Source organism: Sus scrofa, chromosome X (assembly GCF_054392235.1).
Source record: "Sus scrofa isolate SSC_HxYL_T2T_F1_AM1 chromosome X, Sscrofa_HxYL_maternal_Yorkshire_Landrace_v2.0, whole genome shotgun sequence".
Taxonomy (NCBI): domain Eukaryota; kingdom Metazoa; phylum Chordata; class Mammalia; order Artiodactyla; family Suidae; genus Sus; species Sus scrofa.
This window is the reverse complement of record NC_139401.1, coordinates 105,808,384-106,096,741: the sequence shown is the minus strand read 5'-3', so window position 1 is coordinate 106,096,741 and position 288,358 is coordinate 105,808,384. Positions and strand designations below refer to the sequence as shown.

Here is a 288,358-nt window from a genome sequence, read left to right as displayed (position 1 = left end):
AAAGAGATAAAAAGACAAAAAAAAAAAAAAAAAAAGATTCACGGACATAGAGAACAGACTTATTGTTGACAAGGGAATGTGGTGCAGGAGGTAGGGATGGGGTTAGCAGATGCAAACTAATATATATAGAATGTATAGATAACATAATCCTACTGTATAGCACAGGGAACTATTTTCAATATTCTGAGATAAACCATAATGGAAAAGAATATGAAGAAAAAAATATATATATATGAATCAGTTTGCTGTGTAACAGAAATTAATATGATTGTAAATCAACTGTATTTCAATAAAACATAAATTAAAATTTAAAAAAAAGAATCACTGACCTACTCAGTTGCTGACCTAGACTTTTACATAATCTTTGTTTTCCTAACCATAGCTTCTAGTCTATCTCTATATTTTATTATCACTCTTAGTCCTGGCACTGAACTTTTCTAGGTTGCTGCTCGGACACAACCCCACAACCTCTAATGGCCCTAAGCAGGCACCATGTTCACATAATAATATTAAATTTCAAATGCACAGGCCCTAAACACGGTAATTCTTATACTTGTGTCTAGAGAAGGGAGAAGCATCTTAAGGTGCTCACTAAGCATTAATAGTATTAGCCTAGAACAGTCCAGATTAGGGAGGAAGAGATAGAGGCACACAGGAGGTCATCCATTTGGAGAGGAGGCTGGAACTCATCTCAAAATTCCATGGAGATTAGGAATGAAGGGGCTGTGGTTTCAAATTTTCCTGAAGAAGAATTGAGGGGAGTGGCAGTGGAAGAAAAGGAAGAGGGCTCACTGAAGATATTTTGGAGAATAATATGGAATTCTGAGACAGGTTGGGATGTTCCCTTTGTCTCTTATTTAGGCATGGCCTGGGATGTAGGCAGCCAGGATTGACAAATCACAGGTTCTGTTCCTGCATCTGCCACATCTTTGATTTGTGACTCTTCTTACTCTTTTTTGATAAGCCTCAATTTTTGACAGCCTCTTGCCCTCTCAGTGTCACTTATATTCACCATACCTAAAATAGGGGAAAAGGCCCTTGAATCTCAAATCTGGCAAAAGAACACAAGGAATTGTATCAGTGCTTGCCTTCAAGAGCAGCAGTGGAGATATAAAAGGTGGCATCTTGCTCTCCATTCTGTAGGCCTGTGTATATGTTGGACTTCACCCTGGATCCCACACAATGACTTATTTGCTAATAATATGCTTCCTTCCAACAAGCTGTTTTGTAAAGGAAGAGTATTAAGAAGTAACCAGGAGGCCAGGGTTTGGAAGCAGATCTTGCTCTCACACTAACAAGTTGTGTGACCTTGAGCAAGTTAAGTATTCCTTGACTGACTTTGCATTCTTCCATCATAAAATTGGACAAAATACAGTACCTACCTCATTGGGCTGTTGTTAGGATTGAGGTAAAGCATTTGAAGCACTTAGTTCGGTGCTTGGCACACAGTCCATGCTAAACAAATGTGACCAACTGTTGCAATTTAGCCTGACTATTCCATATTTGAATGTGTAAGGGGAAATAGAGGAGGACGTAGAAAGGGACTAATACAAAGAAAGGCATCATATGAGCTGTTGCAGGGGATCGGGTCAATGTCATTGAGGACATGTTGGGGGGGAGTGAGTTAGTAAAACCAGGGTGCACAGAAGGAAGGGAAAAGGAAACACAACAGTGCCCCCTTATCAGTGGTTTCATTTTCCACCACTTCCATTACCTGCAGGCAACTGTAGTATGAAAATATTAAATGGAAGATTCTCAAAATAAATAATTCTTAGGTTTTAAACTGTGAGCTGTCCTGAGGAACATGATGAAATCATCTGCCCTCCCATTCCAGCCCACTGAGGATGGGAATCACCCCTTTGTCCAGGGGATCCTGCCCCTTGGTCACTGAGTAGCCAGCTCCGTTATTAGATTGACTGTCGTGGTGTCACAGTACTTGTGTTCAAGCCCCCCTTATTTTTACCTAATAATGGGCCCAAAGTGCAAGATGAGTGAGGTTGGCAATTTGCATATTCTCTTTTTGTTTCTAATTTATCAACTGTATCAGAGGTATGTTCCTGTAGGAAAAAGCAGTGTCAGTAGGGTTCAGTACTATCTGTGGTTTCCACTTGGGGCCTTGGAAAATATCCCCCACAGATAAGGGGCAACTACTGTCCTGAAGCAACTAAAGCTGGGCCTGATTTCAAGCAGAGAGAGCAAAAGAGAATTTGTTGAGGCACTTGTTCTGACAGGAATCAATTTGTGCCATATTCCTTGCCGGAAGGCACCCTATCAAGGAATGAGGCCAGCTAAAGAAGACAACAGTCAGGGCAGGAGGCTGGGCAAAAACACAAAGTTCCCTTGTGGTGCCCTGGATGAAGGATCCAGCATTGCCCTAGCTGTGGCCACAGCTGGGGCATGGGTTCAGTCCCTGGTGGGGAACTTCCACATATTGCAGGTGTGGCCAAAAAATCAAAACAAAACGTATGCAGGCTTTCACATTTGCAGTCATTCAATAAATGTCAGTGCTGGGGAAGGGGATTGAGATGGTGGAGGAGTAAGAGGTGGTGCTCACTTTCTCCTGCAAACACATCAAAACCCATCTACATGTAGAATGATTTGCATAGAACATCCACTGAATGCCGGCAGAAGACCTTAACCCTCCAAAAGGGCCAAGAAACCCTCCATGTAACTAGGTAGAACATGGGGGCGGGGGGGGGGGAAAGAGAAAAAGAAAAAAAAAAAAAAAAAAAAAAAGAATCAGGACAGCTCCAGAGAGGGAGCTGTGAAAGAGGAAAGGAACTCACACCCTGGGAAGTCACCTAACTGACAGGGACATCAGCCGAGACAGAGGGACCTCAAAGCCTCAGGGAAAAGCACAGCAGCTGGACGCAGGAGAGCAAAGCGGAGAGAGAGATGCACAAACCTTGGTACCACCGCCCTGTACACCACAGCCTGAGACACTCAGATGGGGGCTGGGCACTGAGACTCAGGCTCCAGTGGTCAGTTCCGGGGAAGAGGACTAGGGTTGGCTGTGTGGAGACGGTTTGAGGTGCTAGGGAGCCGTGTGTCACGGGCTGGGGAATGGAGTGCCACAGCTGAGGGAGCACAGGAGGAGGCCTGGGCACACAGGCGAAGCAAGGCCCATTGTTGGGGAGGGCGAGACGAGGAGGGGCAGACCGCCAGAGGAATATCTCTCTCTGCACATGCACGGGCTCTCGGCAGCAGGGTGCTTCCTATGCAAGTTATGGGTGGCTGGGTGCCTCTTGTGAGGGCTACCTGTGGTGGGGGTAAACCACTGCAGCTGTCTCAGACTCCAGAGGTGGGCATGGCCCATCACCATGAGGGTTCCATGAACAGGCACCACCTGAGGCCCCAGTCACCTCAGGGAACAGCGCAGAGGAGGGCAATGCAACCAAGCACCACCTGTTGCTCTCCCTCCCCTGGGAACGCACATGCCCTGCTGATGCCACTGCCAAATACTCTGGGTGCCGCCTACACTTGCCTGGCAGTCACTGCCACTTCCCAGGGCCCTGCAACCAGGAGCAGCCTGCACCATTTCACCCCAGGTCCTCATCATAGTCAAGGGCCCAACAACCAGGCACTGGCTACAAGCCCTGCCCATTGGCTCCATCTCCCTGCCAGCCTGCAAGAGCCATACACCAACATGAGGATAAAGGCTGAACACACTGAGGAAAGAGAGAGCAAGCATCTAAACCAAAAGCAGGCCTCAAAAAAAAAAAAAAGAAAAAAAAAAAGAAAAAGAAAAAAGAAACACACACACACACACAAACCCACAAAAAACCCTCACAAAATACCCAGGGGATGCTCTTGCATATAAAGAGCCCTCTAAGACTACACTAGTTGTTTTCCCTAAACTCACAGAAGAAGAAAAATATTAAGTGGAGTTTCTGTTGTGGGTTGTGGATCAGCAATAACAAATCAGACGAGTATCCATGAGGACACAGGTTCAATCCCTGGCCTTGCTCAGTGGGTTAAAGATCTGGCATGGCCATGAGCTGTGGTATAGGTCACAGATATGGCTCAGATGTGGCGTTGCTGTGGCTGTGGCATAGGCCACAAGCTACAGCTCCAATTGGACCCCTAGCCTGGGAACCTCCATATACCATGGGCGCAGCTCTAAAAAATTATACATATATAAATTACCCATGACATTTTTCACAGAATTAGAACAAACAATCCAAAATTTTATATGGAATCATAAAAGATCCAGAATTTCTAAAGCAATCCTGAGGGGAAAAAACCAAGCAGGAGGCATAACTCTCCCAGACTTCAGATAATATTACAAATCAAAACTACAATGAGGTACCACTTCACACAGGTCTCATTAATGGCTCTCATTAATAAGACTACAGGAGTTCCCGTTGTGGCACAGCGGAAATGAATCTGACTAGGAAACATGAGGTTGCGGGTTCAACCCCTGACCTCCCTCAGTGGGTTAAGGATCCGGCATTGCTGTGAGCTGTGGTGTAGGTTGAAGACGCGGCTCGGATCTGGTGTTGCTGTGGCTGTGGCGTAGGCTGGCAGCTGTAGCTCCGATTTGACCCCTAGCCTGGGAACCTCCATATGCCATGGGTACGGCCCTAAAAGAGAAAAAAAAAAAAAAAAAAGACTACAAATAACAAATGCTGGAGAGGGTGTGGAGAGGGTATGGGTGTGGAGAAAAGGGAACCCTCCTACACTGTTGGTGGGAATGTAAGCTGGTACAACCTCTATGGAGAACAGCATGGAGATACCTTAGAAATCTATACATAGAACTACCATATGACCCAGCAATCCCACTCCTGGGCATATATCCAGACAAAACTTTCCTTGAAAAAGACACATACACCCGCTTGTTCATTGCAGCTCTATTCACAATGGCCAAGATATGGAAATAGACTAAATGTCCATTGACAGATGATTGGATTAGAAAGATGTGGTATATATACACAATGGAATACTACTCAGCCATAAAAAGAATAAAATAATGCCATTTGCAGCAACATGGATGGAACTAGAGACTCTCACACTAAGTGAAGTAAGTAAGAAAGAGAAAGACAAATACCACATGATATCACATATCCAGAATCTAATATATGACACAAATGAACCTTTCCACAGGAAAGAAACAAACTCATGGACATGGAGAACAGACTTGTGATTGCCAAGGGGGAGGCGGAGGAAGTGGGATGGACTGGGAGTCTGGGTTAGTAGATGCAAACTATTGTATTTGGCGTGGGTAAGCAATGAGGTCCTTCTGTATAGCACAGGGTACTATATCCAATCACTTGTGATGCAACATGATGGAGGATAATGTGAGATAAAGAATGTATATATATGTATAACTGGGTCACTTGGCTATAGAGCAAAAAAAGACAGAACGTTGTAAATCAACAATAATAAAAAATTCAAAAATATTAATGGGACATCTATTATACACAAGGCCTACTTAACATATCTGAGAACACAATACAGTTGAGCCTTGAACTACAGGGATTTGAACTGTATGGGTCTACTCATATGTGGATATTTTTCAAGAACGTTATTGGGAAATATTTTGGAGTTTGCAGCAATTTGAAAACCCCACCAACCATGTAGCCTAGAAATATTGAAAAAATTAAGAAAAAGTTATATCATGAATGCCTAAAATAAATGTAGATATTAGTTTACTCTTATTTAGGCATAAAGTAAGTGATATTTAATATAAAACTAATAATGTGTTAGTTTTCTTATTGTCTTATAATTTTGCTTTTGAAAAATTACATTACCATACAGTATGCTTCTCCTTTCTTGTAATTGGAGAAATTGCATGTCAGCCTATCCTCACAGGTAAATGGTATTTAAAAAAAAATAACGATGTTTCCAACACTGCTTTATAAATATGACTATAATACTTTAAGCCATTAGATTTTTGTAATGATTCACTCATTACTATATGGGCTAGGCTACTTCGAAGCAATCCTATCAATGACACTAGGCTACCAGAAAGCAATCATATTGCTGCTTCTTCATTATCAAGGCACAAGTACCTGGAAATAAATATGAAATTCTTTTTCACATTATTTTTTCATTTTTTGATGCCTAGTGTTAGTAATACATATAACACATACAGTGCTTTGCTTTGTTTTGTTTTTTCCCTTTGGCTGCAACTGTGGCATATGGAAGTTCCCAGGCCAGGGATTGAATCCAAGATGCAGCTGCAGCCTATGCCCCAGCTGCATCAAGGCCAAATTCTTAACACTTTGCACCGAACTGGGGATTGGAGCAAAGACAATGCTGAATCCTTAACCTGTTGTGCCACCGTGGGAGCTCCTACAGTGTTTTGTATTATATAAGACAATATTGATATAGGTACTCACAATTCATCTTGTAAACAGATGATGTAAACTTATGGTATAGATACATATACTACAGTATTGTAAATGTATTTTCCTTATGACTTTAATAAATTGTCTTTTCTCCAGCTGACTTTATTATAAGAATACAGTATACAATATATATAACATGTAAAATATATATAAATGGACTGTTTATATTATCAGTGATGTTCCAGTTACTAGTAGACTATTAGTACAGTTTTGGAGGAAAAAATCAAAATACCTGGGAATAAACCTGACCAAGGAGGTGAAACACTTATATGCTGAGAACTATAAAACATCAATCAAGGAAATTAAAGAGGATGCAAAGAAATGCAAAGACATTCCATGCTCCTGGGTTGGAAGAATTAATACCGTAAAAATGGCCATACTGCCCAAAGCAATCTACAGATTCAATGCAATCCCTATCTAATTATCCATGACATTTTTCACAGAACTAGAACAAACAATCCAAAACTTTATATGGAACCACAAAGGACCCAGAATTGCCAAAGCTATCCTGAGGAACAAAAACCAAACAGGAGGCATAACTCTCTCAGACTTCAGACACTATTACAAATCTACAGTCATCAAGACAGTGTGGTACTGGTACCAAAACAGACATACAGACCAATGGAACAGAATAGAGAACCCAGAAATAAACCCAGACACCTACAGTGAATTAATCTTCAACAAAGGAGGCAGGAATATACAATGGAGAAAGGACAGCTTGTTCAATAAGTGGTGCTGGGAAAACTGGACAGCCACATGTAAATCAATGAAACTGGAACACACCCTCACACCACACTCAAATGGCTTAAGATTTAAACATAAGACACCATCAAACTCCTAGAGGAGAACATAAGCAAAACATTCTGTGACATCAACCATACAAATGTTTTCTTAGGTCAGTCTCCCAAGGCAACAGAAATAAAAGCAAAAATAAACCAATGGGACCTAATCGAACTGACAAGCTTTTGCACAGCAAAGGAAACCAAAAAAACCCCAAAAAGACAACTTACGGAATGGGAAAAAATAGTTTCAAATGATGCAACTGACAAGGGCTTAATCTCTAAAATATACAAACAACTTATACAACTCAACAGCAAAAAAGCCAACAGCCCAATTGAAAAATGAGCAAGAGTCCTGAATAGACATTTTTCCAAAGAAGATATACAGATGGCCAACAGGCACATGAAAGAATGCTCAACATCACTGATTCTTAGAGAAATGCAAATCACAACTACTATGAGGTACCCACCTCACACCAGTCAGAATGGCCATCATTAATAAGTCCACAAATAGCAACTGCTGGAGGGGGTGTGGAGAAAAGGGAACCCTCCTGCGCAGTTGGTGGGAATGTAAATTGGTACAACCTCTGTGGGAAACAGTATGGAGGTACCTCAGAAAACTAAATATAGAACTACCATATGACCCAGCAATCCCACTCCTGGGCATATATCCAGACAAAACTTTCCTTGAAAAAGATACATGTACCTGTATATTCATTGCAGCACTATTCACAATAAGCCAAGACGTGGAAACAACCTAAATGTCCATCAAAAGATAAATGGATTAAGATGTGTGTGTATATATACACAATGGAATACTATTCAGCCATAAAAAAGAATGAAATAATGTCATTTGCTGCAACATGGATGGAACTAGAGACTCTCATACTAAGGGAAGTAAGTCATATGATTTCACTTATATCTGGAATCTAATATATGGCAAAAATGAAACTTTCCGCAGAAAAGAAAATCATGGACATGGAGAACCAACTTCTGGTTGCCAAGAGGGAGCAGGAAGGAGTGGGAGGCACTGGGAATTGAGGGTTAATAGATGCCAACTATTGCCTTTGGAGTGGATAAGCAATGGGATCCTGCTGTATAGCACTGGGAACTATGTTTGGTCACTTGTGATGGAGCATGATAATGTGAGAAAAAAGAATGTATACATGTATGTGTGACTGGGTCACCTTGCTCTACAGTAGAAAATTGACAGAACACTGTAAATCGGCTATAATGGAAAAAATAAAAATCATTATTAAAAAAAAGTAAAGTTTTGGAGGAGTCCAAAGTCATATGTGGATTTTCAACTTGAGGGAGAAGGTCAGTGCCTTAACCCCCACATTGTTCAAGGGCCGCTTGTATACTCCCTGAAACTATCTTGCTTCTGTGACATCCTCAGCCAGGTCACCATTTATAGCCCTCTTCACTTACTCAATAAATATTTATTGAAAATCTGCTATATGCCAAGTACTGTAGTAGAAACTGAACGCACAAAGAGAAAAGAGAGGAAGCAAAAAGATTTCAGTAGCAGTCTAATTTGTGTGCTTTAGGCGAGGGTCTGCCCATTTGCTGATCACCCTACCTCCACCAAGTCCCAAACACTGAGAGTCAGTAAGCCGTTGTTTCTGTTGTTTTATCATCCACAGAATAACTGAGTATGCATCCCTTCATGAGTTATAGACCTTGCTTACATGATCATCTGGCTGGATTCAGAAGATGTTTTTCTTACAAGTTTTTGTTTTCCTCTGATTCAATTCCCTGTCTCACCCCTTACAATGCTGTTTCCAGCACAGACGCCTCCTTAGGTCAAAGGTTTTACCACTTTGACTCAAAGACCTTGAATATTCCTCAAAGAGGTTATGGTGCTTCTGAAAGCATTCCATTAGAATTACAATAATTTTATTTTAAAATATCTTTCAAAAATATAATAAAATAACAACACACTCAAATAGAATAAATAACAAATTATAACACATTGGAAACCACTACAGTGTTCATTTGTGCTACCGTGTAAATTAGCTTTGGGTGCAGACCTCGATCGAGAGCTACACCTATCATTTCTAGTTAACTCAAGAGTCTCCCGAGACGGCAAGTTGAGCTATCCAAAACACTGTTTCTCTTTGCAATTTATCTGTGTGAATTAGGAATGTCTCTACATGGTGAAACTAAAATCTTATAGAAAAAATAATTTAGATACTGAAGCTGAGCATAAGAATAACGACTGCCATCCTAAACCCTCTCTTTCCAAGATTCATATTTATCAAAACTTCATTCATATACTATATCCTAAGTAAATGGTATAAATTTGAATTTAAAATATTCTAACACATGTTTACATATTGCAACTCTCTATAAGATTCTACTTGATAAAAATAAAACCTACTGTTAAATATAAAATTTAGACTGCTACTTAGCCATAGAAAGGTGAAATCTTGCCATTTGTGTCAGTATGGATACATTTTAAGGGTATTATGCTAAGCGAAATATATAAGCTTTAAAAAACCACAACCCCTCCAAAATAAATGAACAAACCAAACAAAGAAACACGTAGATACAGAGTAGTGGTTCCCGGAGGGGGACGAGATGGGTTGGGGGGAGGCGGGAGGATGAAATGGGTGAAGGGGATCAACCAAACTTTTGGTGGTAAACACACCATCGTGTATACAGAAGTGGAAATACAATGTTCTACACTTGGAGCTTACACAATGTTATGAAGCAATGGTACCTTAATTTTTAAAAAAGAAAAAAGAATAATATAATAGTTAGTAACCACTGCCCTAAGTAAACTCTGATCTGCCCACAAGTTTCGTGGGAGGAAGTTAATAACAAAGCACAAGCAAACACATGGCAGGAGCCCTTACAAAAGACATGCCTGAAACAGATGGGTACCTCTGCTTCCATGTCAACACGGCTCTTCAAGAACCTGGAGGACAGCTCCGCAGAGCTCTCCATGACTATTAAGGCACTTTAGTCTCACAACACTTTTTTTTTTAATTAATTTTTTACTACTTCTTTTTTTTTTCCCCTGTCTTTTTGCTATTTCTTGGGCCGCTCCCATGGCATATGGAGGTTCCCAGGCTAGGGGTCCAATCAGAGCTATAGCTGCCAGCCTACGCCAGAGCCACAGCAACGTGGGATCTGAGCCACGTCTGCAACCTACACCACAGCTCATGGCAACGCCGGATCATTAACCCACTGAGCAAGGGCAGGGACCGAACCCGCAACCTCATGGTTCCTAGTCGGATTCGTTAACCACTGCGCCACGACGGAAACTCCTAAATTAATTTTTTATTATAGTTTATTTACAATGTTCTGCTAATTTCTGCTTCACAGCAAAGTGACCGAGTCCTTTCTTTCTCACCTCATTCTCCATTATGTTCCATCACAAGTGACTAGATATAGTTCCCTGACGAGACTCTTGCTATAGGTACTGTCCATTTGCATGACACCCCTCTGTCCGCTCACTCCAACTAAAATGGACTCTGTTCTCTTAGCATGACTACAGCTACTCCCCTTGGAAGGAGCAAATGACTCAGAAGACTATGAAGTACAGATTGCCATGGATTCACAATTCTACATAAGGATAGCTAAATACTGAGGACACTTGGAAGAATATGGACCAAAGCGTTTTACAGCTGAGAACTGACCACTCATTACTATGCTTCACTCAGCATCCTTTATTATGTCCTACTATAATCACATTCTTCTCATTTCACTATTCTGAATTCTTCAAATCTAAGATCAAGCAATTTTGGTGCAACTCATTCAGTAATGTAACTTCTCAATAGTGTCCCTTTCTTGCCCGTCCTATTCCCTGGGCACTCAACCTGGCAATGGTCTAACTGAGCAGGACCCTAGAGGGACTTCCTCATGGTGGTGGGGGTCGGGGCGCGGGCTGGGGGGGATATTCTCCACCCCCATGTCTTCTGCCTGACTCTTTTTTGTAGAAAAGCTATAATCTCTCAGGCTTCCTCTGGGTCACAAAAGCCTGGCTTAAGAATGAACGAAAGGATGTGACCATGTAGAGAGAAAAATAGCAGTTGGGCTAGGAGAACTGGTAACAGTTTAAACAGTAAATCAATGGAGTTCCCGTCATGGCTCAGTGGTTAACGAATCCGACTAGGAACCATGAGGTTGTAAGTTCAATCCCTGGTCTTGCTCAGTGGGTTAAGGATCTGGCCTTGCCATGAGCTGTGGTGTAGGTCGCAGACGCGGCTTGGATCCTGCTGCTGTGGCTCCAGCATAGGCCGGCGGCTACAGCTCCGATTAGACCCCTAGCCTGGGAACCTCCATATGCCACGGGAGCGGTGCAAGAAAATGGCAAAAAGACCTAATAGTAATAATAATAATAATAAAAAAATAAAATAAATAAACAGTAAATCAACCATATGGCAGTCACAGAATCTTTAGTTCTTTCCGAAGGACACAGATAACAGTGTCTGATGCACATTCCTGAGTTGTTTTATAAATGTTAAAAGTCCCACCAATTGGAAGGCAATAACGACTTGATGACCAAGTGCGCCTAGCCCCCAGACCTATTGCAGCCTGCGGACTGATAATGCTAACCCCTGTGACACTGCCCTGTTACCTCACCATCAACCAATCAGAATTGTGCATGAGCTGCTCACACACCCTGTGACTCCCTCCCTCACCTGGCCCTTAAAAACCCTTCCCTAAAACCCATCCAGGAGTTTGGGTTTTTGAACATTGCCCCAGACGCCTTGTCTGGTGCCCAGCCATAAACACTGCATTTTCCTTCCCCACAGCCCAATGCCAGTAGATTGGACCCAGGTTTGGTTTAGTAACACTGGCAGTCTATTTGGATGGTCCTGTGGCTTTGGTATTTCCGTCCCTGACCAGCTTGATTGAGCTCTCACTCCATTTTTGCCCTGTTTTCTGCCCTAGCTCCTGCCTTGCTTGATCCACTTTCCTATTTCCTTCTCCTATGCTCTCTCCGCAATGACCTTAGCCCAGTTCCCCAAATATTCTTGTCTCCCCTCTGTCAACTCCCGGAGCTTCCCAGTGGACTTTGAACCGGCTACCTTTCCAGTGATCACACCGTCCTTGGTCCACACCATTTTTGGCTGAAAACAGACAAAAGCCAATATCCACATCAGCTTTGGGATCGTCTAGAGGGATGAAGATCATTCCACCTTTTATAAAAAATTGTAAAATAAAAGATGGTGTTGCAGATAGTTTTTTAAACAGTAATTCAGAGTGCCTGTTCTCTTGATCCTGTAAGTATATACTAAAAAAACCTGTGAAAACAAGAATCAAAAAACCCATAACATAGTTAACAATTCAAATAAATCCCTCTGAGCCTAGGGCTTTTCAAACATATGCTACCTTACTGTTGGCTTGCACAGCCAGGGGTCTCCACTCTGCTTCCTGTTAACTGCATTTGGCTTGTTTTTGAGAATTTCCCAAATCCCTTTCCTTGCCTTATTTCTAAAAGCCCGATTATCATTTAAATTACATCAAAAAGCAACCAATTGTGTTTTCTCTGAAGCAGAGCTGGGAAAGGGGAGTAGGCAGGTTTGGGGGCCAGATGCTACTGAGAGCTCCCTGCCTGTCCCCTCCTTAGAAACATTTACCCAAAGGACAACACATTAGGGTGAATAGCGAAAACATTCTTGAGGGTCAGGGCAGACAAAAACTTGCAGCCTAAAGGTTGTATAAAAAAAAATGGGAAAGGAAAAATGGTTTGGGCAACAGATGGTGGTTTAGGGGAGAAGGTTTCAGGTGTCAGTAGTCTGTATGTAATTCTCAGCTAAGGATTTTCCCCATCATCCTACGGTCCATTGTTTCCTCGATGGGCAGTTCACTTCTCAAAAAAGGAATCTATAATTGGGGGAACTTTGGTGAAGTAAGAGCCCCGATAAATTATGGTTTATTCATGTCATGGGATATTTAAGCTGATATTAAAAGAATCAGGTAGATCTGTATGTGCTGATATTTAAAGATGTCCAGAAAATATTGTAAAAGTGAAAAGGGGGAGAGCTTTAGATCTGGATCTTATACCATGACACAATTTATGCTTTAAAATCCTCAAGACTAGAAAAAGCTTGTGAATGTAAAGGCATGCAAAAGACCTGAAGATAAGGCTGGCAGGATGTTTCTAACTATTTATCTTGGTTACCTTCAGAAAGGGAAGTTGACAGTTGTTGATGGTGACTTTCATCTCTCGGTTTATATACTTCCAAAAATTTAACACAGGACAGGGATTAGTTCTTGTAACATACACAAGAAAAAAGAAAAGGCAAATGTGATCCTCAAAAGTCTTGCCCTTGAGTCTTCTATTCTTGTCATCCACCAATACAAGTTCAAAATAGCTTAGGCTACAGAGGACCAGTTCAGCTCCCCAAGGAGTCCAGGCTCTCACATGTGCTTTCCTTTCAGCCTAGAATACCCTTCTCTTCCTTCCCCTATTTCGACGTGGTTAATTTTTTCTTGTCTTGTTATTTCTGCTTAGATGTCACTTCCTCCAGAAAGGTAGCCCCACATGCCACGCTGGACCATCTTCCTCCATTCCCCCACCCAAGCTGCCTGCGAGACAGGGCTGAATCAAGGACCAGGGTGAGCAGGGTGTCTCTCAGCCCAGTTAAAAGCCCACTGAAAAGGGAAAAAACAAGAACTATTGTTCCCGAAACAAAAACTTGGGTCTGCTTGCCTGCACACAGTAAAGCCAATCTACTGACACCAGGTTGTGGTGAAGAGAAAGTGCAGGGTTGATTGCAGGGCGCCAAGCAAGGAGTCCAAGGCAGCTAGTGCATAAGAAGCCCAAACCCCCGCTAGGTTCCAGGACAGCATTTTTAAAGGCCAAGTAAGGGAAAGATCGAAGGGCAGGTGATCATTTTGTGCATGATTCAGATTGGTTGATGGTGAGGTAATAGGGCGGTGTCACAGAGGTTAACATTGTCAATCCTCAGGCTCCAGGAGGCCTGGGGGCTTCATGTTTGGGATCATCAAGTGCATCAGGTATTATAATCTAGGTACTTCAGAGAGGAGTTAAGCAGAGAAATTGGGGAAGGGCCTGTCCTGGGAAGGCCACTTAGGGTCCTGCTTGGTTACAATATCAAGAGAAGAGTTAACATTTCTAAGGTGAATTGCCCTCAAATGCCAGATCTCAATAAATCCATGTCGAGTTCCCAGAGAACCTCAACTCCTGCCATCACAGAACCTACCATTCAGCATTATAATCATCTGCTTGTCTGTATCCCTTGCTAAGATGCAAATACTGTGGGACTACAATGGAAGGCTGTTTGTCCATCTCATTCTCCACTGTAACTCAGAACTAGCACAACCGATGCAAAGTATTTGTCTTAGCTCGAGTTGCTATAACCAAATACCATAAACTAGGTGGTTTAAGCAACAGACATTTATTTTTCACAGTTCTGGAGGTTGGAAGTTCTCAATCAGGGTGTCATTGGAGTTCTTGGTAAGAGCCCTCTTCCTGGCAGCAGAAAGCTGACTTCTTCTATCTTCACATGGTGGAAAGGAAAAAAGCTAGCTCTGTGACCTCTTCTTGTAAGGACACTGATGCCAATGATCACCCCCCTCTTCTTAATACCATCACACTGTTAGAGTTTCAACATATGAATTTTGGTTGAATACAAACATATAGTCCATGACAATCTTTATACTTGGGATCGATATGTAAATCACAAGGTCAGTGACTCAGGCAAAAAAGTTTGTAAATAGAAACTTTGCTCTACTCTAGGGACTGTATGCTCTACTCTAGGGACTGTAGATTCTCCTCATCATAGGACAGAGAGAGGAAAAAAGAACTGGGAACCAAGCATAGCATTTAGGGGAAAAAATTAATAGTGGTCTTTCCCTGATTAGATGATTTGCTTGGCATGGGATGGAGTTTCCTTAATCCTTCAGACATCTTGGGCATGTTGTAGGGGGCTGGCGTGGGTGTGTTAAGCAGTACCTCTGCCTTCTCTCCACTAGATGCCAGTAACACAAGTCACCAAGCTCTAACAACCAAAGTTTTACCAAATGTTGCCTGGGAGTGAAATCACTGGCATAGTTTTCCTAGACATAACAGAGCAGTGCTGTGTAAGAGACACAATGTTTTGATGGTCACATGCAGCCCCTTTTTGCCATATGATTTGACCCTTACAAGCCAAAGGGCCTCAAATGAGTGATTACAATGACTGGGTAGATAAGGGCATGGGTCAATAGTCTTATCTTAAGTGAAAAAAGGGTCAATGTATACTCAACCTTTACCAAGAATTCCTAGGTTTGAAACTCAGTTCCAATTATTCTCAAGTGATTCTGAAGGTTCGTGACACATAGTCATTTGTCAGTGTTCTCGGGCATGAAATTGCACCATGTCCTCTATGTGGCTGGTGTGTGGAGGTGAGTTACTTAGCTCGTAAATGAAACTACCTGATTAGCACAGACATCATTTTCTTAAGTGTCTACATCTTAACATAGCTTTGTTCTTCTCTATTGAAACTGGATGGCAGAGCAATGTTTAGGAATAGGGTGGGGTGAACTAACTTTCTGGTAAAAAAAAACAAAACAAAAAAAACCCAACTGTGAGGAGAATGCCAATTTCCAAGTAATGGTGATGAAAATTGAAGCTATCAAATAGAATGGTGGCTTATAATATTAGTAGAATTTAAGAGCTTAATGAATTATTTTAGACTCTATTCATAGGATTGTTAAAGACCCAAAGGATTCCCTTAAAATTCTCAGTCATTCTTCGCTACATTTTATGGGGATATTATATCCTATAGTGGTACTCATGGATTTGAAAATCTGCAAAGATCTAAAGAAATAGCCCTTAAAAATTCCAAGGAGCTCCTAAAACTCAGAGGTCAGATGTGTCTCTTCCTCTCTAGGCCTGAAACCAAATCGCAACCAGCTGCATGACTGCTTGTCTCCTTAATGCCATTGTTGGGGGAGGGGAAATTTCCCCCCCTTTCCCTCTTAGTTCTTTTGGCTGTCACTTAAAATGACATTAAGTCAGATTAACAGGGGCAAATCAAGTCTATTACGTGTGCACAGGGGATTTACGTAAGTATGAAGAATTCCAAAGATAGGAAGGCAAAGTGAGGTCTATATCTATCTATCATCTATCTCCCAGATTAAAGAGGAGGTAAGGGTCTGAGGCTTCAAGGGAAAGTAAGGTAATTCTCAGGAAGATAACAGAGTTAATGTTCAGCAAACAAGTATTTCTGGGCCATCCAAAGTCAATGAGACACAGAGAGGACTTGGACGAAATGGGCTTTGCTAGGTTTCTCTCTGTCTACCATACTTCCTATTTTATTATCTATGGTGATAACATCTTCCTGGGACAGGGTCCTAACCTAACTTCTTAGAGACAGTAAGGGAGAGGCTCAAAGGTCCTTCTTGAGTCTTTCGGGCCTTGATTGTTTTCACCTCAAAATAATCTTCATGCCAGAGTGGCACATTTTGGGGCTGCCTGCCCTTAGCTCCATCACCACCAAGTCTGCTTCCCCACATAAGCAAATATAGTCCCTATGTGATATTCAGATTATATAGCTCCCCTAATCTCCAGTCTATGGTATGTCACCCCTTAAGCATGTTAAATCCAAACAATAATTTTGCTTGTGAGTGAACTTCTAAGCTCTGCACCAAAAGTCTCCACTCCATGATTTCCCATGCCTTATTTTTCTGAATATTCTCATTCAGTTCTTCATTGTGGCCTCCTTTTCCTAAACCTTGGTTCTTTTCTGCTACCTCCACATTGTCCATCAGGCCAGGAAAAGCCTAATTAAAGAGGCCTCCTTTACTTCATCTCTGCCATACCATAGTACTTCTTGCCTTACACATGATGCTAAAGACTCACTACCATGGAAATGCCATGTGGTAAAAACTAAAAGAGCATAGCTTGTCGAATCAGACAGACCTAGATTTCAATCCTTTTCTGCTCTTACCGCATGTGTCAGGTTGAGCAAGTTACTTCATTCATCTTTACAATCCTCAAAACATTGGTTGTGAGAATCATGGGAACTGACCATTTGAACACACCCCCTACCAGCACATGCGGGCACACACAAATACACACAAACACACACTTGCCACCTCAAACAAGCTTTGCTTTCATTTTGCCCACCCTCCTTATTTCAGTCAATGGCATCTAGCATCTCATTCCAAAATCCTCCTGTCACAAAGTCCTATTAGTTCTACGACGTATCATCTCATATAGAGTCCCATCTCTCCACTTGCACTATTACCATTCTTCCTTCCTTTCTTGCCTAGACCACATTAGTCTCTTGAGTTTCCTTTCACCTCCATATCCCGCATCAATTCTCCTCACAGCTTCCAAGGAGATCCTTTAAAAAAGAAAAATTAGATTGTGTTCATTACCTGCTTAAAGCCTTCCAAAGGCATCTACTTGAATTTAAGATACAAATCACATCTTGTATCACAGCCTTCAGGAGCCTGTGTGATTTAGCCCCAGACTACCACTGTAGCTTCTTTTCCTACTACTTTTCCATATCTCACCCACTAAGTCCCCATTCTTGGATTATGACTAGTCTCCATGCTTCCACTCTTACCCACATTCAATCCATTCTTCATGGAGCAACCAGAGTAATCTTAGAATTCATAAAAGGATAAAGAGGGAAGATATTTCCCTATCTACCCATTCTACCTCCAAAATATAGTTTGAGTTCATTCACTTCTTTCCAGTTGAGCCCTGGTCCAAGCTACCACCATCTTTCACTGGCATTTCTACAACAGATTCTTAACAGATCTTCCTATTGCTTGATTTGACCCCTCCAATCATGCTCCACATAGCAACTGGGATGATATTTTGATAAGTTCATTATGATCATCTCGCTCCCCTCTTGAAGATTGTTCAATAGCTTTTCATTGACTTAAAATAATCAGCATCGCTGAATGGTTAAAGAATGGGGCTCTGCAGAAAAACTGGCTGAATTTTAATCCAAGCTTCCCCATTTACTATCTATAGAACCTTGGAAAAGTAACTTCTTTGAAACTCTGATAACTCACCTACAAAAGAGAAACAATAACAGTAACCTGCCTCACAAGGTTATAGTGAAATCTTAGACATAACATGCATTCAATAAAAGTGATTTGCTATTATTGTTAAAATCTTTAAATCAGGCTTACAGAGTCCTGCAAAATCTCATTCCTGCTTACCTTTCCATCTTCCTCTTTTGCCATTTCTCTCCTTGCTCACCATGCTCTACCACTCTGGTCATCTTTGAGGCTCTTGGAGTAGGCCAGTAGTTCTCACACTTTAGATCAGAATCCTCTAAAGTGCTTGTGAAAGCACAGATGGCTGGGCTCCACCCCTGAAGTTTCTCATTAAGTAGGTCTAAGGTGGGGCCTGATAATTTGCATCTCTAACAAGTTCCCAGATGCTGCCTATGCTGCTGGTTTGGAGACCACTCTTTGTGAACCACTACTATAGCATTCTTTCTTGACTCAGAGCCCTCAAACACATGCAAATCTTTACCCCCAGTAAAGATTTAAACTTTAGCAATCCTTCTTATGAAAGGCTTTCCTTGACCTTCTAGACCAAGCTAAATGCTCTTGATATATGTTTTCATAGCTTGCGTAACATTAATAATTACTCATCTGTGTAACTATTTTTTGACTTAAAAGAAACACATGTCAAACTGGCTCATGAAGGCAAGGACCCTGTATGCTGTCTTCAGGTCTGTATCTCCAAAGCCTGGCACCCTAGGCTCAAAGCAGGCACTCAAACATTTTTGAATGAATTTTTAATAAATACCTATATTCTATATAAAAATAATTGTTAAAGTTCACTCAGTAATACTGTTTCTCTTCACAAATATTCAACTTTTCCTCTTTTTCTGAAACTAACATAGCTTGCTTATTGTATCTCCAGTCACTACCTTATTGGGCACAGATTCTTCAGATTCTTCCCCACTTTCAAGGCCCCCACCTGTCTCCAACCAAATATAGGGTTTTCCATTCAGACTCTACCTTAAATTCACCTGAAGAGCTTTATAAAATGTACCATGTCCCACCTCTGACCAACTGAATCAGAATTTCTTACTTTTTTTAAACAGGATTTGAATATATTTTAAAAATTTCCACAGAGCATTCTGATGCACAGTAAGAGTTGAAAAGCATTATGTATGAGTGGGTCTCTCTCTTGAGGTAAAAGAGGTTGAGCACACATTGATGGTTCTGCAACAATACCAGGCCCATGGTTGGCACTCATCTGATACACTCTGAAAAAGGCATTTATTTTGCTGCCCTCATTACATTATAAGCTCCTAGATCTATGTTTCTCAAAGAGTGACCTAGAGACCTCTGCATTAATACAGCCTGGCATTCTTGTCAAAAATACATGCTGCTGAAGTTCCTGCTGTGTCATAGTGTGTTAAGAGTCTGACTGTGGTGGCTCAGGTCACTACAGAGGCATGGGTTCAATCCCTGTCCTGGCCCATGGAGTTAAAGTATCCCACATTGCTGCAGTTGTGGTATAGGTCACAGCTGCAACTTGGATTCAATCCCTGGCCTGGAAACTTTCATATACCATGGGTGTGGCCATTAAAAAAACAAACAACAAAAAAAGAGCTCCTGAGCCCTACCTCAAACACATTGATTCAGAATCTTGGCTTGGGAGTGTAGGTCAGGGATAGGAATCTGGGTTGGGATTTCAAACCAGTTTCCTGAGTGATCTTGATGCAAAGTAAGTATAAGTACAATTGTGCTAAAGAGTAGTAGGGCATAGCAAAAGAAAATGAAATAGCCAAGCTTCTACTCAAGATAAAAATTTAAGACATGCAATTTACAGGCTATAAATTAAGTAAATCTATAATAATGGAACCAATACCAGCACTTTGATTGGTTAGAGCAGTGAATTTCAATCCCAAAGGAACTATGTTTGACAAAGCATACTGGAAGTCATTTTAAGAGAGAGGGCTGGTAGGAAAAAAAAGAGAAAAAATGGCTACCCACTAGACTACTATCCATGGGTAGTAGGGGAGAAGCTGTGTGAATGGGTTAAGAGCAGGGAGCAAGGAAAAGGGGTAGATCCCCTCAGTAGATGTGTCAAGTGACAGCAGCTGTGTTTTGAACCCAGGCATACCAAGTCCCAGATCTCATACTCTTAATCACTAGAGCAGTAGTTCTCAAACTTCAATCTGCACCAGAATAACTTGGAGTCCTGTTAAATACTGGGACCTGCAGGCTTTCTGATTGATTAAACCTGTGGTGGGGCCTGAGAGTGCATTTTTAATAAGTTTTCAGGTGTTATTTATGTACTGGTCTGGAGATCATATTTTAAGAACCATTGCGCTACAGTGTTCATGCTTTTGCTCATATTCTTGCTATTTTCTGGTCTGCCCTTCCCTTCCCCATCAATTAGAGTGGATCCTGACCATCCTTTAAGGCACAGCTCAAATACAACCTTCACTATGCAGCCTTCCCTGATCGCATGTCCTCCACCTGCAAGAACTGTGGTGTCTTCTGTGGCTATGGGATAGGTTATGGGGAGCTGGCAATTCCGGAATATAAAGGAGCAATGGGTGCAGGGAGGGAGGGTTCTAAGGCTTGCAAAGTTATTTTACCAGTGACTTCCATACACTGCACTTGTGGTTGTTCTAAAAACATTGCAAACCGGGTGACCCCAAAACAATGCTGTCAATACTTGAGTTTAGAACAATGAATCCAAGTCATTCAGCAAACGTGACTTAGGAGAACTGGCAGCCATTTCAAGCCAGGGAACTAGAAGGCAGAGTAGATAAGCAACTGGATAAATGGATGTGTACCGAAAGGGAATAATGGGAATAGCAGTACCTACCCAGGAGGCTTTCGCTTCCCAAGGTCAGAGGATAATGAGTTTGCGCAGAAAAGAATATTACAACAGAGCAACAAAGAGGGGAGGACAGATTTGAGGACCCTGACACATGAGATTTGTGTAGAACCTGATTTACAGATAGTAAATGACAGAACTGGGATTTTTAACTCAGTTCCATCTCATTCATTTTAAATACCATAACTAAAACCTCTACAGTATTGTTTCTCAAAGGGTGATCTATGACCCACTGTCATCGGAATCACTTAGGGGACTTAATAAAATAGTAGGTCCCTAGGTCTCTGTACCAGAATCTAATTCAATAGAATAAAGCCCAGAAGTCTGAATCTTAGTAAGTCCTTCCACATGACTGTGGTATAGACAAAACACACATTGACAAATAATACCAACCTCTAGTCTGCCACACATGAAGACAAGGAATGTTTAGTTTGCAAAAGAAAAAAATGTATTGAGAGTGGTGGTGGGGGAAAGGGCTGGGCACTGGAAAAATCATAATGGGCAGAAAAAAAGCTCAACATGTAGAAATCTCTAGGAGGAGGCAGATTTTTAAGAAAGAACTTTAAAACCAGAACTTTGCAAAAGAGAAATCTGCTACCTGAGGAATTCATAAGTTTTATCCTTACTGGAGATGTTACAGTAGAGGTGACAGAGGCATTTTCTGAGCTGTTGAAAATCAGTATTTCTCATATAGATAATGATCCACCTAGAGCTTATCCTCTAAGGGTACTTTTTACCAATGTAGATTGGGCTTCATCCAAAATCTACTGAACCAAAATCTCTGGGGGTGGAGCCCTTTCAAGAAGTTACTCAGATAATTCTGATACAGTTGAACCATGATTTACACTTTGAGAAAAACTGGTAAAGAGGTTAAGTTAATAGGCTTTGCACGAAATGGAAATGAGTTTAAATTTTTGGACAAAGATCTGATCTAATCCCGCATTGGGAGTAAATTCAATAGGAGGTGAACAAAAGATTGAATGGGGGAGATAGGAACCATTTTAGCACATCCTAGGTCAGTTTTCTCCCATATAATTTGTCCTTGGCAACCTAGAAGTGGAGGCTAAGCATCTGTATTTTTTAATCTCCCCAGAGGATTCCAGAGCAGTGCAGATGTTGAAAATCACTATGCATGAATAGTCTCTCTCTAGAGTTAAAAGTAGTTTGATCAAGGATCACTTGTATCAGAGTCATTTTGGGAAGATTATGGGAAATGCAGATTACCGGGCTTTACCCAAGACCTAATAAGTATAAATTTCTGGGAGGGAGGACCCAAGAATTTCCATTTTAAACAAGCTTGCCAAATTATCCTTAGAAATGCTGAAGTGTAAGAACCACAGCTCAATATACAATTCTATGTCTTCAACTTCCTTTACATCTCAGAGTTTATTTGTGTCTCTGGTGCTACAAAGAGAATTCCATAAATTGCATTAACCAATTGACTGGTACTGTCAAATTGTATATTTTACCAAATATAATTATTAAATGAGATTTTCATTTGCTTCTATTTATAGTCAATAAAAGGTCTTTCAAGAAATTTATTTAAGAGGAACAAAATAAATACAATATATGCAGTAGTTTTTCTTTGAAATAATTAAAATGCCTTTTTTAAAGGGTCAGATTAATAGTTGGGGGATATGGATATGTTTCATCTTCCTAATTCTTAACTCATCTAGATGAAAACAATTGCTAGAAATAAGTTTGGGTGAAGGACATAGGGATACGGCCCATGGTGATATTTAAACCACAAAACAAATGCCAAGTTAGCAGATTAACTGGGTGTTGCTAAACGTGGGTATTTGAAATATGGATTTTTTCACACAGATGTTTTATCAACATATTAACCTAGTCATCATAAAGTACTAAGGTACAAGACTGCTATAATGGCCTAGTTATTTAACTAAAGTGCTATTTTAAAAATATCTATTTTTTCCACAGACTACTATAAATATTCCAAAGTCATATCTAAAGCAAAAGATTATCTAAAGATGTTGGGAATATCATTATCATAACTCTTTTCTGTTACTGTTTATAGTCTCTCAAACCATTTTTAATATTTCTATGAATTTTCAGCACATTTAAAAAACACAACTGAGCTTTCCCAAGAAAATGCTTACTCATGAAATCATAATTTGAGATTTATACGTTCAAAGCTACATCCAAAAATCCTACTGCCAATTTCAACCTTGCTCTAGCATAAACCTTGGAAAGATAGATCTCTCAGTAGCACTGGGAGACCTGGGATCAATGACCAGGCTTAGACCCATCCCTTACCCTATCTGCCTCTTTCCAATGCCACAGGGCAGATAGATAACTCAAAGGAATCGCCTCTGCCTCAAGCCTGTCTTATCAATAGAACATTCTTACCTCAGTCTTGACCTTCTCAAATACACCATCTAATGCCTACTGAGTCACTTATCTTGCCTTATGTGTCTCTGTGTTTTTCTTGTTAAGCTTTGAGCAGGAGGTCCTGGAGGAAAGAGGACCATTATCATCAGTTACCAGCAGCAGCAGCAATATGTATTGAGTGCAATACTAGGTATTTGGCATATATGTCCTATAATTCTCCAAACTGCATTATAAGCAGAAAAACTGTATTATTACCGCATTACACAGTTGCAGAGACAGAGGGTAAGAGCACTGAAGTAACTTATCCAAGGTCAGAGTCAATGATCTTGAAAAGCCAGAACTTTAACTCAGTGTCTCCTTTGGTTAGCACTGTATTTAAGTAACCGTTCAAGGGAGGCAATCTGCCATGGAGTTGAACAGCACTGGCTCTGGAGCCACATTGACTGAATCTGAATCCAGACTCTATCAGAAATTATTGACTGTATAATCTTGGGCAAGTTAATCTTTTGGGGCCTCAGTTTCCTCATCTGTAAAATAGGTATGATAATTATAGTAACTATCCCACAGAGTTTTGTGAGGATGAAGAGTTAATACATACACTAGGTGTTTGGTAAGGTAGTATTGAATTGAAATGAAGATAAACTAATCATTCACTGCTTAGCTGATAGAGAGGAAATTAGCCTCTGTATTAAGACATTACTTGTCAGTATTTAGAGAAAGTACAGGTCTTGACTATAGTTAATATTTCCTGGACAAATACTAGACTCCTTTTTAGAGCTTAAAATATTTTCCCAGACATACTTTGCTCCCTACTTCAAATGCATATCATCAGCATTCCTTTTAAATGGCCTTTTTCAAATTTGCTAATTTATGACTGTGAGGTGTCCCCTCCCCCTCTCAGGAAGAACAGTGGCAACCAAACCAATTAAGCGGCTCTTTACGACTCATGAAGCACAATGGACTCCTATCTTCAGGAAATCTACTTTGCAGCGTCTTCTCAGTTTTACCCCATGTGAGGGAACATCATCCCGTGAGAAGTCTTTCAGTCATTGTCCTCAAGTTGACCTCTGATTACTTTTACGTATTCATGAGCCTTTTCAAGTCTAGATACAGGTATCTATCTAACAATATTCATCTCCCTTTGAATCACTAAATCACAAGATTTTTTGTGGGCAGTAAATAATAAAGAAACAGGTGCCAAAATGCCTAATGTTCTTTTATTTAAACAATTCGAGGAGTTCCTGCCATGGCTCAGTGCAAACAAACCTGACTAGTATCCATGAGGATGTGGTTTTGATCCCTGGCCTTGCTCAGTGGGTTAAGGATCCGGCATTGCCATGAGCTGTGGTGTAGGTTGCAGATGCGGCTCGGATCTGATGATGCTAGGGCTGTGGTATGGGCCAGCAGCTACAGCTCTGATTTGACCCCTAGCCTGAAAACTTCCACATGCTGCAGGTGTGGCCCTAAAAAGAAAAAAAAAAAATTCAGGAACAGTTAAACCATATGTTCCTAGTGAGTAAGTAACCCTAAATTATGTTCCTGGAAATATTTTGGACAATGAGCACACAGCTTGTCCACAGAGCTCGAGATTTGGAACCTATGAAATATTTTATGTTTCTCTTATTCCTTTTTTAAGTTCAAAGATTATCCTCATTTCACAGTGGCAAAAGCTGAAAGTCAAAGGGGCTGTGAGTGCTTTATTATGATGATGGAAGCATTGACATTACTACTAAAAATTATATTGAATATGGTACCCAATGTTCAAGTTATTACTGCTGTATAATAAGTCACCCTAAAACTAAGTGGTTTAAGACAACAAAAATATTTCACTCTCTCATGGGTTTCTGTGAGCCAAGAATATCAGGAAGGGTTCAGCTGGGTGGTTCAGTCTCATGAATGGACACGTGACTGTGGTCAGATGATGATGGGAGCTGGAATTCCAGAGGTGCCGAAGCAACAGGGGACTGGGGCATTCTTTTCCCTTCACTTAGCCTTAGGCCCTTTTCATGTGGCCTTTCCATTTGGCCTTCCTCATGGCATGGCTGGAGCCCCCAAGACAGTTGGCCTGCTTACATGGCAGCTCAAGGCTCCAAGCAAGTATTCAAAAGAACCAAGCAGACACTGTGTCACTAGCCTCAGAAGTCACATTGCATCACTTCTATTGTAGTTACAAGCTCACCCAGATTGAAGGAGAGGCAACATAGATCTCATTTCTCCAATGGAGAAGTGTCAACATCAATTTGTAAGAAGAACGTGGGATGGGAGGTATTATTGTAGTTATCTTTGGAAAATACAATCTGTCATATTTGATACCTGTAGTTCTTTAGATATTGTTGACTTATGCATCATATTTAAACAAAATGTTTTTTGATGTTTTGATAATTAGTTTGTTTTCATAAAAAAGACATCATTAAATGGGCAGATGCGCTTTCCTGCATTCTTCCAGGACATAGGAAAAATCTGTTTGGATTAGGAAGACATAGCTAAAGAACCATCACCTACAAACACTCCAAACCTATTTGGTCGTGGAACCCTTTTTATATATCAACATTTCCTGAAACAGTACTCTGTGGAATAGAGTTTGAAAAATTCTGCTATGAACCAACAGTAACAATTTTTTCTAAAGATTTATAATTTTTATAATTACAAATGACCCATTTTAATAGCAACAGCATGTCTACTAACACATTGCTAGTCAAAAATTACAACTGGAAATGCTGTCTCTCCTGTGTTAGCATTTTGAGTAGTATACAGCTTCATTTTTGCTGAGATTTATTGTTGGATGCTGTATCTGCCATTGATAAAAGGACTTCCTAATTGAATTTCATATCTTTAGTGTTAAATATGGTTTAGCACTTGATATCAATTGGCATTTCCAGTGAAGGAAAAAAAAAAGGTGAAGACTCATTGCTAAACATCTAACAAGAAATTACCTTAGTGTGTACATACTTCATTCTACTTCATTTCATAAATGATGGGCATATTCCCCATTATCCAAAACCTTGGAAATTATTGTTTTATAATAACTTAATGACAGAGTATAGATCACAACACTTAAAAGATAGCATGTGGATACATCATTTACTATTCTAGAACAGGTTTAGCTAGAGAATAATTTCAAATGTTTTAATTGATATCCACAATGTATTTTTGTTCGATGAGAGTTTTAAATGAGAGCCAAGAGCAATGGTGACCTTTAAATATCCTATTCTTTTTAAGACTGCAGTAGATGATTTTAAACCAATTAATTGTAGGCATTATAAGTAAATGAGTTATTAGCATTCATGAATTCTATAACAGCCAATTTGTTCCTGTTCCCAAATCCTTGAAGTATCTATTTTATAATTTCCTGGAGATGTAACCATAGGAACTAAGTGGTTGCCAACATAAACCTTTATGATTAATGAGGGTAAGTTTTCACCTTTTTGAATCATTTTGAAATGTATACAGAACCCAGGTAGTATATCTCAAGGACGATAGTTTTGTTCAAAGTTAAAAAGTTGTCTTACAGCTCTCCACTCCCTAGGGTTCATTTACTCAAGAAGCATCTACAGAGTACTGGCTTCGTGCCAGGTACTATGTTATACATCATGAGGGATAAAGTAGGAATCGGACACAGTTGTTACCATCTAGGAGCTTAAATTATAGAAGGAGAAGTACAACATTTAAGCAGGTTAGTGGGCAATCAACCAGAATGTACAAAGTATCACAAGAGAGAAATAAACAAAGTTGTTACCTTATAAAAATAATTTTTGCACAATTGGTAGTGCCTACCACCTCTTACCCCATAAAAGGCTAGGAAAAATGAAAAAAAAAAACAAAAAACCTTTGATCTATAGTCCTGGTAACATATGTAAATCTATAAAATGGATTAAGGCTTTGATCAAGAAAAGCTTATCCTTTCTTCTCTCCATTTGCAAAGCCCAAGAGGAGAATTCCATTCTCTTCCACCTCCCTTCCTTCCTTCCCCCAACCCCAACTGTACCCCTCCCTTAGCAGATCTATATCTATATCTACATTGACATCATCCATATCTATCTCCATACCCCAAAGGAATAGTATGGTATATTTATATATAAATATTTGTATTTATATAAATACATATTTTAGTATACTAAAAATAAATATAGATATATAGCCTACGGGAGAAGGGCGATATGTATTTATATATGGGATAGAAGGAAGAAACCGAAAAGAAAAGGCAAACAAAGAAAGGGAATGAGGAGTTCCCTGATGGCCTAGCAGTTAAATGATCTGGTGTCACTGCTGTGGCTTAGGTCACTGCTTTGGCACAGGTTCGATCCCTGGCCGGGGAATTTCTGTATGCTGCAGGTGCGGCCACCCTCACCCCAAAGAGAATAAGTCTAGTGTCTTTCCAGAATCAGAGAATTGAATAATATCCAACAGATGATCCTAAGAATCCTTTCTCACTAACTACTACTACTACCTAAAAGACATGACTCCATAATCTCCATTATTTAACTGCATCAAGTGACACATTAGTTGTTAATGTTATGGTTTTACTTATGTTAACAATACTTGTCCATATAAAGGACTAGTTACCCAAAAACTGACTCAGTCATGCTGCTCCGTTTCTGCCATATAAGCACACTCTTGGTGTGTCTCTAAATCTCTAGATCTTGGAACTAAATTGCAGATATTTTATAGAGGAGAGAGTCAATACATAGGCATAATACACTTTGCTTGTTCTTCCACGGTGTTGGCAGAACAGAGGTGATTCACATTACATTTCCTGCGGTTAAATGTATGTATTTTAGATTACTTTTTTTTTTTTTTTGACTTTCATGATAACATAAGAGATATACTCCTTGGAAAATATAAAATGAAAACAAAATACAAGGATCACAAAGGAGAATAAAGAGCAGCATTCTGCATTATTTGAAACGGTATATCTAAGGAAAAATGCTAATTTTATGACAAAATGCTAATACTATTAAGCTATGGTACTTAAAATTTATTCATACTCAACAGAAAACTAGAGCTTTTAGAGATATAAAATAAAAACCCTGAAAGCTTCGTTAAATCCACTAGGAAAAAAAAAATGTACCCAACTCATATCAAGGAACTCTTCTTTCTCAAGTTCCAAGGGTCAGTGCATGTGGATTTTGGAGTCATATTCTCTACCACTTTGTAGATGATACCAGTTTATTTCTAAATATAAACACTGGGCAGAACAGAGAAGAGGGAAAAGACATAAGGAACCAACAGAATGGGCAATCCATAAAGAAAAAGGAAAGAACAATCCTTGTAACACAAATATTAAATGGGTAATGGCAGGAAATAAAGGAGTGGTGCTGGGGATCGAAAGCCTTATGATAAAGGGAAGAATACAATCTATAAATTACCAACATATATATAACATTTTATCAAGCTCTGAATTTGAGATATTTTTAAGTTTTCATTTTTCTGTGTCGAAGTACTATGTTAGCAGGATACATTTCCTCTCTCAAATGCTAGTTTTCTCATTTGCTAAATGCTGTAGTCCTTTAGACTTCTTTTGCCAGACTTGTTTCATGAATCAAGGTAAGGAGGTACTTAAAGAGTCTTTAGTGGTTGCTGCTTCTTCCAACACTACATTTCTCCCTGGCATTGACTTTTTTTTTTTTTTTTTTTTTTAGGGCCGCACCCGAGGCATATGAAGGTTCCCAGGCTAGGGGCCGAACCAGAGCTACAGCTGCCGGCCTACGCCACGGCCACAGCAACACCAGATCTGAGCCTTGTCTGTGACCTACGCCACAGCTCCCAGCAACACCAGATCCTTAACCCACTGAGCGAGGTTAGGGATTGAACCCACAACCTCATGGTTCCTAGTCGGATTCTTTTCCACTGCACCACGACGGGAACTCCAGCCATTGACTTTGATATTGGTTCAAACAATCCTATAATGTTGCCCCTTCTAGTGATTTAATCAACACATAGACTTAATGAACAGTTCTCTAAAGGGATTCAACCTATTCTTTACACAAGACATAAACTTCTCCCTCTGACAAAGTGAGCAACATTCTGTGGTCTCTGGCACCTGTGCAGGAGTGAGATTAGTGTCCTTGCAGAAGCTAGGACTTTGGGGTATTCCTATTTATTTATTTATTTGTCTTCTTGTCTTTTTAGGGCCACACCTGCGGCATATGGAGGTTCCAGGCTAAGGGTCGAATCGGATCTGCAGCTGCTGGCCTACACTGCAGCCACACAATGGGGGATCCGAGCTGTGTCTGCGACCTGCACCACAGCTCAGGGCAGCACCAGATCCTTAACCCATTGAGCAAGGCCAGGGATTGAACCCACATCCTCAGTTTCATTAACCACTGAGCCACAACGGGAACTCCAGAGTATTCCTTTTTAGATGAAATTTCAGCGAGAAGGTGAACCCAATATGCACTGAAAGCTTTCACATCATACTTTAACATGAGCCAGAAAGCATTTTCACAAGGTTTGAAAATTCATCTAAATTTACCATGTTGTCACTCAAGGAAGCACCCTGAAATGACAGAGTACAATGCTCATCAACTGGCTAAGGTCTGACATTGGCTTCAGAATGACGAATTCTCAAAGAAAACAGGGCTTCCTTTCGCCTTCTTCCTTCTCCATCTGGAGTTTGCAGTGGTTTAATTTCTCAGATCAGGCTAAATGCAAGTATCATAAAGAAGTCACAATCAGCCCTTAAGTGTGGTTTCTTGCAGCAAAAGGCTTATATTCCCAACTGAGCATTTTTTATTCTTAGCTCGAGCACACCCTCCCTAAATAGCCTTAAAAGGGACTAAGAAAATAACTCAGATAAAGGGTATCTAGAAGGAAGGGGGAAGTATAGGCAGAAAGGGAAGTTAACAAATTCTTAGCCTTAGTGAAGCACCCTATTAATTAGGAATAGATTGATTTTAATAACCTCCGACTGTAGGAATTGTCTCTTTTTATTTAAATAAACTTCTCATATTAGAACAGTTCTGGAACAATTATTAGAGCTAGTACAAAGTTCTTGAGTATTATATTTTAACATCTTACTTTAATAGGGTATATATGCCGCAATTAATGAACCAATACTGATACATTAGTATTATCTAAAGTTTATACTTTATAAATATTTCCTTAGTTTTTACCTATTGTTCTTTTTCTGTTCTGGATTCCATTAGGACTCTGTGTTGCATTTAGTTGACATATCTCCTCAGGCTCTCCTGGCTGTGACAGTTTCTCAGACTTTCTTTGTTTTTGAAAACTTTAATATCAAACACAAGTTGAAGTGCCCTATGCTCAGTGAGGCCAAACAAACTGAAACATCAGAGTTTGGAACCGAGAAAGTTTATTGCAGGACTATTCAAGAAGAACAGGTAGCTCATGCTTCCCCCCCCCCCTCAAACTCCAAACTCCCCAAAGGGTTTCAGCAAAGCATTTTTAAAGGCCAGGTAAGGGAGGGAGTCCCAGGGTGTGTGATCAGCTTGTGCACAGTTCTCTGATTGGATGATGGTGAGGTAGCAGGGCGGTATCACAGGGGTTCACAGTATCAGTCCTTAGGCGCCAGAAGGTCTAGGGGCTATGAGATCATAATCATTAAGTAATTAAATTCTTCCATTTGGTGGTGGTTTTTAGCATCTGAAAGACTTGGGAAATATGCACGAGATACTATTATCTGGGTAGAAAGGAACTACAGAAGAGGATATGGGGAAGGGGTCTGTCCCAGGAAGGTCCCATAGGGTCCTTCTCAGTTACATCTTGATACTTTTTTTTTTTTTGTCTTTTTGCCATTTCTTGGGCCGCTCCCGCAGCACATGGAGGCTCCCAGGCTAGGGGTCGAATCGGAGCTATAGCCACCAGCCTACGCCAGAGCCACAACAACTCGGGATCCAAGCTGCATCTGCAACCTACACCATAGCTCATGGCAACGCCGGATCGTTAACCCGCTGAGCAAGGCCAAGGATCGAACCCGCAACATCATGCTTCCTAGTCGGATTCGTTAACCACTGCGCCACGACGGCAACTCCACATCTTGATACTTTTGAAAAGTACTGATCAAATGTTTCGTAGAATGCCCCTTAGTTGGTGTATCTCTGATATTTTCTTCATCATTGGACTGAGGTGATGGGTTTTGGAGAGGAAGACCGCAGAGGTGCGTGCCATTCTCATCACATCAAGGGTACATGTTCTCCACGGGTCTTCTCACTGATGTTAGCCACCTGGCTGGGGCAGTGTTTGTCAGGTTTCTCCCCCCTTCCATGCTCTACACTTTGGAAGGAAATCACTGTGCACAACCTTCATGATGCTCCACCTCCTTGAGAGCAGAGTGTGTAGATAAATCTTCCAGGGGGAGACCTGTCTATTCTCCCCCATTTTCCTTATTCGATCATTTATTTATATTGTTATGAATTCACAGATACTTTTATACTTTGTGTTATAATTCAATACTACTTAATTTTCTTGCACAAATCATTCCAGCTTTGGTCATTGGGAGCTCTTTCAGTTTGCTTCTCTGCTCCTTTTATATATTTCCACCATTGTGTTTTCTTTTTGTTTTGTTTGAGATCTGCTTTACTTTATGACACTAGAAGATGCTCTAGTACTAACAGATGTGTATTTCCTGCCCCAGTCCTAGAAACAGTCATTTCTCCAAGAATCCTTGATTTCCTTTATTGGAGAATGGTATTAAAAACAAAGGTCTGTGTGCTAGGCATCCTCATAACTACTGTGGTATCATTTATTTTAGGTCCTCCCAGTTGACAAAGCAAGGAAAGTTATGTGCATATACTAACCCATGTAAATACACATATCTATAAATATGTCTACGTGTATCTATCTTTACCTATATTAAGGCAAACATGAGTTCATACTAATATCTCCTACTCTAATAATCCATTGCCATTTGGATTATTCTAACTCCCTTCCCTTGCTTAACCTTACACTCCAACAAGAAACTCTCTTGTATCTCTTACTTAATTGTTCCTTTACAGGAATAGTGGTTTCCAAACTGTTAACCAACATGCCCATGGGAAATAGTTCTATCAGGTAGAGTACAGTGCTTATGTGCATTTCCTTCTAACTTAAAAAGTCCACTCATTTCTAAAGTTATTTAGGTCAGCATCTTATTCCCTCAACCATTCACTGAGGTTATTTAATGCGTTTTTAATATAGTTAGGTTCTTGTGTTACCTTCTGTATTTCATCCAAGGATCCCCTAACCTAATAAACTTAAAAAAAATCTGCATACATAAGGTTCACTCTTTGTACTGTCAAGTTTTAAGACTTTTGACAAATGCAAAATGTCATGTATCTACCATTACGTATCATGTGGAATAGTTTCAGTGCCCTAAAAATCCTGTTTCACCTGTTTAACACCTTCCTTTATGTGCAATCACTGATGCGTTTGCTGTCTATAGTTTTACCTTTTCCAAAATGTTCAATAAATGGAATTACATAGTATATAGCCCTTTCAGATTGCCTTCTATCACTTAAGAATATGTATGTAAGATTCATCTATATCTTTGTATGGCTTGAGAGCTCATTTTTTTTTTCTTGAATGTATTCCATTTTATGGATATAGCCCAATTTGTTTACACATTCACCTATTGTAGAATATCTTGGTTGCTTCCAGTTTTTAGTGATTGTTAATAAAGCTGCTATAAATGGATTTTGCATGTGCATAAGTTTTCAAATCAATTGGGTAAATATCTGGGTGTATGATTGCTGCATTGTATGGTAAGACTGTTCAGGTTTGTAAGAAACTGCCAAACTATCTTCCAGAGTAGCTGTACCATTTTGCATTCCCACCAGCAATGAGTGAATGAGATTTTTGTCGCTTTGCCTTCTTGCCAGCAGCTGGTATTGTCAGGGTTTTGTTTGTTTGTTTTTGCCATTCTAATACATGTGTGCGATGTCTTCTTTGAACTTATCTCACTGAGCAAATGGTATTCTATCCTTCCCTTGCAGGAAATCAAAGTATATTGCTGATCTGGATGTATGCATGAAAGGAGGAAAGAATTTACTCAAAAATCACTTGGCAATTTTCCTCTAAACAACACAATAGCAATGATTTTCCACATAGTAATGGGCTTTATGCAAGTGTTTGGAGAGCAGCTCCTTTCTCCTTTAAGTTTCCTTCGGAGGCATATGGGTGGTTTAGGGGAATGAGGAGAACTTTGATATTCTGTAACAATCCTGTTGCACCACATGACAGGCCCAGGCTGAAAAGTTGTATATAAATTTTCTTTTTCCTTGAGATTAATCAATTTCACTGCATCAGCTCATTTTAACATACAGACTTATCAAGCCACTTCCCAGTATCCTTTAGGCTTCTAACCTTTACCTTCTTGTCACACATTGAACTGTTGCAGTAGCTGCAAATCTCAGAAAGCCTAAGTACAATGAATGTGGAAGAAGGTCTGTGAAATCCTCTGGATGTGAAACAGCATATTTTGCAAGGTTAGGGCTTTGGTCCCATCTCCCTACTGAATGCGCCAACATGCGAATACCATCAAGTGAAAAAAAAAAAAAAAGGTAAAGTCAACTGAGAAGAGAACAGTTGGTAGGTTGGACAAAAGACTTCCATTCAGGATAGAACGGCATAGTTCATGTTTGCTTCTCCACCGCCACCGGGCAACTGTGACTTCATGCTTCTAGTTGTTCTATTTCTATGGTCTCTCCCTCTAACCTGTTTTCATCCCATAAACTACTGCTGGTGAAGGCATGTCAATTTCCTGCTCAAGTACTCTTACTAGCTCTTCATTGCCTTCAGGATCCATTTCAATCCTGTGCCTTACCTCCCAAACCCACTACAATCTAGCCTTAAACTGTTATAAGAAAGAAGGATGTCCTGCCATTTGTAATAACATGGATGAAACTTACGCTAAAAAAAATAAATCAAAGAGAGAAAGACAAACACTGCATGATCTCACTTATATGTGGAATACCAGAAAAAAAAAAAAAGCAACCACCCAAAACCTGAGGTTGGTCAAAGAGTACAAACTTTTAGTTATAAGATGGGTAAGCCTGGTGATCTGTTGTGCAGCATGTGACTAAAACAAATACTGTACTGTATACTTCAAAATTGCCAAGAGAATAGGTCTTAAAATTTCTCAGCATACACATACACACTTTTGTAATTATGTGTGATGATAAATCTATTAAATTTTTAAATTGGTAACGATAGTCTTATCCAGCCATTTTTATACCCTCTATTAGAGTATTTAGTTACAGCTTTTTTTTTTTTTCTTTTTTGGCAGCACCCATGGCATGTAGAAGTTCCCGGGTCAGGGATCAAACCCACACTGCAGTTGCAGCCTGCCCCATAGCTGCGGCAATGCCAGATCCTTAACCCCACTGCACTCAGAGGGAACATCCTACTCACAGCTATTTTAGATGAAAATTGATAGCTACTTAATTTCTCAAGTTCAGAAAGATGGAAATTTCTATAAAGAATATGGTTGTCTTATATTAGCACTGGTTTCTTATGCTATTCAAAAACCTTTATAAAATCCACTTAGTTTTAAAATTGAATGCTATACTTTCAGAGATACAAACACGGCTCACTGTTAACTCCCCAAAGTTTAAAGGTTCTGTAACAAATTTTCCTTATAAGTCTGTTAGTTCAGTAATAAAGACGTTAGGCTTTAGAGTCACACATACCTGAGTGTGTGTCCATGCCTTTCCAATTTTTTTAAGTCCTCAAATACGTATTTACAATCAGTTCCCTCATCTGTAAAACAAGATAAATAATAGCATCTATTTATGAGAGTTCTGAGAACAAAATTCCATAATGTATGTACAATTCATGATCCAGTAAGTACCCAACAAATGATAAATATTATTCTCGTTGGTAGCAACAGCAGCAGCTGTGACTCAAGGAAGAACATGCCTTAACAGATTCATCAATCTAATCCAAAAAGCTTTGGAAGTTCCTGTGTAGTGCAGCGGGTTAAGGATCTGGCATTACTGCAGTTGTGGCACAGGTCACAGCTGTGGCACAGGTTCAATCCCAGGCCTGGGGACTTCCACATGCCACGAGGGAGGCTAAAATAAAAAAAAAAAAAAAAAAAAAAAAAAAGAGAGAGAGAGCTTTTAGCTTATCTTTACCCCCACATAGTGTTGTTTTGTTTTTTGTTTTGGGGGGTTTTTTTGGTCTTTTTAGGGCCGCACCCACAGCATATGGAGGTTCCCAGGCTAGGGGTCTAATTGGAGCTGTAGCTGTCGGCCTACACCACAGCCACAGCAACGCGGGATCCAAGCCACATCTGTGACCCACACCACAGATCACGGCAAGGCTGGATCCTTAACCCACTGAGTGAAGCCAGGGATAGAACCTGTGTCCTCATGGATCGAAGTCAGATTTGTTTGTGCTGAGCCCCAATGGGAACTCCTGTGGTCCTATTTTTAATGGGGTTGTGACATCTGAAGTGGGCAGATAATTCTACTGTTTCCATTTATTGCAGCTCAGAAGAGAACAACTAAATTGTTGCCTAGGAGCAATTTTAAGTCCCATACCATGAAATCACAAGAAGAAAAAACAACTGACATAGGAATGGGCACAAGCAAGCCACCTGAAGATCCGAGTCCGGAGATTTTTATACAAATGTAGAAACCAGAGTACAGGTGAAACAACCCATTTCTCTCAATGATCCAGCTGGAAAACTAAAGACAGTACATGTGATTCTCTAATCACGCCTTCTGCAATTTCTACAGTGTAGTCATTTTGGTTTCTATTTGAAAAACTAATGGTCTCTGGTGTTCAGTGACTCTTGGATGTAATCCTGCTTAGAACATGGATGAAAAGTGAAGAATTAGAATCCAGAGAGGCTCTCCAGCCTTGGTCATTTTATGCCATTTCGTTGAAAGGATACTCACTGAGCATGTGTTTAAGGTCCCTAGACAGTGATAGCTAATAGAGAAAGAGGAGTGTAGCTGGATAATGAAAAGTTCTGGATGTACTTATGGTACAAACACTCTGTCAAATACTTCATTCAGCATAAGATGTCGGAGTTGGAAACAGTCTTAGCATCTGATCCAATCTTCTCAACTTGCAGCAAGGAAACTGTCTTGCTTTAGGAATTGCCTTGCTAGAGGTTATATACCTAAACCTGTCAGAGACCCAAAAGCTCAAACTAACTTAGAGAAAATACAACATATTTATTGTTATAAATAAAAGGAAATAAACATGTGTGAAAAACATCTCTGAGCCTTATTTTTCTGAGAACCAATATATTTTAAAAAGATAATATTGTATACAGAAGGAAGAGATTCATAATGTTTCATTTAAATCCATGAAGTCTAGAAATATAACTTGATTTTTGTAGCATATTTAAATATTGGCTCTATCTTGGAGTTCCTTTTGTGGCTCAGTGGGTTAGGAACTCGACTAGTAGCCGTGAGGATGCAGGTTTGATCCCTGGCCTTGCTCAGTGGGTTAAGGATCCAGCATTGCTGTGAGCTGTGGTGTAGGTCAAGACTTGGCTCAGATCTGATGTTGCTGTGCCTATGGTAGGGGCAGGCAGCTGCAGCTCCAAATGGACCCCAGCTCAGGAACTTCCATATGCTTCTGGTGCAGCCATAATAATGATAATAATAATAATAATTGGACCTATCTTTTCAATGTATTTTATAATAAATTCACCTGAAATGTTTTAGTCAATAATTTTTATTTGTATATTTAAAATCGATAGTATGACTTTTTTTCTTTTCCTTTCTTTCTTTCTTTTTTTTGTCTTTTTGCCATTTCTTGGGCCGCTCCCACAGCATATGGAGGTTCCCAGGCTAGGGGTCGAATCAGAGCTGTAGTCACTGGCCTACACCACAGCCACAGCAGCGTGGACTCTGAGCCGCGGCTGCAACCTACACCACAGCTCACAGCAACGCTGGATCCTTAACCTACTGAGCAAGGGCAGGGACCAAACCCGCAACCTCATGGTTCCTAGTCAGATTCGTCAACCACTGAGTCACAAGGGGAACTCCAACTGCACAACTTCTATTTATTTATTTTTTGTCTTTTTGCTATTTCTTGGGCCGCTCCCGCGGCATATGGAGGTTCCCAGGCTAGGGGTCAAATCAGAGCTGTAGCCACCGGCCTACGCCAGAGCCACAGCAACATGGGATCCGAGCCGTGTCTGCAACCTACACCACAGCTCAGGGCAACGCCGGATTGTCAACCCTCTGAGCAAGGGCAGGGACCGAACCCGCAACCTCATGGTCCCTAGTCGGATTCGTCAACCACTGCGCCACGACGGGAACTCCCAATTGCACAACTTCTAAATGATTTGAAAGCTCTTTGTAAAGTGTAAAGTATGATATATAAGTAAATCACTCATAATATTTTTGCAAATCAGGTTTTCTAAACTTTTTAATCTATATTATATTCTTATGATTATTTCTTTTTTAAAAAAATTTTTATGTTTATTTTTTGGCAGGCCCAGGGCATGTGGAAGTTCCTGGGCCAGGGATGGAACCTGCCACAGCAGTGACCCAAGCCACTGCAGTGATGACCTTGGATCCTGAACCTGCTGTGCCACAATAAACTCCATTATGATTATTTCTTAAAATATTCTGCATTAAGTAAATAAAGTGGAAGGTAACATTCATGCACTCTATTCCTAAAACTTCCATCTCAGGGTTAATATGTTTGCACCTGAGTTATACTCTTTTGATAATCGAAATGTGTCTTTGCTTCTTTTATTCCATATGTAATGATACTGATGTACCATATACATTGGTCTGGTTTACATTCCCTTCCACTTATCCTTTATTTTCAACCCAAATAGGTAGGGTAGGAAAGACTGCATAAGAAGCTTGGTCTCAATACATCTCTGGAAATTTTGGTTACATTGTGTATTCTCTGTACCATTTGCTAAGAATTAGCAATTTACTCAAATTTATACAGGAATCAGGGGTCAGGGTAACTGGAATTGAAAGCCCCTATCATTTTTCCCCTGGTTCAGCAGTTTCCTTCTGCTTATAAGCAAAAATAACCAATGGTTATTGAAAACCACTGAGAGGCACGGTTTCCATCTAGGGTTTCCATCATTGTTGGGTTTCAAAAGCAATATTGAAAATTTTACTTCACACTAAAACTTCATCATGCAGAGAAAATGTAATTTATTTATTTTGTCTATAACTAATTTGGGCTCCCTATAGAGTTCCCCACCCTCAGTTGGTGGGGGTAATAATTAATGTCCAATTCATTTTCAATCTTAGTCTGATCTAAAACATTAAATAGTCTAGAGTGTTTTCAGTTTCTCTTGGTAAAATAGGTTCCCCTCCACCTTGCTTCTCTTCTAGGCTGAAGTGTAGTTGTACATGGGAGAGGGATATGGTTTAGGTGGCCTCATGGTAGAGGGAATGTGGGGCCCTTGGCATGTCCAGAACTAGTGCCATTCTTGACTAAGTCACCTCTGTACCCACTAGCTATTTACTTCTCATTCTCTCCCCATCCTCCACTGAGTCAACCTGCCCAACAGTCCAGGCCTAGCCTGTGCCTCTGGATCAGATCAGCTTTTTCTGCCTTGGAGGGTCCATAGGCCATGCCCTTGACTCCTTTTTTTTTTTTTTTTTTTTTAATGATTTTTATTTTTTCCATTATAGTTGGTTTACAGTGTTCTGTCCATTTTCTACTGTACAGCAAGGTGACCCAGTCACACACACATATACACATTCTTTTTTTCACATTATCCTCCATCATGCTCCATCATAAGTGACTCGATATAGTTCCCAGAGCTATTCAGCAGGATCTCATTGCTTATCCATTTCAAAGGCAATAGTTTGCATCTATTAACCTCAAATTCTTAATCTAATATCTAATCCAGTCAAGAATGAAGTAATTCAGGGGAGTTCCCGTCGTGGCGCAGTGGTTAACGAATCCGACTAGGAACCATGAGGTTGCGGGTTCGGTCCCTGCCCTTGCTCAGTGGGTTAACGATCCGGCGTTGCCGTGAGCTGTGGTGTAGGTTGCAGACGCGGCTCGGATCCCGCGTTGCTGTGGCTCTGGCGTAGGCCGGTGGCTACAGCTCCGATTCAACCCCTAGCCTGGGAACCTCCATATGCCGCGGGAGCGGCCCAAGAAATAGCAACAACAACAAAGACAAAAGACAAAAGACAAAAGACAAAAGACAACAGACAAAAGACAAAAAAAAAAAAAAAAAAAAAAAAAAAGAATGAAGTAATTCAGTAAGCCAAACCCTAGAAGTTTAGTTAGCACAGCTAAATGAACCTGGAGATACCCCAGGTTAATGCAGGGCCAGCCTGAGAGGGTATTACTTTTCAGAGTCCTAAATGGGGAGTGAGGAGGAAGAACCTCTCTGCCCTTGGGGTTACCCTTACCATTTTACTACACTAACTGGGACCCCCAGTTTGGCTGTCACTTATTTGGTAAATACCATTGGTTCTCCTTGTCATAATCCTCTGGGGCCAGAAAAATGCAAATTGCCCCTTCTTCATATGTACATATTCCCTCCTTATAACTATGTCCTAGCCTGACCCTTAATAAACTAAATGAGGAAAAGAAGGAATTTATAAGACAACTGCTTGGATTACAAGGCTTTTTTCCTACAAATAATATTTAAAAAATTTTTTTTATTAACTTTTTTCTTTTTTTAAGGCTTGCCTTAAAAAAAAGAAGTTCTAAGTGTGTAACTTCCAAAACAATAATGGCAAAACATTTACCAGTCAAAAAGAATGCAGTAAAGAAAAGGTAAAAGGAAGTGGAGGAAAAATAGGGAGAACTAGAAAGCAGAAAATGAAATTGGAGGCATTATTCAAATAAATAAGTAATCACACTAAACATAAAGTTATCTAAATCACCAATTAAAAGTCAGATATTCTAATATTGACTTTTTAAAAAGATACAGCTATATAATTTAATAAAAAATAAACTCAGGGAGTTTCTGTTGTGGCTCAGTGCAGATGAATCCGACTAGCATCCATGAGGATACAGGTTCAATCCCTGGCTTCGCTGGGTGAATTAAGGATGTGGTGTTGCCATGAGCTGTGGTATAAGTCTCAGACCTGGCTTGGATCAGGCATTGCTGTGGCTGTGGTGTAGGCCGGAGGCTACAGCTCTGATTCAACCCCTAGCCTGGGAACCTCCTATGCTGCAGGTGCAGCCCTAAATAGACAAAAACAAAAACCTTGGAGTTCTTGCTGTGGTGCAGTGGATTAAGAATCCGACTACAGGTGTGGGTTGCTGCAGAGATATGGGTTTGATCCCTGGCCAGGCACAGAGGATTAAAGGATCCAGTGTTGCTGCAGCTGCAGCTTGGGTCACAACTATGGCTTGGATTCAACCCCTGGCCTGGGAACTTCATATGCTATGGGTATGGCAATATAAATAAACAAACAAACAAATATAAATACACAGAAATTTGGAAAACAAAAGAGAAATGTACCAGGACAAAAAACAAGTTAAAATGTACTGATAGCATTATCATATAAAATAGAAGTAGGAGGAAATAGTAACAGCATGGTGAAAAACACTTAAATTCATCAGGATGATATGAAATTCCAAAATGTGAGTGAACATTAATAAACTATCCTCAAATACTTAAGGGAAAAGTTGACAGAATTACATGTATAAGTGAAAAAATCTATCATAATAAAATCCTTCTAAGAAATCTATTTCACTAATTGATAGGTGAAGTGGACAAAATAATAAAGTTTTGAAAAGTTTGATAAACTTAATTGACAAGTTTGTTTAAAAGACATTATTTGTAGATTACCTAGCTCTAATAAGCATGGAATCTGTATCCTTCTCAGGTAAACAAGGAACATTTATGTGAAAGTAAAAATCTCTAGGTCGTAAAGCAAGTCTGAAAATCTTTTCGAAAGTCAACTCTATAGGCTATAGTCTCTTATTCAACTGTAATTATTTTTAGAAATGAAATAGGGGTAGTTCCTGTCATGGTTCAGTGGTTAAGGAACCCAACTAGTATCCATGAAGAGGCTGGTTCAATCCCTGGCCTCGCTCTGTGGGTTAAGGATCCAGTGTTGCCATGAGCTGTGGTGTAGGTCTCAGATGTGGCTTGGATCCCACATTGCTGTGACTGTGGCGTAGGCTGGCAGCTGCAGCTCTGATTCAACTCCTAGCCTGGGAAATTCCATATGCTGCAGGTGGGGCCCTAAAGAGACAAAAAACAAAATAGAATCAAATAAAACAAATAAAATTTAAAAATGAAAACAAAAAGATCATTGAAATAAAAAACAACCTGTATAAGATAGGGTTAGCTTGTGATTGGTCTCCGAGACTGCTATGCTTACCCCTACGGACACCTAGAAGTCTGTTACTGACCCTTGGCCAAAGCAGGGATAAAATGTACTGGATAGTAATTTAAAATGTGTGCATAATCAGATTTTGAGAGTCAAAAGACTTTGCAATTCCTTTTTTTTTTTTTTTTTTTTTTTCTGGCCTTGCCTGCAGCATATGGAAGTTCTCGGGCCAGGAATCAAACCCGAGCCACAGCCGTGACCCAAGCCATTGCAGTGACAATGCTGGATCTTTAACCTACTGTGCCACAAGGGCAACTCCTGCCTTCCTTTTATAACATTTTAATTTTCCTCTATATTATCACCTTCTGCAGATATCTATAAATATTCTAAGACAATCAAAATGTGGATCTTGTCCTGGTAAAGACACACTAATAATTTTCAGTACAGAGTATTGCAAGGGCAGGAAGAAAGGACGCCTTTTTTTTTTTTTTTTTGGTCTTTTTGTCTTTTCTAGGGCCACACCCTCAGCATATGGAAGTTCCCAGGCTAGGGGTTGAATTGGAGCTACAGCTGCTAACCTACACCACAGCAACAGCAACACAGGATCCGAGCCAAGTCTGCGACCTACACCACAGCTCATGGAGACACCAGACCTGTAACCCACTGAGTGAGGCCGGGGATTGAACCCACAACCTCATGCTTCCTAGTCGGATTTGTTAACCACTGCACCATGACGGGAACTCCCCTGACATTTGTATTTTTATAAAAGGGGAGATAGAAATTGAGATTTTTTTTTTTTTTAAGTAAGAAAGGTGAGATACAGTTAGTGTTATCCAACCCCACTCCTTATTCTATTCACCTCTCTACACAATTGTAAACATCGGTAAATGTTTAGTTTTCCAGATCTTCAAAGACAAAATTAATTTTGCTTAGAGAAATCTCTACTGCAGTATCAGTTGATTTTTAAAAACAGGAAAAAGAGCTGGGGAGAAAAATCATATGGCTTATACATTCTCTTCTTTTCCCCTCCTCTGCTACCTCCTTCTCTTTCTTTCTCTAAATGGAAAGAAGAAACTATCTTAGGAACAAAATATGCAAGCAAATACAATATTCATTTAGGTGACAATTTACCAAATGATTTCTTTAACTTAGACTAAATTATTTCTAAAAGCTTCCAAAGGTTGGAATGACAGGTATATTTTCACAGCTATTTGTAGGTGGGTCAGATCCTTCTTTTGTAGGAGTGCACAAACGAAATTTAACTATTTGGGTTACCACACACTTTCAGAGACAAGCTAATGGTGCCTCATTAGTTAAATATGCAAACCTCCAGTAATCAGTTAACCAATTTAAGAAGTTTTATAATTTTCCATCACTGTATGGCAACTAATCTTACTATCTTGGATACAGAAAAAAGATGATGCCATAAACATAAGAATACACTGTATTCCAGTGTCAAGGCTCTAAGTCTATAATAGTGTAAACCTGGAGTCCTGTCTGTGTGATTTCCTAGCTACATTCCATGTCTTTATCTTTTTGTGCCTCTGAGTTGAGTTGAATGAAGGCTGCCCTGAAATGATTAGCATTTGCAGGGGGCTCATGGGATCCTGGAATAATCCAGGTTCTAGGGAGAAAGAAAAGGGCACACAGAGAAGATGGCATCTGACCCTGAGGATCTTGCAATCTTGGCTATAAAAGACTGACAGTCAAGATAGTATAGTTCCTAGATGTGAGGATTTTAAACAAAAATAAAAATGTATTAAAGATGGCAATGTAGGAAGATCTTAACTCACATCGTCTCATGGACACAATGGATTTAGAGCTACATATTGAATAATTTCCTCAGAAAAAAGCCTAAAATCCAGCTGAGTGACTCTGATACATTGGGCAAATCGGAAACAAACAAAACCCACATTGAAGTGGGCAGCAGAGACTGAGCCACAATCTTCACATAAACCACACCCATGGCGTGGTGACTCACAGTCAAGAAGGAACTCAAGAATTTTCCCTTTTGTTGCGGTGGTAATGAACCTGACTAATATCCCTGAGGATGTGGGTTTGATCCCTGGCCCCACTCAGTGTGTCAAGGGTCCAGCGTTGCATGAACTGTAGCGTAAGTCACAGATGCAGCTAGGATCTGGCATGGCTGTGGCTGTGGCTGGCAGCTACAGCTCCAATTTGATCCCTAGCCTGGGAACTTCCATTTGCTGTGAGTGAGGACCTAAAAAAAAAAAAAAAAAAAAAAAAAGAAGAAGAAGGAGAAAAAGAAAAGAAAAAGAAAATGAAGGAACTCAAAACCTGGTGTTTCTCCCTGAGGAGTGAAGGGTTTGAAGCCCACATTGGACACCCCAGCTTTTAATACTTATACCTTAGAAATAAATCCCCAAAACATCTAGCTTTGAAAACCAATGGGCTTGCCTCCATGAGAACCACAAGGCTATAACAAGCTGAGAAAAGGCTCTTGAAAGGCTGGCATGTATAGACACCCATATCCAGCACCCAGTACAGAAAGAGCCAATTAAAAGGCACCCAAACTTTAGGTGAAAGAGGCTTGTTTGTTAATCTTAAAGTACTGGTGTGCAAAGCAGGCATCTTATTTAACATAAATCTAGGGGTTTGTTGGGATATTCTCTGGGGATGGAGGCTGGTGGGTAGCATCTTTGAATTTTCCTTTTGCTTTGTTCCATCCAGTGAACACCATCTTTTTTCCCTGGTTTACACCATCTTTACACCTTCCTTCTGCCTTGCTCCAGTTGGCAGGCACCATCTTTGTGCTCTCCCTCTGCAATACTCCAAAGTGACAGTATCTCCTGAAGGGTAACTTTTTCTCACTTCTAGCGCCCCCACTTTTGTGGCTGTCACCCAGGATATCTCTGATCAACTGAATCTGGAGGCCAGGGGTCTTGCATTCTTGGGTCCCATAGGCCTACAACAATCAGAGATAGTTCTACACTGCCCCACTCAGGGTACTGCACAGACAACAGACTGAAACACACCCCCAGTCTTTCCATGAAAGAGGCCCATCATTTGCTTATCCTAGAGTCTTGATCTGGGGGGCAGGCAGACTTCAGATTTTGCACACATAAAGAGGCTTATTGAGGCACTATCAGGGAACATAGGCCGGTGGATACCATCTTTGTACTTTCTGTTTACTTCACTATTGCTCATTCATATATCCCAGAAAGGTGTTTACTTCACTATTGCTCATTCATATATCCCAGAAAGGTGTTTATACAGTCATCTGACTCCCAGTTTTTTTTTTTTTTATTGCTTCCTGGGGACACCTCCAGATTGCTTAGCTCTTGTGGACAGTGGTTCTTACACTTGCTGTTCCATAGGACTATATATATTCTCATACTTTAAAACCTGCTGCCTGAGGGTCTGGCTTCCAATTAGCCTGAATCTAGGTACTGACTGAGAATCCCCCCTTTGGGATACTGAAAAGTCTTGGCATACTCCCAACTACTGGGAGCTATTAAAAATAAAATAGGATGCTTGGATAATCACAAAAGTTTGAGCAGTTCAACCAAGAGCTAGGGCAGGTGTAACAATAAGTTTTATTTCCTATATGAGGCTACTCCTTCAAGACGAGGAAAGGTGGCTGTTTTATCTGCTGTGTGTAAAAAAAAAAAAAAAAAAAAGAAAGAAAAAGAAAAAGAAAAAAGAAAAGAAAATCAAGCAAAACAAAGAGACAGAAGAATATGTTCCAAATGAAAGAACACCACAAAACTTCAGGGGAAAACCTTAATGAAACAGAGATGATTATTTTCCTGATAAAGATTTCAAAGTGATGGTCACAAAGATGCTCCCTGAATTTGGGAGTTGAATGGATAGACACAATGAGAAAGTCACCAAACAAATACAGAACATAAGAAAGTACCAGGTAGAAGTCAGAACTGAAGAATATAAATTCAACTGAAAGACATACTAGATGAAGCAAGGAAAGGATCAATCAGCTCCAAGACAAGGCAGTGGAACTCACCCAATCAGAGCAGCAAGAAGAACAAAGAAGGAAAAAAAAAGTAAAGATAGCTTAAGGAATTTATGAGACAACATCAAGCAGACTAACATTGGTATTATAGGGGTCTTAGAAGAAGCAGGGGTGGAAGACGTATTTGAAGAAATAATGGCTAAAGACTTTCTTAATTTTGGAAGGAAGTGAATATTCAGATCCAGGAAGACCAGAAAGTTCCAAAGAAACCCATACCAAGATGCATTATAATTAAAATACCAAAAGTTAAAGACAAGCAGGAAGAGAAAGTAGTAAGATAAAAATAATTTGTTATATATAACATAATCCCTAAAAGACTATCAGCAGAAAATTTGTCAGTCAGATATATTTAAAGTGCTGGAAGAAGAAAACTTAAAACTAAGAATACCCTACCTTCAGCTATCATTCAGAATTGAAGCAGATAAACAAAAGGTAAAGCAGTCCATCACCACTAAACAGACCTAAAGGGAGAAATAGAAATACAATAATAGTACGGGAATTTAAAACCTCACTTACATCAATGGATAGATCATTCAGACAGAAAATCAATAAGAAAGCATTGGCTTTAAATGAAATGGTGGATTAAGTGTATTTAACAAATATGTAAAGAACATTCTGTCCAAACACTGCAGAATATACGTTCTTTCAAGTCTTAAGAAATTTAAGAAGATTGAAATCATCTTTTCTAACCGTAATGGTATGAAACTAGAAGACAACCAGAAAACTGGAAAATTCACAGATATGTGGAGATTAAATAACATGCTACTGAACAATGCTTCTTAGGGGTCTAAGAAGAACCCAAAAGGGAAATCAAAAAATATCTTGAGACAAATGAAAATGGAAATATACCAAAACTTATGGGATGCATCAAGGAGAATTGTTTTGTTTGGATTTTTCTGTTTTGTTTTGTTTTGCTAGGCAAGAAATAGATTTATTAGGATAGGACACTTGTGAGAGAGGCAAGCAGATAGGCAAGGAGGCTCTGCCAACAAGGAGAGTGTTAAGAGGGAAGATCATACCAATAAATGCATACATTGAGAAACAAGAAAAATCTGAGTTCTCATCATGGCTCAGCAGGTTAAGAACCTGAATCCATGAGGATGCAGGTTCAATTACTGGCCTCATTCAGTGGCTTAATGATCTGGCACTGCCGTGACCTGTGGTATAGGTTGCAGACTCAGCTAGGATCTGGTGTTGCTGTGACTATGGCATAGGCTGGCAGCTACAGCTCCAATTCAACCTCTAGCCTGAGAACTTACATATACTACAGCTATTGCCCCCCCCCCAAAAAAAAGAAAGAAAGAAAAAGAAAAATCTCAAATGAACAACCTAACTCTATACTTCAAGGAACTAGAAAAAGAACAAGGGCCAATGTTAGTAGAAGGAAGAAAATAACAAAGATCAGAACAGAAATACATGTAACAGAGACAGACAAACAATAGAAACAGCAAATGAAACTAAGATCTGGCTCTTAGAAAAAGATGAACAAAATTGACAAAATGTTAGCTAGACTTACAAAGGAAAAAAGAGAGTGGGCTCAAATAAGTAAAATTAAAAATAAAAGAGATATTATAACTGACATTACAGACGTACAGGTTATCCTAAGTGACTACTAAGAACAATTACACGCCAACAAATTTGACAATTTAGAAGAAATGGAATAATTCCTACAAATATACAATTTACCAGGACTGAATCAGGAAGAAATAGAAATTCTGAATAGAAAAATTATTAGGAAGGATATTGAATCAGTAATCAAAAACCTCCTAATCAATAAAGGTCCAGGACCAGATATACACTTCTATATAATTCTACCAAAAACTCAAAAAAGAATACCAATCTCTCTCAAACTCTCAAGAAGAAGAAGGAGGAGGAGAAGGAGGAGGGGAAGAAGAAGAGTAGTAGAACTCTTTCCAACTCATTTAATAAGGACACAACTAACCTGACACCAAAACCAGACAATGAAGCCATAAGGAAAGAAAATTAGAGGCCAATATCCCTAATGAACACAGATGTCAAAACCCTCAACAAAATTTTAGCAACTGAATTAGTAAATATGTTAAAAGGACCATACATCATGATCAAGTGGGATTTATTTCAGGGGTACAAGGAAGTTTAACATCTGCAAATCAATCAATGTGATATATTACATTAACACAGTGAAGGGTAAAAATCATTTGATCATCTCAACAGATGCAGAAAATGCATTTGCCAATTCAACATTCATTTATGATAAAACTTCCAACAAAGTGGGCATAGAGGGAACCTACCTCAACATAACGAAGGCCATATATTACAAGCTCACAGCTAACATCATTCTCAATAGTGAAAAGCTGAAAGTATTTCCTCTAAGATCAGGAATAAGACATGAATGCCCATTCTTGCCACTTCTGTTCAACACAGGATTAGTAGCCCTAGACTGAGCAATTAGGCAAAAACAAGAAATAAAAAGGCCCCCAAAAAGGAAAGGAAGAAGTAAAACTGTAACTATGTAAAGATGACATGATATTATAAATAGAAAACCCTAAAGACTCCACCAAAGAAAACTGATAGAGCCAATAAACAAATTCAGTAAAGTTGCAGGATACAAAATCAATACACAGGCAGTGGTTAACGAACCCGACTAGGAACCATGGCCTCGCTCAGTGGGTTAAGGATCTGCAATTGCTGTGAGCTGTAGTGTAGGTTGCAGACATGGCTCAGATGCTGCGTTGCTGTGGCTCTGGTGAAGGCCGGTGGCTACAGCTGTGATTCAACCCCTAGCCTGGGAACCTCCATATGCCACGGGTGTGGCCCTAGAAAAGACAAAAAACAAACAAACAAAAATCCAATACACAAAAAGCTGGTGTGTTTCTGTAAAAAACAAACTATCAGAAAGTGAAATTAAGAAAAAAATCCCATTTACAATTTCATAAAAAAGAATAAAATACTTAGGAATAAGAAGAACCAAGGAGGTGAGAGTCCTATATGCCAAAATCTATAAAACATTCATGAAAGAAATTTAAAAAGATACAAATAAATGAAAAGATATTTCATGCTCATGGGCTATAATAATTAATATTTTTTTAAATGTCTGTACTATCCAAACAATCTACAGATTCAATGCAACCCTTACCAAAATTCCAATGGCATTTTCCACAGAAATAGAGTAAATAATCCTAAAAATTGTATGGGAACACAAAAGACCCCCAACAACCAAAACAATCTTGAGAAAGAATAAAGCTAGAAACATTGTGCTGTCTGATTTCAAACTATAAGACAAAGCTATAGTAATAAAAATAATATGGTACTGACATAGAAATCAACATACAGATCAATGCAACAGAATATGGAGAGCTCAGAAACAAACCTCCACATATATGAACAATTTATCTATGAAAAAAGAAGCCAAGAATATACATAAAGACAGTATCTTCAATAAAATGGTCTTGGGAAAACTGGACAGCCACATGCAAAAGAATAAAACTGTACCATTATCTTTTTTTTTTTTTTTTTTTTTTTTTTGCTTTTTAGGGCCATGCCTGCAGCATATGGAGGTTCCCAGGCTAGGGGTCTAATTGGAGCTGTAGCTGCTAGCCTACACCACAGCCACAGCAATGTCAGATCCAAGCTGCATCTGTGACCTACACTAGAGCTCATGGCAATGCCGGATCCTTAACCCACTGAGCAAGGCCAGGATCGAACACTCAATCTCATGATTCCTACTCAGATTCGTTTCCTCTGTGCCACGACGGGAACTCCTGGGCCATTATCTTATACCATGCATTAAAATTAACTCAAAATGGATTAAAGACTTGAATATAAGACCTGAAACTACAGAACTCCTAGAAGAAAACATGTCATAAACTATTGGTCTTGGTGATGATTTTTTGGATCTGACACCAAAAGCAAAGGGAACAAAACAAAAGCAAACAAGTAGGACTACATCAAACTAAAAAGCTTTTGCCCAGCAATGGAAACCATCAACGAAATGAAAAAAGCAATCTACTGAATGGGATAAAATATTTTCAAATCGTAAGTCTGATAAGGGATTAATATCCAAAAATACAGTTGACCTTTGAACAATGTGGTGGTTAGGAATGCTGACCTCCAGAATAGTAGAAAAACCCTGTATAACTTTACAATCAACCCTCCATATCCATGGTTCTGCGTCCTCAGATTCAACCAACCACAGATTGTATAGTACTGTAGTATGCATTTATTGAAAAAGATTTGTGTATAAGTCAACCGAACCCATGTAGTTCAAATCCCTGTTGTTTAAGGGTCAGTTCTGTATAAAGAACTCATACAACTTATTAGCAAAAACAAACAAAACAAAAGCCAACCAATCCAATGAAAAAATAAGCAGAGGATCTGAATAGACATTTTTCCAAAGAAGGCATACAAATAGCCAACAGGTACAGGAGAGGATGTGCAGCATACTAATTTTTAGGAAAATGCACATGCAAACCACAATGAGATATCACCTCAAACCTGTCAGAGTAGCTAGCATCATAAAGGGAACAAATAACAAGTGTTGGTGTGGATGTGGAGTAAGGAACCCTTCTGCATTGTTGGTGGCAATGTAAATTGGTGCAGCCACTGTGGAAAATAGTATGGAGGTTCATTAAAAAACTAAAACTAAATCTACTGTATGAGCCAGCAACCCCACTCCTGAGCATATATCCGAAGGAAATGAAAACAGGATGTGGGAGAGATATATGCAGTCCCATGCTGACTGCATCCTTTCTATATAGAAATTCTGGAACCATCACTGGAGGTAAGACTTGTATAACAGGAGCTGACACTAGATGCTTTAGCCAGAAATGATCTTAGGAAAAACTAGCCCTAACTCTCCTAGAGAGGGCTGACAAATAAAATTATGATTAGCAAAAAAATTCCATAGTATCTCCAATATCCAGGTGTCTCTTTGACTGCAGTATTAGACCTACAATTGTTTCCATATAATGTGTGTTTTGTCATCTGGGGAAAACTGGTAGGGCCTCAGATGGACTAACTGCAAGTTACCTTTCCTGTTTTACTCCCATGTATAAGCTCCTCTATTCAAACAACGCTTCTTATCAAGGGGACCAGGCACAGTGCCTGCTTTTCCCCTGAGTAGCAGGTTTCAGTTCCTTGCCAGCTGGAGGAACAGGTCAATCAAGTCAGTCACATCCTCTCACAGGAACCAAGGTCATCTCATTCTCCTTACCACAAAGTCTGCCTCTTATAGCCCCTACTTGTTCACTCTATTCCCAAGTGCAACCACAGTGTGGCCCTGAGTGGCAGGTTGCAAATCTACATGACTAATATACTGCTATCAATCGCCTCTGTTAAGTTTGTGTTATGCATTCAGCCCTCCCTTTAAACCTAGGAAAAGAATCCTTCTTTCACCGATGGGGTGAAGAGGAAATGAATAAAGCAAGTGGCATCATGAATAAGGTGGCTAAACAATGACCAATGACACTAGGTCAGGTTTAACTACTCTTGACTAATTGGTCCTGCGATACAGCAACAGCTGCCTGGCACAGAACTGCCAATTGCTGGTGGGCTTGCTGTTTGGCTTGAAAAGCACTTTGTTGTCTCTCTGCCACGTGTTGCCATATCTTCCCACCCACCCTAAAGTGCTCTCTTCCCAACGACAAGCTGTGTTAATTGGTTATACTCCCAAGTGACATGCCACTGGGTTCAGCCTGTGTTTCACGGTGGCCTCTGAGACTCTCACCTGTAATGGCAGTAACAACACAGTATCCTAGCCTGTTGATGCTGAGTCCTGCTTATCAAAGTTTGGGCTGGTGACCATAACTGGATGCTTGAGGCAGCCGTAATGACATTGTTTGTGATTGTACGTTCAAGTAATTGACCCAGGGAAAGCTTTTAGTGAAGTTACAGGTAAGGAAGGAGACCACAACCACAGGGAGATTTAAACCTGGCATCCCAATTGCCTAATTGTTCTGGAAGGACAGCAACTTTCCTTGTCCCTTGTTTTCGTTTTTGTTTTGTTTTTTTTTTTTTTGCTTGTCCCCTGCTCCTTTGCTTGTCCCCTGTGCTGCTTCTTTGCTGCTGTAGTACACTGTCCAGACTCCCAGAGCAATTGAGATGCAAATCCATTATTGAGGGCAGCCTGTGGCCCAGTCACTAACAAAGAAAAGAAAAAGGGAAGGAGCATTTGGTCTCAGCCCTTATCCAAACACCAGAGGTAACTCAACTGCTCTCCCAAAGCAAAATCCTTAGCCAGTGTGCCTTGGCTATACTTATCAGGATGCCAATAGGCTAATCTTGTCATCATGACATTTGGTGATCACCAAGCGGTCTATAGACAAAACGACCTCATGGCTGAGGACACTGACCTGGGGAAACTGACTAGAGGGATCCACAACTGTTTATACAGGGTGGAGGTCCAATCACCTGCACCTTTTCCTATAACTACCCAGAAGCTCCACACCATGGACAGAAAGATAGAAAGGAAAAGCTTCAACTTTACACACCTAGAAATCTAAAATATTCTGAGAAAATATATCCAGAGTAAGAAAGGAAGGGAGGAAGGAAGGGACAGTAAGAAAAAGCAGGATCTTAGCGGAAGATGGCTTTGAGTCATTGATCTCAGAATTATGAGCCCAGTATGCTTCTGTTGCACCACTCTGCTGCCTATGCCCATCCTGCAACTAAAATCCTGAATGGGAATTATAAGGAAAAACACCCTTAGTACCCCTTTGGCACAGCAAGGGGATTCATTCTAACCCAACTTAAGCCTTGACTCCTTAAACAACACAACCATTGCCATGGGAGAGGCTCCCAACCTTGAACACACTGATGTGAGGCTCTCTGAAAGAAGAAACTTACAAACAGGAGCAGGGTAAAGAGAACCTCTCACTCCCATCCAGTGACAAAGTGATAACAACAACAACAACAAAGTGGAAGAAAATTTAAAAACCTGGATGCTATGGGAAGAAACAAACAAACAAACAAAAGAAAAATCTAGAATTTAATCCAATTGGAAATCCAAAATTTACTAAAATAATGAATAGAGCAAAAAGATAAAAGTCTGTTGTTTGGCATTTGCATCTCTGCAACACAGGTGCTGAGTTGAGATGAACACCTGTTAAGTTGCACCAACTGGCAAATCTTCATGAACATCATCCATACTGGGGCTCAAATTAGAGTTACGCCTAGGAATGAACTCAGTTTAAACATGGTACCCCATCATCTCAGGGGAGGTACAGAATATAAAGACAAATATGTATGCCTCGCCTTAACCATCAAAACTATTGCCTAAATTTTCCATGGTCATAGCTCTGATGGTCTTAAAATATCCAATCAGCATGGACAGTCTAAACCAATAAATAATAAATTAAAATTAAATAAAAGAGTTGACAGAAATTGGCTTAAAATGGGATCCCATGGACAATACCCCCCCCCCGCCCCGGTTAAAATAGTTAATATGGTCCAATCAATGTAAATTAAACCTGGGTTGTTACGGATTTACACCTGTTACATAAGACCTAGTGAGTGAAGGGGTGATTATCTCAGCTGCCTCCCCATTTAACATCTCATTTTGGCCTGGTCTTAAACCTGGAAAAAATGAATTGTACCTCAGAATGAAAAAGGATAAGACCCAAGGATCAGTGCAATTACCTGCCAAGCAGTCACTGTAACACTGGATGTCCTGGCCAAAAAAATGTCCCCTTCTGTACAAGTTTACAAACTCCTGGACTATTGCTTAAAATTTGTCCTTTTTGGGGTAAAGAACTCTGAGCTCTTGCTTCACAGATAACCAAAATGTAAATCAGGTAAATCCAGGATGTCTCTACATATGCTAAAGCCACAATATAAAAGCCTCACCGGAACACTTCTCATGACTTTTGGAATTACAGGCATTACCAAAGCGCTAGTTCCACTACTCAGAATATACAATGTTGAGCTTTTTTTTTTTTTTTTTTTGTCTTTTTGCCTTTTTCTAGGGCCGCTTCCCGCGGCATATGGAGGTTCCCAGGCCAGGGGTCGAATCGGAGCTGTAGCTGCCAGCCTACGCCAGAGCCACAGCAATGTGGGATCCGAGCCGCATCTACAGCCTATGCCACAGCTCACGGCAACGCCGGATCCTTAACCCACTGAGCAAGGCTGGGGATGGAACCCACAGCTTCATGGTTCCTAGTCGGATTCGTTAACCACTGCGCCACAACGGGAACTCCTACAATGTTGAGCTCTTGAAGAAGGAATTCAATGGAACTTCCACCTCTCCTTATAGGCCCCTCGCAGCTTGCTTAATTGGAGCCATAATAGACTTCTCGAAGAATTCCTATTTAAGTTTAAAAATGTCCAATGGAGCCCATGCTGGTTGTTACCTTTGCCACAGGCAATGATTGATCTAAATTTGTACCCTCTGGGGACAGGCACTCTCTACCACAATGCCACACAGCTCCCTTCCCCCATATATTTCATTGGGCATAAAGGGGAACACATCTAAAGTTTATATTTTTTACAAAAATCTCACCAAGCCCTTTCTACCTGGTCAAAGTAACTACTTTGCTTCTAGGGAGGTACTTCCACTCTTTAGAAGTCTTAGTCATTATCAAGGTTTAAACTGATGTCAAGGCATCAAGAGTAAATTATGGAATATGGCCTAATATTATGGTGGCCTTGACATCTTGGGAAAACTAGAGGGGTCTCAGCCTTATTGCAAGTTCCCCTTCCCCATTGTGCTCACCTGAATGAGATCCCTGAATCAAATAATACTCCTCATCCCAGGGACCAGGCGTGGTTCCCTTCCGGCCGTTGAAATTACTTAAACAAACCAATCATATGCTCCCACAGGCACTAGGAGTCATCTCATTCGCTTGTTTACTAAAAAGCCTGCCTTCCACAGCCCCTGCTGATGCATTCTGTCTCTGAAGGCAACACCTGTGTGGCCTTGCATGGCACGGTGATCTCCAGGTGGTGAATATATTTTTTTTACGTTTTTGTTTTTTTGTTTTTTTTTGCTTTTTAGGGCTGCACCTGCGGTGTATTGAGGTTCCCAGGCTAGGAGGTCTAATCAGAGCTACAGCTGCCAGCCTCCACCACAGCCACAGCAACGCCAGATCTGAGCCTTAGTCTGCCACCTACACCACAGCTCACGGCAACTCCAGACCCTTAACCCACCAAGCAAGACCAGGGATCGAACCCACAACCTCATGGTTCCTAGTTGGATTCATTGCTGTTGTGCCACGAGGGGAACTACTGGGTTGTGAATATATATGACTAGTAAACTACTATCAGTCTCATCATCCAGTGCTTGTCCTGTTGCTCAACCACCACTATAACATTAGAGCAGGACTTCCTCCCTCCCCAACAAAGTGAAATGGAGGTGAATAAAACATTGACCACTCAGGGACCGAGGAAGTACGCATCAACTTTTTTAAAAAAAATTGAAGTATATTCGACTTACGATAGTATATTTTTTTAGGTGTACAACATAGTCATTCAATATTTTTATAGATTTTTGCACCATAAAATGTTATTACAGTATTATTGATGATATTCCCTATGCTGTACATTACATCTCTGTGACTTATTTTATAACTGGTGGTTTGTATTATTTAATCCCCTTCACCTATTTCACCCATTCCCCTACCCTTCTCTTCTCTAGCAACCACTAGCCTTTGTTCTCTGTATCTATGGATCTATTTCTTTGTTTGCTTTGTTCATTTGCTTTGTTTTTTAGATTCCACATATAAGTGAAAACATACAGTATTTGTCTTTCTCTGTCACATTTATTTCACTAAGCACAATACCCTCCAGGTTGATCCATGTTGTCACAAATGGCAAGACAATTAAATATCAAAAAAAAAAAATCTGATTGCAAAATGGGCAGAGGACCTGAATAGGCATTTTCCAAAGAAGACATACAGATAGCCAATAGGCACATGAAAAGATGCTCAATGTCACTAGTCATTAGGGAAATGCAAATCAAAATAACAAGGAGATAACACTTCACACCCATCATTAAAAAGGCAAGAGATAACAAGCTTTGGTGAGGGTGGAAAAAAGGGAACCCTAGTACAAGGTTGGTGGGAATGTAGATTGGTGCAGTCACTGTGAAAAACAGTCTGGAGTTTCCTCAAAAAATTAAAAATAGAACTACCATATCATCTGGCAATTCCACTCCTGGGTATTTATTTGAAGAAAATGGAAACATTAATTTGAAATTTTTATGCACCTCAGTGTTCATTGCAGCATTATTGACAATTGCCAAGATAAGCAAGCAACCTAAGTGTCCATTGACAGGAATGGATAAAGGAGATGTGTGAGTGTGTATGTGTGTGAGTGTAATGGAGTATTAGCCATAAAAGAGAATGAAATCTTGCCATTTGTGACAATAGGGATTACCTTTTTTAGGTATAAATTAAGAGCAGAGTGGGCAAAGGAAATTTTTGAAAAAGAAAAGCAACAAGAGGGGCCTCACCTGACCAGATATTAAAATGTACTATGCAGGCGTGGTAAATATAAAAGCGTTCTGTACTGGCATACAACTGGACAGTCAGATCAACGAAACAAAAAAGAGTCCAAGTAGATATGGGAATTTAGTATATGGTAGAGTAGTTTTTTAAAAGTGGAAAAAAATAGATTGTTTAATAAATAATGTTGGGACAACTGGCTATTTATTTTGAGAGAGAGAAAAAAAAAATCCCTGAATTCTTAACTCACTCTTTATGTAAAGATAAATGCCAGATATCTCAAAAATTTAAAAATTAAAAAATGGATTTGGAGAGAGTTCCCATTGTGGCTCAGCAGTAAGAATGTCCATATGCCACAAGTGCGGCCTTAAAAAGAGCAAAAAAAAAAAAAAAGATTTGGAAGATGTTTCTCAGAAGAAAATATGGGAAAATGTTCATATCCATGAACTAGTAAAAGCCTTCCTAAAGTAAGACACAGGATCCAGAAACTTTAAGGAAAAAGAACGATAAATTTAACAACATGAAAAATTCACAAATTTTCTCAGCAGAAAACATCCTAGTAAAGTCAAAAGATAAATGAAAACTGGAAAATTATATTTATAACACATATAACAAAGGAGCTAGGTTTTTCAGATCTTTTTTAAATAAGAAAAATACAAACCAGGAGTTCCCATCATGACTCAGTGGTTAGCGAATCCGACCAGGAACCATAAGGTTGCGGATTCGATCCCTGGCCTTGCTCAGTGGGTTAAGGATCATGGCTTTGCCGTCGTGAGCTGTGGTGTAGGTCACAGGCATGGCTCAGATCCTGAGTTGCTGTGGCTCTGGTATAGGCCGGCAGCTACAGCTCTGATTGGACCCCTAGCCTGGGAACCTCCATATGCCGCGGGTGTGGCCCTAGAAAAGGCAAAAAGACAAAAAAAAAAAAAAGAAATACAAACCAAAGTGTGCATACACAAAATGCACAAGCTGGCAAATCACAGAAAAAATATATAACTGACTTGTAAACATGGAAAGATTCTTAATCTCACCCATAACTTAAAAATCTAAATGAAATCAAATATTCAATATTATTTCTCTTATCAGATTGCTAAAGATCCAAATATCTACTCATACATAGAAGAATAGTCACATACAGAGTAAAGGAAGCTGTGAGTCAATGAGGACTCTCACATATTGCTGGTCACAGGGTATATTGATGAAATTAGTTCAGATGACAATTACGAACATTTATCAAAATTAAAAATGCACATATCCTTTGATCTAACTATATTATCCAAATTTTATCCTATGGAGATTATGTACTAAAATAAATATACATCCACACACCAGTTTATTTATTGCAGATCTGTTCATAATAGCAAGAGTAGAAACACCCCTCCTGCTTTTCATTCAGTAAATGTTTGAATGAATTCTAAATGTTAAGGCATTCGAAGAATGTGGCTGATTTTTATGTACCTAGTAAAAAGTTTTTCAGATACCCGTGTACCTAATTTATCACACTTTGATTTATTGCTCTTTGAAACTATTATGTTTTTTACAAATTGAAGGTTTGTGGTAACTCTACATGGAGCAAGTCTATCAGTACCATCGTTCCAATAATACTTTCTCACTTGGTGTCTCTGTGTCACATTTCAATAGTTCTCACAATATTTTAAACGTTTAAAAATCATCATACTTGTTATGGTGATCTGTAATCTTTGATGTCACTATTGTAAAAAGATTGTGACTTGCCTGAGACTCAGATGATGATTAGCATTTTTAGCAATGAAGCATTTTTAAATTAAAATATGTGCATTGTTTTTTAAGACATACTATTGTTCACTTATTAGACCACAGGTATAGTATAAACATAACTTCTCGATGCATTGGGAAACCAAAAAATTCATGAGTTGATTTATTGCAATAATAGCTTTATTGCAGTGGTCTGAACTGAACCTGATATATCTCTGAGGTAGGCCTGTACACAATTAACTCTACAAAAGGAGAACACAGAATAGTATGCTTTCTTTTTTTTTTTTTTTTTTTTTTTTTTTTGTCTTTTTGTCTTTTTTTGTTGTTGTTGTTGCTATTTCTTGGGCCGCTCCTGCGGCATATGGAGGTTCCGGGGCTAGGGGTCGAATCGGAGCTGTAGCCACCGGCCTACGCCAGAGCCACAGCACGCAGGATCCGAGCCGCGTCTGCAACCTACACCACAGCTCACGGCAACGCCGGATCGTTAACCCACTGAGCAAGGGCAGGGACCGAACCCGCAACCTCATGGTTCCTAGTCGGATTCGTTAACCACTGCGCCACGACGGGAACTCCCAGAATAGTATGCTTTCATTTGTGTAAAAGAAATAGACAGATACTACTTTTATATGCAAGTATACAGAAGACACTTAATAGTAAATGCCTCTAAAGAAAGGATTTGGGTGTCCAGGGTGGTATGTATAAGTATAACCTTTGTTGAAAATTTTTACCACGTGAATATATTACTTTTTCAATAGAAGAATGCTGTGAATTAAGAAAAAAGAAGAAAAGAAAGTCATGGGACATTTGGGTTGAGAACCAGATAGAAAGCGTTCTTCTTAGCATGCAAATTACCTGAAAAAAAATAAAAAAGGGACATTAATGAGCATCACCTTGAAACAGCAGAGGAAGGGTGTGGTTTAAAATTTTCTAGCAGGCCAGGGATGACAAATAAAAAGTAATTGTACAAATACCATTACTAAGAATTTAAGATTTGTATGATATCATTGATTTGCTCTTTTTGTTTGTTAGTTTGTTTTTTTAATGACCACCGCAATTCCCAGGGCCAGAGATTGATGCAGAGAAACTGCAACCTACACCCCAACTGGGATTGAACCAGCAGCACCATAGAGACACACTGGATCATTAACCCACTGTGCCACAGTGGGAACCCCTGCTCTTTGTTTAGTGTGCTGCTTTTGCTGTTGTTTTTAACTTTATTGAGGATTAATGAACAAATACAATTGTAAGTATTTGAAATGCACAAGGTGATGATTTGATATGTGTTAATGAAATGATTACCAAGATCTAGATATTTAATACATTTACCCCTTCTTCTCACATACTTAATTTTTTTAACAATGCTTTTGTTGTTTATTTACTCTTTAAGAGCTTTTGCCAGTTCCCTAAATATTTTCATCCCCCAACATTATTTTCCCATATATTTTCCCAATATTGAAATAAATTTTGGTGTTTCTCTCATCACAAAACAATAAGCATTCATGATAAAACATTCATATACTATAAAGTATAAAGAATATGGAAAAAAGTAACTATAAACCTGTTACCTGGACAAAATGACGGCTCTTTTGGTGTCTGTTCTTCCAGAATTATACATATGTATAAGTAAACATTACAATAAGTACTCCAAGTTACACATTTAACTGTTATACATACTATTTTATAACCAGGGTTTCCAACGCGTTTCTATGCCGATTAATAAGGATGTATATTATCATATCATCATACATACATCATCATGTGTAATGAATGCAAGGTGTACTGTAGTGTAGAAGTTTTAAAATTTATTTACCAAATTCATTATTTGTGGATATAAATAAGGTTTTCATTTCCTTAAGCAGCATCTCACTTGTAATTGAGACTTGCAGAGGAACTACTTTACAATCCACATAGCATTCTTTAGAAATGAATATATATGAATGACACATATTATTGCTCCCTGAAATTATTTGATATTTGGTTGCTTTCTTTCCAGGGTCTTGGAGGATTCATAGATGAATGTATTCTAAGAATCTATAAAAAGTGTTTTAAGAGTATAAAGGAGGGAACAATTTATTTGAGATGAAACTGGGGAAGGCTTTATGGAGAAGTTAACATTTGCACTACTCTTTATAGGAGGAAAGAGGAAGGATATTCTATGAAGTAAGTCTAGAATTTTTAAAAAGATGAGCAAGAAGGGAGTTCCTGTCGTGGCTCAGTGGTTAACGAACCCGACTAGCATCCATGAGGTTGAGGGTTCAATCCCTGGCCTCACTCAGTGGGTTAAGGATCCAGCGTTGCCGTGAGCTGTGGTGTAGGTCACAGACACAGCTCTGATCTGGTGTTGCTGTGGCTGTGTTGTAGGCGGATGGCTACAGCTTCAATTCGACCCCTAGTCTGGGAACCTCTATATGCCGCGGGTGCGGCCCTAAAAGAGACAAAAAGACCAAAAAAAAAAAAAAAGGATGAGCAAGAAATCAGTGGCTCTCCAGACAGTGCTCATAGATTGACAATTTGGTGAATTCTCCCCTGTATTCAGAAACTGGCAAACAGGCAGTTTATCAGGAGTATTTTATTTTTTCATTGAACATATTGTGTATAATATTTATAGTGCATATATATACATATAATGAAGGGAGTAATTAATAATAACTTGGTAGCTTGGCAATTTTTTTCCAAAATATAAAGCAAAATTTAAAATGTGGCCGAAATTATGTGAGCTTTTATTAAATATCTTTATAAATTAGACACTGATTATAGCAGTGAAGCATGAAGATGCATACCTTTTTCCAGTTTAATTTTTAAAACTACAGAATTCATATTCGTCAATATTTTTGATTATGTTATTTACAAATGAATATTTAAGGATGAAATGTATTTTTGTCTTTCTGCCAACCAAAAACATATTTATTTTTAAAAATGATTGGAGCATCTGTTTTCAGCTAAGAGATGTAGAGAGCTTGAATGAGCTCTGCTCTCACTTTAAAAATAAGGGGAAAAATCTAGACAAGCTGCAAACGAATGAATTTCCTTAAACATGTCAGAAAACTAAGTCTTTAGGCCAAACAAGTAACCAAAAATCTAAAAGAAATAGGAACATGTAGGGAGCAACAAGAGTCACTTTAAAATACATATAGTAGCCCTTCTCTTTAACTAAAAATGTTAGGAAAAGAGGTATGAGTAATACATAATTAGTGGAGATAAAATAAAATCATAAAATGGGAGGTTGGGGTTAGCAGATGTAAGCTATTATACATGTAGGGATAAATGATGAGGTCTTACTGTCTAGTACAGAGAATTATATTCTGTGTCCTATAATAAACCAGAATGGAAAAGAATATAATAAACCTAGAGTATATACACATGTATAACTGACTTTGCTGAACAACAGAAATTGACACATTGTAAATCAACTATACTTCAATAAAAAAGAACAGAGAATGAAATAAATCACCACTGAAGAAGGCAGATCTATGCATACTTGAAGATAGTAATAATAAACGAACTTCCAGAAACTCAAAAAATAAACAACTTTCACCAGCTGCACACACACATGCACACAAAACACTCGCAACTAATGCCATAGCATATATGAAAAAATCAAAGTAGTCTAACTTCTCCCTTTGTTAAAAAGGGATAAAAGCTTCTTCAGCTGGAAGATGAGTGCCATAATAGCATCTTCCTTACAAGATCATTTTGAGGATTAAAGAAGAGCAAAGGTTTTAAACTGTCTAATGCAACTATTGGTACTATAGTAGGATGCGAGTAGGTTCAGTGCATATTGATTGAATGGAATACAGGAGTAGCTGAAACTGAAATGGTCTGGATTGGCCAAAGTTTGTTTATAGACAAGGTTGAATCCATTTGTAGCTTTGTTGGATGACCGGGATGACCAGAGCAGAGAGGATATTCTTAGAAGGAGAGGGAGGTGGGAAGAGGTGTGTGTGTGTGTGTGTGTGTGTGTGTGTGTGTGTGTGTGTGTGTGTGTGTGTGTGTGTGTGTGTGTTCCTAGGCTGGGGATGAAATTAGAAAGGGGGAGGACATGGATGTGAACCAAGACTGATGAATAAGCTGATAAACCCCTGAGGCAGTTCAAGTTACACACACACAAAAAGCAAGGCTAAGGATTTCTAGCTTATAAAACAAAAGATGAAGTTTCCTGTTTGCTAACTCTCATGGGTCCAGCAGTGTTATCTGCTGACTTTTGACTTGGTGGGGGCATGATAGTGGGGTCCAGGCAGGGGTGAAAGGAGGCTGCCAGTTGCTGTTGGGTAACAAAGTCTGCTGGAACCTGCAAAGTTCAAGGTTAGTATTACAGCAGCCACAGGACTGAAGCTACCTGGGATTAAATTCAGAGAGCGTCATATTTTCTCATACCTACCATTATTTGTTTCCCAAAGTGATGTTAAACCTCAGCAACTCTTCAGGGAACCACTGCATTTGGAGACTCCAGCTGTGCTTTGTTTCTATCTGCAAGCTGCTAGCAAGCACCCTATGGTGACTCTGCCTCTGCGGGATGAGACCTGGAAGAAGAAAAAGGGAAGAATCTCTAAATGTAAAGCTTTCAAAACTGGAGCCAGTGGAGCCAGTGGAGCCAGTGGAGCAAAATATCACCTCAGCATTACAGTCACCATAGTGCAATCTTGACTAAACAAATGTGGCCTTGCTTCCTTGGTTTCTGCCTGCTGAGCTTGGGGGATGGATGGAAATTGAGCTGGCATAATACCGTTAATGCCCAAGAGCACAGGCACCGTACTAGACGCCTGGGTGAGGAGAAGTAAAGCGATGGCTTTTATTCGGACGTGAAGTCATGAAAAATTGGGACAAAATTGGGAAGAGGGAAACTGGGACTGGGACTCATTTATTTCTCAAATCCATGTAAAATAAAAACACTTGATATTATAAGGTAAAAAATATTATGCTCTCTCATTCATCAATTCAGCTCTGTTCTGATCCCTCTCACTGATCTTAACCTGGCCCTTTCCACTTTTCCATCCTTCATCCTGACTTTTCTTAAAGGAAAATCTGCACATGCCTCTTTCCTACTTGAAAACCTTCAATGACTCTCCTTTACCACTAGGAAAAAACATAGTAATCTTAGCAGATACTTTGTGATCTGATCCCACAGACATCTCCAGCTTTTTCTCTCTCTGAAACTGTCCCTGCTCATGTATTTTATGCTCCATAAATAACAGAAAGCTTCTAATTTCCTGCACATACTCTATTAATGGCATATTCCTGCGCCTTCTCTGAAATGCCATTTCTGCACTATTCTCCCTGGAAAACTCCCATTTCTCTACCATGATCCAATAGCTTTTCACCTTCCCTGAGTCTGCCTCCAACCTCATGGGAGAAATATTTCCCCATGCTGCCACTGTTACTTGGGCATATTTATTTTGCTGCATGTATTACAATGCACTGCAAATTGTTTACTTATATGTCTTCTGTAACAGGCCACAAGTTCCTCATGGACAGAGATTTCTTCTTTGGTTACCAGAGATTTAGTATCTAATAAGTATTCAGTGCCTGCATGGTCAATGTGGGATAATTAACTAACCCAAGAGCCGTAAGATAGAATCTGAGCAGCATCTTCTATGACTTGTCTGTTTTCAGACCCATCCTCCCAGATAATCACTTAGATTGCAAGAATGTTCGGTGGACAACTGGTGGATAGGTTCTATTTTCCAAAACCTTTTCAACTCTTCAATCTCTTGATTGAAGGAATTTGCAATCTGGTTCAGATTCCTGGGTTTGTATATGGATGGTGGTTATCAACCATCCCAGATTTCCTGGGACCATCCCAGTTTTAGCACTGAAAGTTCCATGTCCTGGGAAATCTCCCGGTCCCAGGCAAACCAGCTGGTCAGTCATCCTAGGAGATATGCACTGCATCTTCTTGCTTCCTTATCCCTGATATAGACCAGAACAAGGGCAAAATCTGAATGTGAACAGTACTGATGTGAATTGTGCCCTCCCAGTGATTTTCAGGGATGAGAGTAGAAGGGGAAAGGAGGACCAAAAATAAAGAGATGCAGCTGTTCTGAACTTTCCCAAAGAAGTCCTTACTGATATTTTGGATACAGGGCTATGAGTTTGAAACAGAGGGTGATCAGTTTGGTTGGAAGGTGATTCCTCGTTGTTTGGGGTAGAGTAGCACAAGAGATCTCTTTCATATACACAGAGCAAAGCTTGACTGAAGCCCCATTCCACCCCTTATTAACAACGAGTTTGGTGTGATCATCCTGGTTTTTTTTTCTTTTTTTTTGGCCAACGGCATGCAGTGGCTTGATGTAGGATCTCGGTTCCCAGACCAGGGATCAATCCTGGGCCACAGGGTTGAAAGCACTGAAACCTAACCACTAGACCACCCGGGAACTTCCCATCCCATGTTTTACTTTTATTACCTTTCGTACAGAATAGCAAAAGTAACTACCTCAGAGGGCTGTGAGGAAAATACAATGAAATAATGCAAGTGAAATTTTACATTGTAAAACATAATAAAAAACTTTCATTTAGTTGGCCAGTGGGGTAGCAAAATTGAAGACTTCTGTGTTTGGACATTTTGAGCTCTTGATAGTGGAGGAAATCAGCATCTAGGGAGATATTCTCATTCAGGCACACAATTATTGCCTTTTAGATAAACATTTGATCAACATACACTATGTGTCAAGCACTCTGCTAAGGGTTGAGGAAAAATTGATAGCTTGTAAGGAAATCAACTACTATCTCAGTTTTAATGAATTCATATTCTGAGAAAGTGAAATTCACTCATATCAAGCTTTTTTGTTAGCTTCTTACATTAGGAAGGGAAGTTGTCTCATCTTGGATATGATGATTAAGGGACAATGATATGCAAATTTTTAGATACCAGAGGATAAGGACACTTACCTTAGAAGCTATAGCTAAATAACTTAGCAAATCTGCCCTAGCTTATTTGAATACACTGGTAATACAATTTGTTTGCAACACCAATTTTTTTTAGAGGCGGCCAAAATTTGGAGCAAAAGCTGTGAATAAAGTCGGTGTTTAAACTAGGGAACATGATTTTGATTTAAATAATAAGTCATGACTATTAAAATAGTGATCACATTTTTCTTATGTGGCTTGTAAACTTACTCTAGAGACATTTTTCAGAACAGAATTCTAAAAGGGTCTTGGAGGTTTAGCATAATTGTTGGAAAGTGTGTGTTTTTCTTTCTTTCTTTCTTTTTTAGCATCCTTATTTTTATTTATTTATTTTTTTTACCTTTTGCTTTTTAGGACCTCATCTGCATATGGAAGTTCCCAGGCTAGGGGTCAAATTGGAGCTGTAGCCCTTGGCCTACGCCACAGCCACAGCAATGGATCCAAATTGCATCTGCGACCTACACCACAGCTCAAGGTAATCCTTAACCCATTGAGCGAAGCCAAGGATTGAACACGCATCCTTATGGATACTAGTCGGATTTGTTTCCACTGTGCCACAACGGGAACTCTAGTGTGAGTTTTTTCTAAGACAGCTTTAAGGGAAGACCTTTCATTTAAAATACACTTTTTAATGTTTTTATTTGTGTTTTTCAATCACATTTATTTAATAACATATAAGCCCATTATTAAAACTAGCTAAATAGAGAAAAGTAAATCCTATGACCTCAGCATTCTCACAAAATCAATGTTTTTATGTTATGTTTTGTTACATAATAGTCACTTCTCATTTTGTACACTTAATCATTTATAAGATGAATTTCATTTTGATATATACATCTTAGTTATCTGAAGCCCCAGATGGCAAAATAGACAAACTAAAAATAAAATAAAATAAAGTAATAAATTAAAAGTTCTTTTAGGGTGGAAAGACTGTCCATGATTTGCTGACCTTTTGGATGCAATTCACAAATGCCAGGTTGTTCAGTCTTTTGTGTAGCTTCTGTTTGAAAGTTTTAGGCGTGCATCTTTGAAGCGGCAATGTTTGGGCTCTCTTTTGTTTCCTGCTATGAGTCCGAGCTTCCCAGGAGTGACTGCTGCTTGAGGAGTCTGTAGCTAGTTAAATGAGGATTACTGTATCTGACTTCATGTGACTTACAGAGGAGCATAACAGGGCTCTCCTTGGGGAAGCAACATATGTAGAGGATCTGGCAACTTAATGGAACACACACAGGAAATTCCTAATGCTGTTTTGTATATACAATTGCTAGCAGACCTCAGGCGATGAAAAAGTCTGGTACGTTTTTGGAAGCTAGGACTTAGTATTACAGTTGCAAAGTATTTTGAGAATTATAAGTAAATGAAGGAATATGAAAACGATGAGGGTGAACAGAGAATCATTAGGGCTATGACTTTGGAAACTGTTCAACACTCTGTGAGGAGAATAAAACTTTGGCTGTGTGTTTCTCTTATAAAAGGTAAAGGAGGCGTTCCCGTTGTGGCGCAGTGGTTAACGAATCTGACTAGGAACCATGAGGACGTGGGTTCGATCCCTGGCCTTGCTCAATGGGTTAAGGATCCGGTGTTGCCGTGAGCTATGGTGTAGGTTGCAGACGCGGCTCGGATCCCGAGTTGCTGTGGCTCTGGTGTAGGCCGGTGGCTACAGCTCCGATTCAACCCCTAGCCTGGGAACCTCCACATGCCGTGGGTGCAGCCCTAGAAAAGACAGAAAGACAAAATAAATACATACATAAATAAATAAAAAATAAAAATAAAAGGCAAAGGCACTCTTCCTTACTGGTACCACATGGTGCTCCAGATTTAGCTTGCATTTTCTCTGCCCAGCTGAAGAGTACAGGAAGAACCTGAAATAACTCCCAGGGGCTTGAGATGCTGTTTTAATCTCCTCTTTACCCTATTAGTGAGGGAAGGATTCCCACCCTAGCATTATGAGAATGGCCAAACACAGGACACCCCAAACTAGACAGATGAGATTGATAAAAGTTATTGGTCATATAGACTCACAGCGCAGGGGAGTAGGGCACCACATGCTGCCTATGGACACAAGGGTGTTGCACTCAGAACACAGTGAACAAGCAGGGCTGTGGGATGCAAGCTTCCTTGTATCAAGAGGGTGGGATCCCCCTTGGTTCCTGCAGGAGGAGGTGATTGGCTCGTTTGAATAATTCTGCCACTTGGCAGGGAACTGAAACCCGCTACTCAGGGATAAGCAAGTGCTGCGCTTGGTCTCCTTGATAAGGAGAATTGTTTGGCTAGAAGACTTATCTCCAGGAGCAGAATGAGGAGGGGAACTTGTGATTAGGCCATTCGAGGCCCTCCTAATTTCACCAGATGTCATGGCAGCACAATATACTAGACCTTAATTTTAGGTCTAGTATTTTCGGCCTTACATCATAAATGGAATAAGTTAAATGATAAAATAAAGAACAACAATACTAGATGATAATGCATAGGATAAAATAAATATCCAGGCATTCATACTGATATGAATAAATTGAATAAGAAACAACTCTTCCTTACAGAAAAGACATACTTTAACAAATATAAAAGGAAAGAGGATAATAGAAAAATTACCATTAAAACACCCCTGTAATAATTGTTGCTGGGTAGATTCTGCTAAAGGATGCTAACGTTAGTGAGCACGATTTTATGGAGAAACAGCATATTTGTTCACGATACCTTCTCCAAGATATTTACTATTTACAAAGAGAATAATAGTAACCTTACAGTAGAGACAGCTGCCAAACACTGCCTTAACCAAGTGGTCAAGGTTGATGTCGCTGGTAATAAGATATACATGCATCATGTACCTCCTGATATGATGTACTGAGAAGGGTGCAACACCATCCCTATTACAGTCTTCCAAAAAACGCATAACTTCGATCTCATCATCAGAAAACATCAAAGAACCCAAGTCGAGGGGCATTCTAGAAAATAACTGACCAGTACACTTCAAAAGTATCAGGATGTGGAAGACAAGGAAAGGCTGAAGAATTTTCACAGCTCGGGGGAACCTAAGGAAATATGATAACTCAGTGCAGCGTGGTATCCAGGATTGAAGCCTGGAATAAAAAAAAAAAAAGGGTATTAACAGAAAAGCATGAAATCTGAAAGAAGTCTGTAGTTTATTTAATCATATTGTATAAATGCTATTTTCTTGGATTTGATAAATGTGGCATGGTTATATAAAATGTTAACATTAGGGGAAACCGAGAGACGAGAATATGGGAACTCTCAGTAGGATTTTTTTGCAACTTTTCTCCAAGTCTAAATTTATTTATAAATAATTTTTCAAAAAAAGAATAGATCAATGAAAAAGCACAAGTGAACCACCACCAACTGATCTGCATGGTAACATGAGAACAAAGTTGTTTGTACTTCTTACTTTTGTGGTTATTTTAATTATATAATCTGTGGCACACCTATTCTCTTTTGGGTCCCCGGGGCAAAAAGTGGGGTGGCACTTGAAGGATTCTGTACTGCCTTGGCATGACAATAGGTAAAAGAGACTTTGCTCCATGCGTATCCTATGTTATCTGCTAGCTTAAATTAAGCTGCAGCTAATTGCTGCTATTTTTTGGCTTCCCACCCCCACTGGCATTTGCTGTGATGATTCTGATCCCACTCTGGTCTCTGATAGTTCCCACACTCTGTGTCCTGCTTATCCTGTCCACTAGTCTACATGTACTTGGCCTGTCTTATCTCAGTTTCCTCTTACCCATCGGAAGCATGGGAATTTTCCAAAGCACTACAGTGAGGTACAGAGTGGCTGCCCCCACATTCATCTGCTTTTGACGTTCATGTAATCAGTGATATTAGAGTCCTCTGCTGAATGTGCATCTTATAATATCTTCAGTTAACAACTTGGTCAGCAAGACAGATCTCCTCTGCTTGAGAGCCCTTTCCAACTTATCTAAGGTTTCCTTCATACCATGCCTCCACCTGAGATATGTGTGGATACATAAGATTCATTATCAGAGATGTTGTTTTCTAACTCTATATGGTCTTTCTTTTTTTTTCTTGCCATGCCCTGCGGCATGTGAAAATTCCTGGGCCAGGGATTGAACCCACCCCACAACAGTGACCAGAGCTGCTGCAGTGACAACTCCAGATCCTTAACCCACTGCACCATAAGGGAACTCCTAACTCTATCTGCTCTTATCTGTCTGTCTCTCTCTCTCTCCCCCCCACTCATTCAAACTCATCTCCTTTCGGAGAGTTAAAATAGTTTATACGTGATTATAAATACTTCCCTAACCAATTTTTATGATATAAATGTTATGTACAGAGTTCTTTAAGCCTTTGGATGTTCATATTTACATTCAGGCTGCAGTAACCATCACACATTTTATATCCCCAGGTCTTAATATGATTCTAGAAAGCTTTAAAATGACTTGGCTTTTAATACTATTCATCGTTTTCCATAAGTTTTACAAATTTATTTAAAAACAATAAAATGAGATGTATAGATTGAGACAGATGAAATAAAACTGTCCTTGTTTGCAAATGATATGATTGTCTATGTAGAAAATCCAAATGAGTTGACAAAAATAAAGGAAAGAAAACCCTCCTGGAACTAGTAAGGTTGAAGGCTATATGTTAATATATAAAAGTCAATTACTTTCTTATATAGCAGCACCAAATAAGCAAAATTTGAAATTAAAAACACACGATTTATACTACTCCTCTTAAAAGTGAAGTATTTTGGTATATACTTAACAAAATATATATAAGATCATATGAGTAAAACTATAAAATTCACTGGATGAAATCAAAGAAGAACTAAATAAATGCAGAGATATTCCAGGTTCTTGGCCAGGAAGATTCAATATTGTCAAGATGACAATTCTCGCCAACTTGGTCTATGGATTCAATGTAATCTCAATCAAAATCCTAACAAGTTATTTTGTGGATATTGACAGATTCTAAAGTTTATATGGAGATAGGAAAGACCCAGAGTAGCCAACACAGTATTAAAGGAGAAGAACAAGGTTGGAGGATTGATACTACCTGACTTTAAGACTATATTACTATACTAATCTACAGTAGTCAAGACTGTGTAGTATCAGCAAAAGACTAGATAAAAAGATCAATGGAACAGAATGACGAGCCCAGAAATAGATCCACATCACTATAGTCAACTGATATTTGACAAAAGAACAAAAGCAATACAATGGAGCAAAGATAGTCTTTTCAACAAATGGTGCTGGAACAACTGGATAGTCACATACAAAAAATGAATCTAGGAGTTCCCGTCGTGGCGCGGTGGTTAACGAATCCGACTAGGAACCATGAGGTTACAGGTTCGATCCCTGGCTTTGCTCAGTGGGTTAAGGATCCAGCGTTGCCGTGAGCTGTGGTGTAGGTCACAGATGCAGCTCAGATCTGGCATGGCTGTGGCTCTGGCGTAGGCTGGAGGCTACAGCTCCAATTAGATCCCTAGCCTGGGAACCTCCATATGCTGCGGGAGTGGCCCTAGAAAAGGCAAAAAGACAAAAAAAAAAAAAAAAAAAAAAAAAAAGAACTCTCAAAAAAAAAAAAAAAGAATCTAGACATAGAACTTACACTGTCACAAAAATTAACTCAAAGTTGATCACAAAGCTAAATGGAAAACACAAAACTATAAAACTAGAAGATAACAGGAAAAACCTAGATGTCGTTGGCAATGACTTATTTATTTATTATTTATTTATTTAATTAATTAATTTTTTTTTTTGTCTTTTGTCTTTTGTTGTTGTTGTTGTTGCTATTTCTTGGGCCGCTCCCGCGGCATATGGAGGTTCCCAGGCTAGGGGTTGAATCGGAGGTGTAGCCACCGGCCTACGCCAGAGCCACAGCAACGTGGGATCCGAGCCGCGTCTGCAACCTACACCACAGCTCACGGCAACGCCGGATCGTTAACGCACTGAGCAAGGGCAGGGACCGAACCCGCAACCTCATGGTTCCTAGTCGGATTCGTTAACCACTGCGCCACGACGGGAACTCCACAATGACTTTTTTAGATGCAACACCAAAGGCATAATCCACAGAAGAAATAATTTATAAGCTGGACTTTATAAAAATTAAAAATTTTGATACATGAAAGACAGTGTCAAGTAAATGGGAGGACAAAGTACAGACTGGGAATAAATATTTGCAAAAGATTTTTCATAAAGGACTATTATCCAAAAGTATACAAAGAGGAGTTCCCGTCGTGGCGCAGTGGTTAAGGAATCCGACTAGGAACCATGAGGTTGTGGGTTTGACCCCTGGCCTTGCTCAGTGGGTTAAGGATCCGGCGTTGCCGTGAGCTGTGGTGTAGGTTGCAGACGCGGCTCGGATCCCGCGTTGCTGTCTCTGTGGCTCTGGCGTAGGCCGGTGGCTACGGCTCCGATTCAACCCCTAGCCTGGGAATCACCATATGCCGCGGATGCGGCCCCAGAAAAAGCAAAAAGACAAACAAACAAACAAATACAAAGAATAAAACTCAATAATAATTTCTTCCTCTCTTTCTTTCGTTTTCTCTTTAGGGCCACACCTACTGCATATGGAAGTTCCCAGACTAAGGGTCGAATGGGAGCTTCAGCTGCCAGTCTACGCCACAGGCACAGCAACACTGGGTCCGAGCTGCATCTGCAACCTGTGCTGCAGCTTGCAGCAATGCCGGATCCTTGACCCACAGAGCGAGACCAGCGATCCAATGTGCATCCTCATGGACACTATGTCGGGTTCTTAACATGCTGAGCCACAATGGGAACTTCAATAATAATTTCTTGATTACTATTAAGTTATTTTCACAATTTGATTAAAAAAATAGACCAAAGACTTTGACACCTTACCAAAGAATATATACAGGTGCCAGATAAGTAGATGAAGAGATGCTTCACATCATATGTCATCAGGGAGATGCCAATTAAAGCAAGATACCACCACACATCTGTTAAAATGGCCCTAATCTGGAAAACTGACAACACCAAATGCTGGAAGGATGTGGAGCATTAGAACTCTCACACACTCACATATTGCTGGTGAGAATGCAAAATAGTACAGCTACTTTGGAAGACAGTTTGGAAGTTTCTTTAAAAATCAAACATACTCCCATCTCAAGATCTAGCAATCACACTCTTCAACATTTACCTAAAGGAGCTGAAAACTTACATTCACACAAAAACCTGCACATGTATGTTTATAGAACTTTATTCATAATTTGCCCAAACTTGGAAAGATGTCCTGCAGTAGGTAAATGGATAATTGTGGCAAATCCATAAAATGGAATATTGTTCAGTGACAAAAGGAAATGAAATAGTATGCATAAATAACATGCAGCAACCTGAAATGCATATTGCTAAGTAAAAGAAGCCAATCTGAAAAGGCTACATACTGAATAGTTCCAACTATCAATTTTATTGTGAACCTAAAACTGCTTCAAAAATTGTTTTAATGAAAAAATTAATAATGAGGGGGGACTCAACTGAGGTTCTCTGAGGCAAATGAACACCCTGGAGGCAATGAAGTCCTGTGCCCCATTGGGTACAGAAAAACATACAAAAGAGAAAAATTTGCTTATTATCGTATTTTATCCAAATATATAAGTGGATACTTAGGGGTACATATTAAAATCACAAAAGTTATATTGTCTGTTTTTCCACATTTTGGAGTTAGTGTGAAGTATTACTTAATGGTATCAGACAGGACTGGGTTCTAATATAAGCTTCATCGGACATAAATTACTTACCCTTAGTAAAATGGTAATAAAAGTGCCTAATTTATAGTGTTATGGAGAAGGTTATTAAATAAGATAACACGTGTAGAGTATTTAGAGCCTGACTTAAAAACCAGAGATTTCCTAAAGTCCTGCAAAGATGGGAGGATTTAGAGTCAAAGTTGGACTAGTTAATATTTTTTCCCTATTCTCTGTTTGTGTTACATTTCACACACACACACACAAGATAAATATGAAGAATAACATTACAAACTACTCATTCTCTGGAAATAACAAATATTAACAGCATCACAGATGAAGATGAACATCCTTTGTTCCTGTCAGGCCTCATTTCTTCTCAAAGGTATCTATCCTGAATTTATTGTATATATTTCCAGTCCATGCTCCATACTTTTATACTTTTGTTACATATGTGTGTGCATACGTAATTGTTTGCATGCTTTAAAATTTCACACAAAATGATTACATTGCGTGTATGTGTATGTATACATGTATGTACAAACATATATATGTCATTATGAAATTTATGTTTTTTTAACTGAATGTAATGTTTGTTTGACCTATTCATACTAATGCATGAAAAGTAGATTCATTCTTTCTAATTATAGTGAGATGATGCATCACACAAATATACTGCAATAGATTATTTCTACTTTGACAATGAGCACTCTGGCATGTGTCTCCTTGTACATACATACAAGAATGTCTCCAAAGAATATATCAACTGGAATTATTATATCATAGATATGTACATTTTTTCATATACTAGATATTTCTAATTAGTCTACTTGGTTTGTACTTTCATACCAGCAATGTATGAAAGTTCTCATTTTCCCACTAATATTCCTGATGTTTTCAAACATATTTGTATTATGAGTGTAAACTCATATCCTACTTTTTTTTTTTTTCTTTTTTGGCTGCCCCACAGCATATGGAGAGATAGAGTTCTCGGGCCAGGGATCAGCTCCAAACCCACAGTTGCAACCTTACTGGATCCTTAACTCACTGTGCTGGGCCAGGGATTGAACCTGTGTCCCAATACTCCTGCAGCCAATCCCATTGCACCACAGCAGGAACTCCTCTTACTCTTGTTTTAATTTAAATGTTCACTATATTAGTGAGGCTGAGCATCCTTTCATAGGTTAACTAGCTATTCTGATTTCCTCACCAGTGTAATGAATATGCTCATGAGTGTTTTCTGTCCATTATTTCTAGTTTTTGTTTTGTACATATTTATAGATTTATTTATATGTTCTAGGTATTAATCTTTCAGTCAGATTATTCACTTTTCCTTTTAAAAGTTTTACTTTCGTGATGGTTTAAGGAATACTTTATTATTCTGTAGTCAACAAAACTGATGTGTTTTAATCAATTTCAGACAATTTTGATGCTCAAATTTTTCTATCTTTGGCTGGTTGGAGCACCTTTAATTGGCCCTATGTATTCTTTGACATGGCCCCATTAGACCTTGACAGTTTCCTGATCTGGCGCAATTGGATGTCTCTAGATTATCTATTTCAATTACTCCTCAAGACTGGATAGATGCTTGATAGGGGCAATAAACAACCATGGGTCACCCAAATAATAGTTTCAATCTAGCCTCTATGTGGTACATGGTACTTTGCTAGATAAGATCAATAATACCTCATTTAGATGGTATGATTTGGGGGAATGCAATCTTTTCTATTTTAATTACCAAAAAAGTCCATGTTTTCCTTGAATGGAAACAATGTACTTTTACGTATTTAATCACAGTACATCTACATGTACAGTCATATGTATTTTTTGAAGAGTTCCAGATGATTTGGATATCCCATAAGAGCATCACATAGATCCGTTATATTGATGGTATTATACCATTCAGGCTGGATGAACAAGAGGTGGCTAGCATGTTGGAGGCCTTGATAAGACATATGTGTTCTGGATGGTGAGAGCTCAATTACGAAAATGTAGGGACCTGCCACATCCACACAATTTTTAGACGTTCAGGGGTCAGGAGTGTGCCAATATATCCCTTCCAAAGTAAAAGACATCCTCTTGAAACTTGTGCCTCCTAACACAAAAAAAGAAGGCATAATTCCTCTTTAAGGTCTGGAGGTAGCATATTCCATACCTTGAAATATTACCCTAGCCCTCTGCTGAATGGTGTGAAATGCTATCAGCTTCGAGTGGGACCCAGAGCAGGAAAAGACTCCGTAGCTGGTCTAGGCTATGGAGCCAAAAGCTTTTCTACTTAGGCCATATCAAGTAGACCCTATGATATGAGAAGCATTATTAGTGAGGGAAGATGCCATGTGGCATTTGTGGCAATCTCTAGTGGGAGAATAATAGCCCAGGGCTTTGAAGTCCTGAAGTCAGGGCAGAAACTTTTGAAAAGCAACTACTAGTGTTCTACCAGGCCCAGGAGTTCTACTGGAAGTGGAATGCTTGACCATCTGGACAGAACTGGCCCATGATGAGATGGGTCCTTTGGACCTTCCGAATCAAATGTTGGGGTAGGCCCAGCAACAATCCATTATAAGATAGAAGTAGCATATCTGGGATGAAATGCAAAGCGGACCAGCATGCAAAAGCAAACTGCATGAGCAGGTAACTCAGACCTCCAAGTATGTGACCAGTTTCACTGGTTTTTCTCCCCCAGTTCACAGGTATGACCATGCAGGCGTCCCATATGACCAGCCGAAGGAGGAAGAAAAGGCCTGAGATTAGTTTACAGATAAGGCAGCCCTGTATATGGGTTCAAACCAGAAATGGATGACTGGTATATTACAACTTCAATCAGAGAGGTCTTGAAAGACAGTGGAGAGAAAAAATTCTCCCAATTGGCAGAGCTTTGGGCATTGCATTTTGTCGTTCATTTTGTGTGGAAACAGAAGTGGCCTGACTTTAAAATATATCCAAATGATCAGTAGCCTGAAAGGAAAAAGGTAAAAGACTAGAGATAGTAATGTCTGACATAGTTAGATGTGGATACACATATGGGCGGAGCAGAAGTATTGATTTTTTTTTTTTTTTTGGTCTTTTTAGGGCCTCACCTGTGGCATATGGAAGTTCCCAGGCTAGGGGTGGAATCAGAGCTGCAGCTGCCGCCTACACCACAGTCACAGCAACACAGGACCCGGGCTGTGTCTGTGACCTACATCACAGCTCAAGGCAACACCGTATCCTAACTCACTAAGCGAGGCCAGGGATAGAACCTGCGTCCTCATGGATACTAATCAGGTTCATTACCACTGAGCCATGACGGGAATCCCTGTATGAAGATTTTTAATATCATATGTTTACATCCACCAGACAATATCTGCCTCAAAAGAAGCACTGAACAACCAAGTAGAGAAAAAGACATTGCCAGTTGACATCATCAGCTATTCTGTGCTGTTACCATGGTAGCAGGACCAAAGTAGTCATGGTGACAGAGATGGAGGCTACACATGAGTAGCCTCACACTTATTAAGATTGGTCTCTCTATTGCCACTGGTGAATGTCCAACTATTCTGCAATGGACATCAAAGCTGAACCCCTGATAGGGTACCATTCCCAGAGGGAACCAACTGGCCATTTTGCAGTATATTGGACTCTTTCCATCCTGGAAGGGTGAGCAATTTGTATTCCAGCTGTGGCCTGCAGGACCTCAGCTAGTACCACTATCCAGAAGTTTGTAGGATGTTTGATCCACCGGTATGGGATCTGACATCATAGGATATCACATCAGGAGACCCATTTCACAGCAAGAGAAATATAGGAATGGCCCATGGCCACAGGACCCCTTGGTCATATCACCTAGTACACCACAGGGGAGAGGCTAGCTTTAGAAAATGCTGGGATAGCCTACTGAAGATATAGCTAAAGCACCAATTCTGAGACATATTCTGCAAGGATGGGAGTGTCAACCTCCAGGACTTAGTGTCTGTACTGAATCAAAGGCATTTAAATGGTACTATGCCCCCGATAGGGAGAACACATGAGTCTGGAAACCAAAGTGAGGAAGCAACAGTGATTTCTTTTACCATCATTCCCAGTACTTCACTGGAGGATTTTGTGCTTCACTTCTCACAATTTTGAAATCTAAAGGGCTAGAGGTTCTGATTTCAGAGAGGGCATATATTTACCAGAAGATGCAGCAAAAGTCCCATTGAATTATAAGCTATGGCTGCCACCTGGGAACTCTGAGCTCCTCTGGTCCAGAATCCAGCAGACAAGAAGAGTCACTACCTTGGGTAACTGATCCCACTCATCAGGTTGAGATGGAGCTGTTGTTACACAATGGCACAGAGAGGGATGTGTATGGACCCCCTGGTGGCCTGGGTCCAGCTCTCAGGTAAGCCACTGATTTCAGCAGATGTGGTAGTTGAGGGTGAGAAGAATCTAGGAAGGAAGGAAACAAGAATTGATTATGGCAGGAGCTATATGTTGCTCCACTAAACTTCCCCTTCTAAATATCTGCTCAGGAAAATAGGCCCATGGGAATCCTAGAGGAGCTGTTCCCTGAATATGTACAGAAAAGTGTATCCAAGAAATGCAGTTTCTGGAGTTCCCATCGTGGGTGGTGCAGCGGTTAATGAATCTGACTAGGAACCATGAGGTTGTGGGTTTGATCCCTGTTCTTGCTCAGTGGGTTAAGGATCCGGCATGGTCGTGAGCTGTGGTATAGGTTGCAGACGTGGCTCGGATCTTGCGTTGCTGTGGCTGCGGGAGCGGCCCTAGAAAAGGCAAAAAGACCAAAAAAAAAAAAAAAAAAGAAAGAAAGAAAGAAAGAAATGCAGTTTCTGAGAAACACAAAGATGCATCGGCCAATTCCTCCTTCAGGGCATCTCTTGCTGCACAGCTGTGGGGAGCGGGATCGGCAGTCAACTTCCAGCGGTCATCCCTCAGCTTCAGAGAGTCACCTCATCTGAGGCATACCCTTTCCAAGGCTACTCACATTTCGTGACTGTGTCAGGTGAAGGTGTAAAAGCCTGACCGGTTCAGCTTGTTGGGTGATGATTCTGACGGGCAATGTTCCTTTCCAAGAAGCTGAGTCAGATTGGCCAAGGGTTTGACCAACCCTTGCACTGGGCTGCATTGAAGTTGGGCTGCGCTGGGCTGCACTAAAGTTCAGTTTCTCCCCCTACACAATCCTGCCCGCTTCCCTTCAAAGGTAGTGTAAACATCTTGCACTCCCAATTCCATCTCAGCACCAGCTTCTGCATAGTGCCACTCATGGCAAGGGAGTAAAATTTTTGTGGTTAAAAACCAGATTCATATGTAAACAAGGAGAAACTATTCTGGTAGGAAACATCTTTGAGGGCTGGTTCAGTTTTTCACTTTACTTAAAGTGCCTCATTCCCTAGGCAATTCCCCATTGTACTTACGTAACCAGAGGATCGGCAATCTGGTATGAAGCCGATCTCTCAAGAATGAGAGAATTATTAAGTCATTCTTAATAATAATAATGATGCTGAGGAGCTCTTTTCCGAGTTTTGAATTTTTGTTTTGTTTTGTTAGAACAACTCAGCAAAATAAAATTCCAGTTTATTGTTAGACAACATTGCTTCACACATACATCAAACAGGCCAAAAAAATAAACAGCGACTTCATAGACCAAAAAGGAAAAAAAGAAATGCCTTTCTGAGCTTTGAATTTTATTTGCAACAGGCTTATCTAAAATTGAGTGTTCAGGAGTTCCTGTTGTGGCTCAGTGGAAATGAATCCGACTAGGAACCATGAGGTTGTGGGTTCGATCCCTGGCCTCGCTCAGTGGATTAAGGATCCGGCGTTGCTGTGAGCTGTGGTGTAGGTTGGCAGCTACACCTCTGATTCAACCCCTAGCCTGGGAACCTCCATATGCCGCGGGTGCTGCCCTAAAAAGACAAAAAAAAAAAAAAAAAAAAAAAAAAAAGACATAAACTTGAGTGTTCAAAATGACACCAGAAAAGTAGCCTCTATAGTTTGGGGATTATGTCTTATTGATATTTGTGTCCCCTAACTACCTAACATGCTGCCTGGCTCTAAAAAGACGGTTAATAATTTTTTTTATTTTTTCATATTATACAGTTCAAGTTTTGTTCTGCATGAATGACATCTCAATTGGTGAAATACAAATTTGTCCAGCAGGAGCAAGCGTGCATAAACTATGATATACGTCAATCAAAAATAGTTACTGTGTTTCTGTTGTGTGTAATAGGTGCTAAGGGTAAAAGATGATTCCTGCCAGCAAATATTTTGAAAACTGGTTGCAGCATAATATAACAACATATTTACCAAATTGCTATTGCTGAGTTCAGTTTAGTCAATGTTAAGTATGTGTCTGCATTCACTGGGAGATTGAGCAGCCTGAGATCCACGGATTGCTGTTTTGTTTTGTTTTATAAGCTTTGTATCTCTTCCTAACCTTTAAACCCACTGACTTCCCTCGGCTTTATGCTAACATAACTCTGAGGTAGCTGACTGTATTGACTGTTGGCTAAACCATCACACCACAAGGGGGCATTCAACTTCCTTTAAAGAGATAAAGACTGGAGTGTAAAGGTCAAGGTCAAAGGCCACATCCTGTGACCGTGTGCTTTCTGAGGTAAAGTCAGTCAGAGGGTGCTTTCCTTAGAATGGCGGTAAATTTTAATGACCCGGCCTGTGGTTTCTATCAGAGGGAGGTTGTAGATTTCCTAAATAAGCAAATACTTCAAGATGGAGCGAATCCCCACTTCCACATGATGAACAGGTGTGGGTCCTGGGGGGATATGGAGAAGAAGTTGAGGGACATTCTGACTAACTCAGCAATATCACAAAGGACCAAGGAGGCTTGTGCCTGGAGCGCCCTGGCCCAAGCAGTACGGTTTGCTAAGAAGCAGAAGCAGGAGGATGCAGCAAAGGTAAAAAAGCTCCAGGATCAGCTTGAGGAGCAGAAGCTCCTCACTAATGCCTTGGTAGGGATGGTGGGTAGACTCAGGGATAACCAAGGGAAGGAAAAAGAGGAGGTCCAGTCCCAACTTCAGCAAAGTCTCACAGTCCTTCATGGAGTGCAGGAAGAGCGAAATTTACTCAGGAATGAGCTTCTGAGGGTGATAAGCTCTCAGTCTCAGATGCAGGTCAGAGCCCAGGAAGGGAGGAAGGGAAAGGAGACACAGACGCTGGGGATGCTGGCTTTTACTCATGGCACAGCAAGTTACTGGACAAGGGGGGAGGCCATGAAGGGATCAGACCAGGGGACCACTGCTGCTCCTGGGACCCCTGCTGTAGGGGCAGGGGCACAGGAGAACAAGGTGATTTCTCTGTGGGAGAACAACAAGGAGGTAGCTATTTTTTCTTGCCCTCAGGTCTTAGGTACCAGGGCTCAGGCTGGCCACCTGCTACCCCTTAATGTCTCTCAATCCTCTTATTCATTCCTACCCACATTTTCTCTCTCAGGAACAGCAGCTCAAGCTGAAGCAGTTCTACCTGAGAAAAATTCCAGAACTAGGGGTAGGGGGAAGCATCACCAGACCGGGAAGTTCTTGCCAGAAAAGTCTAAGCAATACTCTGGCTCCTCTCGCTCTGCAAAGCATACCATCAGGCACAGAATGAGAGACTGGAACTGTACCCAGTGTCACCTGAGGAATTTCTCATGGAGAAAGATGTGTTTTAAATGTAAAAAAATCCCAGCACATAAGGGAAAGTAAAGGCTCTGCCCCCAATTAGGGAACTCACTGAATTTTAACAAATTCATTTCCTGACATCCTCTTGATTAGACTGCATGTTCTTGATTAGATATTATGTGAAAACAGACAAGCAAAAAGGAATACGATATAAAGAGCAGATGCCCCTCAGAAAGTTAACAGTTTACCAATTTACTTCTCATACTCCATGTATGAGTTAACGAGTTTTATTAAGTAGTTTTCTTATGAAAATAGAGTCATTTTGAAAATTAAATTTGTAATTCACTTTAAAACGTTCTCTTATTGTTTTTCTAAAATTTGGAAAGTACCGGGAAGATGTACAGATAAAAGAATAAAAAGCACGCAGACCTAGAAACAATCCTGAGCTCAGTTTTGCCAGTCTGCTGTTGTTACACACACAAACACATTTGTACATGCGTGCAGAAACATGCTACTTTTATTTCTAAAATGAGATCAAACTACACTTACACTTGGGGAATCTACTTTGAAAAATTACATTCATTTGGATTTGGAAAATTCAGGGACATACACATGTACACACAAAACGCTAATCCAACTACCTGGAGACAATATCTTCCAATATTTAGTTGCATGTATTTTCAAAATTTTTTAGTTGTTATTATTAAAATTAACTCTTTTTTTCTTATTTCTAAAGTAAAAATTGAAGGTTAGAAATAGCAGAGAAGCAAAAAGAAGAAAGCACATAATTTCATTATCCATAATCTCAAATGCATAATCCCATTAGTTTTATCTATAACATTATTTAAAAATTTATATATTTTCATGTTAATAAAATGCTAATTTTAATTTTACTAAAAAGCTAAATATGTACACATTATTTAAAATTTTTATACTATATACATTAAAAAGTAATTTATAAATTTATTTTTTATTTTTTAATGCTCCAACTTAATTAAATAACATTTTCCCTGACTACAAAACTAACACAATTTTATTTTAAACATTTTTAGAAAGTGTGTGAAAGGCATGAAGAAAAAACAAAATTCCCTTGTGAAATTTTTACCCAGAAATAACTACTGCCATTAGTTTGATGAAAATGCTTTTGTTCTTATTTTTTTATTTTTGTTTAATTGAATGAAAGATTCTTTAAATTTTACAGTGCTTTACAATTTTCAAAAGTTTCACTCCCGCAATTTCATATAATCCCATAGTAACCCTTTTCCCACTTTCCTCTTCCCACTGGTAGCTACTAGTTTTTTCTCTATATCTGTGAGTCTGTTTTTTGGTTTTTTTCTTTTTTGGCTGCCCTGTGGCATATAGAGTTCCTGCGCTAGGAATCAGATCTCAGCTGCAGTTGCCACCTAGGCCACAGCTGCCACAACACCAGATCCTTAACCCACTATGCTGGGTCAGGGATCAAACCTGCATCCCAGTGCTCCCAAGATGCCACCAATCCTGTTGTGCCACGGCAGGACTCCTTTTTTTTTTTCCCTAAATTCACTTATCTGTTGTATTCTTTAGATTCTGCATATAAGTAGTAGCATACAGTATTTGTTATTGTCTGACTTCACTTAGCATAATGCCCTCTAAGTCAATCCATTTTGCTGCAGATGGCATTATTTCATTCTTTTTTGTGGCTGAGTAATAGCCTTTTTTTTTTTTTTTTTTTTTGGCCATGCCCATGGCATGAGTAAGTTCCTGGGCCAGGGATTGAACCCATGCCATAGCTATTAACAAGAGCCACAGCAGTGACAATGCTAGATCCTTAATACTCTGAGCCACCGGGGAATTCCTATATCATTTCTTCTTTATCCATTCATCTGTTGATTGATATTTAGTTTGCTTCCATGTCTTGGCTATTATAAATAATGCTTCTATGAACATTGGGGTGCTTAACATTATTCCACATCTCTCTTTTTTGGTACTATTTATTAGATTTGGCTATTCATTCCTTAAATAGGTTTGCTAGTGACTAGTTCTTGTTGTTTCAGTTTTTTTTTTTTTTTTTCTCTTTTTGGTCCATTCAAAGAATCTGCTCCTTATTTTATTTATCAATTCTATTACACATGTACTATCAAATTCTTTCGTTTTTCTTCCATTCCTTCTACTTTCTGGAGGATTTGGTGTTATTTTTGTTTACATTCTTAATTCTTGATTTTATGCTCAGTTCATTTATTTTCATTGCTTTTGTGTAATGTTTAAAGATGAGAAATTTCTGCAACTGGGTTTTTGGTCTTTATACCATAAAATATGTATGTGTGTGTGTAAATACATACATACATACACACACACCCCTTAAAATATTTTTATGGAGTATTTTTATATGTGTGTGTGTGTACTCCCCCCCCCATTCTGAGATTCTATTCCGATGCTCCTAATTAAAATGATAAAAACTGGGAAAGGGGATTTTACTTGGTAAATGTTTTAGACCATTGTTTTTGTGATTACATTTCAACTCTGTGGTGGCTGTGCAATTACCACAGATGGCAAAATTGGGAGAATGAGCATGGTATATTTTAACCCATGCAAAAATTTGGACATTTGCACAAAATTTTTCCATGGCATAACTTTCTGAGTCCTCTATGTTTATTTGAATAAGGAACAAAACCTTTTGAAATCTGTAAAAAATGCTCCAATTGTTGTTTAAATTGTTTTCAAGGAGTACATAATGTGAGGTAAATGTATAATAATATAGAATGTATTGTAATGCAATTTGTGCATTTTAAGACATCAATGTTATGAAAAATAACATCAATGTTACGAAACTGTCTAAGAACCTACAGAAATGAATCCACGTGAACTTATAGCTAGGGAAGTTTAAAAGTTGTAATAGTAAACACTTTTTTCCTGTTGATTCTTCATATGAATATCTTTGTATTTTCTGACATTTTGTGTTGCTTCGTGGAATTTTAAGTTAATGAAACACCCTGGCAATGGATCAAATATGTATATATCTAAAAGCCACTGAAACATTGATGTTCGCTACTCAAAATTTTATTTGGGGATAATAATTAGATTAGAATAGCATTAATAAAACACTTTAGATGTGGAAGAGACCTACTTTCAAGATTAAGAACTTAAAGCAATACAGGTCTGCATTTTGGCTCATGAAAATGAAAATGTTTATGGTTTCTAAAAGAGTCTTGAAAGCCAGTAGTTTTCATATTTTCCTTTCAATTCATATGTATTAAAGATTGTCGGGGGATTCTGTGGTATTAGATGATCTATGCTTTTAGATTCCCTACTCTTCCTTTGGAGGTAGAATTTCCAGATAAAATATAGGATGTTCAGTTAACTTTGAATTTCAGATAAACAACAGGTTTTGTTTTAGTAAATGTATGTACCAAATATTGCATGTATTTTTATTTGCTAAATCTGACAACATTACCTGGAGAAAGACTGGCATTTATTTCCCTTTTCAAGTAAAGATAATATAGGTTATTCTTGTGGAGAGGAGGATTTGGACCTTTGTAATTTGGAGCAATTTCCAGGATCCATGGATGAAGAGCCCAAAAGAAGAAAAAGGAAATGGAAACTTCGAAACATTTGTCAACAATGAAATCTGAATGCATGAGTTGGCTCTGACAATATATAGCATGGTATGGCAATCATAATTGGTGAAAAGCAATTTGGAAAAAGTGCAGATCAGTTGGAAACGTGTGCTCTAGCCCTGGGTCTCTTGCTATGTCACTGTAATAGCCTAAGTGGTCTCTGATATTGCCTAACCCATTACCAGTAGCATTGTGGAAGAATCTGTGCTGTGCCCTAGCGCCCAGATTTTGGCTCCTTAAACTATTCTCCACTAAAAGGAACCAGGGCTCCTTGGAGGGTAGCTGGCACCAAATCTCGGGGCAGGAGAAAGCAAGATGAGCCTGGAACATCTTGCCATTTACAGAAAGTGAGAATGCTGACTGGGGGTACAAAGGACAAAGAGAGCTGAAGAAAGTTCTCATCGGGCCTAGTGACATATTGAGTATTAAAAAAGGGGCTGGAGTTCCCTGCTGGTGCAGCAGGTTAAGGATCTGATGTCACTGCTGTGGCTTAGGTCATTGCTGTGGCACAGGCTTGATCCTGTATGCCATGGGTGCGGCCAAAGAAAGGGGCTTGCCTGAAGAAGATTCACTGGGCAAAGAGTGAAAATTGAGCATCAAAAAGAGAAAAACAAGCAAAAGTTGTGGTCAATTAGAACAGTAGGGTACATTTAAAAAATGATAAATCCATGATACTAAAAATGTCCATGAAATGCGAGGTATGCTAAAAGATGCTTTTAAGGCACACAGGACTGTCTGTAAAAATGCTATATATTGATGAATCCAATTTATGCAATTCTACACTCAACTTTGGTGTCAACGAAGAAGTTAATACAAATGGTGGAGACATATGAACTATCATTAATTAACATATAAAAATATTAGTTTTATTTGGAGGGAGAGAGAGGTGGGGAAATGTAAAAGCGAGATTTGTTCTGTAAGGAAATATGGAAAGACATATACAACAAGTAGGAGTACTATTATTTAGAATAAATACTTAGAATTTAGTTTTAGATTTGAGATTCTATTGGGCTAGAGAATTTGTAAAAGCTTAAAAGTATTTGGTATGTTACATTACTAGAAGGGAAATGTTATAAATTGGTGGATTTAACAAGATTTCTTGGTCAGTGAAATATACGAAGACACATCTTGAGCATGCATACTTGAATGTCTTTGAGTATGATATTTGTCTGATAGTCATCTAGCCGGTGTGATCATAGCTAGCATAAATAAACCAGTTCTTGTGAAGCTACATTTCCTCATGTGTTCTGTGTGTTGCTATTGCCAAACGGAAAGATATCTTAGAGGGAACCGGGTGGAATCAACATATTTGCATAACAGCATTTCTCTCCAAAGCTGAACACCCATGAAATAATTTTCTCTGCCTGCTCCCTTCCCTCAAATAGCATTCATTTATGCTTTGGTTTGGGGCTATTGACAGCAAAAAGGGTCCAGACTCTAATTTTGGTGGGAAAATTAGGAAATTGTGGGAATTGATCTTTAGGTTGTTAATTTATTGAAAAGTCTTTTATTCTGGGAAATCAGTTGATTTGTCTCTAACTGTGCAGGTATGGGGCCAGTGGTGGGAAGTTTTGTGTCCTAGTAATTAAAGCATTTGGACAAGTTGACTAGTTTTTGCCTTCTACAGACAAATCTTTGGTCATGATATATTTTTGGATGCACTGAAAGTTTTGATTTTTTTTTAACATTTTTTTAATAATTTTTGCATCTATTTTAAAAAGTCATGGTTCTGAAATTTTTAGATTGCCTTTATGATGTGCTGGTGTTGACTATATTAGCTGCATGCAATCAATTTGGAAGCTTCCCGTCATGTACTATAATCTAATAGTGTAATTTTTCATTTAAATTATGTTCTGAATAGGTTATTCATTAATATGTTTCATAGAGCAAAATTATACAGAAAGCAAACATTAAGAAGTCTTGCTACGAGCCTGTCCCTATCTATTCCTTTCCTACTGCACCCTACAGACCCACTAGATAGATACACATCTGTTTTATGAATCCATTTAGTGTTCCTTTATGCAAATACATTCAAATACAAATATGTATTCTAATCTCCATCATTTCTTACACAAAAGGTAGCATCTGTACAGCTTGCAATGATTATTTTTGTTATTTAATAAATAACGGGAATCATTTAATATCAATACATAGAAATCTTCCTCACTTTTTAACCTGCAAAATATTCAGCCGTGTGGTTGTACCTCACCACCAGATGAATCCTAATTGTTCTCAGTATTGGTGATTACAAAAAACACTTCAGAGAATAACCTTATACATAGGGCATTTCTTGCTTGCAAAGACATACCAATAGGATAAATTCTCTGAAATAAGAATCCTGGATCAACAAGCAAAACATTTGTAATTTTGGTAGCGGTTGCTAAATCCCCCTCCATAGGCATTCTGCATTTCTCAAAGCCATGTGTTATGACTGCCTGTGTTTCCACAGCCCAGAAAGCGCTGAAGGAATTCTATCAGTTTTCACGAAAGGTAGTCTGGGTGCTGCTCTGCAGCTGTTGCTGCAGTTGCTACAGAGATAAGTGGCCCAGTTTCTAACCAGGTATTTTTCCCCCTGGGCCTGAGTAGAATAAGAAAATTTGAAAAGATGAGGGAGATGCTTTGTACATAAATAAGACACTTTTTCCACACTGTGGGAACACGGGAGTAGAGATGTATTTTGTCAGAAGTTTAATTTATCTGTGGGAAGAAAAGATTGAAAATCAATTGGACCCTATAGAGATCAATTTTATAGAGAGATGATATACATAGAGAGTGTTGGGCTTTTTTTTTTTTTTTTTTTTTACTGCTTATATTCTTTGCAGCTTTTCTCTGATATGCATTTTATAACCACTTTCTTTGGTGAGCTATATTAGATAATTGAGCAGAGATGAAGATGGGAAATAGACTGGGCCACTTTTTAGCCTAATTAGTATTAAGAACATATATTTGGCTGATGTTTCCATTTTGGTGTCTCTTTGTCCTTAGTGAATATACTGTAGCAGGATTCAGGGAAGTGGGATCTGACCAAACATCTATTTCATTAGGAGGCATGACTAAGTTGGGGGCACCCCCTTTCTTCTTGGAACTCTCTCCTCTTGGCTGTGGATCTAGTTGGTCATTAAGGGCCTTCATGATTTGGCCCCAGTCACAGCTTTTAAGGATTCATGTGATTAGATTGAAGCCACCCAGATAATCCAAGATAACCTCTGCATTTTAATTTAATTGCACTTACAAACTCCCTTTTGCCTGTAACAGATCCAGGGATTAGGATGTGAACATCATTGGCAAGCCATTATTCTGTCTACCATATGGTGAAAGGTGAGACATGATTTATGAGAGAAAGTGTAAAGAATTGGATTTGGTAACTAACTTCCTAGTGTTTAGAGTGAAGCATGGCTCAGAATTATAAAAAACAGGGACGAGGAGAGTGGTGGTATCATTCCATGAGCCAAAATGAACCCATGTGGAGGATATTACGGTTTGGTTTGTGGCCATTAGAGGTTTCAGATAGTTGTGTTTGAGATTACAGCAGGTGGCAATGTCCTGCTGACTATTAAGACATGGTACTTTGTCTGTATAACTTGAGATACTGATTGCATAAAATTCAGTGCTGGACTCTCTCTAGTATTAGTCTGTATGTTGAAGCTACATTTAACTAAGAAGTAGAGGACATGATTTTTCTTGGGACTGGCTACATATCAGATGAACATTTCTCTGTTTGCGAGACCTGGCCTTCAACCTTGTAGATTCAAAAATCAGATACTCCTTTATCCATGGTCTGAGTTCATTCTTTTCTGCTTGGTTGTCTGATTGCATCTCTTAGTTTTCTTTTATCTCTATTACTTAAGTAATACTACATTATTGATGTGTTAAAATTAATGTTTGCCCTTATTATCTGTGTTGCTGAAATTGGGGTCCAAAACCAAACTCAGCTGCAAGAAAATGTTGGATGAGTCATTTACCAAATGGTACAGCAGGGTTTTTTATGTTTTTTGTTTTTTCTTTTTTTGGCCGCCCCAGGGCATATGGAGTTCCCGGGCCAGGGATCAGATTCTAGCTGTAGTTTCGACCTATGCGTAGCTGCGCCAACACCAAATGGGGGGAATCAAACCGTGTCCCAGCACTCCCAAGACGCCGCCGATCCCATTGCACCATAGCAGGAACTCTGGTACAGCAGTTTTTGACAGAGTTTCTGCTTTCCATAAGTGAGTAAATCTTTTTATCTTTTAACCAATTGAATTTAGCCTTTGATAATATTCCGGCTTCTTTGCTTTAGCTTCTGTTTGAGCCCTAGATTGTACTTGTCAAAACAGTCCTCAGAAGGATGCTAGCCTTTGATTCTGAGTATCAAATTTCCAAGTTCTGCTGGCCCAGTACCGATTCCCTTGGTTTAGAATGGGTTCTCCTCCCACGAGAAAGCTGAATTAAATGGTCTTGGCCTTGCCTAAAGGAGCAAGAGCTTATCTTTTCTCACTTTCCCCTCCATTGCAAGGCCCCATAATCTGCTTTCTCCAGTATTCCCTATTTAAATTAATGGCATTAATATTCATAAGAGTTTTTCCTTTCTCCACTTACCTCACTCCTAGATTTAATCATCTAGTCTAGCTGATTTTACCTTCAAACTGTATGGTAGCTATGTGAGGTTATGATCTGTTAATTAGCTTAATTGTGGTGATTATTTCATGATGTATATGTATATCAAGTCATCAGGTTGTACATCTTAAATATATACCATTTTTATTTGTCAATTATACCTCAATAAACTGGAAAATTTTTAATCAAATAAATACATAAATATACTTCTTACCCTGTAATTCTCTTGATGTTATTCAGTAACACTCCTTCACCTACAGAGAGTATAAAATTTGAGAATTCCTAATATGATTCACAGTGTCATTTGTGCCCTGAATACCTCTGCAGGACATGTCACACCACACTTGCATGAGCCTGCATACTTCATATAGTTTTTGACCTCCAGTCTTTTTATTCCCTGTCTGTAGCGCCTTTACCTATTTCAAGGGAATAACTCCTAATAGTATATAAAGATTTAGTGAAGGCACCACTAAGAAGCCTTCCATGACTACCTCTCCCAGCTAAATCTAGTAGATTTCCCTCTACTGAATTACTATAGTACCTGGCTCTTACCCCTATGTCGGCACTTAACGTACTAACATAGATTTTTTTAATGTGACTGTTTTTATCTTTGAAGGAGGGATAAATATTCTCTCCTTCTCCACTTCTGGAATGCATAAAAGACTCCCTGGCACACATATACATTCAGTTAAATGTTTTGACAAATGAATGAGTAATAGAATGAGTGCATTTAATGGAACTTTATTTATTTATTTATTTATTGTCTTTTTTAGGGCCACATATGGAGGTTCCCAGGCCAGGGGTCACATCAGAGCTGTAGCCACTGGCCTACGCTACAGTAATGGCAGATCCGAGCTGCTTCTGTGACCTAAACCACAGCTCAGAGAAATGCTAAATCCTTTACCCACTGAGCAAGGCCAGGGATTGAACCTGCATCCTCATGGATACTAGTCAGATTTGTTTCCACTGAGCCACGACGGGAACTCCCAATGAAACTTTATTTATACTAAAGTATAACTGTATAATAAAGGACGACTGCTGGACTGGGGAAAGAAAACCAGAGGCCCAAATGATAACAATAATGGTGCTAGACTACCTAATGAAACACCCTATTATGTCAATACGATTATTCAGAGCTGTAGCAATTTCAGGCAGATTCAAGTAAACATTGCCTGATTCAGGTGGCTCAAGAGATAGTTTTATTGTGAATTCATCCTCTTCTTCTTCCTTTCCCCCCACCACCCCACACCCGAGGCCTACATGAGTTCCTGGGCCAGGGATTGAACCTGCAGGACAGCAGCGACTGGAGCCGCTGCAGTGGTAACACCAGATCCTTAACCCACTGCAACTGAGCGCAAGAGAACTCTTCATCCTCTCCTTTAAATAAACTTCATTCTGGCTTTAATATCTTCACCTAACAGCCCCACAGTGTGGCATTACATCAGGCCAGGAGTGTACTTCCATCTGGTCTAGGTTCAGCTGAGCCCTAAGCAAAGGTGATGCTAATCAGTGATGAAGACTCTTGATGACAAGAACACTGTGTAATACTGAGTACCTGAACTGTTAAACGTCCATCATAACCTCAATCAATTGGGCTGCAGTTGGCTATTAAAGTATGTCTCCTGATAATCTCACTTATATAAACAGGAAGGTATCTAGTCTGAATATGAAGATGTTGTTTGGAAAGATGGCATTTAATCAGCAATAACCTAGAATGCCAAGAGAACTTGGCTTGGAATTCAATAATGCTTTGTATGAATAAAATAAATCCATATATCGAATAAGTCTCAGTGCCAGTTCATTAATGTTATATAGCATAATAATTACAGATAGCATTTCAGATCCACTTTTAAGGTCAACGCAGCACATCACAAAGTTAGGGTTTTACCCATGGAATGCTTTTGAGTGGTTCAACAATATTCTGTACTTGTGACTACATTTTTGCATCAAATGGATCATAAGGTGTTTTTGTTTTGTTTTTTGCTTTTTAGGGCTGCACCCTTGGCATAGATCATAAGGTTTTATCTGCATATTTTCTATCAGCAACCTGACCAGTTGCTTCTCAGATGTGGGCAGCTCATCAGGATAACTAAAATAATATGGTCATCTCTATCTCATTTTGTTTCTATTGGGCAAGCATTTATTTTTGCTTTGGGTTCTAAAGCTAAGCCATCACTCTATAGTGCTAAAAACAGCACCATTCACTGTCCATGCACCTCAAACAATGACTGACTAGAATAACTAAACTTACTGATGGATGCTGTCCTTATGCAAATTTTAGGCTCTTTCTCTGAGTTCTTAATTTCTCTTGTCTGATTATTAAAAGCAAAATAATCATATGAAAGCCAGTGCTCCAAGCTCTAAGCAAGCGCTTAATGATTTCAATAACCATGCTAGATGTTAAGAGACCAAATTGTTGAGACACATTTTTTAACACAAAGCCACATAATTATTTTTTCACATGACTTTTATCAAATTCTTAAATGTTATGTTTATGATTAAAGGAATTGAGTCCAGAAAACAAAAATGCACCTAAATCTAAATATGTACATTGACTGTGCTGATAGAGGCCTTCTATGTAACAAAAGAAAGTAGCCTGTTAAATTTTCTTGTTTTACCTCTTGAGGGAACAGTAAGAAGATAACACTGAAATTTATGAGGATCTTAACTATAAAGCTATAAGAAAGTGTTCTTAGGTGTACTCTTATGTGGATATTTATTTTTTCTTTTCCCTCCGTGTTCTGGAGGAAACTATTACCTCGAAGCGAAAAGTATGGTGGACCTGATTGTTGCCCCTGATTTGTTGTTTGCTCACCCCTGAGAAACTAGAGAAAGTTGTTTAAACCCTGTCAGCCTCTGTTGTTCATTTTTTAAATGAAGAGGCTGGACTATTTCTTATTATAAAACTCAATATTTGTTGACATAAATGAATAAATTTATGATTGGATCTAATAATGATATATAAAGTCCATTCTTTCCAGGATAATCTATGTTTCTCTAGTTAGTCCTTTGTCATTGAACTTAACCAAGCAGAAGCTAAAACTTATCATGAATGCTATCAGAGGAATTCTTGCACGGGCATAGGTTGAATGGGAGATCTCTTAGGCTTCTTCCACCTCTGCTAGTCTACAGTGCTATCTACATAAAAGACACTGTTCTTGGAGCTAATGACCATCCTGGTCAAAACTGTAGAAAGAAAGAGAACACTCAAATGACATATATTATGAAAAAAAAATTAGTTTCACAAATAATTACAGAAAAACAATTTGAAAAAACAACATGACATCACATTTTGCCTAGCAAATTGGCATAGAGTTAATAAAATTATAGTATTGGTAAGGGTGTTAGGTACTCTCATATATACTTTTTGTGGGAGCATAATTTGATCCAGATTTTCTGAAGGCTCTTCACCTGGCTGGCTGCTGCTTATACTTCAGGTCCCAGTTTAGAAGGCAATTAATCAGACTGGCCTTGACCACAAGTAATTCTTCTTTGACCCCCATTCCACACCATCCCTGCCAATTCCCTTCTAGCATGGCAATTTATGATTATATATGTATTTGTGGTTTTACTGATGGATCAGTCAAGATTCCAGACTCAAGAGAAAGAACAAATAAGAGATTATGTGTGTGTGTATATTTCCCATTGCAGATCTGTATACAGATATACACATATATGTACATACGAATGTACATGTATACATATTTATGTGCATGCATATATCTATTTAGAGAAATTTATTTTAAGGAACTGGCTCAGATGACTGTGGGAGGCTTTTAATCCTAAAATCTTTAGGGCAAGCCAGCAGGCTGGAATCCAGGCATGAGCTGATGCTATAGTGTTGAGGTGGAATTTCTTCTCAAGAACCTCAGCTTTGCTCTTAAGGCCCTAATTGCTTAGATGAGGCCCACCCACATTGTCAAGGATTAGTAACTTTACTTTTTTTAATTTTTAAATTTTGCCTTTTTTTGTCTTTTTAGGGCCGCACCCCACATCATATGGAGGTTCCCAGGCGAGGGGTCGAATCGGAGGTGTAGCTGCTGGCCTACGCCACAGCCACAGCAACACGGGATCTGAGCCGTATCTGTGACCTACACCACAGGTCATGGCAACGCTGGATCCGTAACCCACTGAGCAAGGCCAGGGATCGAACGTGCGTCCTCATGGATGCCAGTCAGATTCGTTTCTGCTGTGCCACGACGGGAACTCAAAGGATTAGTTTATTAAATGTAAGCAATTGTAGATGTTAACCATATCCACAAAATACCTTCAAACAAACACTCGGATTAATTAATTACTGATGAATATAGTCTACCCAAATTGACACATAAATTTAACTATCACAACCTATTTTATTGATTCTCCCAATAGATGATAAGCTCTAGAAAACAGCAGAAATCTTGGCTTTCTTGGTTATCTTCAGCACAGTACTAGTCAAACAGCATGTGTTCAGAACCTATCTGTGAAACAGAACCTGACAGACATAGAGAACAGACCTTTGGTTGCCAAGGGGGAGAAAGGATGGGGAAGGGATGGATTGGGAGTGGCATTAGCAGATGCAAACTATTATATATAGAATGGATAAACAACAAGGCCCTACTGTATAGCACAGGGAACTATATTCAATATCTTGTAATAAACATAATGAAAAAATATGAAAAAGAATATATATATATATAACTGAATCGTTTTGCTGCACAGCAGAAATTAACACAACATTGTAAGTCAAATATACTTCAAGAATATTTCTTGGAAAAGATTGTGTTTTATTTGGTTTTACTTACAGAAGAAATAGCTTTGGTAAAGGAACTATGAATAAAATCCTATGCTTGGTCATTCAAACAGTGGTAGAAATCTTGCCCACCATGGGGTAGGGGCACCCCAGTTTGATTCCTTGCCCATCCCTCTGCACATTTTCTCTTTGGGAGGCAGTGAAAACTGCATGCAGTAACACTTTTTCCTCTTATATACTTAGCACTTAACACATGTGTATGAACAGGTAGAATGAATGAATAAATAAGTGGCTAAGGGTATGGTTTTAAGAATCAAATACCCTGAGACTGACTCTCAAATCTACTCTTCACTGCTGTGTGACTTCACACAAGTGAACTGAATTTTCTAAAATTCCTTTCCTCATCTGTTAAAGGGAATAACAATAGTATCTACCTCACAGAATATTTCAAGTATGAAATTAGAAAGCATATGTGAAAAAGTCCAATACATTATTGCACACATAATAAGTACTCAAAAAATGCCTTATTATTAAGCATACAACTTACTATTGCTAAAAAAGAAAACAGACAGGACAGAGTTCACTATGCGGGCTGGGATCGGATGAGGGAAGGAGACTGGGACAGCTACTCAAGAGTTCACATTTGGACTGAGTTGTAATGGATTAGAAAGAGTTGGCTAGGTAGGAGGAGGTTGGGGGAGGGCAGCATTCCAGCGAATAGCATGTCTAAAAGTATGGAGGATGGAAATGGTGAGGTTTCATTGGGCAGAGTGTACAGATATATATGATAAAATATAAAAATATAGAAAGAGGAGTTCCCGTAGTGGCTCAGTGGTTAACAAATCCAACTAGGAATGATGAGGTTGCGGGTTTGATCCCTGGCCTTGCTCAGTGGATTAAGGATCCGGTGTTGCCCTGAGCTGTGGTGTAGGTTGCAGACGCAGCTCGGATCCCATGTTGCTGTGGCTCTGGTGTAGGCCGGCAGCTACAGCTCCAATTAGACCCCTAGCCTGGGAACCTCCATATGCTGCGGGTGTGGCCCTAGAAAAGGCAAAAAGACAAAAAAAAAAAAAAGAATATATAGAAAGAGATTTGCTCTAAATCTTGAAGAGCCTCAAATTACGTTGAAGTAAGGAGTTGAAATCTAAACCTGATAGTAACAGGGAGCCAATAGAAGTTTATGAGGAGAGTACCATGATAAGATTTTGAGAAGGATGGCTCTTATAAGGGGTATCTTTTATTCAAGGGTAGGCCTAGGCAACCTTGTGAAATAGGTAAAGTTTAAGTTCTCCTCCAAACTTTCCCCTCTGCCCCTCTTTTATCATCCTCTTTCCAGACGTGAATAGTGTCTCCATGCATCTAAGGATCCATCAAGTCTATTTTCCTAGATCAGAATAAATGTCCTTATTATATGAACATTGCCACCCAACATCTCTATTTTGTTAATTGCTATGTTTATAAGCTCCTAAATGACTATTATGTCCCCAGAACTTCACACAATATCTAATATCACATATTAGATAGTCAACAAATGTTCACAGCCTATTAGATGAATGGATGGATCAATAGCAGGAAGGACTCAATAACCTTTTTTTTTTTTTTTTTTTTGGCAATTAAATGCATGGTTAAGAGATGAGTTGTTCTCCTCTATGGTGACGACCGAATCAAAAATTTAATGCTAGTATGTGATCACTTGTGCAGTCATGAATTCATTGTCTTACAAGCAGATTTTGGGTTTCAGATAAAAAAAAAAAAAAGATGATTTTTCTAAGTATTTTTTTTAAAGCTTGTGTTGATAAAGCAAGCTAGTATTCTCTGTAAAGTCCTAACTGCCTTATAATCTCCCTCGGCCTCAGTCATTCTAGGCTTCATGTCCCAGCAAAGTTGTTTTCGGACAATGGTAGATCCCATTCCACATCTGTGCATAGAGTTGTTTTAAAGTCAATTTGGAACTAGGCTTTTGACAGCTTAGGAGTTTCTACTTTATTACAATGTCCATAAAGTGGCTGCCATAAAAAGGACTATCCAATGTTGGGATGGAAAATGTACTGAAATTCTGTGCTTGTGCAGAGACCAAAGTGGTCAGATGTAGGGGAGGGTCATGGTTGGCTACAGGACTTCTACAGAACTAGCATAGGAAATGACTTTGTTCATAGCCCATTGCTCCTGAGCAAGTGTATATAGCTGTGGGGAAGGGTGAAGTTAATGTTACTCTGGCTTGCTGAAATGAGTCAAGGCCAGGAAAGAGTAGGAGACAAGGCTAGTTGGGGAGAGGATAGGGAAGATAGAGTTAAAAGAAATAAGTGGACATTTGTTGGGTTATATGGGTTAGATGAACATTTTCTAAGTAATGAATAAAAGAGCCATGGGAAATAATCTTCTCTGATGGCAGGATTTTAGTATTACTTGGCTTAGAGTAAGTGTATCATATTGGCCTCAGTTTCTTCAACTGTAAAATAAAGGGACTGTACTAGTGGCTATTTGCAGTCCCTTCCAGATCCAATATTCTGTAATTTCAATGGTGGAAATGATGCAGCAGCAAATTACAGTTTGCCTGGTTCAAATGACGGATAGGATGGTAACTTGAAACTTGGCGATCAACACAACTTATTCACATAAATGAAACGCCACTATATTGGATCTGATGAATGACTAAATAACTGACCCAAAAGACATAGAGATTGCTGCTTTTTAAGGGCAACATATTTACCAAAAATAAATTAGTATGTAAATGAGCAGAATGAAGTTTCATTTACAAGTATATTTCCCAGGACACACTAGTTTAAAACAACAATGAAATTTTCTTTGGATGAATGTGTCCAGGGTTTAAATAAAATAAGACTCATAAGATTTTAGCTTTGCTGCTCCTTCTCTCATAGATGGAAAGAAAGGAATGATTTCAGGATATTCCCTGTAGAGGGGTATCCAGACAAGCTATATATCCCCCACCAACACTACCACAGTCCCTAACAAAACAGGTATTGGAAACCAATGAAATCAGATTAAATAGCATCAATAACAGATTTGAGGATAACAATGACACATTATGGAATGGGTGGGGAGAGAACGAGCCAGTCCTACCACTTTACCTTAGTAATGATGTTGAGAGCAAAGTGATTGGATGTGTATATGTGTAAATGCCATCCGGTTGGCATTTTTAGCAATAGCTAGTGGGGTTCATGTTTCTTTCTCTTGCCGTCTCCTTTGTCTGGGTCTCTGTTCAGTTCTTCCAGTATTAGGATCACAGAGTAGGTACTCAGAACATTTAGGAGACAGACAGGCTGTCTATATCCCCTCAGGTGGTGAGAAAATGCCAACTAAGTTGGCTGAAACCCACATTCATTCATTTATTTGTTCTCTTATTGACCCAAAATTTGACTGGACCTTGTGTTGGACATTGCTGTAAAAATTATAAATAAGAATGGCTCCCTGTCCTATAAAGCTTATCTTCTAGATAATAATAAAAGAATCACCCAAGTACATGTATGCACACTGTGATGTGTTTATAAAGGAAAATAGTCTTTTAGACACTTTAACAGGAGTCTAATTTAGAGGTGGGAAGAGGAGAGGGTCAGGGAAAATTTTTCGTAGAAGTGAGATTTGGACTAAGATCTGACTGATGTGTAGGGGTTCATCTGGGGAAAGACTGGGTTAAAACATATGAGGCAGTAGAAATAACATACACAAGTGCCCCAAAGTAGGGAACACTTGGCAAATTCAAAAATCAAAAGAGGTTTCCTAGGGTGGAGATCAGTGCAAGAGTGTTATGGGGGTCAAGGGCGCAGTTTTACTCACAAAATGAAGGCTTTGCAGTAGGTACCACTAGAGAGTGAGAAAGTCAAACTGGAGAAACTAAATGGACCCAAAGGGGAAAAATATATTGGGAAAGGGCGAGAAATACAGCTGGGAATCCCAGCAGAACTGAAGAAAGGAAACAGAATCAAAGTGGAGATAAAGTGAACATTTGTAGAATTTTAGCCAAGAAGTGGGTGGTGGGGTGAGAAAATGGAATGCTGGCATTGGGCCCTACTTCTGCTCCTCTGATAACTAAGGGAAATGTCATTAAGGGCTCTTTTAGCTTTATCTATCCATGGAGGAATTAAGGGGGTTTGAAATGCCTAGCAATCCTTCCAGTGGGGACAGTTTAGGACATTTAACCAATGGAAAAACATGGGAAAAGCATGTCTTTTAATAACCCTGGGACGTCAGAAGAACTTCCATCATCTGTCAGCAAGGAGCAAAATGCATAGATGGCTGACTGTTAGTAAAAGCTCATGTGCTGAGCCATTCCCACTTTGACTTCATTTCTAGAATGAAGTATTTTTTAAGGTTTCCAAATTGGGGGTGATTTCTTATGATTTATTAATTTTCTTTATTGTGGTAAAATATATATAACATCTATGATTTTAGTTATTTTAGAATGTCGAGTTCGGTAGCATTAAATACATTCTCACTGTTGTGCAACCATCACTACCATCCATCACCAGAATATTTTCATCATCCCATCCTGAAAATTTTCACCTATTAAAAATAACTTCTTATTGACCCCTACCCCCAGCACCTGGTAACCACTGTTCTACTTTACCTCTGTGTGAATGTGGCTATTCTGGGTACCAAATACAAATGGAATAATATAGTATTTGTCCTTTTATGTCCAGCTTATTTCACTTAGCGTTATGTTTTCAAGGTTCATCCATGTTGTAGTGTATCAGAATTCCACTCCTTTTTATAGCTGAATAATATTCCATTGCATGCACTTACTGTAATGCATCCATCAGTCAACAGATTTTTGAACTGTTTCCACCTTTTGGCTTTGTGAGTGTCGTTGGTATGAACATGGGCATACAAATATCTGTTCAAGGAGTTCCCGTCATGGCTCAGCAGAAACGAATCTGACTAGCATCCATAAGGAGGCAGGTTCAATCCCTGACCTCACTCAGTGGGTTAAGGATCCACCTTGCTGTGAGCTGTGGCGTAGATTGCAGATGCAGCTCTGATCCCAAGTTGCTGTGGCTGTGGCGTAGGCCAGAGGCTGCAGCTCTGATTTGACCCCTAGCCTGGGAACTTCCATATGCCTCAGTGGCGGCCCTAAAAAAAAAAAAATCTGTTCAAGTGTCTACTTTATGTCCTTTTTTATGTATACCCACAAGTGAAATTGCTGTAATATGGTAATTCTATGTCTAATTTTTTGAGTTAACTGTTAGACTATTTTCTGTAGTAGCTGCATCATTTTACATTCCCATCAGCAATGCATGAGTCTATTTTCTCTACATCTGATCCAACACTTGTTTTTTTGTATTTGTTTGGTTTTACTAACAGTCATGTTAATGGGTGTGAAGTGGTTATCTCATTGTGGTTTTGATTTATATTCTCGTAATGATTAATGATGTTGAGCATCTTTTCATGTGATTATTGGCCATTTGCATATTTTTAGAGAAAAGTCTACTCAAGTTCTTGTCCCATTTTTTGCATTTTTTTGGCCACGCTCTCAACATGCAGAATTTCCCAGGCCTGGGATCCCTGGGATCGAACTCATGCCACAATAGTGACCCAAGCCACAGCAGTGACAATGCTGGATTCTTAACTTGCTAAGCCACCAGAGAACTCCACATTTTTTTACATTTTACTTTTTTTGGTTGAGTTATAGGAGTTCTTTATATACACTAGATATTAATCTCTTATCAGATATATTATTTGCATGTATTTTCCCTCATTCTGTGTGTTGCCTTTTCACTCTGTTGATAATGTCCTTTGAGGCCCAAAATTTTTTAATTTGATGAACACCAATTTATTTATTTTTCCTCTGTTACCTGTGCTATTGATGTTATATCCAAGAAATCATGGCCAAATCTAATATCATATTTTCCCCATGTTTTCTTCCAAGAGTTTTATAGTTTTAGCTCTTATGTCCTGATTCTTGATTCATTTCAAGTTAATTTTTGTATGTAAGGAATAAATTTCATTCTTTTGCACATGGATATTTAGTTTCTCAGCACCATTTGTTTTAAATACTGTCCTTTCCACCCCTGGATGGTCTTGGCACCCTTGCTAAAAATCATTTGACTCATTTCTTATAAAAATATGCCAAACCCAGAGCTATTAAAATGTGAAAAAAATGTGTTGTATAAAAATTATAAAGGCTATAATTTTTTTCTACTGTCATTGGATAGCTCCTCTAAATGTCCTATCAGGACTTTGAACTCAGAGTGTCTGAAAGGGCACATCCTCTTGGCTGCTTTTTTTTGCTCGTGCTCTCAACTCACAGTGCTACTCAGGTCATCACCTCTGTGAAAGTTTCCCCAAATCTTCTTGGTATTTATACTTCATATGTATATTATATAGCATTTATCAAACTTATGTGTCCCCTCCTTTTTTTTTTTTTTGGCTGAGCCCATGGCGTATGCAATTTCCAAGGCCAGGGATCAAACCTGCACCACAGCAGTGACAAACCCAGATCCTTCACCCACTGCACCACCCTGGAACTTCTCTCCTCCTCTTAAGTATGAATTTCTTAAGGGCAGAGGATTTGTAATACTATAATCCTAATATTTAATATGGTAGGTATTCCGTAAATGTTTGTGGCATGAAAAATGAATCGAAATGTATAATGCACGGGGTGAATTCTAACATAAACTATGGACTTTGGATGATTGTGATATGTCAATGTAGCTTCCTCAGTTGTAACAAATGCACCACTCTGGTGAGAGACGTTGATAGCAGGGGAGGCTATGCCTGTCTGGAAGAAGAGGGTATATGGGAAAGATCTGTACTTTCTTCTTAATTTTGCTATGAACTGAGAGTTCCCATCATGGCTCAGCAGAAACGAATCTGACTAGCATCCATGAGGATGTGGGTTTGATCCTTGACCTCGCTCAGTGGGTTAAGGATCTGGCATTGCCGTGAGCTGTGGTGTAGGTCACAGACCCGGCTCGGATCCTGCATTGCTGTGGTGCTGTAGGCCGGCAGCTACAGCTCCAATTTGACCCCTAGCCTGGGAACCTCCATATGCTGTGGGTGTCTCCCTAAAAAGACCAAAAAAAAATTTTTTTTCTGAACCTAAAACTGCTCTAAAAATAAAATCTTTAACAAAAAAGTGAATGGCACATGTTCATATTTTGTATGCTTTCCATCACAGTGAGGAGAGTTTTATTTATGCACATGACTTGAGTGTGAGTGTTCTGTGCGTGAGTTTGCTTATATACCTGTACATAGGCACTCTACCTATCCAGGTAAAGCTATGAAGATTCTACCTGATACTGATCAACTTAAAGCACATGGCTCATCTTCAAATGAAGACCGAGGGAAGCAATGTGATTTCAGTTCAGAGCAGGAATAGCTCTTCAGCAACAGTTTACTATGAAAAGTGTCTGGCTAGAGGCATTTAATTATTTGGAGCATTCAGTCATTTCCATGTACTCCTTCAACCTGCTTGCAGACTGAGTTATTTAGGGGACATATACTCTGAGAGTCTGAAGTGGTCACTGGATCCCAAGTGGCTCTAAGATGTTGCACCTGATTATTTTTCCTCTTTTCAAACAATTTTTGTTTGAGGCATGCCCCTCTACCACCCTGGAAATGATATTGTCTAAGATTGGGGTTTTATTCTAATAAACATTAGCTCTTGGACCACAAAAATAGAGTGCTGTAGCTGGGAAGAAAGCAGGTTTTTTGTTTGTTTGTTTTTATTTTTGTTTTTGTTTGTAAGGTATCTCCAGGTTATTGCTGGCTAAATCAGAAACAGACAGGAAAGCAGGTGCTGGGACATCAGGACACCACTTAGCTTGTCATATTACCATCCTGAGTCTTTTACAATGACTTTATACTTAACCTCCTCTGAGGAGATAAGCCAAATAGATGGCACACTCTGTTTACAAATCCAGGACTTGGTTTAGTGCACTTCGTTTTCTCATTTATAAAGGGAAGAGGAGCAGAGAGGGAGCTCTCTGAATAACGCAGATTTATAAAAAACAAAAGCCTTAATCATCTGTCTACGTCAGGCAAAATTTGGGATGAATAATCTGAATAATTTCCTTATTGCTTCATGTCATTTTGTACGTGAGACAATCAAATACACCCATTTCCTTTCATTTAGCTCCCTTTCAGCCTGAGAAATGGTGTACTCAATTTAATGCACTGTTGGAAAGCCGAACAATCTCTTCTAATTTCCTGATTTCAACTCATTCAACAAACATTTATGGAGCACCTACTGTGTTCCAGGGACTGCATTTTTAAATTTAAATGAGTCAGATTTAATATTTCAGTAGTGTATTTTCATGACTCTATACCTTTGTCAAGCAATTATGAATGTACATAGTTAGTTGAAAGGCTAATGGCATCATAACAAGCAAGCAATTCTAGCCCAGCTGCATGACAATTACAACAACTGAAGTTGATTTTGTCAAACTTGGCCCTTGGATGAGGATTGATTTGCACGCTAGCTTGCATGCCAGCACTGAAGCTACTAGCTCCAGCCTTTCCTTCCTCAGAAATTACTGAATCCTGGGCCTTCTGTCTAAAGCTCTTGAGTCAACTTTACTATTGAATAAATAAAGCCAGACTTTTGTCTGTATACTCATGTGGGCAGGCCGCAGCTAGAAAAAATAAACGCAGGAAGGCATATGGCTTGTCTGCCATCCCTTAGTTGCTTGTGTTTTTTTTTTTTAAACATTAATTTTTTTTTTCTTTTTAGGGTCGCACCTGTGGTATATGGAAGTTCCCAGGCTAAGGGTGTAATTGGAGCTGCAGATGCCAGCCTAGGCCACAGCCATAGCAATGAAGGATCCCAGCCACATCTGTGACCTATGCCTGCAGCTCGCAGCAGCTCTGGATGCTTTACCCACTGAGTGAGGCCAGGGATCGAACCCATATCCTCACAGAGATTATATTGGGTTCTTAACCCACTGAGCCACAATGGGAACTCCACGGTAGGCTTTAAGCTTCTGAATAGTAAAAACCGTACACATATGTTGTTGCCATTATTTCTTAGGGTCCCCACCTGCTATTTGTTTTCTGCAATTTGGGATTTATACCCTTCAGCAACCCTATGATTTTTACCCCCCACCCTAACTCCAACTCATTAGGCCTTCTAACAGGTTTCCTATAGACATTCCCACAGTTTCCTATGACACATTTTCCCCAGATGAGGCCATCACCTTGCTGCTCTTGGTTGAACAGTGTATACCCCACAGAGGGGCCCTTCTAAAACTTATGTCTTCCATTAAGATTTGAAGGCTAATAAATGCCAGTTCAGTGAACAAGCACTAACATATCCTTCCATTTCTTACCATACCATGTACAGGCAAGACGGTCAAGTCCACAAAGACTCTTGGTGAGATTCTCTCACTTCTCATTCTGGACCCCATTCCTTCCTGTCTTGGTTCATGCTCAGACACCCAGTGTCCATAGCCTGTGAGCATTTCTCCTTTCCCAAGGAGGCAAATGATAGTTTCATTCACACTCGGGTAACAGAGCCTTATATATCATTTCTTTTAAGTAGATTTGCATTTTGGAAAACTGGAGGGGTCAAAAAATCCTCAAAAAGAGTACGCATATCTAATCGGAGAACATCATCCATCAGGAGATAAGGTAATGATGGATGGGGTCACCATGCAGATATTCCACCAATCGCAGGACAACAGTGCCACAGCTTTCAGCACTCTGACAAAACACTTCAGCAAGTGTGCAAAGACCCACAGGTAAAAGGAGGTTGCCAGATTCTGACTTCAGCAAGGCCACGACTTGGTCTAGCAGATGTCTTATCTTTACTGAGAAGAGCCTTCCCTGGGGCATTACTTCCAGACCCGTCTTTTCAGTTAGAATTCTCTGATTTTTATTATTAAAAGCAACATATGTACAAAAATACATGCACATGTTTTAAATAATAACAATAAAATAAACATGTGTATATCCACCACCAATACTAAATGATGAAAGATTGCCAGTTTCTTTGATATCCCCTCTAGGCCCCCGCCTAATAGTTTTCCCTTCCTCCCAAGAAAGGAACCTAATATCCTGAATTATGCATTCATCATTCCAATGTGTTCCTCGATTGTTTTTCCACATATGTGTGTACCTCTTAAAAATATATAATTTAATTTTTTCATGTATTTGATTTTTATATAAACAGAATCATCCCGTGTGTATTCTTCCACGACCTGTTGTAGTTCTGTCCACTCATTTTCTCTACTTTATAGAATTCTGTCATGTGACTACTACAATTTATTTATTCTCCAATGCTGGGAAGTGATATTTCTGTTTGCTTGTTTAATTGACTATTTTTGAAGGGATTGCAGCAGCTTCTGTGGATATGTTTCCTGGTACACAGTTCTTTTTTTTTTTTTTTAAATGATTTTTATTTTTCCCATTATATTTGATTTACAGTGTTCTGTCAATTTCTATAGCAAAGTGACCCAGTCATATATAAGAATATATATATATGTATATTCTTTTTCTCACATTATCCTCCACCATGTCCCATCACAAGTGACTGGATATAGTTCCTTGTGCTAAACAGCAGGATCTCATTGCTTATCCATTCCAAATGTAATAGTTTGCATCTATTAATCCCAGACTCCCGTCCATCCCACTCCCTTCCCTCCCCCTTGGCAACCACATTTATGATAACTGTTTTAGAGTCTATAATGGAAGTGTAATTGTTAGGTCACATGCTAAGCATAGGTACTACTTTTCCTGGGTAATGCCTAATGATTTTCCACAGTGCTGGTGCCAACGTACTCTCCATTACAGTGTAAAGAACCAAGTTCAGAGGGATCTTTGTGGAAAACAAATACAACCAGTGGTAATTATACTACCCAATAGCTTCATCAACAAAGTAGACCACAATTCCCATTCACTTAGATATGTAAGGCCACACCCTATCTAGCTTTATAGCTCATGGCTACAAGCTTCAGGAAATACTCTGTCATTGAGAAAATCACACTGTATAAAAGCCCATGAAAAGTCATGATTTATGTTAAGCATTATAACCCTGAAAAGGAGGAAGAAAAAAGGTAGATGACTGAGGAGAAAATGAACACAGCATCCCACCATCCTGTTCCATCCACTCCATGGCTTGAGTTTTATTTGATTGTTTTTCATTTGTGACAAAATATTTGTATGTGTAAATAATGATTTTTAATGAAAAATTTTCAACAAACTACAAAAAAATAATAGAATGAACACCTGTGTATTCAGCACACAGATTTAATAAATGTTAACATTTTGCATATTTTCTTACAGATAGATAGATAGATAGATAGATAGATAGATAGATAAATAGATATATAGAGACATGATAGACAATAGTAAAACCATACTGTTACTAATTCCGACTTGGAGAGGAGTTTCCTACAATTCAACTCAATTTTGAAGCTATCTACTGGGAGATAGGATTAGATCTCATAGGTTAATGGCTCAGTTCTACTGGACTGCCTCCCCACCCCAATTCAGATGCCAATTTCAAGGCTAGGTTGTCACCAGTGTTTCTGACCTACTGGCTATACATTGAAGGTTCCAACAGCCCTCTCCTTGGGTTTGATTAATTTGGTAGAGCAGTTCACAGAACTCGAAGAAACATTTTACTTACTAGACCACCAGTTTAACAACCAGGTGGATGAGACGCATCAGGCAAAGTGTGAAGGCCCATACCCTCTCCTAAAGCACCACTCTCCTCAAATCTCCACACATTCACCAACCCAGAAGCTCTCTGACACTGTCCTTTGGAGTTCTTATGGAGACTTTGCTACACTAGCATCCTTGATTAAATCATTGGTCATTGGTGATTCAAGTCAATCTCCAGCTATTCTCCCCACTCTAGAAGTCAGTAGAGTGGGGCTGAAAGCTTCAACCCACTAATCATATCATTGGCTCCACTGGCAACCAGCCCCCATCCTTAGGTGCTTTCCAAAAAGCACTTCATTAACAAAAAAAAGATACCTTTGTTGCTCTCATCCACTTAGGTTATTCCAAGGGTTTTAGGAGCTCTGTGACAGAAACAAAGACTATATATATAAATCATAATATCACAGATGATATGAAATAAAATATTCCAACTAAAAGGGAAACAAACCCCTTTGTAATTGTCTCCTATCCATTCTCCCTCACCTATCTCTCTAGAAGTAACTTCTCTCCTGAATTGTTATCTCTTCTTTTCATTTACAGGCACATATGTATGTGCCCATAAACTATATGTAATTTTTTATTCACAAAAATTTTACATAAATTGCATTATGTTGTATTTATCATTTGGTAACATAGTTTGTAATTCTACATTAGGTTTTGGACATTTGTCCATGTAGTATACCACTACTTCTTTAATTGTTACTCCCTATATATGATTGCATTATGTAATGGGACTGCAATGTATTTATTCCTTCTCCTATTTATATGGCTTTTTTTTTTGTTCTTCTTGTACTATTTTCACTTTTCACTGTTGTCAAAACACTTCAATGAAGACATCAGGGCATTTTCTGAGGTTTTCAATGGTGTACCTATTGCAGGAAAAATGGGGCATGAAAGGATGGTCCTGTCCCAGGTCTCAGGTGAATCCCTGGGATGGGCTGCCAAGTGAGGGCATTTGACTTCAAGCAGGAAAGAACTCAGGAGTGAGCCATAGTAAAGTGAAAGCAGGTTTATTTAGAAAGATTCACACTCCGTAGACAGAGTATGGGCCATCTCAGGAGGTGAGAGGCCATGGAATGTGGGGGTGGTTAGTTTTTATGGGCTGGGTAATTTCATAGGTGAATGAGTGGGAGGAATATTCACCTATCTTGGAGAAGGGGTGAGGATTTCCAGGATTTGGAACACCACGCATTTTGGGGCCATTTACGGGGGACCTCAAGACTGTCATGAAGCCCGTGGTGTCTTATTAACTTGCTAATATATTACAAAGAGTTTATAATGTGGGTCAAGTTCTACTGGAAATCGAATCTTCCTCCATCTTGAGCCTAGTAAGTTCTAAGTTGTTTTTTCCATATCCTGTTTTTCTTAATGGTGTATCATTCTTTAATGGTTGTGCCCTGCCCCCTTCCTTCCTGTCCAATACCCATAAGTGTAATAACAAGGCTTCAGAGAGTGAAAAATTTCCACTTCGTTACAGATTTCCACATTACTCTCAAACCGGCTGAGCCAATGTACATTTTCTCCAGAATAGCATAAACATGCTTGTTTTCCTCTCTTCACAACACTTCCTTTCTTATATAAGAATATATAGGGAATGAGGGAGTAGTGTCCTGAAAATAAGCTAGAGAGTAGGCAAAGCCTAGGTCATGAGGTGACTTACCAAACATACTAGGGAACTGGATTCTATTCTGAGACCCCGTTGGAGGGTTTTCATCAGGAGAATATCATAGTCAATTTTTCTTTTAGAAAATTCATAGGAGGCAATATGGAGGATGGATTGGGGTGGAAAGGCAGGCTTTAGGAAAGGCCTTTGAGGAGGGAGAGATTGAGGGTTACTCAAATTTTACTCACTTCGCTAAATCTCTTTGTTTTTGTTTTTCAGTGAAAACTATAAATTCTCATTCCCACATTAATTGATTTTCCTCTAGTGGCACTTCAAGGTCATGAAGCTCTAGCCTAAAGGAAAAGAGAACAGGTTTCACATCCATTTGTCTGGGAGTTTTATAAAGGACACATACTGTGCAGAAGAGACATACAGCCTCTGTCAATTGCACAAACCAATAAACACACCTTTATTGCTAATTACCATTTTCTTTTTGTGCTACTGTTTGCCAAATGGCAATGAAAGCTGAGGCACAGATGCTCATTAACATCCATCTTGATTTACTGATAATTCAGCGCTGACAGTTTAATAAGCTTAGGAATCAACCCAAAGATTATTTGTCACCACATTTTTGAGGCAGTATATTTTCTCACCTCTTGAACTGAACAGCCTGTCCACTTTTATAACAATTGCACCAAAATTTTTAAATTTATGTTACATATTTTTAATGAAGAGCTCAAAACATGTCTCTGCTGTAAGGTAATATTTGCCACCCCAAAATATGTCTCTTTGGCAAGAGAATTACTTTAGGCTGATTACTTTTAAGGCCCAAAAGACTCAAGAAAAACCTTTGACCTTCCTCCTAACTGATTAAAGAATGTAAATAGAGGGTTTCTTAAAAGAAGGGAGCTATGTATAGCTAAGTATAGTAGGAACTAGGTGTGTAGACAGGGAGTATTCTAGCAAAGTCTGTTAAAATTCCTCTCTGTGTCCTACTGACTGTCTGGCCCAGCAAAACATTTGTTTATCAAAGATTTGCTTTTCCATCTCCATGTCAATGGCTTTCTTTCTGTTTTAAGTCCCAAATCATTACCCCCAACAACTTCTTTTGTCTTTAGGTGAAGATGGTATTGAAGGTGAGGGTTTTGGCCACTTTGGTGAGTTACTCAGTTTTCCCGGGTCTTTGCCATGGAAAGACCATATATACATATTATTAAACTTCCGTTTGATTTTCTCCTGTTACTCTTTCTCATGTCATTTTAATTCTTAGACCAGCCAGAAGAACCTAGAAGGGTAGAGGAAATTTTCTTCCTCCCCAACCCTTGCATTCTTTAATTTACCTTTACAATAAAAATCTATAAACAAGAAAGAGGTTTTATGAACCTCATTTCATTTAAGGAGAACTTATATAAGGGTGGGGAGGTAGGCCCAAATGATGTTGAAACTTATCTCACCTATCTATAGCTGAGAATAGAGAGCAAAAAATGCTGACTTCTTTGTCTGAGAGACAGGAAACTTCTTTCTTCCTCGGTTTTATTGGGATATAATTAACATATAACATTGTATGATTTTTCTTGTGATAAGAACTTTTGAGTTCTACTCTCTTAGCAACTTTTAAATACACAAAACAGTATTGTTAGCTATAGTCACCATGCTGTATATTACACCCCAGAACCTACTCATCCTAAAACTGGAAGTTTTTACCTTTTGATTACCTTCACCAATTTCCCTCACCCCAGCTCTCTACCTCTGGCAATCACTGATCTGTAAGAGACTTCTGGAAAGTGGAGCTTTAACCTACCTGTGGATCCCTTGGTGGAAAAATGTTGACTGTGGTAGAAGGAACTCTTTTAGAACCCATCTTAAATGGCTGATCTATTTTAAGACCTTCTCTTCACAATTATTTATCTGGGAGGAGGGATCCCAAAGCAGTATCAAGCCTCAGCAGAGGTTGCTAAAATAATAAGAAAGCCCCCAGCCAAAAATATCACTCCCTTTCTATGCACTGTTCTTGATAGTTCATTCTTTATGTTGGAAACAGGAGGTCATTTCATAGTGGCCAATTTGAAAATACTCTGACATCCAATACCCCATAAAAGAGAATATTTAAAAATATGTTTATTCTTCTTTTTGTCCACTAAATTTCCCTCTCTCACATATTTACTCAACACATTATCTTTAATCCCTATTGGATATGATCAAAGGATCACTGGACACATTTTTCTGGTGTAGGATGTACCAAGACACATACAGTGGTGTTTTAATAGTTGCTAACATTTCCTAGACGATATTTTCACCTGACATTAAAAAAATACTAAATATAAGGCCCAAATGATATAGGCATTTATATATGTCATGGCAGGATTGTGGTGATAGCAGTGATGGCCACTTTTTACGGATTATTTTCTACAACTAATGTCTTTAATTGGGACTTCGATTTGGGACTTTCTTTTCAACAAAGTCACTAGTGGACACTAAGCTTTGTATACCCTTTTCTTTGTGTAAGATCATTTGGAATGGCAAAGGAGAGACAGGCACCCTGTCTTTGAGAACCCTCAGATACACAAAAACTCGTATGCAAACGTTCATAGAAGCTTTATTGGTAGCAGTTCCAAACTAGAAACAAACTGTCCTAGAATGGGCGAGTAGTTAAACAAACTGTGGTACATCCATACCATGAAATTCTACAAGTGGAGTTCCCATGGTGGCTTAGTGGAAATGGATCTGACTAGTGTCCAAATGGAAGCAGGTTCGATGCCTGTCCTTGCTCAGTGGGTTAGGGATCTGGCATTGCTATGTGCTGTGGTGTAGGTCCAATTCGACACCTAGCCTGGGAACTTCCATATGCTGTGGGTATGGCCCTAAAAAAAAAAAAGAAAAGAAAAGAAAGAAATCTACCAGCTAGTTATAGAATACAATAACTTGGATGGATACCAAATACATTATGCTAAGTGTAAAAAAGCCAATTGCAAAATGTAATACCCTGTATGATTTAATGTATATAATATTCTCGAAATGACAAAATTATACAGATGGAGAACAAATGAGTAGTTGCTAAGTTAGCTATGGTAGTGGGTGGTGTGTGTGGGGAGTGGGTAACTATAAAGGAGTAGCACAAAGAATCTTTGTGGTGATGAGATAGTTCTACATCATGATTCTGGTAATGATTATGCATAATAAAATTACCAATGTCATTTCTGGTTTTGATATTATAATATGATTGCCTAAGATGTAAACCATTTTAGGGAACTGAGTGAAGGATACCTAGGACCTCTCTTTACTATATTGGCAATTTCCTGTGAGTCTATAATTATTTCAAAATAAAAATTAAGTAAACAAAACATAAACAAATTTAAAAAATAAATTAATTCTCAAAAAATGTAGAACAGTTTCTCTAAAACATTATGTTCAAACTTTAGTTTTCACTAGATACATAGAGTATTTAAATGTCGTAGTAATTTCAAATGGAAAAAGTCTTAGGTTCCAAAAATAATTTTTCAATCATGGCTTAATCAATTGAATTTGCTTAAAAATATTTTATTTTTTAGTTTTTAAGTTTTATTTATTTTTTACTCTAGTCCAGTAGTATGAGTATCCTCTGATTTTTTTTTTTTTCACTTAGAACCTGTCACAATATAACCTGGTCTCTTTACTCTAATTTAGAATGTATAGAGCATGGATATTGATCGAAAGCTCTTCCATACTGGCAAAGGAATCTATATACAGTAGAATGAAGGGGATTGGATCATAAATTTATGCTGAGTGGACAACATGATGTCACCAGGTGGCAGTAGAGTATTATGACCACCTATATAAGACCTGGATATTAGCCTTATAATAGTTGCTAAGAAAATCTACTAAACCTCTGGATAATCCCCATATTCTCTAGCATTATTGTAACATATATTTCAATACCATAAAATGTATATGCAAGATTGAGTAGAGAATAATAGAGCCATGTTAAAATATATGAGCTTGAGAGATGGTTTGGCTCACTCATAAGCTAAGAAACTCACTGCCACATACTAACCTTGCAGGGTATGCAATTCATGTCTCAGGAAAAATCATGCCTCAATAAAATTACAGATTGTTACATGCCATTAATATTTGTGTCTTTTGCATATATTTGAAACTTTGAATTTCAAACACCAAAGATTTACTCTTCTTAGCCTAGGGGATAGCACTGGATTAAGAGATTAATTTTTCTCTTGTTTCAAGTATAAAAAAATAGAATTCTGTATTAACCAGCTAAACTAACAACTTTAGTTAGTAAAACATATGTCTTTTAGAGAAAATACTTAGAAATATATCAATGCTCATGTACATTTACGTAACTAGTTCAGTGAACACGGTTATTAAAAAGGTTATAGAATCATGAATTGCATTATTAATGATAACCCAGGGACAAACAAATCCTACTGGTCATATCATATGTCTGAATATTTTAAAAGGCTAACAAATACCCATGAAGTTTGAGGAATTGAATTTTTTTGTTCTGATTAAAAGTAAAGAAACATGTAATAGCAGACTTTAACTCCCTAGAAGTGATTTGCTTTGTGTTCAAGAAGATTGGAAGAGATGGAAGAAGTTACAAAGGCAGATTTCAGCTCAACCTAAGAGAAAAGCTTTGAATGAATAAACCTTTGGTCTAATAGGTGGTATAGTCTGCACAAGAAGTAGCAAAGTCCCTCCTTTTAGGGGAGTTTTCAAGCAGAGGCTCAAACCCATGTTTGAGATACCATGATACTCAAATATTCAAGTTTTTATCTTTATATAATCCCCTCTACCTTATTCATACTTCCTAATAAAAATAGCTAACATTTTTGAGCACTTATTATCTGTCAGTCACTTTTCTAAGTGCTTTTCATGTCTTCACTTATCAGGTATTTGTTGAATGACTACAAAGTACCAGGAATAATTTTCGGTGCTGGAGCTATAGCAGTGGAAAAAACAAATAAGAGGGCCTCTCAAGTCGCTTACATTCTACTGAGGGAAGAAAGATGATAAATAGTATATCAAGTAGTGATAGTGCATTGAAGAAAAATGAAGGAAATCAAGGGACAGAGAATGACCGGGAAGGGAGTAATCTTAGATTGGGAGGTTAAGAAAAGTCTTTCATTAGGCGACATTTGAGCATAGGCTACTATAAATTGGGAGGTTAAGAAAAGTCTCCGATTAGGTGATATTTAAGTATAGGCTATGATAAAGTGTGAATTTTTGTAGGATGCTGGAGCTTGCTTGGTGTGTTGAAGACACAGAAAAGTGGCTTTGATTTCTGCCTAATGTACTATCTTATCTTGCACACTCCCCTTCTTGAAATACTTCAGCCGTACGTGCTTTTGTTTCGTGTGTCAGTAAATCCTCTCTCTGGGCTTTTTCGTGTGTGTATTCTTTGCCATGAGCACCAAACTTATTACAATGGAAGTGCCATATAAATAGTTGCCAGATCAGCAAATTCAAGCTTTGATTTTTGGAACATTCTAGAATTTTCTTCCCCCTTGGTTTTTTTGATCCACTGTTGATTGAATCAGTGGATGTGGCATCTACAGATACAGAGGGCCAACTGTATATCTTGCTCATATTTTTATCATGTAGTGCCTTCTAAGTGTTTGGCAAAACATGGCTGCTCAACATATAGTTTACCCAATAAATCAATGGATATAGTCGGATCTCTAAGAAGAAAGAGTTGATTCTGGGGTCAATTTGTTCCTCTACCCCCAAAGAAATATTCATGTTTATAGTAGTATATATTTTGTGTTTTTCTTTGGACATATGGTGATCAATTGCGGGGGATGTGTGGTGAAGACTGTGAAGTGGAGCCAGAAGAAAGAAGAAAGAGGACAACATGGCTTGGAACATTTTTTTCTTGGAAAGTTTCTTCTAAGGACTAACTCTATGTATTTGCAAGTCTCCATCTGAGAAAACTTTCTTTGAAAAGAAAGACACCATGGAAATCTAAGGTATCAAAATTACTTTCACTTAAAGGAGCAATTTCACATCTGATGCTAGAAATTACAGGCTATGATTTCCAACCATTCCCTGAAATAAAATGTGAATTTGGCCATTATTGACTTGATATGATTTTCTCAAATATGTCTGACATTTTCAGAGGCTTTAGTAGTTGAGTTCTGCCTTCCCTTCCTTTCTCTTGGAGTCTTTCTATGTCTCCTTTCCATGTATCAGATGTCTCCAAATCACTTTACTCAGATTGTTCTCCCCTCTACTTCAATTCAGTTGGATATTTTCCACCATCTGGTTTCAAGCTTTTAAATGGGTATCTGGAGGCTAATATTTCCACATTCTAGTAAGAAATGGTAATTAAAAAATATGTTGCTTTTATTACCCTGTGGTGACTGGAGGAAACCATAGGCAAACAGCACTACATTTTCTCTCCTTTTAATGCAGCCGCATATCAATCAGATTCTCAGCTACTTGTGGATTTCTTTTTTTCTGCTAGGTTAAGGCAAAGATTACATTTCCCAACAAACAGAACCTAAAACTTCCTACATCACAAAAACCAGGACAAATCTAGCTCCAATGAGAAGACTTTCATTGAGTCTTTGGCTCTCAAGGGAAGTTATTCTTCTCTGGGATAGCAGGGAGAATGGCATGTTATGATCATCTGTCCTAACCAGTAACATAGCACATGATAAAAATTAATTATGTATTTCTCTATTCATCTAAATATCTATATAGTAATTGACATAATGTATGTACTGTTTTGACAATAACCACTTCAACAATAATTACTATTTAAAGTAGTTAAGAAATGAAAATAAATGATTACATTATGTGGAAATGACACTCAAGTCATGCTCAGCTCTGAGATATAAACAGAATTAGGGGTTTGGATAAACATCAGCAACAAATTGGCATCAATGATTTTCTAGAAGAATCCAAAATAAACTTAAATTATACTTTGAACAAGAAATAGATTTCACAATAACTGAGTAAGGAAAAGGCCATTTCTTCAGTAAAACTTCTGGTAGCTGTTCAAAGTCTTCTTGCACTTAGCTGACTGACAGAAGAAATCTCACAATTAGAATTTCCTTACTTTTATCCTAAGGGTTTTACTTGTTTGTTTTGTTTTGCTTTGCTTTTTAGGGTCACACCTGAGGCATATGGAAGTTCTCAGGCTAGGGGTCGAACCAGGGCAGGCCTACACCACAGCCACAGCAACATCAGATCCAAGCCGTGTCTGCGACCTACACTACACCACACAGCAATGCCGGATCCTTAACTCACTGAGCGAGGCCAGGGATTGAACCCACATCCTCATGGATACTAGTTAGCTTCATAACCTGCTGAGCCATGATGGGAACTCCCGTAATTCTAAGGTTTAATTCATTTCAAAAGGTAAGTTCAGTTGGAGGAGAAAACGATTGAGTCTTACCAGCCTGTCACTCCTAAGTCTCCATGAGTTTATCATCTCACTTCTGGAAAATTATATTTCTGAACTAGGAAAGAATATAAGAGAATGGTTTTGAGAATACTGAGTATCCAAGGAAGGTGAGGACATTGTACCACTGTGGTGAAAAGAAGACATGGAAAGGAGTGGCCAAAAGAACTAAACTCCTTACTTGGTAAGTTTCACTGTTGTGCTGAAAAAGTGTCTATTCATTCAACAATTATTCACTAGGCCCTGGGCATATAAGATGGACAAATACAGATATGCCTTTATAGAGCTTAGAGTCTGGACTCTAGTGGAAAAAACAGGCAATAACAATCATACAGGTAAATAGCTACAAACAAAGAGTGATGCTAGGCAAAGGGAAATAGTATCAGAAAGGGATCTGACTTGAGTTCTGCTGGATGGCTTGGAGGGGCATGAAATAAAATGTTTCAGGAAACAGGAGCTGGCATATGCAAAGGATTTGCATTGTGAGGGAAAATGGCAAGAAAGCCTTGGAAAGATAGGCAAAGGCCAGACTACATTGAGCATTGCTGAAAATGTTAAGGAGTTTTAATTGTAGCCTAAGAGCAATGGAAAAACATAAAACATTGAAAATTTTTAAACTGAGAGATGAACCACTGATAAGACTTGCATTAAAAATTTTGGCAGCAGTTGGAAACAGATAGGAAAGGGGTGATAATGGATATGATAAGACAAAATTAGGAAGCTGTCATAGTTCATTCAGGAGATCCTGCCTCCATTAGGGTGTTGATAGTGAAGACAGAGATAATTGGATAAATGAAGCAGATTTGGGAGGTAAAATCCAGGAGACAGAGCTGGATTAGCAATGGGGTAAACATGAGGTACTGTCCAGGGTCCATTTTGATAAGGGAACTTATTTGGTGGGGTAGATGTGTGTGAGTGTGTGTGTGTGTGTGTGTGTGTGTGTGTGTGTGTTATGTGTTCAGTGTTGGTCTGAAGTAACTTTAATAAAACAACTAAGGAAACATGCAGAACAAATATGATGAGTTGAATATGCTGCTTCAGATCACAGATGTCGCATGTCTGAATACTTAACACAATTGATACACAATATTTAACTGTTTTTATTTTTCTGTCTCTCTACCCATTACATGATACATATTTTTTTAACTCACTTGGGTATATGGGTTAGTTGAAGCCAGGGGAAAGGTTATAGAATGAGAAGCCGGTGGGGTTTATGAACAAACCTTGACTGGTTCTAACGTGAAACATGGATTGGCTGGGTAGCGCACAATGAGCCTGCAGAGGAGCAGAGAAGAAACGGGCAGAGAGACAGAAAAGTAAATAACAGGTAAGTATTGTGTTGTAGATGGTAACCAAAAAGAGTGTTTCAAGAAGGGCTGTGTAGTTTAACTGTGAATACTGCTAATGAGAGGTCAAATCAAATGTAAAGTCTAGTGACATCACTGGTGACAGCAACCAGATCTGTTTTTACGGAGAGATGGGGCAAGATGTTATATTGAACAGGGTGAGTGGAAGGTAAAGAAATGGAGACAGCAAGTATAAATGTGGAGAAATTCATCTTTGAATAAAGAGCACCTTCTCTATCCTAATTGGAGAGAAGCATGATAGGCTGTGTGAAGGTTTGAGTAAATGTGTGGATTTTTAAAAATTTATTTATATTTTTACCATTTTTATTTTTTGGCTTTTTAGGGTCATATCCGAGGCATATGGAGGTTCCCAGCCTAGGGGTCAAATGGGAGCTGTAGCCGCCGGCCTACACCACAGCCACAGCAATAGCAGATCCACCACAGCTCACGGCAATGCTGGATCCTTAACCCGCTGAGCGAGGCCAGGGATGGAACCCGCATCCTCATGGATACTAGTTGGGCTCATTACCAATGAGCCACAACAGGAACGACTACTGAGTGGATTTGGTATCAAGAAAATGAGAATACTTCCTTCTGGGAGTTTCTTTCTGTCTTCTAGTCTCAAATTTCGGACCCTTTCTCCTTTCTGCATAGGCACAGAATGGGAGGGGGAGTCAGAGATTTGAGGATGGCAGAGAAGTTTTGAAGTAGTCACTTAGAGAAACATGGCGAGGATACTGAGAAGTGTAGAAGTCCTGCATAAAGTTAGTACAATCTTACATTGGGAACATGGGCTGGGTGTTACTGAAATGATGGCCACGAAATCTACATTGGATAAAGAGGCAAGTGACGACAAGAAGGATCTGAATGAAGGGGAGAACACAGAGGAAATCTCCACCACCCTGAGGTATGACCACAAGGGAGGCAGTTGAACAAGCAAACTAGAAGGATAGGAAGTTGAAGTCAGAGGAAAAAAAGACTTTAATGATTTCTTTCTGTTATAACAGTTCTGGATGATGGTGAGGTCCAAGTTAGAATTGCAGAACAGATTCACATGAAGTGGAGGAAAAAGATATTGGGATGTGTCAAAGCACTGAGAGGTCTTGGTGTTAAATGGATGATCCACGTATGTAGGAGAGTCAACTGGATGTAGGCAGAAATCCTACAAGAAGAAAAAATTTAAAAAAAAAAAAAAAAACAACTATGAGCCTGATGGCAAAGCGTTTAATAAAGGGTGTGGCAGAGAGGTTATAGGTGACAGTGACTAGGAGGGGAGGGAGTGCTGCATGTAATGGAATGGCACAATTAGCAACAAAACTGGAACCTGTTGTTGCTGTTTTTGTTTTTGTTTTGTTTTGTTTAAAAGAAGGAGATGCAAGAGCAATGAAGATAAAGGACGACGCAATCCTGTCAATTCAACTGCATGGCATGTTGAGAAAGTAAAGTCTGCTTTAGGGTATTATAGGCAGAGTGGTCTCAGGGAAGAGCTAGGATTCAGTTAAGAAACCGACCTAATGCTCACATATATTCTGAGTATAGGATTATTTGTTAAATATGAAGCAAGGGCCATTTACAGAGGGCCTGGTAAAGGGATTTGGGAAAGGGGGCGGTTGCTTCAGTCACCGGCAGGGAAATGCAAAGCATCACAGACAGAGGTAGGACTCAGGAGCCTTGACATTAAGAGTGATTACTCATGAAAATGGGGATGAGTGGAGCCTGGTCTGGGTAATTTTGGTACCAGAAACTTTTTTTCAGGTAATGGCCATGTTAGAGAAATATTGCCTCTTTTAGTCCCAAATATTTTTTCTTTACTGTCACTCTGTAAGGAAACAAAGTTTAAAAATACCTCAGTAGAAATCTCATCATCAAGGGGTAGAAAGTCTGTGTTCTTGGCTCTTCCCAGATTCAATTCTTATTCTGGAATGCATGCACAATCATGGGTCCTCAGGATAAAAAAATGGCACCATTTCTTTGGTATTTATACATTTTGGTTCAGATTTGTTCTCTCATTTGTCTTGCCGCCAAGGCTAAATCTTGCCGAGACTTAGCCCCGCCCTGGATTCTGGGTCTATTTCTTTGCCAGGGCAGGAGAATCTGAAGAGTCTTAGGTGGGTAATTCAGTGCCTCAGAAGTGTTAACCTTACTGCTGGTCCTACTCTCAAATCAGGCCCTCACTCTAATAACTGCGCCTGATCAACTGTCCCCTTGACTTTCTTCCCAGTACCCCGATTTTTTTTTTTTCCCCTCTTCTAAGAATTTCAGAGCTTGGCGGCCTGTGTCTAAAACAGAGTTGCTGTGGCTGATTTCCACTCCTGCCCTTAATATCTTCCTTTTGTTCGAATTCTTCTTGGTTTATCTGCCCTATTAATTGGTTTATTCTGCTTTTCAGATCCCATCCATGTCTGGCCTAACTAGGCTTGCTGCTACTTAAATGCATTTGTTAAAAAGGCTTAACTAAAGGAGCAGAAAAAGAGAGAGGTTGAGATGATGTTTTCAAACTATTTCTTTTTTTATGATAAGATTTGTATGAAGCTGCTAATGGCCAGAGCCCATTCCAGGCTGAGAGTGCCTATCTGTAACGTATTGGGGGCACATTGCTACTAGCTGGGAATCTCTGGACAGGGGAAGAATCTGATCGTCTAGTTCAAGTTTACATCTAGAACACCTTATTGGTTGGAAGGACCTGAAAAATATTTTAATTTTATTTGGTAAATTTGTAAAATATGACATAATATGCTTTTTGTTATTTTTTGCTATTCTTACTCTATCCCTTCAATGCAAAGCAAGGATGTCATTCTGTACTCCCTGCCTACAGGCTACAGTTCTGACAGACATTCAAAGAGAAAGAAAAGAATCAATTCTCAGCTTTTGAGTTTCAAAATAGATTTCAAAATAGGCTTTGAAGTTCATAAGAGAGGAGGCAACTTACAAGAATAGGTTTGTGAATCTCAAAATTTCTGGCTTTTGATTTTTAAAAGACCAAGTCCAAAGAAATTAGGCTAGTAGGATGATTTTTAGAGAAAAAGGGAGACAAACCATTAATATAATGAATTTACCCTGAAATAGATGAGAAAATCCTGAATTACTTGAGTTTACCCTGAATTCACCTGATTAAGTATACCCCCATGTGGCAAAACAAAGGTTCAAGTTGAAAATGAATAATAATTATAGACACATAAAGGTCCTTTTGCAAATCTAAGTTGCATATTGAAAGATACTTTAAACTGCTACATGTCCAAACCCTTTGATATGCATAATTTGAAGAAAAATAACTCCTTAGTTAATATTGATAAGCCCACCCACAGTACCCCATCCCCTAACGGAAGACATCATTGTATTCTACCATCCTACGTCAACTAATTCAGCTAGCCAATATGTTTCCAGTCTTAAGGGATGCTTTCTAGCCTTTTACAGATTCTCAGTTTTCCTAACTTACTAAGAGTCAAGGGATTTCACGACAATAGCCAACAAAATTCTAAGGAAACAGGGCTACAGAAGCTGTTAAAGGAACAGCCAATATTTTTTTCTGAGTCAGGTTTGACATTGACCTCCTCATGGATGTGCTTATTTTTCCATTTATCTTATCATAGTCAAATTTGTAAAGCTGTAACAAATTCTAATTCTTTGCTTTCCTCCATTTATTTTCACATCAGGCAGTAATTAGCTACACAGTTTCACCCTGTGTTATCTGTATGCTTTTTGACATCTTCATCTCATGATTTCCATGGACCTCAGTTTCTTTGCCTACAAAATGGCCATAGTAGAAACAATTGAACAACCGTACTAGGAGGTAAAAGGTTATGGTTAGGAAAAGAGATTGAGGTGGAAAAGTATTGCATGACTCCAAAAACAATAAAAACATTTGGAAAATTGTAAAGATAATTTAGTAGATATTCGATATATGTACTGAGGGCATATTAAGACATAGCCAGAGTTATACTAATAGCTAATAGTTCTTATTTACTATGTGTAAGCATCATGTTAAATGACTACACATTGACTCATTTAATCCTCACGACAACCCTATTAATTTTTTGTTTTCGTTTTTGAAGGTTTTAGAATAGTTTTTAATAGAAATGGTTTAATTTAAACTGTTTAATTTCACAAGTTTTTTAAAGTTTATATGATTTTTATTTTTTTCCATTATAGTTGGTTTACAGTGTTCTGTCAATTTCTACTATTCAGCAAAGTGACCCAGTCATACACACACACACACACACACACACACACACACATATTCTTTTTCTCACATTATCCTCCATCATGCTCCATCACAAGTGACTAGATACAGTGCCTAGTGTTGTACAGCAGGATCTCATTGCTTATCCATTCCAAATGCAATAGTTTGCATCTATTAACCCCAAACCACAACCCTATTAATTTCTAACCTTTGCCACTCCCCACTCTAAAAATGAGGAAACAAAGCCTTAGAGAAGATAAATAATTTATTCCAGTTTTCACACCTGGTAAATGGTGTATCACGAATCTAGCCTGGACAAGCATTATCGACGACTAGACAGTACTGTCTTACAATCCTTTTTTAAAAAATTTAATTTAAAAAATTTATTGGAGTATAGTTGACTTATAATGTTGAGTTAGTTTCAGGTGCACAGCAAAGTGAATCAATTATACGTATACAAATATCCATCCCTTTACAGATTCTTTTCCCATATAGGTTATTATTATTATTACTATTATTATTATTTTGCTTTTTAGAACTGCACCTGTGGCATGTGGAAGTTCCCAGGCTATGGGTGGAATTGGAGCTACAGCTGCTGGCCTCTGCCATAGCAACTCAGGATCTGAGCCACGTCTGCCACCCACACCACAGCTCCCGGCAACGCCGGATCCTTAACCCACAGAGTGAGGCCAGGGATCGAACCCACATCCTCAGGGTTACTAGTCAGATTCGTTTCCACTGCACCACAACGGAACTCCCAGTATTGAGTAGATTTCCCTGTCCTATACATTAGGTCTTTGTTATTTATCTATTGTATATATAGTGGTGTGTATATGTTAATCCCAAACTCCTAATTTATCCCTCCCCTCATCGTTTCCCCTTTGTTAACCATAATCCCTGGTTTCAAAATCTTTCAGTATGTTTCCGTAAGTCCTTTTGTATCATTTTTATTAGATTCTACATATTAGTGATTACCATCACCCTTAAGTAAACCTGATCCTTACAATTCCTCTTAATGCATATTTCTTATTCATGTTTTCTTATTATCTTCTTCTTCTTCTTTTTTTTTTTTTTTTTTTGTTGTCTTTTTGCTATGTCTTGGGCCACTCCCGCGGCATATGGAGGTTCCCAGGCTAGGGGTCCAATTGGAGCTGTAGCCACCGGCCCAGGCCAGAGCCACAGCAACGCGGGATCCGAGCCGCGTCTGCAACCTACACCACAGCTCACGGCAACGCCGGATCGTTAACCCACTGAGCAAGGGCAGGGACCGAACCTGCAACCTCATGGTTCCTAGTCGGATTCGTTAACCACTGCACCACGACGGGAACTCCTATTGCCAGGATTTTTACTTGCACTTAGTAGAGAGGAGCTGAGAGAGATGAGCCTATGCCGTCTTACCCCAAACCAGAGGGCTGTTTTATTTTATATTTTTCTTTTTACAGCTGCACCCGTGGCATATGGAAGTTCCCAGGCTAGAGGGTCGACTTGGAGCTACAGCTGCAGGCCTACACCACAGCCACAGCAACAAGGGATCCAAGCCACATCTGCAACCTACACCACAGCTCACGGCAATGCCAGATCCTTAACCCACTGAGTGAGGGCAAGTATAGAACCCGCGTCCTTATGGATACTAGTTGGGTTCTTAACCCACTGAGCCACAACAGGAACCCTTTATTTTGTTTGAAAACCATATTTCTGGATTGATTGTTTTCAGCGACAGAGGATTGAAAAGGCCTCCTACTTCACTTTACCTCTGGAAACAGAAGTTGTACATCCTTAAATCCTTAGCCTAACATGTACAGCTTTCCATAAATTTATTCTTATTATTTCCATAAATGTATTTTTCATTCCTCCTAATACTGCCCATCTCTTAAGTCAAATCAGTATCATTAATACATCTTGCTCTCTCCTGCCCCCATGCCTTTTTAATTAATGTCATTGCCACTGTTTGGAATGTTCTCTGTTTTTCTCAATCAATTTACATCAGTTTGGTTAAGAACAAAATTATAATCATCAGCCATCATGAAATTCTACTTCACTGACTTTATTCTGTGCCCAATTCTTAGCATCCCCAGGAGATCTTTTAATCAACATTCCTTCAGCACTAAATATGTAGTATTTTTCCTGATATATATTTTCCCTTCTTCATGAGCCATTTTTCATATATTCAGACCACCTGGAACAGTACTATACATTGAGGGAAAAAGCTTTTAGTAGGAATTGAAGGCCAATTATTTTGACTATTTTGATGAAAGCTTATCAAATACTTCTGCTGTATATTTATGAATACTTCCAGCATCTTATCCTGGATTTTTTTTTTTAGGTCCAAGGGTACAGAGAGACTGAAGGCAGAATAATTTAGATAATAGGTTCAATTCTGCATTTCGATTTCCATTTGTAGACATAAATTATGTGACCAGATGTCAAGGGAAAAACTGGAAACTCTCCCACCCTGTGAATGGAGGATATTGTGTGACAAGACAGATGGCAAAGAGCAGCAAACATTTTCTGGAATGTTTCTTGCTTTGAAAACCCCTGAAGTTTAAAACCTGGCCTTTATTGAAGTTGCATGAAGGCATGTCTCTGAAGTTCATATCTATGGTAGATTAGCTATACTGACTCATGGAAGCAGAGACTAGAATAGTGGTGGGGAGGGGTGAGTGTAATTAGATGTTTGTCAAAGGGTATAAAGTCTCACTTATGCAAGATACATAAGTTTTGGAGATCTAATGTACAACATGGTGACTATGTTTAATAATTCTGTTCTGTATACTTGAAATTTTCTCAGAGAGTCAACTTAAATGTTCTCATCACAAAAAAAGATTACTATGTGAGATGATGGGCATATTAAATAGCTCGATTGCAATAATCATTTCACAATGTATACATATATCAAAATATCATGTTCCACACCTTAAATACATAAAACTGTCAATTGTACTTAATGAAGCTGAGAAAAAACATATATGATCATGTAAACAAATGGAGACACATTTTATGTTCTTTCATGAAATGGCTTAATATTTATAAATATGTTAATTCTTTCTTAAAATGACCATTAAATTCAATTCATTCAAAACAATTTCAACTTGATTCTTTGAGGAACTTTCTGAAGAACTTCAAAATTCTTGTGAAGGAATAATGGTCCATAAGAAGTTGAGTCAATCTTTAAAAAAAATTAGAGAATTGCCACACTAGTCACCGACATAATAAAATCCTAGTAATAACACCAGTGTAGCATGGGTGACTATGTAGACCAATGAAACAGAAGAGAGCCCAAAAGTCCATGTATGTTTAAATGATTACCACAAATCAATGAAGAAAAGGAAGACTGTTTAATTCATCATCATGTTAGAAGAGAGAAATGAAGGAGATATTTGGGTGACCTAGAAGCAGGCAAAGAATGGGCTGTTAAAATGAAATTTTACCAGTAAAATTAAAAAAGCAGATAAATAACCCAATTAAATTAAAATTCAAGATTTATGTTCAACAAAAGGCACAATAGACAAAGATAAGGGACAGTGACAGAATAGAAATAACTATATTCAATGTTTAAAAATGCACAGATGATTAATCTCTATAAATCAATAAGATAAAAACAGTAACCTCAAAAGAAAAATAGTTAATGAATACAAACAAGCAGTCAACAGAAATGGAAATCTTTAAAGCTAGAAAGTGTATGAAGAGATGCTCACACTCATTAGAAATGAGAGAAGTACATACTAAAATAATGAGCTGTCACTTTTTTTTTTGTCTTTTCTATGGCCGCACCCGAGGCATATGGAGGTTCCCAGCCTAGGCGTCCAATTGGAGCTGTAGCCGCTGGCCTGCGCCAGAGCCGTAGCAACATGGGATCCAAGCTTCATCTGCGACCTACACCATAGCTCATGGCAACGCCGGGTCCTTAACCCACTGAGCAAGGCCAGGGATGGAACGTGCAACCTCATGGTTCCTAGCAGGATTCGTTAACCACTGAGCCATGATGGGAACTCCTGTCACTTTAAATCTAACAGACTAGCAAAGGTTAGGAGACTGGATAAGTCCCTGTGTGGGTAAGGAAATAGGGATGTTGGAATTATACTAGATGCCATGGTGCCTTGACTCAAATCTTTCTGCTTCACCTCGAATTTTAGTCCTACTGTACAGTTCTATGAAGACTTGCATTTTATTTCATACACATATAATGTGTCTCCACTTTCCATGCTGGAGCTCTTACTGTGTTTGGACAGCTATAGAAGCTCACTAGTCTCGAGGACATGCACAGATCGGAAGTGCAGGGAACAAAGGGGCTTGCATAGCTCAGGAGTGGGGCCGGAAAAGAAGAGGCGGGGTTAACACCTCCAGGAACAAACATTGACCAGCGGATGTCATAAACCAGATGCTTCTAGACTTTGGTCTTTCTGTCAAACACATCCAGGGATTATTCTGTATATTTTCATCCTAGCAGAGTTGAGTCCTCTTTGCCCCCATCAGTGACTAACTCGTTAATGCATTTATTTTGGCTTTCCTTCCTTTTCTTTCTGTGTCTCTCCAGTGGCTTACTCTGCTTTTTAAGACCATCTTCCAAATGAACTATCTGTACATAAATGCTCATCTCATTCTTTTTGGGAGTTCTAACTAAGACGCTCACCATGACGTACCAGAATGTAATTGCATAGCTTTTCTATATAGAAATCTCACAATATTCATATAGATAAGTTACATATATGTGTACCCTATGGTCCACCAATTCCTTTCCTAGGTATATATCCCCAAATAATTATAATATAGCTCCATAAGGGGATATATTAAAAAATATTTACTGAAACATATTGTTATGGAGGAGAATAAGAGGCAACTTGCTCCCGATGACTGGTTAAATGTGGTGAGTGTACACTTGGAGAATGTATTAAGCACCAGTTAGAAGAATGCTAGCAACATGGATGAATCATAAAAGCACAATACTTAGTCAAAATAAAATAAATTAAAAACAATGAGATAAGACAGTACCATTTATACAAAGCAGAAAAACATGCGTGAAATAATACACGTACATTTAACACACTAAAATATTTGCCTATGAAATAGAAGAGAATCTAAGTGGAGTGTAAAGTTTAAAAAAGGAAAAATAGGAGTTCCCGCCATGGCAGGGTGGGTTAAGAACCTGACTGCAGCGGCTCAGGTGGCTAAAGAAGCGTAGTATGAAGTTTAAAAAATAATACACGTACATTTAACATACTAAAGTATTTGCCTATGATGTAGAAGGGAATGTAAGTGGAGTATGAAGTTTAAAAAAGGAAAATAGGAGTTCCTGCTGTGTCAGGGGTGGGTTAAGAATCTGACTGCAGCAGCTTAGGTGGCTAAGGAAGTGCAGGTTTGATCCCTGACCTGGCACAGTGGGTTAAAAGATCTGGCATTGCCACAGCTATGGCATAGTTTGCAGCTGTGGCTTGGATTCAATCCTTGGCCCAGGAACTTCTGTATGCTGAAGGTGCAGCCATTGAAAAAAAAAAAAAAAAAAAAAAGGGAGTTCCTGTCCTGGTGCAGCGGAAACAAATCTGACTAGGAACTATGAGGTTGTGGGTATGATCCCTGGCCTTGCTCAGTGGGTTAAGGATCCAGTGTTGCTGTGGGCTGTGGTGTAGGTGGCAGATGCGGCTTGGATATGGCATTGCTGTGGCTTTGGCGTAGACCGGCAGCTGTAGCTTCAATTAGACCCCTAGCCTGGGAACCTTCATGTGCCCAGATGCGGCCCTAAGAAGCAAAAAAAAAAAAAAAAAAAAAGAAAGAAAGAAAAAGAAATAACTGAGAAGGTCTTCTCTGACCAATAATGATAATGTGTTATGAATTAAGATCACAGTAACTCAAACCTCTTGAATTTCAAAGAAAAAAACTTTTTTTTTTTTTCCCTTTTTGGCTGCACCTGCAGCATATGGAAGTTGCTGGCCTATATCGAACCCATGCCGCAGAAGCAACCTGAGCCACAGCAGTGAAACACTGAATCCTTAACCCGTTGCGCCATGAGAGAACACCAAAAACAATATTTTAAAATGCCTATTTGTTGCTTCATTTTCATCCTTAAATTATACGCTTATACTACTAAGGGTTAGATTAATTCATTTCCCAGTCTTTCATTCTTTCATGTATAAAATATTCATTGAGTCTCTTCCTATGTACCAGTCCTCTTCAAAGTACTTGTAATAAATCAGTTGAACAAAAAGTGAATCTTTGCTCTCATTAAGCTTACATTCTACATGAGAGAACAGGCAACAACAAACTTAAATAATTTCTATGTTATGTTAGATCATTTTTATGGTACATTAGATGAGTGTTAGCGTTATGGGGGAAAATAGAGCAGAATAATGAGGGCAGAGGTGTCAAGCGGAGAATGGTTTATAATTTTACAATATGGAACAGGTAAGCCTCATAAAAACTTTAGTTTATTTTACTTCCTTTCCCACAATCTCTCCTATTTTAGCGGCTATTATCTGGGTAGCATTTTATTATTTTTTTTTTTTTACCTTATGTTTCATTTTGTTTAAAACTATTTTTATATTTTCTCACTGGCTGAAATTTTTATAAGGTTGATTCTGTACTTGAGTGTTTCTAGTAACATTGTACTCTGCGTCATGTTATTACTTACTCATGTTCTTTCCAGAACATTCTTATCCCCATTTTCATATGAATCTGTTGTGTTGTTTCTTCAACATTCACAATTTCTTTTTGGAGTCACTGTTTATTTAAATTTAATTGGAAGCAGGAAACAGATGTTTTCTAAAAATTACTTCTGCTTACTCCACTAAATAGTTTTTAGAGTGTTCTCTTTTTCTATTTTCAGATTAAAAAATAAGATGAGAATTTATTAATGGCATCAGATCATTTTCAAGTAATAAAAATACCTTTAAAAGCTGCCTTTTGCAAGTTTATACGTATGTCACACATTTGCCATTGACAAATATAAATACCAGTGTCTTGGAAGTGAAAATCTTTTTAAGAATATACTCCTGCAAAATATGGATTTCGGTAGCAGACTTTTAAAAAAAAAGCAATTACAACTGTACTAGGCTAAAAGCCTCCACCCTATAACATGAGATCTACCCTTGTAATTTTTAAGTGTACAATACAGTATTGTTAACTGTAAGCACAATGTGCAATAGACCTACACAACTTTTTCATTTTGTATGACTGAAGCTTTATACCCAGTGAACAGCAACACTCGTTTTTCTCTTATTCTCAGTCTCTAACGACCACCATTCTACTCTCTGCTTCAGTGAGTTTGACTATTTAGATACCTCATTTGTGTAAATGGAATCATGCAGCATTTGTCCTTCTGTGACTAGCTTGCGTCGCTTAGCCGAAAGCCCTCAATTTCATCCATGTCATTGCATATGAAAGATTTCCTTCTTCTTCCTCTTCTTCTTCTTTTTTTTTTTTTTTTTTGACTTTTAGGGCCACACTGGGGGCATATGGAAGTTCCCAGGCTAGGGACTGAATCGGAGCTGCCCCTGCCAACCTACACTGCAGCCACAGCAAGGCCAGATCTGAGCTACATCCGCAACCTATGCCATACCTTGTGGCAAAGCTAGATCCTTAACCCATTGAGCAAGGCCAGAATAGAACCCAAGTCCTCATGGATACTACTGGGGTTCTTAACCCACTGAGCCACAATATGAACTCAAGATTTCCTTCTTTTTTATGGATGAATAATATTTCATTTTCTGTATATGCCACATTTTCTTTACCTATTCATCCTTTGATGAACATTTGGGTTGTTTCCCCCTCCTGGTTATTGCGAACAGTGCCGCAATGATCATGAGAGTGCAGATCTCTTTGAGATGCTGATTTTATTTCCTTTGCATATATACCCAGAAATGGGACTGCTGGATCATATGGTGGTTCCATTTCAAATTTTTTGAGGCATCTCCATAACATTTTTCACAACTGTTGCATTATTTTACATTCCTATTCATAGTGCACAAACATTTCGATTTCTTCACATCCTCACAAACACTTGTTATTTTCTATGTTTTAATGGCCATCCTAAGAGATATGAAGTGACATCTCAACTTTGATTTGCAATTTTCTGATGATTAATCTTGTTGAGCAAAGGGAGTTCCCGTCGTGGCGCAGTGGTTAACGAATCCGACTAGGAACCATGAGGTTGCGGGTTCGGTCCCTGCCCTTGCTCAGTGGGTTAACGATCCGGCGTTGCCGTGAGCTGTGGTGTAGGTTGCAGACGCGGCTCGGATCCCGCGTTGCTGTGGCTCTGGCGTAGGCCGGTGGCTACAGCTCCGATTCGGCTCCTAGCCTGGGAACCTCCATATGCCGCGGGAGCGGCCCAAGAAATAGCAACAACAACAACAACAACAAAAAGCCAAAAAGCCAAAAAAAAAAAAATATATTGTTGAGCATGTTTTCATACACCTCTGGGTCATTTGTAAGGTATTTTTTTTGGAAAAATATCTGTTCAAAATGGACTTTCATTTTTTTCCCTTTTACTTTATTGTTTCCTTTGTTCTCCTACTACTTAAATCTCATGTTCATCTTTTTCCTTTTATTTACAGAATATTTTCATAAGTCATATGCTGGTTTCACAAAATAAGTGTTTATCCTTTAACTGGGGGATGTCTATACTGAACTGATCATTAATTCAAATTAATGTATAAGGAATCCCCTTTGATTCCCTTACCATGTTTGAATACTATTGGACTTAATGATGCAGAAGTTTTGCAGGAGGCCTGAGTTGATGAATATTTATATCACTAATTAGTGATACTAAAGCCTGAATGGGGAAGAATTTGGGGCCTGTATTTCAGGGAAAAATTGTCTCTGTACACTTCCTTTTCACTGTTTGGTGAACTGCTGTTCTATGATTTAAACTTTGGTATCTGTTTTTCTCTGCTGTCTAAACTTGACTCTAGCTACAGAATGTGGCTATGTCAGGGCTTTCTCTTAGCATTACTGTCAATTACTAAGGTGGACACCAAGAGAAGGAAAATCATACCACTTTTAGGTTTTTCTGTTAGATGTGGCCAGACTTGATGGTGTGGATCAACAGTAATGAATTTGGTCAAAGTACCTGTTCCACATTTGTCCCCATCTTTACCCAACGTCCAGCCTACATCTTCCAAATCAGGAGATTCTACTAGGCAGGGGATGCTCGGATTATTCATACACTCTGAAATGATATTTTGGGGTTTTTCAGGGCTTTCAATTAATCTTGTTTCATTTTTTAAATAGCTAGTGGAAATTCTTCAAATTATACAGCATGCGAATATGTATCCTATTTTAAAAGAGATATATTTGATTATTTCAGTTGGTTTTTGTTAGTGTGATCCTAACAGAGGGTGTTAGATATTGGTGTTCTAGTAACCATCTTTTTTTTGTAAATGTTATCATTAAAAAATACAATATATGCTTTATATATAATTTAATTTTTTATTTAACCACATGTTTACTGTACAGTTATTGATAAAATAATGATAACTACCACTAAAAGTACAAGAAAACAAAACAGGTATTGCTTACATTTTTATGTATCTTCTCCATATACTTCTCTGAGTCTGGAAAAAATAATGTGTTCTTACCTCTTTTCGCATGGATATAACTACTCTGTTTTATGAAAGAGACTATTGTGTATGTGTGTGTGTATTTAATCAAACTCCGTTACATTAGATTTAGTGGAAATTTCTTAATTTTGGCAAAAGTTATTTGTAAATCTTAGTTTTCTGAGGAGTATTGTGTTTCACTTCTTAAAAAAATATATTCAAGTATTTTAGAAGACATTAGGAAAGGCTGTGACAGCAGCTGCTGGCCAGATACCATTTTTTATTTTGTTTTTTTATTTTTTATTTATTTATTTTTGTCTTTTTGCCATTTCTAGGGCCGCTTCTGCGGCATATGGAGGTTCCCAGGCTAGGGGTCGGATTGAAGCTGTAGCCACTGGACTACACCACAGCCACAGCAACGCAGGATCTGAGCCTCATCTGCAACCTACACCACAGCTCACGGCAACGCCGGATCCATAACCCACTGAACTAGGCCAGGGATCGAACCCTCAGCCTCATGGTTCCTAGTCGGATTCGTTAACCACTGAGTCACGACGGGAACTCCCAGACAGCATTTTTTATTTTTTATTTTTATTTATATTTATATTTATTTATTTATTTATTTATTTATTTATTTATTTTGTCTTTTTGTTGTTGTTGTTGCTATTTCTTGGGCCACTCCCGCGGCATATGGAGGTTCCCAGGCTAGGGGTTGAATCGGAGCTGTAGCCACCGGCCTACGCCAGAGCCACAGCAACGCGAGATCCGAGCCGCGTCTGCAACCTACACCACAGCTCACGGCAACGCCGGATCGTTGACCCACTGAGCAAGGGCAGGGACCGAACCCGCAACCTCATGGTTCCTAGTCGGATTCGTTAACCACTGCGCCACGACGGGAACTCCCAGACAGCATTTTTTAAAGTCACCTTTTTTCTTCTCTTTTTTTCTTTTGCCAAAGGTATATGAGAGCAAGATCATTCTCTTTTTATGATCTAAAAAAGAATTAAACATTTAAACCCTCATTTACTAGAAACAATCTTTTATTATGTCTTTGACAGAACCATTTTTCTTTAATTTATGTTAAAATATTTTATTTTTGTGGAAATATATTTCATGTAGAAAATTTAAAAAATAATTTCATTCATATATGGTATCAAAGATTCTTCATGATTGCAAAGTCACTTTTAAGGAAAGAAGATGACTATAACAAAGTAAAATATTTTGTCAAAGACAAAAGCCATGCCTTACAATAGTTAGCCTTGAATTGCTAGCTTGCTATGTATGGGTGAGTAGCTTCTATAACACATTACATTGAATTTTATTTAAAATTTTTCCAAATGATCAAGTAAAATGCTTTTAAGTTTTAATGCAGCAAGTAAACAGAAATCCACCTGTTAATTGTTTTTATGATGAACTTTAAGATTGTAAAAATGAATTTTTGAATATAGTATAGCTTAATAATTTTGAGCTTATAATTTATGGAATTCTCTTTTTTTGACATCCCAATAGCAGTCTACTATCTACTATCTATCTACTCATGTTACTGTATTTTCTTCAAGAGGAAGCAATTTATGAAGACTGTGTTACTGCCCTCTTCTTCAGGAGGGCTGCAAGAACACGGCATCTGACTATAACTCTCTGTGAACATTTTCACACTTATGACAGGTGCATATCTTGTTATTCTTAATTTCTAGAAATGAGATCATCTATGTAAAATGTTAAAGGTGCCATATATATTGAAGGTGTGAAGTGGCAATATGATGGCTTTATTAGAATACTGAACATTTTTTTAAAACTACAGGCTCATTTAGTTCTGGGGGAAAAAATTATTCTCAAGGGTTGAGGGGTTACCTGCATCTCTTTTCTAATTAGATATAGATACTTTTCTTCTGTTTTCAGCCTACAAGAATTTTTTCAAATCATGCTTGAATACTTTATTTTATGAATCTTTTTGAAATGTCACCCTTGGTTTTGTTGATATTCTCAAGAAGTTTTTAGTGTTATTTCTAGTATTTAAAATTTCTCTTATCTTTATTACTTCCTTCACTTTCTCACTCATGCCCTTGGTTCTTTTCCTAGCTTATTATTATTATTATTATTTTTAATGAGAGTTGCAACGTTTATTTCAGGTTCTCTCTTGGTTTTTTTTTTGTATTTTTTTTTTTTTTCTTTTTTGCCACATAGGCAGTATGTGGGAATTCCTGGGCCAGGGATTGAACCTACGCTGCACAGCAGTAACCAGAGCCACAGAGGTGAGAACGCAGGAGCCTCAACTCGCTAGGCCATCAGAGAACTCCCTCCTAGCTTATTTATTTCAATAATCTACTCAATTACTTTCAATATTTTTGTTTTCATATATGTATACTTAATGTTATATATTTACTTGTAAGTACCACTTCAGTTTTTATATGTAGAACTTTCATTGTTATATATTCCAAATATTTTGTTTCTTTAGCCCATGAATTATTTAGAAGTGCCTTTAGAACTCACTAAACAACATATTTTTCTTTTTCTTATTTTTTTCTTTTTTTTGGCTATGGCATGAGGCAGCTTGATGTGGGATCTCAGTTCCCAGACCAGGGACTGAACTTGGGCTGCAGTGGTGAAAGCACAGAGTCCTAACCACTAGACACCAGAGAACTCCCTACACATGTTTTTCTATATTTAGATAGTTGATTTCTCATTTATTACTACGTGTTCAGACTACCATTTGTATGATGGTGATTCTTTGATATGTCCCCAAATTCACTCAAATGCAGTACATCGTTTATCTTTATTTTTCAAAACAATGTTCAATGTGTACTGGGATAGATAGTATGTTTTCTGTTATATTTTAGATCATTTATTTGTGCTGTTGCTCAAAATCTCTGTATCTTTAAATATTGTTTGTTTTTTATAGAAGTGAGTTAAATATCTTCCACTATCATTATGAATTTGTCAACTTGTACTTCTAATTTTGTCATTACACACACAAAATGGTATTAGATGCATATGAATTCATACTGTTAAATCTCTTTGCTGGACTTCAGTTCTTATTGTCGTAGAGCAATCCTCTTTATCACTATTAATACTTTTTAACTCAGATTTTATATATGTTAGTATTTTTGTGACATCTTTTTCAGTTGGTATTTGCTTAGCATAACATTTTTTTGCCATCCTTAATCTTCCTGTGACAATTTATTTTTGGTATTTCTCTTTATAGCAATAGATTTCTGGCTTTTAAAAGAATTGAATCTTTGTTTCCAATAGCCATATGGAAGTCTGCAGGCCAGGGGTCGAACTGGAGCTACAGCTTGCAGCAACACCGGGTCCTTAATCCACTGAATGAGCCCAGGGATTGAACTCACATCTTCACAGAGAAAACGTTGAGTTCTTAACCCATTGAGCCACAACAGGAACTCCTGAATATTTCATTTTTTGTTTTACTTCTTTTTTTTTTTTTTTACATGTAACAGTGCTGCTGTGAACATTCTTGTAAATGTGTGCTAGAACTTTCATGTTACTGCTGTTTTGTGGATTATGTGAAAATTCATATTTATAAAAATCCCTAATTATTTTCCTAGGTAGTTATACCAGTTTTCACTCCCAACAGCAATGTTTAAGAGATCCTGTTGATTCAACACTGGGTCCTCTTCAGTACTTCTGACTCTTTGCTAATCAAAATGGGTACATACTGTTATCACATTGTGGTCTTGATTGATATTCCCTTACTTGCGAAGTTAAACATATATTTATTACTCACAAATATTTCTCTTCTACAAAACATTTGTTCATGATTTAGTAAGTTTTCTATATTTAAAAAAATTATCTTCTGAATTTATAAGAACTCTTGATGTATTCTCAAATACTCCTTTGCCAGTTATTTGTGCTATAATACCTTCTCTGTTTCTTTTAATGGACAGAAACTCATCCTTTTAATGTAGTCCAATTTATTAGATTATTTAATTCTGGTGTTAAGTATGCCTTGTTTTAGAAAGCCTCCCTTATCCTCAAGGTTAGAAAGATATCCACTTATATTTTATTCTTTATTTAAAGTAGTGCCTTGGACTTTCAAGTTCTTCATTCGTTGAAATTAATTTTCCTATGTGGTGAGGCATAGCCATATGATTCAGTTTCTTGAAAATAGATAAATGTTTTCGGCTGCATTTTAAAAATATTCTTTTCCCTTACTGATCCATCAGGCTAACTCATGTGACGAAGTACATGCATGTATTTAAACATGTTTGGTGGAGTTCCCGTCGTGGTGCAGCGGTTAACGAATCCGACGAGGAACCATGAGGTTGCGGGTTCGGTCCCTGCCCTTGCTCAGTGGGTTAACGATCCGGCGTTGCCATGAGCTATGGTGGAGGTTGCAGACGCAGCTCGGATCCTGCGTTGCTGTGCCTCTGGCATAGGCTGGTGGCTACAGCTCCGATTCGACCCCTAGCTTGGTAACCTCCATATGCCATGGGAGTGGCCCAAGAAATGCCAAAAAAATAAAAAAATTAAAAAAGACATAAACAAATAAATAAATAAACACGTTTGGTGAGGATAGTAGAAGATCTCTCCCACTTTCAGTGCCTAGTGTGCCACATCCCCAACCACTGGCTCTATAATGAGAAACTGGCATTGATCCCATCTCATGCGGAAGATATTTTGTCTTTAATACACTTCAGTAGCCAAATTCCTGGCAGCAACTCCATGCTCCAGAGACCAGCAGATTTCAGCTCCACTCACTGTCTTTTATTCTTGTTATATTTCTGGTTCTCAGCTACGTCCTTTTGTCTTTCTCCATTTATCTTTTCATACTGCATCTATCATTGCTAAATATTTAAAGCACAATTGGTGCTTTTGCCTGGACTTAACTGATAATTTTGTATGTTATAGAAACTAGACCCAGAGGTCTTAAAAAGCAGGAATTTTGTATTTAACCTCATAAAATCTTCAGCAAAGAAAATATTTATTGGCATATAGGAAAGTGTCAACAAATGTTTGTTGAATAAATGAAATGAGTGACTGTATTATCATTTAGGATCATAGAAGGTCTGGAAAACATGGATAAAAAAGTCTATGTACATTTGTAACAGCACATGTCACCTCTTTAGCTTTTGTTTTACTCAGATGTTTACATTTTTTATTTTTAGTGATTGAGTGGTTAAGCAATAAACAGTATATGTAATTATCTGTTTGCTACTATCATCACAACATCATTATGTTGCTGCTAGGAACTTGGGGTTTTATCTTTGTGCTTGAGCAAGATTTGCATGCAAATAACCCCAGCCTATGTGTAAAACAATTTTAAGTTAAACTGTTTTTATAATGATTTAAAACTAGTTATCACCCTATTACAAAACACCTATTTAAACAAACCCCTTTTTGTAAGGATTTAGTAATGTAAGGTAAAACAAAAACCCAATTATCACTGAAATTTTAAAGATGTGATAATAATCTTTTTGCCTTATTCCCTTGCATAATCCAACACTCTACGAGACCAGAATATTCTTTGTCCAATGTTTCATACACTATCCATTTAGCAAAGCAGCTATTCTTATTTTTCAATTTCCCAACTGCACTTGCAGAGTTAAGAAATTTATCAAGTTCAGTGTCTAGGGCCTTTCTAATAAAGCTACTAATTAGTGTTTCTCTCTGACTGTTCTTCCCCACTCTCTTCTATTTTATTTCAAATGATCAACAATGTCTTAATGGGCTTCTGTAGTAAGCAAAATGTCACCATTAACATCGCACCTCAGGATAATTTTCAAGGCTTCAGGAGAAATTTAACACCCCAGCCAGAATGGGTGCATTAAAGGCAATAGATAAAAAATTACTGGCATTAATTTATTTCTGACTCATATGCTTAAGTCATACTAAATTAATTTTGTTCAAAGTAGCATAGGAATCAGGGTACTTATCCCATTTTATTAGGGGTATACTTGATAAGCATGTAAAATGTACTCTGTGAAGACCTGAACTTAAAGAAATATATAATATTTATTTTGATAATGCAAATATCCTCCCTGAAACAGGAAGAGGTTTGTGCTATCTTAGAATATGTCTAATTAACGTTTCTGTTTAAACAATTCAATTCAATTTGAGTTGTGTGGCATCCTCATTTACCAGGCAGCAACTGACATGCTTCCAAGATTCTCAAATTCTGTTTTGATATGCAATAAGCAACTTTATGGTTGATTCCATCAATATTAAATTAATTAATTCCATGCCCCTATCTTCAATTCTTAATTAATTTGATTAATTAAATTCAATGTCCCTGCCTTCTCCCCTAAATAAACTGTCAAGCATTAAATTTCTTCAGGTCAAGCATATAATAATTGGCTTAAATTTGTGCTTGGGAAGAGTGTTTGTTTAGATCACTAGATCCTAACCTCAATCTTTGAGGTTATTTGGAGTTAAGACATAGAATCGACTATGGCTGGACATAGAACCACAAATTCCATGATGAAAAGGGGGGTGGATATGAGCTCTTTTTGGAATTTACCTTCCTTGCTGAAAACCCTCAAAGAGCTTGTAAAAGGAGCAGAGCTGTTATCACAAACTTCAAGAATTGCTCAGAATTGAAAATAACTTAAAAATTTAAGCCACATGTATTTACTGTTGTAAGTACATGTCTAATGTCACTCAAGCTAAACAATTCTATGAAATGGGTTATTGTCTCTCTTTTGTAGATAATGGAATAAAGAAAAGAAAGTAAGTTGTAAGTATTTGATAGCACTGATAGGTACTAATCATTTGGTTGGTGGCCCTTGAGCAAAAGTTTTGAGGTAATCAGTACCTAGTCAAAGATTTGATTGTCTGTGGCACATTTTACCTTTGCCTCATCCTATTTCTGTGCCACAAGTTGTACTGCAACCAACTCCCTCACCAGGGAGACTAGTTAGGATAGTGTGGCTTGATCATTGAAATCAATCTTACAGGAATACTAAATTCAGTATCAACTAATGGTGAATTTTTATATTCACAAAACTTTGAGTTCTTGTTCATATAAATTTGATGAGTTTTATCTGTATTCACCACACCTAGTATCAGATATAGTCACCAACCAACCACATAACTTCTAAATCAAGGAAAAAGGTGTTGCCTGTCTTTACATGTTTGAAAAATGGTCATATCTCTTAAGCCTAGAAGTTTGTAATTTAACAAACATTTATGACTGCCTTTTCTGAAAGTGACCACATGAGAAGTAGTAGTGACACACAACAAAGAAATGAAGAATTCACAGTCCAGTGTAGAAGGCACACACCTAAATAGTCATGACAATACGCAAGGGGTTATGTAATAATATCCATATGCTTAAGAAGATATTGACATCATGTTGACATAATATAGTAGAGAAAATAATTCACCGAGGGGCATAGTGAAAAAGAAAGGCTGCATAGGGAAAGTGATATCTGAGAGTGGCTTTGAGAGGTGAGTAGGTGTTTGCCATGAAGAAGAGAATGGAAAAAAATGGTAAGAAACCATCATTGTTCAAGTGTAGCAACAGGATGTTGCATGTCTTTGGCTTTTTGAGGAAAAATTCTTTACTTCTAGTCTTAAAAAGTAGATCACACTGCTTCAGAAACAGTATAAATAAAATCACTGGGCATTAACAGAGGGAAAGCAATCCATTTTGATATGTTTTTGAAGGGAGTATCTCGTGCCTGAAACTGTGCTATGGGTTGTGCAGGAATGATATGTAACTGTGCAAGGAATGATATGTAATAAACACTAAATTCTAAATAGGTCATGGAACTAGAGAATCTCATACTGAGTGAAATGAGCCAGAAAGACAAAGACAAATACCATATGATATCACTTATAACTGGAATCTAATATCCAGCACAAATGAACATCTCCTCAGAAAAGAAAATCATGGACTTGGAGAAGAGACTTGTGGCTGCCTGATGGGAGAGGGAGGGAGTGGGAGGGATCGGGAGCTTGGGCTTATCAGACACAACTTAGAATAGATCTACAAGGAGATCCTGCTGAATAGCATTGAGAACTTTGTCTAGATACTCATGTTGCAACAGAACAAAGGGTGGGGGGAAAAATGTAATTGTAATGTATACATGTAAGGATAACCTGACCCCCTTGCTGTACGGTGGGAAAATAAAAAATTAAAAAAATATATATAGGTAACGAATGGCAAAAAAAATAAAATAAAAAAAATAGGTCAGAAATGTCTCATTGGCAGCTTCTAAGACTTTTGTCAGTACAGTATTTCATTGTCACTGTCATTGCCTTGTTTGTAATATGTTTTATATGTTGTGCTGAATTTGGATCACAAGGATTATATTTATGTTACCTTTAGTTTGACAGATAATCACCTATGACTGTATATTATGCATCACTTGTATCTGGCACACTTTTCTCATGACAGTCTTTAAGGCACTGATAGATGTGTCACTTTCCACAGTATAATATGCCTTGCCAGTGATCCTGGAAATAGTTACTAAATAGAAATGCAGAGTCATGCCCCAATTCCTGGCTAGCACTCTCAATGCAAGGGTACTTATATGGGGGGAGGCGCATGGAATAGGAACAATAAATGACACATCCTTTAATTTCCTAAATGCTGAGTCAACTGAGACATACAACAAGGTAGCCAGACAGATGATTATCAAACTATCAGCTATAATTTGATCAAGAGATACTGGAGAACATGTGTTAGATTGCTTAGCAACAACAGACTTCCTATTCTTGCACCCTAGAAGGCTCATAGGCACAGCTTAAACACCTCCAGAAAACCCCCGACAGGTGCAGAGATTGGACCACTTATTGTCCGGCATGGATTGAAAGCAGAGCAGACTGTTCCTTCTCTGTAGTCAGTCAGATCTCCCAAAGAGAAACATCGGAGCCAAAAAACATCCATTTCTTTCTCTTAAACTCACTAATCAGGTAAACAACTCCTCTTTCTCTAGAGAGAGCAGAAATATTATGGTAACTAATGTCCCTCCACATGGAAACCTGAAGTGAAGAAAAGGATATGAATTAACAGAGAAAATGCACATATGTGACACAAATAAAACTACAGATATTATATCAATGCTTAAAAAGCTTCACAAGACTCCTGCACTCATCAAGGGTGCATGATTTCCAGAAACTTAAAAGCATTAGAATGGAAAGACCAAACACTGGAGTTTGCTGGCTTGGAAACTAGAGTTGTTACACTGCCTCTTACTGGATCAATTTCAATTCTCAGCAGGTGCCTTTTAATTAATCATTCAATAATTTTGGTTTTCTCCATGATAACAATAGCTCTTCTCCCACTGTGTTGCCAACTATCTTATTCAACTTGACCTGTTCTTTTTTTTTCCTTAAAGAAATACTTTCCTGAGTACTTATTATATTTTAGGCATTAGAACCCACAAGAAGCCAAGCTGCCTCATATTTGCATTCAAAGGAACATCAATCAGGAATTATTAAACATAAATAAAAAGCAATTTAAAATTTTACTGGAGCCTTTTGATAAACTGTCAATGGGAGATTTTATGCATGCTATGGCCATACAAATAGCAGCTGTTCTGCAGTCTCTTTTCCCCCAACTCCACTGCATGTGTGGTGAACCTCTCTGGCTTTATTGCTCCTTTCCTCAGTTATTATGCTAAAATTTAATTGGTTAAAGGGAATTTGTTCTTCTTAGAAATTACATGAAGATAGGGGATGGTTATTTTTTCCTTATCACATATAAAAAACTTATTTAGAAATCCCTGTTGTGGCTCAATGGTATCAAACCCGACTAGTATCCATGAAGACATGGGTTCGATCCCTAGCCTTGCTCATTGGGTTAAGGATCCTGCCTTGCCGTGAGCTGTGGTGTAGGCCACAGACGTGGCTCGGATCCTGTGTTGCTGTGGCTGTGGCCTATGCCGGCAGCTGCCACTGCGATTTGACCCCTAGCCTGGGAACTGCCATATGCTGCAGGTGCAACCCTAAAAAGCAAAAAGCAGAACAAACAAACAAACAAACAAAAACAAACTTATTTAGTCTCAATGATAATACTACAAGTTAAGGATTGTTATTATTCTCAATTTGTAGAAGAAAAAACCGGAAGTTGGAAAGGTTAAATCGATTTTCAGTAGGCACAGAACCAGTAAAAGTAGAACTTAGATTTGAAAGTAGATCTTTTTTTAAAAAAAAGAAATTTTGTAAATGCATTCAAAAAATAAAACGAACAAACAAAAAGAAGGATCTAGAATAAGGTTGCACTGACCTAGAAAGGGTAAAAGATTAGAGAAAAATTGTATACATTCAAAATATGCCTTGCAGATAGAGCAAAAATTCAGCGTTATAAACTACCAAACACTTGAGTGAATATTCTCTTGAGGAATTTCTACCATTTAAGGATTTTTTTTTTCCTTTTGGTGGTATTATTTTAATGAGGTGGATTTTGCGGAATTTGTTTTGTGGTTGATGGGAGAGGCTCTCAGTTCAGAGCAAATTCTTACTTAGGTTAATTTTTTAAAATTAATAGGTGTTATTTTTTTAACAGTTTTAGATTTACAAAAAAACTGAACAGATAGTGCAGTTGCCACATACTACAGGTTTTCCTTTTATTAACACTTTTTATTAGTATGGTACATTTGTTCATACTAATGAACAAATGCTAATATATTATTAAGTTCGTGCTTTATTCAGATTTCCTCACTACTTTATTATTTTTTTTTCTATTTCACAATCTCATTAAGGATACCACATGGCATAGAAATGTCTTATCTCCTGAGGCTCCTCTTAGCTTTTTTTCTCTTTTTTTTTTGTCTTTTTGCCATTTCTTGGGCTGCTCCCGCGGCACATGGAGGTTCCCAGGCTACGGGTTGAATCAGAGCTGCAGCCGCCGGCTTATGCCAGATCCACAGCAACGCAGGATCTGAGCCTCATCTGCAACCTACACCACAGCTCACGGCAACGCCGGATCCTTAACCCACTGAGCAAGGCCAGGGATCGAACCCGCAACCTCATGGTTCCTAGTCGGATTCGTTAACCACTGAGCCACGACGGGAACTCCAGGCTCCTCTTAGCTTTGACAGTCTCACAGACTTTCCTTGTTTTTGATGATCTTGAGAGTTTTGAGGAGTACTGGTCAGAATACTGTAGGAAGCCCCTCTATTGGAATTTGTCTGATGCTTTCCCTATGATTAGATTGGGGTTGTCAGTTTGAAGGAAGAAGATCACAGGTTTAAAGTGCCATTCTTATTATATCATATCAAGAATACAGACTATCAACATGGTAGCTAATGCTTGATAGTAACCTTGATCACATGGCTGAGGTAGTGTTTGTTAGGTTTCTCCACTGTGAAGTTATCCTCGGCTTTCCACACTATTCTCTTTGGAAGGAAGTCACAATGTGTAGCCCACACTTAAAGAGTGGGGCGTTTTGCTCCACCTCTTGGAGGGCAGAGTAGCTTCATAAATTATTGGGATTATTCTGCAAGGGCGATTTGTCTAGTCTCTCCCTGATACTTTTTTTGCCCATGATTTAGGAGAGTTGTTTGTTTCTTGAGTTTTGAGTGTTCTTTGTATATTTTAGATACAAGTCCTTTATCAGATACGTGTTTTGCAAATATTTTCTCCCAGGCTGTGCCTTGACTTTTCATTCTCTTAACAGTGTCCTTTGTAGAGCACATTTTGAATTTTGATAAAGTCTGATTGGTCAGTTACTTCTTTAATGGCTCATGTTTTTAATATTCTACCTAAAAACTCATCACAAAACCCAAGGTCATATAGATTTTTTTCTGTGTTTTGTTCTAGAACTATCAGAGGTTTTGCCTTTTTCATGTAGGCCTAGGATCCATTTTAAGTTCATTTTTCTGTAAGGTAAGAGATCTGTAGGTTTTGAGTTTGTTTTTTTTAGTTTATTTTTGCATATGGGTATCTAACTGTTCTAGCACCATCTATTGAAAAGATGACCCTTTCCCCATGGAATTGCTTTTCCACTTATGTCAAAGATTAGTCAACCATATTTGTATGGGTCTATTTCTGGCATCTTTGCTCTGTTCCATTGGTCTATACATGTATTCTTTCATCCAATATCATGCTTGATTACTATAAACTTATAGTAAGTCTTGTAATCACATAGTGTGAGTCCTCCAACTCTGTTCTTCTTAAATATCATATTGGCTATTCTAGGTCCTTTGTCTTCCTATTTAAGCTATAGAATGAGTTTGTCAATAATTAAAAAATATCTTGGAGCTTTCATCATGGCTCAGTGGAAACAAATCTGACTGGCATCCATGAGGACGCAGGTTCGATCCCTGACCTCACTCAATGGGTTAAGGATCCAGTGTTGCCGTGAGCTGTGGTGTAGGTCACAGACATGGCTTGGATCCTGCGTTGCTGTGGCTGTGGTATAGGCTGGCAGCTATAGCTTTGATCCGACCCCTGGCCTGGAAACCTCCATATGCCATTGGTGCCGCCTTAAAAAAAAAAAATCTTGCTGGTATTTTAAGTCAGATTGTGTTGAATCTACAGATCAAATGAAAGAGAATTTACTTTAATGATATTGAGTTTTCCTATCCATGAACACAGAATATTTCTCCATTAATTAGAACTTCTTTGATTTTTAAAATCAATGTTTTGTAGTTTTCCAGGTATAGTTCCTATACACATTTTTTTAGGTATACACCTAATTATTTAATTTTCAGGGGAGATGCTGTTATAAATCATACTGTTTTGTTAAATTTAAAATTCCAGAGTTCCCTGGTGGCTCAGTGGGTTAAGGATCTTGTGTTGTCATTGCTGTGTCTTGGGTTGCTACTCTGATGTGGGTTCAGTCCGTGACCCAGGAACTGCCACATGCCGTAGGTGTGGCCAATAAAACGAAAAAAGAATGGAGAGTCTAAAGTGGGCTGTGTGTCCTAGAGGTAAAAGCCATGGGTTATGGAGTCTGGGCCAGAGGAATTCCAAAGTATCTTAGAACATTCCATTACATTTCATGAATGTTTATGAAGCACATGATAACAGTATCATGCCTACTGTTGTTTTGTACCTGTTATTTTACATATGCAATCTCCAATTCTCCATCCCACAGAAGGTAAAGGTGTTCCATGGCCAGGAAAAAAAAATAAAGAAAATAAAATTCCAGTTGTTTATTGCTGGTATATAAGAAAGCAACTGACTTTAGTATGTTAACCTTGCATCCTGCAGCCTTGTTTTACTTAGTAGTTCCAGAAATTTTTGTCCTTTTGAGGGGGGGGGGCAGATTTTCTACATAATCAATGATGTTATGAATAGAGAGAGTTGTTTCTTCCTTTCCAATCAGTATACCTTTCAATGTCCTCATTTGTCTTACTGCCCTATCTAGGACTTTCATTCTGATGCTGAAGAGAGATGACAAGAAAAGACAATTTGCCTTGTTTCTGACCTTAGGAAGTCTCTATTGATCTATTTTCAAGCTCACTAATTCTTTCCTTGGCTATCTCTACTCTATTGATAACCCAACACAAGGTTTCTTCAGCTCTGTTAACAGAGGTTTTTATGAGCATTTCCTTTTGATTTTTTTCTCTTAGAAATTTTCCTCTCTGCTTATATTACACATCATTTCTTGAATGTTTACTATTTCATAGAGCCCTTAGGATGTTAGTCATAGTTATTTTAAATTCCATATCCAATAATTCCAAAATCTGTGTCATACCTGAGTCTGATTATGATGCTTGTTTTGTTTCTTCAGACTAGGTTTACTCTTCTTTCTTTTTAGCATGGCTTGTATTTTGTTTGATTTCATTCAAAACTAGATGGGATTCATAGGGTAACAGAACTGAGATATATAGTCCCATAGGGTGAAGATATGCATTAATTTTTCTAAAAATCACACTGTTTAATGTATTTCATGGCTAAAGATACTGAAGGTGTTCGAATTCTTATATATTCTTCCTTTTCATTCTATTGAGTTTGGGTTCTTTAAGTACTCCTTCTCAGAGAGATTCTGTCTTGTAGCTCTTTCATCCATTGTTAGCATACTACAGGTTTGTTGGTATCATTGAAATGTGTAGGGGAGGCAGAGTTTTCTATAATTGTCTAATTAAGTATCAGTCTTTTAGTTGGCTTATGTCTTTGGCCAGTGACTTTCACAAGTATTTCTGAAGACCAGAGGGGCTGGAGTGGGAGAAATGTCATACCATCAGGTGGGATAAGGCTCTGGCAGTCTTCCCCTCTGGAGAGTGGGACTTTCTTATGCAGAATGTTCTAGGCATCTTCAAAATAGCTATTTTTCTTGGCTCTTTAATGTGAGAAACTGGTAGGATTCTTGCAAGTAAAACTCTTGAAAGTGTGGGGGTCTTGCTAAGACCATGAACCCCAGTTGTTTCTCACTTTCATGCTCATCAAAATTCAGCTTCCAACAAGTCATTAGAATTACCATTTGAGTGTTCTCACCAATGTATGGTTCCAGCAGTTTCTGTCCAGGTACCAGTGATGGTTCTCTGGCTTGTCTGTCTGTTAATTATTCACAGGGTGGTTGTCCTGCAAAATAAGTGGGTTTTTTTTTGTTTTTGTTTTTGTTTTTCCTGGGTCTTTTTGATTTTCAGTTTGTCCAACTTTCTGTTGTGGTAAAGATGGGAATGATGACTTGTAAGCTCTTTGCCTGTCAGAGCTCTCTCCAAAATGAATTTCATTGCTCTGGGCCAGACTGCTGACATGGTAGTAAGATTATGTCTCATAAACCAGAGTTCCCATTGTGGCTCAGCAGAAACAAATCTGACTAACAACCGTGAGAACACAGATTCAATCCCTGGCCTCGGTCAGTAGGTTCAGGATGTGGTGTTGCCATGAGCTGCGGTGTAGGTTGCAGACATGGCTCGGATCTGGCGTTCCTGTGGCATAGGCTGGAGGCTACAGCTCCAATTCAACCCCTAGCCTGGGAACATGTCGTGGTCACAGCCCTAAAAAGACCAAAAAAAAAAAAAAAGTATGTCTCATAAACCAAATAAAAGAATTTTATGTGTGCTTATAGCAATTGTTTGTGATTTCTTTCTTCTTTCTTTTTGGTCTTTTTAGGGCCGGGAGTGCAGCATATGGAAGTTCCCAGGCTAGGGGTCGAATTGGAGCTGCAGCTGCTAGCCTATACCACAGCCAAGCAATACAGGATTTGAGCCACATCTGCGATCTACACAGCAATGCTGGATCTTTAACCCATGAAGCAAGGCCTGGGATTGAACCCATACCCTCATGGATACTAGTTGGGTTTGTTGCCACTGAGCCACAATGGGAACTCCAGGATTTATTTCTTTATACCTGAATAATTATGATTCACTTTTTTTTTTTCAGCTTGTGGACATTTCTGTAAGGAACTTATCAGAATTCCGTCAATATTTTAAAAATTTATTATTTAGGGAAAAAGTATAGGAGTCTTCTGTTTATTAAGTTTCCAAAGCAAGGAACTGTGGGATGACTATTATGGTCGTATCATAATATCTGAGGAAATATAATTTCGATGGGACTTATTCCTGCCATGATTCTTTTATCCCATGATCTGTTTGTTTTGATGTCTCTCTTTTAAGGGAACTGAACTGTCTCTATCTCAGATGTTCAGCTCCAAGTCTGGCTTGCTAAACCTTGGAGACTGCACTTTTACATTTAGTCTCAGACTGTTAGAGTTCAAAGAAATTGTAGTGACTATCCAAAATGTAATGTGATTTGCCCAAAGTCACAATCTAATTTAGAGGCAGGATTGGAACTGGAGCTCAGGTCTACTGTCATGCAGCCCATAAAGAAATAAAGAAATATTTTAAAAGTTCAGCAGACACTTATTGGTGCAGATTTGTATAATGCAAAGAATTAGTCCTTACCATCCAGGTGTTTTCAACATACTTAGGAATATAAGGCAAGTATACAAATAGTTACTCTAGGTGTTAGAAAATGTTGGTTGCCAGGAAAAAGATTCAGAATTGATGCCGAGCATATTTAGGGAGAGATCAATGACGTCAAGTTAACACCGTTTTTATCTGTCTTTTCCCTAAAACATCGTCTGAAAAGAATTCTCTTTGTGCTTTGCTGGATGTTCAAATTCTGCCTAAAATCTTATTCTTCTATTTAATAAAATAAGTATAAAACATTGATTAGGAATTTGGACCCAAATAAGATACACCTGTGTTCAAATCCTAGCTCCAGATATGCTAACTATTTGACTATGGAAAATTTCAATTCAAATCAATTTAATTCAATTCAACAAATACTTATTAGCCACCTCTGTGTGCCAGGCACAGTTTTCTAAACACTTGGAAATACCTCAATGGAAAAAAAGAAGAAACAGAAAAATATGTTTGCCTCATAAAGTTTACATTCTAATGGGATAAATTTTTTAAATAAAATAATTGCATACAATTGTATTGCATATAATTTCATTGTGCATAAATTTTTAAGAAATTTAGTGATGGCATTTCCCTGAACCTCATTTTCCTACTTCATAAAATGGGGTGCTTATAGTAAATACCTCATAGGGTTGTTAGTAGAATTAAATGATTTAATATGTAATGCATTTAGCAGAGTGCCTGGCGTATAAGTCATCTGTAAAAAACATGAGAGCCGTTATGATTAAGGATATAGTGATTCTTATAAACTGAATTCTATCCCTCTCTCCAATTAATATTTTGAAGCCCTAACCTCCAATGTGACTGCCAATACCTACTATTTGGGGGTAGAGTCTATAGGAAATAGGGCCTTTAAGGAGGTAGTTAAGGTTAAGTGAAGTCATAACAAAGGGGCCTTAATCCTATAGGACTTGAGCTCTTATAAGAAGAGGAGGCGACACCAGAACATTCTCTTCACCTGCAAGAACAGAGAAGCGATCATGTAAAGACACAGGAAGAAAGTGCTGTCTGCAGCTAAGGAGAGATGTCTCACCAGAAACCAGCCATGCTAACAACTTGATCTTGGACTTCTGGCCTCCAGCACTTCGAGAAAATAAACTTCAATTAGTTTCTTTATAGGTTATACTTTAGATCTACAACTAAGAAAACATTGCTTAATCTAAAGTCACAAAAATTCTCTCCTGGGTCTTATGTTGTCTTCTGAAAGTTTTATAATTTTAGATTTTAGCTAAATGATCCATTTTGAATTAATTTTAATATATGATATGAGCTCTGGATCAAAGTTCATATTTTTGCATATGAATATCCAATTTTTCCAGCAACATTTATTGAAAAGACTGTTCTATCCCTATGGAATTGTCTTTGATGCATAAGTTTGTAAGGTATCCTTCAAATTTTCTTAGCTGACTTATTAGTTCTAGGAGCTTTTTTATAGATTCCTTTGGATTTTCTACATAGTCATGTCATCTGAGAATACAAAGTTTTACTGCTTTCTTCCCAATATGAATGTCTTTTATTTCTTTTCTTGCTTAGCTTCACTGCCCAGATCCTCTGACACATTGAATGGTGCGAGTGGACATTTCTGTCTTGTTTTGATCTTAGGAGGAAAGCACTTAGCTTTTCACCATTAAGATGATGGTTGTAGGTTTTAGCAGATGATCTTCATCAAGTTGAGAATGTTCTGTTCTCTTCCCAGTTTGCCTGCAGTTTTTCCACAGCTTTATTGAGATATAATTGACATATAACATTTGTGCCAGTTTAAGAGTTTAAGGTAAACACCATGTTGATTTGATACACATATGTTGCAAAATAATTACCACTATAGCATTAGTTAACACGTTCGTCATGTCACATTGTTGTCATTTCATTTCTATGGTGAGAACATTTAAGATCTATTCTCTTAAAAAACTTTCAAGTATATAATACAGTGTTACTGACTATAATTATTATGCTGTACATTAGAATCCCAGAACTTATTCATCCCGTAGCTGGAAGTTTGTACTCTCTGACTGATATCTCCACCTTTTCTCCCACAGCCAGCTTCTGGTAATTTCCATTCCAGTCTCCGTTTCTATGAGTTCGACTTCTTTAGATTTCACATATAAGTGATGTCATACAGGATTTATCTTTTTCTGATTTCTTTTGTGCTGATAAAGGTTTTTTCCATCATGAAAGGATGTTGGATTTTGTCAAATTTGTTTTCTATGTCTATTGAAATGATCATATGTTTTATTCTTTTTTAGTTTGTTAACATGGTGAATTACATTGATTGATTTTCTTATACCATCCCTGCATTCCTGGGATAAATTCTACTTGGTCATGGTCCATTATTTCTTTGTATATGGTTGGATCCTATTTGCTAAAATTTATTTACATCTTTTGTTTTTGCATCAATTTCCTGAGATATATTGGTCTGTAGTTATCTTGAAATGTTTTTGTCTACTTTTGCTATTAGGATAATAGGAAATGAGTAGGAATTATCCCTCTTCCACAGTGTTTTGGAAGAGTGTGTGTATGTGTGTATAGAAATGGTATTATTTATTCCATAAATATTTGGCAATATTCACCAGTGAAGCCATATGGATCTCGAGATTTTTTTTTTTTTTTTTTGTCTTTTTACCTTTTCTAGGGCCACTCCCATGGCATATGGAGGTTTCCAGGCTAGGGGTCTAATTGGAGCTGTAGCCACCGGCCTACTCCAGAGCCACAGCAATGCGGGATCCAAGCCGTGTCTGCAACCTACACCACAGCTCACAGCAATGCCGGATCCTTAACCCACTGAGCGAGGCCAGGGATCGAACCCACAACCTCATGGTTCCTAGTCAAATTTGTTAACCACTGTGCCACGATGGGAACTCCTTGAGATTTTTTTTTGTGGAAAAATTTCCAAGTAAAAATGCATTACCTTTAATAGATAGATTGTATAGTTCTTTTTGATAGAGCTTTTGTAGTTCATGGCTTTCAAGGAATTTGTCCATTTCATATAAATTGTTAAATTCGTAGGCATAAATTTGTTCATAATATTCAATTATAATCATGGGGGGGCATACTTACAGCATGTAGAAGTTCCCAAGCCAGGGACTGAACCCACACCAGAGCAGCAACCCGAGCCACTGCAGAGACAATGCTGGAACCTTAACTCACTGCACAAGGCAACTCCTATTATTTTAATTCTCTAAGAGTATGTATCCTAATATTGATGAATCAGGTCTTTTTATTTCTTCCTGAGGAAAACCTTCCTTAGATGCTTATAAATTATATTAATTCTCTTAAAGAACTAGCTTTTGTTTCTAGTTTTTCTTTTTGTGGTCTTTTGTCTTTTTAGGGCTGCACCCGCAGCATTTGGATGTTCCCAGGCTAGGGGTCTAATCACAGTTGTAGCTGCCAGCCTTTGCCAGAGTCATAGCAATGCCAGATCCGAGGCACGTCTGTGACCTACACCACTGCTGACAGCAATGCCAGTTCCTTAACCCACTGAGCGAGGCCAGGGATCGAACCTGCAACCTCATGGTTCCTAGTCAGATTCGTTTCCACTGAACTACAATAGGAACTCCTGGTTTCTAGTTTTTCTAATTTTTTAATTGATCCCTTCTTTAAACTTTATTATTTCCATTTTCTCTTTATTTGAGACAAAATTTGCCCTTCCTTTTACAAATTTTAATGTAAAACAATATTTTCTCTGACACAGGCATTTAGTACTATAAAGTTCCCACTAATATTGCTTTAGCAGCATGCCACAAATTTTCTGAGTGCTTTAAGTTTTTCTTTTTCATCACTGGTTTATAGTAACTTGATTATGATGTGACTTGGTATAGATTTTTTCATGTTCATGCATATGGGATTTGTTGAGCTTCTCCAGATTGATCATTTTCCTAAACTTGGGGAAGTTATTGACCATATTTTATGTAAATATATTTTATTTAAATATATTTTATGTCACCACTATATCTTTTAAGGAGTCTGGTTACATGTATATTAGGTTATTTGAAGTAGTCCTATAGATCAGAGATGCTCTTTCAATTTTACTGGATTATTTTTCCTCCATGTGTTTAATTCTAGATAGTTATTATTATATCTTCATAACATAATCTTATCTACTGCAATGTCTAATTTATTGTCAACCTCATTCAGTATATTTTTAATCTTAGATATTTTAGTTTTCATATCCAGCTGTTTCATGTGAGTCTTAACTTTTTGAGCATATGCAACATAGTTGCAATAACGTTAATGTTTTATCTGCTAATTCTAACATCTGTGTCAGTTCTGAGTCACTTTTGATTAATTGATTATTATTCTCAGGGCATGTTTTCCTATTTCTCTGTATGTCTGGTAATCTTTGATTAGATGTCAGACATTGGTATTTGTATTTTGTTGGGTGCTGGATATTTTTGCATTCCTATAAATATTCTTGAACTCTATCTTGGGATGTAGTTAAAATAATTAGAATCAGTTTGATCATTTTGAGTCTTTCTTTTATCATTTATTAGGAAGGAACTGAGCAGTGTTCAGTTTGGGGCCAATATTCCTATCTACTGAAGCAAGACCTTCCTAAGTATTCCACCCACTTACCCATCTGGCTGGTAAGAATAGGCATTATTACTGGCCCTATAGGACCAGTGGCCCTAGGGCCACTCTTTTCTAATCCTTTTGGACTATATTTTCCCCCTGGCCTCAGATAATTTTTTTCATACATGTGCACTTATCAGTTCTCAGCCAAATACTATAGGGACATTCTCTAAAGACCTCTAGCTTTCTCACTCTGTGCAACCCTCTCCTCCGTGTTACTCTGTCCTGTGAAATCTAGTCACCTTGTTTTCCCTGAATTTTCAGCTCTATTTCCTCACCTCAAGATACTGAGGGTGCTCGACCTGGATTTACCCAGCTCTGCCTAGCAGTCTGGAAACTCAAGTAAGATAATCTGGGGCATTCACAGTGCTCAGTTGGTTTTTTTTCCCTTTTCTCTTGGATCATTTTCCTTCATTGCTTGATAGCCAGTATGTTGAAAACTATTTTTTCATACATTATGTTCATTTTGCTTGTTTATTTTTGTTTCATGAGGGAGAGTAAATCTGGCCCTTGTCACTCTCTATTGATCAGAAGTAAAATTCTCCATTATTTGAATTTAACATTAATTCAAATATGGTATGGTGATTTTTTAAAAATCGTCTTGAGAGTCAAAGACCTATATTAGAATTCCAGTTTATTTTTTCTTCTTCTTCTTCTTTTTTTTTTTTTTTTTGTCTTTTTGTCTTTTTAGGGCCGTACCCATGGCATATGGAGTTTCCCAGGCTAGGGGTCGAATCAAAGCTGTAGCCGCCAGCCCACACCACCGGTCACGGCAATGCTGGATCCTTAACCCAGAGCGAGGCCAGGGATCGAACCCACGTCTTCATGGATGCTAGTTGGGTTCATCAACCACTGAGCCATGACAGGAACTCCCCTAGAGTTCCAATGTCCACCCTAAATGTCTTTATGACTTTAGGCAACCTACTTAGCCTAGGATAATGTCAGAGTCTGTGAATAGCACAAATAAGTGGTTAAGAGCTTGTGCTCTGAAGTCACTAGCACATCTGGTGAACTTCAGACCTCACTGTTCAAGGGAATACCCTTTACTTCATGATCTAGAGATGACGTAGAAATACATGCTCTCAGCAGGACGGTAAATCCAGTACTGAGAGAGAGAGAGAGAATTTAACTATACCTGCACAATTTATTCTCCCAGGCTCTCCAGTCAGTTAAGCTACTACTTCTCTGGTGAGGAGAAAGGTCAGGAGCATTACTTTAGGGAAAGACCTTCCTATAGAACAAGTGGAGCGAGGTTAAGTAATCACTCACATCAAAGATTCATTCAATTCTTGGAATAAATAGATAAGAACTGCCTATAGTGTTCACATTGAATTAGAGATCCTATTTTCTAAGGATTCCAAGTTCCGTAAGAAGACGTGATTGTAAAAAATATCTAAGCCATATTTACATCAACAAGAATCTTTAAAGGAATTGAAAGTAAGATTTTCTGTGGAAGATCTACTCTCAGATAACGTCACAGCCCTCACTGTGCTCTTTTTTATAGATGAAATACTTTGCCATACAATTGAGCTCCCCAAAATCGAACTATGAGAAAAGAAATTAGAGTATTGAGACAGATGCTCTTTATGTGTTTACAAGAAATACCACTTTTTTAATAAGACATTGATTAGTGATCATTCTGCAGAAAACATCCTGTGTACTGAAGCATGTAATAAACTGTCAGGAAACAAATTGAACTAGCAACTAACCTTTTGAAATTTCTCCTAAATTTATTTGATTTTTTTCATTAAAAAAAGAGGGTGAAAAGACTATTATTTCTTAGCTTTTTATTCTTGGTTTAGATGTAGGTCAACTATAAGCAGGAATTGTAAATAAGAATGTGCTATCTGGCATACATACATGTGTTTCACTATGGTTTAGTAACTAGAATTGCCATTCTATTGTCTTTTCAGTTTCTTTTATTGGAGGGGTAAAACCTGTCATTTTATTGGTCTTAAAAATAGGAATTGGGAGTTCCCATTGTGGCAGTCAGTTAAGGATCTGGCATTGCTGCAGCTGAGGCTTAGGTGGCAGCTGTGGCTCAGATTGAATCCCTGGCCCAGAACTTCTATATGCCTCAGTTACAGCTGGAAAAAAAAAATAGGAATGAACATAAATAATAAGAAAAAAATGTTATTCCCTGAAAATAAGATAGACAGTTTTCATAGTTACATCAAGCTAAGCCACTATGTTAGGTCTTTCAATATATTTTGTCTTCAGTCTTGAGTTCCATTTAATTTAGCAAATCAACATCAATAAAAATCTTAAGCAGCATAAACGGATTAAATTCCTATTACGTGTTATACCTTGTAATGTACAAGATTCAGATTGTCACGCAAAGGTTATCCAGTCTAGTTAAAAACCCAGAGTTAGGAGCTTCTGTTGTGGTTCGGTGGTAACAAACATGACTAGTATCCATAAGGACATGAGTTTGATCCCTGGCCTTGGTTAGTGGGTTAAAGGATCTGGCATTGCTGTGAGCTGTGGTGTAGGTCACAGATGCAGCTCGGATCCCGCATTACTGTGGCTGTGGTATAAGCCAACAGCTCCAGCTCTGATTAGACCCCTACCCTGGGAACCTCCATGTGCCATGAGTGTGGCCCTAAAAAGACAAAAAAACAAAAACAAACCCCAAAAAACAAAATTATTAAATGCCCTTTAGACTCAAGTTATCAGCAAGTCTGAGAAAAGAGTGATGAGTATAAATTCTGGTGAATTTTAAGGTTTTTGTGAAGGAAATGTCCTCAAGGAACAAATAGGTAGAAATTAGATAAATAAAGGATGGTGGGGGGAATATTCCTAAATTTGGGACCAACATGGAGGTAGAAATGAGACTGAAGTGAGAGAATTCATGCAGATAACTTCATGATGAGGAATTGATGGGAACAGGAGTGCAGACATAAGGTAGATCACAAGCATGGAAAGCACGCAAAAGTATTCAAGACTGATGGATTGACAAATGCACCATTAATGAGTTCTGTGCCGAAGAACAATGTGCAAAATTTGCATTTTAGGGAATTAGAGGTTGTAGGAGGAAAGGCAAGATACAGAAAGATGGAACAGGCTGCTGTAGTCTTTTAGGCTTAAAATATAGAAGAAAAGAGAATTTCAAAGGAACACAAACCCATCCATAATTACACTAGGAGATTTTTGCACAGATTTCTCCCCCTCCCAGAAACCGATAAGATTACACAGGTAAAAGACAAATAAGGATATAAAAGATATGAAAACCACAATTAATAGGCTTTATCTGGAGAAGACATATCTGCTCCCATAATTTAGATATTACATATTCATATAACACAGATATTGAGCATGTAGAGGTCACAAAGCAAGTCTACAAATATGAAATACAGCCCATTCTGCTTATGAGAGTAACCTAGTTTCATTTAGAAAATGAAAAACAAACAAAAAAATTTCTACATAACTTGTAAGTCAAAGAAGTCACCATAGTGTTGACTGGAAAAAAACAAAACAAAACAAAACAAAACAATGTGAGTGTTGTGAGTTGAGATTTGGGGCAAAATGAGAACTATAGCCTGGGAGGCAGCATCTCAGATAGCGCTGAGATACCAGTTCTGAAGAGGTAGGTGGAATGATCAGTATTATAGATGATTTTACTGAGGGGGGGTATGTGCAGTTAAGCACACATTTTGGCAGAGGCTTGTTGCTAGTCACAAGAAGAAGATGTCACTGTTAATGATTTTAGTGCTTTTCTAGATACAAGGAGAAGCAAGAATTAGGCTCATAAAATCTTCTCCTGAAAAGATTGTTCTGCCAGTTTTTCCCAGAGCACAGAGCTCTTCATTCCTGATCTTTACCCTGAACTCCTTTCAGGGTGTGTTGAAGGTCAGTGGCCGCAGCATCTTGGAACTTAATCCTTGTATAAGCAGATGGCAAGTGCAAATTTTTAGTTGGCAATAGACATAAGAAAACATTTGTAACTGAACTATAATGAAAACGCTAAATTTCAGATTGGAGACAAAGCTAAAATGACCCATAAAAGAAAATGTTAATTCTTTAAAATCTTCTTCTTTTTTTTTTTTTTTTTTTTTTTTGTCTCTTTAGGGCTGCGCCTGTGGCATATGGAGGTTCCCAGGCGAGGGGTTGAATTGGAGTTACAGCTGCTGACCTGCACCACAGCCACAGCAACCCAGGACCTGAGCCTCATCTGTGACCTACACCACAGCTCACGGCAATGCCGGATCCTCAACCTACTGAGCGAGGCCAGGAATCGAACCCACAACCTCACGGTTCCTACTTGGATTTGTTAACCACTGAGCCGCGACGGGAACTCCAAAATCTTCTTTTCCAATTTAGAATTTTAAAGATAAAAATTACATTAGTAGCCAAATTAAGAAGGTAGAAAAAGTACATCAGAGTCAACTCAAAGAACTGGAAAAAGGCAATGATAAATAGGAAACAGAAGGAAAGAATTTCCCACATTATCATGCTCCATCATAAGTGACTAGACAAAGTTCCCAGTGCTACACAGCAGGATCTCAACCTTAAAATGGTAACAAAATGAGAGAATAAACAAAATTAATAAAATAGACACACCCCTGCCAAGATTCAAGCTACCTAAGATAAGTTCCATGATGGGAGAGATTTAATTTGTTGTCCTTGCTGTTGTTGATCATGTTTTCACCACTCTATCCCTGGAATCTAGTAAAGGTCCAGAACTTCCTGTTTCTTCAGTAATACTTAAGAGATGTCATATTTGAGATGATGACCTGCCACCCAAATGGATGGGGAACAGGATGATGTATAGGCAAAATAGCCCTAGTCTGACAGCCAAGGCCTCCATACAAATATAGATTCTGCTATATAATGTTGGGAAAGTAACTCATCTCCTTGGGACCTTAGAAACTGAAGAGAGAAATAAAAGGTTGAAATTTACTCACAATCTTAGCTCTCAGGTTGTGAATCTGAATCTGTAATTTATTTCTGTTAATTAGGAATTATAGATTTATTGATCTACGTATCTGTTTGTTGTGCATCTTTGCCCACTAAGCTTCACTGGGTAACCTTATCTGTTTCACTTCAATATATACCAAAGACCTAAAGTTGTCCCTGACACTTACCAGCACCTAATAGATGTTTGTTGGCTGACTGAATAAACACTCTAATGGGATAGGTTTAACACACAGAGTATGAAGAGCAAGTAAACGATTGGTTGAAAAGTCCAGGGAGAGTTTATAATTTTAGGAGGCATCAGAATAAAGGTGTGAGCTGAAACTGTGAGGAAAGGAATCATTAAAGAAAGCAAAATGTGGGCCTCTCAATTTTTTTAATGGTATATAATTTTCTACTTAAAAGGCAATGCAGAGTCATTGCACAGAATTTGAAAAATAGAGAAAAGTACAGAGAGGAAAACAACACATTTTTTAAAAATGTGTTTGAAAATGCCTGTGATTCACTTAAAACTCTAGTTATAACAACAAGATATATCAATTGTCTGTACTGTGTAACGTGTGTGGGTGGCTGGCAAGGGATTGGGAGTTGTTACTAAGCAAGCAGGAAACATGGCCCCTGTCCTTAAAGAGCTGGAAATTAAATTGAAGGGACAAAACAACCCCCATGAAATAATCAAGAATAATTCCAAAGTACTGCATGATTAAGGACATAAACACACAGAAAAATGAGAACTTGGATATTGTGCTGAGAACAAAAGGTATAAATTTGTGATCAGTGTGGGGTAGAGAATGGAGTTAGGTTTCACAAAAGAGGTCTTTTTTTTTTGTTTGTTTGTTTAGGACAGGATAGATCTAGGGGAAGATAGTGAGGATGCTGTATTAGGGGAGGGAGACAGGGAAATAAGAGGGAGAGAACGGGGCTGTTTGAATGAAAGCAGGTAAAGACCTCCTTTCTTTTGCAGTTTTACAGACACAGCTTGTAAGGCAATGGCCTGGGAGCAGTGAGACCTGGCATTCAGTCTCATCTGTCACTAATTTTCTGCGAGCTCTCAGAGAAGCTGCCTCAAGCTCTGTACCTCAGTAGGTCTCGGGTTTCTTCTAGCTCTGATATTAAAGGAACTGTCCATAAAATCTGTCATTTCAATCACTGTCACCCGTTTTGTCTCTTTTGACTTTCAAATAAAGCATGCCATTAATGAAGAATGCAGGTTGATTTGAGAGGAAGAGCATTTATTTAGGCAAAACATCACTTCCCCAACCAGGATCATTTTTACAGGCGTGAGAATATTTTAAACCCAAGGCAAAGCCAAAGGCAGATTTGCATAATGATTGATATAAAAGCAATGTCACCTCCCACTCGGCTATTCAGCCTGCACCCAGAATGGGAGAAGGCTCTGAAACACAAATTTATGTAATGCAAACCTTTCCCTAAGAAGTACCAAATTGCATGCTTAAGTACTTGTAACCAGGGATATGTTCAATGTTTTATAAGTACTGTGTAATTTTCAGAATCCACAAGCAATTTGCTTCCTGTGGCGAAATCCTCCTCATTGACTACTGTACATTCCTGCCAAAGGCAGACAAAACCCTCGAGTTCTATAGTCAGTGTCTTCTCCTTTTCCTCCTGGCAGTTCTAACACTTCTCTTTTTCCTTCTCCCTTTCTCCGTCTCAGTCTCCCTCCCTTCCTCCCCCCTCCCTCCGTCTTTTCCTTCCTTACTTCTTTCTGTCTTTCTCCCTCTCCCTCCCTCTGTCTCTATCTCTCTTTCTGACTTCCTCTCATTTTCCATCTATAAGGCAACTTCACCCCCTCAACCCCTCCAATGATACATTAAGGTTAACTACCTTCAGCGCCTCTATTGCCAAAGGTTTTTCTGGGAGTCTACATTTAGACAGTCGAAGTCTTTCTTGTCAGCTTGAATCCAAGGAAAAGAATCAAAGTGTGTTCAGGTTGCATAATAAAAAGAATAATGAAAATTCATGTCAACATGTCAGTGAAAAGCCCATGAAAGTAAGACCTCACCATATATTGTTTATTAACATACCAGTTGAGTCAAAATGTGAAAGCTGTCAGCTAGAGCAGCAGAAAATGAGAAGTCTCAGTTAGTATTCAGAAGAGTGAACTCTTCATTGAGTTAATTAATTCTTGTACTTCTTTCTGGAACTGCAGGAGTTAGACTTTTCATAAGGTTTTTCCATTCTAGTCTGCAGATCTGAAACACATCCCCTTATCCTGTTGTTTCAGAAATAACTTTGCTGTTACTTAAATGTCATCAGAGGATACCTCTTGAACTCTTGTCTTCCCCTCCTCTTCATATAACTCTTTCTTCTGCAGAGCTCCAAACACAAACCTTCAGTGTATATACCAATCAAAGTCTCTTTTCCTTTTTTTAATTTGGAGCTGCCTGGAGATGGTATTACAAATGACATCATTTTTATGCTTTAGAGAACAATAAGACTATTCATGACCCAAGTAGAGGCATTCATTTTCTTCAATCGATTTCAATCAAAAGAATTATCTAATGTAAGGCTGAAGGAAAATGAACATATATAACTGTTAGGACGTCCTATTACTTTTCCTAGTAACAATCATTGTTAGGGTTTGCAGGTCATTAAAAAAAGCAACTAAAACAACCAACAAAACAGCGATTGCCCAACAAGTCTCTCGGTAGTTGCATGTTTTTCTCTCTTGAGATATATTGACTCTAAATTCGACTTATCACCATTGCGTCCTATGGGGCTTAAGTGGGTAGTTCTAGTGATTTAGGGCATTTGTTTGTTCACCTAGTAGAGATCAAATACTTGTAACTCATTAATAAATTTATAAACTTTGATCAGTTTTAAATGCATCTGTGGGTCCTATGTGCATAATAGGAGGGAAGAATTATTCCTGCTCTGATTCTGTGCTCAAAAGTGTAACTGACAATAAAAATCAGAAGGAAAGCTCAGATATACTGGAATCCTGAGAAGAACTGCAACGGTTTTTTTTGAACTTTGGCTGCCTCATTTGGAAGTGCTCCAGAAAATCTATGACCTCGAGGTCCTATGATTACAAGCCATCTATAGCCATTAGCAAAGTTTATAATTTTTAATCAGTCATTAAGAAAAAAATGATTAATAGACCCTTAGTATTGGGCAAACTTTGTGTTAAACTGTTGGTATAAAATATAGGCTTTACTTGCAAGTTATTCCTAGAGCTTTTATTTTTAATCCTTTAGTCAAGTTCAAAAGCATCAGAGTTGAGGTCCTGAAGCTGAAAATAACAATATACGAATAGATCTCCATTCTATCTTATTATCTCTTATAAGCTAAACTCTGAGTAGACAGGAATAAAACTTCCTTCAAATATAAGGCCATACACATTGAGCATAATCACTGCAGATGACATAGAGACACAGTTTTATCCTCAGAGAAAGCAACTTGTCAGCATTATTTTATGAGGTAAAACTAGAAAAAAAAATAAAGAAAATGCTGTTTTTTATTCTTACTGCCATTGTCTTGTGTCAGGCACTCAACATTCCACATGGATGCTAATATCTCTTAATAGGTCTTAATCTACCCTACAGACGCAAATCACATCACTTCATTTCCTGACCAAAACCAAAAGTGATTTGTTAACTATATCATTCAGATTAGATGCTGAAAACAATATTTACATCCCTTAATCTACTAGTCTCAATGTACTTAAAAAAAAAAAGAAAAGAAAAACCTCGTCTCCAACTGAAGCCCTCTGCACACTCAAGCCTCAGCCACACTGTCCTCAAAAGTTAACAAGCAAGCAGCATATGCTCCTATTTCCATGTCTTGACTCATGGCTACTTCCTGTACCTGAAATACATCTCCCATCTACCAAATTTCATTTTATCCACTGCAGCTCACCTCAACTCCACATTACTAAACACACCCCAATTTTCTCAGCTGAAATTAATTACTCTTTAGTAAGTACTCCCAAGTGCTTTATTTAAAACTTTGTAATAGCACGTAGATCATTCTAAGTAGATCCAAGTTGAAGCAGTATCTTATATCTAGTATCAGAGTGGGTATATATGCTACTTTAGTGAGATTAGAAGCCAAGGCAGTAGGCTCTGGAATTGGAATTCTTGGGTATGAATCCCTGCCCTGCCGCTGTTTTTCTTGTGTGACCTTGGACAAATTACTTCACCTTAGTTTCTTCATCAGTAAAACGGAGACCAATACAAAGAGATGATGAGATGATGTGTGTAAAAGGCTTAGCATAGTGCTTGACATGTGGACAGTCCTCAACAAACTCTGGGTCTTATGTAGTGAGTCAGATGGTGAGCCTGGCGACTCTGGTGTCCCACCTTTTTATAAAGACTCAATGAATGGCTAATCACAAAGGCTGTCCCTGAGACTGCCCTCAGTTTGGTCCAACTACAGAACAATATGCACAAACTTATATCTCCTTTAAACCTTTATAAGAAGGCACCATAGGTGGTTCACCTTCCATAAAACTGCTTTTGTTTTAATGGAGCTAGTGAATGCTCACGTGGAGAATTGAAAGCACTCCCTTTTGTGGTAGTCAGTAGATGCATTTAATGATCCAGAACACAAGTAGGTCAATAGAACATATAAGTTTGTGATTGGCTTGGAATTCTCTGCTAATATATTCGTGATGCTTTTTAGCATGGCATCTTCTCAGTTTTCTTCATGAAAAATAATGATAGGTTGTGAAGGCATTGAAGAAGGAATGGGTGGCAGTTATCTCTGATATACAAACTGTGGTATTTTGAATGTTTCTTGGAAATATTGGGCTTTTTTCCCTGAAATACTGACAATTGTTTCAGAAAAAAAAATTGATTTAAAATATTTGTCTGGGGTCATTCATCAAGTCCTAGATACAATAGCCTTAAAACAAAACAAATTCAGAGACAATGAGGAATGCTTTCCTCTTTCCTCAGAAACAAAGGTGTGAAATTAACAACTCCTCTGCGCTTCTGTCACCCTTCTCCCACCGTGAGGTGCTCATTGCCTTCAGGATGCATCCAGTGAGACTCTTGTCTTCTTTGATCTCCATTTTGACATCCCTCTTCCCCAAACTGACATCTCTTGACATTCACCTTTTCCTTAATTTTTTTCTAAGTGCTTTTTGGTCAATATATTGCTCTCAGAGAAGCTATTTGTGTTTTAGCAGCATCTTTCGATGCTTTAACCCAAAAAGCTCTAACAGTTTTTGGCAGTAGGGCAAGCCTTTAAGGAGGCAGGGGACATTTTCCATCTTTTTTTCTTGATAGAGGTGATTGGAACTGGAATGTTCTGAAGCTAAACGTTTTTTCTGTTTTCCCTAATGGTGTCCCTGAAATGTTCTCTGGTAATATTAAGTGATTAAAGAAAAGTAAGACATTTAACTCTTCTGGTTGAGTTCTAGAAATATGCCTTGGGAATGATGATCTGTATAGCTCGTAGCAAGGCATTTTGTCAACTGCATTTCTATATAAAAATTAGAAGCCTAGAACAAAGACATGCTAAATAAACAACAGAGAGGAAGTTGGCTATAGTATATTTGGTACTGCCAGTTCAATTCCTCGTTTCTGAAGATGGTTCAGCGGTAAGAAAGAGCACAAAGTGGAAATTAGGAGACCTGACCCTAACACCAGCTCTGCATGTGATCCTGGATCAAATCTTTTCAACCTCCTGAGCATCCATTCCCTTATCTACAAAATGAGGTTGTAACTAAAGCATTTCTAAATTGTCTACCAGTTTTTAAGTTTTCATGATGGTAACTATCACTGCCCATGATTATACTTAGTCTCTGAATCCTGAAGACTCCAGTTTATTTTGGTTGGATACTCAAGGCCATGCCCCACTCAGTTCCTTGACAGCAGAGCAGTGATTTCCTCTACCCTCATAGAAATCTCCTTGAAATAACTACTATTAGGCCTCCAGCTCCCTCAGCTGCCAAACCGGCTTCCTCCTGTGTCCAGACCTAATTGGTGTTATTTTCTTATTTATGCTCTACCTTTTCCAAACAGGCTTTGAGGAAAGTTTAACCCCCTTTATCCTGGGTTTCCCAGCATTTCCTGACTCACTGGTTTTGTCCCACATATCTGACTCTTGTTATATTCCCCTGCCCCTGCTTTGATCCTATTCAGTTATTATCCTGCTTCTTAGTCATTACTGTGTATAGCCATAAACTTGCACACATAACTTGGATAAAATGGCTGCTATTGGCAGCCTAAGGAATACATTCATTCAATATATACATCTTTACTAAGTTATTCCCTTGTGAATCTTTCTTTTGGTGTCTCACCTCTTTTTCAACAAGATCTGAATCCTTCTCTAGAGGCTTCTAGAGAAAAAGACTTTGAATTGGCTTATGGTTAACATTTTCTTTCAAAAAAATGCAGTGGGATATCCAGGAGGCTGGGGATTATCAGTTGTCTTGAGTGGTGTGCTATTTTAATAAACCAGTATCAGTGGATGGAAATTTTATGATTCTCTGTGCTCCTGGGTATTATAAAATAGAAACACCATATCACTCAAGACTTTCAAGTTACAAAGTTGCTTTTATTTTTTTTCTTCCCTTGGATTTGTTGTTTTAATGTAACCTGGAAGAAGGACGTAAAGATAGAGCAATTAGAATTAAACCCTTTCAAGGATTTGAAACGTGTAGATTTTTACTTTCTCCTCAACCACTGTTTTCCACTGCATGCCAGTCAGCCCTTAATAAGCCCTTTCCCTCTCTCTCTTTGAATGAAACAAAATATGGCTGCTTTTCAACCACCAGTATCTATATCTTACAGTACTGTCGCTTTAACTCAAAAGGAATTGATACTGTCAACACAGCCAGAAAAATCAGGACAACCCACAAAACCAGAACCACTTGCTAAGATCACTAAATTACAGGTAAAGACTATGGATTCCCCATAGTCCTATAATTCTCTGAGTGGGTCTAGGCAAATGATAGAGGACAAAAATCTACTCATTCATATACCTTTCATTCATTGGAGACCACTGATCTCTACTATTACTGTTTATAATAGTGACACTTATTGAGTACTTAACCTGAAACAAGCACTGTTTTAATTTTTTTAATTGAATAGTTGGTTTATAATGTTGTGTAAGTTTCTGGTGTATAGCAAAGTAATTCAGTTATACATGTCCATATGTATATGCATTCTTTTTCATATTCTTTTCCATTATATTTTATTATAGGATATTGAATATCCTTGTGCTATACAGTAAGACCTTATTTTCTATCTACTTTTTATATAGTAGTTTGTATCTGCTAATCCTAATCTCCTAATTTATCCCTCCCCCAACCTTTTTCCCCTTTGGTAACCATAAATTTCTTTTCTGTGCCTGTGAGTCTGTTTCTGTTTTGTAAATAAGTTAATTTGTATCTTTTTTTTTTTTTTGGTTTCCACATCAGTGATATATGATATTTGTTTTTCTGATTTACTTCACTTAGTATGATAACCTCTAGGTCCATCCATGTTGCTGCAAATGGCATTATTTCATTCTTGTTATGGCTGAGTAATATCCCATTGTATATATGTACCACAGTTTTATCCACTCCTCTGTTGATGGACATTTAGTTTGTTTTATGTCTTGGCTATTGCAAATAGGACAACCACTGTTTTAAATGCTCTGCATGCATTATCTCATTTAATCGTGTTCCCTGGATTATGCAATAAATGCTATTTTTTTTCTTTATATTAAAAATGGAGAAAGTAAAGTACAAGAAAATTAAGTAACTTGCAAGATCACAGAGTTAGTAACTGACAGAGCAATGATTTGAACACAGCAGTCTGACCCCAACATTAAACATATCCTCACAGGGAATACGAACACTCTCTGTTGCTTATAAGAGTCTGGACAGAATTGCTTCTTTTGAAGAATGAAATCAGCAGCTGGTGTAAATGAGAGAATCCAGAAATGTTCTCTTCATATCTAAAATTCTCTCCTTACCACTCAAGTACAATGCCTAGAGGTATATATGTTTGTTTGTTTGTTTGTTTTTGCTTTGAATACAGCGAGTAAGTCTGCTTTTAAAACAAGCATTGTACCCAGGAATGGTAGTATATTAAGCCATTGGCCTTCCTTACCAACTTGATGTTCATCAGATTTACTCATCAAATTAAGGAACACTCAAACAACTCTAATCTAACAAAGGGAAAAGGACACACGATATGGTTCCCAAACTGTGCACCAAGGTACAATGAAGACACAGTGAACTCACAATAGTCCTATGGGATATTTTAAAATTTAAAGGGAAACAGTATGACATTTGACATGTATCAGATACCACATGAACTATTAGCTCAAGATATTTCACAATTTCAACACTAGACTGATCTATGTTATTTTTGATAACATTATACAATTCCCAAACTGGAATTTGGGCAATTCCTATATTTAAAAAGCAAATGCTGTGTAAAAACCACTGTGGAATAGGAAATGGTGATGTCCAATCTGATTCTAAAAGTTTAAAAAGTTGTGCAGGCAAGTGTATCCCATTAGTAAGTAATTATGATTATTTGAGAATAAAATAAAAATATTTTTCTTCCAAATTATGTTTATAATTTTTTTTCAATTTGCCACTGAGTTGTTAGCACATCCACACTTATTAGTTTATTTGCAATTAACTTTTTAATACACTGAAAGAGTCTGGTCTGGGGCACAGCGAATATTATTACTAAGACATTAAATGATCTATGAACAGAAGACTTTGGGGAACCTTTGCAAAAAAATTACACCATATATTCATTTTGTGAGTAGGGGGTAGAAGGAGGGAAAGTCCTATATTGGGGCTGGCAGGTGGTACACCATGAAAATACTGGGCATCTGGTTGGGAGGAAAAGGTTGCTAAAAGGAGATGGAACAGTTCTAAGAGAAAACTGGAGACATGAATCTCCCATGAGTCTGTTAGACATCAAGCTCTGTGAGCATAGAGACCATATGAATCTAATTTTCCCATGGTTTCTCAGTTCCCAGCATATTGTGTAGCAGGACAAATATTTTCTTTCTTTTTTTTTTTTTGTCTTTTTTGCTATTTCTTGGGCCGCTCCTGCAGCATATGGAGGTTCCCAGGCTAGGGGTCTAATCGGAGCTGTAGCTGCCAGCCTACGCCACAGCCACAGCAACGCGGGATCCGAGCCACGTCTGTGACCTACACCATAGCTCATGGCAACGCCGGATCCTTAACCCACTGAGCAAGGCCAGGGATCGAACCCACAACCTCATGGTTCCTAGTCGGATTCGTTAACCACTGCGCCATGACGGGAACTCCAGGACAAATATTTTCTGAAAGAACAATGAATGGAATCTGTTTCTAGCATTACTACAATAGTTTAGTTTGTCCAGCTGGGAAATAAAGTCAATAATTGCACTCATTCTGTCTAGCAATCTAAAATGGAAAGATTTTCTTAGATTCTACCACAACTCACCTCCAGACATTGCTCTCTTGACCAACAATGACTGCTTCCTGGGGGTCAGGAACATCCCTATCCTCATACTAATTCCTACCTAAGCTAGGGGTAAACAACTCTGCTGGGAACTAAATTTGTATCACACTCAAGCTCATTGAGGAATTCAGAACAGCATTGTTAAGGTACATCTACTTGATTCATTGATTCTTGAAACTTTCTTGCCTTGGTTAACTGTAAGTATAATTAAGAGTTTGTACCTCCCTGTCTTTACATGCTGACCAATTGGTCTTTAGCTTATTTCTGACCCCTGGTTATCTAGGAAGCCATGTTATTCACATTTGAGAAACATGAAGGAATAGAAGCAAACTTCCTCAATCTAATATATAGTATTTAAGAAAAACCTATACAATAGATCAGACATTATGATGAAATGGAGGTAGTATTGGCTTTAGGATCAAGGAACATGATAGTATAACTCACTATCAGTATTTCTAGTAATTGTGGGCCAGCAGTTCTAGCAGTGTAGAAAACAATTTAAAAAAATAAAGTGTAAATTTTGGAAAGACGGAAACAAAAATTTATTTTTTACCTGTGATAAAAATGGTTGATGTAGAAAACTGAAGAAGTAACCACAGATAAATCATTAGAATTATTTTAGGAAAGTATGGTTGTTGGATGTAGTATTCAAACGCAATTTCATTTCTATATACTGACATCAAAATATAAGAAAATATAATTTTAAATGAAACAATTAATAAGAGAAACAAAAAAATTAAGTCCCATTTTCTGCTTCTAGCATGATGAAATAACACAGAATAGTTCCTCCTAAACAACTGGGAAACTAGGCCAAAATCTTTTAAAACTGTTCAGATATTAGACAAAAAAAGGTGAATGACTGTGATCCTAGAAAGAAGGGAGAACTAGGACATAGCTCTGTGGTCATCTTGGCTTTCTACCTAGAGACAGTTTCTAGACCAAAATTATGAGGGAAAACCAAGCAGAGAACAGGATCTTCTTGATTTGAGAAGATTGATATTGGCATTTGGAAAGGCTGAGCTACCTAAAAGTTGTGAACAAGAGGAAGTTATTCAAAGAAAAGTTTCTAGACGATTCATAGGTGACCCCTGGAGTCTACTGCAGAATATCAAGGAAGGTGATCTATGGTAAAGGAAAATAAGATAGCTCTAAAATGAACAATTTCCAGAGCTTTCCCAGGGCTGTGAGAAATTCTAATTCTAAGCAGCCAGGATGAAGGGTTGTCATGCACCTGAATGATGCAGTAGAATCCCACAAGAGTCACACCTTAGCAACACAACTAAACTAGCCCTAGAGTAAATGTCACTTTATGCCCATGCCACAAAGCCTAAAACAGACTTCAAAAGAGTCAAGCTAATCCAAAATTACATTTAATGCCAGTCAGAACACAGTCTAACACTGGCTAAAGCAAGATAATGAATTCTAGTATTTGGCAATTCAAACTTCACACTGTTCAAGCATCCAATCCAGACTAATAGACATGTGGAGGAAACAGGAAAATGTGACCTACCACTTGAATGGAAATAAGTCAGTAGGAAAAGACCTAAAAGTTAGAGAGACGATAGAATTTATAGGCAAACATTTTAAATGCATGTTATAAATACACTCAAGGAATTAAAGAAACACATGAAAATAATGAGAGAAGTCAGTGCTACAGATGGATTTTCTAGAGCTGAACAGTATACTATTTAGAATGAAAAATTCACTGGTTGAGAAAAGCAGCAAGTTAAATACTGAAGAATAAAGGATAAACTCTTTAATACCCAGAAATAGAAGCTATCTAAGCTTAGCTACAGCGAGAGAAAATAATGAACAAAGTTAGCAGAGCATCAGGCAATCTGGCTAACATATGTATAACTGGAATATCAGAAGTAAAGGAGAGAAAAATGAAGGAAGGAAAGAAAGGAAAGAAAGGAAAGAAAGAAAGAAAGAAAGGAAAGAAAGAAAGAAAGAAAGAAAGAAAGAAAGAAAGAAAGAAAGAAAGAAAGAAAGAAAGAAAGGAAGAGAGAAAGAAAGAAAAAGAAAGTAATGGCTACAATTTTCCAAGTTTGATGAAAAGTATAAATACAGATCCAAGAATTTCAGCAAATATCAAGTAGGGAAAAAAACAAAAACATCAAAGCATATCATGATCAAACAACAGAAAACCAGTAGCAAAGAGAAAATCATTTAATCAACCAAAGAAAACCTGCACAATACACAAAGAAAAATTTTTTAGACTGATGATATTTGATTATAAAAAAGATACATACCAGAACACAGTGAGACTTTCAGTGTAAGCACTGAAAGAAAAAAACAGATTAGCCTAGAATTCTGTACCAGTGAAAATACTCTTAAAAAAGGAGACAAAACAGGAGTTCCCGTCGTGGCGCAGTGGTTAACGACTAGGAACCACGAGGTTTCGGGTTCGGTCCCTGCCCTTGCTCAGTGGGTTAACGATCCGGCGTTGCCCTGAGCTGTGGTATAGGTTGCAGACGCGGCTCGGATCCCGCGTTGCTGTGGCTCTGGCGTACGCCGGTGGCTACAGCTCCGATTCGACCCCTAGCCTGGGAACCTCCATATGCCCCAGGAGCGGCCCAAGAAATAGCAAAAAAAAAAAAAAAAAAAAAAAAAAAAAAAGAGACAAAACAAAAACAAACAAACAAAAGCTCCACTCAAACAAAAGCCGAGATAACTCAGTGTAAGTGTTCATGGATTACAAAAAATAGTTAAGGAAAGTTCTTCAGATTGAAGGAAAAGTTACATCAGATCAAAATGTAAAACATCATAAAATAATACAGAACCATAAATATGAAGAATATATGGGTAAATATGCGTTACTTTTTATCATTAATTTGCCACCTGAAACAACAAATAAACCACCCAAAGTACATGAAAATTAAAATCAGTTTTCCAAAAACTGGACATTGGGTGATGGTGAGCAGTGATCCTCAAGCATCAGGGAACAAATAATTTGTTCTCTAATACTGGTTAAGTACTGCCTGGAGTAAATCCCTAAGCTCCAGCATAGGATGGGGGGTGGGGCAGGACTCAGGTGGAGCATCACAGTCTCCCTGAGTTGAGGAGATAGAGCTGGAAGTTGGGAGCGGGGGTGAGAGGGGATGGATGGGGGCAAGGCCACTAGAGTTCAAAGTGAAATGTAGTGGCAAGGAAAGAACTTCACAGAGAGAACTCAAGATCAGCCAAGAAATATCCTGGAGTACTTAGCTGAGTACTGATCAGTGCACAGGAGTGAGGTATCTACCTGAGGCTGGGGAATGAATCGCATAGAAGAATTACAGAAAATAATCCCTGGAGTTTACATAAGGCTGAGTATAAAGCCTACTCCCACCTGTAAGGTGAAAAATCTCATAATTCAGGGCACTGGGTAGCATTTTCAGAAGATACGTCAGTAGCAGGAAAAACTAATGTTAGATTAAACACAGTTTTAGGATCCCCCGACAAAGATAAAAGTAATATCCAAAAGGATCACAATTTTTCCATGTAACTTAACATGTCTCAGAATAAATCTCAAGAATATTTTAATAATGTGAACATATTCAGCACCAAATAAGACAAAATTCACAATGTCTGTTATCTAATCAAAATTAAGAGGCATGCAAAGAATAAGGAACATAGTAACATAAGAAACATGATCAATCATAAGTGACTCTGAACTGAGAGATTACAGATTTAGTCGACAAAGACATTAAAATAGTTATTATTACAGCATCCCATGTTTTCAAGAATCTAGAGAAAAAAATTGAATATACTGTATTATACAAAGACATGAGAAATATCAATAGATTCTAATAGAATTCCTAGAGATAAAAATCCCAATATCTAAGATAAAAAATACTGAATGCTATTAACAGCAGAGCAGACACTGCAGAATAAATGATTAGTGAATGTGAATGTTACAGTAGAAACTGTCTGAAATGAAGCACAGAGAGGAAAAATGAATAGGGCATAGGTACACTGTATAAAAGAAAATTGAGCTGCCTAATATGTGTGGAATTGGAATCCCCAGAGAGGAAAAAGTGAGAGAATATAAAAATATTTGAGGAAGCGGGGGCTAAATTTTTCAAAATTTGATAAAAATAATTCACCTCCAGTTTCAAAAAGCTCAATGAAGTCTAAGCCCAAGAAAAATGAAGAAAATGACTCTAAGCTATGCTATAATCAAATTACCTAAAATCATCAACAAATAGAAAATCTTCAAAGCATTTGGAGGAAAGACAAATCTTATTATCTATTCCTGAACAAAGATAAGAATACAGTAGATTTCTTATTGAAAATAATACAAGCTAGAACACAGTGGAGCACAAATTCTTTACTAAGCAAAAATATCTTTTAAAAATGAAGGTCAAGAAAGTATAGAGAAGGGACTTCCAGAATGGTTGAATGAGGAAATTGGCAAATCCTATCCTGAAAAAGCGATGAGGAAAATGGACAAAATTATTATTATTATTATTATTTTACCACACCAGCAGCATGTGGAAGTTCCCAGGCCAGGACAGAACCCACAACACATCTGTAACCAGAGCCACAGCAGTGACAATATCAGATTCCTAACCTGCTGAGCTACAAGGGAACTCCTGGACAAAACTTTTTTTTTTTTTTTGTCTTTTTAGGGCCTTGCATGCAGCATATGGAAGTTCCCTGGCTAGGGGTCAAATCAGAGCTGTAGCTGTCAGCCTACAGAACGCCACAGGAATGCAAGATCCGAGCAGCATCTGCAACCTACACCACAGCTCATGGCAACGTCGGATCCTTAACCCACTGAGCAAAGCCAGGGATCGAATCCACATCCTTATGGATCCTAGTTGGGTTTGTTACCACTGAGCCATGATGAGAACTCCAAAATTGTTTTTTAAAAATATTTAAAGACTCTGGAAATTGGTCAAAGGCATTAAACAATTTGAAAAGTGTTTACTCATTAAAATTTATTGAGGAGTTCCTGTTGTGACTCGGCCGGTTAAAAACCCAACTAGTATCCATGAGGTTGTGAGTTCCATCCCTGGCCTCACTCAGTAGGTTAAGGATCTTGTGTCACTGTGAGCTGTGATGTAGGTCACAGACGGTGCTTGGATCCGGTGTTGCTGTAGCTGTGGTGTAGGCAAGCAGCTGCAGCTCTGATTCAAACCCTAGCCTAGGAACTTCCATATGCTGTACATACGGCTGTGAAAAGAAAAAAAATTACTGAAACTTGATGAGAACAGCAGAAGTTTATGGTGTTTTAATCTGGAGCTGTTCCTATCACAACCACTCCTTCACCTCCATGATGCAGAAATATATTTGCACAGCAGTAGGAATAGCCAACTTTATTTGGAGCAGAGCATAAAAAATTCTAAATCCAGTGATCTTGTCTTCAAGCTGTGGCCTCAAATATCATGGAAAAAAGACATCCCAGAGTTCCCATCGTGGCTCAGTGGTTAACAAACTTGACTAGCATCCCTGAGGATGCAGGTTTGATTCCTGGTCTTGCTCAGTGGGTTAAGGATTTGGCATTGGCGTGAGCTGTGGTGTAGGTCTCAGACACGGCTCGGATTCTGCGTCGTTGTGGCTCTGGTGTAGGCTGGTGGCTACAGCTCCAATCGGACCCCTAGCCTAGGAACCTCCAAATGCCGCAGGTGTGGCATTAAAAAGACAAAAAAAAAAAAAAAAAAAAAAGACATCCCCACTTTTCCCTTATCTGAATTCTACGAGTCATAATAATGATTGTTTTACATTATAAATGTTGGGCTAATTTTTCATACAGCCATACTAACTGAAAGATATTTATAACATGGACATGGGATGCTGCCATAAAAAAAAACCTAATATGGCAATGTTTTGAGTAACAGATGTTTGGCCTAAATTGAAAGAGGCTTCTTCTTTCTTAAGAGAATGTACAGAAGACTATCTTTATGATCTCAGATAAAAATGGATTTCTTTACAAATATATAAAATACAAATTCAATAAAGAAAAGGACTGATACATTTGATTGCATTAAGTTTAAGGTACCTGTTCATCAAAAACACAAAATGTTTAAAGACAAGTCAAACATTTAAGGAAGATATTTGCAACACCTATAACTACAAAGGGATTGATAGGCATAACAATTAATTCCTAGGATTTAATATAGAGAAAAATATGAGTGGCTCAATAGAAAAATGGACAAACTATATGAATTGAATTTCACATAAAACAAAGCTTAAAAATCATATGATTAGGTGGTAATTTTCATTAGTAATCAAGGAACTGAAAATTAAAGCCACATAAAATGCAGTTTTATGCCTTCCAGTTTTCAAATATTAGGGAGTTACCATCGTGGCTCCAGCGGGTTATGAACCCAACTAGTATTTATGAGGATGTGGGTTCAATACCTGGCCTCACTCACTCAGTGGGCTAAGGATCTGGCATTGCTGCAAGCTGTGGCCTAGGTCACAGATGTGGCTTGGTCTGGCATTACTGTGGCTGTGGCCTTAGCTGGCAGTGGCAGCTCGGATTCAACCCCTAGCCTGGGAACTTCCATATGCCATTGGTATGGCCCTAAAAAATAAAATTTAAAAGCTTGAGTGTTCCGAGTGTTTTTTAAGATATGAAGTAATGCGAAATGTTATATACTTCCGTTGGGATTCAAAATTGGAAAACTACTTTAGAAAATTAATTTGGCATTATCTTCTAAACCAAAAATGCACATACCTATGAATCCCACATCTATGTCTGTATCATAAAAAATTATTGAATATGAATGCCAGGAGGCAAGTACGGGATTGTTTGTTTACTACTCTTCACAATAGGTGGAGATGAGAAACAACCCAAGTATACCTCAGCAGGAGAATGGATGAATATGACACACTAAATATGAATAAAATGAAAGTAACTCTGGCAGCACTCATAAACATGGATGACTTCAGATTCCTAGTGTTCAGTGAAAAGACCAAGTCATAGGCCAGTGCATGAATTATGCTACTGCTTATAAGTTCAAAAATGAAACTAAATAATGCATTGCCGATGATACGTTCTGGGCATGCAATGGTGTTAGCACTTGGCTCCAATTCTCCCAAATGAAATTTGAGAGCTATGTTTTCAAGAATCCTCTTCCCTATATGGTTCTGTATTTGAGTTGTCTGAGGGATATTTGGAAAACAGAAGCCAACATGCTAGGAAGTTTGGCTAAGTTAGATAGAGTGATAGACAGATATAGAGAAGCTTAGAGGATCCTACTTTGTCTCGGCTCTTCTGTTCCACTCCTTGTTTATCTTTCTGACTCACAGCCTTACCAATCAACAGCAAAATCAAGCCCATCAACAAGTGCATGGCTCTGGTCTTATAGAAGTAGCAGTTTCCACTTATGGGAAGGGTATTTGTGTAGATGGCAATTTCCACATCTTCATTTAAATCTTCTTTCGTGGTAAAACCTTGGCAGCCACCTGTACTCTATTTCTCAAGTTTTCCCACATTTTCTGACTTATCTACCTTCATTAGTGATTTAGGTGGATGTAAGATCGGATCACTCTAATAAATGATTTTTTGTTATTGTATTAGTTTGCTATTGCTAGCATAACAAAATACAACAACCTGAGTGGCTTAAACAATTGAAATCTTTTAGGGAAGCAATCCCGTTTACCATCACTTCCAAAAGAATAAAATACCTAGGAGTAAACCTACCTAAAGAGACAAAAGACGTGTACTCTGAAAACTACAAGACACTGATGAAAGAAATCAAAGACACAAAAAGATGGAAAGATATACCATGCTCGTGGATTGGAAGAGTTAATATTATCAAAATGACTATATTGCCCAAGGCAATCTACAGATTCAATGCAATCCCTATCAAATTACCAAGGACATTTTTCACAGAACTCAAACAAAATATTTTAAAGTATGTTTGGAAGCACAAAAGACCCAGAATAGCCAAAGACATCCTGAAAAAGAAAAATGGAGCTGGAGGAATCAGGCTCCCTGACTTCAGACTATACTACAAAGCAACAGTCATCAAAACCATACGGTACTGGCACAAAGACAAAAATAGAGATCTGTGGAACAGGATAGAAAGCCCAGAATTCAACCCACACACCTACAGTCAACTCATCTATGACAAAGGAGGCAAGAATATACAACGGAGAAAGGATAGCTTGTTCAATAAGTGGTGCTGGGAAAACTGGACAGCCACATGGAAAAGAATGAAATTAAAACACTCCATAACACCATACACAAAAATAAATAAACTCCAAATGGATGAAAGACCTAGATATAAGACCAGACACTATAAACCTCTTAGAGGAAAACATAGGCCAAACACTCTCTGACATAAACAACAACATCTTCTCAGATCCACCTTTCAGAGTATTGACAATAAAAACAAAAATAAACAAATGGGACCTAATCAAACTTCAAAGTTTCTGCCCAGCAAAGGAAACCCTAAACAACACAAAAAGACAACCCACAGAATGGGAGAAAAATCTTTGCAAGTGAATCAACTGACAAGGGATTGATCTCCAAAATTTACAAACAACTTCTGCAGCTCCATACCAAAAAAACAAACAACCCCATCAAAAAATGGGCAGAAGATCTAAACAGACAGTTCTCCAAGGAAGACATACAGATGGCCAAAAAAACACAGGAAAAGATGTTCAACATCACTCATTATTACAGAAATGCAAATCAAAACCACAATGAGGTACCACCTTACACCAGCCAGAATGGCCATCATCCAAAAGTCTACAAACAATAAGTGCTGGAAAGGGGGTGGAGAAAAAGGAACCCTAGTACACTGTTGGTGGGATTGTACAGTGGGGCAACCACTGTGGAAAACAGTGTGGAGATTCCTCAGAAAACTAAACATAGAACTACCATTGGATCCAGCCATCCCACTCCTGGGCATCTATCCAGAGAAAACCACGACTTGCAAAGACACATGTACTCCAATGTTCATTGCAGCACTCTTTTCAATAGCCAAGACATGGAAACAACCTAAATGTCCATTGACAGAGGAGTGGATCAAGAAGATGTGGTCCATATACACAATGGAATATGACTCAGCCATTAAAAGGAATGAAATACCAGCATTTTTAGCAACATGGAGGGACCTAGAAACAATCATGCTAAGTGAAGTCAGCCATACAATGAGACACCAACATCAAATGCTTTCACTGACATGTGGAATCTGAAAAAAGGACAGACTGAACCTCTTTGCAGAACAGATGCTGACTCACAGACATTGAAAAACTTATGGTCTCCGGAGGAGACAGTTTGAGGGGTGGGGGATGTGCTTGGGTTGTGGGATGGAAATCCTGTGAAATTGGATTGTTATGATCATTATAGAACTACAGATGTGATAAATTCATTTAAGCAACAAAAAAAGAAAAAAAAAGAAATCTTTTTACTCACATTGTAGTTCACTACAGCCATAAGGCTTATGATGCTCCTATTTAACTGATAAAGCTACACACAATAACACTATTATAAGAAGCAATGAAATTATAAACACACAAATAACAATAGTAATGACTATGGAAGAGAACATTTCCTTTAGCACCTCTTTAGCAAAGCTGCATTACCTGAGAGATCTTTGCTCAAGAAAACTGTTCAGTTACTATTCTCCTATGTAACCTTGGAAGCTTTGTAGACCATTAGCAACTCATCACTTTTCTTTCCTTGCTATCTTCAAAATCATTCTTTCATTCCCATTCCTTACCTCTTTCATTTCACAAATCTCTTAACTATGATATAGAACAGAAATTGCAAACTGGTGACCCCAGCTCACAACCTGGCTACATATATATTTTGTTTAGCACAAAATTTTAAAAATTGCTAAACATATTCCGAATTAACTACCAGCATTTTAAGACTGGGAAATTTTACACAACAATCTGGACTTTTGACTTCTCTTCAAGTTGGAAGATCTAGACATATTGAGCACATGCACCATCTTGGCTTATATACAGCCAGCTTCCTTCACTTATTTTATCTATTTCTTCACCATTGGCATTTTAGCTGGTGACCACAATTCCCAGTAGGAAGTTTAGCATATATTAAATTGTCCTCATTTTCAATCTCCTTGACCCCAAAACACTGTACGTGTTCATTCTCTCCTGATCCCTACTCTCATGAGAAAACACAATTGATTCAAATAATTTAAATTAAGGAGTGAATAATTTACAACCAATGAGGAGTCAGCTCTTTCAGAGATTTTTTCACTTTTAAAGAGGTTAGCTAAAGAAAGGAAGACACTCAATTCATTATTTGTTCAATATTATTTTCAGCAGTAGATAAGTTCTATGAGGGCAGGAAACATGTCTGTTCTTTTCACTGCTGTCTTCCCAGTACTAGCTCAATCTCTGTCACTGAATAAGCCCTAAATAAAGATTTTTAATGAATAAAGGGATAAATGAGTATTTTATCCTTGCTTTTCTTAATGATCTTGGATTAAAGCAAGCCTAATGTTTAGCTCTTTGAAGTCCAGATAAGCCTTATTTGAAGGTAGCTACCCTAGAGGACCAATTCTATGGAGCTGGTCTTGTACTTTATCTAATCTACTGATAACAGCCTGGTCCAGTTTTAAATAAGGTAATCTTTTAGCAGATCATAGAAATTATACCTTTTAATAACCAGTTTGGGGAAGAATATGAAAGGTGAAAAGGTTTCCAATGCCTTAGTGACCAGTTCATGCCCTTTTAAGAAGTATATGTGTGTTTGTGTGTGTGTGTGAGTGTGTATGTCTGTGAGAGAGTGAGAGAATTATTGATTCTATCCTCTGTGCTATTGGACACCTAAACAAAACACATAGGCTCCACCAAACTAGAAACTAGGGAGCAAAACAAAGATGGTTTTCAAGAACTAGAGAGAAGATACAGACAGAGCAAGGCTTAGAAATACTAGATTTGAATTTATAAGTTTGGCCTAAGTGCACTTTCAACTTGGGCAATCAATTGATTTAGTGTCTCAATAGATTAAATTGAAACTGCATTCCTCATTTCAAAAAGTCTTTTTCCATTTATCCAAACAAGCATGACCTTAGACATGTTTTATCCATTACAGGTTGGTGTAATGTAATTTACAGATTGGTCTCAGAGAGTAGGATTGGAATGGTAAACTATTTTAAGGCACTTGAATATTTCATTTGAGACCAAAAATCCTTTTCATATTCATAATTAGAGGAGCAATTCAGAGTGCCTACTGATTGACTTTTCTTTTTTCCCAACTTTATTGAGGTATAATTGACACATAAAATTGTAAAATGTTTAATGGGTACATCATGATGATTTGATATATGTATGCACTGTGAAAGGATTCCCCTGACCAGTTAATTAGCATATCCATCACCTCACATATTTACCTTCCTCTTGTGTTGAGAACATTTAAGTTCTGTTCCCTTAGCAAATAACAATTAAGCAAAACATTGTTATCAATTGTTGTCATCATGTTATACATTAGCTCTTTAGACCATATTCATTTTATAGCTGAAATTTTGTACCATTTTGCCAGTATCTTCCTATTTCCCCTCCCCTCTAGTTCCTGACAACCAGTTTTCTACTCTCTATTTCATTGTTTGACATTGTAAAAAAATTTTTAGATTCTACATATTAGTAATACCATGCACTATTTATCTTTTTCTGTCTGGCTTGTTTCATTTAGCACTATGCCCTACAGGTTCATTCATGTTGTTGGAAATGGCAGGATTTACTTCTTTTTAAAGGTTGAGTAATATTCCTTTGTGCGTATTAGTCACATTTTCTTTCTTTAATTAATTAATTTATGTATTTATCGTTGCTTTTTTTTTAGGGCTACATCCATGGCATATGGGGGTACCCGGGCTAGGGGTCAAATCAGAGCTATAGCCACTGGCCTACGCCACAGCCACAGCAATGCAGGATCCGAGCTGCATCTGCAACCTACACCACAGCTTACGGCAACCCCAGATCCTTAACCCACTGAGTGAGGCCAGGGATCAAACCCGCAACCGCATGGTTCCTAGTCAGATTCATTTCCACTGCACCAGGACAGGAACTCTAAGTCACATTTTCTTGATTCATTTTTTTTTCATCAATGAATACTTAGGCTGTTTCTATACCTTGGCTATTGTAAACAATGCTACAAATGACATGGGAGTCCAGATGGCTCTTTGAAATAATGGTTTCATTTCCTTTGGATATATACCCAGAGGTGGGATTGCAGGATCATACGGCAGTTCTCTTTATAATTTCTTGAGAAACCCCCATACTCTTTTCCATAGTGGCTGTACCAGTTTACATTTTTCACCAACAGCGTACATGGCAACTTATGGAATGGGAGAAAATATTTGCAAGCCCCCTATTCAAGAAGGGGTTAATATCTAAAATACACAAGGAACTCATACCACTCAACAGCAAAAACCAAATAAACAAAAAAGCAAATAACCAAATTTTAAAAAGGTAAAGGACTTAAATAGACACTGTTCCAAAGAAAGGAAGCAAGTAGCCAACATGTATATGAAAAGATGCTCAGCATCACAAATCATCAGGGAAATGCAAATCAAAACCACAATGAGATATCACCTCACACTTGTTAAAATAGCTATTATCAAAAAAACAAGCAAAACAAAACAAGGGATAACGAATGCTGGTGAGGCAGTAGAGAAAGGAGAACTCTTGTACACTGAATTGGCTTCTCTTTTAAGATAACTCACAAAAACTAGTTTAATTACATATCTTCTCAGAGAAAGCCCAATATAGTAGTAAGGAATAACAATGTATGAGCATACTCATTCTACTCATCAACATAGATATCAAGAAAGCACAGTATCAAAAGCTAACTGAAGTGATTTTCCATGTTTTCCTCCCCAGGAAAATATTGAGTCTTTTATTTAAGCTCCAGTGCACACGTATTTACTTTATATCATAATGAAGTCACAAAACGTTTCAAGTATTATCTTCACTGTTTGCTAGCCTTAAGCCAAAGTAATTAAGCTTAAAGAATCATTAGGGAGATTAGAGGAAACAGGGGCAGTTTTGCAGGGGCGATGTTGGTGGGGTGTCACAGCCAAGAGCCTCAGGCAGAGAAAAGGGAGGTATAGGATAAAGGCTAAGCTGCTATAACAAAGAGATCCAAAAATATGGTGTCTAACACAAGATAGAAATTTCTTCCTTTCTCACATAACAAATTTTTCCCATAAAAAGATCCTGGGTGGGTAAATGGACTCTGCTTCACAAATTGATTCCAGCGGCCCAGATCAATAGGGAAGTTTTGTCATCTTCAGTAAGGTTTTTTTAACATTATTACTCCAACCTTCAAATTTTCCAGGAAGTAGGAAGGAAAAGGGGTAGTAATCCCAAGAGCAATCTTCATTTTTAAAAAGTGACACCCAGATTTCACAAAATCACTTCCATGCCCATCCCTTTTGGGTCCGCTTGGTCATTTAGTAACACCTAGACATGAGGGATGCTGGGTATTACAGCTTAGCTAGGCACTCAAGTGTCCAGCTACAGTTCAATTTCTTCTTTTTTTTTTTTTAATTTTCCCACTGTACAGCAAGGGGATCAAGTTATCCTTACATGTATACATTACATTTTTTTCCCCACCCTTTGTTCTGTTGCAACATGAGTATCTAGACATAGTTCTCAATGCTACTCAGCAGGATCTCCTTGTAAATCTATTCTAAGTTGTGCCTGATAAGCCCAAGCTCCCGATCCCTCCCACTCCCTCCCCCTCCCATCAGGCAGCCACAAGTCTTTTCTCCAAGTCCATGATTTTCTTTTCTGAGGAGAAGTTCATTTGTGCTGGATATTAGATTCCAGTTATAAGTGATATCATATGGTATTTGTCTTTGTCTTTCTGGCTCATTTCACTCAGTATGAGATTCTCTAGCTCCATCCATGTTGCTGCAAATGGCATTATGTCATTCTTTTTTTATGGCTGAGTAGTATTCCATTGTGTATATATACCACATCTTCCGAATCCAATCATCTGTTGATGGACATTTGGGTTGTTTCCATGTCTTGGCTATTGTGAATAGTGCTGCAATAAACATGTGGGTGCATGTGTCTCTTTTAAGTAGAGTTTTGTCCGGATATATACCCAAGAGTGGGATTGTGGGGTCATATGGAAGTTCTATGTATAGATTTCTAAGGTATCTCCAAACTGTTCTCCATAGTGACAGCTCAGTTTCTACAGAAGATGTGGAAAATGGAATTAGATGGACAGGGAGCAGTCTTTGCCACTGGGGGCATGATAGAGCTGAGGCTCTAGACGAGCAGAACTTTAGTGGGTCAAATAATAAATATTTTAGTCTGCTTGCCTATGACAAGTTTTCCTATGATATATATGTTCCGTTGCATACTCTCTTTTTTACAACCTTTTAATATGTAAAAAAATTCTTAGTTTGAAAGTCACACAAACACAGGGAGTAAGCTCACAGTCAGTAGCTTTCTGACCCCTGCCCTATAGTATAGCTGATTCAGTCAATTAGCACCTATTTGCTGTTAGGCATTGGAGAAGTCATTGAACTTATCTAAGCCTCAGACTCCTTATTTGTCTTTACTCAATGATATGTTTGTAAATATTTAACAAATGGCTGGGAGGTGGAGACTGGTAAGTATTTGTAGTGTTTGTTGATTTGCATGGTGTTAATACTCCTATTATGGCCAATTTCAAGTTATTAGCAGGACATCTCTGAACACAGATCTGGGAAAAGATGCACAAAATCGGCTCCCACAAGCTGAAGTAAATCAGTGCACTGGCACCATTTCCCTTACCTACTTCACTGGATTGTTTTAAGAATCAAAATGAAAAAATGCTTTGAAAATGTAAAGTATCTGTGAATGAAAGAAGTGATAATTATTACATGAAGAAACTTGTTACAAGATGGGAGAATCTTGTTAGAAAATTCTGTCTCCAACTAAACCAAACTTAACACACTAAAATTTTAAACTGTTGGTATGAATTGTACTCTCCTGAGCCAAACAGAATAAATTTAAGTTCTCTTTCACGCAGCAGCCATTCAACATCTGAAAGCAGCCCTCCCATTTCTCCTGAGACTTCTGTACCCTAAGTACTAAGCTTTAAGATTAACTTAAATGATGATACTATTTCAATTATTTGGATTAGATTCTGTAGACCATGAATAATTTTTTAATACTCCTTTATCTGACAATGGGGGATTACTGAGCAGATGCATTTATTACACCTGAGTCACTCATGTATCTTCCAAATCAGAATAAAATTTGTACACTTTTTACACATTTGAATATAGCTTTGAATGAGATGTATGGAAAACAAATATTTTGTACATTGAATGGTGTCCCTTGGACTTCCATAGTAATTTCAGAGATGAGTCCTGACAGAAATAAACACTGAGTCTATTTTTAATCAAAATCATAATACAAAATTCTGACATTCAGTTCAGGGAGCAATACATCTTTGTCAGAGCCGTTTTGTTTTCTGCAGCAGGTTTTTCAAAAGGACAATCTGCTCACATGCTCTCTGGCACACTGATTCAAGACACACATTTAGTGTGACTCTGAATGAAGGAGAAAGAATATGTAAACCACTGTGCTAAAAATTTTGTCCTTATCAGATGTCAAACTTTGCAACAGTTACTTTAGAATGTTCTGCCTTGGTTCTCACCCGCACAGCACTGCTAGTCAACCCTCTGCCCATGACTGGACTTCTTTGAAGTTCTTGTTGTCTGTCTCCCAGGAACCCTAAAGAGAAATTGTTTTGTTCTGATGCTCTGTGTTTAGAGAGTATGATCCTTTGACCTCCATGTGCTATTTCAGAACCAAACCATAGCCCAGAGGATTCTCTGCGATGAGGAGGTGGAGCTGAGAGTGTGGGGAGACCAAGGCAGCTACATAGGATGGGATACTAGAGTGGAGAGCTTCACAGAAAGAAAAGTCAAAAGATCTCAGGTGACCCCTTGCTAGTATTTAGCTGACAACTGCTAAGTTCATGCATGTGAGAAAACTACCTGAGACTGGAAAAATAATCGTCCCAAAGGATTAGCAATAACTGTGCCAGGGAGGGACTAGTTAATTCCATGAAAGAGATGAGAAAACGTCATGATTCATGAGACCTTAGTAGAGTATACATAAAGACCATGCCTCAGTAGCCAGGAATAATTAACCTTAGACTGAACACTTCTCTGGTCCCACCTAAGAAAGCCTAATGGTAAGATCTAAAAGGATAAAACAGTTTCCAAGTAAATTCACTGTGTCTCAGAAAAAACTTAAGAATATTTATAGGAATACACATTATCCGGCACCTGACAAGGTAAAATTCGCAATGTCTGGCTTTCAGTCAAAGATTACCATGCATACAAAAAGCCAAGAAAATTTCAATGATAATGAGGAAAATAGTCAAGACCACTCCTGAACTGACACTAATGTTAGGCTTAACAAAGAAATAGATTATTATTACTATTTTTTTCATATGTTCAAAGAATAACATTTGGAAGATTCTTTTTAAAGACCGAAATCAAACTTTCAAAAATAAAAATGACATTGTATACGATGAAAACTATATTGGATAGATTAATTACAGATTAGATATGGCAGAAGGATAGATTAATAAACTAGAAGGCATAGTGATAGAAGAAAAAATTCACAAGGAAACACGGAATAAAGAATTCCAAACAAGGAGTTCCCGTCATGGCACAGCAGAAACGAATCCGCCTAGGAACAATGAAGTTGCGGGTTTGACCCCCGGCCTCGCTCAGTGGGTTAAGGGTCTGGTGTTGCCATGAGCTGTGGTGTAGGTCGCAGATGTGGCTCAGATTTGGCGTTGCTGTGGCTCTGGCATGGGCCACTGGCAATAGCTCTGATTAGACCCCTAGCCTGGGAACCTCCACATGCCGTGGATGCTGCCCTAAAAAGACAAAAAAAAAAAAAAAAAAAGAATTCCACACAATGAAAATGGCCTCAGTAAGATGAGGGACAACTTCAAGCAGCCTAATATACATGTAATTGGAGTCTCCAAAAAAGAGGCACAGCTTACAGCAGAAAAAAGGTAAGGCTCTGGTTGTGTCCTGATTTGAGGCTGTTGTCATGGGGAAGCTGGAGGTGGGCTAACTAGAAGCAGAGCATCCTATGTGATTGCTTTGGAGTACATAAATGGCTTTCTCTGGTTGTTCTAAGTTGGAAGTGGGGACAAAAATTATGGAAGCTATCAGTTATGAATCAAATCCTGGCTCTTGGGGGTCAATTGTTATAAGAACTATTATTTGGCTTCCTGAACTGGTTGCTAGAGTTAGTGGCCTGACTTCCTACAAGTCTGATTTTTGATAGTGTGTTGGTTCCTGGGATGATTACTGTAGATAATGGGTTGATTTCCTGGGCTGGTTGCTGCAGACAGTAGATCAGAGTTCTGTTTTTATATGTGGTCTGGCTATTGTTCACGTGTATAGTCAGTCTTTCATATTTTAGTGAAAAGTTTTAATATTTTGTAATAAACATGTGATGGACTTAAGAGGGAAAAAAGAATGAAATTAAGGATTACATACTGGTTAGAAATATAACTTAAGGATAAACGATATAGAGAAAATAAGCAAATTTATGCGACCAAAAAAAAAAATTTAAAGACAGAGATAGATTGGTTAAAATATGATATTGTTGCTAAGGTCAGAGATTCCTGAAAGGGGCTCCCTCATCATTTCAAATTGCAGAAAAAGACTGAAACAGTCTTTTGGATATTGCTTATAAAAATCTCATTTATTAAGTGGAAGTATATATCATACATAAGACTAACACAAAGAGAAATATGTTGGTAGAAAAGAGTGAGAATCAGAAAGTAGAAGTAAGAGAGAGGGAGAGAATGGGGGGGCAGAGGGAAAGAAGCAGAGACAGAGGACAGTGAGAGCAAGAGAGAGAAGCCAAAGAAGACAAGTAAGAATACCAGAATACACAAGAAAAATAAGAGTTGGAGGGAACAATCATAAGGAAATATGATTGGAATTTATACAATTTACACAATTGCTTCCAGCAAATTCCATCTTGAAAGTAGGATCATTCACAAAATTCTTTACTTTAAAAAAAACAGGTAAGGGAAAATGGTTTATTTGTTATAGAAGGCACACAGGGTATTTTCTTCCTAAAATGAACTTGAGTCTCATCAAAGGAGCTGCTCATACAGAAAAAAAATGACAGTGCATCAAACTGCCTAGAAGAAAACTTGATTGCCAAGAGTACAGAGAATTTCATTCTGCTGGGTATTAGAGAAGCTATGTGCTTTCAGACTGGAGGTAAGGCCCTCCTATGTTTGGTAGAAGGGTGGGCTAAAGAAAGCAATCTATTATAGGGAGGATCTTGCTCAAAGGCATGAAAAGTCATAGCAGAAGAGAACTCTGATTTATTTGTTTGTTCGTTCTTTCTTTCTTTCTTTCTTTCTTTCTTTCTTTCTTTCTTTCTTTCTTTTTCTTTTCTTTCTTTCTTTCTTTTCTCTCCTTCTTTGATTTTGCTCCACTCCCAGGAGGAATCTCTCTCAGACAATCCATCTGTAAAATGTAATTTAAATAAATGGATCTGTCCTAAAGTTACATGAATTCCAAAGAAAATAAACCATCTGAAATTCTTATTCCTATAATTCAACATCTGTTGTTTTTCTTTTCACTTTTTCTCAAATACAGGAAAAATTTCACTCCGGGGCTGAATGGAAAATTTCATACCAAATTTTTATAGAAGGATTTTTAAATACTTGAGTGATTGGACTATAAAATGAGAAATTATAAATTAATTTGGGATGATGCTAAAATGTATCACCTCATTTCTCCCATCTTTTCTTGGAAAAAAGCTTTCATCACCTGGCCTTCGGTATTCCATGGCCCTCCTTTTGTGTTTCCAAAAACGTTTCGCTTGACTACTGAAATGTGGGGTTAAATTTATGGGCCTCGCTTGACTACTAATCTCCATTTGGAATGCAAATTTAAGTATGGATATGACAGTTGGGACCAAGAGGTTAGGAGGGATGGCAGGGAGAAAAGGAGAGTGGAATATATTCTGGGTAAAATATATGATCTTTCAGAAAGCATAACAGAAAATTGTATTTGCCCACCCCCCCAATCCCTACTGCATATATTTGTAATATCACTTATATGGTATTTACAAAAATATATGGTTTGGTATCGGAGCTAATTGTGTACTTTACTAATCTTTTACTAGTCAACAAACTCCAAAAATGAAAGATCTTATACACTGTGCCTCCAATATTGTCCAGAGCAAAAGAAGAATCTCAGCAAATATTTGTTGAATGAATATAGAAAGAAGGAAGAAAGAAAAGCAGGGAAAGAGAAAGAGAAGCAGGAAGAGAAGGAGGATGTAGGTAGGGAGGCTATGAATGGAAATGGCAAGTATCACTACATGGAGATAGAATGCTTTATGTAATACGAACGGCTTGCAAATAAAAGCATAAATTGAAGGTGCAAGATGAAATTGTTTCACTTTCCTAGACTTTTTTTTAAGTCCCACTTCTGCCACTTTTGCCATTCAACAAACAGGCAAACAAGTAATCAAACAACACAACGAACAGATAGTGATAGACTATCATTCCCTTTCAAAACGTCAATAATTTTTGTTATGAAATTGCCTTTAATATAATGACTTAGCTTAAGTAGCACTCTCCCTCTGATCTACATCAGCCCACACTGAATTCTTTGTACTTTGATAGTTTTAATACTTTACACCATATAGTTACATAAAACTTGAATTCCAATTTATGCTACTAAATTCAATCTTGCTAAATATATTATGAACCCCTAGAGGGATTAGACATGACTTAGCATTCTTGAATTTCTTCACATCGCTTAGCATGATGCTTTGCATTCAGTAGTCATTCAGGAGACAAGTTTGTTAATTAAAATAATATGAAATGGAACTTCTCTTTCTACTAAAATGGAGTGTCCTTATTCTTCCCATGTCCTCCATCATACTACTAAAAACCTCTGGATGTAGCACAGTAAACAATCATAGGGAGATTTTGAAAGTTGGAAAAAAATAGATGGGCTGCTTAGGGACACTGAGACTTGGGGAATGACATGGTTGTTTGTCCTCTGGTTTTCCTTATTGCCTCCCACATAGCAAGGACAAGGTGTTATAGAATTCTCCAACCCGGAACTGCCACCAGACAAAAAATGTTCCAAGAAACATCTGTGCCTTTTAGCAAAAGGACCTGAAAAAATATGGCCCAATAACAGAAAACTTTCTGGAATGCTCAGAGTACTCCAGCCAAACACCAACAGAAAAATCACACACTAGTCCCCTGTAGTTTCAGGGGGCTGAGTGGGTAGTAATTGATATTTCGCCCTATTCCCAACCCTGCCAGAAGTCCATAGCAGCAATCTCATTTCCCAACCAGTGATAACTGCAGAGTCAAGCATGGAGATAAACTTCCATCTCCCATCTGGCAGAAGATAGCAGCACTCTTAATTCCCAAGCCATGTAGTTTCTACAGGGTCCAGCAGTGATCAAAGCCTCCACTCCCAGTGAGCAACAAAGAGACTTAATAAAGTAATGTGAACTGGAGTAGGCACAACTATACTTCACCCCTGCCCTTCTCATATCAGCAGGGCCCAGCAGGCCCACTCCCAACTGGAATCAGTAAGACTGAACGAGACTCTATGAACAGAGGCTAATAGGGACTCCAATCCCTTCTGCATCCCCATGTCAGTTAAGCTCAGTGAGAAGTTGAGCCTCCATACCTACCAGACATTAACAAGGCAGAATGAAGTGATGTGAGGCAGGGGAGTTGAAACTCTGTCCCCATCACTCCATCCCTCTCCCCCCGCCCCCATGCCATAAACCCCGTTTGCAGCAAGGTCCAGGGGAAAGCTGAGTTTACACCTTCACTCTGAGGCAACATGGCACTGCAAGCTGATGTCCCATTTTACTAGGGTTTGGGGTGGGGGTGGGGCTGAACTTCCACTTTCACTTATTTTCTATCTGGAAGTGTGAGTCAGTGATCTAATTTTCCCAAGGTGGAGTTGCAGAGCCAAGTAGGAAGCTGAACATACACGTTCACTTGGCCCTCAAGCTACAGCTCATCTCATCTGCTAAAATGGATATAAAATGGAGTAAATAAGATCTAGGGTCTCATAATATGCAAAATATTCAGGATACACTTGAAAATCACATGTAACACAAATAGCCAGGAGAATAACAGCATGGATGTTAGACAATAAATAGACACCAACACTGAAATGAATCAGATGTAGGAGTTTTCTGAGAAGAATTTTAAAGCCTCCCTTATTAAAAATGCTTCAACAATTATTTTTTAGTAGACTTTATTTTAGAACAGTTTTAGGTTCACAGAATTATTGAGCAGAATGTAGAGATTTCCTCCATACTTTTTATCCACACATATGCACAGCATCATCCATTATCAACATCCCCCAGCAGAGTGGTACAGTTGTTACAACTGATGACCCTACACTGACACATCATAATCACCCAAAGTCCATAGTTTATATTAGGGTTCACTCTTGGTATTATAAATTCTATGAGTTTGGACACATGGATGACAACACGTATTTACCATTATAGTATCATGCAGAGTGGTTTTATTTCCCTAAAAATATTCTGTGCTCTGCCTATTTATCTCTCCCTTCCCCCTAAGCCCTGAAAATCACTGATCTTTTTGCCCTTGCTATAGTTTTATCTTTTTCAGAGTTTCTTATAGTTGGAATCATACAGTATATAGCCTTTCAGAATTGGCTTTTTTTGCTTAGCAATAGTATTTAGCATTTAAGGTTCCTCCATGTCTTTTCAGGGTTTGATAGCTTTTTTTTTTTTTTTTTTTTTTTTTTTTGTCTTTTTAGGGTCGCACCCATAGCATATGGAAATTCCCAGGCTAGGGATTGAATCGGAGCTATAGCTGCTGGCCTACACCATAGCATAACGCAGGATCTAAGCCAAGTCTGCAACCTACACCACAGCTCACGGCAATACCAGATCCTTAACCCACTGAGCAAGGCCAGGGATTGAACCTGAGTCCTCATGGATGCTAGTCAGATTTGTTTCTGCTGAGCCACATCGGGAACTCCCTGAATACTATTTCTTTGTCTGGATATGCCACAGTGTGTTTATTCATTGACCTACTGAAGGAAATCTTGGTGGTTTCCAATTTCTGGACATTTTGAATAAAGCTAGTATAAACATTTATGAGCAGGTTTGGTGTGTAGACAAACCTATCTTGGATAGATACCTAGATACAAGGAGTGTGATTGCTGGATCATACATGTAGTAAGAATATATTTAGATTTTTTTTTTAAGAAATTGCCAATCTGTCTTCCAAAGTGGCTGTACCATTCTGCAATAACATCGGCAGTGAATGAGGATTCCTGTTGCTCCATATCCTTGCCAGCATTTGGTGTTGTTAGTGTTCTGGATTTTGGCCATTCTAACAGGTATGCAGTGGTATCTCATTGTTACTTTAATTTGCAATTTCCTAATGGCATTAAGGATAAAGTATTAGTTGATAAAATTAAAAAGATAATGTGGAACAACTTTTCATGTGCTTACTTACTTACCATTATGTATCTTCTTTGGTGAGGTGTCTGTTAAGGTCTTTGGTCCATTTTTGAATTGGGTTGTTTTCTTCTTGTTGCATTTTAAGAGTTTTTTGTATGTTTTGGATAATAGTCCTTTATCAGATATGTCTTTTGCAAATATTTTCTCCCTGTCTGTGTCTTATCTTTTCATTCTCTTGACAGTGTCTTTGGCAGAGCAGAAATATTTAATGTTTGGAAAGTCCAACTTATCAATACTTTCTTTCATGGGTCATGTCTTTGGTGTTTATCTAAAAGGTCATCACCAAACTCAAGACTGTATAGATTTTCTCCTATGTTGCCTTCTCAGAGTTTTATAGTTTTGCCTTTTACATGTAGGTCTGTGACCCATTTTGAATCTTTGTGTGTGTGTGAAGGTATAATGTCCATAACTAATTTCATTTTTTTTGTATAAGAATATTACAGTCAACAAGTCATTATTAACATGCTTGGGGTGGGGAGGAAAAAAATCTCATCAAAGAAGTAGGTGTCATAAAAAAGAACTAAATGGAAATTATATAACTGAAAAACGTAATAGCCAAAAAAACTGGGGGTGGGCTCCATAGTACGACAGCAAAGGTCAAAGGATAGAATTAGTTAACTCCAGGACAGATCAATGGAATTTACCCAATCTGAAAGCCAAAGAGAAGTAAACTGAAAAAAAAATGTACAGAATCTCAAGGACATTTGAGACAGTAAAGAAAGAGCTAATATTCATATATTGAAGTCCCAGAAAGAAAGAACTGACAAATGAACCAACTAAAAGAAAACATAAGGTTTGAATACACATTTCTCCAAACAAGGTGTATGAATGGTAAACTGGCACATAGAAAGAAGGTCAACATCATTAAGCACTAAGAAAATGCAAATCAAAATCACAATGAGCTATCTATCACTTTATAACCACTAGGGTGTCTAGAATCAAAAAAACAGATAGCACCATGTGTTGGCAAGGATGGGTAGAAATTGAAATACTCATATATTTTTGGTGGGGATATAAAGTGATAGCATTGCTTTGGGCCAAGGTTTTGCAGTTCCTCAAAAAGTTACATATTCAGTTACCATATGACGTAATTCTACTCCTTGGTATGTACATATGTGTGCATGTGTGTGTGTGTGTGTGTATAGTATGAATAAATATATATATAGTATGAATATATATATTAACATGTCCATACAGAAATGTATACAAAATATTCATTTCAGCATTATTCATAAAAGCTAAAATGTGGATTGAGTTCCTGTTGTAATGCAGTGGAAACGAATCTAACTAGTACCCATGAGGATGCAGGTTTGATCCCTGGCCTTGCTCAGTGGGTCAGGGATCTGGTGTTGCAGTGAGCTGTGGTGTAGGTCACAGGCACGGCTCGGATCCCGTGTTGCTGTGGCTGTGGTGTAGGCCAGCAGCTGTAGCTCCAATTCAACCCCTAGCCTAGAAACTGCCATATGCCGCAGGTGCCACCCTAAAAAGACAAAAAAAAAAAAAAAAAAAAAAAAAAGGAACTATCAACACCCTGTGGTGTAGGTCGCAGATGTGGCTTGGATCCCGTGTTGCTGTGGCTGTGGCTGGCAGCTGCAGCTCCGATTCAACCCCTAGCCTGGGTACTTCCATATCCTATGGGTGCAGCTATAAAAAGCAAAAAAAAAAAAAAAAAAAGCTAAAATGTGGAAAAATTTCAAATGTTTATCAACTAATGGATTAAGAAACAAATTGCGGGAGTTCCCGTCGTGGCGCAGTGGTTAACGAATCCGACTAGGAACCATGAGGTTGCGGGTTCGGTCCCTGCCCTTGCTCAGTGGGTTAACGATCCACCGGCTCTGGTGTAGGCCGGTGGCTACAGCTCCGATTCAACCCCTAGCCTGGGAACCTCCATATGCCGCGGGAGCGGCCCAAGAAATAGCAACAACAACAACAAAAGACAAAAGACAAAAAAAAAAAAAAAAAAAAAGAAACAAATTGTGATATATTCATGCAATGGGGTATTATTCAGGTATAAAAAAGAATGGAGTACTGATTCATTCTATATAGAGATGAATTTTGAAAATATTGTGCTAAGTGAAAGAAGCCATACATAAAAGGCCATATATTATGATTCCACTTACTTGAAATATCAATAATAAAATTCGTAGAAAAAGAAAATATAATAACGATTGCCAGATGTGGGGGATGGCAGATTGAGGAGTGACTGCTAATGGTTAGGGGGTTTCTTTGGGGGTGATTAAAATGTTCTGATATAAGATAGTCATGATGGTTGTAAAAAATTGTAGCTGTACAAGTCACCCCACTGTACTTTTAAAAATATGAATATTATGGTATATAAATTCATTAAAAAAAGAAAAAAATGAATGAAAATTTTAAATACTCGAAACCCACAAAAGTTTGAGATGAAGAAAATGAGTAAAAGAATTTTTTAAATTGCAACTTCAATAAATTGAAAGTGAGGGACTGTTTGCCACTAGGACAGAGTTGAATAGCAACACAATATTCTATTTTGTTCTTTTTTTTTTTTTTTTTTTTAAATGCTTATGGCCACACCTGTGGCATATGGAAGTCGCCAGGCGAGGGACTGAATCCAAGCCACAACTATGACCTACACCACAGCTGTGGCAATGCTGGATCCTTTAACCCACTGTGTCAGGCCAGGGATCGAACCCAACCCCGCTGCAGAGACAACCACAGCGGGAACGCCCATTATTTGTAGATTTTTAAATGATGGCTGATCTGGCCAGTGTGAGGTGATACCTCACTGTAGTTTTGATTTGCATTTCTTTAATAATTTTTGTCCAACAGTGTCCATGCCTTCAGTCTTCGAGCAACTACTCTGATCTGGATCACATCTGTTGACTCTACACAAGGAAAACATGTACATAGAGATTTTTATGGCTGCACCTGCAGCATATGAAAGTTCCCTGGCTCGAGATTGAATCCAAGTTGCAGCTGCCAGATCTTTTAACCCACTACACTGGGCCAGGGATCCAACCTGCATTAGGATTCTTAACCTACTGCACCATGGCAGGAACTCCTGTTTTGTTTTGTTCTTACAAGGAGATAATTGTGTTCTTATGCTTAAATAATCAGAAAAATGGAGGAAAAGCTGACTACTTAGAAAAATCATAGATTAACTGATAGACTACAGCCTTGAGGTTGAGGAAGGAGAGGGGACCTAGTGTGGTAAGGTTAGCTTTGAGTTAGGGAAGAGATCATCATTCCTCTAAAACTGGAAGGACAATAGAATACACAGGGTATAAAAAGCAGCAGAGAGTTCTAGGTTAGAAATTGAAATTCTTCCTCAATGGATATATCACTATGATAAGAGGAGTTAAAGTCTTCTACTAAGAGTAAGGAGAAAGGATATTGGATAGGAAGCTGGAAGAAAGTGACAAAGATTATAATAATTGTGTGGGTTAACTAAAAGAGGAAATGATTGGAGTTCCCTTCATGGCTCAGCATTTAACGAACCTGACTAGGATCCATGAGGATGTGGGTTCGATCCCTGGCCTCGCTCAGTGGGTTAAGGATCCGGTGTTGCCGTGAGCTGTTGGTGTAGGTCGCAGACGTGGCTCGGATCCTGTGTTGCTGTGGCTCTGGCGTAGGCAAGCAGCTACAGGTCCGATTCAACCCCTAGCCTGGGAAACTCCATATGCCTCAGGTGTGGCCCTAAAACACAAAAATATAAAAATAAACAGAAAAAAATAAGAGGAAATGCTTTAACAAACATAAGGAGATTGATAAGAAGCTCTGAAGTCTCAGCAATTATTGATAATATTTTGCAGCAAAAGTAATCTGAACACTTGCACAGTGATCAACAACAAAGCTTTGATACAGGAGCAGGGTGGGCTAATTTTAAGATTGTTTCAGGTGTGGTGATCTGTAATGCTAGGTGTGATAGAAAGGAAAAAAATGATAAGGAACTAAGGGTGCTAGTCAGAGAATACTTCAGTGACTGACTATTGAGTCCAGGCTGGGAGAGAGTATATTGAGTTCAGAGCTGAACTAAGAGAAGGTTGAAGAATCATTTGACAGAAAAATCACAATAGCTTCAAAGAGCACATGTAATGGAAGAGAAGGAGCTGGAAAAATAGAAGGCTGCAGTCTGATAGTAGGATCAGAAGTCATAATGTAGCCATGGGAATGAAATCCAGCACTTGTGAATATTTGGGGAGTCAAGGGCCTGTAAGTTGGTTTATGGATTTTAAAGTCATCCAAGAATATGAAAGGATTAGGAATGGAAGAGAAAGTTGATGAAGAAGAAAGAGTATTCTGTAGATTGACAGAGCATCATCACCATCTGACAAACATTAATGTAGCTCTTACTGATGTAGGGAATGTTCTAAACACTTTTTTTTAAAATTTTTTAATTTTTTTGTCTTTTTGCCATTTCTTGGACTGCTCCCACAGCATATGGAGGTTCCCAGGCTAGGGGTCGAATCAGACCTGTAGCTGCCAGCCTACCCCAGAGCCACAGCAACATGGGATCCGAGCCACATCTGCGACCTACACCACAGCTCACGGCAACACCGGATCGTTAACCCACTGAGCAAGGGCAGGGATCGTACCCGCAACCTCATGTCTAACCACTTTAAATATGTTATGTCATCCTCACAATCTTCCCTTTTAGGAAGATATTATTGAGACTTTACAGACGAGAAGACTGAGACACAGGGATATTAAGGAACTTGCCTTATAGCACTATTAAATAAGTGAAAGAATTGGGATTGAAGTACGGGTTGGTTTGGGTCCATGTTCTTTACTACACACCACGGTACCTGGGCATTGGGCAAAGAGGGACAGAGGGTAAAATAAATGGGTTATAACACTACAAGAAAGACATGAAGCCTGTGGGCCATGGGATTAATAGCATCCACTTGACAAGGCCACAAGTAAAAATAGAGTTCTTTGAAAAGATCTGTGTTTCGGTTAAGGCAAAGAATTTGTATCAGAGAACATTGGTGTCCAACCTATATCCATTTGGTACCCACCATTCCCTTATATGACAAGAGACTTTGCTGCAAGTAGCTATAACTCTCTGCTTTAGGAGAGAGTTCTGTGGCTAGGAGCATGGAGACTTAATGACTGGGGAACAAACCTTTTGGTAGGCAGGATAATGCCCACCCCCAAAAAAGATACCCACATCTTAATTCTAGGAACCTATGAATATGTTAGGTACCACCAATAAGGAAAATTAAGGCTTCTCTCAGGTAACCTTGAGATGGGAAGATTTCCCTGGATTATCTGGATAATGTAATCACGTAAGAGTTCTTATAAGTGGAAGAGAGAGGCAGGAGAGAGAGAACCCGAGAGATAGCAGCATGAAAAGGACTTAGCCCAACACTGCTGCTTTTGAAGGTGGAAGTGCACTCTGAGTCCAGGAAGGCCCTGAGAACTAGAAAACAAAAGGAAGTGAAAGGAAATGTTCTCTGGAACCTGGAGAAGGGAAGGCAGCCAAGTTGACATTTTGTTTTTACCTCACTGAGAACTATTTTGGACTTCTGACCTACAAAATTGTAAGATGATTAATAACAACAGCAGTAATAATAAATTTGTCTTGTTTTAAACCACTAAATGAGTGGTGATTTATTAAATTAGCCATGGAAAATGAATAGACCCTTAAGCTGGTGCTGGACAGGAATTGAAAGATGAACACCTCAGCTTCCTCTCTCTTGATAGGAACAACTGAAATGGGTTGTTCCAAGAGGGGTCTAGCAAGACTGAGCACCAGTTACCCACACTCTGACCTACCAACAAAAACACTGTATTGGCTTTCTTCCTCCCCCTTTCTCACTTCACTTCTCCGTTACCATTACTTCCTGGGATCACTTCTCTAATAAGCTACTGGTGCACTAATCCAAGAGACTGCTTTTGGGGGATCTCAAAGTAGGACAGAGGAGACTTTTTTTTATTCTATGAAATTCAGGAGGATTTAGGAGACTTTTTTTTCCTTATGAAGTGAGAATTTCCAATAGAATGTGTCTGTAAGAGGCCTGCAGAGAGATAATGAGCCATATTTCTAGGACATTCAGAATGATACAAGTTTTGATCAAGTTTTTCAGGCACATAATGGTGCTTATTCATTTATTAAAACATAATTATTCAAATGGAATTAGTTTCTTAAGTATATTAATATCATTTTGTCTCATCTGTTAAACATCACTGAAAAGGTCATAATGTAATTTTCTTGGAAATAAATTAAATTTAGTTTTAATTAAACAGTTCTTTTGAACTTTGCAAACTGCAATGGGAAGTGAATTGTATTATTATTAATACATCAATTAACCATCTTTTTAACTCTTATTTAATTATATAAATCCTAATTTAGAATTGTACCTTCCAGTTAAAAATTTATACACATCTGATATTTTGTTGAGAAAATAATATTATACCTATTTTATACCATGCAGTTATCCTTTGATTTATATCAATAACCACATTCTAATAAGTTAATAAGTTAATATCACCACTGTACAGGCCACATAAGCATTTTGGTTTAAGTATGAAACTCAAGTTACACTATCTGTGTAGGGGAGCAAAATTTGCCAGCTCAAAATGTGTTTCTTTGGCATGTGGATTATTTTGAGCTGAAAACAATCAAGTTCCAAAAGACTCAGGAAGAACTTTTGACCTTCCCTCTGTCTAAAAGAATGTAGAAAAATTGAGGCAAATTTTGATCCCCTACAGAATTAACACAAATGAAATAGCAATGTCCAATACAAAACAGCGCTTAATTCTCAGGAATAAACTTTGCCTGTCTCAAAGAAAATTCAAACTGACTTGAACTTCCAAGCATGCGTAGGATTTGAATGAGGAAGAAAAGGCAAAAGAAATAGTATATTTTAAGGGATTAGTTTAGTTAAGCAAAGGCAGTAACTTCAAGGTGTGGGAAATAGAACTTAGAAAATGTTTGTAGGCTGTGTATTAGGAAGAGACACAGACTAGAGGAACATGGTTAGAAAAAAAAAATTAAACCCAACTAATAATTTTCCTGGTGGTTGACACTGTTGGCAGCTACTTTACAACTATCTAGACTTTACATGGCTTTATAGAACAAATGTGGGTCTGTATCGTACTATTACTGGCCCTAAGATCTATCTTGGAATGATTTATACTATCATCTTTTGGGGGGATCATTTTTTGACATAAGTGGAAATAAAATCATGAAATTAGGGAAAATACATTATTAATGCCCTGCTCTCACTTTTCTTTCATCCATTTTGCCTATCCCCTTCCTCCACCCTACATATCATTTTCTCTATCCAGTACCCTCATGTTGCCCAATCCATATTTCATGTCAGAGAGGAAATAAATCTTATTAAAGCATTCATAATTAGGAATAATTATGCAACTCCTTTCATTTTTAGAAAGATTTTTATGTGACAGGATAACACTCAATACTTAATTGCTAGCGTGGATTTTTTTTTCCTGCACTGCTACATGGAAATTATTTTGGGTGAGTTGTGTGAATAACACCATGTGGGTAATTAATTATTGACTATATCTACCTTTGAGACTAGCCCTGTTCATGCAAATTCAGAGTTGTAACTTGTTCCATCATGCAAATAAGAATTTTCTCTGTTCTTTGCCTCCTATGCTCATCTTAGAATATGAGATTCATCTATGGCTAAACTTTCATATTTCAATATAAAATCATAAAACCTCAAGTGTGGGCATTTTTACTAATTTCTTTACTTGTACCAAAGGGCAAGCACGCAGAGTGTCCCTAGGATTACCAGTTGGGCTTCTAAATAATCAGCTTATCTGTGTCTCTGATTGTTGTAAGTTGATATTGACAAAAGAATTTGTGTTTGTATATCTTGGCTCCCTGGTGCTTAAACATGCAAATGCGCTTTCTATTTACATATACTTCAGTGTTCCATTGATGCTTTTTATAATTCAAGTAAGAAAAAAATCATGTAAACCACTCTACATGAAATTTTATCACATATATAGGAAAGAACAAAGGCAAAGCTAAGTGGCCCTGGCAGAAGACAATAACTGTCTTAAAATTAATTTCTGCTTCCTTAAGCAAATAAAAGCACAAATAAATCTGTTTATCACATAGAAATGATATATAAAAGGCAGAATCACCATGAGTCAGACTGACCAGAAGGTTTTGTGATTTTGACCTCTACTGTAAATCTACTTGACTCTTGTTAGTAGAAACCCAGAAATTCTGAACTAAACTCTTTGTGTGACATTTTACATTTTTTATTAATTATTAAAGTCATAATTACAAACTAAATACTTCTACAAGGCTGATTATGAAATTTTCCACCAATATTGTCTACTGGCATGGTTAGATCACATTCGGGCTATAAATATAATGATTCAATTAGATTCACAACTGATTCATGAATTGAGAATTATTTACGTCCTTCCTGTTACAGTTTTCATCTCCCTAAATTCCTTTTGTTTCCTTTTTAAAATGTGTATACATATTACTAATTCTCCAAAAGTGTACATTTCCTCTTAATACATACAAATACCTTTGGTAATCTATTACTTTTATCTCTTTCTTGGCCAGAGATTTACTGGAACCCTCCATCATTCTATTTCAGTTTGGCCCATTTGTTATCTAAGCCTTGGTCTCTGATCCTCTCTTTCTGGATCCCATTTATTTCTGTTTCTTGCTTGTTTCTCTTATTTTGGTTGAGTGCTTACTTAAAAGGGCTATAATGGAAGCAAACTATTTGAGATCTTGTACATCTGAAAATTCTATACTTTCAGTTAGTTTATGAAGAATTCAAGGTTGGAAATAATTTTTCCTCAAAATATTGAAGAACATACTTCCAGAGAGTGCTGCTTTGAAGACGTCTATGGCCATCTTGATTGAATTGCCCTCTTCTGAACTATCTCTCCTTCTGAAAGCCCATTCTTATGTGTTTCAAATGGAAATTTGCATAGAATTCCAAGTGCAGCTGACTGTGATTTCATGCAAGATTAGTATTTTTCTTGCTGATATTCTTAGGAGAGGTGGGTGGGTGGAGGGATACAGGGATTGGGTAGTGAAGGGGAGTATCATAACATTTCAAAAACCAAATTATTTTTATTTTATTTCTATATCTGTCTTTTATACTTCTAAACAAAACAAACAAAGAAAAAAGGTCAGGTAATGCCACTGGTGTAAATAAATCCTCTTTTAATCAAATGTACCAGATTACTACGTGTTATCATTAAAGATGCATTTTATACTTAAATCATACTGATGAGTTCCCTGGGAAAACAAATTGTTCAAAATCAGATGTTTATTGCAGCATTATTTCGACACTTTTATTTTATTAATGGGCCACCATTTAGGCTACTAGTCTGTTTTTCAAAGATTACATTTTCTTAGCCATAAACTATTTAAAGTATTGGTAGTCTTAATGTTTTATTTATTTTTGTGTAAGAAAAATTATCCAGAGTGACACTGTCTGGAAACCACTGTTCCTATATGCAAACATTTCATTGGCTCACCTTCATGGACAGGAAAGATGGAATTCTTCTTAAGCTAAAGGATACAAACACAACTGTAGTGTTTAAAGTTTTTGAAACCTTTCTATATTTATCAGCATACAATCCTTGCTCACATGACTTTGAGAGAACTGTCTATTATTTTCTGAAGGACATGAAGTATACCCACTCTATTATATAATCAGAATGTAAACTGTGGGCATGATAATTTAATAATACTAACAATAATAGGAATAGTAATAATAATAGCAGAAGTCATTTCTTGGGCTGTGTCCAACATATTTTACATTTTTATCTCATGTAGAAATATGGATTATTAATATAATTTCAGTTTTATAAACAAGAGAGCTGAGGCTCATTGTGGTTGAGTAATTTGTAAGACTGAAACCAAGCAGGATGCTGTGGGGACCTCCTGAGTACAAATCCTTTCCATGTCCCCATTTCTTTTTTGTCTTTTTAGGGCTGCACCCATGGCATATGGAGGTTCCCAGGCTAGGGGTCTAATCGGAGCTGTAGCTGCCAGCCTACGCCACAGCCACAGCAATGCGGGATCCAAGCCACGTCTGTGACCTACACCACAGCTCACGGCAATGCCGGATCCTTAACCCACTGAGCGAGGCCAGCAATCGAACCCACATCCTCATGTATGCTAGTCGGGTTTGTTAACCACTGAGTCACAGCTGGAACTCCGTGTCCCCATTTCTTATTTGTAGAAAATAGGCTTCATTCATCCTCCTAAGACCTTCCCTGACTTCCAAAAGGCAGATTCAAACGGTTGCTAATTAGGGAAGTAAAGGAATGCAGAAACACAGGGGGAGCAATCAAGAAACAATAGTGGGAGTTCCTGCTGTGGCACAGTGAGTTAATGATCTGGTTTGTCTCTGTGGCATTGCTGGTTTGATCCCTGGCTCTATGCAGTGGGTTAAGGATCCAGGGAACTTCCATATGCCATGGGTGCAGCCAAAAATGGACAAAAATTTAAAAATAAAAAAAGGAAGACCAATAGCATAGCAATTAAAGCAGGATCCTGGTTCTTCCTCAAGGGATATACATACCAATACCCTTGAGTTCTTCTTCAGGAACTAAGGCCCCCATCCAGGTGAAGGATGGTAACTTCAGACTGAGCACAATATTCCTGGAGCATCATCCTGTTACCTCACCCCAAATTTTTCCTACAAAATTTCTGTCGCCAAAACTCAGCCTCCGTCCACAGGTGCTGAATAAAAACATGGAGACAGAGTTTTGGGTGAACGAGAAAAAGACAGCTTTTATTGCTTTGCCAGGCAAAGGAGGCCACAGCAGATTAATGGCTTAAAGACTGTGCCCTCCACTGGGAAGAATTGCAGGAAGTTTTATAGTAAAAACAAGAAAAACAAGTTTTCAGCTAGGAATCAGGATTGGGGCAGATGTGCATTCTTTCTTTGGGGGAATCTTAGTCATCAAAGGTGGAGTCAGGAGATCTCAGCCTGATCCTGACGGTGGTCTTCTGGGTTATTGCCCAGAATAACAGTACTTGTGAAAAGGCCATAGTGATCAGAGATTAGAACAAACTAGGAAAGTTCCTGAAAACTATTATGTGTGCTAATAATCTTAAACCCACAAGCAATTATGCTCAGGGTGCCTAATCTTTAGCTTAAATGTGATTGTGTTTAGGGTGCAGTGAAGCCAGGGAGAAGGACAAGGAAAGACTCTAAGCTGTTCCGTTTTAAAGTATTCATTTCTAAAAGAAGCCTAAGGAATGTAACTTTTCTCTTAGGTGTATAAGATGCCTACATCATGATGTGTATCCCTAGAGAGGGAACAGGGATCCTGTCCCAAGGCTGTACTATTGCTTCCTGACTGTTCCTCCGTGTGTTTGAGTCCCTTTCCTTTCTTGATCAGCAACTGTCTGAACCTGCCCCTAGGAGCTCAGGGAAGGCCGTGGAGGCTGAAGGAGGACTATTTCCTCAAAACAAGAAATAGGGGATACACAAAGGCTTTTGTGCCTAGGAGCCCCACAGGGCCCTACTAAGTTACACTTCTCCCTAAAAATCATCAGGGAGTTTGGTGTTTTTGAGCATAAGCCACCCGTTCTCCTTGCTTGGCCATGCAATAAATCTTTGTCTGCTCCAAATTCTGACATTTAGGTTTGTTTGAGCTCCTGAGACTGGAATTGAAACTAGGTTTTATTTGACTGCAAATTAAGTGTGCAAAGAAGTGTGAGTCTGCGTTGGTTTTTCTTGAGGAAAATGACTTGGTAAAATCTGGAGCACATATTTGGAAATTTGGAGAGGACTCGTAGTACTGCACATTCAAATTCATCTTTCTCAGTCTGTCAGTGTGGACCCTTAAGGCAAGTCTTAGGACCCTGGGCAGTTTTGTGCAACCCCTTTGGAGGGGATGAAAAATAATTTTCCCTCTACTGTCCTAGCTGATCGCCCCCCCCCCCCATATAATCGAAGATAGTAACAGGAGAAAAACAGACATAAGTTTAACAACATGTGTAAAACAAAGAATGTTGCTCACCAGCCAGTTCTACAATGATTAAGTCATTAGCCACTGCAGTTGCTGACTGATAGTGCATCCTGGAAGGAATTCAGGATGAAAAAATAGGATAAGGCACTCTATGCTTTGGATAAACAGACCCCTTAGATAGTTAGATATATCTCAGGAAAAGTTTTAAGGTACCCAGATTCCTGCATCTTCCCATATATAGAAAACCACAGAGATATCTGATCCTTGTGACCAAACTTTTGCTGAGATGGAATGCTTTACTGAACATATTCTATAGCTAAAATCTCATATAAAGAGGCTTCTCCCCTTATCCCCTCAGAGGAGTTTCTCAGGGCAAATGTGAGACTGTCTCCCTGGCTATAGTCCTCAATAAGACCCTGGATAAAACTCAACACATAGCTCTTAGGTTGTGCGTTTGCCTTTTAGGCAACACATGCTTACCTCCTGTATACATGGGGGATATCCAGAAAGATAAACTCTCTGAAATGGCCCAAGCATCACCTTAAATACCATCTCCAACCAAAAGCAAAAGAAGATTGGGGGTGGGGGTAGGATCAGTTATGGGAGGTTACCAGGGAAAACACAGTAAACAAGGGTAGGGTATGATTGTTACGGAGATTTAATTGTTTGCCTTTTCTGCAAGGTCTCTGAAGATTTAGTCATTCTCCCCTTCCTGGTACACAGAGGGAGGGGAGGCACCCTCAAAAAAAGGAGATTTCCCTTATAAACATAAATGTCTCCTACAAAAGGGTAACTTCTATTCAGTTTTCAGAACTTCTCCTGTGTCTACTGTTTCTCAAGATAACCAGCTCAAGATAATCCATATGTCAAAGAGGAATATTTTGGGGTAGTATATTTTGTTCCCCTTCATCTACATGTGAGACTTTACCAGGGGAGGAAAAGCACAGTGTTCAAAGATGCTTAAATAGATTTCAAATAATAGAAATAAGAGTTTACTCATGATTATTTTTAAATTGAAGTCTTACTTTCTCTTTTTTTCCTAACCTGCTCTTTAGCAGTATTTCTCCTTCTCTCAGGCTAAATATAACTATAGAAGAACCTACTACTACCAACAAGCTTAATCTTTCCAATTTGTGAATTATTAAGCAGACTGCCTTCGGACTTCATCTGCACTATCAGCTCTCCAGCCAGCTGGCCCACACTGCATATTTTGTATTCACCAGCCCCCATAAACCCATGAGCCATCTCTTTATAATAAATATCATAAATCTCTGCATATACTGTTGACCTAAAACAAATAGACTACCAGATATTTCTCAAGCAAATATGAGTTTATTGGGATCAGCTGAAAATAGCAAATCAGGGTCTGCAACCATGGTGAGTCAAGTGCAAGGCAAGGGAAGAGCACTTTCATAGAGGTGAAAAAATTGGGTAAACAAAGAGCCCATGGCTTTTCATTGGCTGAGTCCTGGGCAGGAAAGAAGAGAAGTCCTTCTTCCTTTTGAGATCTGCTATCATTGCAGGGCACGAGAGCTCCCCCTTCTGGTCTCTACTTGTGAGTCTATTTAATCATAGTTTCTGTTAATTAATTATATTAATTATATACAAGTATATATATAATATTATATACATATGTATACCTGATAATCTGTCTTGTATCAATTTAATTATTAGACCAGCCAAAGAAACTAGAAGGGAAGAAGAGGAAATTTTTCCACCCTCGCATATGTACGATGTTTGGAGATGGGGATCCCCAGGACTCATATGCCCATCAAATACTATAACAACCACTATGCAGTATCATGTTTGATTCTCCCATGTTACCTGTTTACTCCTTTCTCTGTCACTCTTTATTCTCATCATATGGCCTTTAAAATTATTTTAAGAGCAGTATCTTTGATTCTGTAATTTTTTTTTTTTTTTGTCTTCACCTGCAGCATGTGTAAGTTCCTAAGCCACGGATGGAACCCATGCCACAGCAGTGACCCTAAGCCATTGCAGTGATAATGCTGGATCCTCAGTGACCAGCTGAACCACATGGGAACTCCTCAATTCTGTAATTTTCATGTTTAAGAAAGTAAAATGTAGCTCCTGGCATCTGGGTACTGGCACTAAGTTAGGCCTTGGGGTTTATGGAAGCTGGTCTGGCACTCACAGCTTGTGCATGTTGTTTTTCTGTTGGACATAATCTCATAGAACAGCAACATCAGACAAGGTCACTCTGAAACCATGACAGAGTAAGACAAAACAAGACCACTTATTTTGTCTAAGCATAGACCAAAACAAAGTCACTGTGTCACCTACAAAATATTTTATACATGCTCCCTTAGATAAAATGTTACTTCTTTATCAAATATAGTTTCACCCTTGCCCTAGCCTGCCCTCCCTTTAAAGATTTGTTTTTGACACACAATCATAGTGTTGCCCCTGGTTTTTGACAACATCCGATCTCCCAAATCACCTAATCAAAGCTGAAATCCCATAATAAGTACCATCTTACTGAAATGCACCATGGTTCCCCAGGATGCACATCCTCCCCACTACAATGAGTAGTACATCCAGTACATCCAACTTGTTCAACTACAGGTGTGTTCCCTGGCAGTCTTTGGCTGGAGGGCAAAGAATCTCTGAGGGAATATATCATAGTCTGCTTGTTGTTTCAAATCATTTGAAGAAGACAACATAAAAAAAGAAAACAACTGATCAATTAAACATCCATTATTAATCAAGTGAACACCTTTTGACGTGAATGCTTTTACTGACTAACTTAACTTCTGTTGCGTAATACAAGCACAGTGTTTTGTTTTTAATCATGGAAATAAGCCTGGGAGGTACAATTGAATACCAAGGCTCTATCAGATAAGGCACTGTGAATTATCTTTTCCTTTCTCTTTAAAATTTATTTTATGATGTTTGCAAAAAGGAACAATGATCTACAACTAGAATTTTAGGTACATAACTTTCAATGAGTATTTAATCACAAATGTCTTCAACATAGATCCCATTATGTACAAAATTTGTAAATATTCATTTGAATGCAAAACCCAAAGTATTTGAGTATATTTATTTTATTTAGCCAGGTTGGGCTTTGAGCACATTTATAATGTGGCTCAGAGTGCAAAGAAATGCACACATAATGGCAAACAAAGGTTGATACATCACTTTCCTTTGCTCAGCTCAAATGCCAATATTTATTGGATTTTTTTCACAATTTCACTTTATAACAAGCTGCAGGAGCACAAATATGTAAAAATAGGGATCATTAGAAATATAAGTTTAAAAATTATCTCCCGAAGTCTTTGTATCTCAGCTTCTTTCCCTGTTACTTTATAGATTACCCAAGGAAGTAGTCTCGTCAGTTCTTCCTGACTAATTTTTGTTTGTGCAATAGACCCAATTGAGATTCTTTTCTTCCTTGGTTTCTGAGACACTCTTCCCTCCTTGTAACACTTTTCTGAACATTCTTTCTATGACTCTTACCATGGTCCATTGTTCTTTTAAATACTAGTATTCCCCTGAGTTCTATTGGCCATAGTTTTCTCAATCTAGTGGCCCTCTGAGTTATGATGTCCACTCTAAAGGTTTCAGCTAGGACATATGTAATAAAAATGATTAAATACATTTATTTTATGAAATAAAGATCTACGTAATTGATTATAGGACCTTTCTATCAATATGGTTGTTATAAATTTCATTTATTCACCAATTATTTATTCAATATCTTCCATGTCTTAAAGAATATACTCTGGAGTTCCCTGGTGGCCTAGCAGTTAAAGATCTGGCATTGTCACTGCTGTGGCTTGGGTCACTGCTGAAGTGTGGGTTCGATCCCTGGCCTAGGAACTTCCACATGCCACCACTGTGGCCAAAAAAAAAGAATATACTTGGCGCTGGAGATAAACAGCTAGTGAATTGGATAAAGTTCCTAAACCTAATGCACTTGCAGGATAGAAATAGCTAGAAACAAGTACCCAGTCAAATTGGAAAAAAAATTATGTCTATGTTTATTCTCAATTGATAAGTGGGAGTTAGCTAAAGAGTCAGGAAAGCATGTTCCAGTCACAGGGGATAATGTAAAAAAAAATGTCCAGTGGTTAGATAGAGCACGCATTTTAGAACTTCATAGTTCAATATAGCTATAATGGAGAATGGGAGGTGAGAAGTGGTGAAATATAATACTTGAAAGGTAATTCCAGATTATGAAAAGATTTATAAGCCGTGTAAATTACTACTTAATACTTACGTGATGGAGAGTCATCGAAGGATTATAAGCAGGGTAGTAACATGGTCACTATGTAAACCAAATGGAAAACTGAATAAAATGATAATAAAATCTCAAACTCAACAGGAATAAAACCACATTCATTGTTTTTCTCTACCAGGTCTTTCCCTCAACCCCAAGACTTTGCCAAACCTCACAGCTATTCCTCATTTAGCTGCCCTTTCTATCCTTTGTGAGTGCATTACCTTCCAAACAGTATATCAAGCAAGAAATCTCTTAGTGCTAAGGGAAGGAAAATACCAAAGATGGCCAAGTCTTTTTGAATTCTTCCCCCCAATTCTCCTATATCTGATCTCTCTTCTTCATAATCCTTGTCTCTGTCATAATCCATGCCACTATTATCTCTCACCAGGATTACTGCAACTTCATTTTACCAGGTCTGTCTACCTCTAGCCTTGAATTATCCAATTAATTTTCTAAATTTCAGCTAAACAAATCTTTCTAAAATGCAAATCTGATAGTGTCACTCCCTTGCTTTTTTATCACTCACATGATTTTTTTTCCTTTTACCATCAAATCTAAATTAAGAGACCTCCACGATCTTGTTTCACTCTTTCCTGCTAATATCGATCATTTTCTCTCACATGTGTAGTTTCTTTAGATTTCATCCATTGTTCCAAAATTCAATGCCTATTCGTATTTATTTATTCTTGACCATATGTATACTCTTCTTATAATGCTTCTCCTACTGACTTGTTTTTTGGGCAAAGTGCTACTTACCAAGTTTCAATTTATACTTTTCTAATGTAATCTATTCTCACCAAACTCCAACTAAGAATTAATACTTTTTTTTTTAAATTAATACTTTCTTAACTGGGTTCTAATGGTATTTTGTACCTATCTATATTACAGGTATTACAGGTTTGGTCACAATCCTATAGTTATTTGTTTGAGTAGATGCATCCTTTACTAGATGTGAGCTTCTAGGAAAATGAAGGGTATTTTGCCTGAAACATAGAAAGCAGGCACCCAATAAGAGATTGTTTTGCTTACTTATTGAATTAAATATTGTGGTGATTAATTTTATGTGTCAACTTGACTGGTCACAGAGTGCCCAGATTAAACATTTTTTTCTGGGTGTGTTTGTGAGGGTATCTCCTGATGAGATTAGCCTTTGAATAGGTGGGCTCAATAAAGTAAATTGTTCTTCCCAGTGGGGGTGGCCATCATCCAATCCATCCAGGGCTTGAACAGAACAAAATGCGGCAGAAAGAGGAATGCATCCTCCTTTTTTCTTCCTGCTTCACTGCTTGCAGTGGGACATTTCATCCCATCTTTTCCTATCCTTGACTATCATGTCTTCTGGCTATCAGACCTTTGGACTTGGCCTGAATTACAACACCAGCTTTGTTGGGTCTCCAGCTGGCAGATGGTGGGACTTCTCAGCCCCCATAAACTGCATGAGCTACTGCCTCATAATTAAATATATATATATGCAAAATCATTTAATATATTTTATATTACAATTATTTATATATATACATGTGTGTTTGTATGTGTGTGTGTGTATCTCCCATTGATCTGTTTCTCTGGAGAACTCCAACTCATACAATTATTAAAGAGGCTTCTCCTAAACAAAAATGTAGAGCATTTCAAGCATATTTTAAGGTACATTGAGGTATATTCCTTCCATACCTATTTTGTTGATGATCTTTTATCATGAAAGTATGTTGAATTTTGTCAAATGCTTTTTCTGCATGTATTAAAATTGGTTGTATGATTTTTATCCTTCATTGTCTTAATGTGCTGCATTACATTTATTGATTTGTGTATGTTGAAACACTCATGTACTCCAGGGATAAATTCCACTTGATCATGGTGTATGACACTTTTAACATGCTCTTGAATTAGGTATGCCAGTATTTTGCTGAGAATTTTTGTATTTATGTCCATTGGGAATATTGGCCTCTAATTTTCTTTTCTTTTAGTGTCTTTGTCTAGATTCAATATCAAGATAATTCTGGCCTTATAAAATGAATTTGGAAGCATTCCTTCTTTTTCATTTTTTGGAAGAGTTTGAGAAAGAGTGGTATTAATTCTTCTTTAAATATTTGGTAGAATTTACTAGTGAAGCCATCTGGTCCTGGGTTTTTATTTGTTGGGAGATTTTTTTGATTAGTGACTCAGATCTCCTTGCTAAATATTGGTCTGTTCAGATTTCCTGTTACTTCATGATACAGTCTTAGTAAGTTGTATGTCTTAGGACATTAGCCATTTTCAAGCTATCTGATTTGTTGGCATATAGTTGTTCATAGTAGTCTTTAATAATCCTTTGTATTTCTGTGGTATCAGTTGTAATGTCTTCTCTTTAATTTTATTGTCTTTTTTTTTCTTAGTCTAGTTTTTAACTGATTGTCAACTTTGTTTATCTTTTCAATAAACTCTTTTTATTTGTTGTTCTCTATTGTCTAGTCTCTATTTCATTTATTTCTGCTGTACTTTTTATTATTTCCTTTCTTCTGTTAACTTTGGGCTTAGTTTGTTTTTCTTTTTCTAGTTGCTTTAGGTGTAAGGTTACGTCTTTTATTTGAGAAGAAAAATTTTTCCTAATGCAGGCATTTATTGGTATAAGCTTCCCTCTTAGAACTGCTTTTGCTGCTTTAGTTTTGGTATGCCATGGATTTTTTTATGATTTTGATGTTTTCTGTTACAGCTGATTTACAGTGTTCTATCAATTTCTGTTGTACAGCAAAGTGGCCCAGTAATACATACATATACATACTCTTTTTTTCTCACATTATCTTCCATCATGTTCCATCACCAGTGACTAGCTATAGTTTCCTGTGCTGTACAGCAGGATCTCATTGCTTACCCACTCCAAATGCAATAGTTTGCATCTATTAACCCCAACCTCCCAGTCCATCCACTACCTCCCGTTCCCCCTCCCCCTCGACAACCACAAGTCTGTTCTTCCAGTCCATGAGTTTCTTTTCTCTGGAAAGATTCATTCGTGCCATATATTAGATTCCAGATATAAGTGATAACTTGGTATATCATGTTTTGATTTTCATTTGTCTCAAGATATCTTTTGATTTGTCCTTTGACCTATTGGTTTTTCAGAGATATATTGTTTAATTTCCACATATTTGTGAATATTTCAGATTTCCTCCTATTATTGATTTCTAGTTTCATAAAACTGTGATTAGAAAAGATACTTGATGTGATTTCAATCTTCTTAAATTTGTTAAGACTTCTTTTGTGACATAATATATGACCTATCTTGGAGAATATTCTGTGTTTGCTTGAGAAAAATGTGCATTCTGCTTCTGTTGGATGGAAAATTCTGTTTATGTCTGTTAGGTTCATTTGGTCTAAAATTACATTCAAATCCATTATTTTTTTATTAATTTTCTGTCAGGATGATCTATCTTTTGTTCAAAGTGGAATATTGCAGTTTCCTACTACTAATTGCATTGCTGTCTATTTCTGCCTTCATATTTGTTAAAAATTGTGTAATATAGTTATGTGCTCTGAGATTGGGTGTGTATATATTTACACTTGTTATACTCTTTTATTTTTGCTTTTTAGGGCTGCACCTGTGGCAAATGGAAGTTCCCAGGCTAGGCATTGAATTGGTTAGCCTATACCACAACCACAGCAATGTGGGATCCAAGCCAAGTCTGTGACTTACACCTCAGCTCACAGCAACGCTGGATTCCCGACCCACTGAGTGAGACCAGGGATTGAACCCACATCCTTGTGGATATTAGTAGGATTTGTTTCTGTTGCATCACAATGGGAACTCCCTTGTTATACCTTCCTGATGAATGAACTATTGTAATAGAACAAATTTCTCTGTATTTTGTTACAGCTTTTGACTTTAGATTCTATTTTATTTAACATAAGCTTTACAACCTGTGCTCTCTTTTGTCTCCAGTTTGCATAAAATATATTTTTCCATCTTCTCTTTTTCAACTTATGAATGTCCTTAAAGCTTAAGTGAGTCTCTTGCAGGTAAGATTTAGTTGGATCTTGTTTTTCTTAAATTCTTTCAGCAACTCTACGTCTTTTAGTTGGAGAATCTAAATCATTTACATTTAGAGGGATTTTTGATTGGTAAAGACTTAATATCACCATTTTATTAATTGTTCTCTGATTGTTTTGTGGCTCTTTGTTCCTTTCTTCCTCTCTAGCTGTCTTTCTTGTGAATCGATGATTTTTGTAATGGTATATTTTGGTTCCTTTCTCATTTGTGTGTGTGTGTGTATATATATATATAAATATATATATTTGCTTTGTAGTTACAAGAGGCTTATGTTATAAATTTTAGAGTTATAACAGTCTATTTGATTTATTTATTTGTTTATTTATTGTCTTTTTGCCTTTTCTAGGGCCGCTTCCTCAGCATATGGAGGTTCCCAGGCTAGGGGTCTAATCAGAGCTACAGCTGCTGGCCTACACCAGAGCCACAGCAATGCAGGATCCGAGCCATGTCTGTGACCTACACCACAGCTCGCGGCAACGCTGGATCCTTAACCCACTGAGCAAGGCCAGGGATCGAACCCCCAACCTCATGGTTCCTAGTGGGATCCGTTAATCACTGAGCCATGATGGGAACTATTTTAACTGATAACAACTCCAATTGCATAAAAATGTTCTACACATTTACTTTTTACATTGTTTACATCATAATTAACGAAGTGTTGTATTAGTTATTTTTAGCACATTGTTCTTTAACTTATATGCTAGAGTTCAAAATGAAAACAATGTTGTGATTAGTTTTACAATTTTATACTGTTTTATTCTAGAAAATATTGACCATTTAAAAAATGAAGCTAAGATTTTCTAAAGTTTTTGTTCTCTAAAAAAAAGGCAGAGCAATCTGTTTTATTGACAAATGATTAAGAAGTATACAAAGGAAAGCCATTGCAGGAAAATGAGATATTGATCAGAAAAGTAGTATAAAGCTCAGGGGAAAAGTTATAGACATGTGACAAATCATATTTGCCAATGATATCTGCAACTATATCTCCTTTTGTCTGTTTGAAAGTGTTAGGAGGTACTACCTTAAATCTCTGATGAAAAATGAGTATTTCACACTAATACCCTTGATTTTTCTTTACCAGGAGATGTTTTCTTTTCTTTTCTTTTTCATTTTCTTTTTCTTTTCTTTTCTTTTCTTTTTTTTTTTTTAGGGCCGCATCTGTGGCATATGGAAGTTCCCAGGCTAGGGGTCAAATCGGAGCTGTAGCTGCATGCAGGCATCAGTATTTTTTTAAGTTCCTGAGGTGATTCCATTTTATAGTTAATGTTGAAGACCACTGAGCAGATTCTGAGGTTTGCAAGAAAATCAATGACCTTTATTTTAATTGACTTCTAACAGCCCAGGTTAACTGGCTCCTATCAGCTCCCTAAATGAACTCTAAGAGTGAATATGGGCTACTAATGCACATATTGAAGAGAACCTGAGAAAAGTCAGCTCCTAGTGGAATTATTAGATAATGAGCCTCAAGTCCTGAGACTTGAACACACTCCCCAAAGAATCTGAGTCTAAGAAAAACCTAACAGTAATATACAAAGAAGCATACTAGGAAAAAACATTCGTAAGTGTTGAGAGAAAATTTTGTATTTCATAAGTGTTGAGAGAAAATTTTGTATTTCTTAAAATTTGCTCCATAAGATAATCTACTTTTCTATTTAATTTTGTACTTGAATGTGCTGGGACAGTTATGGTTGTTTACTTGTTGATGTTCTAGTTAGATGTCTACGTGCTTGTTGCTCCAGTTTGATTTTTAGCTATTTGAGGATAGGATCATGTCTTATTAACCACTCCTGCCTCAGTGCCTGGAAAAGTGTAAGGCTCAGTAAGGTCTGTTAAGTTAAATGGTTGGACTGAGAAACCAAGAGTTCTGTTAAGATGAAGAGAGGGAATTTTCACAAGAAGTGAAGTGTCTAAGTGGGAAAACACAAGTGCTAAACATGTATATGAAAACAATAAAGTGATTAGATATGGTATGGATGGCCTTGGGCCATTTTCCCAAAAGACAGTACTAATACAGCATCTTAAGGTTTTGAATAATCCAGCAAAAGAAGAAATGATGACGATAAAATATGAAGTTATAAACATCTTACACCTACACATACGCAAACACACACATTTCCTCAACCATTAGACCATATATTCATGTTACCTAAGTGTTCAGCCTAAAAGAGAGAGTAGCTGTATGCATCTAAGAAAGTATTTTTCATTTACGGTTACAGTAAATAGTTTTTGCTACAGGTAGAAGAAAGGTATATGTTACTTCACTGTCCTGGATTTTATTATATTGAAAATGGTAACATATGCAATAAAGACTTGGAAATGAGATTTTGTGTGTGGTAGAACCCTTTGAATATATTACTCTGAATCCCAGATATTAAGACTTTTGTTATTAAATATCTAAGGTGAAAGAACTCTGGGAAATGTCTACTGTGTGATTTCTTGCTTGAATATAAGATCCTTGACTCATAGAAACATGATTTCTCTGGACTCAAACATTCAGATTGGGCTCTCTGGCTCTGACTACCAATAAACCTTTGCCCACATACCTACAGATAACTTTAAATTGCCATAGGCTGACTGTGCCCTTAAATTCTGCAAATGTTGAAAAATGCAATATACACTCAACATTCTTAAAAAAATACTGTCCATTTCCTAACAGTATTTCTAAAAAGTCTCACAGAGAGAGGGTCTTGATTATGAGTTAATTCTACTTTTATGATTAGACAGTACCTTAAACCAAGATCTTTCAAGAGTTAAGGAGCCAGAATATTTTCATGCTGTATACAGTATCCATTCCCTTGCATTTCATTCTGCCTCTCTCTGACTGCCTCCCACCCCCCTACCCCCCATATATAAAGAATATGCAACTGGACTTCAAATATAGCTCTTAGTATTTTTAAAAGATCTGATGTTTGCAGACAGTGCTGAAGCACCCCAGAAATAAGAACCAAAAACCCCACCTTACCTTTTAGTTTGTCCCTTTTTAGAACCGAGGGCACAGGGGGGGTTTCATTCCACTGGCCTTCTGGTAATCATTTATGGCATCAACATATCTCTGTGTGAATTTACAAACACTGGATTTTAACAAGCAGGAGGATTGTTTTTTAAAATCTCTCTAAGTAAGCATGCTATTTTCTTAGCTCCCTTTTCCTTGAGTTTCCTTTTTGTGCATGCAGAGCTTCATTATTTAAATTCAGACAGATGCATAGAGCTGAATAGTTCTTTGGAGACTTGAAAGTCTAGCCGTTTGCTTATTCTGGGATACTCATTATAAACCAGACATAACAGCTTAAGAAAATATCATAAATGCTCGGTCTCCATGCAAAAGCATCATGAATATTGATGTTCAGTTTCTGTCAATCCTGTGGTTCTTTCTTATCTCATTCAAATGATAGGATAAGAAGATAGTCCTGCTACGATAGACATAGAATCATAGGCTGAAAATTTGTATACGATACTCTCTTAATCTCTACCTTTCCAGAAATGTACATACTAGGCAATAGTTTCTTTGTCCTTACACTAGTCACTTCCATTTTCACCAAGAGAAAAATTGAGTATTTAAGCTGTTCACCCAAAATCTCGCTCACTAGCTCATAAGTAGTTGATAAGTAGCAGAACCTGTATTTGAATCCAGAGCTTCCTTATATGAAAGTAAAATGACCTCTCTATGTCTAATGCATTTTCCTCAATAAAGAGTGTAGGAATAAATAATTAAATGAAGGGATAATTGATCCCACCCAGGCTGATGATCTGGACCACAAAAAGCACCAAACTAAAAGACTTTTCCAGAGTTCCCGTCATGGCTCAGCAGTAACGAACCCAACTCGAATCCATGAGGAAGCGGGTTCAATCCCAGGCCTCACTCAGTGGATTAAGGATCTGGTGTTGCTGTGGCTGTGGTGTAGGCCGGCAGCTGTAGCTTTGTTGCGACCCCTAGCCTGGGAACTTCAATATACCGTGGGTGTGGCCCTGACAAAAAAAAAAAAAACAATAAACAACTTTCCCAGATTTAGAAGATCCTTGGCTGCTAAACAGCTACTTCCCATACCATGGAAGTGCAGGTAGCTATATCAGCAGGTAATGTACCAGAGTGCGTGTCCTCTCCAAGATAGTAATCAGCCCTTTCAAAGGATAGAGGTTCTATGCACTGTGGACAGCAAAGTCACAGAGGATGTGCCCATATGAAAAGCTGATTGGCTACCACTTCATTTCAAGACAGTAAAATGATTCATACATTAATTTTTTTATTTGATGATTTTAATTTTTTTCCCATTATAGTTGGTTCACAGTGTTCTGTCAATTTTCTACTATACAGCAAAGTGACCCAGTAACACATAATAAGTCCACAAATAACAAAGGCTGGCGAGGGTGTGGAGAAAAGGGGACCCTTCTATGCTTAGTGGGAATGTAAATTGGAACCACCACCATGGAAAAGAGTATGGAGGTACCTCAGAAAACTAAATATAGAACTACCATATGACCCAGCAATCCCACTCTTGGGTATATATCCAGACAAAACTTTTCTTGAAAAAGATACATGCACCTGTATGTTCACTGCAGCACTATTCCCAATAGCCAAGACGTGGAAACGACCTAAATGTCCATCAACAGATGACTGGATTAAGAAGATGTGGTATATATACACAATGGAATACTACTTAGCCATAAAAAAAGAACAAAATAATGTCATTTGCAACACCATGGATGGAACTAGAGGCTCTCATACCACGTGAAGTAAGTCAGAAAGAGAAAGACAAATACCATATGATATCACTTCTATCTGGAATCTAATATATGGCACAAATAAACCTTTCCACAGAAAAGAAACTGATGGACTTGGAAAACAGACTTGTGGTTGCCAAAAGGGAGGGAGAGGGAGTGGGGTGGACTGGGAATCTGGGGTTAATAGATGCAAACTATTGCCTTTGGAATGGATAAGCAATGGGATCCTGCTTATAGCACTGGCAACTTGTGATGGAGCATGGTGGAGGAAAATGAGAGAAAAAGAACCTATGTTAAATTAAGTAACTTTTATTTTTGTTTGAAATTTGGTCAAAATCAAATAACTGTGTAAAAACTTAGCAAATCCAAAATAAGAATAAATATGGAACACTTGTTTTTCAAAAGATTGTTTCATTCAAACCACTAGATTAAAAAAAAGGTTTCTTCATGTCCAATGTTGTATGGCATCAAATATTCTAAATATTAGGTACTAACTGATCAAATTGTACCACTCACCAGTCTTAGGGACTTGTTGGGACAGGTTGCCAAGGCTGTGTTTTTGATAGTTCAATACTCTGCTAGCTGCTATAACTAGTACATAAGAACATGATTTGATCTCCAAATGCAAACTCTTTTAAAGAAAAATATTATATCTACCTACCTTCAACTTGTCTGAGAAATCTACCCTATGATTAGTACCTACTCATCTACAAATGTGGAATTACTCTATACAAGATCTATCATGGAAGATCCAAAAGATTACAATAGGTTGACATTCCATACAATTCAAGAGGATTAGAGACTGTCTTAAAGCTTCTTGGTGCAGAAAATCTTTATAGAGTTAATCAGGCATGGACAGCATAGGAGCTGTGGAATAATCAGAAGCTATATATACTAACAGATTTTTCCCAAGAGACTTTAAGGACTAAAAGTTAATGAATGGCCTGGAGCTCAAAACATTTGGAATTTAAAGGTTAGAGTCATTAAACTAGGTCACTAATTCATCTGTGAAATTATTTACCATATCTGTCCAATAAGGTGAATGGGACTAAATGGTTTCAAAAGTCACTTTTAGTGTAATATTATTGTACACTAGATCCTTACACTTAAAGGACTCTTTCGAGTTCAAGTTGAGCTTGATAATACCAAAGTGGGTCAAAAAGTTTATCTACACATTTACATTTTCGGATGCTCTTTATTCCTTCCTGTTCTTTCCTTCTCTCTGGTATTATTTACTCTGTCTAAAGAATTTCATTTAGTATTTGTTTAAATATAGGTGTGTTGCCAGTGAATTCTTATATCTTTTGCTTGGATGATAATGCCTATATTTTCCTTTGTTTATGGAGGACACTTTTCCTAGGTTTAGAATTCTATGTCAGAAGTACTTTTCTCTGCATTTTAAGATGTCACTGCATTGGCTTTTGACTTCCATTGTTTCTATTGAAACGTCAGTTCTCCATCTTTTTGCTCTTCTTTTGAAGGTAACATGTCTTTTTTCTCCAGATGCTTTGAAGATTTTGCCTTCACCACTAGTTTTCTACAGCTTGACTATGATAAAACTTTTTTATTTGCATTTATCCTGCTTGGAGTTTGCTGAGTATTATGAGTCTATGAGATGAAGCTTTTTGTCCCATTTGGAAAGTTGACTGTTATCTCTACAAATATTGTTTCTTTCCCATTCCTTCTCTATCCTCTATTTATAGTATAATCACATATAATTTAAACATGGTAGTATGTCCTACTAGTCCTGTGTGCTTTTTTCCCATTCTTTTTTTCCCATGATTTTATTCAGATATTTCTATTGTTTTATCCTCAAGTTTACCGCCCTATGTATTATGCTATTAAACTTTCTAATGAGTTCTTCATTTTATATCAGTTCTAAAGTGTCCATTTAATTTTTTATAGATTCCATTTCTCTGTGTAATCATCTTTTCTTCTCCCTTTCCACCCGTTTCTTCTATGTGCTTTAATAATTTAGTCATTGTTATTTCAAAGTACTTGTTCACAAAAACCAACATATGTATCATTTCTAGGTCTAATGTAATTGTGTTATTTTTATTTTATTTTATTTACTTTTTTTTTTTTTTTTTTTTGCTCTTTAGGGCTGCACTTCCGGCATATGGAAGTGCCCAGGCTAGGAGTCAAATCAGAGCTACAGCTGCCAGCCTACACCCCAGCCGCAACAATGCCAAATCCAAGCTGCATCTATGACCTACACTACAGCTCACGGCAACGCCGGATCCTTGACCCACTGAGCGAGGCCAGGGATTGAACCCACATCTTCATGGATCCTAGTCAGGTTCGTTAACTGCTGAGCCACAATGGGAACTGCGCTTTTTTTTTGTCTTTTTGACTTTTTCTAGGGCTGCACCCATGGCATATGGAGGTTCCCAGGCTAGGGGTCTAATCAGAGCTACAGCTGCTGGCCTACGCCAGAGCCACAGCAATGCAGGATCCGAGCCATGTCTGTGACCTACACCACAGCTCACGGCAACGCCAAATCCTTAACCCACTGAGCAAGACCAGGGATCAAACCCGCAACCTCATGGTTCCTAGTCGGATTCGTTAACCACTGAGCCATGATGGGAACTCCACTTATTTTTCTTTGTTTGCAAAAATAACAGACATTTTGACAGTCATTAATGAAGATTTTAAAAATGGATGACTATACCATACCGATAGATATATTGAATATCATAAACATTGTAATTTCCTGAATTTAAGATTCAGTCCAATTCTGTTCAAAATTCCATTAATAATTTTTGCAACACTTGATGAGCTGATTCTGGCATGTGCCTCCATGCAAGTATAAGTGTATGAACATAAGGCTAAGGAAAGCTAAAATATATTTGATGACAGGGGAAAAGATGGAGGACATACCCTACTATATGTCAATACTTAATGAAAATAGGTAACGTGGCACAATGCAAAGAAATAAAACACTGAAACAGATTAGAGAACTCAGAGACCAAAACAATGTATGTATCTTTATTATGTGGCTGAGATACTGGCATTGCAGGTCTTTGGGTGAAGGAGAAGCTATGCAATAATCGATGTTATAATAGCTGGTTTTCTATATGGAAACATGAAATTGGATTCCTGGTTATACTACTCATAAAAATCAGTTCCAGACTTACTAATGACTCAAATGTGAATGCCAACATTTAAAAATATTTAGAAGACAATGTAGGGAACTCAATTTCTCAACTAACTGTAGGGAAAGTTTCTTCAAAAGACACAACCTGCTGATAATTTTTGAAAATTGATAAACTTGATTATATTAAAGTTAGAATATTAGTACATTTTACATCAAAATTAATAATTTTATTTATCAAATGATATCATAAGGAGAATGAAAAGAAAAGCCACTACCTTTTTTATTGAGATATATTTGATTTGCAATACTATATTTGTTTGGGTGTACAACATAGTGATTCAATATTTTTATAGATTATACTCCTTTTACGTCATTATAAAATATTGACTATATTCCCTTTGCTATAAAATGTAATACTTGTAGCTCATTTATTTTATATAGTAGTTTGTACTTCTTAACCCCCTACCTCTATCTTGCCCTTCCCACTTCTCTTTTGCCACTGGTAACCTCTAGTTTTTTTCTCTATATCTGTGACTCTCTTTCTATTTTTTTAATATTCATTTTTTAATAGATTCCATATATGTGATAACATACAGTATTTGCCTTTGTCTGACTTATTTCACTAAGCATAATACTCTCCAGGTCCATCCATGTTGTTGCATTGTGTGTGTTTATGTGTGTGTGTGTATACTACATCTTCTTTATTCATTCATCTGTTGGTGGACATTTAGATTGCTTCCATATCTTGGGACAAGCCACTATCTGAGATAAGATACATGCCACATATATAAATGAAAATGGTTATTGTACTGGATATATTTATAACACATAAAAATCAATAAGAAAAAGAAAAAACGCAATAGTGGGAAATACATTAGCATGAATTTTTATGGATAAAGAAATGGAATGACAGATAAAATGAAAATATGCTCAATATCATTAGTATAAACAATGAAATCCAAATTATAACCATGATGAGATGCCATTTTATACCCACTAGACTGGTAAAAATTAGAGAAAATACAACAGTACTCACACCATAGGTGGTATTTTAAACAATTTGGTGCTATTTTGTAAATCTGAACATATACATACTTTAGAGACCAGCTATTCACTTACACTTAACTAAGTTTGAGAAACCCTTGCACATGTGCACCTGGAGATATGCAGAGTGACATTTCCAGCACGCTTACTCATAAAGTAAAAAAAACAAAAACCAAGACTAATGTAGATATCTATTGACAACAGACTAGACAAACTGTAGCATATTAATAAACTGAATGCTGTACAGCACAAAAAATAAGTGAAGAACTTCTATACACAAGGACATAGACGGATCTTAAAAATATACTACTTGAGGAGTTCCCATCATGGCTCAGTGCTTAATGAATCCGACTAGGAACCATGAAGTTGCAGGTTTGATCCCTGGCCTCGTTCAGTGGGTTAAGGACCCGGCATTGCCATGAGCTGTGGTGTAGGCTGCAGGACATGGCTCAGATCCCATGTTGCTGTGGCTCTGGCGTAGGCCAGCGGCTACAGCTCTGATAAGATCCCTAGCCTGGGAACCTCCATATGCTGTGGGTGCAGCCCCAGAAAAGACAAAAAGACAAAAAAAGTATATATATACTACTTAATGAAAAAAGCAAGACATATCTTATTTGTAAAGCTCAAATGTATAAAAAACTAAATATTTGGTTGTATAAATAAAAGTTGGGCAAAAGAAAATTAAATGAAATTTAGGGTCAAGGTCACCTCTTATGCAAGAAGTAGGGGATAAAGATAGAGAAGGAATGATAGGCAGTTGCAAAATGTTGCTAATATTCTAGTTCTTAATTTGAGGGTATGTGGGTTTTTATTTTATCGTGCTTTATAACTTACACCACAATAGGAGGGCACATGCATTTTTATACACTAATGACAAACTTCTATACATTGATGGGAAACTATCAGAAACAGAAATAAAGAAAACAATCTCATTTACAAATGTATCAAAAAGAATGAAATACAGAGTTCCCATTGTGGCTCAGAGGTAACAAAACTGGCTAGTATCCATGAGGATAAGGGTTCAATCCCTGGCTCTGCTCAGTGGGTTAAGCATACAGAGTTGCCGTGAGTTGCATTATAAGTCGCAGACACAGCTTGGATCTGGTGTTGTTGTAGCTGAGGCTGTGGCCAGCAGCTGCGGCTCCAATTCTACCTCTAGCCTGGGAACTTCCATATGCTGTGGGTGTGGCCACTAAAAAAAAAAAAAAAAGATAATAATAATAAAATACATAAGGAAAACTTAACCAAGGAAATGAAAGATCTATACAATGAAAACTTTAAGAAGACACAAATAAATGGAATAAATTCCATGTAATCAAATAAATTCCATGTTCGTGGATTGGAAGAATTAATATTAAAGTGTCCACACCACCCAGAGCAATCTACAGATTCAATGCAATCCCTATCAAAGTTCCAATGACATATTTCACAGAACTAGAACAAATAATTCTAAATTTTATATGAAATCAGAAAATATCCTGGATAGCCAAAATAATCTTGAGAAAGATGAACAAAGCTGGAAGTATCATGCTTCCTGATTTCAAAGTATGCTACAAATCTATAGTAAACAAAAGTGTGATATTGGCAAAAAAAAATAGATCAATGGAAAAGAATTGAGTGTCCAGAAATACACCCACACATATATGAACAACTAATTTATGATAAAGGAATAAAAAACATACAATGGAGAATGGATAATCTCTTCAATAAATGGTGATAAGAAATAACAGCCTCATGCAAAGAACAAAATCAAATCACTATCTTGCACCATACACAAAAAATTAACCCAAAATGGATTAAAGACTTGAATGTAAGACCTGTAAGCATAAAATTCCTAGAAGAAAACATAAGCAATAACTTCAGTGGCATCAGTCAGCAATGTGAAACTGACTCTAAAAGCAAGGGAAACAAAATGAAAAATAAATAGCACTACATCAAACTATAAAGCTTCTGCACAATAAAGGAAACCATCAGCAAAATGACAAGACAACCTACTGAATGGAAGAAGATATTTATAAATAATATGTTAGATAAGTGATTAATATTCAAAATATATAAAAAACTTACACAACTCAATATTAAAAATATGTCTAATTTTAAAATGGGCAGATGATATGAATAGGCATTTTTCCAAAGAAGACATACAGATAGCCAATAGGCACATAAAAAAATGTTTACTGTCACTAATTATTGGGGAAATGCAAATCAAAACCACAATGAAATATCAGTCCACACCTGTTAGAATGGCTACTATTGGAAAGATAAGAAATAACATGTGTTGGAGAGGATGTGGAAGAAAGGGAACCCTCACACTCTGTTGGTGGGACTGTAAATTGGTGCAGCCACTTTGGAAAACAGCGTGGAAATTACTTAAAAAATTAAGAATAAAACTACCATGTGACCCAGTCATTCTTCTATACAAGTATTTATCTGAAGAACACAAAAACACTAACTTGAAAGGTATATGCACCTTTATGTTCACTGAAGCTTCATTTGCAATAGCCAAGACATGGAAGCAACCCAAGTGTCCATCAACAGATGAATGGATAAGAAGATGTGGTAGATATACAATGGAATGTTACTCAACCATGAAAAAGAATGAAATGCCACCATGTGTGGCAACACAAATGGACCTAGAGGGTATTATGTCAAGAGAAATATGTTAGACAAAAGCAGATAACCATTTGGTTTCACTCATGTGTGAAATCTGGGAAAACAAAACAAACAAAATAAAACAAAAGCAAATGAATAGATATAGAGAATAGATTAGTGGTTACTAGAGGGGAAGGGGATTTGGGTGTAGGTGAAGGAGGTCAACTATATGGGGACAAACGGCAACAAGCCTTATGGTGACGACCACTTTTTAATGTATATAGATATCAAATTATAATTCTGTACATCGGAAAGAGAGCACTAGACAGCTAGATGATAGATGATGATGATAATAGGTAGATAGATTGGTAGATATGAAAGAAGAAGAAGTTGATAAATGAAAGGCATTGAATAAAGAATTTTGAATTCTTCAAAGAATTTTGAAAACTCAAAAGCTGATAGGCTTCCCTTTCCAACCTCCAGTTAGAGCATAAACTAAATTCCACAATTATTAATGACAAATGAAAACCGGTGAAGTACCAGTGAAGTGAAAACAACCTGTTCAAGAATATAATTAGAAGAGCTAAATTTAAGGATATAGAGGAAGATAGTAAGGTATAGACGCCTTGAATTTTTTTTTTTTTTTTTTTTTTTTTGTCTTTTGTCTTTTTAGGGCCGCACTCATGGCATATGGAGGTTCTCAGGCTAGGGGTCTAATCAGAGCTATAGCTGCCGGCCTACACCACGGCCACAGCAATGCCAGATCTGAGCCACGTCTGCGAACTACATCACAACTCACAGCAATGCCAGATCCTTAATCCATTGAGTGAAGCCAGGGACTGAACCCCCAACCTCATGGTTCCTAGTCGGATTTGCTTCTGCTGTGCCACAATGGGAACTCCTGAATTTTTTAATTAGTCAATGAATTTTATTACACTTGCAGTTGTACAACAATCACAACCCAATTTTACAGCATTTCCATCCCAAACCCCCATCCCATCCCCCCACCCCCAACCTGTTTCATTTGGAAACTGTAAGTTTTTCAAAGTCTATGAGTCAGTATCTGTTCTGCAAAGAAATTCACTGTGTACACATGTAAGTGATAGCATATGAGGTTGGTATCTCACCATCTGACTAACTTCACTTAGCATGATAATTTCTAGGTTCATCCACATTGCTGTAAATGCTGTTATTTCTTTCCTTTTAATGGCTGAGTAATATTCCTTTGTGTATATATATCACATCTTCTTGATCCACTCCTCTGTCAATGGACATTTAGGTTGTATCCATGTCTTGGCTATTGAAAATAGTGCTGCAATGAACATTGGAGTACATGTGTCTTTTTGAGTCATGGTTTTCTCTGGATAGATGCCCAGGAGTGGGATTGCTAGATTAAATGGTAATTCTATTTTTAGTTAGATGCCTTGAATTTTTCTTTTTTCTTTTTACAGCTGCACCTGTGGCATATGGGAATTCCCAGGCTAGGGTCAAGTCGGGGCCAGCCTATACCATAGCCATAGGAACCCCAGATCCGAGCCGCCTCTGCGACCTATGTCACAGCTCACAGTAATGTCAGATCCTTAACCACTGAGTGAGGCCAGGGATCGAACCCTCATTCTCATGGATACTAGTCAGATTCGTTACCGCCGAGCCATGACGAGAACTCCTAGATGCCTTGAATTTTCAATCTGTCGAAATTTCTGAAAATGCGCTTCAGCTCCAAATGATTTTAATTAGTGAAATGCTATACTCGATTAGTCTGAAATGAGTAGAGTTAAACAGCAGAGAGTCTTCTAAACTAGACAGAAATCTGTTTTCCGAAACTCGTTTCTTAATCAGAAGTTCATAAAAATCAATCCTGTTGAGTTTCAGAGCTTCTGGAGATTTTGAAATTCTACGGCTTCAAATCTATTTGGGCTTATTTTGGGACTGGCATATAGCAGCACACCCACATACAGATTGCTTTGTGCTGTCACACAGCTCTGTTATAGGGTGAGAGAACAAGAATGCCCACCATTTAAATTGATCTCCTGATGTCCAGTGACAAGCAAAATCCATCTCTCTCTCTCTCCTTCCCTGCTGCTGTACACAGAGATTTTTAAAATTGATTATAATTGGAAAGGGGGTAAGGAAGAGAGTTGAATCATACAATCAATGCTGGTTTATCTTTTCACTCATAGTGAGTGCCCTGTTGATAGCAGCACATATTAATCTAAGACAAGAGCACTAGTCTATTTGTACTTCTCTATTGCCTGAAGTCCTTAAAAGAACATGAAATGAAGGGAGACTTGCTTAAATATTCAACATATGAAGAACATCTATTGGTTAACTTTTTTTCCTTTGAATAATCCCAAATCATAGGTTCTTCTCAAAGTATCTGTCAGAATCAGGACTCACTCAACTAAAGGGAAGTGGAATTTGGCACCTCAAAATATGCCTCTATGGCATAAGGATTATTTTAGTCTATTTTTTTTTCTCTTTTCAGGGTCACGCCTGTGGCATGTAGAAGTTCCCAGGCTAGGGTCCAAATCAGAGCTGCAGATGCAGGCCTATGCCACGGCCATAGCAACGCTGGATCTGAGCCACATCTGTGACCTACACCACAGCTTGCAGTAACACCAGATCCTTAACTTGCTAAACGAGGCCAGGAATCGAACCCATATCCTCACGGACACTCTGTTGAGATCTTAACCCACGGAACCACACACAACAGGAACTCCTTGTCTGACTATTTTTAAGATAGGAGATACAGGAGAAGCTCTGAAAACAGGATAGAAGTTATCTTTTCTAAGAGAAATGAACATTGATGAGGTAAGAGAAGGATGACCAAATCTCTAGAAACTCTTATCAATGGAGAAGGCAAGGACTTAAATCTGCAAAACAACAATACCCTTGTTTACCATGTTTGCCCGATAACCTCCTGTAACTAGCTCCCCTGCTCTACCAACATCTTCTTTTGTCTTTAGCTGGAGAAGTTATTTCAGGTGGTAGCATGAGCCATTTCCAGAGGAAAGCACAGGTATAGCCTAAAACATTGTATTCTGGCATTTTCCTGTACATCTCCAATACTGCCTTTTCACATTAGTGACTTGACAAGAACCAGATCCCAGAAATCTTCCCAAGTGACGTAAGACAGAAAAAATAATTTTCCCTTCAATGTTCTCCTTCTAGGAGGCTAAGACATCCTTGCAAGAAAACGACAGACAGGAGAAAAACAAACAGAAGTTTAATAACATATATACCTCCTGTATACACCCATGCTTTCCTCTATCCTTTTGCAAAGGTCTGTCTTTAGCTCTAGATTCAGTTTTCTGTTCTAGAGGGTCTCATCTCATCCCTGTAGAGATGTACGGCAAATCAAGAAAAATGCCATGTTATTAGGAAAAAAACCTTTACAATGCAAACAGATTATACTTTGAGAAGTGGCATGAGAAAAATTGCTACTCTAAAAACATAACAGGAGTTCCCGTGGTGGCGCAGTGGTTAACGAATCCGACTAGGAACCATGAGGTTGCGGGTTCGGTCCCTGCCCTTGCTCAGTGGGTTAACGATCCGGCGTTGCCCTGAGCTGTGGTGTAGGTTGCAGACGTGGCTTGGATCCTACGTTGCTGTGGCTCTGGTGTAGGCCGGTGGCTACAGCTCCCATTCGACCCCTAGCCTGGGAACCTCCATATGCCACGGGAGTGGCCCAAGAAATAGCAAAAAAAAAAAAAAAAAAAGACAATAAATAAATAAATAAATAAAAACATAACAATGTGTTACCTTTATCATATGCAGCATCAACATATGATATTTACAAGGGCTTTTTCCTTCCCTTTCAACATTGAAAATTAATAAACCCAGCTGAACTCATTCTTCTCATTTTCATTTATTTGGATGCTATCAATTTTATATCTATTACAGAATAGCAACTGTTAAATTTCTGTGTGCATTTGTTATAAAGAAATTAAGTCATGCGCATATATTGTAAATATTACAGGTGGAAAGATTAATTGGATCATTTGGCTCTTTTCTCCATTTGGGATCAGAAGCTACTAATGTACAGAGAGGAAACCAAATGCACTTAAGCATCCCTAATATTCTCTGCTGTAGTTAAAGATAAGAAGTTAGAACTGTATTTTCTGACTCCATCCAACTTTTTAGGCTCTGTTTTTCCACTGGTTCCTTCCATCTTCAAACATATCTAAGCTTTCTCATTTCGTAAATTTATAGTTGACCCTGATCTCCTATCTTGGAATTCCTCTAGTTCTCTACTGTGTTTTAGCCTCAGGATGATCAAACTTGCAATACATGTGCACTTTCCCCATTTCCTTGCAGTACATTCCCTTTCAAAAATTGAGGTGTAGTTCACATGCTATAAAATTCACCACTTTAAAAATTATACAATTCAATACATTTTTAGTATATTCATAACCAACACCACTGTCCAACTCTAGAATATTTTCTTCATCCCAAAAAGGAACTGTATACCCATTAAAAGTCACTTCCCAATCTCCTCTCCCCTGCCTAAGCCTGGCAACTACTAATTGCCTATTCTGGACATTTTACATAAATACTATCACACAATATGTGGCCTTTTGTATTTGCCTTCTTTCACTTAGCATGTTTTCAAAGTTTATCCGTGCCGTAGCACAAATCAGTACTTGATTCTTTTTATGGTTAAATAATATTCCACTTTAAGGATATACTATATTTGGTTTATATATTTATCAGTTGATTACATTGGAGATGTTTCCACATTTTGGCTATTGTAAATAATGCTACTATGAGTATTTATGTACATGTTTTTGTGTGGATACATGTTTTCAATACTCTAGGGTATATAACTAGCAGTGGAATGGCTGTATCACACGGTAACTATGTTTAAAATCTGAGGAACATTCAAACTATTTTCCAAGCATCTACACAATTTTACATTACCACCCACCAGCTATGTATGAAAGTTCCAATTTCTACACATCCTTGCCAGTGTTTGTTATTTTCTGTCATTTTGATAAACATACCTGGTAGGTATGAAGTGTATCCCATTGTGATTTCGATTTGCATTTCCTTGATAAATAATGAATTGAGCATCTTTTCATATGCTACTGGATATTTGTATATCTGCTTTGGAGAAATATCTATTTAAATCCTATGCCCATTTTAAAATTATATTATTTGTATTTTCTTTATTGAATTATTTCTTTATATACTCTGTATACCAGATCCTTATCAGATATTTGATTTGCAAATATTTTCTCCCACTCTGTGGATTATATTTTCACTTTTTAAAATAGTGTCTTTGAAACACAAAAATTTTCATTTTAATGAATTCCAGTTTATCTAGTTTTTCCTTTGGTTGGTTGTGCTTTTGGTGTTATATCATAAAAAAATTACTAAATCTGTACCTGTCTGTGACTTTTTCTTTTAAGAGTTTTATAGTTTTAACTCTTACATTTAGATCTTTGATACAATTTGAATCAAATTTTGTATATTATGTAGTAAGGTTCCAAAGTCATTCTTTTGCATGTGGTTATCTAGCTGTCCCAATATTATTTGTTGAACCCATACTGAATTGTCTTGGCATCCCTGTTGAAAATAAATTGATTAAAAATGAGTAGGGTTATCTCTATACTTAAAATTATATACTGTAAAAATTAGTGTACATATATATATATATATATAGAGAGAGAGAGAGAGAGCGCGAGAGAGCACTCACTATCCTTATGGCTATACCAAACAATCTTGATTACAGGAGCTTAAATTCTGATAATGTGAAGTGTGAGTCTTGAAACTCGATTTTTTTCCAAATTGTCTTGGCTATTCATATTTTCATGTGAACTTTAGTATCGGCTTGTCTATTTCTACATAAAAGGGCAGCTGAGGTTTCAACAAGATTTGCTGTGAATCTGTAGATAAATTTTGAGAATATTATCATCTTAACAATATTAGTCTTTCAGTCTTTGAACATGGGCTCTCTTTATATTTACATGTGTCTTTAATTTATTTCAGTGATGTGTTCATAGTTTTTATTGTATAAGTGTTATACCTCCTTGGTTAAGTTTATTCCTAAGTATTTCTTACTTTTAAATTTTAAATGGAATTGTTTTCTTAAATTGATTTTCAGATTTCTCATTGTACAGGTGTTGCTTTGGAATACAATATAATTGTACACAAAACAATGCAATTTTAACAACAACAACAAAAAAACAATGCAACTGTATATAGGTGTACAATCTGTGTGTGTATATTGATCTTGTATCTTCAAAACTTACTGAACTTGTTTATTAGTTCTAATAGTTTTTGTGGATTTCTTGTGGTATTTTGTGTTTAAGGTCATGTCATTGGTGAGTAGAGAGTTTTATTTCTTTCTTTCCATTTTGAATGCCTTTTATTTCTTTTTCTTTCCTAAGGCTCTGGCTAGAAACTTCAGTATAATGTTGAATAGAAGTGGATAAAATGGACATCCTTGTCTTGTTCCTGATCCTAGAAAGAAAGCTTTTGTTCTGTCATCATTTTGTGATGTTAGCTTTGGGTTTTTTATAGATGCCTATTATTAGGTTAGAGAAGTTCCTCTTTATTCCTGGTTTGTTAAGTGTTTTTTTTTTTTTTTTTTTTTTTTTTTTTTTTTTTTTTTTTTTTTTATTTTATTTTATTTTATTTTATTTTATTTTTTTTTATTTTTATTTTTTTTTAATTTTATTTTCCCACTGTACAGCAAGGGGGTCAGGTTATCCTTACATGTATACATTACAATTACAGTTTTTCCCCCACCATTTCTTCTGTTGCAACATGAGTATCTAGACATAGTTCTCAATGCTATTCAGCGGGATCTCCTTGTAAATCTATTCTACGTTGTGACTGATAAGCCCAAGCTCCCAATCCCTCCCACTCCCTCCCCCTCCCATCAGGCAACCACAAGTCTCTTCTCCAAGTCCATGATTGATTTTCTTTTCTGAGGAGATGTTCATTTGTGCTGGATATTAGATTCCAGTTATAAGTGATGTCATATGGTATTTGTCTTTGTCTTTCTGGCTCATTTCACTCAGTATGAGATTCTCTAGTTCCATCCATGTTGCTGCAAATGGCATGATGTCATCCTTTTTTATGGCTGAGTAGTATTCCATCGTGTATATATACCACATCTTCCGAATCCAATCCTCTGTCGATGGACATTTGGATTGTTTCCATGTCCTGGCTATTGTGAATAGTGCTGCAATGAACATGCGGGTGCATGTGTCTCTTTTAAGTAGAGCTTTGTCCGGATAGATGCCCAAGAGTGGGATTGCAGGGTCATATGGAAGTTCTATGTATAGATTTCTAAGGTATCTCCAAACTGTTCTCCATAGTGGCTGTACCAGTTTACATTCCCACCAGCAGTGCAGGAGGGTTCCCTTTTCTCCACAGCCCCTCCAGCACTTGTTATTTGTGGATTTATGAATGATGGCCATTCTGACTGGTGTGAGGTGGTATCTCATGGTAGTTTTGATTTGCATTTCTCTTATAATCAGCGATGTTGAGCATTTTTTCATGTGTTTGTTGGCCATCTGTATATCTTCCTTGGAGAAATGTCTATTCAGGTCTTTTGCCCATTTTTCCATTGATTGATTGGTTTTTTTGCTGTTGAGTTGTATAAGTTGCTTGTATATTCTAGAGATTAAGCCCTTGTCAGTTGCATCATTTGAAACTATTTTCTCCCATTCTGTAAGTTGTCTTTTTGTTTTCTTTTGGGTTTCCTTTGCTGTGCAAAAGCTTTTCAGTTTGATGAGGTCCCATGGGTTTATTTTTGCTCTAGTTTCTATTGCTTTGGGAGACTGACCTGAGAAAATATTCATGATGTTGATGTCAGAGAGTGTTTTGCCTATGTTTTCTTCTAGGAGTTTGATGGTGTCCTGTCGTATATTTAAGTCTTTCAGCCATTTGGAGTTTATTTTTGTGCATGGTGTGAGGGTGTGTTCTAGTTTCATTGCTTTGCATGCAGCTGTCCAGGTTTCCCAGCAATGCTTGCTGAATAGACTTTCCTTTTCCCATTTGATGTTCTTGCCTCCCTTGTCAAAGATTAATTGACCATAGGTGTCAGGGTTAATTTCCAGATTCTCTATTCTGTTCCATTGGTCTGTCTGTCTGTTTTGATACCAGTACCACACTGTTTTGATGACTGTGGCTTTGTAGTATTTCTTGAAGTCTGGGAGAGTGATGCCTCCTGCTTGGTTTTTGTTTCTCAGGATTGCTTTGGCGATTCTGGGTCTTTTGTGGTTCCATATAAATGTTTGGATTGTTTGTTCTAGTTCTGTGAACAATGTCATGGGTAATTTGATAGGGATTGCATTGAATCTGTAGATTGCTTTGGGTAGGATGGCCATTTTCACAATATTGATTTTTCCAATCCAGGAACATGGAATATCTTTCCATTTTTTTACATCTTCTTTGATTTCTTTGATTAAGGTTTTATAGTTCTCGGCATATAGGTCCTTTACCTCTTTGGTTAGGTGTATTCCGAGGTATTTGATTTTGTGAGGTACAATTTTAAAAGGTATCGTATTTTTATATTCCTTTTCTAATGCTTCATTGCTGGTATACAGAAATGCAACTGACTTCTGAATGTTAATCTTATATCCTGCCACTTTGCTGAATTTATTAATCAGTTCAAGGAGTTTTGGGGTTGAGTCCTTAGGGTTTTCTAGGTATAGAATCATGTCATCTGCATACAGTGACAGTTTGATCTCTTCTCTTCCTATATGGATGCCTTTGATTTCTTTTGTTTGTCTAATTGCTGTGGCTAAGACTTCCAAAACTATGTTGAAGAGCAGTGGTGAGAGTGGGCATCCCTGTCTTGTTCCAGATTTGAGTGAGAAGGCTTTCAGTTTTTCCCCATTGAGGATTATATTTGCTGTGGGTTTATCATAAATGGCTTTGATTATATTCAGGAATGTTCCCTCTATACCCACTTTGGCGAGGGTCTTGATCATGAATGGATGTTGAACTTTGTCAAATGCTTTTTCTGCATCTATTGAGATGATCATATGATTTTTGACTTTTTTCTTGTTAATGTGGTGTATGATGTTGATTGATTTGCGTATGTTGAACCATCCTTGTGAACCTGGGATGAACCCAGCCTGGTCATGGTGTATAATTTTTTTGATATGTTGTTGGATTCGGTTGGCTAAGATTTTGTTGAGAAGTTTTGCATCTATATTCATCAATGATATTGGGCGATAGTTTTCTTTTTTGGTGGTATCTCTGCCTGGTTTTGGAATGAGGGTGATGGTGGCCTCATAGAATGTCTTTGGGAGTATTCCTTCTTCTTCAACCTTTTGAAAGAGTTTAAGGAGGATGGGCACCAATTCCTCTTTATATGTTTGATAGAATTCACCTGTGAAGCCATCTGGTCCTGGGCTTTTATTTGTAGGGAGTGATTTTATGACCTCTTCAATTTCATTTCTAGTGATTGGTCTGTTCAGTTGGTCTGTTTCTGCTTGATTCAGTTTTGGCAGGCTGTAAGATTCTAGAAAATTGTCCATTTCTTCCAGATTGTCAAACTTATTGCCATATAGTTGTTCATAGTATTCTCTTATGGTTTTTTGAATTTCTGCTGTATCCGTTGTGATTTCTCCTTTTTCATTTATAATTTTGGTGATTTGGGTTCTTTCTCTCCTCTTTTTAGTGAGTCTGGCCAGGGGTTTATCAATTTTGTTCACCTTTTCAAAGAACCAGCTCTTGGTTTTATTAATTTTCTCTATTGTTTTTTGAGTCTCTATTTTATTGATTTCTTCTTTGATCTTTACAATTTCCTTCCTTCTGCTGACTTTAGGACTTCTTTGTTCTTCTTTTTCTAATTCATTTAGGTGGAGGGTTAAGTTGTCAATTTGGGATCTTTCTTCTTTTTTGAGAAAGGCCTGGATTGCTATAAATTTCCCTCTGAGCACTGCTTTCGCAGCATCCCATAGATTTTGAGAGGTTGTGTCTTCATTGTCATTTGTTTCAAGATAGTTTTTAATTTCCTTCTTGATTTCCTCATTGACCCATTGGTTTTTTAGTAGCATGTTGTTTAGTCTCCATGGAGTAGGTTTTTTCTCTTTCCTTTTCCCATGGTTGATTTCTAATTTCATGGCATTGTGGTCAGAGAAGATACTTGAGATAATTTCTATGCTCCTAAATTTATTGAGATTCGCTTTATGTCCCAATATGTGGTCGATTCTTGAGAATGTTCCATGAGCATTTGAGAAGAATGTGTATTCTGATTTTTTTGGATGTAGTGTCCTGAAGATATCAATTAAGTCTAACTTTTCTATTGTTTCCTTTAGGATCTCTGTTGCTTTATTGGTTTTCTGTCTAGAGGATCTGTCCATTGATGTGAGGGGGGTATTTAGGTCTCCTACTATGATTGTATTCTCATCAATATCTCCCTTTATGTCTGTTAATATTTGTTGTATGTATCTGGGTGCTCCTATGTTTGGGGCATATATGTTGATGATAGTAACATCCTCTCCTTGGATGGATCCCTTAATCATTAAATAGTGTCCTTCTTTGTCTTTCTTTATGTCTTTTGTTTTAAAGTCTATTTTGTCTGATATGAGCGTTGCAACTCCTGCTTTTCTGTCATGTCTATTGGCATGAAATACTTTTCCCCAGCCTTTCACTTTCAATCTATATGTATCTTTTGTCCTAAGGTGAGTTTCTTGTAGGCAGCATATTGAAGGTTTTTGCCGTTTTATCCACTCAGCCATTCTGTGTCTTTTGATTGGGGCATTCAGTCCATTGACATTTAAGGTGATAATTGATAGATGATTATTTATTGCCATTTGATCCTCGTGTTCCAGTTGATTCTATGGTTCTCCATTCTTCTTCTTTTTTTTTTTTTTTTGGTTGGATGGTCTCCTGTTATTATCTGCTTGAGTGTATTTTTTTTTTTCATTTTTTGCAAATGCAATATTTGGTTTTGGCTTGTGGTTGCCCTGTTTTTTAAGTATGCTAACCCCTTCCCATAATTGTGTGTTTTAGCCTGATGGTCCTGTAAGTTCAAACACTTCATTATTATATTAAAATTAAGAAGAGAGACATACATACAAACAAAAAGGATTATTTACCTCCTAACATCCCTTGCCCACATTTTATGGTTTTGATGACTCTTTTATTTTTTTCTTTTTAATTTTATTTTGTTTGAAGCATGTTCATGATTAAATCTGTATGCTGGCTTATTTGAGTGACTGCTCTCTGATTGTATCTTCCTCAGTCCTAGTTCTTCCTCTTCTTCTTCTTCTTCTTTTTTTTTTTTCTTTTCTTTTTTCTTCCCTTTCCTTCCTTTCTTTTTGGTTTAGAGAAGCCCTTTCAATATTTCCTTTAACCTGGGTTTTGTGTTGCTGTATTCTTTAAGTTTTTGTTTGTTGGGAAAAATTTTTATTTCCCCTTCTATTTTAAATGATATTCTTGCTGGATAAAGTATTCTAGGTTGCATATTTTTTCCTTTGAGCACTTTAAATATCTCTTGCCATTCCCTCCTGGCCTGTAGTGTTTCTGTAGAGAAATCAGCTGATATTCTTATGGGGGTTCCCTTGTAGGTAACATTTTGTTTTTCTCTTGCTGCCTTTAGGATCCTCTCTTTATCACTAACTTTTGCCATTTTTATTATGATGTGTCTTGGTGTGGGTCTGTTTGGGTTCAGTTTGTTTGGGGCCCTCTGTGCTTCTTGTATCTTGAATCCAGTATCCTTTAGATTTGGGAAGTTTCCAGCGATAATTTCTTCAAATATATTTTCCATTCCTTTATCTTTTTCTACTCCTTCTGGAATTCCTATTATGCGTAGATTGGCCCGTTTTATATTATCCCATAGGTCTCTTATATTGCTTTCCAGTTTTTTGATTCGGTTTTCTGTCTGTTGACCAGATTGAGTGATTTCCATTATTCTATCTTCCATATCACTGATTCGTTCTTCTGCATTATTCATTCTGGTTTTTACTGCCCCTAGTTCAGTTTGCATCTCTGCAAATGAATGTTCTAGTTTTTCTTGGCTCCTCCTTATATTTTCTAGCTCCTTTCTGAGGGTATCTGCATTGCTGTTCATATCTTCTCTTAATTCCTTCAGTATTTTCACTATTTCTCTTTTGAACTCCAGGTCTGTCAGACTGCAGAGATCAGTTTCATTGTTGCCTGTTTTAGGTGAGTTCTCCTGTTGGTTTGACTGGGGGTGGTTTCTCAGCTTCTTCATCTTGCTTGTTGTCTTCTTTCTCCTGAGGGAGTTGTACTCTCCGTTATCGGGTAGTGTTTGCCTTGTCACTGCCCTGGAATATTTCCTGAGGGCTGTCGTTGTTGGTCAATCTTTTTTTGAGGCAGTGTGGCTTTTCTGGAGTGTTGATGGGACTAACAGTGTTTCTTTGAAGCAAAGGAGGACTTCCTGAGGGCAGACAGGACTGGGAGGTCCACCCCACGATGGTAGCAGATTTCACTTGGTTCTCAGCACCCCCTGGGGTCTTGGGCGGGTAGCAGGGCCCTTGGAGACTCAAGAGGTTCCTCCCCAGGGCAGCCCGACTCAGAAAGACCGTCTGAGATCTTTTCCCGATTCCGCCAGGCTTGTTGCAGCTTTTCTGGGCTGCAGGGGGTCCTGCCTGGAGCTGGCAGTCCTATGCAGCTGGTCCACTAGGTCTCAGCACCCCTTGGGGTCTTGGGCGGGTAGCAGGGCCTTTGGAGACTCAAGAGGCTCCTCCCCAGAACAGCCCTACTCAGAAAGACCGTCTGAGATCTTTTCCCAAGTCGGCCAGGCTTGTTGCAGCTTTTCTGGGCTGCAGGGGGTCCTGCCTGGAGCTGGCAGTCCTATGCAGCTGGTCCACTAGGTCTCAGCACCCCCTGGGGTCTTGGGCGGGTAGCAGGGCCCTTGGAGGCTCAAGAGGCTCCTCCCCAGGACAGCCCGACTCAGAAAGACCGTCTGAGATCTTTTCCCGATTCGGCCAGGCTTGTTGCAGCTTTTCTGGGCTGCAGGGGGTCCTGCCTGGAGCTGGCAGTCCTATGCAGCTGGTCCACTAGGTCTCAGCACCCCTTGGGGTCTTGGGCGGGTAGCAGGGCCCTTGGAGGCTCAAGAGGCTCCTCCCCAGGACAGCCCGACTCAGAAAGACCGTCTGAGATCTTTTCCCGATTCGGCCAGGCTTGTTGCAGCTTTTCTGGGCTGCAGGGGGTCCTGCCTGGAGCTGGCAGTCCTATGCAGCTGGTCCACTAGGTCTCAGCACCCCTTGGGGTCTTGGGCGGGTAGCAGGGCCCTTGGAGGCTCAAGAGGCTCCTCCCCAGGGCAGCCCGACTCAGAAAGACCGTCTGAGATCTTTTCCCAAGTCGGCCAGGCTTGTTGCAGCTTTTCTGGGCTGCAGGGGGTCCTGCCTGGAGCTGGCAGTCCTATGCAGCTGGTCCACTAGGTCTCAGCACCCCCTGGGGTCTTGGGCGGGTAGCAGGGCCCTTGGAGGCTCAAGAGGCTCCTCCCCAGGACAGCCCGACTCAGAAAGACCGTCTGAGATCTTTTCCCAAGTCGGCCAGGCTTGTTGCAGCTTTTCTGGGCTGCAGGGGGTCCTGCCTGGAGCTGGCAGTCCTATGCAGCTGGTCCACTAGGTCTCAGCACCCCCTGGGGTCTTGGGCGGGTAGCAGGGCCCTTGGAGACTCAAGAGGCTCCTCCCCAGGACAGCCCGACTCAGAAAGACCGTCTGAGATCTTTTCCCGATTCGGCCAGGCTTGTTGCAGCTTTTCTGGGCTGCAGGGGGTCCTGCCTGGAGCTGGCAGTCCTATGCAGCTGGTCCACTAGGTCTCAGCACCCCTTGGGGTCTTGGGCGGGTAGCAGGGCCCTTGGAGACTCAAGAGGCTCCTCCCCAGGACAGCCCGACTCAGAAAGACCGTCTGAGATCTTTTCCCAATTCGGCCAGGCTTGTTGCAGCTTTTCTGGGCTGCAGGGGGTCCTGCCTGGAGCTGGCAGTCCTATGCAGCTGGTCCACTAGGTCTTAGCACCCCCTGGGGTCTTGGGCGTGTAGCAAGGCCCTTGGAGACTCAAGAGGCTCCTCCCCGGGGGAGCCCGTCTCAGAAAAACCGTCGGAGAATTAGGTCGATCTATTCACGGCCTGGCTAGGCTTGTTCTAGCTTTTCTGGGCTGCAGGCCTTTTCTAGGGGGCTGGTGGTGTTTGGTGCTGCTCTGTGGAAGTGTAGCCCCTCCAAAGGGCAAGCAGGCCTGTGCAGGGAGAGCCCCTGCGGTGGTAGGCTTCAGGCAATTGTTGAGGCCAGCCCTCCTGGATGGCAGGCAGCCCCAGGTTCGGCGAGAGCATAGGGGGTGGCGGGGGTGGGGGGAGGGAATGCACTGGGAAGCACAGCTTTCTGCTAGCTAGCGGGCCTGTAAGCTTGCTGTGGCGTGGGGGGTATTCTATGGGGACCCACCCCTTCTTCTCTCCCCTCCCCAGCACGGGCGCAGACCAGGCTCTTCTCCCAGGTTCCCTCTGCGGCGGCTTTCCACTTCCCCGCCCCTAGGGTATTGCTCCCTTCCTCTGCGACAGCTTTGTTTTCTAGTCTCCCAGGCAGTCTCTGCCCCGTCAAATGGTTTAGAGACCTCCCAAGCAGTTTCCGCTCTTCCCCGCCCCCCTAGCCCGGGGACTAATCTCTGGAGCCGAGGTCTCGGTGCCCAGCCCCCCCCACCAGGCGTCCCCCGGCCCTTTCTTGGGGACTAACCTTCGGAGGTGAGGTCTCGGTGCCCAGCCCCAACCCAGGCGTCCCCCGGCCCCCTCTCGGGGACCAACCTTCAGAGCTGAGGTCTCGGTGCCCAGCCCCCACCCAGGCGTCCCCCGGCCCTTTCCCGGGGACTAACCTCTGGAGCCGAGGATTCGGTGCCCAGCCCCCACCCAGGCGTCTCAATTTTTGGTGACTGTGCCCGTAGTTCAGATGGTCCGTTGGGTTCTTGATCTTTTTTCCGTACTCCGACTTACTGCTACACTCTTCTCTGCATCTGGAGATTCCTCCGGTTCGTTTGATCTTTCCCCCGGTAGGAGACTTTCCAGGGTGCGGGATCCCTTTCTCCTCCGCAGTTCCCTTTCGGGAGCACCCGTCCCGCTCGGATTCACCTTCTCTCACTCTCCTCTTTTCTCCCGTTCTGCCCAATAATGTCACGAACTTCTTGCCGTTATTGGAGTTTAGGTTCCTCTGCCAGCGATTGGTTGTTGTTCTGTGCGAGTCATTTCTTCTGTAGATGTGCTTTTTTTGTTGTGTTTGTGGGAGAGGGCGAGCGTGTCCCCCTACTCCTCCGCCATCTTGTCCTCCTCTGTTAAGTGTTTTTATGATTAAAAAGGTATTGGACGTTGTTAAATGTTTTTTTCCTGCATCTATTGAGAATATTGTTTTTAATGCTATTAATATGCTGTATTGCACTGATTGATTTATGTTTGCTGAGTCAATCTTGCATTAGTGGGAAAAGTCCTATTTAGTTGTGGTGACTACTATTTTGCATGTTGCAAAACTTGGTTTTATAGAATTTTTAAACATTTTTATATCTATATTCATAAAGGATGTTGGTTTAGAGTTTGTTTGGTTTTTCCCCCTCTCATGATGTCTTTGGTTTGGGTACACTCATTCCCTTTTAACCTCCCACAGTTAGGTATCAAGATTCACTCTTCCATTGAAGCTTCTCTAGCAAAGATGACCAAAATCTAATGCCCACACATTTTTTCAAAGCATGTGTCACTGTCTCTGTACGTGTTATTATTAATTTTCATCTCTTCAATCTTGTCTTCCATCAGCATTACCCCTTAGAGAACTTAGTACAGAGATACTATTCTTTGTTTTTTGTCACAAGGATTGGGGTTGGGGTGGGAGTTGGTATTTGTGGTCAGAACAACTTTCTGTAGAGCTGTGACCAAATCAGAGAATTCCTGCTACTAGTCTGACCATCATAACAAAACAAAAACAAAAACACTCCTATTAAACAATGAATTCTGCTTTTTCTACACCAGGCTCAGGAATCACACTGCCTGGATTCCCATCCTGCCTCTACATATCTGCTCCCTTTAGCATGTTATTTAACCTTTGAGTCTTCATTGCTCATGTAAAGTGGGAATGAAAATAATAGTGCCTATGTTATAGGGCTGTAAATATTATCTGAGACAATGAATACAAAGTCCCTGGTAGATACGAAGTACTTCATAAATGAGGACCATCCTTATCATAATCACACAATCTAAGAGAGATGTACAAGAATAGACTATGCAAACAATGTGACTCAGATACTAAAACATTGCTTCAGTTGCTTCTCCAGCCTTGACTGGCTTCTGCTCTTCTTGCTTGGGCTTCATGACTCAGGTGTCTAAAAGATGTAAGGCCAGTGAAGTAAAACAGTTTTTTGTATCTAGGGCATGGAGAGAAAGACTGCATGCTTGAATGTACTCAGGGTAATATTCATTTGCTCATTCATTTAACCAATATTTATTGAGCATCAATTATGTACCAAACACTGTGCTAAGGGAAGGGAATACAGTAGTGAATAATATATAAATATACATAATATATCTATTCTATGCTGCCAAGGACTTGCCATGGCATGGATATTACAATCTAGTATGGAGTTGGTGAACTTTTTCTGTAAAAGAAATTATTTACATCTTGGAATGTATTTACAATGAGATCCTGCTGAGTAGCATTGAGAACTATGTCTAGATACTTACACTGCAACAGAAAAAAGGGTGGGAAAAAATGTATATATGTAAGTGTAACTTGGTCCCCATGCTGTACAGCGGAAAAAATAAATAAATTAAAAAAAAAAGAACCGTAAAGCACTGACAGCAAAAACAAAGAAAAAAAACTGAACAATTTAGAAATAAAAGTAACCATGTAATTTGGGAATATTGTAAAAGAAAAAATTATTTTCAGCTTTGCAGGCCAAGGAATCTGTTGCAACTACTAAACCATGCTGTTGTGGTGTGAAAGCAGCCACAGAGAATAGAGAAATGAATGGCACAGCTGTGTTCCAATAAAATTTTATCAACATAAATAAGTGGTAGCCAGGTTTTGCCCAGGCTATAGTTTGCCAACCTTGATCTAAATATATAACCATAAGTAAAGGGAATGGAATGGAAATAGAGGGTTTTTTTCCCCATGATAAAGACAGGCCTGCATTTACCTCAGCCTTCATTATTCATTTCAAAACCAGAATGGGCCCATAAGGTCTCAAGTCAAGTTTCCTTCAGGGTTTGGCCTTCTGCACAATCATGATGGATATAAAACTGCACGTTCTTACAGGAACTAGGGGAATTATTTGTGACTAAGTTCTCTGAAGTTTTTCAGAGAAGGCTCTTATTCCCTTTTGTATTATTACCAAGAAGATTGGTCTCAAACTTTGGATACTCTGAATCACAACTTTGATGGCTTTTCAAGTTTGCTTCTATGCAGTACAACGTTATAATGTCTACTCTCCATCCTAAAAACTGGCCTCTGACATTTTGTTCCTGTGTGGGCCTGAGTAGAGAAAACACATGTTATATCCAGGGTTAGTTCCAAGAGTAGATAACGTTTGGATTTTAAAAAATTTTTTTTCACTGACTATAAAATACATAATTCAAGGAAAGCCAGGAACAAATTGAGCTACTTGACATTTCTGAGACATTTTTGAAACATGATAAAAGTTACTCTTTGCCTAGAACTGTTTCGGGAGATGTGGAACCTCTGAAAAGGGTCATTCTAAGCAGGGAACCGCAAGGGTAATTATAGGACAATTTCTTCTTTAAAACTCCCTTTTAGATGTTGTTCTTTTGAAACAGCATGCTTTGTGCCCTGGCAGCTCCTTTTGGCTCACAGGTCCTATTAGCATGAAGAAGTTTTGAAGCATTTTAGTTTATTTTGTGATAAAGCAGGAAAGTTCGTTTTTAAGACATAATCATCTTTGTTTATCTGTTCTGATTCTTGTTAAATGTTTGATTATGCAGCTCTGTGATGAATGAGAGTTATTTTCTCTCATTTTCTCTTTTTGTTGTCATCTTTGAGATGAGCATAAAGTATCTGAATTTTCTTGCTTAATATATTTTTGTGATATCAGGTGGTTTTCTGTAGTGGTTTGACCTTTTCAGCATTAGGTGTATGCTGACAATATGGGAGTGCATACTTTTCATTCAGAGTCCTAAGAAATTAGTTTGTGGAAAGGGTGCCACCTTCAGGTAATGTTATGGAACAGGAAGGAAGGCTTAGAATAACAGCACACTAGGGAAATTTCTATCTGCAGCAAACTTCTATATGAATTAAGTTTTTATTTTAAATAATCTTTGTGACCCTAGATTCCCCATCCTCCAGACTGTGATTAAAACTTTTTTATTACAAGGAAATATTAATCTTCCAGTTAATAAGTATTTGTACATGTGCTCTACACTTAATGCAAATTGAGAAGAGCATAGACAGTTACACCCACACCGACACAAGCTTGAATAATGAACCACTGAATTTTCTACTATCTGTCCACCAATCACATCATAACAGAGGAAGAATTCACAAAGTGATTTCGAATACTTCCCTCCACACCCTTTAATATTTACCATCAAAATGGCCCTATTTTACATTTCTTATTTGAGCCCAGTAATCAGCAGAGATGTCTAGGGAGACATACAATTTGTTTGATTAGTGAGAAAAAATTCATATTGCACAGAACAGATAACAGAGAAAAGACTAGAAAGGTGCTTGGAAAAATAATGGTGGGGACATGGCCTCTCCTCTCTAAAGCACTTCCATTACTGGCTTATTAGCCAGAGATACTGGATGGACAGAGAAGGCAAACGAATGGGTCTGAGAGGAATCCGAAATTGAAGACAGAGAGAGTATGGGTCATGGAGCCAATTGGCCAGAGTTCAGAGCACACTGAAAGGTTGTGCGTATATAAGAAAGGGCAGAAAAAAATTTCACTTCCCCTCTAGGCCTTGCTGTAAACAGTTGCAGTCAAAATGGAATTTCCTCTCAAACAACCTGTCCTCACTTTCTCTTGCTATATCAGATGGAATGAAGAAGTAGGGAACTAATCCTCTTTTAGGTCAAAGCTGTGCAAACATGAAATGAGGCCCTTCTAAAGGTGGTTAAGTTCCTTGTTACTAGTAGGTCCAGCTGTAGGTCAATTAGAAGCCACTTGGGGGTAGTACGAGCACATGGCCCAAACAAGATGACCTCTAGGCTTGGCAGCAACAGAGGGAGGGAGAAAGAACAAATAGGCTACAATAAGAAAGTAGTAGCCATAAGGTATTTTCCTAAGAGATAGGCACTGAGTAAATTTAAGACAATTATATCGATCTGTCTCATGTATTTCCCCTATCTTCTTTAACACAGTGGATCATCAAAAACACAGAAAAAAAAAAAAAAAACAACTATCCTGCTACCTATAGATCCAGTTGCCCCTTGAGTTAAAAATGAATTTAATAAATCAGTTTTAAAGTTACTTTGTATTTTAAAGTCACAATAATATCTAAAGTATTCTTAGCTCAAAATTCTAAAAATAAGGAAATTGATCCTGCATTTTATTTAGACAAATAAAATGATCCTAATATGATAGACTAATAAAATCAGGAATGTAAGATGAAAGATAGGACATTTTCTTTTCTTTTTTTTTTTTTTTTTTTTTTGTCTTTTGTCTTTTTAGGGCCTCACCCATGGCATATGGAGGTTCCCAGGAGAGGGGTTTAACCAGAGCTACAGCCACCGGCCTACGCCAGAGCCACAGCAACGCAAGGTCCAAGCCACGTCTGTGACCTACACCACAGCTCACGGCCACAGCAGATCCTTAACCCACTGAGCGAGGCCAGGGATCGAACCCACAACCTCATGGTTCCTAGTCGGATTTGCTAACCACTGAGCCACGATGGGAACTCCCCTTTTTTTATCTTCTTTTTGTGAAGATAGGACATTTTCTAATGAGCTCACATGCTATCTCTGATAAGGTTTGCTCAGTACACAGAGAACTGCAGAATGCAATCTGAACGCAACAAAAACAAGAAGATGTAATGCACTGGGGGCTTTGTTTTTCAAATATTTTCCAGATATCTTTTCACACATACTGACAATAAATACTATACCATTTTAAAATTTTATTCCATTGACATGAAAAGACATTTCTCCAGAGAAGATATATGAACGGTCAAGAAACACATGTAAAAATGGTCAACATCATCAGTCTTCAGTAAAAGGCAAACCATGACAATGAGATAACATTGCTACTACCTGGCTAGAATCAAAATGTGACAGCAGCAAAAACAACAACAACAACAACAAAGAAGGAAGGAAGGAAGAGAAAGGAAAGAAGAAAGAAAAAGAAAATACATGTTGGTGAGGACGTGGAGCAATTGGAACCTTCTCACAATGCTGGTGGGGATGTAAATTGGTGAAGCTACTGTGAAAAACAATTTGGCAGTTCCTCAAAAAGTTAAACATAAAGCTATCATATAACTCAGCAATTCCACTTGTACATATATACCCAAGAGACATGAAAACATGTCTACAAATACATGCATGTTCATTGCAACATTATTCATAATAGCCAAAAAGTAGAAACAACCTGAATGTGCACCAACTGATAAATATTTTATATCCCTACAATGGAATGTTATTCAGCAGTAAAAAGACATGAAGTATGAATCCAAGCCAATATAGGGATCAATCTTCAAAATACTGTGCTAAATGAAAGAAGCTAGACACAAAAGATCATACATTGTGTGATTCAATGTGTATGAAAAGGCCAGAAGAAGTAAATTCGTAGAGACAGAAAGGTTTATGGCTGCCTAGAACTTGGATTGGGGATAGGGGATAAATAGGGAGTACTGTTTAACAGGGAGTACTTATAAATAGGGAGTACTGTTTTTCTCTTGGACTGATTAAAAAGTTCTGGAATTGAGTAGTGGTGATGGTTGCACAACTCTGTGAATATACTAATAAACATTTAATTGTAGAATTTAAATGGGTGGATTGCATGGTATGTGGATTATCTCAATGAAACTGTTTAAAAATTATATTCTATTCTAAGACAGTTAAGATGCCTAACAATTGTGTAATCATTATACCTACTCTGATAATATTAAAGATTGTTTTCAGGGGAAAAAAAAGTCAATAGTTGTTCATGATTTTAAATTATGATGGCTTTTGGCTAGCAAATCTTGATGTAGCCTCTTTAATCTCTCACAAAAATATTTATAAGGAATTCCAAAAAGATAATAACTAAAACAATTTTTTTCATTTTTAAAAATTTTATTCAAGTATAGTTGATTTACGATGTGACAATTTCTGCTGTACAACAAAGGGACTCAGTTATACATATACACACATCCTTTCTTCAGAGTCTTTTCCCACATATATTATCATGTCTGAATATTGGATAGAGTTCCCTGTGCTATAAGGTACCCATTGTCCAGTCTTTGCATATACCACAGCATACATATGCCAATACCAAATCCCCAGTTCATCCTTCCCCCCACCCTACCTGCCCCATTTGGTAACCATAGTTTGTTTTCAAAGGCTGTGAGTCTATTTCTGTTCTGCAAATAAGTTCATTTGTATCCTTTTAATTGACAATTACTAAAAACTTTGCTTGAAAAATCAAGTGCTGACTTATAAATTAAGCACGCCAAATAAAAGCTGTAAAAAAAAAAAAAAAGGCATGCTGTATCTCTACATGGTTATATGTGCCCCGGCTATAATGTTTAAGGAATAGACCATTCAGAGAACAGAACAGGCAGAGTCCCCTGGTGGCTCAGCAGGTTAAGGATCTGGTGTGGAATAGGTTTCTCTCTGTTTCAAGGAAGCTGCATTCTGGGACAAGGTTAGGACTATTCCACTATCTCTCTCTTTTCTTTTTCTTATTTCATACAGGAATGGTAATTGCCAGAATACAGCTTGTCAAGAAGCCTGTGATAGATATTGTACCCGGAGAGGTAGAGTTCCACGAGGTAAAGTCTGTGGGTGGAAGCAGAAATGAGAAGAGCCCCGGTATATCTGAAGGGAGCACTGGGTCTTCATATTTCTGGACAAAGAGTGGGACAAATAATGTGGATACCTATTTTGATGACAATCAGCAAGTCTTGATAGATCTTGCTTTGTTTGAGCAAATTCTTCTTTTGTGTGTGTGTGCTTCCTATGAAAAAATACTGCACAGAAAATGAAAGAATTATCCTGTAGATTCCATTGAATTTATGCCTATTTCTAATTATTTCTTTAACATAATTTCATAGAAGTGGAATCTCTGAATCAAAGTTTTCATATTTGGAAAATGTCTTTTTTTTTTTTTTTTTTTTTTTTTGTCTTTTTAGGGTCGCACCTGCAGCATATGGAGGTTCCCAACCTAGGGGTCGAATCAGAGTTGTAGTCGCTGGCCTATACCACAGCCACAGCAACGCCAGATCCGAGCCATGTCTGCAAACTTAACCAAAGCTCGTGGCAACCCCGGATACTTAACCCACTGAGCAAGGCCAGGGATCGAACCTGCGTCCTCATGAATACTAGTCAGATTAGTTCCTGCTGAGCCATGATGGGAACTCCTTGACAAGTATCTGAAAGACTTTTCATACATATTATTTAATTTCCTTACCTATACGTTCTGGTAAGTTATAATCTCACTAGCAAATTATGAAAAATGTACAATTCCTTGTCAATCCTGGAAACTTAATCATGAAGAAATTTATTTCAATTTGATACAGAAGCTATACAAGCAATACTGTCACATGTTTTGGGGGGATTTATTTTCATAGGTTTACCTTTGGTATTCCTTCTTTCGTGAATTTCATTTTCTTGTCCTTCAAACATTTTTTCTAACGGGATGTTTGCAGTTGTCTCATTTATTTGTTAGAACTCTACATAGTAAGTGTCATATGTTGCAAATATTATCCAGGTTTCACTAACCTTTGAGTGTGGCTATAATTACTCTTGAGATTTTTTTAAATATAGAAAATAATTTAATTGTAAGTTCTCTTAGTCTTTTCCTATAAGGTTTTTTATACTTTACTTCTATGTTTAGGAATGACTTGGCAACCAGTTGCCTCATCATATTTTCTAATTTGAAATGTCACCTTTATAAAGTTCGTACACATAGATAAAGACATGGACTACATAGATAAACAGTTTTTGTCTATTCTTATATCAGTTTCACATTGATTTATTTTAGCTCTACAGTACATAAATATTTCCAATCTGGTAGTATAAGGTCTCTTCATTATTTTCAAGATTATTTTAGGGAGTTCCCTCGCAGCTTAGTGGTTTAAGGATTCAGCATGGTCACTGCTGTGGCTGGGGTTTGGTCCCTGGCCTGGGAACTTCCACATACCATGGACACTTCCAAAAACAAACGACCTTAAAACCCCCACAAAATCATCTTAGCTATACCACTAGACTACCACTAAGAGATGATATTTTAAACCTATGTGTCAAATTCTCCATCTGCCAAATAATGTACACATATTTTTATTTATTAAGGATTTTGTCTTTTATTTACCAAAACAATGTTTTACAGTTTGCAGAGCTCCTACGCATTTTCCAAACTTATTCTGAGATATTTTGTAATTTTTGCTGTTAGCGTAAAATTTTTAAAAATATAACATTTCTTTTTCTGTCAATATTTAATATTTAAATATAATATGATACGTATTTTCTGGTACAATTCTGTATAGTTTAAAACGACGGAGTTCCTGTTATGGCACGGTGGAAACGAACCCGACTAGGAACCATGAGGTTGTGAGTTCAATCCCCGGCCTCGCTCAGTGGGTTAAGGATCCAGCATTGCTGTGGTATAGGTCACAGATGTGGCTCGGATCCTGCATTTCTGTGGCTGTGGTGTAGGCCAGCAGCTTCAGCTCTGATTCAACCCCTAGCCTGGAAACCTCCATATGCTGTGGGTGCAGCCTAAAAACCAAGAAGAAAAAAAAAAAAAGCAGGAGAGTTGAATACATTATCTAAATTCACAAAACTTACAGTTTTGTTTACCTTGATCTGTTAAATCCTGAGAAAAGAAATCCATCCCCTGATGGCTGACTTTTTTGGCTCTTTCTCCTTGCACATTCACTTGTGTTTCCTTTTATATAATCTGAAGCTTCTTTTCTACCTAGATTGTATGTTTTGTTAACATTAAATACTGCTTTTGGAGTTCCCGCTGTGGTGCAGTAGGTTAAGAATCTGACTGAAGTGGCTGGGATCATTGTGGTGGTGAGGGTTCAATCCCAGGCCAGTGCAGTGGGTTAAGGATCCCGCATTGTCACATCTGTGGTGTAGATTGCAGCTGCAGGTGGGATTCAGTCCCTGGCCTGGGAAATTCCATATGCCCCTGCTGTGGTCATAAAAAAAAATACTGCTTTGACACAATCTACTATTTGACTTTTTTAAGAATTAACACTACAACATCTGCTTTTGTTGCCCCTTTTATTGTACTTTTCTCATCCCTTTTAAAAAACATTTTGTTTCATCATGCTTTAAGTATTTCTTTTTTTTATTAAATAAAAGGTAGGAGAGGGAAAGACATTAATAAAAATGACTTGATTTTTAGACTAACTGGGTGGATTGTGATACCATTTACTGAGCTGGGGGACTCTTAGGGAAATATTGGTTTTGGAGGATTGGAAATAGGACAATTTTGGACATATTAAGTTGAAGACAAAAAATGTTGAGTAGACAATTTGATATATGTCCAGAGTTCAAGGTTAGAGATTAGGGCTGGAGATATAATTTGGAGAGTAGCCAGCTTAGAAATGTTATTTAAATCCAAGGGACTTGATATGATCACCTATGGTAAGGGTACACAGTGAAAGGAATAGAGGTCTATGGATTAAGCTCTAGGACAGGCTAATATTTTTATGATGAAAATAAGAGGACCCAGCAAGGGAGATCAAGAATAGGCAGTGGTAAAGTAAGAGGAAGATCAGGAGAGTATATTTCCATAGGAGCCAGGAGGGGAAAATTTCTTGAGAAGGAAGGAGTGGACAGCTTTGTCAAAAGCTGTTGAGACACACTGTCCAAAGTTTCTGGAGTAATGAAAATATTCCAGATCTGTGCTATAGGACATAGTTGCCACTAGCCATAAGTGGCTATGGAATACTTGAATGGTGGCCGCCATGACCAAGTAACCGAATTTCTTTTAATCAAATTTTAATAGCCAAATGTGGCTAGTGGCTGCCATATTAGACAGTGCAGTTTGAGTCACTGGAAAAGATGAAGATAGAAATGTGCCCATTTGGACATCAGTTTCATTGGAATAATGGAAAGCTGGATGAGAGTGGACTGAAGTTTGAAAAAGAGGGAGGAGGGAAATTTAATAATATCATGTTAAGAAAAAAAGATGCAGAATTATGTGTGGAGAAAGACTTCTGTTTTATAATAGTACATAACAAACATAGAAAAACTGAAAAAGATAATATACCAAAAATAACAATGGGTTATCTGTGAGTTGTGGGATAATGCTTGATTTTATTTTCTTCTTCCCACAATTTTTAGAGTTTTTAAATTTGTACAATAGTTATATACTTCTTGCATAATTCTAAACATAAGGAGAATTTTAAATGCAAGTTGCAGACACTGAACAATTTTGAATAATTATTTCATGTTTGATGAAACTGCAGTAAATGAATATGATTATCTTAATGATGTTAAATGTATTAGACCAATACATTATACACTTAGAAAATAGAACTAGAATTTGATAAATTAAAGGAAATGATAATATCTTTGACTTGCCATTAAATCATTAACTGAAAATAATATAAATCTTTCTGAATTTAAAAGGCTGTTAATGGGAATTTTAGTACATACACTCAGTGTAATAGAACTGCACAACTTCTTCAACAATTTGTACGCTATATCTAACTTTTGTGTTTTACAAATATGATGGCATAGGTACTGATCCTGTGTCATATTTAAATATAATTAAAAATTTTAAATTTCTGAGAAATCTTTAGAGGTCATGAGTATTAAAGATTAATATTAGCACAAATTATGGAAGGTCTCTTTAAACAAGACTGCAGCTGATTAGTAACTATCACCAGATACCAAAAATGTCTACCACAACAGTGGTATTCTATGTACATATATCATTGTTGATTAAACTCTAATCTTTCCTACTAGATATTTTTCAGCTTCATATCTAACTCTAGTTCCCTAAGTACTGGTATACCTTTGCCTGAAGTATAATATTGCCTTATCACCCATTATATGACAAGAAAAATTAAGGTTTGATTAATTTTGTGCTCTTTTATTTTGCTAACCTGCCACATTAGTTTGTTCTAAGACTGTGGGCAGAAGGAAGATGTTTGGCTTCTGAATATTTAAGATGATTTTGGTTAAAAAGCTGGCGAATTTATTCTCTGCTAATAGTGATTTTTAAGCAGAAATGAGAATGATGTCAATTTGAGTCCAATAAAGGAAAATTGTAGACCACTTCGATGTGCTTTGTGTAGCAATGAAAACATTACTTAACTTTGTCTCTCCTTGTTCTCCAAACTCAAATTCCAGAATTCTCACTACTACTCTGGCAGAAAGCATAGAACTAAGCCCCAGCCCAATCCCAAAATACACAAGAAAAAGGATTGCTATCTATGTCTTAGCAAGATAATTCTCTTAACAGATCATAAGATGTGTTATAGAAGATGGAACATTCAACCAGGGGTAAGAAAACCCAGGTTATCTTCCTGGGCTTCTGCTTGTTTCTAATGTATGTAACACTGGGTACATTATTAAACCTCTTTGCACTTTGGTTTCCTTACGGAAATATTCAGAAATATAAAATGGAGGTCATAATTGTTCTTACTTCATGGGGTATGGCGATGATTAAATTTTGAGACAATTTTTATAATGCACCTAACATATCTTATCTAAAATAAACGTTAAATATTATCTCCATCCTTCAGGAATGACCCCTGGAGTTCATCAAATTCCAGCTCCACTCCCACTCTACCTTTCCCCAGTCAGGTGATTAAGAGCAAGCTATTTAACTTCTCTAGCCTCAAGCATTCTCTAAAAAGATGATAATATTATTACCTATCCTATGAAATTTTCATGAGAACTGTAGCCTAGTATGGCATAACATATATGAAATTTCTCAAAAGAAATAATATATAAAATATTATAATTTAAATATTATTAATATACTAATATAAAAATAAAACAAATGTTATTATTAAAGCTCTATCTAGAGTTTCCTTTAAAGATATACCAACATTAATATATGCAGGGTGTGAGCAACACAGTTCTTACTATTCCCTCCTTCCTCTATTCAGCAAACATTGTGAAGCTATCTTTGGTCTCAAGCAACCCAAAGCCTCATGAAGAGTCACAAAGGAGCTCTCACAATATATTAATTTCAGCTGGACTGAGACAATATCTTACAATGTATTGTGATGGTAAAAGAAAGAAAAGATGTGGGAAATGAACCCCAACAGATCTGTGATGGAAAAATAGTCTAAGGGTCCAATTTCATTCTTCTGCATGTGGAGATTTCAGTTTTTCCAGCACTATTAATGAAGAGACTATCCTTTCCCCACTGCATATTTTTGGTGTCCTTATCATAAATTAGTTGACTATATACACATGGGTTTATTTCTGGGCTCTCTGCTCTGTTCCAGTAAACAATGTATGTGTTTTTATACCAGTACTGTAGTGTTTTGACTACTGTAGCTTTGTAATGTAATTTGAAATCAGGAAGTGTGATGCCTCCAGCTTTGTTATTCTTTCTGAAGATTGTGTTGTCTATTTGGGATCTTTCATGGTTCCATGCAAAAAAGTGAATTATTTCAAATAATGTTGCCTTACTTTACAATTTATGCATCTCAGGGTGAAAAAAGGGAGATGAAGAGTTTATAGAGAAAAGGTGACTGACAATTCAGTGACACCTACCATTAACATAAAATATGCTCTAAAGTAAAAAGCATTAATTTACAAGTGTTGACAAGGCAACTATATAATTGTAGTACTGATGATTTGACAGATTATTACACAGAAGTGATTCAAACAGCAGTAGTTTTATCATTTTGTGGCAAGAATTTTATAACTTCAAGGGAAAGAAATTCACCCTGAAGTAAAAATAAAAACCCTTTAATGCACTATTTCTGAGTCAAAATAAATTCTGATTGCCCTGTTAAGAGTTTGCATGTTTTCAAAAATTAATCAACAAATGAAAGCACATTTTCACACAAAGATTTATACACAAATGTTTAGTTTATAGCAGCTTTATATGCAATAGCTCAAAACTGAAAAGAACTCAAATGTCAATTAGCAGGTGAAATAGAGCATGATGGAAGATAGTATGAGAAAAAGAATGTGTAGGTATATATGTATGACTGGGTCACTTTATAGCAGAAATTGGCACAACATTGTAAATCAACTATAATAAAAATGTAAATAATAAAAACTTGTGACATAGGCAATAAAAAGAATGAACTATTGAAACAATACATATGAATCTCAAAATAATGTAAGTAAAAGAAGTCAGAAAAGAAAGAGGAGACTGTAAGATTCCATTAATTTAAAATTCTAGAAAACACAAAGTCATGTACAGTGGCAAATGCAGATTAGCAGTTGCTGCTAAGGGAAGGGAGAGGGAGTTTTGGAGGTAGGATGGGGTGGTGTGGCTAGGGAGGGACAAGAAGGAAGGATTACAAAGGGGTACTGGGGGAGTTTCCGTCGTGGCGCAGTGGCTAACGAATCCGACTAGGAACCATGAGGTTGCGGGTTCGATCCCTGCCCCTGCTCAGGGGGTTAACAATCCGGTGTTGCGGTGAGCTGTGGTGTAGGACGCAGATGCGGCTTGGATCCCGTGTTGCTGTGGCTCTGGCGTAGGCCGGTGGCTACAGCTCCGATTGGACCCCTAGCCTGGGAACCTCCATATGCTGCAGGAGCGGTACAAGACATGGCAAAAAGACAAAAAAACAAAAAACAAACAAACGAAAAACAACAAAGGGGTACTGGGAAATTTCTGGGGGTGCTGGATTTGTTGATTTGTTATCATCTTGATTATGGTAATGGATTTACAGGTATGAACATATGCTAAAACTTAACAATTTGAACACTTTAAATACAGATATTGCAGCTTATTACATATTGATTATTCTTCAATAAGCTGTTAAGAAAAGAACATACCCTATGTCCTGTCCTTCTGTTTTAAAAAGTAAGAACGAAAAGCAAATTATAGGCTCTTGTTATTTATGAAACTTTCTGATGTTTTGTGTCTTTGTTCTGTGAGGCTCAATGATCAACCTCTTTGGGAACATTACAGGTTCCCCCCGAAAGGTAGAAATACATATTTCAAGTTCTCTGACATTATTTATATGCCATTCTGCCAGGTTATCCTTTTTTTTTTCCTTTTATGGCTGTGCCTGCAGCATATGGAAGTTCCCAGGCTAGAGGCTGAATCAGAGCTGCAGCTGCCAGCCTACGCCACAGTCACAGCAACGCCAGATCCAAGCCGCATTTGCGACCTACACCACAGCTCGTGGCACTGCCAGATCCTTAACTCACTGAGTGAGGCCAAGAATCAAACCCACATCTTCATGGAGACAGCATTGGGTCCTTAGCCTGATGAGCCACAATGGGAACTCCCAAGTTATCTTTTTAAATCACCATTTTCTGAGACTTGTGTCTTCAGCATTCACCCCTTTGTTTTTGTCTGTGTGCGTGCGCGCGCGTGTGTGCGTGTGTGTGCACGCATGCATGTCCCCGCCACGTAAGCACCTGTTCAGCTTCCGGTACACTGAAAAACCCTTGCATTTCTAAGATTTTTTTTTCTCTTTCGTGTGTTCTGCTTTCATCTCTGAAACGTCACAAAGCCAGCTAATTGAGGTACCACTGACATTTCCATTTTGAGATAAAAGGCTAAACATAGAAAAAGTTTCCTCTAAATGGACACTGAAATATCCAATGATTGTTACTGCAAGTTATGTTACCACACTCAACCACTTCAACACAAATGGGACCTTGGAACAAAAAAAGTTAAATGAACAAGTTTGGTTTTTCCATGGCTCATAACAAAATACTTCCAGTTTTTGCACAAAGCTTTCATTTTCATTTAAGTTTCTGTAAGTGCTGGATTTTTTGCTTTGTTGTTACACATATACATATGTATGTATATATATGTATGAACATATATATACACATATGTATGAATGTATGCATGTATGTATAACATACATACATGTATGTATGTATACTCCTTTGGACCAAATGAGTGAAAAGAAAACATTACAAATGTTTTGGATGAAGAAATGTTTATGAAAAATTCAAGGATCCATTCTGAATGCATTATGTTTCCTGGCAAGTTTTACAGAGAGCCATCAATATTTTTAATAACATCTTTATTGAGATATAATTCACATTGCATAAAATTTAACCTTTTAATGTGTATGATTCAGTATTTTTTAGTATATTTGCAGAGTGTGCAAAATCACCACTAATTCCAGAATATTTAAACACCTCCAAAAGCAAATATACTCAAAAACAGTCATGCTTTATTTTTTCCTTTTTATGGCTGTATCCATGGCATGTGGAAGTTCCCTGGGCTAGGTAATTCAAGCAACAGCTAATGCTGGATCCTTTAACCCACTGCACGGGGTTGGGGATCGAACTCACACCTCTACAGCTACCAGAGCCACTGCAGTCGGATTCTTAACCCACTGTGCTACAGAAGGGACTCCTAAGAAGTCACTCTTCATTCTTCTCTTCCCACTAACTCCTGTCAAACACTGATCTACTTTCTGTTTCTGTATATACGCCTATTCTGACATTTTATATAAATGAAATTATACAATAAATGGTCTTTTGTGACAGTCTTCTTTCACTCAGTTTTCACTTCTAATGTTTTCAAGGTGCATCCATGTGGGATCATGTATAGGTATTTAATTTTTTTCATTTTCAATACACCTGTAAGTACTTCGTTCCTTTTCATTGCCGAGAAATATATCTCATTTTTCCAACTGAAGGACATTGCTGAATAATAATCCATAAGGATAGTCCACATTTTGTTTGTCCATCAGTTGGTGGACATTTGAGTCATTTCCATTTTATTGACTATTATGAATAATGCTGTTTTGAGCATTTGTGTAAAAATATTGGTATGAACATAAGTTTTCAATTTTCTTGGGAATGGAATTGTTGGCTCATCTGGTAACTCTATATTTAACTTTTTCAGCAATTACTAAACTGTTTTCCAAAGCAGTTGCACATTTTACATTCCCTTCAGCAATGTATGAGGATTTCAATTTCTCCACATTCTCACCAATGAGTGTCACTGTCTTTCCTTTTGATTCTAGCCATCCTAGTGAGTTTAAAGTGGTATTTCATTTTAGTTTTGATTTGTGTTTACCTAATCGCTAATGATGCTTAGCATCCTTCACGTGTTTATCGGTCATTTAAAGATCATCTTTGGAGAAATATCTATTTAAGTCCTTTGCCTGTGTTTTAATTGGATGATTTGTGTTATTATTGTTGAGTTGTAAGATGTCTTTATATATTCTGAACACTAAACTCCTATCATATATATGATCTGCAAATGTTTTTGCCTGTTCTGGGAGTGTATTTTTACTTTATTCAGTATTCTTTGAAATGCATTTGTTTTACATTTTTATAAGGTTCCATCTATTATCTGTTTTTTCCTTTGGTTGATTTTAACTTTGATGCTGTATCTGAGAAACCATTGCTTAATGCACATTCATGAAGATCTACACATATGTTTTCTAAGAGTTTTATAGTTTTAGCCGTTATATTAAAGTCTTCAATCCATTTTGTACATGGTGTGGTAAGGGTCCAACTTCATTCTTTTGTTTGTGGATATCCAGTTGTCTCGGCACCATTTGTAACGAGACTTTTCTTTCTCCATTGAAGTGTTTTGTTGACTTTGTCAAAAATCAAATGGCCATAAATCTATGGGTTTATTTTTGTCCCACTGATCTATATATCTATCCTTATGCTAGTAATGTACTGTCTTTATTAATGTAGTTTTGTAATTTAAAAAACTATCAAATTTGTGGTTATTTTAAAAATTAATTTACTTGCTAAAGATTTGTTTCTATATTCAGATAAAAAGAAATTTTTAATAAATCTTCTTTAGCATACCTACCATATGAAAGTTGAATATTTTACATCTTCCCTCACTCTTTTCTTCGTTAAGATTTTGATTGTGATCAATTATATTTTTGTTTGTTATTATCTGTTGCATTCCAGAAAAGATTTAAGGCTGTCTAGATAAGTTCTAATTCCCAAGCCACACATACTTGTTTATTTTTCTCTCTTGGAAGAAGTAAAAGATCTGGAATTTCTCATTTAAATACCAAACCAAACTTATCTTGCCCTTCTTCATCCACCCTCTTATCATGAACATAAAAATGTTTGTAATTTAGCTTCTCAAAGAGTCAGTAGGCAAGGAAAAAAGCCTTTATACCTGTGAGCTTTCTTAGGTTCACACTAGCATAGAGCCTTAGTTGGTGCTTGTCTTCTTTTCTTTTGATTCTAACCTCGAGACCTCCCCACAGTTCAGTCTATGAATTGACTGTAATGCAGGATCATCCCAATTTTAGTTGTTGAGCCAATACTGACAGGGCACCCATAGTGCTCCACATCCCTCACTTTTCAATCTGCATTTTGAGGAGCTTGGGATGTGGTCAGAATTTTAAACTGTCTTTTCATGGTCTTGCCACAATTGTTAAGGTCGCATGTTACCTCTTGCACTGACCCTCAACTCTCTGCTGCTGTCCAAATTCAGAATCTGATGTGTGAGGCTGATTCCCGGCTTTTTGAAGCCCCTGAATTACAGAAGTTTCCCTGGAGATGATAGTAAGACAATGCCTCTTCTCCCAAGGAGCTCAAAATTTGGTTTCCTCTCAAAGAAAAGTAATAACCTTGCATTCCAGTTCACTTGACCAATGCCTGATATATATATATATTTTTCTTTTTAATGGCTGCATATGCAGCTTATGGAAGTTCCCAGGCTAGGGGTCAAATCAGAACTGCACCTGAGACTTATACCACAGCCACGGCAATACCAGGTCTAAGCTGCATCGGCAGCCTATGCCACAGCTGGTAGCCAACGCCAGAGGTTTAACCCACTGAGCAAAGCCAGGGACCAAACCTGCATCCTCATGGACCTTATTTTGGGTTCTTACCAAGCTAAGCCGCAATGGGAACTCTGTAACGAGTCTAATGAGAACTCCATTGTAGCCTCAAAGACAGTGATTTATGTTTACAATTTTAGAGACACCAGGATATAGTTTGGTAGTTATTTTTTGCTGCACAGTAGAATAGCCTGGGGGTGTGTTTAAAAATGCAGATTTAGTAAATAAAAATAGCTAAGACATGGAAGCAACCTAAATGTCCATCAACAGAGGAATGGATAAAGATGATGTACATATACACAATGGACTATTACTCAGCCATAAAAAAATGAAATAATATCATTTGCAGCAACATGGATGGACCTAGAGATTCTTATACCAAGTGATATTAGTCAGAGAGAGAAAGACAAATATAATATGATATCACTTATATATGGAATCTTAAAAAAGGATACAAATGAACTTATTTGTAGAGCAAAATCAGGCTCACAGACTTTGAAAAACTTATGGTTACCAAAGAGGACAGGTGTGTGGTAGGAGGAATGGACTGAGGGTTTGGGATTGGCATATGCATACTGAGATATATGGAATGATTGGCCAATGGGGACCTGCTGTATAGCACAGGGAACTCTACCCAATATTCTGTGATAACCTATATGGGAAAAGAATCTGAAAGAGAATGGATGTGTGTATATGTATAACTGAATCACTTTGCTATACAGCAGAATTTATCACAACCTTGTAAATCACCTATGTTTCAATAAAACTTCAAAAAATAAATTAAAAAAATACAAGTTTCTTATTCTCATTCCAGACAAATTGAATCGAGATCTTTTGCAATGAGTCTCAAGACGTATGTATTTCTAAGAGCTCCCCAAGCAATTCAAATGCACAGTCATAAGGGACTAGAGACTCTCATACTAAGTGAAGTAAGTCGGAAAGAGAAAGACAAATACCATATGATATCACTTCTATCTGGAATCTAATATACAGCACAAATGAACCTTTCCACAGAAAAGAAACTCATGGACATGGAGAACAGACTTGTGGTTGCCAAGGGAAAGGGGGAGGGAGTGGAATGGACTGGGAATTTGGGGTTGATAGATGCAAACTATTGCTTTTGGAATGGATAAGCAATGAGATTCTGCTGTGTAGCACTGGGAACTATATCTAGTCACTTATAGTGGAGCATGATAATGTGAGAAAAAGGAATGTTATGTGTATGTGTGACTGGGTCACCTTGCTGTACAGTATAAAACTGACAGAACCCTGTAAACCAGGTATAATGGAAAAAAAATTTTTTAAATGCACAGTGAGTGTTAAAACTAAGTCATATAGTAGGAGAAACAGCTTTCATAGGACATGTGTTCTCTTCATGGCTCAACATTGAGCTTACCATGTGACTTGAGTGAGTCATTTCATCTTCCTTGTCCTTAATGTCCTTGTCTGCAAGATGAGATGCTCTCCGAGGTCTAACTTCCTCATACCATGTCTCTCTTACTTTATTTCTAGACAATCTTTCTTCTGCTCATGTACCAAGTACAAACTTTGGTATTTTCATTGCTGTACTATTTACTTTATTGAAGCATATGATTCTCAAACTGATTTATACTGTGGAAGAAAATTAACATTCTCAAGAAAAAGATTTGGCCAAAAGAAAATTTTCAAAAGACTTATATAATGAAATCAAATATAATAACACTTGAGAAAACATTTTTCATGTAATGAGAAAATCCAGATTGTGATATATTAGAAGGAGTTACTCTCTGAGGGGCAGTACAATGATAGATGGGAGAAGAGTTAGAACAGCCATACTAACTACCTATTTAGAATATAACCTAAGGGGAAACTGAACTTCTCAGGTGCTAAACATGTTTTATGTTTATATTTCTGGAAAGGTGAACTGATTGACCCAGAGAGGACTTGCTGGTTAGAATCAACTTCAGGATTTCATCTCATAAAAATACACCCTAAATACAAACATATATAATGCATTGCATACAAGTCAATGTGCCTATAATTTTGTAAAATAAATTAGAATTATTTAAAAACTAGATACTCTGTCGCCTATAAGATACTACCAGTGTTAAGAATATCATCACCTGGGTTCAAAGTTTTGAAAATAATTGAATGCCTTGAAATAGCTGGATTATCTCTGATGTGTTCCCCAGGAAAGAACATGGTTGGTGAATCATAGTGCTTGTCAATTGTTTCAGGGCTTGAGGTCGATAGTCAATAATGTTTGTAGCACTTCATCCACTGAAGGCAGGTGGAAATCATTGGGGAATACTGCATGATGGGAAAGAAAGCAGAAATGTTCAAGCTCCTAATGGGTTTTGGTCACCTCATTCAAGGTTATTCAAACTGGAAATAGTAGAACAAATGTAATAATAAGGGCACTGAAATCCAAGGTAAGTGAGGAGATAGGGAGTACCTGACTTCTTGAAGGGAGCTCAAATTTCCAGGCCCAGATAAATTGGTTCCCAGGCTGGGAGAATAGTTAATGGACTATGAAAGACAGGTTTAGATGCTTAAGGTCACGGAGAAGTTTAAAGGGCTGATAAATAGAGAATAAATTTTCTCATTCCTTGCCACCAAGGAAAAAAATATTCAAAGCTAGATACATTTAGAACAAGGTTACCCAGTAGAATAAAAATGGACTTTGGAATAATATGAACATGGCTTCAAATCTCAGGTATACCACTGTGGCCTAGAGGAGATCACTTTACTTTGCCAGCCTCTGCTTTTCTCAATTGTGAAATAAAAATAAAATATCAATCTTGTGGTTTTGCTGTAAAGATAGAAGATAATATGTGAAAATGCCCAGCAGAAAGCTTGGTACATCATAGGCATTCAACAAATGACAGCTCCTCTGTTATTAAAATAGTCTGTGCCTTAGGCTTGATTATTTTTGTACTCATTCTTGAATTTCTGGGAGCTCTAAAGAAAAATTTATTGGGAAGATACATTGTAAAATCACTAGTGTGGATACACCCTGTGATTGAGTTGAATAATTGCCCTCTGACAATCCTTGGTAATATGGAGTCAGAGTAACTTTACACCTCCTAGGGAGAGATATTTTGAAAGAGGTTTATTTATTTATTTAATTTTTTTTTTAAGTAGAGCTAAACTATTTAATGCTTTGGATTCTCTCTGCAGCTAGAAAAATACCCATGGTACTTTGTTGAAAGGAAAACAAGAGTTCATTTGTTTTGTTTCCTCTTCTTACTTTTTTTTCTAGATGACCTCACGACCTCCTTAGCCATCCCTTTTTGGTGTTGGGCAAGAAGCATTACACCTATGTGTCTTCTATCCCACAGGATGGTGCCCAAGAGTGATGATATATGTGTGTATTTTGGAAGGTGAATTGGGAGGAAATGTAAAATAAGATGTAAAATATTGCTTGCAATAAGCGCCTTTTGAAGTTATAAGGCACAAGGTCTTAATGACATAGTACAAGAAGGAGAGTGTTCACAGCATAAAAATAGATGTGATTAGAAACACACTGCGTTTTTTTTTTTTCTTTAAAGTCTAGCTCTATAATTTGGGGCCCAGTGCTGCAAATTTCCTTGCTTCTGAAGTGTATGTACCTTTTTATTATACAAAATAGGCACTCAAAATAAATGTGCACTTAATGCATACATGAATGAAGAATATATTTTATAATCTGGTACGAAAAATATGCAGTATACACAATTGTCTGGTAGATCACTGCTGCCTCAATTTGAAGCATGCTTTAGTGGCCAAAGCTAGTAAACTGTCAACATACCTTGAATAAGGATATTAGCAATGTAGGTAAATTGCCCCTGAATTAAGGTAAGCGAAACAAACTATTTGAAATGTTTCTTAGAATATATTGAAACTCAAGCCACTAGGACCTGGTATTTGTGTCTTGAAAAAGACAAACAAGCCCTGTTTGCCAGTTATTGGCTTTGTAGCAATTCACTTAATATCTCTGAGCCTCAGATTCCTTATCTATAAAATTGGAAATGGCCAATCTATCATCCTTAAATTCACTTCTAACACTCTTTACAATTCTATAATTCTACCTATATAATTATACATATATAATTTGTTTATATACATTTATATATATAAAACCTATCCAAAGCAATAAAGATGTCAGCTGAGTTTTCTCAAAATATATATATATATAGAGAGAGACTGACTGGAGTTAAAGGTTCTGATGGCTCTGAACTGGCTGCAAACGATACTGCTTCTATAAAAGCATTCTCTTTGCTGAATCAATATTGATATAAGTTAGGAGGTGCTTTGGGGCCCCTTTTGTGTGGTCTCTTACAGTAATACTGGGATCAAAATAACAACAGTATTAATAAAACACTGGGTATATCCATTAGATATATAATATTTGTCTTGAAGAAAATCAAGATTAAAGATCACATACTTTTTACACATGAAAGTAGATTAAGGAAATATGTTTCAAATCCTCCATTTTACAGAGAAGGAGGCTGAGGTCTGGAACACTTTAGTATTATACCTGATATTATATGGGAAAATACTTCTTATCTATGGAAATTTTGAAAGAAAAAATCATGCATGTAATTGGTATAGGTTTCATTCAAGGAAACATGTCGTAAGTTATCCTATGTGGATTATAAATAATTTAGAAGTCTGTGTATTTTAACTGAACATACAAATGATACTTATATCCCTCATTTTTTGATGTACTAATATATTTATTATATACAATTATTCTACTGTACATGAACTGATAATTGTTACAAAAATTCAAGCTTGCAGCCTCCTAAAGTCATGTTTCTACCTGTAATGGTGCAGTAGGCTATGGGGTAAAAATTTCAAATTCTTGACTCTATCTAAAAATATGTAATCAGGGAGTTCCCACTGTGGCTCAGTGGGTTAAGAACCTAACTAAAAAAATATCCATGAGGATGTGGGTCCAATCCCTAGCCTCACTCAGTGTATTAAAGATCCGGCTTTGGCATGAGCTGTGGTGTAGGTTGCAGACGTGACTTGGTTCTGGTGTTACCGGGGTTGTGGTGTAGGCCGGCAGCTGCAGCTCCTATTTGACCCCTAGCCTGGGAATTCCATATGCCTCAAGTGTGGCCCTAAAAAGAAAAAAAAATGTAATCAGAAACATAATGGTTTAATTAGTTTCCAAATGCTCTGAAAATGTGTATTACATATGAAATGTTTGTGAAGATATGATCTATGTCTTTATTTTAACTTATACCTTTCTCTCTCACTAGCTACCATTTCCTATTTTTCTACATCAACAAGCCAACAATAAAAAGTGATATTTTGAAGATGTGTTTTCCCATCTTATGACATTATTTCTAATTAAAGTGTCTCTTTTTATTGACACATGCATTAATCTCACATGTTAGCCAATAACAGAAGTACGCCCATTGAGATGTTTCATGGAGAGAGGGGTTTTTCCTCTGAAATAGACCTATGAAATATTCAGCCCTGTCTTATTTTTCTTTTAAAATCATATCAAAAATAGTCTTTTGGGAGAAGTAAATTAGCTCAGGTACAGAGAATGAGCACCTCATTAAAATGTTCCTGAGTAATAAGCATGCTGAAATGCCTCAAGTGTAAGTAGATGGTGCAGATGGATAATTTGAATATGCATGTATTGCTGCCTTTATGTTGCTCTGCCCTACTTAAACTCCCATTCATTTGAGTTAATGCCATAGCATATCTATCCTTCTCTACATTGCATCCAGAGTTCAGACTGAAAATTACTCCTCTGTGCTGTACTATGGATGAAAGATTTGAGAAGGAATTTTTTTTTCCTTCAGTGCCAGTCTTAATAACATGTAACTGAAGCATCCTCACTCCCCAATACATCTAGGGAGTGTAGGTGTTCTCACTTAGATAATCTCACTAACACTGCCATGGTACCCATTTTTAGCTCATAAAACATCTGGCCTGTCTGTTGATTACCATGGTTCCAAACTCACAAATAAACCTGATGCATTCTCTGCATGCTAGATCATGTCAGATTTCAGTATATTATCATCTTGTGACATGTAGTCATTTTCAGGCCAGCCAACCCGCAATTAAATTCCAAACAAACTAGTGCTCAAAAGAAAATTAGCTAAACTCTTAGAACATGCTGAATTCCTCAAAGTAGTACCAGTAGACACAAGGCGATGACATGAGTATACATGAAATTTAATATGAATTTGAATTAATTTGCTCATGTAGCTCATTCCATGCCTTTTCTTAATAAGGAATAGAAAAAGAATGAGAGAGCACATAACCCTATTTAAGAAACTCTCGGGTACTTTTTACTCATTTTTTTTTTCTTCTAACGCAAAGAGAAAAGAAAATCATTCTAGCTCTCTCAATATTTCTTCTTCCTTGCAATCTCTACAATTCCTACTGCGAACCAAAATGGAAAAATAATTAGCATGCACATTTTTGTTGTACATAATCTCACATTTTATTAAATTAGTCTGAGTGTGGTGTTTGGATTGCAGAACTTGTCTCTCTGGAAAATTTTTCTCTTTTCCTCCTACTTCTTTCTTTCCTTCCTTCCTTCCTTTATACTTTTCCTAATGGCAATATACATTTATATTTAGACCTCAGGTTTTAAGCCAAGGTTGAGCAGATGTTAGTTAAGATTTTTATTATTTTAATTCTTGTGAAGTACAGCGGGGCAGGAAGCAGAGGGGAAGGCTTAGAAAGAATTGAAAAATGGAAGGCAAGAAGATTCAATTGCTGACAAGTGCTTACTGAACAGCACGTCTTGTATCAGTGTGATACTGATCCATAAATGTAATTATGGCTGTTAGCACGGTATACATTAGAGAAGCGCAAAGGAAATCGAGCTAACAAAAGAAGCAAGATCTATAGTGATAGAAGAAAGGAACTACTTTAGCCTAGGAGCAAATGAGGATAATTTTGCAGAGATTTACATTCAAAGCAGTTTGACCATGTTCATCAAATGCACTAATACAAACGTTTTCTATACTCTTAGAAGATAGGTAAGTTTGTCTTTCCAAAATATGAGCAAATGGATTTCAAGTCAAAAGATCATCCATACTTAATACAATGTTCAGAACTTAAGACTCTGTTGCCTGTAAAAATACAGTTATAAGTAGTTAAGTTCTCACATCAAAGTGTTGAAGGTTGGGTTCACTAGGAAATGGACTTTGAGACATAAATGTGCTGTTGGAAGTTTATTTAGGAATAAGATGAACATCTATGGAGGAGTGAGGAAAGCAAGACTGGGCAGAGGAAGAAGCTGAATTGTGTGCAGTCACAAGAAAGGCCTCAGCTCATCCCCACAGGGAGCTCTGGGACTGTTGACTTCAGAATTATTTCAGATTGAGACAAGGGGACAGGGCCTTTATACCTTCACACTGGCGAGGCATGGGATGTGAGCTGACCTTAGGGACAGGGGGGTGATCTGAGTGAAATAATATTTGCTCAAGGCCAAACCAAATACACTGGAAGCCAACAGCTGGCCAATGCTGCCAGAAGCTGGGAAAATGAGTGTTTCAGTCCTGAAACGGAGAAAGGGGTGGTGTGGGCTGATGACCGTAACATCCACCACACTAACCCACCAGAGCCTATTTTACCCTTAACATATGTGAGCTATCGTCCCAATGATACTACCCTTGATACAGGTGGGCCATGCAATACAAGAAGGAGCTAACACTAAGCAAAATTTCAAAGTAGACAAAAGCAGTCATTGTCAACCTTCTACTTCCTTCTATATGCCCCTTCGTTGTTACCACCTAGTGATTCATTCCTCAGGCAATAGGTTCTTGCTGTTGCCCCCAACTAGCTTCCCCCTATCCTACCTCCACATATGCACGTGCAGCATTCCATTCTTTTTTTTTTTTTCACACGAGGTTGTTTATTCCAGAACTCAGTAATGAAATATAGTAAGCAAATGCAAGTAGCTGACATTTCACTTAAAAAAGCAAGCAACATAAAATTATTAAAATTTAATCACTCATAATTTATAAATTAAAGTCACATATTAAAACATGCATCATTCCACTCTTACTGGCCCCATCTCGTCCTGTGCTCCAGCTGTAAAATGACCAACTTGTTTCATACTCAAAGTTGTCAGTTCTCTTATGTAGCACAACTGAGTTCTAAGTGGATGTGATTGTACTGATAGCTACTGTAAAGTATAAAAGTCTGAAAGTTTATGTTCCTCTCACGAGTATTTTCACTTTTTTTCTTTCTTTCTTTTTTTTTTTTTTTTTTTTTTGGCTGTACTTGCAGCATGCTGAAGCTCCTGGGCCAGGGATCCAACTTGTGCCACAGCAGTAACAATGCCAGATCCTTAGCCTGCTAAGCCACTGGGGAACTCCCATAAGATTTATCTTAATAGCAAGGCTTATATGGTTGATACAGCTTTAGAGAATTTGCTGTATGTTTATTGGTCAAAAGAACATAGACATCAGAGAAGGGGAAGAGGGAAGGAAGGAAACCAGCTTTTCTTTTTGTTGTTGTTGTTGTTGTTGGCCTTGCCTGCAGCATGGCATGTGGAAGTTCCAAGGCCAGGGATCAAACCCTCGCCACAGCAGTGACCCTAGCCGCGGCAGTGACAATGCTGGATCCTTAACCAGTAGGCCACCAGGGAACTCCCAGAATTTTCACTTTTAAAGAGAAGCTGTGGGAAACTTGAGTGAATCCCTAACTGGTGGAATTTCATGTTGTCTAACTCAGTGAAATGAGGATAATGGATTTAGGAGCAGGAACTTACCAGCTTGAGCTATCTCTCCTAAACTGATTCCCAGTATAGAAATACACTTAGAGATTTCCTAAGAAGACTTCACTCAAATCACCACAGAAATATGGGTGACCTTTCTCTCAAATACTAGAAAGAGATTCCTTTAGTTAATAGACTTGCAGTTAAGAATCGATATGATATTGATAGTATTTTATCCTTCACCAAAATCATCTTGACTTTTACACAAAACTCCACATTTTCAGTTACAAAAATGTATTACAGCATGTTCAGTATTAGACTGCACTACACTAGTATTAGTAATTCATCTACAATGAGAAGTCAGGCGACAATTCTCTTGTAGACCTAATTTAAAATATTGAGGAAATTAATTTCTAAAAGCCTAACCTTTCCCCTTGCTTCTTTAATTTTCCAACACATAAAAATATGATAAGAGGTTAATTTCCAGTGTTCCATGTGTGCCATTTTGTTAATAAATTTCACTGAGAACATGATTCGATTTCATATAAAAGAGGATTATAAAATCAACCAAAGAAACCATACTAATGGTTTTTAATTAATATTCACCCACGGGATCCTTTATACTTGCATCTTTTTGTACCATCATCTATCTTATTGGTTTAAAAATAGTTGCAAAACTTTATATATTTGAGGATATGGCAAGAGCAGCAAACTCTCACAGTAAAATTCACTGTTTCATGTAACACACATTTATTAAGTGCTTATATAGTCTTTGGGAATCTACCAATATTAGAATAAACCTGTACTAGATGCAATTACATAAAGAATCAAGGTGGGTGGCTGGGCTCATTAGGTAACGATAACACTTAGCACTTTAGAAAAACAATAAATATCTAAGAAGAACTCCAGCAGTTCTCTAGGTGAACTATATATAGGCTTTTACAATATAGAAAAAATAATTTCAAAGGTCTTCCATTAGTATGGTCAATAAAGATCACTTTTTCTCTAGCCATAAATGCCTGGAGTCAAAATCATACATTTGTTTTTCTATCACCTTCCCTTTTTCTGATTTGTAATATTTATTGAGTGCTTTGTATGTAGTAATTTTATGTACTAGTCATGATAAGCAGGTGCCCAGGCCCTATCAGCTTTTCAAGGACTCCAAAAATCTATTTGCAACATTAAAAATAAAAACTCTTGGGAGTTCCCTTGTGGCACAGAAGGTTAAGGACTGGGCATTGTTACTGCAGCAGCTCTGGTTGCTGCTGTGGCCCAGGTTCAATCCCTGGCCTGGGAACTTCCACATGCTGTGGGCACAGCCAAAACTAACTTACTAAATAAATAAAATAAAAACTCTTGGCACCCAGTTAAGAAGAAAAAACTGTAAATCAAGATAATTAAATGCTTAATTAAATGTCCACAAAATGTAACATTAAGTTAATTTCATTAATTGTTAAATTTAGTATTCATTAAATTTTAATTGCACTTAAAAAAACTTTATGGGTTATATCTTATTTAAAATGGAGGAATTTTCCAAATATGCATAATAATTGCAGAGAAATCACTGTCAATCACAAATAAATGATTTGCAGGTGAATAATTTCAAAGCAAAATTAGTTTAAAATTCTTTAAAATTTAAAGTATTTGGGCCCCACAAAGGTTTTAAAATGATTATACATGCATGTGTAAGCTGCTGTTCTAGATGCCCTACATAGATTATCTAAATTGATCATAACCACTTCAATTTAATTCAATTCAAGGAAGCTTTTTTGAACACCTAATAGGATTGTTGAACAAGCTCTCAAGGTGTATACATTATCTAAATGGATCTTCATAATTTCTTTTCAATTCGACAGTAATTTATTCATTAGCTACTCTGTGCCTGGCACTGTGCTAGTTACTCTGGGTACAGAAATAAGATGGCTATATACCCTACTGTGAAGGAGCTCAAAGGCCAACAAGAAGTCCAGACAAGTAAGTAAAACCATATATGAGAATGTGACAAGTGCTGCTTTATACATAAGCATGGTTGATCTATGAAATTGTCTAAGAAAGAAACTTATTTCAGATTTGAAGGAATAGAATAGCTTTCATGGAAGAAGAGACTTCTAAAATTGAAACCAGCAGGATAAATCGAAGATAGTCAAGGCGAGGGGGTGAAAGGGGCTGGAAAGTTCCAGGAAGGAGGAGAAAAAGCATGTGTCCATCACAAGGCAAGAGAGAAAATGGCACATGGAAATAATTAAATGATCAGTAATAAAGTGTGCTTCTGTGTCCTCTAAATAAGTTTGAGGAATGCTGACCATGTGGCCCAAACAGGCAGAAATCCCTGACAACCCATCAAAAGACTTTTGCATCAAAAACTGCCTTTGATCCAGCAGAACCAAGGCTGTTAAAAGAAAAGCTGTCAAAATCTGCAATAGACAAATGGATTTCTATATCAAGAAACTAACATCTCCACCCATACATCCATATTTATGCCTTCTCAAAATGTCAGCTGTTGTGTAAACATGACCTTTGAAAGAAGCAATTTGACTAACGATTTCAAATCATTCAGTGAAACCGTTATACAGCTGCATCATCAGAATGGAAGTGAATGGCCCATGCAGAGCCACTAATACAAGCCATTAGCCATATTGTGCCTTCAGGAGAATTATATGACCTTCCAAAGGCAATCCAAGGATTTAAATGTTCTAGGGACCCATCATGGAAAGTGTAACTGACAAACAGCGTGTCTAAGGCAACTAGGGCCCACAAACTTAAAAAATACTTTATGTGGTGAGATCTGATAAGAATCAAGTTACCTGGACTACTGTTTCAGGTTTTAAAATAACAATTTGAAAAAAATAGGATTAATAAATGACTGCTGGGAGACAATTCTCCACGAGTCTATTGCATTTCAGTATATTTTGTGAACAGAGAAACTGATTGCCTTTGTTCTGAACTATCCTTTCAGAGATCTTTGTATAGCAAATATTGTTGGAAGATAGAGATAGCGGCTCCCTCCAGAGCCAAGGGCAGGTTTGTTTGCTGTCCAGTATCACAAAGAAAATGTCTCCCTTTAGAGAAAATTGAGCCAGGTTTGTGTGCAGCCAATTATAGATGATTAGGGCTTCCCAAGCATGAGGTTCCCCTGGGTGATGTAAATCCAGTGTGGGCCACCCTGCTACTCCTGTGGTTCTTGTTGGGAGGTCAAGGGGAACTGAGGTGAACATGATGCTCACCCTGTTTGCTGTGCCCTGGGTACTAAAGTCTTTTTTCTCTGATTCAGGAGTCGCCATGTCTTCTGGCAGCATCAACAGATTGTAGCAGCCTAACTTGTTTGCTTGCAAGAAGGCCAAAATCTCAGACTCTTTACCATTCTTTTTCTTTCTTTTTTTTCTTTTTCGTTAAGGCTGCACCTGTGGCATATGGAATTTCCCAGGTTAGGGGTCGAATCGGAGCTGCAGCTGCTGGCCACAGCCACAGCCACAGCAATGCGGGATCTGAGCTGCTTTTGCAACCTACACTGCAGCTCACAGCAACACCGGATTCGTAGCCCACTGAGTGAGGCCAGGGTTCGAACCCACATCCTCAGAGACACTAGGTCAGGTTCTCAACTCACTGAGCCACAACGGGAACTTGATCTTTACCATTCTTAACAATAACTTTTTCATTTTCCACGTGTTTGATAACAAATCCACATTGATAGGATTTATATACATGCTAATTTATTTAAATATATTGCTCAATTTAAATAGGTTAAATCTTTGCTGGAGCTAAGCTTTATGACATCACAGTCTGTAAATGATCCTTATTTAATAAGATTAGACATTCATTATCATTAGACAAATTTATTCTTGTCACAAGACAATTCATAATTAAAAGCAATATTGTGAATATGTGGTTTACCAAGACCAAATTAGGAAAGGTTCTTGCTTTTTCCTGCCCTAGAAGGATTCTTAGGGTCAGATATCAGAACGATACATAACATACTTCTTAAAATTTAATTTCTATTTCTATTCTTCAGTGAGAAGTGAGATCATACCATGACTACAATCAACTTCTAAATCTTACAGATTTTTTTTTCCCCTGTGACAACTGATGGGCTTCTGCAAAAAAAAAAAAAAAAAAAAATTAAAATAAAATAAAAATTGGAGTTCCTGTTGTGGCTCTGTGGGTTGTGAACCTGACTAGTATCCATGAAGATGTGGGTTCAATCCCTGGCCTTGCACAGTGGGTTAAAGATCCGGCGTTGCCATGAGTTGGGGTGTAGGTCACAGACACAGCTCAGATCCCACATTGCTGTGGCTATCGTGTAGGCCAGCAACTGCAGCTCCAATTCAACCCCTAGCCCAGGAATTTCCATATGCTGCAGGTGTGGCCCTAAAAAGGGGAAGAAAATATAACCCTAGCTCTTTGAAATTTGTTTCCAAGTTTCCAGTCACTAGAGTCAGTCAACTTATTTTTCAAAATTGATTGTAAGCATCATTATATCAAGAGTGATGAACAGCCATAAAAAAGCAGGCAATATCCTATGGTAGAATAAAGTTTCAACAAAGGATACAAAATATGTATCTTTAAGGCTGCTGGCCCTGAAGCTCATAGTACCCCCGTAACTTTAATTCTGACCTTCTTTCAAAGATTTGAGTTTAAATCTAACTTTGAAAATGACACCAAGGTAGTCTAAGCACATATAAATGTTAAAACTACTTAAAGCCAATGAGGTGGTCATTATTTCATATCTCAAAAGATACTGATGTGAAGAACTCCACTCCAATCACTTTATGACAAAACCAGAAATGTTTAACTTCTAATATTTTACTCATTAAACATGCATGCCTACTTTTCTTTCTCATAGAACAAATAGCTTTGTTTTAAGTAGTTACTTTGAAAAAGTCTATATAGACTAAAGTTGAAATCATTTTTAAATAACTTCTCAATTCAGAAATAATCGTGGTACTGTGAATTGAGGCAAAATTTCTCATCTCATTACCTTGATTTAAAAAATATATATTTTGGGAGCCCTTGGAAAATAATTACTAAGTTTTTTGAGACAAGTAGCTTGAATTTAAAATTGGCCCAAGGGTGTGACAAACTTTAAAGTCAGGTAAACTCATCTGATTTCTTTTCTAAGCAAATGATCCAATGTTCACATAACCATACAAAATATACAACTTCAAGGCAAATAAGCACATGCTACGCTTTTACAAATAAGTAGATTGCAATAATATGAATTAAAAATAAAAATACAGTGCAAGTGACTGAAGTCCATGAAGTAATACATTTTATTTGCAACATGAAAGGTACTTTAAATTCATTCAGCAATACTTTATTGGGCATTTGCTATACGCTAGAAAGAATACAAAGCTTCAGAGATAAAGGGATGAATAAGACACCTAAGATACCCTCCTGTTCTCAAGGAGCTTGTAGAGATGAAGACAAGGATAGAGGTATGATAAAGCATGCCATCAAAGCATAGAGTCAGGGCACCCAACTCAGCCTGGGGTAACCAAACGAATGGTTTCCATGGCTGCATCTTTAAAGATGAGTTGTAGATGTCCAGGAAGTAAGAATGGACTAGGATGCATAAAGGTGTATCTGTGTAAGAAAGAAGTTGCATCTACTTCCACTTGAAGGTCTCTCTTATTTAGGTAAAGCAGGGGTAAAGGTCATTGGCCAAGTAGTGGTGCCCTCAGAAGAAAGACTTCAAAGAACTATCAATCCTCACCAAAAGAAACTGTGTCTCAGTCTGCAGACCATGATTATTTTACAGAGTATATTTGCCAATATTTGCCAGACTTCTCTTATCTGGTTCTGTTTCAAAATATAGCCCATTTGAAATAAAGCTGACCCAGCTCATAGAGTTGCAAGAAATAACTTTGCAAAGAGAAAGGCTATTACAGTGTTAAGTAATTATAATGCCCATAATGTTTCCAGGTTTGCTACCATCTAAATTGATGTGTGACCTTGCACAGATCATTTAACCTCTCTGCTACAGATGTCATCGGTAATCTGGGAGTAATATCACAAATGTTACAAAAATGTGAGGCTTCATAAAGCACTCTGAAGCTCCAATGAAGGGATTATATATGCATAAAGTACATTATGATTATGAGAACTAATAATAAATTGTTTCTTGGCGCTTGACATACCAATTAGAGGCGCAACCTGTTCTGGAGAATTAGAGGAGTTGAAGCTAAGTTGAGGATTCTGTTTCTCATTCCATTGTGGCTTATAAATAGAGTGATCATACAATTTTTTTTAGTCCCAATCAGGACATGATGGACTTTGAAGGAACACACTAAGCAGATGGGATGCCCGGCCAACAGGCATAAATGAGGACGATCCTAAGCAAATAAGGACGTAGAGTCACACTACTTACCCATTTGTTCCTTCATTGTTTGGGTATATGTAGCATCTTCTACAAAGCTCAAAGTCCTCTCTGGGAAATTCCAAGTATGACAGTTGCCATTTGTGCAGAGTTCATGACAGTATCAAAGCATGTGTATAGGCATTTTAACAGGGACACAAAGAGCGCAGGTATTTTTACTGCACTCCACGCCTTCAGCCCAAGCTTTAAAATGGGGCTCTCATAACTATTTACATAGTCTCTAATCATGCATTCATCTCACCTTCATTTTCAGAGACATCCTTTGATCTAAAGATGCATTCACCATGTTAGCATAACGTATTTGCCATGCCCTCTGTAGGTAAAAATGTGGTGTGTTTCATTCAGCTCTGGCTTACACAAGTCACTGCACAGCTCTGAGCCTCAGTTGCCCCATATGGGAATGCAAATGTTCTGTAGCTTCCCCCAACATGTACAAATACATATACACACAGACACACACACACACCATTCATCACATTGAGAAGCAGCAACAAGGAGAAAAGGCAAGACAGCTGGAAGTGACATTGGGGAGGTAAAGATGCTGTATAAAAATGGAAGGAGGGAGAAGACATTTGGGCGGGAAGGGAAAGAGAAGCAGAGCCAAGCACAGTGCAGCGGGCAGCCTGAATTGCCATGCACAATTGTGATGGCTAGTCATGGTCATGGGGCTGTGAAGGCCAGGAAAAGAAATGCCTTTTAAAAGTCATTTCCACTTTACACCTTCAACCTGTAAAAAAGTTTAATATTATGAGGTCAGTCAATAATTTGCAAGATCATTAAACTCCTACAATAGAAAGAAAGAAATCATTAAGTCTCCTAGACTTTCTTAGTGGCAAGTCTCAAAAGGATGTAGTAGAAGTTGGTTACTAGGTGTAGAAATCAAGTTCAGAAGACAGCTCTCCCCAATAGTCTCCCTGGATAACAAATGGGCTGGAGCAATTTGAGACATGGACTTATTCAAATGAGAATGATCTTATGTCTGCTTCAAAAGCACAGCTTTCACATAGTGCCAATTCAGAAGACATAAAAAACAATATATATATCAATATGATTTGATCAAAGAAATGAGCTTGTTTCATTACTTATTTCCAGGCTAACCCTTCACAATTGCTTGAGTAGAGCTGATAAACCCAGACAAATGAACCTTGAACCCAAGACCCAAAAGGTAGAGAATTGTTGTGGTATTGAAGCATGCTAACTAGGAAGCAGTAAAGTGTACACAAGGCAGGATAGGAAAGGAAAAATATATAAAACCTTAAGCCTTCCCTGTATAACTAGCAGGATAAGATAGAAAAAAAAGCTTTGGACTAACTATTAGGATACCTATACATTATGCTTGCTCCCATAATTTAGTCAGGAAGCATTTACTGAACACCAAGTATGTGCCAGACACTGCATCTTATGCTAGGGAAATGAAAAGTAATAGAATTTGAGCATAGAATGTATGGACTGGGGTGGGGAAAGGAATAAAAAAATTGGCAAGGTAAGTAGGCTGGGAGGCATCCTTGACCTTGACTCCTAATAATATTCCTTATTTTTACTTACACTAGTTTGAGTTGGCTTCGGTCACCTTTTTTTACTAGCATTTTATTTTGAATTTATTTATTTATTTTTCTAAATTAAAATATGGTTGATTTACAATGTTTCTTCAATTTCTGTTGTACTATGAAGTGACCCAATCACACACAGTTCCCTGTGCTGCGCAGTAGGGCCCCAATGCCCATCCATTCCAAAAAAATATGGAACGCTTCACGAATTTGCGTGTCACCCTTGCGCAGGGGACATGGTAATTTTCTCTGTATTGTTCCAATTTTAGTATATGTGCTGCTGAGGCGAGCACGCTTCTGTCACTTTTAATCTGAAGCTTCTTGCCTAAGATAATGAATTAAAAATTTTCTGCCTGATCTACACTGGAACAGCAACAGTATGAATTAAAATGAAGGTTAACATACAAAGTATACCTCAAAGGTAGACGCAGAAGAACTGATATGAGATTTGTCATCTCAGCAACCCGAATTTCTTTCGCAATATATCTGTTTGTGTTGTCTTATGTTTACAGTACTCTCGGGCTGTTACCCTTTTTGGCTTGTTGAGGGGGAATATTTAAGTTTGTGGACTATTTTCTACATATAAATCTTTATTCCATAACGAGGTGTTCAGTGAAAGCCTAAACATTGCTTTTTACTATTTTGATTGTTTTTCTTCTCGTAAAGCTGGAAATTCTATTTCATGGCCATATCAGACATCCTAGAGAAAACAGGGAACAGAAAATCCTCCCTTCTTGGCTAAGAGAACTCGTGAAATAACAGTGGCAGAAGAAGAAAAAGAACAAGCAGCAGCAGCAGAAGTGGTAGCAGCTTCACTCAAATCTATTACCTATATCAGTGCTTAACTTTACTTATAGACCTCATCATTAAAAATAAGTTCTGACCCAGTGGCTATGCTGCCCCAAATGAAGTGTCTGTCCATGTGTGCAACATAATTTGCTTACCTCTTTGGAAACAGAAAAATAATTTTCTCAAGTATAAATACTAGTGGAAGAATTTCCTCCAGCTTTTTTCATTCATTTTAGATGCTACTTTGTGATAACTGGGCTTTCAATGAGGCTATTTATATACTGTGTCATGATGCTGATTTTCTGTCTGCATATGTATTTCCCCTTTTTTTCCCCTATTTTTGGAGGGGATTTTTTTTATATCCCTTCTATGTTAAAAAAAAAATTAAAGAAAGAATTTTTTTAAATTCCCAAAATAAAAAATGGAGTGACAAAGTAATGAAGTTTACTATATCCCAAAGCCAAAATTTACTTTGGACTCCCTGCCCTTCAAATCCTTTTCATCCCCATGGACCAGCACTGAATATAGAAACCATTAATCAGACCTCAGCTCCTGGGTACTAGGGACAATGCAGTTTTGCCCCCAAGCCAGACATAATACAATCTGACCTATATTGGCTGATTGGTCTACTTGCCACTCCATGTGCTGGAAATAACAGGGTCAGGCTGACTGGTGACACATGGGGTGACCCACTGAAATTAGAAAAAAGAGGAAAAAGGAGTTACTTCTTCCTCTTTTGCCTTTCCCAGAAACCCTCAAGTGAGAACAAAGGATAAAACTGAAAGACTTTAGAAGAGCAAAAGGAAACAGAAGAGACCAGACCATGTCTGCAGGAGGCTGCCTCATTCATGTCAGAGTCTGTCAGGTGTTAGAAGGAAGTGTCTGAAATAATCATTCACTTCATCTTTCTATCTCCCCCTTAGGGGGAGCTTATCCTATTTACCTTGACCCCCAATCTTCATTTCCACAGCCATGTCCTCAGTCAGGCTGTCATCATTCCCTGCCTATATGAATCTAGCAGCCTTCTGGTGGATTTCCTTCTGCCCCATTTTTTTTTTTTTTTTTTTTTAAGCTAGGCCCATGGCATGTAGAAGTTCCCAGACCAGTAATGGAGTCCATGCCACAGCAGTGACAATGCTGGATCCTTAACCCACTGCCCCAGGCAAGCTTGTTTGCTATTCCTATATTTAACCTTATTAAATGTCATTTTCTTTAGATTTATCCTATGCTAAATAACCTACAACAGATTCTTTTCATCCATTGACTCAAATTGAAATTCTTTCCTTCATTTTCTTTTTTTAAAATTCCCTTGTCCCAACTCTACCCTGTCACAATGTTTCTTATCTCATGTTTTAGAGTTTCATAATCAGTCCTTCCTTTAGAGTCCAATAGTTGCCTTGATTGTAGTAGAAATAGTATATGTGTGTACAATAACACTATATATGAGGCATTTGCATTATTCTGACAATTGCTGTCTTTAAAATGGAGGTTGAATGGAAGGAAAGTGTGAGGAGAAGGAACTTAGAAGGAGGCAAAGCACCAAAGACAAACCCAGACCAATGTTCATCCCTCGCAGTACTGCTGTCACCATTAAGTAAAGAATACAGTGTTTGTTAAGTGCCAACTATGTGCCAGGCCCTTTCAGCTGTGTCATTTCATTGAAGACTAATGGCCCTTGAGGCAGGTACAGGAGCCCTTATCTTACAGATGAGGAAACTAAGACTCATAAGAGGATAAAAAGCAAGTAAACCAGGACTATCTCCAAACCAAACCCCCTTCCATTTATTGTGCTATCTTAAACGAGGTGACATAGAAGTGGTCTATATTGATTAGATCCTCTCCAGGATCTGAACCCAGCCTTCAGATAAAGTGGATTAAGAAAGGAAGATCATGAATGTAATTGTCTTCCTTTCAATAGTGCATTTAGAGGTCCTCCTGGGGATCTAAAAACAGAAAACAAACCACAGAATCTTTTTTTTCTTTTTTGGCTGCCCCTCAGCATATATGGAGTTCCTGGGCCAGGGATCAGATTTGAGCCACAGCTGTGACCTAAGCTGCAGCTGCAGCAACACCAGATCCTTAACCTACTGTTCTGGGCCGGGTATTGAATCTGTGTCCCAGCACTCCCGAGATGTTACCAATCCCACTGTGCCACAGCAGGAATGCCTAAATCACAAATTCTTATCAGTAGCAACTTGGGCCACACAAATATACCTCTGAGTAAAATCAAAATACAATGATTACTTTCAAAATCTAAAATAAAAAATGAAGGTGTTCCTGCTGTGGTGCAGCAAGTTAGTGATCTGGTGTTGTTTCTGTGGTGGCCCAGGTTCCATCCCTGGCCTGCTGCAGTGCGTTAAGCATCCGGCATTGCTGCAGCTGTAGTGTAGGCTGCAGCTGTGACTCCAGTTCAATCTCTGGCCTAGGAAGTTCCATATGCCACAGATGTGGCCAAAATAAATGAATAAATAAATAAAAATTTAAGAAATTGACATAAAATGCAAATGAATTTCCCTTCAATGTAATTATTTTTAAGTTAAAATGTAACTCATTAATTGAAAATAAAATTTAAAAGGGCTGTTGAAGGTTATTTGATCTTATTGCCCTGTAAAATATTCCTGCCCTTTCTTGCATGGTCAATGAGCACAGCTGCTCTCTTCCACAGCAACTCCTACCACCCTGCAATACTACTCAAGGGTAGCATCAAGAGCAGATTAAACCCATCAGTTCCTTACTCTAGATTTTCTTCTGTTGATGCAGCTTAAGAAAGTATTACCTTCTCCAGCAGTCATATCAAACTAGTGATGTATAATGAATTTAAAAATCAGCTAAAAGCACTTAAAGTCATTTTCAAGTATTGCTGCAAAGTCACACTTCCTGCAATGTGTCCTTACACAGCTGAATTGCTTTTTTGGGTGGGGTTTGGGAAGTCTAGTGCAGTATCCTCTGGTTATCTCTGCTAAAAATGTATTTTGTTGGATTCAGTCTGTCAAGAGACTAGTCAAGGATGATGTGCAATTTCTTGACTTTGGTAACTGGGCAATGCCGTTCATAGAGATAGGAAACTCAAAAAGGAGAGCAGACGTAGGGGGAAGTGTCAAGGTCATTTTGGATGTGTTAATCTTGAGCTCTCTGTGCAAATCCAAGAGAAGAGGTCTGGGACTCAGATAGAGCTCTGGGAATCATTAGTTAATTGGTAGGAATTTAAATAATGAAATCATCCAGAGGATCAAATGCTTAGGAACACTAGCATTTAGGGTATAGTTTACGTAAGTTTAGGGAGAAGAGACTGTAAAGGTTGCAAGGAGCAGTCAGAGGTAGAAGAAATTTTGTGGAGTTGTGGAGCAAGAGTATTTCAAGAAGCAGTCACCACACTAATATAATCAACTAATCCTTACCAAAGGAGGTGAGAATATACAATGGGGAAAAAGAGAGCCTCTTCAATAAATGGTGTTGGAAAACTGGACAGCTACACACAAAAGAATTAAACTGAGCTATTTCACCACAAATAAAAATAAACTTAAAATGGATTGAGTTAAATGTAAGACCTGAAACCATAGAAACTCTAGAAGAAAACACAGGAAGCACATTCTTCAACATTGGTCATATATATATATAGCTTTTTAGGGCCGCGCCCACAGCATATGGAAGTTCCCAGCCTAGGGGTTGAAATCAGAGCTACAGCTGTACAGCTACCAGCCTACACCACAGCCATAGCAATGCGGGATCCGAGGCACATCTGGGTCCTACACCACAGCTCATGGCAAAGCCAGATCCTTAACCCACTGAGCAAGGCCAGGGATCAAACCCTCAACCTCATGGACACTGGTCAGATTTGTTTCCACTGAGCCACGTGGGAACTCCATAGCAATATATTTTGGATGTCTTCTCAGCCAAGGGAAACAAAAGCAACAATTAAAAAATGAGACTACATCAAACTAGAAAGCTTGTGCACAGCCAAGGAAACCATCGACAAACAAAAAAGCCTACTGAATGGGAGAAAATATTTACAAACAATAGATCCCATAAGGAGTTAATACCCAAAATATACAAAGAACTCAAACAACTCAATATCAAAAAACAAACACCCTGATTTAAAAAATGGGCAGAGGACTTGAACAGACATTTTTCCAAAGAAGGCATACACATGGCCAACAGACACATGAAAAGATGCTCAACATTACCAATCATCAGAGAAATACCAGTTAAAATCACTATGTGGTATCACCTTACACCGGTTAGAATGGCTAGCATCAAAAAGACCACAACAAAAAAAAGTGTTGATGAGGATGTGGAGAAAAGGGTGGGATTGTAAATTTTCACAATCACTATGGCAAAGAGTATGGAGGGTCCACAAAAAATTAAAACTAGAACTGCCATATGATGATCCAGCAATTTCACTTTTGGGTATTTACCTGAAGAAAACAAAGACGCTAGTTGAAAAAGGTACATGCACTCCAATGTTCATTGCAGCATTATTTACAATAGCCAAGATGTGAAGGCAACCTAAGTGTCCATTGATTGATGAGTGGGTTATATATACAATGCAATATTACTCAGCCATAAAGGAATGAAATCTTGCCATTTGTGACAACACGGATGGATCTAGAGGGTATGATGCTAAGTGAAAAAGGTCAAAGAAAAATGCTGTATGATCTCACTTATACGTAGAAAAAAACCCAAACAATACAAAATGAAAATAATCTTAGATACAGATTAACAAACAAATTGGTGACAGAAGGGAGGGGATGGGTGGAAGGCTGAAATAGGGTAAGGGAATTAAAAGGTATAGATCTCCAGTAATATAATAAATAAGTCACAGGGATGTAATACACAGCATAAGAAATATGATAATAATATTGTAATAATTTTGTATGGGGACAGATGGTTAATAGATTATCATGCTGATCGTTTCATAATGTATGCAAATATCTTATTATGTAGTACACAGGAAACATAATATTGACATCAACTCTATTTCAGTTTTTAAAAATTTTAAATAAAAAATAAAAAGTTAATAAGTCAGGAGTTCCCATCGTGGCGCAGTGGTTAACGAATCCGACTAGGAACCATGAGGTTGCGGGTTCGGTCCCTGCCCTTGCTCAGTGGGTTAAGGATCCGGCGTTGCTGTGAGCTGTGGTGTAGGTTGCAGATGCGGCTCAGATCCCGCGTTGCTGTGGCTCTGGTGTAGGCCGGTGGCTACAGCTCCGATTGGACCCTAGCCTGGGAACCTCCATATGCCGCGGGAGCGGCCCAAGAAATAGCAAAAAGACAACAACAACAAAAAGTTAATAAGTCAATTCACCTAAGAGAAAAGTCATATAATCCTAAAGCAAAAAAAAAAAAAAAAAGTTTTGATTAATCAAATAAAGACTATCAATTTTAAAAAAAGAAGTAAATTGTGTCAAAAGTAACTAAAGAATATCTAGGAAGAGAAGTGAAACACTGTGGTCTGGGTAGCCTCTGTCTATGCAATTTCCCTGATCTCCTTCATCAATAAAAGTAATGGTCTGTTATGATTTTTCTTGGTGACTTCGTGGTGGATTTGCTGGATCATTGCTTTCTCTAATAAGAGCTTACATACCTTCATAACTCCTTCTCAGTTCATGCACAAATTTGAACACATATCCATTGGTCTGTAAAGGACTCATTTTCTTTTTCTTATTGACTATGGGAATGACATTTCTCTGTTCTAATCTTTTGGTATAATCTTTTGGTGTATTTCCCCATTCTCAACAATCAAGAGACATGTTGAGCAATCTCATCCATAAAATCTCTTAGAACCCTGGTGTGCGATGCCCCTGGATCAAGAGCTATATACTTATTTAGAAGAACACTTCTTGTGTTCTTTAAAATTTTTTTCACATATCTGGACTTCTATTCCCAATATTCATTCCCAATATTCATCCTGCCATTTTTAGAAAAATATTATTCCCTTCCACTAAAGGACATAAGCAAAATAATTTGACTTAAAAAAAAAAAGCCTCAAATCCATCATAGTAATTTAGTCAATTTGTCAGGAGACTAACGTCACTCAGTTTCAAAATTCTAAAGGTAAGATGTATTCAAGTTCATTCCTAATAGCCTACAAAGGACTGTTGCTACCAATGTTCTATTAGCTATAACAGGGATGCATATTTAATTCCCTTCAAATTACATTGAAACTTTACGGCATCATAACCTCAGATAGCAGATTTTTATGATCTTATTTAATGGAATTAAATCTTTCAACATTCTCATAAATTATGAAATGGGTGACATTGCCTCTGCTGGTTTAGCCAGAACTAGAACTATGAAGCATTTTAATTATGGATACGAAGAGTACTGAAGTTAAAAATGCCTTAATCTTAGAATAGGAAATATGAGAGCAGATTGCACCTTTACCTATAAGCCTTGAAAAAACAATTCTATTTTGAGGCAAATTTGCAAATTAACACAGAACTCACAGATGTGAATAAGAAGAGAAGCCAGTAGCTTTCTTGCCAGTTCCTTCTGGCTCTTAGCAGGAGATTCTAGTTGCCACTTCTGAGAACTTAATCCTTATTTCATACCCCTCGCACATACCAGAAAAACTGTCTCTCCTCATGACAAAATCTTCTTCCATTTCAGAGGTCTGAAGTCATATTTCTGGTTTCTCCTATTTTTAATTATGTTTAATAAAATCCTCACGCTCCTTCCCCCTGCTTAACCAATACCTACTCATCCCTCCCCTTTCCTCCTCCCTCATGCAGGGTTGTCTGGGAAAATCAGCACAAAGAGATGCAACTAGACGATTCATCTTTCAGTCACACAACTCTTTTCAGAGGTGCAGACCTTTGGAAAACTGATGGGAATATCCTTTCCAACAGCAATTCAGGAGTTAATCCTCAACCAAACAACTCTGTTAAATAATTCAGAAATAGAGTTTTTAAAACAAAATGGCAGAGAAAATGTAGAGCATAATGTCTATATACCACTGTACTGAAAACTCCAGAGATGCCCCTGCTGCTTTCCAAGCAGATGGAGATCCCACTCTATCAAAGGTTTTGTCTGTTGGCTCTTTTAATGAGGCTGGTGCCACTGATTCTGGCAGAGTGAAACGGAGAAAGGCAAGGATTTTGCTGATTCACAGCTTTCTGGCATTTCTGCTGCTCAAGCTCTTTTTTAGGGGCTCATATTTTGTTTGGTTTTATTTAGTTAGTCCCAAATGTAATCAAATTTGTATTCTCTGAAGTTTAATGGACTACTCTCAGATGACAAATTCTTTGAAAGTCATTTCAGGATCTTGAACCATAAAATGCCTAATTCTCATGATGGCACCAAATCCCAGAAAAAAATCTAAACGAGTTGAAGAAGAGTTACACTTTATTACAGATTCTATGAAAGACAAAGAAAAAAATGTTTTAAGTCATGCTCGGTAGGGAATTTAAATAATGTTTTAAAATTAATCACAGAAGTTTAAAGCCTTCAGATTTTAAAGGTCAAATGAAAACTAAACATTATACAAGTAATAAGGGATTTGTGATTTTAATTTTAACTTTTAATATTTTCAGGTACGAAGATCCCCAGACCAACCATTATATAAAAACATTCACCATGACTAATATTTTTGGTCATTAAAGATCAGAACTATTTTATATAAAAATTTTTAAAGCATTTCTTTTTTTAACCTTGGATAATTCTGTATAATAAAACAAAATTGGATTTCTATAGCATTTTAAAAAGGCTTTTTAAAAAAAATTTATATTTACCTCTATACTTGTGAATAGGTACAGGTGAGGAAATGGAAGCAGAGAAGTTATGTGACTTTTCTTAAGGTCACACAACAAATACATAATATGACCAGTTATAAATTCTGTTTGATTATTCACAGCTTTTCTTCTCCTACTACTTCTTAAAAAGAGGAATATGCTTCTTAGTCTCAAGGTCTTTGGTAAATACTACTGTCAAACTCTTTTCCAAAAAGACTGTTCTGATTTGAACTATTGCTTAGCAGTATGTATGGTGTCTCTATGCATGGTCCATGGTCAAAGAGGGAAATTACACTTTTTCCTCCCACATTTTGATGTCCCGTTGTACTATCATCAATTGGGTCCTTTGCCTTTTTGTTTTGGATTGGTGTACTTGCTTTTAGTTATGGAATTGTAGGTGCTAACTTACTCTATACTAATGATGGGAAGTCTGTGTCATTCATGTTTGTGAATATTTTCTCTTATTTGGTTTTCAACTTGTTTATGCAGTGTTTGATTTACAGAAGTTGTGTTATTGTATTTAAACAGATCTATCAGTCTTACCCTTTATGAATTGCAACTACGATGTAGTGCTTAGAAACTCTGGGCCCACTCTATGATAATTTCAATGTCTACCTGTCTTCTTTTCTAGAATTTAAAAGAAACTTTTAATTCCTATAGAATTAGTGTGGTATGATTTTCCCAGGTGTGTCCACTGAGTATGTTGAAACATACAAACTTGTCTTACTAGCTTAAAATGCCACCCTGTCTCTCAGATTCATCTCTGGCCACACCACCATTTTCTCTAATCTTTGAATATGTCAAACTCATTCCCATACAAGGATTTAATGTTTGCTATTACCTGGACAATGAGCATGGATCACTCCTTTACTTATGTCAAATCTCCACTTAAACGTTATGCTCTCATAAAACATTTCCCTGAACACTCCATCTAAAATAAAACGTCATTCCAACCCATCACACTCTCCTTGGTCCATTTTAGCACTTAATTCTATCTGAAATTATGTATTTACTTACATACTTGTTTATTGTCTTCTTCATCATCATATGCTTCATGTGTGCAGAGATTTTTGTCTTCTTATTCAGTTTTTGTATCCCCAGTACCTAGAGAGTGATGTGCAAATATGAAAAGATCAATAAATACCTGCTACACAAATTAATACCAAATGCTCATACTGGTTTGTATCTTTAAGCAATGTCTCACATGTTCCTCTAATTTATTCACCTATTTCAACACCAATTCCAAAATATATATCCTTATAATATATTTTAAAATCTATAAGGACATCCTTCTTTTTTTCTTTTAAAAATTATGTCCATATCTAACCTACTGTATATATTCTTCCAAACGAACATTTTTTTTCCATCTCCAAGGAAGTTGACATTCAAAAAACTTTTTATTTGTATTTTTATGCTTTAAAATGTTTTATTTAAATGGATGAGGATGCCAGCCTACCATGATATTTAGAGAACAGTTTGACAATTTTCTTCCCAGTAGGGTGATAACTTTCTTTGAGAGACACAGCCCTGGGGGGTCCTGGCCAGGAGGATGTGTTTGGCTTTGGGCAAATTGCCTGCATGACTGAACACCCATCAGCCAATTCCATCAGTCAGCCTTGTCGTGGGAGGCTAGGGCAACTTGTTCACATAAAAAAGAGAGCACGTATTGTTGTGTGTGAAAATGAATATAGTATTATTAGTTTTTATAATTATAAAAATTAAGTCAGAAGTAAAGATGATGGATTCAACACATGCATTTACTTTTGGACCTTTCTGAAGCCCTACTAAAACAAGAGTAAAATGATTTTCTTTTTTAAAAAAGTCTTCTAGGACCCAAAACACCCTCAAGCAAACAAACAAAACCCCTACAACATCTCCCCAACATCAAACAACAACAATAAAATAAAAACAAGAAAGAAGACTACAGCAACATTTTGGAAGCTAAAAAGCACAGAAATGAGCTAATAAAAAGCACATCACTTAGCAGAGAGGAGAAAGCTGTGTCCTAAGCTGTCAAGGGAAAAGCCGAAAAGCATCCAATTTATATAACAGAATCCTGCAAAGGCTTAGGAATAGGGAGATCAAGGTTGAAGACCTCCAAACAGGGTAATTACATGATCAGCTGTCCAAGAGCCCATTAGAGCCCGGGATCCTCATCCGACTTCTGTACTCCTGGGGGACTGCCCATCTTCAGCGCCAGCAGAGGGCAGCAGTTTTATTATCCAGGGAGGTCAAGGCACTAAGGACTCGAGCATCTGGTTCTCTCTCCACTCTGAACCTTGCAACCAAGGTGAAGGTCTTCAGGGTCCACATGTACACCCTGTCCAGCATCGTGACCTGGTGGTTTCATTGACCTCCCTTATTCAGAAACTTGATACTTTAATTGAACTTCCATTAGCTCATAAATTAATGTGGGTAAATTTGACAGTTAATATTTCTTGGGGGGGGGGGGCGTGCCTGAGTCCTGTGGAAGTTCCCCGGCCAGGGATCAAACCCACCGCACAGCAGTGACTAAGCCACTGCAGTGACAATGCGGGATTTTTAACCTATTGCACCACAAGAGAATTCCGACAGTTAGTATTTTTAACCAGGAATAATTTTCCATCTCTCCATTTAGTTGATTCTTCCCCAGTAAGCTGTTATAGTGTCCTTTAGGTAAGTTCCATACATTTCTTCTTGTGTTAATTTCTAAGGATTATATTGTCTTGTTATTGTAAAAGGAATTTCTCATTCTCATTATTTCCTATCTGGTTATAAAGTTAGTGTAAAAATTTAAATATTTATCTATTATATTTATCATATAATTCAAATTTATAATCTTATGAATATTCAATATATTAATCTATCAACAATTAGAACTTATGAAAAATATCCCACAATAATGTAGTTTTGTCAACTGCTCTTTTTTTTTTCCTGGATTTTTTTCTTTATTGTGGTAAAATATACATAACATAAAACATATCATTTCAGCCATTTTTTAAAAAATGTGTATAATTCAGCAGCATTAAGTACATCCACAATATTGTGCAACCATCACCACTATCCACTTCTAAAACTTTTCATCACCCCAAACAGAAGTTCCATATCCATTAAACAGTAACTCCCCATTCTTTCTCCCCCCAGCCCCTGGTAACCTCTTATCTACTTTCTATCTCTATGGATTTACCTCATTTAAGCAGAATCATACAATGCTTGTCAATTTGTGTCTGATTTAGTTTACCTAGCATAATATTTTCAGGGTTCATCCATATTGTAGCATGTATCAGAGTTACATTCCTTTTTAAGGCTGAATAATGTTCCATCGTATGTATGTGCCACATTTTGCTTATCCAGTCATCTGTTGATGGACATTTGTGTTGTTTCTACATTTTTGCTACTGTAAATAATGTTGCTTAAAAATATTGATACACAAGTATCTTTCTGAGTCCCTGCTTTCAGTTATTTTGGGCACATACCTAGGTGTGGAACTGCTGGATCATATGGTAATTCCATGTTTGTGAGGAAACATCAAACTGTTTTCCACAGTGGCTGTACCACTTTACATTCTTACCAACAGTACACAGGTTTCCAATTTCTCCACACCCCTGTCAACATGTTATTTTTCAGTTTTCGAACCTGGCTATTTTAAGGGATGTGAAGTGGTCGCTCACTGTGGTTTTAATTTGCGTTAGTGATGCTGAACATCTTTTCATATGCTCATTGACCATTTGTATATCTTTGGAGAAATGTCTGTTCCAGTCCTTTGCACATTTTTTTTGGCATGTGTATTGGATTTTGTTGTTGTTTTTATTATTGTAATTGAGTAGTAGGAGTTATTTATATATTTTGGATATTAATCCCTTATCTGATCTATGATTTGCAGATATCTTCTTCCATTCTGTGGGTTATCATTTCACTCTCTTAATAGGGTCCACTGATGCACAGTTTTTAATTTTGATGAAATCCAATTGATCTATTCTTTCTTTTGTTGCTTGTGCTTTTGGTGAAGCAAATCACCAAGAAATCATCACCAAATCCAGTGTCATGAAGATTTTTCCCTGTTTTTATCTAAGGGTTTTATAATTTTAGTTCTCACATTCAGGTTTGATCTATTTTAATTTTTATTTTAATTTTTGTATATGGTGCTCTTTCATTTCTAATAAATTTTGCTGTTTGTTTTTAGCTTTATTGTTGTTAATTGGTTGCAGGAGGTTAGTGACTGGTATGGTTGGAAAACAGTATTATTGTATTTTTGATTTGTAACACTTTTTTTTGGTTTGTTATATGATTTAAAATACAAATGCATAAAATAAGAATTATAAATCCATGTTCATTGTCAAATGATAACAGGATGTAATTTATGAAAACAAGATAAAGAAGAAGCAGAAATGTTTAGATGCAGTTAATGATGCTGAAGCTAAATTCATATCAATTCAAAATATATTGTTATAAACTTAGGGTGTTAACTGCAATCTACTTGGAACCACAAGGAAAATTAAAGGAAGAGGGAATTTAAATGGCATGCTAGAGGAAATCAAACATGAAAGAAGGCATTGTTGGAGGAATTGAGAATCAAAAGCTATATAAGAGATACAGAAAACAAATAGCAAAATGATAGAAGTGGGTCCTTTAATACCAGTCAACACTTTAAATATAAATAGAAAAAATTCACCAATTAAATACAGTTTGGAATATTGGTTATAAAAAATGATCCTTTCATTTGTTTTCTTTTTCAGCTCTAGAATTTCCTTTTGGTTACTATTTATAATTTCTCTCTTTATTGATATTATTTTTCATATACTGTTCTCCTGGTGTCCCCTAGTTCTGTGCCCAAGGTTTCTTTTAATTTTTGAGCCTACTTAAGACAGTTAACTTAGTCTTTGTCTAATAAGTCCAAGGTTTGGCTTTCCTTAGGGCAGTTTTGATTAATTTCTTTTTTTTTTCCTGTGAATGTGCCATTCTTTCTTGTTTCTTTGAATGCCACATAATTTTCCTATAGGAAACTGCATACTTTGAATGTTATAATATGGTAATTCTGGATATCATATTCTCCTCCCTTTCTGTTTATTATTTTTACTATTTTTTTTTGTCTTTTTATTTTTGCTATTTCTTTGGGCCACTCCCGCGGCATATGGAGGTTCCCAGGCTAGGGGTCGAATCAGAGCTGTAGCCACTGGCCTACGCCAGAGCCACAGCAACGCGGGATCCGAGCCTCATCTGCAACCTACACCACAGCTCACGGCAACGCCGGATCGTTAACCCACTGAGCAAGGGCAGGGACCGAACCTGCAACCTCATGGTTCCTAGTCGGATTCGTTAACCACTGGCGGGAACGCCTATTTTTACTATTTTTTTGTTTTAGTCATTTGTTTAGTGAGTTTCCAGAATTAATTCTATAAAGCATGTATTTTTTTTTAGCTTGGCCTCTGAAGTCTCTGCTTTGTTATCTAAATGGCCAATTAATTACTTGACAGAGATTTCCTTAAATGCCCAAAACTAGTGAGTCTCCATGACCTGTTTAGAAGCTCTTTGCATGTATTGACAGTCAGGCAGTTGACAACTCTGCCTTAGCCTTCACTTCCTGCTTATACAGCACCTCAAGGTTAGCAGAGGTGAGAACTTATGGCCTTCCTTGAGCTATCCTGAGTCCATACACAGTACTACATGTGTACAGCCTTCAAGATTTCCAGGAATTAGTCAAATATTTTTAAAGCCTCCTATGTTCATTTTTCCTTTTAGCCTTTTGCTTCACCTATTAACATAATCTGAGGCAGCTATGATTTTAAACAACTGCTACTTCTTGTTTTAGACAAATATTTTCAGGACAAAAGCTATTGGAACTTGGATATCTATGTATCCAATCAAACAAAGATGAACCTTACCTATAGAGTGTTCTAGGTAACTCTTGGGTCAAATAATGACAATTTTCCAAAAATGAGGACTTGAAAGAACTTAAAACTCCATTTTGATGATTCCATTTTGACTACTAGTTTGCTGATTTTTACCATGATTGTGGGCCATTTATTTCCAAAACTTTCATGGAGCTGGAGAGAAGAGGATGATAATAACTCAAGTTAAAACACTACAGAGCTCATTATTCTTACTGAGCATCAGCCATTTTCCTTGATTAAGCACTGTTGTGATTGTTGCAAGCATTTGGTTAATATCCAGAGTTCAGAGAAAGTTTATTTTGACAATTTTTGCCAAGGTTCTTGTTATTTTTATGAAGGAGTGGATATTGAGCACTCTTTACTCCACACTTCTCACTGATGTCACTCTTACTAATTTCATTTTAAAAACAGCTGTGGTTGTATCTTATAAATTTTGATATGTTGAAATTTCTCATTCAGCTCAAAATATTTTAAACTTACAATCAGTTGTTTGTTTGTTTGTTTTTTTAATGGCCACACATGTGTCATATGTAAGTTCCCAGGCTAAAGGTCGAATCAGAGCCACATCTCCAATTTATGTGACAGTTTGTGGCAACACTGGATCCTTAATCCATTGAATGAGGCCAGGGATCAAATCTGCGTCCTTGTGTTCTTAACCCGCTGAGTCACAACAGGAACTCCCAATTAGTTTTTTTTTTTAACCATTTGATCATTCATAGTTGTATTTCTTAATTCTAGATATATGAATATTTCTTAGTTATTTATTTGAATTTTAATATATCCAGTTCAATAATGCTATGATCAGATAGTATGATCTTCATAATTTCAAATTTCATTGTTTCTGCTGAGTATTCAGCAGTCCTCTAATGTTACTCCTCTGGAAGCAATCTGCCTTTATTTTCCTCTGGATACATTTAAGGTTTGCTATTTCTCCATCATTTTCATCAGTTTTACAGCACCTAGATGTAGTTTCATTAGTATTTTATTTTGCATTGTATTCATAGGGCTTCTTGAATGTAAGAATAACCTAAGCCTAAGGAGAAAGCTTTGAAAATTCTGCCCTAAATCACTTAAAATGCTTTCCTAAAGTTGACATGCTATTAAAAAAGACCAGGATTAAAATCTATGTGAAGAGAAAATTCCAGCCATCCCAGATGTTCCAAATGAGTCAAGCCCCTTGACAACCTGTCAGCTGAATGCAGCCATATGAGCGAGCCCAGGCAAGATCAGCAGAATAGCCCAGTCACTTCACATTCATAAAATTAATAAATAAAACTTTGTTATCTTAAGCCACTAAGTTTTGGGGGCAGTGTTATATAGTATATTGGTTTTCTACTGCTATTTAAAATTACTCTAAAATTTAGCAACTTAAAACAGGAAACATTTATCACATCACAGTTTCTGAGAGTTTGGGGTCCTGGAACAGCTTAGCTGAGTGTTTCTAGCTCAAGGTCTCTTATGAGGTTGAAGTCAAGCTGTTGGACAGGGCTACAGTCATTACAGAACTTGGCTAGGGTTGGAAAATCTGCTTCCAAACTCACTCACGTTTGTTGGCAGGGCCCTGCTCCTTTCTGTCGGTTATCCAGAGGCTTCACTTTCTCATTATGTGGGCCTCTCCATAGGCCAGCTCACAGCATGGCAGCTTATTTTTCCCAAAGTGAGTAACCCAAGAGGTAGAGAGTACACAAGACAGAAGCCACAGTCTTTTTTTACCCTAATCTCAGATGTGACATATCATCAGTTCTGCTGTATGCAATTGGTCACATAAGTTAACTTTGGTACAATGTGAGAAGGTACTATCCAAGAGTTTGAATACAAGAAATTGGGGATCATGTAGAGTCGTGTTGGATGCTGACTACCACACACAGCGATAGAGAACTGAAACAGATGATCACAGAATTATTATTGGTTTTTTTCCACTATGAAAATTACTTCATTGTTTTCTTATAAAAAGTTCCTACTTCCAGGAATGCACGCTGAAGATAGGGGTGTACTATGATGTGGGTTATAAGATCTACTTAAAATATTTCAGCAACAACAATAATAAAAAAAAGGAGTTTCCTGGTGGCCTAGTGGGTTAAGAATCCAGTGTTGTCACTGCTGTGGTGGAGGTCTCTGCTGTGGTGTGGGTTTGAACCTTGGCCCAGGAACTTCTGCATGCTATGGACACAGTCAAAAAAAACCTCATAACAATAAGAAGGATAGATAAAGCAAGTGTGGGAAGATCTTAAGTATTGTTGAATATTGTTGATGGGAATAGGGAGTGCATCATCTTATTCCTGTAGGCTTGAAATTTTTCCTCTAAAATTTTAAAACCAACATTTACAATGTTACCAAAAGTGTAATCCTTTGTACTTTTTAGATATCAAATTATTAATGTGTGAGGGAGAACTTATTTTTTTCAAACTTCAAGTATTATACAAGAAAATATAAACAAGGGCTACAGGCATAAGAGGATATTGAGGGTGACTTTTCTTTTTGCCTTTGAATTAATGTTATACAGCCTAAAGCTGAGAACTAAGAGTGGTTAAACTTTCCACATTTTAAGACCTCCAAGCCCTAATCAATAATTTGGGCCAGATATCTCCCTTAGTTATTAGAGGCTCTGAAATGACTCTCTTAGCCTAAAATACCTCTGCAGGCCGCTCCTAAAGTCTATAAGAGCAAAAAGGTAAGTCAGCATTTAGTAAGACCTTAATGGCAAATTACAGCAGCTTTTCTTTCTCCTTCCCCTGAAGGCATAGCAGATAAATATTGCATTTTTTGGCATGATGCTTGTTATAGCCTGCCTGCGGCACTGTCTTAGGAGTGTAGTGGAGGGTAGTGATGGAGATTATGGGGGAGCTTTACATATACCTCCTGGAGTTTGTGTGGTATATGTAGATATATATATGTTGCCTGCTTCTCTCCCAGAAGGGTCTGAAGGCAGAGAGTTTGCTAATACTGCCAGAGCAAGGAGGGAATGTAGTGTGGTGTTTTTGGCAAGAAGAGGAGAACCCTCACACAATACTACCCAGTACCCCATAGGACTGGAGTAAACAGAAAAAGACCTCAGCAGTTCCCTGGAATCCACACAAAGGAGTATAAGGTACAGGATGGACAGATACAGTGAAGCTACCTAGGTAGCCAAAAATTGAGGAAACATCTCAATCAGAGAAGGGGCTGGGTTGTGATTTGTATATATTATCAGCCAAAGAGGAGGCTCACGGATTATACTCCACTGCCCACTCTCCAGAAAACCAAAAAAAAAAAAACACAACCAACCAACTAACCGAAAATGTCTGTGGTAGGCATTACCATTATTGATCAATATTCAAATCCTTTTTAACTTGGGACACATGGAACGGTTGTCCGCTGAAGCTATGTGAGGTGGCCATGTGGAGTGAATTGCACTGACCAATGAAATGTGGGTGGAAGTGGCATATATCACTTCCATATTGAAGAATTTAATTGCCAGTGTTTGGTGCTGCAGCCTACTTTTCCCCACTGCAGTGATTGTTCTTAGAAGTATTTATGGTTGAGGCGCCATATTGATTGAAGCATCCTGGAATGCTGGGGCAACATATGGAGGCATGTGTACTGAGAGTCACCTAGATCCCAGAAGACTTTGTAAAATCAATGAAAAAGGTTTTGTTGTGAGCCACTGAGATTTTGGAGTTATTTACTAGTGTAACAGAGCTTAGAAAATCCTGACTATTAGCAAAAGTCACCAGCAACTGACAGAAGACTATTTATGTAAGATGATCCCTACAGTCTCTCTTATTCTCTCTTCTATCTCCCAATCCCGTAGGAGTTTTATTTGAGGAGGAAGAGGGCAGGTTTCCTGGTGGAGAGATGTCTCCTGATATCACTCTGAGGAAGGCCCTGAATCCAATATGATTTTCAATATTGGAGTTTTTCAATTAGATAACTTATTAAAATAACTGAAATTGGCCAGTGACCGGAAAACCATGGCATCTGGTCAAGATAATTTTAAGGCATTTATCACCTATTATGGAGGAGATATCAGAAGCAGCATAGTTGGGAGCAATGATGAGAGAGAACAAAAGTTCCATAATTTTAACCCACTAAGATCAGACTGATGAAGATCAGTGAACCAATTACATCTCCTTCAAAGATCAAGAATACACTATATACAGAGAGAACAATTAACGGTAGGTACTTTTCTGCTTCTACCATCTGAAAAGTAGGTACCATTTTTTTTTTTCTTTTTGGCCAAGCCTGGGACATGTGGAAGTTCCACGGCCAGGGTTCAAATCTATGCCACAGCAGTGACCCAAACTGCTCCAATGACAAGGCTGGATCCCTAACACACTGCAGCACAAGAGAACTCCAGTACCATTGCAGTGGTTTTTTTTTGTTTTGTTTCATTTTTGTTTTTTTTTACATCATGTCTTAGTAAATGTTTATGAGACATTTTGCTAGAGGACAGGGAATCACAGGATGCAAACTAACTATGGAATAGTCAAATTACAGGTACAATATCTCACCTACTATTTATGCTCAATTGACTTGGTGTAAATCCTTTCTCAGTGTTTTCTGCTTTTAATACTTGGTTCTTGTTCAAGATTTTCCTTTTAGCTTTATCTGTGGATTAACACTGTTCTCTCTTGATCATTCTGATTTCTACTTGCCAACCTATACGGTATTTTTTTTTTTTTTTACAGATCCCAATACACGTCTTTTATTGTCACAGTCACTTGATGGTTTTAAAAAATCAGCTGAATTCCAGTCACAAAAAGTACCTATGTAATGTGATACAGGTGCTAATTATGGCTACAATGAAAATCATATCGCATAACAGAAGTGTAAAAACTTAACCTGGTGTACACCTTAAATTCATGCCATGGTTTTTTTATTATTCAACAACTTTATTACATTTATAGTTGTACAAAGATCATCAAAATCCAATTTTATAGCATTTCCATCCCACACCCCCAGCACATCCCCCCACCCCCAAAACTGTCTCCTTTGGAGACCATAAGTTTTTCAAAGTCTGCGAGCCAGTATCTATTCTGCAAAGAAGTTCAGTCTGTCCTTTTTTCAGATTCCACATGTCAGGGAAAGCATTTGATGTTGGTGTCTCAATGTACGGCTGACTTCACTTAGCATGATCATTTCTAGGTCCATCCATGTTGCTAACAATGCCAGTATTTCGTTCCTTTTAATGGCTGAGTAATATTCCATTATGTATATGTACTACCTCTTTTTGATTCCCTCTTCTGCTGATGGACATTTAGGTTGTTTCCATGCCTTGGCTACTGCAAATAGTGCTGCAATGAACATCGGAGTACATGTGTCTTTGCAAGTCATGGTTTTCTCTGGATAGATGCCCAGGAGTGGGATTGCTGGATCCAATGGTAGTTCTATGTTTAGTTTTCTGAGGAATCTCCACACTGTTTTCCACAGTGGTTGCCCCACTGTACAATCCCACCAACAGTGTACTAGGGTTCCTTTTTCTCCACCCCCTCTCTAGAACTTATTGTTTGTAGACTTTTGGATGATGGCCATTCTGGCTAGTGTAAGGTGGTACCTCAGAGCGGTTTTGATTTGCATTTCTCTAATAATGAGTGATGTTGAACATCTTTTCCTGTGTTTTTTGGCCATCTGTATGTCGTCTTTGGAGAATTGTCTGTTTAAATTCACACCATGTTATTTGTCAAATGTATTTCAATCCTAGGATATTCGAGGAAATGTTGTCCTTCCTGAGCATTTGCCTCTCACCACCTCCACCACTATCATCACCATTCCCAACACCATTTCAAATAAACTCAACTCGAGGGCATGGAAATCCTCAGTATGGAATATCCCTGAGCTTGCCTCTTTCCCTTGAGACGCATGTCAGCTCCCCAGACTGTCCCTTCTCTATACGTATACATATTGCTTACCCCTCTCTTATCAGTCCAACCAACTAGGAATCCTACTGGCTCCTCCAGTGCATACACACACACATGCCCTGGTCCTCTCTGAGCTGAGATTACTCTCAAAATGATGTGTGATTTTAGGGCAAGTTTTTATGAATGCCATCATATAATAAAAATCTCTAATTATAGCTAATAAAACATTGTATGGACCTTATCAATTTGCTTAGTCATGTCACAGTACACTAGATTCAAGAATACATTTTTTAAGAATATGTATTCTTGAATCTAGTGTACTCCTTGAAAAGACTCCAAGTATAATATAAAATAAATCTAAACTAAGTATTTACTTCCAATACTTTGCCATTTTCTTTTACCACTACATTTTCCAATATTTCTAGTTTATAACATAATTATAAACAACTTGTAAATGTTAACTGTGGTCTTGATGCAGTTTTAGTCAACTTACTTTCAGAGTTATCCATATAGCCTTAATAACAAGTCACTGAGTTTGAAAACGGCAAAAATAGAAACACCTGGAAGATGGCAGCGTAGTAAGAAGTCACTACCTTCTCCCACAAACACATCAAAAAAACATCTACATGTAAAAAGGACTCACACAGACCATCTACTGAATGCTGGCAGAAGAACTTAAACCTCCAAAAAGGGCAAGAAACTCTTGACCTAACTGGGTAGAACAAAAGAAAAAGAGAGACAGAGAAAAGGCAGCAGGACAGGACTAGCATTCCTGAGAGGGAGGTGTGAAGGTGAAAAGGAACCCACCTGGAGATCAGCTGAGAGGAAGGGACCTACCTCAAAGTCGCCAAGAAAAGCCCAGCAGCTGGACTGAGGAGGGCAAAGCAGAGAGTGCCAGCCGCAGAGATGCTCTGCAACACCGCATCAGACACCACAGCCTGAGGCGCACGGGCAGAGGCTGGGCACTGAGACTGGCTCCAGGGGTCAGTCCCAAGGAGAGGACTGGGGCTGGCTGTGCCTGAGAGGCTAAGGAGTGCTGTACCTTGGGTGGGGGAGCGGTGTGCTCCAGGCTGGGGAGTGGGCGAAGGGAACCCGGGAGAAGGTCTGGGCCCGCAGGAGAAGCCAGGCGCCATTGTTGGGGAGGGTGGGAGGAAGAGGGGTGGACCTACCGAGGAATCTCTGCATGGAGCATGCGCATGCCCTCGCGCTCGCAGGGGGCGGGCTCGTAGGGGATACCTCTGGTGCAAGCTACCAGTGGTGAGAAGCCACTTGATCTGGCTAAGGGAGATCAGGTGCTTCTTGTGCAGGCTACTGGTGGCCAGGAATCTCTTGTGTGGGTTAAAGGCAGCTGGGGCTAAGTGCGATGTGGTGCCTCTTGCATGATCTACAGGTGGCA

At 38.0% G+C, this 288,358-nt stretch overlaps 1 long non-coding RNA gene and 1 other non-coding gene across 2 annotated transcripts; both read right to left on the bottom strand.

The window, feature by feature from the left end:
* Positions 1 to 154,837: 154,837 nt before the first annotated feature.
* LOC110257690 (uncharacterized) lies at positions 154,838 to 288,121 on the bottom strand. The gene is made up of 4 exons (XR_014835549.1): positions 287,800 to 288,121; positions 276,277 to 276,359; positions 208,657 to 208,746; positions 154,838 to 156,152 (listed from the first exon to the last, which is right to left on the bottom strand). It is a non-coding gene; the product is annotated as an uncharacterized LOC110257690 (long non-coding RNA).
* On the bottom strand, positions 266,923 to 267,029 carry LOC146394760 (U6 spliceosomal RNA). Its single transcript, XR_014835945.1, has one exon. It is a non-coding gene; the product is annotated as a U6 spliceosomal RNA (small nuclear RNA).
* Positions 288,122 to 288,358: the final 237 nt, after the last annotated feature.